The sequence below is a fragment of the Diplodia corticola genome, assembly GCF_001883845.1.
Source record: "Diplodia corticola strain CBS 112549 chromosome Unknown scaffold48, whole genome shotgun sequence".
Lineage (NCBI taxonomy): Eukaryota > Fungi > Ascomycota > Dothideomycetes > Botryosphaeriales > Botryosphaeriaceae > Diplodia > Diplodia corticola.
In genome coordinates this window covers 1-269,337 of record NW_017971527.1, presented here as the reverse complement: position 1 = coordinate 269,337, position 269,337 = coordinate 1, and the positions used below count along the sequence as shown (strand labels likewise).

Here is a 269,337-nt window from a genome sequence, read left to right as displayed (position 1 = left end):
TTACGCTTACTTCTACTAAGCTTTACGTAAGAGTTACGCTTAATATTAACTATAGTTAATATTCTAGTAGAGTATTATAAAGAATCGATAAACGAAATATTCGAAAATTTTAGTATTCGAAAATTTTAGTATTCTAAAATTTTCGCTAAGTTCTACGGTTTCGGCCCCTACGCCCCTCTAAATCTAAATAACTTAGACTTATAATATACGATACTCGCGAACCGGGATTATTATTAAGAAGGCGGTTTCTAGAGTCGGTATAACGGAAGTATTTAACGCGAAAGAGTAATAACTTTATAAAATCTTCTAAAAAGTAGTTTACGTATTAATATAGACTAAGTTAGATCTTCTTCTTATTCTTTAGATCGGAGGTATCGCGGTTAGCGTACTACTAAATTATTTCTAGCTAACTTTAGAATAAGAGTATATTAATAGACGCGGGTATAGGTATTACTTCGTAATAATCTTTATAGCTAATAATCTTAATATTAAGTAGCTTAAGGGCGAAGTAGCGCTCTTCGAAAATAACGCGAACGTTAATATAAACGTTTAACCGTCTATATTTACTATAGAAGAATCGGCTATAAATTCTACTATAATAGTAGTAGTATATATAGGCTATCTATCTAGGCGGATAGTAAGTTTTATTAAATTATATAGTCTCGTAACCCCCTTCTTACTTAAGAATATAGTAGGCGTAGTTTCTAGAGCGCCTATCCGCTAATAGAAAGTTACGAACGGGCTTACTATTAAAATTAAGATTAAAAGATAGAGGGTAACTACTATAGCCGTTAGAGAAAAAAAGAAACTCTACGGATATAGACGCCCGTTAAGAATAATAGTCTATCTAGATACGTATATCGTTTCGACTAACGTATAAATTATATTAATCTAGATTAGGCCCTTCGTGCGTTTAAAGCGATAACGACGAGAGTTTATTAGTAGTATTAAATACGTTAGAATTTACGCCGCTTAAGTCGACGTCTATATCGTTAGTAAATAGACTAGTTTTTATAGGCGATAGTAGGCTCTACGTTAATATTTCTAGTACTAGCGACGGCGATTAGCGTTAAGAGTATAGATATATACTAGGCGAAAACCTATATAAAAAGCGAATAAGTCGAACCTCTAGCTCGTAATAATAGTAATAGGCGCGGGTAGTACTATTTAAAAGTAGAAAAGAAGAAAGATTAGAAGAAGCGAGTTTTATTAATTAATAGATATTAGAGGGGGGATAAGAGAATAAGTAGATTTAAAAAAGATAGTAAGAGAGAAAGCTAACGCGGCGAAAGAATACTAGAATATAGATTTTATTAGAGAAGTAGAGAGGGGTAGTAGTATAAAAAGATAGATTTTATTTATTAATAAGATAACGGCTTTAAAGAGCTTCTATTCTATTATCTTTCTAGTAATACGCCGGCGGCTAGTAGTAGAAAAGACGCGGCTTAGCCTAGTAGTCGTATAACGTAAGCGTAGTATAGTAAGATATAAATAATAATATACTAATAACTTTAGAGTCTATCTTTTAGGCGAATAGAGCGGGCTACGATCGATTAAAGTAGAGTAGAATATAAGATTAATAATTTTAAATAGCGATAGAAACCGACTAGATATAATATCGTATTTAGATAATAGAAGAACTATTATTTTAGTAATACGTAGGTCGGCGTCGGCTAGCCTAAATCGCTAACGTATTAATTAATAAAACTTATACTAGAAAGCTATATATATAATAGAATAGAGAAGAAAATAGAGTAGTAATAGACGCGTCCTCTACGCTAGAGCTAGAGGTAAGAAGAGTTCTCTCGTATCTAGATTTTATCGTCTTCTAATAAAAGAATTTTTTAGTATCGTTTTTTTTAGATCTTATTATTTCTTTAGAAGGGCGGGCCGGGGCCGGCGGCGGAGCCGAGAATAGAAGTAGAATCTATTAATTAATAATATCTATATATATTAACCCGTAATTTTAAGCCCGTTTCGATAAGCGTATACGCGTCTACGATAATATATAACTAAGAGAAATTTAGTACGCCCTTAATAGTAAGTAGTATTTAGAAATAGAAAAAATATAGATATTTAAAAAACGGTTAACTCGTACGGTCGATTTTAAGTTTAGCGGGGATTAGAGATCTAAATACCTATTCTATAGTATTAGAGTAAAATCTTAATAAGTCTTTATATTTTATAAGCTTATATAACTTTAATATTTATTATTATAGTTATTTTTATATTCTTTAATATCGTTCGCCGGCGAAGAAATAGTCTAGAAGAATATATAGACGTTAATATTATAATATCTTTTATATTATTCTCGCTACTAGTTAATATATATCGCGACTATTACTCCGCTTATTAAGACCGCTTTTTCTCGATCTTAGACTTCTCTTCTCGGCTAGACGCGGTCGAAGCTATAGAGATAGTAAGAATAATAAATACGTACTTAAACTATATTATTATACTTCGTTTATAAGATGTTGGAAAATACTTTATAGTAACCTCCTTAGATTGCTGTCGATGGCCGATATAGTAGGAAACGGGACGGCCTCGTGTGCTATAGATGCGAAGCGCCGGAATCCCGCTTAGCGTTGACCTCTAAATGCTCGTAGATTGCCGTAGCCAGTCGGCCAACCGTCCCCAAGCCGGTCGGGTTGTAATGCTTACCAGTAGGTACGGCTGGTCGTTGCAGCAGTCGGTACACTGGATCGCGCCCACCATCGGCTTTGGTCCCGGATTTTATCAACAGTCGACGCACTCCCTCTCTTAAACCCGAGGCCGAAGCAGCTTACTCACCATCTTTGCCACAGGCGCGGCAGACCCCCAACTTCTTCAGGATGACCCGATGTCGGTTGTGCTGTCTGCTGTCCAAGAGGACATAGTGGATGACCCGAAACCGAGCTTGCTGACTGGTGTCCGAAAAAGGAACAAGGGATTGCGGTGGTGTCGTGGACATGGTTAACTGAGCCCCATTCCAGGATCCAACTTGTCAGATCTGGAAAGTACCTATCACGCTAATTAGACATGCGCATGCGTCGTTGGCTATAACATCCTTGTCGTGTATTGCGTGTGCTGTTCCATTTTGGGATCGAAAGCTGCCGAGAATCGGAGCAGTTTCATTCTACCCCTGCTCTGATCAGCCTATTGGCGATTTTATCTCAACCGACGGATCAAAAATGGAAGACAAGCTGAACATGGGACTGTTGCTTATCGCAAAGAGGTCGCGCAGAAAGACCGAACTCTTGATCATCACGGAAACCTCGTGTATTGATCTGGGCAGTTAGGTAATGTCGCAAGTTGTTGCTGCCCGTCTTGCTTACTTCTTGAGCGAGCCTATCCCATCTTCAAGCCCTTCTTACACTATGTTGGAGTCAGACACCAGCGGCCTATCGAATACTTCCTCTGCTTCTTCCTGCTGATAAGATATGTGGGCCGAAGCATCTATTGAGATTGGAACCCCCACATCTGAAATGGCCCCCACTCGGTGACATACGAAGCCGCGCACAACCAGGAACAATATACACGTGGGGCATTGGGCTGGAAGGTTGCCCTAGCGTACTTGTTCGGGACGTGAAGAATCCTCAGCGACCATTCGAGATTATCGTGTCTGACAGTCAGCCACAACCGGGCTAAGCAATGCCACTACGCCCCACCCGAGCAGGATCGTAACCCTGTGAGTAAGCACAGCAGGATTACAAGGGCGGTAACCCCCAGCGCAGTATGGACTCGAGACCAACACCACATTCCAGCATGTTTTGCCTCGAACTGTATGCTGAGCTGCAGCTTGAGCGGTTCCGCGTCATCCGGCTGACGCTCTCCACCACCACCATGAGATGGCTCGATGGATTTCATACCCCACACAGGAGGATAGTATTTGCTCGAAACCAACACCACATACACCACGTTGAGGGAATTTTTGCCAGAGTCGAATGCCAGGCTGCAGCTTGAGCGGTCCCGCATCAACCGGGCGACGCTCTCCATCATCCGGCTGACGCACTCCACCACCGTTAGGTAGCTCATTGGATTCCCAGACCCCACACAGTCGGGCGGTTGAACGGGTATAAGATGCTTCCTTCTGCCTTCGAACTTAACATCAAACTCATCAGCTCAGACACGGTTCACTCAGCTTCTTCAAATACCACTCAAACCAAAACATCAACTACCTTTCACCATGCGTTTCTCTCTCTCCATCATTACCCTCTTCCTCGCCTCTGCCCTTGCAGCTCCGGCAAGCGAAGCACCGGAGGCGTCGGGCCTTCTGCAGGCAAGGTGCATCGCCAACGGCGGTAAGTCCACGCTTTGCGGTCTTTTCTCGTACATCTACTGACGGAAATTGTGAACCAGTTGAATGCATCAACGACGTCAACAGCTGCTGCAGCAACCTTTGTGCAATGGACAAGACACTGGGAACTTACACATGCCAGTAAGGTGAGTGTTTCTCCGCCACATCTGAACGTTGAGAGACTGGACTGACAAAGGGATCAGGGCATGAGCCAAATACATGGCTAAGACCTCGAAAGGCGAGCCCAGAAGCTTCTGAAATCTTTTTCCTTGGCCCTGGACGATGGATTGAGTACACGCTCTGTTCTCGACAGGGCGATTGGTACTTGGAATGGTTGAAACGACTTTCTTTACAGCGACGCCGGCTTGCTTAGATATTATCGCAATCGATTTGAAGTTTTTCCTTGAGCATTACGGACTCTCACAGATTTGAGTCGTGACCGTTGCTGCATATATCCCGCGGTGGCGCAGCATCGGGTGTGACGTGGAAGTGGAGCGTCGAAATCTCAGCCCCAGCACCGCCACCCAGCTACGAGGGAGCGGTGAGTTGTCGTTTACAAATACGAAGACCCTACAGCTCTACAAGCCCTTATACTCTACACTCCTTTCGATCTAATATTTGTCTTTATCGCTGCTAATGACCACACCTCCGTCTGCAACTGGCTTCCGTCATGAACCGCTTGACTATGCGGACCACAGGATCCGGTTGGTCAAGGTCCTCCCACGACAATGGGGAAGACCCATAAGATGTCAGATGCAAGTGGAAAAGCTCGAGTCGTCCGTCTACATCTGTCTTTCCTACGAATGGGGCAATTCCAGCGGTACCAAGCCAGCTATCAAGATCAACGGCAAGCCTTTCACAGTCCGATAAAACCTTTAGAACTTTTTGGATGTTGCGCAGCGGCAGTACCCTGGTCGTGATTTCTGGATCGATGCCCTCTGCTTATGCTACGAAGCCGGTTTGGCTAATATAGCGAACTTTTACCGTATTAGTTTACTCACTTTCCCTTTACAATCGAAAACGTTTATCGAAGGTATTGCAACTAGCTAAGTTTATAGTGCTAGTATCTGCCAGCTCAAGAGTTAAAGCGTTAATACAGCAAGCGTTGCATGAGTATTTTATTAGTAGAGTGATGTAGAGCAAGTTTAAACCGAACCAGAAGTATGTTAAAATAACCCTGAAAGAAGAACCTATTGCGAACTAAATCTCTGACGAATATCTTAAAGACTCACCACCGTAGGTACATGATTGCACTACAATTTGCCCAAATTCATATCCCAGGTTACCCGTGAAACAAAAAGTCATTCGAGCTCTGGCTTGACCAGCGATGCAGCGATTCCTGGGTCCCCATTGAGTGGATCTCCACCATATCACATACATAGAATCACCATGTACATTCGGAGTTGAAGTCGATGGAACCTATCCAGGAAGCTCAACGGGATAGGAGCTCTCGGCGTCCATCTCATAAACGCCGGTGGATGAGGTGGCGTCGTTGTATATATGATCCCCGATGAGCTCTGGCATGATAGGCGGATACGGTTCGATTGGCGGGGTTTGCTGCGTTCCTGGAGGCTGCGAGTTTGCAATTGTACCGGTCATCGGAGACCTTGACCGGTGGACAAGGCCGCGAAGCGCGCCTCGTAGATATGCAGTACCAGAAGCTAGCGTTCCAGTGTTTTGAGGCGCTGCCGCCACGGTATACTGAGTAGGAGGCGCGCCGTATTTCAGAGTGTGCGCCATTGCCAGAAGGTCCTCCTGCGATGCATAACCAAGGGGATTCGTAGACTGAGCGTAGCCCGTGACTGACGCGGTCCGGTGGATGTCGCCTGTTGGTGGTGTCCATTTTCTCTGTGGCCGATCACCAAATTGCGACACCCACCGATTCCGCCTCGAGCTTGTAACTGCGAGGTTCCTGCGTGAATCTGGTAGAAACATACTGTTAGTCCTAGGCTTCGCGTGTCTTTGCCTTGACTTACTGGTCCGGTTCTCCAAAGACTCCTCAAAAAGTATCCGGGGAAAGCCACTGATTGGGAAGGCGTCGCTCTGGTTGAAACAGAGTTGTATCTCCGTCGGCGCAAATGTATTAGACAGCTGAAGCTGCACACTCCTCCGAGGCATGCGGAATTCGTAGAAGACCACCATCGTCTTGATCATGTCCTCGGATATTGGTATCTTCTGCGCTGTGGTGATGTCTGATCCTTTTTCGTAAATGAAAAAAAAGGGCAACTGGCCGTACGACGGAGTCCAGGATCTGATCAGCTTGCCAAGTTCGCCCACCTCTGGGGAGTCTTTTGGCAGACGGCAACAAATGGATCCTGAAGCGGTAAGCATAGCTCTTGGATTAGATGAGTAAGCATACCTTTCACGATCTTGTCATCTGAGATGGGTTCTTGCACTTCGAAGAAGAAGCTCGTAGCCACAAGGCGCATGGCAAGGCGCCGAAGAATGTCCTCATACCTTGGATTCTGTAGTTTATTTTGGACACGAGTCTGCAGACTCTTCATTTCACCGATGTCATCAAGCTGAGGTAGATCAGCAACTTCTGGGTTGATGCGCACAAATCGAGAGGACTCGCAAGTTTTGGGCAATCCGTTAATGTAGGCTTCCCAAGTTTTCTCGCAGTCCAAGGACGAGTCGATGATGTCTTTAGCAATTTTGATGAGACTTTTACCGTAGGAGAAGATGCCTCGCCGCGATTGTTGAGGCGTCATAAGATGGTCGGAGTTGACTTGTCGATCGCGCAACGAAGCACCAGTCCCGAGGGAAACAACAACATCCGGGAATTCAGAGGGTTGCTCAGGCCAAATCAAGTTGTTTTCCCGTTGGGCGATTGCTATAGGGTTGTTGTGGTATAGTGCGCCGTCGAGGTACACTTGTCTCGAGGGCTCGTGGTTGAATGACTTGAAGAAACGGGGTGCTGCAGAAGTGGCTCTCCCACTGCCGACTCTTGTCAGTCATAGTAAAAAGTACTCCAGATTCGGTACTTACGCTTCCCAAAGCTTGAGCTCTGACGCAAGTGTCTCGGCTCTCTGGAACTGATATGGCACTGGATGGCTTAGCCGCAGTCTTGATGGTAAAGTGGGCTCCTTACGTTTCTCTGAACACGCACGATTGTAATTTGAAAGCACAATCGGTGTCCCTGTTGCTGCTGAGGCCGTCGTAATGGCAACTCTGACCCTGTACGGTTTGATTCCGCTTCGGCCACCAAAGAGATACTCATCGTCCCCAAACGCATCCATCAGGGCTTTCTCGAGTGGCGACGTCTCATAGAGGGATTGGTTGTAGCTGTTGATGAAAAAGCCTACGATGGGCAAATCTCCACCGGCTCGCCGCGTGAAGGCCTGGTTGCAAAGCCTCTCAAAGTGCTCCAAGCATTCGGTAACCGACCAAGCCTTCCCCACAAGTCCAAGCGCAATGAGTCCTCCGGTACTGTTTCATTTCAGTTACTTAATAAATTTTGTACAATGCCCTGACGTACCTTGTGCCAACTATGAGATCAAAGAAGCTCTGGATTGGAAGCTTCCCGCCCATGGCGCGCTCTATTGCGAGAAGAACTTCAAGCTCAACAATGCCGCGCATTCCACCACTGCAAAAAAGTCAATGAATGGCTACTAAGCGAAAGCGAATACTAGTCACTTACCCATCCAGCGTCAGAATGCGAACTCCTGCACCCTTTGGCTTGAGGGGAATCTTGTAATGACACTCGTTGGCTTCCGGGGGGCAGATTGGACAACGAGGAACTGTAAGCTCATTCACCGACGACGACCCAAATACTTGAGCACAAGACGTGCAGATGATATGCCCGCACGGTAGGGCGTGCTCCGGCAGCTCGAAGAGACAGCAGAAGCAAGCGGTATGGCTGCTGAACAGGGAATTCCCGCGGTCTCGTGAGCAACGCGCAACGAAGTTTGCCAGAACAGTGTTTTGGTGAACGTCAGCAGCCACAATATCTTCCGGTTCTCCGTCACGGACCCGTTCGCATAGAACAGCGTGCAGGTCTTTCAGGTTGAAATATACGTTCCTCTCGAACTCCTCGCGATGCGTGGTATAGGAAAAATGTGACTGGTAGATGCCCACGGCCAACACCTTACCATTTTTGCTTTGGTGCCCTTTTGCGTGGCCGCTTCTTACATTGACGCATCTGGAAGTGGTTCCGGGCTTGACGAATTCGCACGGCCAGTGGCTATTGCAGAAGTTCTCGAGAGCCGCGTCGAGATGGTCTAGGTAATGTGGGAACATCGAATCAATAGAGCCTCAAAAGCACGTAAGCAGATGTATGTACTTTGGATAAAAGTCACCTTACCTTTGTTTTTGTTCCGAGCGATGTCGAACATGATGCATGAAGCCACCATGTAGCTGAGCTCTTGGAAGATCGTCCTTGCGTCCACTTCGTCCTTCCACGCTTCCATGAGGCTGATAGCGAGCTTGAGAACATTTCCGCCAAAATCCAGTGGTATTGGGCTGTTGGCAAGTGACGCCTGGACGAAGTCGAATGGTTGGTCCAAGGTCCGTGCAAAGTGATCACAAGCGCAGTCGAGATAAGATTGCAATTCCTCAACATCGAACAACATCCGCAGATCAGCTCTGCTGTCTCTTGCTGAATTGCAAGCTTCACGGATGCTGTTGTACAATGTCTCTGCTTGCTGCTGGATGAGCTTCGGTCTGCCTTCGGCTGGGATGCGGATGATCTGGCCAATGTCAACCATTGAAAGCAGTAACAGAGCCCAGGGGTTAAACTCACGATTACAGAGCTATAAAAAGAACGCATCAACTGCTCGACGGTCTCGATCTGGCAGTTCCTCTCTCTCCAGATCTGCGCTTGCTTTTTAAACACTCTGTTCTGGTTGACGGTGCGGGATAAAGACTCAAGAATCTTTTCGGTCGTGATTTCCGGATTCCATAGAGATGGATCGATGTCATTGCCACAAGCGTTCAGGACAATAACAGCATGAGGTAAGACTGGTTGATTGGACGACATCTCGAGCGCTGCCGCTGCCCATTCAATCAGTCTTTCAAAGACGCTTTCCACGACACTGCCTATTGTTAGAATTCCATTTGCAGCGGAAAGGAGACCTTACCGGGGGTTGCGTAGAACAAAAACTACAACATCAGAGAAGGTGTATAGAAGTCGTGGGTAGAGATTCGTCACTGCAAACTCTCTGCTTCTTGAGCGTGCATTGTCAGCCCATGATATATCTCTCTCGGAGATCAGTCTTCCTTTACGACTAAGGCGATCAGATGAATCGGATCCCCTTGGGCTGGTTTTTCTCCGCTTCTTCTTGAACACAGCGCCCAAAGGCTCTCGGGTGCCTCCAGTCAGGCCTTCACAGTCGGCGAATAAGACGGGCGCATCGGTTTCTGCTGTGCGGGGCTCGATGTAAAGGTGCACGTCCTCTGAAGTTGGCACGTCAACACCCGAGGCCCCTACAACAGGGGTTGCGTAGTTCTCCCAAGCTTCTGTATTGAGGTCAATAAGGAGCTTGATCAGGGTGCTCTTGCCCGCGCCCGTCTCCCCGACAAATGAGACCAAACTTGGGGTTCGATTGTCCCGAGTGGCCGCTGCAGCGGATCCAGCACTGAACGGCCCCGCTGTGGTATCCTCAGTCAGCTCCATCAGTTCAGTGAAGCGGCCATAGTCCTGGAAGAGCGGCGGTCCGTCATCAGGCCGCGAAATACCAAACCATGCTGTCTCTGCATCCTGGAAGTGCAATCTCTCTCTGGTATACTCATCAGTGGGCGGTTCCAGAACTTGCTGCACTTTTTGTGCGACAGAAGCCGAAGTCTTTTCATGAGGAATCCCACCGGGCCCGAGCTTTCGCCGCCTGTGTGGGAGTTGTCGGTCCCAGCACTCCGCGCAATAAACAAGATCACACACGTTGCAGAAGCTAACAGCCTCGCTCGTAGAGCCGCAATCCTGGCACTCTTCTGTATATCTTTGGTCGGGGGGCTGCAGACTCAGGCCCAGCTGCTCGGTGGCAAATGGCTGATAGATTGTGCTGGAAGGGCCATCGATCAGGTCAAGAAGGCTAGGCTGTGGCTGTAACTCGCGCGGAGTTCGATCTCTGCAATGCCTCTGTGTTAGTGGTAGCTGATGTATCAATGCGCTTTGGCTACGTACGGGTGAGTACAGGCGGCTGAGGAGCCTGTGCCATCCAGGTCGATGAGACGATCGTCCAGTCGGTGCAAGTCTCTGTACGGATCGCATGGTGTTCTGACAGATAAAGACGGAGATCGCGCTGGTCTCTTTGACACTTGCCGTGAAGGTGAATTGCGGGCCGCCAAGGAATCGCTGCGGCCTCTTATGGACTGCGACATGCTTTGCTCAAGAGGTGAGAAAATTGAGACTGAACGGTGAGACAGTCACACCGATTTCTGAGCAGTCTATGGCTTAATAAGAGAGCTGGATTATTCTTCAGCCTTGTCGTCGGTTCAGAAGGCGCCTGTTCAGGCGGCAATCCGCATCGTTCAGCTCCGGCTTGGCTGGCATACAGCAGGGTTGTAAGCAGCCGATAGCTTGCGTGAGATTGCCCTTTCTCCACGGACGGATAAGCCTCTGGCCTATCACATCACCTCTCAGCATTCGTAATCGCCACACCATTATCTAGCTGCACGACTCTATGCGGGCTGACTACTTGATCTCTTGCGTTACGCGTCCTCGTGCTGCTAGCGCGTGGGCTCTTTGGCAAACACCTGCACTATCTTTCTACGATGCATTATCACTTGTCGGAATCGCTTTCTACCTTCAAGCACCCCAGAGATCAACAACTGCCCTGACCAGGACACATTCCATTATTTTACAAGGTGTAGTTACCAGTCGTAAACGTTCTTGTGTAAAGCCCCAAATGAAATCCGCCTGGCTTAATATAAACTGAGCTGACAAGATCACTCCCACTTCGACCAGTGTAGTACTTGAAAAGGAAATGAGGCTGAACGATGTCGCCGAGATTCTGGGTGCTGTGAGCCTACTCCTTTCCATTATTTGAGGGGTAATTACGTACAACCACATGCATGCGAGCGTACGTAGCGGCCGAGGCGCTGTCTTTACTAACGCTGCGGAACTGTGTCATGTATCCACCTGCCTGAAATAGCAACTATGGTATATGGCCTAGCCTTGTAGGAGTAGCCAGGAGTGTGCCGCTTGTAGAAAGACCGCGAGGCTGAAGGATCTAGGATGGCATGCGGGCGGGCGGGTCATCCAACCTATCTTTCCAAATGCAGTTCGTACTGTATGTAAGCTTACGCTGTGCAGCGACTGGCCCGGCCATGTTGAACAAATATGGCGCACCGGGTCGCACAAACATGCGAAGCAGGTGAGTGGCGGCTAAGGTATACATCTAATTAGATCAAACTGAATCTACCCCGGTGGATGCTTCAACTGCCAACAGAGAACACATACAGTACAATCAATGATAAAAAGTAGTAATTACCACCCATCTATTCCCTACTATGAAATCAGAGGAAATAAAAAGAAACACGAAGATAAAGATATACAGGAACCTTGGGGACTCTTTCTTCGCCACGCTACCACACCAGCGATTGTGAGTAACGCCACCAGTGCGGGAAGGGAATGAATAGCGGGCGCTGCTTTCTTTGCGAGAGTTTCGTCATCCCATGGCACGGTGTGGTCTCTCTGATGCGGCACCCTCCACCTGTCGCCTTTCAACGTGACAGCACCGACACCGCTTTTGAACGAGACGTCCGCAATCTTCGACTTTTCCATGCGTGGGAGCAAGTACTGAGTGCAAAATTCGGTCCCGAGAGCAAATACTGTACTCTTCTGTCCGCCGACTGGTAAAAGAGTACGTCGTAATCTTTGCAGTAATCCAGGCAGGATCTACCGTACCATGCAAGCCTGGACGCCGAGCTTGCCTTGAATTTGTTATCCGAGGGACCAGTTTTCCATAGGCCATCGGCGTCGTTTTCCGCGAAAAGCTCTCTGATTGCGCCTCCGTTGTCGAGGTAGAAGAAGTGGAAGTTTCGGGTCTGCCAGGTTAGCAGAGAGCATAAGTTATAAAGGGCTTGCATTCCTACCGTGTTTGACAGCAAACATACTCCTCCAGCGAGGGGAGTTCCATGCTTGACGTCCAAGTTGATGCCTGGGTCTTGCTGCCTCTCCGGGGAACTCACAGCTGACATTACCCAGGACTTGGACGATGAATTCCAAGCGGACTGGTAGAGTACTCCATCCGTCTTTTGGAAGAGAAGGCGGCGATGCTCAGTTCCATCATTGTCTGTATAGTTGAAGCTCACCAGGGAGGTGGATGGAAGCAGCTGAGGTGGCATGGACGGCTGCTGTGCTGGTTTCCGGGTGCCAATCGTCTTGGTCCGAGAACCAAGAACTCCTCCAATAACAGCACCAACTGCCACAGCTAGGAAAGCGATGGTTCCAAGGATCAGCCAGAGCCTTTTTCGCCTCGTCTTTCCGTCGCGTTTTTCCCGTGTCACTTCGGGGAGCTCTCTGTTGAGTGCTTCGGGTGCGGACGTGTCAATAACCTGAGGGTAGCATATCTCTGCGACCTCGGGGAAATCAGAGGCAACGACTTGGGGGAGACCATTGTCTGGTTGAATCTGAGAGCAGCTCGAGATGTTCTCTGCTTCAGCGATTGATGTTGCTGGAGGTATGAGTGGGCGGTTATCGGTAGCCTCCATGATTGAACATGGGTGGGGAAAGGGGCCTTGGTGGTGTCTCCAGGATCCGAGGGCTGACCTGGCTCACCTGATGAGTAGGAAAGAAGTATAATGAGATAATGTCTAAAACCAGGGTTCGAAACACCTTTATGGAGACAGGTCTGGCCCGAGTGGTTGCATTCCTCAGTCTGGGCGAAACCCTGCCCAGCCTTGCGCAGTAAATGCGCAACCACATCATAGCCAGGATCAGCCAGGTAGTATCCTCTCCCTTGCTGTCCTGTCGTATTCTTATCCTCCTCTGTAACACATCTACGACCCCATCGAATAGTCGCTCAGGTTTCATTGTGCAACGGCCAGGCCCAAGGGCGCTCCCTGGCTTTGTGAGATTCACACATCAAGGCACTACACCGAATCTCTTGTTTCCAGTATTTGATCGCTCGACCTATCCAAGGCCAAACAGGAGCGTTCTTTAGCTCCTAATTCACGTGCATATCACAGGCTACATACGTTGTCGTTGGCTGGCCCCCGAAGCAGCGAAACCATCTCTTTTCCCACTATGACGACATAGAGTCATACTGAAACGTTCGTAATTAAGCTCTACAGCGACGTGTCCTATTATTATGTGGTGACCACCCTTCTTGCGGCGTACCGGTATCTTAACAGTTCAATCATGGTACATGTAGACGGGCAAGCACTAGTAGTTCAGTAGGTCTTGGAGCTTACGTGCGCGATATCAGGAGCTGTAGTCTTCGCTAAAGACGGACGGCCAGGGCCGTGAAGTACCTCGTGAGAAAGTCAGGAGGCTGCATGAACAGAAAAGCACTACGCCATCAAAACACTACAGCAGGTTGAGCCACTACGTCATCATCACGGCTTGTGAGCAGTAACAATGTGACGGCTCGGAAAAGAAATGGAAACTTAGCCGGCGGCTCGAATACCAAGTAATACGAAGAAGACCCACAGCTAAATTAAGCTTTGTATGCTACGCAGTCGGAAAGGCGACCTGGATGCCGAGTTTCCGTTGATTTTGGCCCCCATCCGAGCTGTGAGGAACGTGCTTCGATTGGCCCCCAAGCCCGCAAAGGAGGTCGCTCCGTTTGCCGGCATCCGGTTCCGGTGGGCCAACGGGAGAGATGGACTCCCACAGTGCCTTGCATGTCTGCACGTTATGGCGATGCATGTCATACGGCCGGCCCACTGCAGGGTGTCGCCCAGAAAGACTCCCAGCGATGCATGCTGTCCGCCGCTACAAAGACATTAGACAACGAACAAGGCGAGCCGCCGGCGTCGCAACTGTTCACGTTGGAACCCACTCTACACGAGAAGGAACGGGAGGATCTTTTTCTCCAACTGGGCTAAAGCGGGTCGCGGGATTCCCCCAAAGGCGCACCCCGTGGGCTCGATCTGGAGCCCCAGCAGGCGCACGGAGCAGATGCGCATCGATCCTCCTTGAGCCTCGCCCGCTCCCATGCATCCAAGCTCCTCATTGGTTCAGAAAACCTCCCGCGCCTTGAGGCTCCAACACATCCATCCGGGTCTCTCATTGGCCCGCGAAAACTCCAACACATTGAGGCCTCTGCGCACCGGACAATGGTCTCGGTGTTTTCCTTGAGCAGAAGGAGGCTTGCACATCACCAACTGCCTTGGATTCCCCTTTGACGGTAGACGGAAACCAGCTGCCAGCATCCATGAGAGCAGACCGGAATACTTAAGGAGTGCCTGTCCTGCCCTCTGTAGCTCATCAAACAAACAAACACTCACCTTCCAACCCACGAAACCAACCCAAACCAAAGCAAAATGGTCAACATCATCAACTCCCTCCTCCTTGGCGCCGGCCTGTTCCAGCTCGCCTACGCCGCCGAAGGCACCGTCACATTCTTCCGCGGTCGCGACTGCTCCGGTGATGAGATGTGGACGGGCCACACGGGCTCCGGGACGGACAACCGGGTCAACGGCGGGGACTTGCACGAAGCGCTCTCCTTCTCCTACTCGGGATTCTTCCGACTGAACATCTGGGACGGGGACGCGTTCGGGACATCGAAGCAGTGCGCCTACTGCAGCAACGGCCACGCCGACCATTCCGGCGGTGGTTGCGTGAACGTAAGTCTACGAAAGAAGCCATTGCGATTGCCGAGTGCGTGCGTACTGACGGGTCCATCAGATCGAGACGGGGTACGGGCCGAACGAGGTTTTCATGAACAAGCAGGACAACAGCCCGTCGGATTTGCCGTGCCGGAACTTCTTGCAGCGCTGCCCGTTCCCGGTCCCGCCGGGTAACGGCCTGGAGAAGCAGTCTTAGTTTTTTCCCGCTTAACGTTTTGGATGTGTTGGTATCTCTTGGGTAGAGGGGAGTCACGTTTTCGTCTCCAAGCCTCGCGGCTTCAATATACTTAATTGGAACCCGCTTTCTGATAACAGTGTCAGTGAGAACTCAGCTGTGCCGTAGATATGGGACTCAAGTGAAGCCGAACGTGAAGTTTTCAACAAAATCGTCATCATGATCAGCGTTAGTGGATAGCAGGCATGGTGTAGTGGCTCACCTCAACAGCAGGTAGTAGGTCACTCTTGTCCTGCATAGGGTCATGAATGATATAAGCTAACGCGTGTTCGGATAGGATCAAGGTACCCCGCCTTGCAAGCTGCTTCCTCGATTCCGTACCATTTTCTTCATAGAGCTGTCCGCCGAAATTCACGCGAGTCTTCCCCAGATGCGCCGCCTGCGATCTCCAATAATGGTCAAAAGGTCTCTGTGAACGCTGTCTGAGACGAATCCTACGGGTGGGGAAAGTTAATGGGCCAGCATAGGGTCACAACAGCTGACGACACGTTCCCGTCACCCCCGCAAGAGGAGCAGAGTGCGGGGTTGAGGCTTCCCGATAAGCGTTTCTGGGGCGGCACGCTCCAACTCGCGCTGAGATTGCTTGCCAAATACCCTCAAGCGCAGAAGCATCATCATAATAAAGCATCTCATTCAACTAAAAGCAGAGGGCCGCAGAACCTCTCAACTCCCGACCTCCAAACCCCCAGGGGGGCGGGCGAACCGACTTCTCCTTCCCTCTCTACTTCCCCTGCCCCACCACATTCCCCGACTCCTGCTCCACGCCCTCGGCGCCACTCAGCCAAGACACGCGATCCTTGACAAACTGCTCCACCGTCGGCTTCAGCTTCGTCTCGTGCAGCGCGAAATCATCCACGGTGCCAATACGCATGACGCTGAGATTGGGGAAGCCGGAGCTCTTGCGATACATGAGGGTCCCACACGTCTTGCAGAAATAGTTCGTCATCGTGTTCCCGGAAGCGATGGTCTTGGACTGGCCCCAGCTGGAGAGCTTGTCTTGGCCGCGGACGTGCGTCAGGTAGGCGTCGTCGATGCAGAAGTTGGAAGCGAACATGGAGGCGGTGACTTTGCGGCAGTCGCTGCAGTTGCAGAGGAAGGAGTTGACGAGGGCGGGGCCTTGGGTGGGCTGGAGCGGGGCGGTGGTGAGCGAAATGGTCGGAGGAGGAACGAGGACGTGGGCGATCGGAGACTTACGAATTTCAGCTGCACGGCGCTGCAGAAGCAGGTCGCGGTCGCTTCTTCGTCGTTGGACCAGCCGTCGTTGGCGAAGGGAAAGTAAGACTTGGTCTTGTCGGCGGTCACTACGGGCGATCCTTACACGATATATCGTGTAAATTTACACGATATATCGTGTATTTTACACTGTCGTTTCGCTGTGTCTTAGCGTGTATTTTACACTCCAGCAATTGTAAAATACACGATATATCGTGTAAAATACACGATATTTATAGTTAACTACACGATATATCGTGTGTTCTACAATAGCTAGTCGTGTGAAATACACGATATATCGTATGAAATACACGTAAAGACACAGCGAAACGATAGTATTTCATACGGTATATCGTGTATTTTACACGGTATATCGTGTATTTTATACGGTATATCGTGTAGTTTACACGATATATGCTATATTCTATATATATATTCGTGTATTTACTTAATTTTAACGGGTGCTATATAGGAAAAAGACGCCTATACGCCTAAACGCCTAAACGCCGAGATAGCTAGAGGTTAGCTACTATTTTTATTGCGGTTTCTAACCCGTCCCACTAACTGTAACGGTAGATCTATTACGATATATTAGCTCTATAGTGTTAACTAGATAGCCTGGTAGGTACCCACGTTACTATATTATATTAATGTTTTCCACCGTATTCTATATACTAACTACTATATGAGTCTCGCGGTTAGGGTTCCTATTCGATCGATCGGTCTCGTAAATAACGCTAATAAGACACCGGAGGTTACGAACGTTTATAAAGAACCGAGAGCCGTAGGTGTTTAGATAGGTAATATAGCTAGTATTATCCTTCTCGTTAAGCTCTAGGCCCGTAACTATTTAGACGTATATATACTCGCTATCTTACTTATCTAGGCCTCGCACGGTTAGATAGAAGTATATCGTATATACTTCTATCCGACTACTTCCGTTACTATACGCGGCGTAACTATCGTTGCGTCGATTGTTGGGGTTGCGTAGTTTAAGAGAAGCCTTTAAGCCGAATATATTGCCCTCGCGCGGCTGGCAGCGCCGGTAGTACTAGATATAGCGCACCGTATTCTCTCTAAAGCGAGTAACTAGCTTCGTCTTCCGGATTATATGCTACTCGAAAGAATAGGCGTTAAGTAGGCGGGGGTAGTATTACTATAATAGAACGATTGTTAGTGTATTAATCGGGAGTCGTATATAGTATAGGTGCTCCCTACGCATTAACGCATTAGCCACGCTACTACCTATATAAGACTTTAAGCTTACTAAGGACGTAACGAGGCCGTAGATCCGCTCTATTAGAAACGCCTAGGTATAGCATGCCGGCCTATAATCGCGTACGTAGACGGGTAGATAAAGAATCGAGTGGAAGTTAATAATATACACGCGAAGGGTGTTTAGATCTTCGGAGTTATAGTAGATCCGTTCGTACTCGCGTATAAAGTTAATATATATTAACGTAAGAAGTAGTATATCCTTATACTCGATCTCGCGCTTAGTAGTAATGACGTATAACGTCCTAAGGGTGTAGAGGTTTATATAAGCCTCTACGGATAGATATTTATATAGGAGTGAAAGACCCTAGTATCGTAAGAAGCTATCCTATTTAGAAGCCTTAAAAGACTTATAGCGCGTTATTAGATCGCGGGGGGTGGCCCCTAGGGCCGTAGGTATATCCTTCTTCGCGTAGGCGAAGATTTAAGCGAAGCTAAGCTTCGCGGAGCTTCGTAGAACGTAACTCGACGTATCGCCTAGAAACTTATTACCTATCTAGAGGGCAAAGAGCCCGTGCATAACGTTATATAGGATATAATATATAAGGTCGACCGGGAAGCTACGAGGGAAGTATAGGAACTTAAGCTCTAGGAGGATACTCTTTCGCGTAACGCCTATTATATAGAAGATATTAGTTTCTAGATATTTAAGTGCGTTATGGGATAGGAAGTAAATATTACCGTTAGGAATATATGTATCCCTGCCTTAGCGTTACTCCGTAGAAAATATTATCTACTATTAACATCGTCTGCGCGTAGCCGCTATCTACGGTGTCCTTAATATCTCGTCGTAAATACCGGCGTACGCGCTACCTTAGATCACCCTTATAGGGGAGGTAGTATATCGACTTACGACCGACGGTAACGGTATTAAAGGAGGTCCTTAAATACGTTCTATATAGTGCTTTAGTATTACCTAGACGCTTTATACCTATCGCATTCGTAATAGCCGGGCCGTCGCCGGTTACGAGGACGATATAAGCGTAAAGAATAAACTACCTATCTACGTCTAAATCTTATACTAGAATACTATTGCCGAGGACCTTAAGTTCCTAAATAAGTGGTAGGAGGTAGCTATCGAGATTCTTATATTTCTTCGGGCCGGGTATTACTAGGGACACGAGTTCGTTTCCTTATTTATAGCGCTCTACCGGGGGGAGGTTAAGGTTAAATAGAATAACGGGGGTAGACTTATAACCGTATCGTTCTAATATTAGCTAAATACTATCTAGCGAGAGTTATAGTCTAATATCCATAATATCTTTAAATAGGTTGAGTTCCTCGCGAAGGAACTCTTTAAATACTTAACCGTCCTAAAAGTTACGTAACTTACTATAGCTATCTAGGGTCGTAAGGCTCGTATAGTAGTCTTTTATAATAGCTGCATACCGCGAACTATATAAAAGACGTAGACGATATATAAGAGAAATATATATATACGCTCGACGAGTCCTCTAAGGACGACTATCTACTAACTAAGTATACCGGAGCTTATTATAGTATCTATACGCCCGATCGTTCTTATAGGCACTAGTGTACGCTATATAGGAGTTAATATAGTAGTCGATTAACCGCTCCTCTATATTAGTATACTTACGCAGCTAGCTGGATGCGTAGCGAACGCTCGGAAGCCTTACTCCGTAGTAGAAGAAAAGAAGGTCGCGTAGATCGTTATATTTTACGCGGCTAACGCCAGTGGCCCAGCTAGCTATATCTACTATAATTATAAGCCGGGGATCTAGTACCGTTTTATTAGTATTATAAATAGGTATCTCTAAACACGTCTTATTATATTTACTTTATTGTGCGTCCGCGAGGTTCTAGATTTATACCGCTATAGTATCTTCTATATTAAGCTCCTCGTCGCTACTCGATATATTACTAGCGATCTTAATAGTATCTAACGTCCTATCGATATTATCGTCTTTATAATTAGACACCCGGTCGGGTTCTTTAATAACTATGTTATCGTTAAAGTCGACATCGTCGAGTGCAGCTAGCAGCGGTAGAGTTTTACGAACGACGCTTCCTCTAGTAGTAAAACTCTCGTTAATAGGGGGCGTATTGGCGCGTGCGAAGTATTAGTAGCGATAGCGCTCCTTACGGCGCTAGATAGTTCTTCTAGACGGCTGGCTAGAAGCGTTGCTTATAATAATAATAGGTAGTATTAGCGGTCCGGAGTTCCGCGGAGCTATAAGGCGACGAAGATTAGAGTCTAGACGGTAGTAGGTGTTTAGTAGTAGTTCTAGTAGTCTAGAGCTCCGCGGAGTTACGAGGCGACGAAGATTAGAGTCTAGGCGGTAGGTATTAGTAGTAGTTTTAGTAGTCTAGAGCTCCGCGGAACTGCGAGGCGACGAAATAAGGTACCTATATTAAGCCTAGCGATAAGATAGAGCGGTAAACCTCTCTACGTATATAAAAACTTTATATAGGGGAGTTAACGGATATTCTAGGTATATAATAGGTTATATCCGGGTGTTTATACTTAGGCAGGTGGTGTGATAGATTGGCGAGGAAAAAGTAACTATATTCTAGCTATCGTTAACACGGCTCCCCTATAAGGGGCTTATATATAACTACGGTAATATATTATAATGCTACTATAACCTTATCGCCTCGTTATCTCGATATCGCCGCTATATCTCTTGTCTAGTTTCGCCGACCTAACTTTAAGCCGGTCCCTCCGGGAGGGAAGATAGAAGCGAAAAAGATACTACTAGATAATAAGCATCTTCGTTAACGGATTAAGGAGTTTAGACTTAAAAATCTAAAGGAAAAATGGCTAGAGTTAATTGGCTCGGCACGGTTTTTATATAAGTAACACGCTCTATAAAGGCTAGATCGCGATACGCTATTATTATAGTCTAGACAATCTACTAAGATTCGAATTAAGATAGTTAACCTTCTTCTAGCGGATACACGCTTTCCGGACTTAAAGCGCTTTAAGTATAGGTAGGCGGCCGACGCCGTACTAGATTCCGCTTATACCTCTATAAGCTCTAACTCTTCGCGCCGTAGAAGGGTAGGCTAGTAAGCACGTTAGACTAACACGTTAGACGCCGACTATAACGATAGCGACGAGGATATCTATATACGATAAGTAGTATAAGAGACTACCGAAGATTACGTATCTACTCTAGCTCTTTCCGAATAAGCGGAAGCATCTACGGAGCGCGTAGAGTTATCTATAATACTATAAATAGATGCCGCGGAGGCTACCGCGGAGGCTACCGCGGAGGCTACCGCGGAGGCTATTACGGAGGTAGCTCCCGCGAGGAAGTCTACTACGAAGAAGGGTGCCGCGAAGAAGGATACCGCGAAGAAGGGTGCCGCGAAGAAGGGTGCTACGAAGAAGAGTACTACGAAGAAGGATACTACGAAGAAGGATGCTACGAAGAAGGGTGCTACGAAGAAGGGTGCTACGAAGGATGCCGCGAAGGAGGATACTATAACGTAGAAGTAGCTAAATACCCCCGTAGAGCCCGCTATAACGTCGCGCGCGCGTACCCTAGCGCGTAAGATTCGAGAAAACACCTAGATTATAGAGGAGACCGAGGGAAGGAAGTACGATCGAAAGCGTAAGCGTAAGGCCAGTCGGGTAAGTAAAGAATAGTAGGCGGAATCTAGGGAGCGGTATAATAAGCGGCGTACGGAGGAAGAGAAGAACGATAGCGACGAGAGTATATTTTAACGTAATAGCGAAGATAATAATAGTAGCGAAGATGATAATAGTAGCGAGTAGACGAGGCGTTATTATATAAGGGCGAGCGATATACGTAGCTAGGTTATTATAGTTAGGAGTTAGCTAAATAGATTTTAGGGTTATAGAGCTTTATAGAGCGCCAGGCGTAATCGTATAAAGAGTTAAGTAGTTTCTAGGGCTGCGGAGTTCCGCGGAGCGATAGGCGCGTCGTAATTCGAAGATTTATATATAGTATATTCTTAGGGCTAGAGCTTCGTAGAGGGGTGGGCGCGATCGTAATATCGAAGATTATATCTAGTATACCGTTTCTAGGGCTGCGGAGTTCCGCGGAGCGATAGGCGCGTCGTAATATCGAAGATTATATATACCTAGTATACCGTTTCTAGGGCTGCGGAGTTCCGCGGAGCGATAGGCGCGTCGTAATATCGAAGATATATATCCGGCCTTTAGTCGCGTAGCTGGTTTCCGGCATCTAGTTGGCTTAGGGCGTTTGGCTTACTTACGGTGCCTGCTCCGGAGCTTAAGCCGGTTTAGTCGTTATAGCGCTTAGTAGGGTAGTAGTAGCCTACGTATAGCTATAAAAGTAAGCTTACTATATAGGCTTAGAGTAAATATAGGAAGAATACCTTCGGCTAGGGGTAGTACTACCATCGCGCGCCATATTATCGTTAAAGCCGATATCCTTATTAGAGGTAGTATTAGTATTTATATTTTTAGGGCTATAGAGCTTCGCGGAGGAGTAGGCGCGGTCGTAATATCGAAGAGTTAAACGGATTTTAGGGCTGCGGAGTTCCGCGAAGCGACGTAGAGCGATAGGCGCGGCCGTAGAGCGATAGGCGCGGCCGTAGAGCGATAGGCGCGGCCGTAGAGCGATAGGCGCGATCGTTATTAAAGAGTTAGATTGTTTCTAGGGCTGCGGAGTTCCGCGGAGCGACGTAGAGCGATAGATGCGGCCGTAGAGCGATGGGCGCGGCCGTAGAGCGATGGGCGTAATCGTTATTAAAGAGTTAGATTAATTTTAGGGCTGCGGAGTTCCGCGGAGCCTTTATATTATTTATTATTATTTATATAGCGCTCCGCGAAACTACTTCGTAATATAAAACCCAATCTACTAACTCTTTAATATTGCGACTACGCCTATCGCTTCGCGGAGTTCCGTAGCCCTAAAAACGGTATACTAGGTATAATCTTCGATCTTATAACCGCGTCTATCGCTCTAAGCCGCTCCGCGGAACTCCGCAGGCCTAGAAACGGTATACTAGGTGTAATCTTCGACCTTACGACGCGCCTACCCCTCCGTAAAGCTCTATAGCCTTAAGAACCTACTAGGTGTAACCTTCGATATTACGACCGCGCCTATCGCTCTAAGCCGCTCCGCGGCGCTCCGCGGAACTCCGTAGGCCTAAAAACGATGCACTAGGTATAATCTTCGATATATTACGACCGCGTCTACCCCTCCGTAAAGCTCTATAGCCCTAAGAATCTACTATATATAAATCTTCGATATTGCGACGCGTCTATCGCTCCGCGGAACTCCGTAAGATGAAATATAACGATAAGTTCTTAAGCTATCTATATATCTTTATCTAGTTCGATACCGCTTACACCTATATTAGAGGGTATATAAGCTATACCTCTCGTCTATCTTCTCTTCTTCCTCTTCGTTATATAATCACGTCCGTTCTCGCCGATAGAAGATAAGTATGCTATAGTGCACCCCGCACCTAGTGTCTAAGCTATAGACGCTGGGCGGGGTGGCGCCCGAGGAGGTCCTTACGTGTCCTATTAAATAGAGCTTTTAAGGAGGTATATAATCCTTACTTTTCTTCTTTTCCTTCTTTCTCTTCGTTATATAATTAGGTCCGTCCTCGCCGATGGAAGATAAGTATGCTATAGTACACCCCGTATCTAGTATCTAAGCTGTAGACGCCGGGCGGGGCGGGGTAGCGCCTAAGGAGCTATATAATTCTTACTCCTCTTTCTTTCCTTCTTCTTCCTCTTCGTTATATAATTACGTCCGTCCTCGCCGATGGAAGATAAGTATATAGTGGTATTAGGGGTTACCCCGCATCTAGTGTCTAAGCTATAGACGCCGGGCGGGGCGGGGTGGCGCCTAAGGAGCCCTCGTATAGCGGAGGTGCACCCCGTTAGAGGAAGGGGGCGGTCTACTAATTAGTACGGCTATATCTAGTGCCCCGGAGCTCCGCGGAGCTATAGATTGATTTTACTACCCCTCGAAGTTCCGCGGCGCTTATAGCTATACTAATCCTCTATAACTACGATATAAACTTATCTACTCTTATACCTTACCTATTCTTATACCTTATCTATCCTTACACCTACGCGTAGCAGGTAAGTAAAACTATATAATACGAACTACGTGCTCCTGCCACCTTACGTAATCGCGCTAGTAGCTGGTAGTATATACCTATTCTCGTGTACTTATGCGCCGGCCGCTTCTACTCTATCGGGGGTCGCTTCTACCCTATCGGGGGTTGCTCCTATCCTCTTAGGTAGTATCGCGGGTTGCTTCTGCCTCTATAGACCTGCACGTGCCGGACTCTATAATACTAAATCTTGCCCTTTAAAAGCTCTTCTTCTCTTATCCTTCTTCTCTTCTTCTTCTTCTTCTTCTTTAGCTTGCCGCCGCCCCCTCTGCCGCCGTAAGCCTATACCCTCACCCCTACTACCCCCTACCCGCCGCCGTAATATTTAATAACGAGACTAATACCTGGCAAGAGCTTAAAGAAGCTTTCGATAAACTTTCTTTACTTACTCCTCTTTTACTTTACACGCCGCGCGTTTAACGTACTCTACGTACTCTAAGAGCTTAGCGTCTTCTATAACGTCCGCCTACGCTATCTAGTAGGCCGAATACGGCTTTTAGTAATATAAACGTTAGTAGCGTAACTCGCCGCGGCGCTACTTTAACTACCTCTTTATAAGTCTAACCTTACCTCACCTCACCTTACCTTACTAATAATAAAATAGTATGGCTTCCTCCGGCGATATATTTAATATACCTTTACGCTCGCCGTCGCCCGCGCTTCGCCGTCGTACTATTCTATAGCCGCAGCCTTAGCCTACGCCTACCTTAGATCTTCGTCGTCCAACAACTCGCAATAAGCGGAATTTTTGGTATTATTCGTAGGATGAGTGGGATAAGCGGTTAAGGTCGGACAAGAAGGTTAATAAGGACTATATAAGGGCGTACGCGTACGCTGGCCTTATTATAGAGACTAAGTAGGGTATTAAGTAAGATCCGCCTTGCATAGCGTACTAGACTAAAGAGTAGAAGTATAAGACCTTCGCTCCCGGTTAAAATCCCTTAACTTTAGGCGCTTGCGCCTATTATCGCGTTAAAAAAAGCATCTGCAAGGTGCCTAGTTAAGGAGATAGTAGAGAGTAGGGGTCGGCGGTTTCTAGAGCTGAGTTCGATACTCTAGTTTAGAAGGTGGATAAGTAAAAGGCGCTTATTAATGGTTAGACGGCTTTAATCGAGGCGTTAACGGCGAGTAATATTAGGCTTTAAGAGCTTATAGATAAGATTCTACGGAGGTATTAGGTAGTTTAGCTTATATTTATAGGTGTTTGGGAAAAGGGCTAGGGTTTTGCTGCTTTAATACCTAATTTCACGAGTTTCTCTAATAAAGTAATAAACGTGATAATATAGTGCTAAAATATCGTATATTTTACACGATATATCGTGTATACGATATATCGTGTATTTTACGCGATATTAACATTCTCGCTAAAAATACCTAACCCTATTCACACATTTTCGTGTAAAATACGCGATATATTGTGTAAAACGACGTAAACTACGAAATATCGTGTATTTTACACGATATATCGTGTAAGGATCGCCCGTAGTGGGTGGTGGATGCTATTTTATGGATGCCTGGATGCGTGTCGAGCGTGTTTGCCGGTTCAGAGGTGGTGGGCTGGATGCGGATTCTATTGCTGTTGCGGAGGCACACTTTATACTAACTAGACTGGCTTAGTCTGTACAGCCGTCTATATGAATATATAATCCTAGTCTTTGTGACTCAGCGGCGTGGAAATAATCAAGCTTGTCAGCATCTTGCGTCTTATATATCAGGGCGCTTGGGGTCCGAAATGGCGGGTCGGTGGCCTGCGGAGAGCCGCAATCGCATCCTTGCAAACGCATGGTGATGGCGGCTAGTACTGTAGTAAGTAGATAGGGATCACTAATCTATGCCCAGTAGTGGTCGTTGGGGTGAGGGGCGAATGATAATAATGCGGGGTTGCAGGATTCAAAGCTGTTCAGTAATCATCAATAAGTACCTATGGGCATTATTCGAGCAAGAAAATAAACAACACCCCTCTGCAACCCTTTCGATTTCGAAAAAAAGGAAGAAGATGCGAGCATGTAGAGAGATGCTGTCTTAGTGTCTACGGCCGGATTGTTTTGCTTGCGGAAACGTCTAGACAAGGACAGATTCGGTCCAGCTTCTTGCAGTTCGATCGGCAATTTGATTATTACACAGAAGAGGAAGCCAGTAAAAAGTGCTACCGTACGTAGAGCTCAGAGCAAATGTAATACAAGGAAATAACCCCGATCTGAAACAGCAAAGTAATCATGTCTGAACCGTGTGCGGACGGATGAATAATGCAATTCTGTGGATTAAATTACACAACCACGCCTCTATGCGTCTTCATCTCGTTGTGCGCGTACGCAATCTGCCCAGGCGTAAACTCGTACCTGCATTCATCACTCGTATAGTCCATGTAGTTATCTACCCGCAGTCAGCTTCAGCCCACAACAAACAGAAGTACTTGGCGACTCACGGATGGGATCCAATCCCGGAGCATCAGGACAGGAATCGCGTCCCACGGGACACCCACCAAGCGCATCCCACGACTGCGCCGGGGTGGCCTCGAGCGGAGTGTCATCGACGTAGTCGTCATTGTACACGCAGTTACCATCGAAGGTGTGGTACAAGCCGACCCACTGCGACATGTCAGCAAAAAAGCCGTTCTCGGCTTGCTGCACAGCGCGTGTGACTTACATGGCCAACTTCGTGGATGAGGGTCTTGCCGAGGGTCCAGACGGTGTTGCTGCCGCCGGGGAGGACCGAGTTGTGGAGGACGACTCCATCGGCGGGGATGTTGAAGTCGAGTTCGAGTGGGACGGTGGACCATGCGGAGATGCTGGCGTCCCAGAGACTTTGCGTGTGTTAATGCACGTGTGCGCCGTGGGGCGAGATCCAGGCTTACCCGACGATGTACACGTTCAGTGCCGCCTTGTCGCCTTTGCGGAGCGCCGTCTTCATGTCGGTTTCCTGCCGAGACTGCTGCGTTGCGTTGTAGAACCTGCATTTGCGTAAGCGGCCATCCGGCGAAAGTAAGAACCTTCTGCTGACCAGCTGGCGTTGTTCGACCACGTTGTCTCTGCCAGTCGGAACTGGTAGCCCATTGGCACGAAGCCTTCGTTCAGCACCGTCGTTTGATGTTTCAAGAGCTCATCTGTGATGAAATCCGTCGTGTGATTGCCCTCGGCAAGCATGACATGGTAGTAGAGCTTCTGGTGTCAGCGGCTATGGACCTCTTCACGCGTTTCGGGCAGTAGCCTACATCCAATGTGGCAGTTGAGTTCGTTCCGTTGCTGGCTGCCTGACGCACTTTGATATCGCCGGCATCACGGGGAGCATTCCTCTTGACGACGTTGGCCAGTGTTCCGCATGGTCTGGATAGTTGATGAGAGAAGGTCATTCACACATGTAAATTATCCACATACCCTGACTGCGGTTGACCAGTGACAGAGGCGGCTGCACACGACGCGAAGGCCGCAAGCGCAATTGACGTGTCGATGATACGGACCATGGTGGGCTCGGGCGTAGCTTAAAGGGAGAGAGGAATTCTGTGCGGCTGAACCTTCAAGGCCAACCGGGAGCTTCGAACTTCTAGAGTTATGTTGGAGGAAAGGGGTCTTCGCCAGTTGGCGTTGGTGACTTTTGCACAGACCCCCATCCCGTATCCGATACGAGGTGTGATGATGCGGTAAGTCGCTCCGGCATCATCGCGGAGGACTCGTGAACATCATTAGGAAAGAGACACAAGCTGTGTTGGCATTCACTGCTGCGCCTATGCGCACCCAAGTATCTGGTCCAACGGAATGGGTTAGGGAAAAAGGTTTTGGCCCTCACCTTGTTGTTTAGCTCCCTCCTATTATTATTCGTAGGTATTTGCTGGCTGCCCGTGTCTTCCGAACTACTTACTTGGCATGCGTCATGATGCCCGACGGCACCAAGCACGTGGCACCTTGTCGCTGAACCCCGCAAGTTTTGTGGCTAAGAATAGATCCTGTGGCAAATTTACACAAATAGCTACCCGCAACCTTCAACCAGCTGGATCTGGACGCACGTTTTGTGGCTTTCTTCGTTAATCTTGGTGGCGCTCTGGGGCCGGAGCGCCGCAATATGCCACCGACGTAGAACGGCCGTGGAACATATCGTAATCGTGTCAAGTGCTGGCTGCGTTTCTCCGTTCGTGATAGTAATCGAAAACCAGCTGTCAGCATCCCGCACATCGCGGTTTCACTACAGCAAAACTACACAACAACGTCAAACATGGAAACGTGTATATTTAATCCTCCAAACATGACCCATTAATATTGGTGCTGAATGACGAGGCCGTCGCCGCTCTTGACAGTCTCGGTGCTGGGTTCCTTGCCAACGATGACGGTAGCATTGTACAGCGTAGAGATGGGGTAGAGCCTAGCGCCAGACAGGGCGCTGACGATAGCCACGACGGTCGCCTCGCCGTCCTCATAGTACGATGGGACGGTGAGCTCGACGTCGACGGACTCTGGAGACGGGGTGACATCTTTGCATCCGTCGGGCGTCAGCAACAGAAAAAACCCGGGGCAGATTGTGGGAACAACGTACCGGTGTTGGTCAGGATGGACTTGCCTAACAGGTCGGTGCCGAGGCCCCAGGGCTCGACGAAGTCGCCGGAAGCGATGCCGAACGCGACGGAGATGTCCTTGCTCTTGGTGGCGTTGTTCTCGACGAGGGTGGCGGTGAACTTGGCGCCGGGGACGACGGTCTTGGGGACGGTGAAGCTGACGATGCCGGCCGAAGCAAGGGAGGCGAGCGACACGACGCCGGCGAGGATGGTGTTTCGGAAAAGCATGTTGAGTGAATGAGTGGATTGGGGCCGGCTTTACAGCTTGATTCCTGCAAAAGTACGGAGGTGTCAGGTGCCTTTTTTATAAATCGCGTATGCTGGTTGAGGCGGGCAGGCTTGAAAGGGGTAAAGATCACGCATGAATCGTGCCTTTGCGCAAGGTTGCCGGTTCCACAGGGTGCTAAGAGTACGAATTCAACAACTCTGCATCCCACACCGACACTGCACTTTATCGCGCACGCTATGGTCAACCCTCTTGTTTCAGATGTAAACGCCTGTGTAAGGTCCAGAAGCCCAAGCTTGGGCCTCGGGACGATCTTCGTGTTTGGTAGGGTTCGCCGGGTGGCCGCCTTGTAGCAGACAGACTACGGCTACGGTTTCCACGTCTGCTGAAGAAAGTATTATCTCTCCGATCCATCAACTATATTCGAGTCGGCTCGAGTACACCGCAGTATGTCGCGAGTAGTGGCATCTACACCTACCGAAGCATTGCGGGCCTTGCATCTGCAATGGAAATCGACGCACTCAAGCACATCGTGAAATCGACACAAATACTCACGCTCTGGTGTCCAGATTGCAATCTCTAAAAAGATGTCCGTACGTAAGTCAAGCGTACTTTTGAACGTATAGTCCGTCCCTTCGACTCGTACGCACAAACTCTCGTGAGAAAGAGGAATTTTCCGATTTCGAAAACATCCTCCATTACTATCAGTGGCGTCGGCAGCGGCAATTGTGAGTGAAGAAGGCCGAATGCAATGAGGAATTCGGCTTGATATTTGATATAGAATGAACAGGCTCAATCTGCAACTATCCACTCTAGATCGTCCAAACTTACATTTCTACGTTATACGACATTGTGGAACCGGAAAGTTAAGATAGATCTGATTGACCGTTTTATCATTTCGATCATCATGTTCCTGGGCACACGCCCTGCCGCGACCACCCCGGTTAGTTTTTGCCCAAAGACTACAATGCCTTGGTATTCCGTGAGTCGGCGACTGGTAGATATAAGCCGGTACCTCCCACGAACAACAGTCAAGTTGATCCGTAAACAACAATGCAAACTCAACTCATCGGGCCGCCAAAACTCCCGACCCGTCCGATTTTCCATCAGCCCAACCCCTCAAAAACAATTCCATCTCCATTTAAACCATTACAACTCCTCTCTTCCCACCCCAGTTCTCCCCAATCAGTACCCGTCATAAACCTGCGTCCCAACCTCCACCCACTCGTTCTCCATGGTGACATGCGTTTCATACCACGGGTCGGTGTGTAGCTCACCGCTCGAATTCGTGGGACGGCGCGGCCACACATGCGTCATGGTGTCCCAGTAAGTCACATCCCTAAACGCCGCACTGCCTTCGGTCGCCACGAGCGCGGCCTGCAGGGCATCCGCGCGCGAGGGATAGACCCTGGTGGACAGGGCGACGCGGTCGTTGACGAAGACCTCGAGGAGGGAGGCGTCGACGAAGATGTCGAAGGTGAGGGGCTCGGGGACTGGGTCGGCCGTCTCGTTGTCGAACGCGGGGAACAGGAAGGGCTCGAGGTAGGCGTTGAAGCTGGAGTGGGTGAAGTTCGTGATGAGGGAAGAGCGGGCGCGGTTGAGGACGAGGGTGTTGTTGGCGGGGGTGTAGAGCAGGGAGGTGAACTCTTCGTCGGCAGGAGCGGCGCGGAGTTTGAAGCCGAACTGCGCGGCGGTAGGGTCCGCGTCAAGGGGCGATGGCGATGCGGCGAGGTCGAGGGTGGCGCGGAGGTGGTAGGTCGAGCTGTTGAGGGCGGGGATGCGGTGCTCGCCGGTGACCTGGATGTCTCCGACGCGAGTTCCGGCGTGCTGCTGCTGGATGCCGGCGACGACGTCGGGTAGGGGCCGCTGGGCCAGGGTGGTGACCGTGTACGTCGGCCTGCCGTGCTCGCGCTCCCAGATCTCGGCGCTCTGGTTGGGGGCGCCGGCAGCCGGCGCGACGACGCCCTTCACCTTACGGACGTATAGCTCGCGGGGCAGCAGCAGCGAGCCCTGGTAGCCGTTCTGGCTGACGCCATAGCCATTGAAGTCCTCGTCCGACCAGCCCCACGCCACCCTCCTCTCGTTCTTGCTGTCCCAAAACGTGTTGACCGCGTACCCGTTCCCCCAATCGCCCGGCCCCGCCGCCCTGATGCTGAACGCTGCCGACCCATTATCCCTTCTCGTGACGTCGCCCAGCGCAAACAGCGACCAGTGCGTAAGGTCATGGCCAAAACTCTCGAAGCCCTCGGCGCCAAACGTGTAGACCCAATGCAGCGTCTCGCCGTCTCCGCCAAACTCGGCCTTCTCGACGAGCGGGTAGAAGGTCGCCATCTCGAAGTTGCCGCCAAAGCTCCCCGTGCGGTTGCCGTCCGGGCCCCACGTGTAGTTGACGGGGACCTCGAACAGCGAGCCCTGGAACGACCAATCAGTGAGGTCGTGCTTGGGGGCCTTCCACAGCGGGGCACGGGGACCGACGCCGCGGATGCCGGAGCCGATGGTGATGTAGAACGTGTCCTCGTCGTCGCCCAGAACGCGGGCGAGCTCCGGGATGCGTGCGGGGATGGGGTCGCGCATGCCTGTGACGTTCCAGCCGCCGGGCGCGCCGTTCAGGATAGGGTTGCCTTGCCACTTCTGCCACGTCCGCCCCCCGTCGCTGGACGTCGCCGCGTTCTGCGTCTCCGAGTTGGGCTTGTACGGCTTACGCCAGAAGTCCGGGCTCGAGAGCGAGCCGGTGTAGAAGACGGTCAGGTTGCCGTCTGCCTCGCCGAACAGACTGCCTGGGTATGCGCCGCCTGAGAAGGCGCCGAGCCAGTCGTAGCTGAAAGACGGACCGGGCTCGATGGCGACGAAGGAGCGGTTCTGCCACCCGCCGACGTCCTGCCAGATGATGAGGTCACGCGAGGTGGCGTGGCCCCAGGTCGTGTTGCCAAAGTTGACGTGCTGCGGGAAGGCTTGGTAGAAGATGTGGTACGTGTCCCGGAGCGGATCGTACATGGGGCCGCAGGGATCTGGAACTGGCGTCAGCGTGATCGGTCAGTGATGTGTTTTGGAAGAAGGATGACTCGCCATTCATGTGACCGGCGGGAGCGGCGACATGGTATGTCGGCCGCCATCGAGTAAAGAGGGAGTTGTTGGCAAGGGTCCCCAGATCCAGAGACGGCGGGATGTGCTGATCATCCGGAATCACCAGAGCCTGCGAGGCCGAAACCAGAAGTGCAACAGCGCTTGGCAACGCTGCAAGGTGCATCTTTTCCGTTCTTGCAGTAGCTTGCCCTTGGTGTTACCAGCTCCTCGGGTGTTGATACGGTCATCCTGTTGCGCCTTTATATTCGTAGGCTGTGGGACGGGGGTAGAAAAGGGCTGTCAGGCAGCAACCTTCCTCCCGGTGTCGCTGGCACCACGATGACCAAGCTGTCGGCTTGACCAGGTGTTGGTACGGCTTGGCGTGCCCATCAACATCTAGTTTAATCTACCAGTCTTACCAAGTGGGGCAAGACCAAGCATCTGGCGGCCAGGATGCCTGCCGGCAGTTTGAGGAAGCTAGCCATCGGAGCCGCACATGGGATCCGGACGCCATGCACCTGGAGCCGCTGTTAGTGAGCTGTTATTTGCTTAAGCTCTCGTGAAAAGACATGTCCATTTCCAATGCCAGCATCACTTTCAGGCCGCCGAGGAGCATCTTCCGTTATGAAGGAAGGCTCGCCTTGGCCGAACTCGGATCTCTTAACGCACTAAATACGTGCCATCCACCGTGTCACGTCATCAACAGTGGAGGTGATCGGCAGGGGAGAAGAAGGAGTATATTCGGAGACACGCAAGTAGTTTCTCCGAGTATTTGACCCCGACGGAGTATTCATCAACACCTTCAGGAGCTCCGCAGATGGTTTTTAGAACGGCCTGGTCATGTTACCATTGTCGGAGCAGTATATGACCGCCCTGTCCAACGAAACTTCGTCAGTGAGAGCATGGAATGGATGGCTCACGGTTCTCTATCCTCAACTCCATGACGACTCAACGGGTGTTGCGAATCGATAGTGTTTTGACAATTGGCTGCATTCTGTTGACAAGAAGTCTTCGATAAGGAGGGAAAGAAGGTAAAGGGGAAGGCCTGCTTTTATAATAAAGCAGACGGTGAGAAAACGACTTTCGCCGAAGTGAGTGAAGTAAACGTAAATCATACGAATCGTCACACTAGCTTCAACAGGACTATTCGATACTGGGACGTTTGATCTCAGAAGTCATTGCTCACGTCAAGCCCCCAGCCCAGTATTCGCTTACGATCCCAGGAAGTTTAACATGCACCAGGTACCCAAAGCATGATCCGTCGCCAGTATGCTGAAAGCAAGGTAGCCACCACAACTATTCCAACGGCAACGCCAAGATTCCAGCATAGGTCATGGCAGCATATTTCTACAGCCGGTCAGCCGCCTTGTCGATCCCGTACACATTGTATACCAGTCTGACCACGGATCTGAGGGGGAGAAAAAATGGTCAAACTCACCTCAATACCCGTCACATCACCACCGCCAATATTCCCAAACACAAACACCAACCCAACAATCGTCTGCCCCGGCGGCGCTGTCAGCGTCACCCAGTCACACGCATTTCCGTCCCCCCAAACGACTTCGCGGTCTCTATTAGTGTGCAGCTACACCCGAACTCGTCAGCCACTCGCTTACACCAAGAACAAAAGCCGAAACAATTGCACAAAACTCACCTTGACTGCCCTCGCATACCCGCCCCACGCCATCTCGACGCTGTCCACGACCTCGCCCCCGGCGCCATCGACATCGAAATCCACCACCGTACCTTTGGCGTCGCCCTCCTGGTCTCAGCGGGGAGAAGAAACGCCGACCACACACTCGACGCCGTCGCGCCGCCGCGCCGCCGCGCCGCCGCGCCGCACAGCATGTAGTAGCCATGCTCCCTGTTGCAATACTGGCAGAGCGGGCGGTCGTCGACGGTGCCGGCGATGGCGAGGGTTACGGAGAGGCGGGTGACGGACTTGATGTCGTCGGCGGTTCGGGCCCACAGGAGGGGTTCGCACGCGAGCATGTCGTTTTCCGGGAGAAAAGCGACGGCACCGGCGTCGTGGAGGCGGATGAGGCGGAGGTGGGGGATGGTCCAGATGGGGCCCGGGGGGTTGGTGTTGGTGGTGCGCCAGAGGAGGCGGTGCTGGATGGGGGTGGGGTTGTTGTTGTGCGAGGCATCGGTGGTGGTGTTGAGGAGGGCGAAGTCGTCGCTAGGGGGGCGGGTGCATTGGAGGAGGCCCAGACGGATGATGCGAGTGCTCTGGGGGGAGGGCTGGGGTTAGCGGATGGGATGGTGGGATGGGAAAGGGGTCTGACTGTTGTTTGGCCCACCAGGCCGACGATTGTTTTGCCTTGGTCGAGGAGCAGGGGGCGGAGGTTGAAGGAAGGGTCGCGGGTGGAGCCGAGGTGCCAGTCTTGCAGTCTGTGTTGGACCTGAGTACTGTGTGAGTAGACATTGGTTTGGGAAAATGGAAGAAGGAAGCAGCGACTGACCGTGACTCCCTTGATGGAAGTTTCCGCGTCTTCCAGCCCAACGACGGCATGGGGGATATGCAGGATCAGCCCCAAGATGTCAGCCGGGTCTTCGATCTCCACCATCTCCCTCCGCACCCCCTCGACGCCGTCGTCCTGGCCGAATACCCTCATGGGCCCCCCGCCAAGTTCCATGGCCAATCCGACCATGGAGCCGTCTGGACCGAAGAAGGCGTGCAACTCGGCGGCGGAGCCTTCGGTGAGCTCGTCGAGCGACCGCACCCACTGCACCGAGACAAACTCCACGTCCTTGGACGGCGGCGGCCACACGACCAGAGGTATCTGCGGATTGTCGGCGTGCTCCAAGATCAGCTCCGCCATGCCCTCGGGCTCGTCGGCGAGGACCTTTCTCGCCAGCCGAGCATGGTAGGTGTCGGCCAGCTGCTCGCAGACACCCCAGATTCGGCGGCGGTTCGCGACCGCGAGGAAGGGCCCATCCATCCAGTGCTTCGGTGTGGTCGCGTGGTCCAGCCACAGGAACAGCTTGCGGTAGTCGACGTCCTCCGTCATCAGCTGCGGGTCCTGCATGACGTTGTGAAGCTCGACCTTGGAGATGCCGTTCGCATCCGGGTTAAAGCCAACGACATCGAAATTCTCCATCCACTCGACATCGGACTCGCTGAGACTGGCCGGGTTGTAGCCGTCGTTGTCATCATGAGCGAAGCGGGCGCGCCGGAACCCGGAGCCGCAAATGGCATAGTAGCATTCCCCTGGATCGCTCATCGTCGAGTGTGTAGCGAGGGAGAAGGAGTAGATTGGGATGGTGTTATGTAGGCTCTTGTCTGTTTCTGGTCGCACTGTAGCCTAGGCTGTCCCACATGTGTGTTGTTCGGCAACACCATGTACTACGTAGTCCGTCTCCCGGGCAGCACGCGGCATTTCCCCCCAGTTACCCATTCCGCTTGATCAGATCGGCCGCCTTCTCCGCCACCGCATACACGCTGGCCTGGATGTTCCCCAGCGGCTCGAGCGGGAAGATGCTCGCATCCACCACCCTGACATTGCGCGTGCCGTGCACCCGCAGCCGGCTGTCGACCACACCACCCTGCGCGCGCGGCATCATGGCGCATGTGCCCGCCGGATGGAAGCACGTAAAGGCGCGGTCCCTCGCAATCTGCCTCGCCGTGTCCAAGTCGGCCGAGTCGGCCGGGGGCAGACGCTTGCCGCCCTCCTTCAGCACCGCCTTGAACGCGCTGGTCGAGACGAGCTTCTCGAAGTACTGCAGGTGGCGGGCCTGCAGCTCGAGGTCGAGCGGGTGCGTGAGGTAGCGCGGGTCGATGGCGGGCGCCGCCGTCGGGTCCGCCGACGTGATGTGCACCGTGCCGCGCGAGAAGGGGTGGTTGAGCAGCGCGACTGCCGACACGTAGTTCTCCGCCTCGGCCCCGCCGAAGAGGTACTGCATCGTGTTCTCCTGCCTCTCGTGGTTGATCTGCTTGGGGATGAAGAGGAACTGGCACGACGGCTCGCCGGCTTCGAGGCGCGCGCGGAGGAGCGAGAACTGAGCCTGCTTGCCCGGGAAGTCGGGGTAGGCGTTGATGGCGGCGTCGGAGACGAGGGAAGCCAGCGCCTCTTTGCTGAGGACGCCGTCTTTGTCGACGGGCGGGAGGTGTGCGGCTCCGAGCATGATGCCCGTCATGGGGCCGGTGCGGGACTCGGCGTACATCTGCATCACGGCGTCCATGAGGCCGGGCGTGTGCTGGAGGTTGTCGCCCGACATCTGGTTGTCGGCGATTTCGTAGCTGCTCGTCGCCACGACGTGGTCTTGGAGGTTCTCGCCGACGCCCGGGAGGGAAATCTTCACTTCGATCTTGTGCTTCTCCAACAGCTGCTCGTTGCCGACGCCCGACAGCTCGAGGATTTGGGGGCTCTTGATGGTGCCTGCAGAGAGGATGACCTCGCCGCCTGATCGGACCCCGACGAATCTGCGCTTTTCTTCGCCCTGCAGCACATGCACGCCACTGGCGCTGAGATCAGGGCCGGCGCCATCCGCCCACTCGATCTTCTCCACCACCGCTTCCGTCAGCACGTGGAGGTTCGGGCGGCTCTGCACTTCCTCTGTGTAGTACGAAGAAGCAGAGTACTCCCGGGTCTTTGTGTCTGGGTGGATGGAGACGGGGCTGGTGAAGCAGCCGATCATCTTGCCGTTGGCCTGGTCTGTCTTGGCATGGAAGCCGAGCTCGTTGAAAGCATTGACCCACGCCTCATCGAGCGGGCTGTATCCTTCGGGGATCGTCACGTTCAAAGGACCGTCGGTGCCATAGCGGGATTCGTCCATGTAGTCGACCAGCATCCGCTTCTTGGTGGCCTCGGACGCGGGCCGGAAGGTGTGGAACTTGCGGAAGTACGGCGCCATGGCCTCGGCGTTCCAGCCTTGGTCGTTGTTCAGTGCCGCCCAGTCGTCAAAGTCGGCCTTGCTCGGGTAGAGAATAGCGGACAAGTTCAGGGCGGACGATCCACCGAGGACACGGCCGCGAGGACACGCAATCTGCCTCCCATTCAATGCCTCCTGCCAGATATCAGTGGTGCTGCTGTCTTCCCCTTCTCCGAGTCACCCGTACCTGAGGCTCCGTGAGAAAGGACCAATCGTAGTCCTTGTCCTCGTAGAGGGACATGACCAATCCAGGAATATCGATCCTCGGATCACCCTTGCGGTTCGCTCCTGCTTCAATCACGGCGACAAGCTTGGAGGGATCCTCACTCAGCCGCGCGGCGAGGACGAGACCTGCAGTCCCTCCACCGACAATGACATAGTCGTAAGTTGTAGAAGACATGTTTGAATCTGTGAAAAGACTTGAATGCGACGAGTGAAGAGAAAGACACGCTTCCTACTAGGTGAAATTCTTTTTATACGCAGTCCTTCCTCACAATGCATGCCCTATCGGGCTATTTCCCAAGGTAGCAGTAGCTAATCGGGGTCCAGAATGCCCGCTAGGGGATATTGCGGAGCCCTCGCTGGGATATGCAGCAGGGGACCAAGAGCGTGCTTGCGCGGCCGACTAGACCTTAAAGAAACACCACCCCATCCTTTTATCCAGATGACAAAAGACGCGGGACTTCTTTTTACAAAGTCATACGCTTGCAAGTCATCTCATATAATGAATTCGACGCATGCACACCTGACAACCGAAGCCGTGTTTGGCGCAGACTGGCGAAAGCAAAAGTCTGCATGATTCTGTCTGTCAATAGCAGATGTGGCGCAGGCAATCCTTTGCCCCACCTATCTTGACTCGTCCAACCCACCAATGTTGATCGAGCCTTCTGGCCGGGGTTTATAGGTGGGGGCCATATTGGCAGCCTGACTCGACTCTACGACCACAGTACACTTTCACAAGCCAGTTCTCCGAACACCATATCGTTTCGATGTCGTTATCTTGCTTATGTTGGGACGTGAGTTCTCGCGCAACCCCGAAGGGTCCAAGTGGATCAAGCCTCACCTGTCAGCCCCATATCGATGCAGCCGTGTGGGGCCCGCCGATACCGAGCGCAAAATTGGCCTTCCGGAGACCACCGCGTCCTGCGTTTCATAAGGCTTTTCTTTTTAGACGGCTGATGGTGTTGTTGGCAAGTGGTGGAGGCGGACCTGCTACGGCGCTCCAGCCTCGACTGGACTGCCAACTTCATCACCTCGTCCATCGAGCAACCCAAAGACAAACGCCATCAGCCCCTTGCTTTTCGAAAATTCATTCATCTTAAGCTTAGCGCTAGTTTCTCCTATAAGACTCTAGAGCACGATTCTTGGCGTGTACGAGCCCCACATCAACGGCCGCCGGGTAGGTGATATGCAGGTGACGCCAGGTTAGACAAGCTACAACAGGTCTATGACGTGACCAAATTCTTTTAGGAGGGCGAGAGCGTTGTCGAAGTCGAGGTTACCGAGGGGTGGTATGCCGGTAGGCTCACCCGGGGCGACGGCATTCGCAACTTCTACGTAGACAAGTTGAGCGTACTTGCCCAGCTCGAAGTCAAGCAGTCCTGCCCGATTCCCCTCCGGTCCGGGTGACAGAGTCGAATGCCAGACCGCATGTCCCGTGCATGAGCCAAGTCTATCACCATGTGTGCAATCACCGATGGTCAACAGTGCTGACAAGGACAATTGTTGAGATGATGAGGCCAACGAAAAGCCCTAGCCACCATCCACGTGAAGTGTCCTTCTTGGTGGTAAGCACCAATCACGGTGTGTGCACCCAGCGCTTCGCAATTCGCTGGACATTGTGCGACCGCGACAAGGCCGAGAAGGATCTATAACCAGAGTTGATCACAGTTCCACAAAACAGGATGGATATAGATGGTCCTTCAGGTAAGGAATATATAAACTAAGTCTTGTTCTTACCGAAAGATCCGCAGGAATACTTTAAAGCTCTTTGATGCTAAGCATGTGTTGATGCTGGTTTTCATTTGATTTGGACATCTGGCGTAAGGTTGCACGTCTGCCTGACCGAACTGTGGGGCGTGAGGCTTCCATACCCGTTAGTCTGCCCGCGCTCCACTGAACTCCCTTCCGACTTATGAGAAACTCGACAAGAAAACACTCGTTTGATAGAACGGTATTCTGCCATGCATTAAGCGAATCCGCAACCGACGGATTGTGGTGTGACTGGGATATCCATTGGTCAGCTTTCAAAATGATTGCCGTCTGCCTGTCTACTACTGCTGATCTTTTGTGACCCAGATGGGTGGTAGTTCTTGTTCCATGGATCTACGCGTAGATCTCGTGTGAAAATCCACACCCATGTTGGAAGTGCTTCTGCAGCCCAGCGTTTGTTACGAACGGCTTGCAATTTAACCATCCCAAATCTCTACACTGAGCAAGCAGGGCGAAAACGAGGCGAGGAGTATCGTTCAGATCTTTGCTCGGAGGTCGGATATTTCCGGACATTTTCGGGAGCGGGGTGCATGTGGATCGACATTTTACCATGATGGATTCGGTATCCATGACACGGCCGTGCTTGAAACAACCCTTGGCGCCAGCGTTGTATGCGAGCCATGCTCGGCGATAAGCGTCCGATCAAGCGCACTATAGGCTCGCATTTAAGCTCAGACGACCTCGCAGCATGCACCAATCGGACGTTTCGAGTTTGGATATGCCCGAGGCTCCATTAGCTTAGACACTTGTTCCCACCTTAAATGTTCCTTTCGACTTGCGCCACTGCGTAAACCCGTTACAGACATTGCTCAAGCCACCGACGAGATGTTCCGACTGCTCTTTACTTTGCCTATTTTTTACCTTGTCACTTTGGCAATATATCGGAGGTTCTTCCATCCGCTGGCAAGATTTCCAGGCCCGCCTCTAGCGGCTCTTTCTTCTCTTACGCTCTGGTGGCTGTATCGCAAGGGCTTTCCGGAGGCCGATTTCGAGCGCTGGCACGAGCAGTACAGTATATATGCCGGCATCCGATGCAAGGAATCCATGCTAACCCGAGTCAGACAGCAGCGTCATCCGAATCTCACCCAACGAGCTTCACGTTGCTGGCGCCGAGTGGTACAAGAAAATCTACAACTACCACTCCCCGCCAAAGTACGATGTCTTCTACGCCGGCTTTCTCGCTCCCGGCTCTCTCTTCGGCCAGATGGAAATCGCGAAGCACAGGGAAAAGAGAAAGTTGATGAACCCGCTGTTCTCCAAGCGAACCATCGCCGGCATTTACCCTTTGGTTCTTGAGAGGATATCCTGCATCTCGCAAAAGATATCCGAGCGCCTTGGCACTGGACCCATCAACATCGTCGACGCGTACCGCTGCCTGACCGTAGACATCATCAGCGCCTATTCCTTCGGAATAACTCTGGACTTGACAAACGAGGCCCCCGAAAACTTCAAGGCCGACTACCTGCGCATCTTCGACGCCGCCCTCGGCGTTCAGAAACAAATCTACAACAACCCGCTCAAGAGAGACATCCTGCCAAACCTCCCATTCTGGGCCATCATGGTTCTGGACAAAAGAGCCCGAAACGTCGTCAAAATGTTCAAGGTGGGCTGAAAGTGAAGCTTGCTTCTCATCCCGGGCCGTACTGATCCTGTAAATAGCACGCGGCAATGTGTCTGCAGCTGGTGAAGGAACGCACGACAAAAGTCTCGTATCCTGTCATGTTCGACATGCTGGACCAGTACTCGGATTTGGAAAAAATCTCCGAAGCCATGTCCGTCCTCATTGCCGGTTCCGACACGACGGCTTACACGCTCTCCGTCGGCACATTCCACATCCTGAACGCGCCCGAGGCCAGAGAAAAGCTCGAGAAGGAGTTGCGGGAACATATCGTAGACCCAGATCAGATGCCTTCTCTCGGCGACCTCGAGAACCTTCCGTACCTGGTATGAGAGAGCATTTCCTTGGAATATCTGCATGCGACTTACTGACTGGCGGTGCACAGGTGGCATGCATGAAAGAGTCCCTCCGTGTATCCATGCCAGTATCAGGGCGTCTTCCACGCGTGGTTCCCGCCGATGGCCCTCCTATGGTCATCGATGGACAAGTCATCCCTCCTGGTGTACGTTGACAATCTCCCAGACTCCCCCAGCCCCCCTTGTCCCTTGACGATACTGATCAAAGCCAGGCTATTATCGGGTGCTCTGCATACTCTGTTCACTACGACGAGAGTGTTTGGGGCCCGGACGCTCGCGAGTTCCGGCCAGAACGCTGGCTCACAGACGACGCGAAGCACCTGGCCAACTATCTGGTCACTTTTTCGAAGGGATCGAGGCAATGTATTGGTATCAAGTATGCACTCCCCTACCCAGCCATGTATGCACAATGCTTGTCAGTTGCTGATATGTGTGGCCAGCCTCGCCGAAGCCGAACTGCTTGCCATGTTCGCTCACGTCTTCCGCAAATTTGACATGGAACTTGTAACGAAGACTGTGACGCCACGTGACGTCTTTGCGACAGTACTTGACGAGGGGGAAGTCAAAGTGTCATTCAAGCATAACCGTGTTTGAGATGAAAGGATTTCGCGTCCAGGCGGAGGAGGTGCATGCAGATACTACACCGAATTCAAAAAGCAGTCGGATTGGCATAGGAAAACTCCATACGCAAATACAGTTGTTTCTCAGCAATTTGGTCCGCAAATCACACCACCCCGTAACTACTCCACGTCTCGCATCGCCCCCACCTCAGCTCCATCCGACCGCACAGGCCCCTCAACCACCTCGATCCCCCACCGCCTTCCCCCTCGTCCGTCCTCAAACCACCCCAACTTCGTCACCACGCCCTCTTTGCCCCCTTCCTGCCCCTCCGCCCCCTTCTCGCTCACCCAAGCCAACAACCTCTCACTCCCGGCAACCAGCGCAAGCACGTCCGCAACGCACTCGACATCGCTCTCCAGATTCCTCAGATACTTCCGCTGCATCGCGCCCACAACGCCCGTCGTCACGATCAACCACACGAGCACCCCGATGCTAAGCCACACGGCGACGGGGTTCATCTCAAGCACCTCAACGGGTGCCGCGACGAAGGCCTCGGCACGCCGATTGGTCCGCGAGTGCGGCACCGAGAGGTTCAGTGCGTCGCCGTCGCTCGCGGCACCCAGGTCGGAGGGCAGCGTGGCGTTGACGGCTTGGTAGGCGTAGCCGCCGGTGGTGAGGGAGAGGTTGCTGCTGACGAAGTGCTGGAAGAAGGTCGCGAAGGTGCGCTGCGCGTAGTGCTCGAGGGTGGTGGCGTTGGTGAGGGCGCGGGGGTCGGCTTGGCCCGACTCGGTGTACATGGAGTAGGTCATGAAGTCGAGGTTGAGACCGCGGTTGGGGTCGCGGTAGTTGAAGGACTGGTCGCTGAGGTCTTCGTATTCGAAGGGTGCTTCATCTCCCGGGTCGAGGCCATTAACGTTGGCGGCGCCGAGGAGGGAGTGTTGGAAGAGGAAGCCGAAACTTGTTGTTGTGTTGACTTCGTTACTGCCGTCGCCGTATGTGGCAGGGTTGACGTCCCAGTACTTGTCTTCGTCGCTCCAGGCTTCATTGTTGACTTTCGGTTCGCTCAAGATGGAGAAGAACTGCACTTCCCCTGTGCCGCTGTTCACCCTCACCTTGGCCTCGGCCGTCTCTATGATGGGGGCGCAGCAGACGGCTGCTATCGCGGGAACGTCGGTGAAGATGAGGCGGTTGCGGGTGGGCATGCCGTATGCGTAGGATGGTTCTTCGTCGTTCATCCGACACCCCGCAACTCCATGCCCGTATATCCACTTGATTGAAATGTTCATGTGGTCGTACGGATCAGCTTCGACGCCGTCGTCCGAGGACCAGTATCCAAAGGCCAAGTTTCCCGAGGGATATCCTGTTTCGTTGGAATAGCACTGGACCTTGGATGGGTTCGTGAAGAATGACGTGTTGAAGAAAGCTGTCTTGTCTGCGCCCGCTCCGAGCTCGTACCCAGTGACTATGTCTTTTGGAATGGTGCTCTGATTCCATACAGAAGAGTTGGTCATGTCCCATTGCGTTAGCCATGAGGAATAGTTATCTAGTCCCCCGTACTGATTGCATTCGAGCCTGGCTCGAATCGCGGGAGTTTGAACCGTGACGTTGACCACAGGCTGGAAGAATGAGGCTCCCGAACCTGTTGTAGCGCTGAAACCGGCTAGATGGTCTGTGACGAGCGGAACAAAGCTCCAGCCATCACGGCTCCACGGTGGCTGACGTGCACCTAGTGTTAATTGAAGGGTGGCGCTGTAGAGCCAATTTGTTGTCAGATGTGTGTAGATATTAGCAAGAACCGAGATAGGCGTCAAGTCGCTATTCCATGCCTGTTGGGAAAACATTTTGTAGACTAAGGGTATGTCCCGTATCTCAAGGTCTCGCTCCAATATCGAGGCGGTAGTCTGGATGGCTTGGCTGCGTTGGAACAATGCCGACATTGAGATGGTAACTTGTGAGACGTTAGCTGCCTGCTTGGGGTTCGGGACTACTGCTTTGCAAAGCAGATTGAGTAGGGAACAGAAAGCTCACATATCTGAGATAACGTGGTGCCGAGGGTGATGAAACATAAAAACCAATGGCGGTTTGAAGCTGCTTTGATGGCGGCTGCAACCCAATAAGATGACTGGTATGACAGGGCGACTCCATGAGATGCTGGCGTGGGCTCGTTGGCAGTTGAAAGAAAAGGCTGCAATCTCCGAAATGTTGCGTCCATGGAACCCCACCAAAGCCCTATTCCGACAGCTACAAATGTCGGGATGATCGATGTCGGTGCCACGGGAGCCTTCTTTCGGCTGAGTAACGTTATGCTTGCCTCATAAGTAAAGAAAGCTTGATGAAGACTTGAGCGCTCCGCAAAGCTGTAGAGTACCGAGAGAGTGACCAGAACCACTACCAGAGCCATCATCAAACCACACAACGTTCGCAGTCGTAGAGCTGCTGGTAATGACATTGACCGAGAAGGCTTTGGGTCCTTCGAGGCAGCATCTTCTGTAGGAAGGCTTTAGTAATCTACCTATATGATACAGAGATCGTCACTTACCGACTACAGGCCCATTACGGCCGGGTGTTTCATGCAGGGCTTGAAATGAGGTATGGTACCGGTTCTTGCGGATGGCCCCATACATACCGTTGTTGGAGTACCGATCGACCCCAGAGAAAGTTTGTCGGACATGTGGCTGATCTGCAATCAATGAACAGAGCGTTGTAGCCTTTCCAGGATCCGCGTTTAGGTGAAGAGGCCGACGGCAGGGTCTCGAAGATACCCAGACGACCAGCAATAGAGCCAGTGATATCAGAAGAACTGTCACAACCATGATGGCAATACCGGAGACCACGACTATCCTGCGCTCGACCCTCTTGACCAAGCCTTTGACGGAGATCTGGCTTGATTGCTCCTGATGAAGAAGAGAACGCTGTACAACCTCTCCAAAAATCCGCTGCTTGATTCCTCTTGCTGGCGTGACTAGATCGCTGTTTCTAGCCATTTCTCCCACGTCGAAATCATACAGTGCCGCTAGATTCAGTACCAAGCCATCAATTACGGGTGCTTCGGGTGATGCGATGTATGGCATGTGGTATGGCATGTATCGTGACCAGTTTGAAGAAAGGGCTATTTCTTGGGCCGCTTCGACGTTCAAGGTCCCCGCTGGAATCGGTCTACGATGGCCGTAATACGTGCTCTCATCGAAGCTGATCTCAGACTCGGTTCCCGTAGAAAGGGCTTTGACTTGAATCTTGGCCATGTAGTAGTTGGCTGCGCATACTTGTGCAGAGATGGTGAAGTCAGGCGTGAGCTCCAGAGGTCCGTTGTTGTAGTGCGCCAACGAAGTCATGGCGCCAACGAACTCTCTCTCCCCGCATTCTGCCGAGTAATTTCCTATTGCCCACGATGGTAGGTCGTGAATCGCAGACCAAAATGCAGCTCCGATAACCGCGTAACGTTCATCCATCTTGATGGTCAAATCGCATCCATCATCCGAAGTCAACAAGGCCAGAGCTCCCAAGGCCCACTGCGTCTCGTTTAAGTCGTTGACAGAGCTCTCATTCGTCATCTGAGTATGCTTCAAAACCATTGGTTTGCAATCAAGCTCTGTGTTCATAACGAGAGTTTCGGCGTGCCATTCCTCCGGCGTTGAAGATAAGGAAGGACCGAGTGGGGCATCGACGAGATCTGAAGGCCATATTGGAAAGAATGTAAAGTCTTCCGATATCCAGGCTGAGGTTGATACGTTCTGAAGGATGTTGCCGAGGATGCGCAGATATGTCTCCCTGTCAGTACTCAATGGCAATGTAGAGTTTGGTGCGAGTGCTGTAAAGTCCGTGTGCTCCACTATAGTGATGCTGGTAGGTTCCAGTAGAGAGGGTGAAAGAGGAGAGATCACGAGGAAACCTAAGATGTTGATGAGAGCGGAAGCAATGAGAATCCAGCTTCGGTGGTTGGCGTTCTTCTTCTTGGATATCCCGTCAGCCAGGGCATTCCACCAGGCTCCGGAGCTTTGAAGGATTGTCCAAGAGCCCAGTCCACCATTTGGTCTTGCCATCCGTGCAAAAGGTTCGGTCCTCTTGACGTCGTCGAGTACCATTGCTGTCATCTGGACGTAAATGACAGCGATGAGCGATGGGGCAAACCTCCATGCAAAAAAGAGAAGGGCGGTGTCGTTGTCGTTGCCTAAACCGTAATGGGTAGCGGAGTACCAGTACAATCCGATGACTGTGAGCGTCAATCCGCAGGTGAAAAGGGCCAAAAGGCTAAGAAATGGCCATTCCAGTGTATAAGGGAACCATCTGCCATGAAGAACAGACGCAGAAGATGCAGCCTCCGTTGAGAATGCATTTTCCTGATCTTCTGGCTCTAGATATCGTCAATGACACGGTTGATAATATACCAAATCTATTCCGGCACTTACCGTCAGATAGTGAACGTTGCTCCACACGAACACCATTATCACCAGAAGACAATTCGTTCGAACCAAAAGCGCCAGAGGAAGATTGAGGATTTAGGAGAAGGGGTGACACTTCTGGATGGTCATCTGCTTCGGTAGCGAGTGGCTGCACCTCTGTGTGTCTTTCAGAGTCGTGTTCGCTCGGAGACGCCATATTGTTTGGCGGTGACATTCTTTGCGGTCGGACAAGCAGCGAGCTAACGGACTTAGGTCCTTTAGATGGCTTAAGTAGAAGACAGATAAAGGACCCTAAATTATTGGCATCGTGTTGTGTGCTACGAGCACGAGGCTGAGACCCTTGAGGTGGTAAAGAGGGGGTGTGTAAGAGATAATAAAGATCATCGTATTAATAACGTAAGTCGGAGGGGTGTAGTATTCTATCTAGAAGTGCTAGCTACGAGCGCAGAAGCCAGGTAGCGATCCGGCTAAATATCGGCCCGATAGTTTATCCCCCTATAATTCTTAAGTTCTTTAAATAGAGGGCTTAATAGCCGTATACTAAACGCCTATTATAGGTCTCTTACTATATAACCTATATTAAGAATTCCCTTATATTTTAACTAACGCCTAAGAGAAAGTAAACACTTTTAAAAACTCTATACTCTAATTATAAAAAACTACCGTAAACTCTATTATCTATCTCTTATTTACTCTTATTTAATTTAGTCTATCTATCTATATTCGTCCCCTTTATTTAGTTAAAGGTAATTTATTAATATCGTCCGTAATTAATATTACTTTTAAAGGCTATCTATCGTCTTAGTATTTATCGTAATCTAGATTTTAATAGTCGTTAATCTTCTCGACGCCGGAGAACTAGTTAATATCTATTTCTTCTATCGGGTTATCGTATATAAGGCGTAGAACGGCTAGCTTTTTATATTATCTCTTTAAGTTCGGTTCTACGATATTATTAGTACTAATTTCGTTATCTTAATCTTAACTTTACTTATAGTCGTCGCTTAGAAATTCGTAGTCGTTAATATCACCCGTAGTCGTTAATACGAAGTAATCTAGAATTTAATAATTAGAGAATCCGCTAAGAGCTTTCTTTCTTACTTATATCGTAGTATATCTATCTCGAGCTTTTTATAAGTTCTAGTCGATAATCTTAAAGAACTTTAACGATACTTTCTCGTAGTACTCTAGAGTCTAATCTAGTAACGCGTTATATTACGCGATTATAAAGTTAAACGATTATTTATAGAAATTAACTTCTTTCGTTATCTTCTTATTCTTTTATACTTAAATCTTATATTATTAATCTACGGCTTTTATAAGCTACGCTTCTCGTTCTAGTATAGCTAATACTAATCTAATAAGCTTTTTCTATTATAGGCCTAGCCGACTTATACCGAGATACTCGGGTATAACCGTTTAGTAATATATAATATATAATAATTCTATCTTAACCGGTAGCTAGTTTAACTTAAATAGATTATAGTTACTATATATATTCTTTATTACGTTCTTAAGACTCGGCGTTTTCTTAAGTCGTTCCGTTCGACTACGCTTTTAGTTTACTAGTCTAGTCGCTTTAGTCCGGAATAAACCGTCGGTCTTAAAGAAAGAGAAATCGCTTTTATAGTTATCCGCCTTCTTTCGTTCTACGTTATTAAGAAAGTTCTATAAGTTAGAGTTAATCTCTAACGCTTAAAAGCTAAATATTCTAAGTTCGCTACTATCGCGAATATCGCCTTTAGTTATAAAATAATACTAAAATAGTAAATATAGCTCTCTTTCGTCGTATCTATAATTTCCGCCTAACTTAGAAGCGTAGTTAAAGATCTTTAACTTTATAAACGATTAAGTTTACTTTAGTTTACTTATCTTCGAATCGATTTTAACGTAGTTATCTATTATTCTTTTAAGTTTCTAGACTATATCTAAAACGTATTTTAAAGAAGCCTCTTTCTTTAGCTAGAGCTTCTCGTAATAATCTATCTTTAGTTTATTTAGAGGCCGGCCTTATTAGTCGACTTTAATTTAAAACTTCTTCTTATCTAGCTTAATAGTCCTAAATTACGTTAGTTATAGTTCTAGATTATCGTTAGAGATATTAGATTCGTTATTTAACTTCTCTTCGTCTTATCTTTAAGAATTCTTTAACTTAACTAATAGTCTACTTATCGCTATTCGGCTAATATCGTCTATTTTAGTCTTAATAGCTTCGGTATCTCGTTTATCTAATTCTTTAGCTATTAAAAGATTATTAGTAACTCTATATTATCTTATTTTATTCTAGCTAGTCTAGAACTCCTCGAGCTCGCGTTTCTTTTAATTAAATAGTATCTTCTTTCTAATAATATTTCGGTAGAAGAATTATTATATAAATAGTAGTCGTAAGAGTCGTAGTTCTTCTCTTTACTTCTTTATTAACGAGATCTCTACGTATAGAGTATCTTCTAGAAACTAGAGTCGTTCTTTATCTTTATTCTCTTAGATCTCCCGTAGGATTTCTAATAGGTAAAGTTACTTAAACTAACTTAGTAGAGATATAATATCGCCCGTACTAGATTATTCTATTTTTAGATACTAGCTAGTAGAGCTAATAAGCGGGCCTTCTAATAAGATATCTTAGACGTTAGACTTAATCGACTATAGTTACTCTTAATTCTTCGGGCTACGAGACTATAAACTTTAATAATTATCGTTTAAACGGTAGAGATTCTAACGCCCGCCCTTTATCGTTTCTAACGCTAGAATATTATCGAGAATAATCGGCGATAGCTTCTACTTAACGATAGTATCGTAAGTCTAATCTTCGGTAGCGGATACTATTATACTAGATAAGAAAGCTAGTACGGTAATAGTAAAGCCTTAGTAGAGTAATAGTAAAGTAGTATCGATAATAAAGCGGTATCGATAATAAAGCGGTATTAGTAATAAAGTAGTATCGTTTAACTAGAAGCTTCTTTTCTTTCGATTAAATTCTACGTCTAATAACCCTATTCTATAACCTTATACTAATAAAATAACTCTATTCCGTCTAATACTATCGATATTTATATAGTCTTTAAATCTATCTTAAGGTCTAGACGCTCTCTAAGCTCTATATATAATATTAGTCTATCTATCTTATTATCTTCTTTTAAAGCTACTTCTTACTAATTCTAAATAACTTCTTTATTACGGATAATATTATATTTCGAATCTTAAAGAACGCTAAAACGTCTTAGCTTATCTTCTATCCCCCCGTAATTTAATTATTAATATAGGTTATTAATAATTCTCGAAAGAAATTCTATTATCTACTTAGTTATCTTATAGTCTCTTTCTTTCTTTACTCGCTCTCGTTTAGTTCGCTATTTTATTATTTTTCTTCTCTATAATTTAATCTATTCTTCTCTATCTAAGCTACTTACTAGCTAACGTACTTTACTATTTAAATCTCTTTAATCTTAGCCTACTCTTTTACGTACTCTAGATCTTTCTTCGCTATCTTCTTCTACTATTTATAGTAGATTTACTCCTCTCTAGCTACGTATAGCTTTATATTATTAATATAGTATCGGCTAATACTTTTATCGGTATTTATATTAGCTAACTCTACTAATCTCTTTATAGCGATTATTCGTTTAATTCGATATAGTTCTCTTTATCGTAGTATAAACTTCTTTTCCTTCTATATATCTAGGGCGAAGTTACGTAGTAGAACTAGATCGCCTTACTTAGATATAATCTATATTTTATTTTCTATAAGTAACTTTTATTATTATATCGCTTAAAGATTTATAGCTTATTATTAAATTTCGTCTAGACGAGTTATACGTATTATAGCTTCTATAGTCGGTATATCGTTAGTTAAAGTATGGGCGATAACCGTATAGTTAATTACTTATACTTTATTCTCGACTATTAAGATATTCGTAAATCTTAGATTAAAGTCTAATAGAAGTTACGCTAGCGTAAATCTATATATCTTTAGTACTCTTATATTTAATATCTAAATAATCGGTTAGATATAGAGATTCTAGTTATAAATCTCTTTTAGTAGTAGCGTTTAGAGTTATTTAACGATTTTATTCTTTATTAGCTTAATAAAAGCTTTTAATAAACCTACTAACGATAGTAATTCTAGTAGAGAGAAGATTTAATAAACTCTATATAGTTTTACTATTCGCGTATTATAGTAGTAGTAATACTACGGTTTTTCTAGATTTCTTATCGGGCTCTCGCTAGAGAGTAAGAAATCCCGTTAATTTCTACTCTAGTAGGCGGGAATCTAGACGTTCCGGTCTAAAAGGAGTAGAAAAGAATATATATCGACTACTAAAATTATAACCTCCGACTTAAATATATAAACTTCCGTAATACTCCCCTCGGGCCGAGTTCCTTCCGGCTAATTCTCTAAAGTCCCTACCGCCTTCCGTAATAGCCCCGCTATAATCCTTTCTTCTAGTAGCTAGTACGCCCTATTATATCTAAAACCCTTAGAATATCTTAACTAGCCCTAATTCTCTCGATTAGATAATTTATTCGGCTAAACGTTCCTCCGCTCGCCGGCATATCTAACCCCTTAACCACTATACGTATAAACTATCTAGGCTCCTAGTTATATTCCGCCGATTCTTCTCTAATACCTCTTCTTCTTTTTTATTCGTTACCTAAGGTAAGCTTTCGTACTTACCCTTTCCTTCCGCGGGCTTTTAATATTACCCTTAGAATCTCCTCTTTATCTTTATAATTCTTACGTTCCCTTTACTCCCCTTTCTTACCTCCTCGCTACTATCTTACCTACTCTTTATCTTCTCTCTTAGACCCGCCTCTTAACGCCTTAAATTTCTAACTTCTACTTTCTTCTTAAGTTTCCCTCTCTTCTATTAATACTCCCGTTACTAACTCCCGCCCCTTCTAATACTTAGTTCTATAGGTCTTTACTATTAATATACGTATCGATTCTTAGGTTAGTTCTTCCTCCTAGTTCCCGATCCGGGTTCCGTCCGTAGCTTCTTCGGAGGATTCCTCTATTTATCTTAAGTAGGAGCCTAAGAATATTTCTATAGAGTACCCGCGTACTATCTATAAAAAGCCGCTCGAGGTCTCTAAGGATACTTCGCCTTCTAAGTATACCGAGATCTCGTACTTCGACTAGAAGATTCCGGAACTTACTTCTTCGGCCGAGCGCGAAAAGTCCCGCCGCTCCCGCTATACGAGCCCGGACCCGGATAATAACGGTAAAGAGAAAGATTACGAGAAGGCTTAGAAAGATACTTAAGCCGCCTTAGAAGCCTCTAAGAAGAATTTAACTTCTAAATTCTCTAAGCCCGTAAAGCGAACTCTAATAACTTCCGACTCGTTCCGCCGCGATTCTCTTTAGACTCGCCGTATTAACGCGGCGTACGCCGCTAACTATACTCGGGCCGATAAAGTCTTAGCGAATCTCTTAACCCTCTTCTCGTTCCGTATTATCTCGGATTTCGGCGATTTCTAGGTCTTCGTCGTCGATTATTCGACTAAGCTTAGTTCGTCCCGTCTTTATCTCTCTTTTTTCTATAGTCTCTAACGTTCTTCTAGCTAAGTCCTAGGCGTTATTTACTTAGGCTTAGGCCGCTACCCTCGAGGAGATTAACGAGTTAGTTAGGAAGAATACTAGTCCCGAGAAAGATAACGGTAAGTTACTCGCCTAATTTATTTTTCTAACGCTAGCGGCTTCTTCTTTTCTTCTTAGCTTTTAGCGAAACTCTCTTACTTATACTATATCTATTTCTCTAGATTCCGAGGCGGCCTTCTAGGCTTCGCTTACTTCCGTAAATACGGAGATCGTTTCTAAGACTCGTCCCGTAGATCTCCCGTTCTATATTACGTATACCGGAGCCGCTCTAGTATCGTACCGCCGAATTTACGCGAGTCTACCGACGTACGTCTAGAAGTTTCTAGTTAGTACTACTTAGAATACTACTTTCTTCTTAGAGGTCTAGCCCCCCCTCTTCGACTCTAACGAATCTTATCTAATCGCTATCTAGGACCGTAGACGCCTACTCGTAATACTCCGTATACGTTAGACGGAACGGGTTTCTAATTCTTATACCTATTATATAGTCCGCGGTTATTCGTATATCGTCTAGAAGGGCTCTAAGCCTTTCGAGGGTTTCTATAGTAGCGACTACTATCTTTAGTACTTTCGTATATACTCGATATATTCCCTAGTAAGTTCTATCCCCTTCTTCTTTAGATTCCCGTACTAACTCGATTTTTCTAGAATACTAACCCGTCGAAGCGTCGTGCCTCTAGTCTTATAACTCTCTCTTCGCGGAAGCGCCGAGGATTAGTTAGCTTATTTAGAGTTTCGGAGCGCGTTTCTACTAAGTACGGTTTCTCTAGAGCCTCTCTTTACGCCGGTAGATTCTCGAACTTTACTCGTACTAGCCTTCTAGCGTCTTCTCCGCCGATTTCGTTCGCGGCTTTTATCCCTTTAGAGCTCGTTTAACGTCTTTCCGTTACGAAGGGCGCTATTTAAAGCCTGGTTTCTAAGATCGATAGGCTTATATCCCGGGCTAACTCGAACGCGACTACGATTTAAGACCTCCGAGACCGTATTTCTACTTTTAAGGGAACCGTTTAGGGATTCGCTTATAACCGTATTATTCTCTTCCGGAACCTCGAGGTGCTTACGACCGCTACTCGGGAGTTATAGAAGCGCCTCTAGAATCTCGAGAATAAAGTTAAGGACTCTCGTCGTAGCCGTAGAACTCGTTGCCGTAGATAGCTTTTTCCGGCGGTATCTTCTTCTACCCTCGGGCTTCTTCTTCTTCCCGATACTCTACTAGCGTATCTTTATAGTAAAATTATACTTTTCTCCTCGGAGTTATCTCTAGTTATCTTTTCTTTTACGTCTTTCTAGGCTAGAGTCTTTAGATCTTCTAAGTCTTCTCTTACTTCCTTTAGGAATTCTATTTCTTCTTAGGGAATCTTTCTTTTCTTCGTATAATTTAAGATAATTCCGTATCGATAACTAATTCTTTCTTCTAGAAACTTACTATAGCCCCGTTTATAGCTTTCGCGGAATAAAGACGCCGTAGATCTTACTAGATTCTAATAGCTTTCTTATAGTATCCTAACTTAGTAGGTTTACTTTTCTTAGTATCTTCTTAGGTTCTTTCTCGCTAACTTCTTCTTCTCGCGCTTCTTCCCGCGGGAAAAATCGCTTTAAATAGTCTTCCGCGATCGTTTTCTAGAGTACTAATCCGTTAAGCTCGGAAAGCTAATACGTCCCCTTCGAGAATATCTCGTAGACTAGATAAGATCCTAGCCACTAATACGAGAGTTTAATAGAATAGCTATATTTCTAACGGGTATTATATAGGAGGACTATATCGCCCTTTTAAAGCCTTTCTAATCTACTTCTCTTCTAGAAATCCTACGCCTCTTTCCCTATTTCCCGTATTCTCTAAAGGTATAAGATCGCTTCTTCTAGGTCTATATTTCTTATTTCTAGTTACCTTACTCGTGTACTAATAAGATCCTCGGTACTATAATTCGCGGCCTACGAAAGGACCGCCTATATCGGAATATCGAGTTTAATTAGTAGAACCGCCTCGGCCCCGTATATAAGGTATATAGGGCTTCGTCCGGTACTACCCCGGACTATTATCTAGTCTACCTAAAGGGTAGCGTAGAAGTATTTTATCTAGCCGAATCCCGAGCCGTCCGTAAGTTTTAATAGCGTAGCTAGGAGCGGACGATACCCGGCTTCTACTACCCTATTCGATATAGAATAATACGCCGATACGGTAATCTTTAGAATCCTATACTTCCTAAGTAGAATCTCGACCTACTTCTAGTTCTCCGGCCCTCTATCCGTTACCACCCGTAACGGATAATCGTACTAGTATAGTATATCCTTCTAAAGAAACTTCGTAACGGCTTCCGAGATCGCTCTTTAGAGTATTCTTACTTCTATCTATTCCGAGAGTGCTTCTCGAACCTCTACGTAGTATTTATATACTCTATTCCGCGGTATATATATAACGTCGACGTAAATCTATTACTATATTACTATTATCTAAGCGGAATTTAACTCCTCCGCGGCTCGGTTACCCGCGCGCCGTTAATATTCCTCGTATATTCGATAGTAAAGTTTTACGTTCTTCTAGAGCTCTTTCTAGTAGTATCGGTTCGTAATCTTCCGATAGATCGCCTCTCTACTACGATATTCTACCTCTTCGTATATCTTCCGTAGGACTTTATTCTAGTTCTTCTCTTTATCTACGACTCTTTGGAGGGGGTTAAGACTTCTAGTCTTTCGAAATAGGGTTCCGTCCCGGAGGATATACTTAAGCGCTTCTATTTTAAAGGAACGGCGTTTATATCTTATTAGTCCTTTAGAAATCTTTAGAGTTCTAAGAAATTCCGCGATCCTCTCGTACTTTCTATTATATTCTTCTATAGATTCCGTGGCTTCTATCGCGCACCGTACCTCCCCTATACGAAGAAGGGCCCGATCTAGAAAGTCGTCGATATCTTTCTCTTATTCCGCTTCTTTTCGGTCGTCTTTCGTTTCCGGCCTCCTAGACAGCCTATTAGAAGTAGTATATTTTACTTCTAGAATATAGACTACTTTAAAGTTAAATAGTTGGATATACGCGATCTAGCGGTTTACTAGTACTCCCGGGATATTCGAGAAACTTTAGTTTAACTAAGCGATAAGCGTCTAGGCGTCTAGCTCTAGGCGGAAATATACTCTATATAGATAGTTCTAGAACTTCTTAATCGCCCTTAAGATACCGTAATACTTCTTTTTTTCGATATCGTAGTTTACTTCGGCTCTCTTCTAGATTCCGCTCTCGTATCTTACGGGATATCTTTTCTAAGAATCTATTTTATCTTTCTATATTAATACCGCTTTCTATCCGGTCCCGCTTACGTCTACCGCTAGGATAATAAGTCTTCCTAATTCGTAATCGATAGTTACTAGGGCCGGGGCGGACGTTAAGGCCTATTTTAGGGATTTTATCGCTTCTTCTTAAGCTAACTCCTACCGGAATTTCTAGTCTTTTTATAGTAAGAAGTAGAGGGGTTCCGCGATTATCGTAAAATCTCTAACCTAAACGCGGTAGTAAATATAGACGCTAAGAAAACCTCGAACTTTCCGTATATCGGTATAAGTAGACTAGTCTAGAATCTTAACGATCCTCGCGAAGTCCGGATATCGTTCCCCGGAATTATATACGTATCTAATAATCTTTAAGCCGTTCTTATACTAGTAGTTCTTTGCCTCTAAGGTAGTTAAGCCCGCTAGTTCTAGAAAGTATAGAATCCTATCTAAGTTCTAGATATGCTCTATTACGTACCGCCTTACTCGAGATAGATCTAGAACTTCTTCTTCGTCGTACGTTATCCGAGGCCCTTTTACGCTAATATCGTCTAGAAATACTCTTCTAACTCTAGGGATTTTATCCTCGAGTATCTTATTTATAATCCGGACGAACTACGCTACGGAATTCGTCTCTTTCTACGAAAGAGTAGTTATTTATAGTAGTCTAAGCGGTGTTTAGAATTCCGTTAGATCTCTATCTTCCTCCGCTAGCGGAACTTAATCGTAACTAGAGAAAAGATCTAATAATAACGCGATCGCTAGTCCCGCGAATTTCTTAAAGTATTCGTTAGCCGCCGAAGAAAGGTTTACGTCTCTAATAGTAACTCTATTAATATCTATAGCCGTATTTACTAGTCGGTATTAGCCTAGAGCTTTCTTTACTATAAGGAACTACGGGTTCTAATAGAATCCTTCGTATCTTTCTAGGACCCCCGATCTTAGACGATCGCGTAGTATATCTTCTACGAGTTCCGATAGGGCCCTAGATACGATATACTCTAGCTTTTACTATAGCTTATACGCGATCGTTTTAATCCGTTACGAAGATATTACTTCCGGGCGGACTTCTTCTTTTTCTTTAAAGATCTACGATAGTACCGTCTCTCTTCGTAGTATTATCGCGACTAAGAGCTTTCTTTCCTCGGAACGAATATCTCTAACTAGAAGGTCCTTCTCCCGGTTCTTCGTTAGGCGAAACCTTAGGGGTTCCTTATATATTCTAGGGATTAGTACCGAGTTATATCTATCTTTAACCTTCGAGGCTACTAACCCCCTATAATACTTTCTAAGGATGGCCTTCTTCTAGTCCTCTCTATTAGCCGGCGCCTTATCTTCCTCGATCTAGTTTACCGGTCTTATCTTATCCGCCTTTCTTTTATACGCCGTGCGGACGGCATCCTCTCCCTAGTAACTTTCTACGGTAGGTAGTAACTAGAATAGATAAGATTTCGTAAACTCGTCTATTCTCCGCGATAGACGAAAGTCTCCCGCTTAACCGTACCCCGAACGAAATCGCGGGAGGTCCTTCCGGAGAATTTCTCTTCTCTTCTTTTCCGGCTAGATCTTTATAAGCGTCGCCCGGACTACTAACCTATAAAATCGTTTTCCGCCCCCGGTAATAGAAAGAGTTCCGCTCGGGTTAGTAGGGATAGTTAGTTCTTAGTATACGGATCTACGGCTCTCTAGCTAACTCGCGTCTACTAGTCTTTGGAATATATCGTATACTCGTAGAAATCGTTAGAAAGGTTCCTTTTCTCGGTAAACGTCTTTTTAATAAAGAATCTTCCTAATAGTAGCTTCTCGCTAGGGGCCTTAGAAACGAATAAGAAATACTTTATCTTAATTCCTCTAATCCGGATTAGGGCGCGTTCTATAAGTTCTATAAGAGAGGTCTTCTTTCCGTTAGCGGATCTTATCTAGAGCCGCGGATTTCGAGTTATAGGGAGACCTATTTTCGTATATAGCTCGTAGGTAATTATATATATCTCGATACCCCTATTAATTATCGCGGGATACTCTAAGTCTCTAAGCGACGCGCGTACTTTTAGGCTAGAAGAGATATATAGTTTCTCGATACGTAAAACCGCTTCCGTACTATAGTTAACGGAACCTTAGATTTCTTTAGTAGGGGCCCTTAGAACTTTCGCCTCTATCTCCGGGAGTCGGGTAGTTTTAAAGATTAGCTTTCTAAGACGAGGTAAGGTACTAAGAACGTCTATTAGTCGAAAGATACGCGGTTTAAAGAATAAATTCCGAAGGAGTCGTTTCTCGCTAGCTTCCCTTAGAATCTCTTTCCGAAAATTTACTCTTTCCTAGTACCCTTCGGACTAGAACTTTAGTTTATTAATTTTTATTTTATCTATCTTAGGCTTAGTATAAGCTCTACTTCGAAACTTTTTAGGACTAGGGAGCTTCTACTTCTACTCTACTCGTATCGTTATCTCCTTTTAGCCCGCGGCCGTACGAACTTCTATATAATATCCCTCGGGTTTCTCTTTATCTTCCGTATCCTCCTCCGGGGTATATATAGTAACTAACCGCGTAGTATCCGTAGAGACTTAAGTACTAGCGTTTTCCTAAGCTATTTAGTAACTTTCCGCGAGGGTTTTTTTAAGAACCTAGAAAACTTTAGATTCTTTTAGTAGATTTAGTACCGCCTTTTCCGTAACTTTAGACTAGCGGATCTTCTCTTCTTAGTAAAGCCTAGATAATTCCGTATATTAGTAGATTAAATAGCTAGGGAATCCGTAGCTATAATAGATCCGGAAAGGTTAATCTCTAGTAGGAACCGAATTCCTAGAAGCGGTACTTAGGCGAAGGGCTAGAGCCTCGAACTTTTAGGTAAGTTTCGCTAACTATTTATTTTCGCGATATTATTCCGTTTAGTTCTAAACGTTGGAAGTTACTTATTCTAACTTTCTTTCGAACTTATCTATAATACTCGAGTAGTTCTAAGTATCTTTCTTCGTAGAAATAAGTCGTTCTAGAAGGATCTTATCTTCCGCGATCTTTAATCTCTTCTTATAAACCTTCTCGAACTTCTAATCTTCCAGCTCGTTTAGGTCTAATCTTAGTCGAGTAGCTATCTTTTCCGCCGTACCCCTTGGAAAACCCGTTAGGAAAAACTTACTCCTCGTATAGGGGTTTAAGCTCCCGTTTAGAAATAGCGGAGCCGATAGAGAGTAAAACTATTAATAGTATACCGCGACGTTATCCGAGTTCTTCCGCGGCTATTTCGTAAATTATTCTAAGAACGAGATTATCCGTATCTTTATATCTAAATTATACTTCTAGTATTCCTTAAGGAGCCGCTTCCGAAGGGCTTCCTAGTTCTTTTCGAGGGATTTAGATATCGCGTAGATTCTAATAGCGATTAAGTTCTCGTAGTAGTAGGGGAGGTTATCTACTAGTTTCTCGAAACGAGTCCGGCTATAAGTTATATATATATATTAGTATCGGGTTAGAAAGTTCGTAACGTTCTTACTAGTAAATAACGAAGTACCTAGCGTTCTAGAAATCGGTAGTAGTATATAGACCTATACTAAGAAAGGAACTATAGCGGGAGTTACGGTAGTAGTTAAGTCCTTAAAGAGAGTATTAACTTCTCCCGGAACTAGGTATCGCATATCTTTATTCGCTATAGTAATTCGCTTTCTAAGGAATGTAGTAAAGTCTAGAATAAGAATAGTAATAAGAATAAGAAGCGAGTTTAGAAGGTTCTTAAGTATCTTAGGCTTTAGTAAGACCCGGGTCTTTCTATCTCGCGTTAATTTCCGTATAGGTCGGTAATTTCTCTTCTTTCTTTCTCGACTTCTAATCTTAGAACGCATCTTCCGAAGCTTTCGTCTAGGTAAAACGGCGGTATAGGCTATCTTCCGTAGTCTTCTACTAGGATTTCTAGTATTTCTTAGATTCCTCGGAGTTCTTCTTCTAGATCTTTTCCTATTAGGGTAATAGATTCGTCGGAATTCTTTAGGACTTTTATAAGATAGTATAGAACTAGAAGTTCCTCGGGGAAACTAGTATTTAGAACTATCGTAGATTACCCCGTTCGATAATTAACTCGGTCTTTCTTAGTTCCTTTAACCGGAACTTATTAGATTCTATAGCCTTTCCTTTAGAACTTCTTCTATAGAGTTTTCTTTCCTCTTTCTATCTAAGGAAGTCGTATCTAATACGTTAGATAGGGGAGGGGTCTACCTCTCTTCCTCGGATCTTATACGGAAATACGTAGGAACTTAGAGGAAATAAAGCTTTCTAGAAGCGGAGACTAATTTATAATAGTAGTAATACTACGATTTTTCTAGATTTCTTATCGGGCTCTCGCTAGAGAGTAAGGAATCTCGTTAGTTCCTACTCTAGTAGGCGGGAATCTAGACGTTCCAGTCCGAAAGAAGTAGAAAAGAATATATATCGACTACTAAAATTATAACCTCCGACTTAAATATATAAACTTCCGTAATACTTCCCTCGAGCCGAGTTTCTCCCGGCTAATTTCCTAAAGTCCCTACCGCCTTCCGTAATAGCCCCGCTATAGTATATACGTCCTCTTTAAATTACTTAGTATTATCTAAGTATATTAATCTCGGCTAGTCTATTATAGAGATATACTATCTCTAGATAACGCTTAAGACGATAGCGTTTATTACGTTTATCGTTAGTTTAGTCTAGACGTATCGTATTACGTAGTCGACGATAACTAAGATATATCTCGATTTAGAGTAAGATACTAGGCTAAGAAGATCTATAAAGTCGTAACCGATTATATCGCCTAGTTATAATAATAGAATAGATAGCGTCGTTACTAACGGCCGTAATAGATCGATCTTTTAATAGATATCGTACGAGCGATAGTATACTATAATATTTTTATATCTTATTAACTAAAAGAATTTACTAATAGTTATCTTTACTATTAAATCTTCTACGAAGTAACCGTATATATTATAGATTTTAGATAGAATTTCGTCGACCTCGTACTCGTATATATATCGACTAACGCTATTATTATTCTTCCTATAAGCGAGTATAGATTAGTCGGTAAATAATAGCTTATAGCGGAGAGCTTTCTTTTAGATTCGTTAAAGATTACTCTTAGACTAGCGAACGCTACTTTTTAAATCTAGAATATAAGCTATTAGTAGATAGTATACTACTTTTATATACTATAGATTAATAGTCTATTCTTTCTATAGCTCTAACGTCGTTTATATATTACTTAGATATAGCTTCGATATCTCGCGTAGATAAATTATCTCTATCGTAAAAGTCTAAAGTTTAAGATCGTCCTAAAATAGCTACTAACTATTATATTCTTATAGTCTAGAGAGGCTATCGGCGACTTAGAGTTACTTTTCTAGAATATAGACGAGCTCTAGATCGAATTTTAATATAATATACTACTATTTTATAATTCTATTAACGGCTTAGTTACTCTAGAGAAGGTAAAGTAACGCTTAGTAGTTAGTATATTCTCTTACCGGCGCTCGATTTAAATATACGAGCTATTTATATTTTTTAAGATAGCGGACGATCGCGTATACTTCGCGTTTAGTTATAGAATATCTTATCTTAGCTTCGGTAAGTTAGTAGCTAAAGTATATAATTACTATATAATTATCCGGGTTAATATTAAAGCCGTTAGTACCGTTTAGATAATCTAGAAGCTAGAATAAAACTCTACTAAGTCTAGTACTAAATATATCGGTTACGAGATAATATTAGAGGTTTAGATTACCGCCTAATATAGTATTATTATAGATATAACGTTTTACTATCTTAAAGGCCTACTAATACTCTACTATCTACTTAAATTCTACGAGTATCTTTCTTTTCCGCTTCTTTTTCTTCTCTTCGACTATATAGTATTTATATTTTAAAGCCTTCTTTATTACGGCTAATAAGTTCGTTCGGCTAGAAATTAGTATTCGAGGAAAGATAAGCTAGTATAGAAAGCTTATTAATAATTTTTCGTTAGTTAGAACCGGCTATTTTCGAATAATCTTTATCTTATTAGCCGAGAGTCTAAGACCGCGAGAATCTCTTTTAAAGCTAAGAACGTCGACTATATTTATAAAGAAGACGCTTTTCTTTAAATTAAGTATTAATTTAGCCTACGTAATTCTAGAAAAGTACTACTCTATAAGAAATTTAAAGTATAAGTTAAATATCTTATCGCCGCTAATATTATTATCGATAAAGTAGTCTATAGTAGTATCCGCTTCTATTATCGTATAAAGTTTTAGTTTTAGGTTAGAAATAGAAATAGACTCTATTACTAGATTCTTTAGTATACTATACGTTATCGAAGCTCTAGTTAGCCCTATTTCTATTTTTTAGTACGCGTATTAACCGAGAATTATTAGAAAGACTATTTTATAGTAGTCTTCTTATACTACTAGAACTATCTAATACCCGTTTACTATATTAATCTTAAATAGATACGTAATTTCTCTTCTTTTAATAGCGTTTAGAATTAGCTCGATACGTCTTATTAGATAATAGAACTTAATAATAGCGTTATTAATAAAGTAAAAGATATAAACTATCTATATTTAATTTCTAATAGATATCTTCTCTATATTATTCTTCTTAAAGACGAACTTTATCTTCGCGCTCTAACTTAACTTATACCGAACGACGATATCTACTTCTTTTAATACTAGAAGTACTTCCCGCTAGTATTAGATTTTCTTTAGTATATATAAGAGTATAGTCGCTACCTTCGGCCTAAAGTTAGCGTATATTAGTATATAATAAATAATTAAGTCCGTCGGCGGTATACTTCTTACTAAGAACGTAAAGAGATCTCGCTATATATAGAGTAGTCGAGTAACGCGCTTTTTCTACTCGTCGGTCTCTACTAGATTTTCGAGTATATAGAAATTCGGCGTAATCTATTCGGTAATATCTACGTCTAGAGTATCTAAGAGTTTACGCCGGAATTACTTTAGTTAACGTTTTATAGGAAATTCTAATCGTTTTAATCTAAATACTACTTCTTCTTAATTTCTTTATAACTAGTCTAGTTAATATAAGTACTAAGGATAACTAGGCGGTAAAAGCGGTTACTCTATAGTAGATATTTTTAATATCGTCGGTATTAGTAATAATACCGATATATTCTCGCCTTAATACTCGTCTTATACCGCCTTAGAATATAGGTAGTACTCTAGTAGTTTTAGATAGTACTTTATTCTTTAAGAATTCTTCTAATAAATATTTTTCTTTAATAATATTACCCGTATTAGACGGTTCTAGGCTATAGTATCTAAGTTCGTTACGAAGTCGTAAGTCTCGATAATTAGATAAGATCGATTCTTACGCTAAGAATTTATATTAGTTATAATATAACTCTTTAAAGAAGTAATCTCCCCTTTCTTTAAGTCCTTCTTTAATATAGGTAATAATAGAACTTTATACTATAAAAGACTATTAGATAATACTAATAGTTATCTAAACTACTTACTAGTAATAGATACTTACGTTTTTAGAGTTATAAACTCTCTTAAAGGCTATTTATTCTTCTTTATTCTTAATTCTACGCGATTCTTAGCTTCGAATATAGATAATATTATAATTATTTTAGACTTAGATAAGTCTAATTTAGTTAGAGAGAATACTTATTAAATTATATCTAGCTATAATAATATATTATTAATTTCGTAAAGACTTATATCGTTATACTAAGAGACCGCTTAACTTTTAACTAGTAATAATTTCTTTATACTCTAGCGAATCTACTTCTTTACTCGCCTATCTATACTACTTAAATTATACTACGTTATTTTTATAAACTTAGTATTTTAAGCTCTCGCTCTACTACGCTACTTATTATAAGATATTTAGTAATTCTACTTAATTAATTTTTTAAATCCGCGGTAAGTAAATATACGCTCGAAATATACTTTAGATAAATACTCTAGATTTATCTTAGTATTCGTAATAGCTAGGGGCTCTATTACGAATAACTATCTTTCCCCGAGTTAACGATATTATTGATACTAGTTATAATATTAACTAAACCGTCTATATCCTCTTCTTTAAATAATTCTTCTAAGTCTTCGTCGTCGAATTCTTCTTCGATAGTCTTTAATTCGTTATTATTAGAGAGTTCTTCGACCCGGTTAAAGCGAGTAGATACTTAAAGCTAAGTAACTTTAATATAGTTCTCTTAGTACTAATTATACCGCTTTAGAGCTACGATCCGGCTATAATCGTTTTAGACTTTAATTAACTAGCCTTCGTACCTCTCTTAAGCCTTAATAGAATAGAGCTACGTTCTATCTAAAAGAATAGTATAGGTCGTTTTATTCTTAGCTATATACGTATTTACCCTACGTAGCGCTCCGCCGATATCGACGTCGAATATAATAATATAAGAGACTATTACTTTACGTCTAAGAGCCGTCTTAAGATAAAAATCTTAAATTTACTTCTTCTTTAGATAAAGCTATTAGATAACGCTATTCGGTACGAAGTTATATTTAGATTTAGAGTTAAGTAGAATATAGTTAATACGCTATATCTCCGGCTTTAGATAACGTTTAATAATATGGTTTCTTATCTTACTTAAAATATAGAAGTTATCGATTACGTCTCTAGCTAAGACCTCGATTATAGTAACTATTTCTTTAATCGAAACCGATAGTAGAGTAGTTTAAGAGACTAGTAGCTCTTAAGTAGTAGTCTTAGTTCTTCTTTACGTAGGCTTAATAAGGGCTTTACCTATATCTATAGATAATTTCGATAAGTAATTAAAAAATTAACTATAGGTAATATCGTCGGCCTTAACGATGCGTTTATTAAGAATATTCTATATTATAGGATATTTTAGTATATTCTCTATTCCGCGGATACTTTTAAACGGCTTAGAATCGCTCGCTATTACTCTTTTAGTCTTACGTAGCTTCTTACTTTATTTTTATATAGGCGATAACCCCGTTTTACTACCGTAGCGCTTAGCTATATATACTTTAGTATAGTTTCTAGCCTAGACTATCTCTATACTAAGTATTAACGATTTTATAATTATATCTCTTACTATAGTCGTAATATACTAGTTAGTTAGAAACGATATTATAAACGTCGCTTCTCTATTCTTTAGAATTATTCGCTCTAGAGCGTTATACTCTACCGACTTTATAAAATTAATAGCTTTAGTAGCCGGTATCGCTAATAGTTATCGCTAACTAGAAGGCGAAAGACGTTTAAACTTCTTTTCGTTATCTTTCTTTATCTTACGGCGCTCGTCTATAGATAGATTCCTTATAGTATAGTTTCTAGTAATATAGCCCGGTTTAGTATAAATAAAGTATTAGCCCTTACCTTATAGTAGAGAAGAAGAAGCGGAACTCTATTATTAGCCTTAAGATAGTTATTCTTATTAATATTCTTCTTAGCTACGATATTCTCTAGACGCTTATTACTATAATAGTAGTAGCGGTAGTTAAGACGATATTAAAAACTTACTTATTACTTTAATTATAGAAGGTATAAGTTTAGATAAATCGTTAATCGAGAATATCGTTTCTTTATCTTAGCTACTACTAGTAACGATAGATTAGTTAAGATAGAGATTATTAATCTTCTTATTAGCTATCTTAATAGACGTCTCGACTATCTTATTTAAAGTTATCTATACTTCTTCTTTATTCTTATTTAGCCGTATTAGGGAGCGAACGAACTTTCTAGTATTAATATCTTAGATATTCTCGATAAAGTAGTTAATTAACGTAGCTTAGATAAAGTCGAGATATACGTTCGCTTTTTCGTTCTTATTTAATTCGAGGGCTTTTTAGATATTTAAGACTTTCTAACCGTACTAGATTATAGTTCTATTATCTTATTTTAGCGCGGTAAGCGCCTTTATCCCCTACTAAAATCTATCGGTAGACGCTTCGATTAGAAAATAGCGTTAGAGTATTATATAAATAGCGTTAAGATCTATTTTATCGCTTCTAATAAGAGTTTTAAAGAACGCCCTAGCTAGCTCTATTAAGAAATCGCGTAGTATTATTATCGCTATTTTTTTCTTTATCTCTTTAGTAGCGTCTACGAACGAGATAGATTAATAAGAGGTAATTTAATATTATAGCTTTAACTTACGGACGTTTCTATTACGAATACTATCGAATATATTAGAGCGAATAGATATTATTCTTACGGTTAATAGTTAGATAGTCTACTTAACGGGTAACGACGATATAGACCGTTTTAAAAGTAATAACTCTTTAAGCTTATAGTCTATTTACTTAAGTTTCTCCTCTAAAATTAGAAGAGCTTTATTAAGATTTATTTTATACGGTAATAATAGTAACTCGGATAAGATCGGTTAACTACTAAGATCGCTATTTAACCGACGTAATAACGCTAATAGTAATAATACTAATAATAACGATATCGATAGTAATAATAATAAGAAGAAACGACTATCGTAGCCTAATTAAGATAAGTCTAGCTATTATTAAGAACGAATAGTTCTAGTAGTCTAGTTAATTCGAGCGTAGTTACGTCGCTTAAGAGATTATCTCTACTAAATAGTAGACGATAGAGATATTATAGAAGGAGATAGTATATACTCTTATTTAATATCGGCGGTACTAAAGCGTACGAGTCCTATATAGTATTTTTTTAAGTAAGAATAAGTACTACTCGACTAGAGTCTTAATTAGATTAAGTATAATCGGCGACTACTCGAAGCGATACTACGATAGTATATTACTAGTAGCGTATAGATAGATATCGAAAATACTTTCGTTATTAGCCGTATTTAAGCTACTCGTCGACGTTAATAGATAGTTAAGAATAATAGTCTCTTCGCTAAAAGAATACGATACGTCGCTATTCTTAGATCGCTATCTAAGTTTTTATCTCTTAAGGCGGTAGATACGCTTCTTAACCGGTTATAACTTTTAACTATTTTAGTATTCTCGTTAGCTAGCTCGTTAGTCCGAGCGCGTTAGAGCTTAGCCTACGAAAATATTTCGTCGTAGTACGATCGTTATATAGATAAGCTTCGCTCGCTTATTTTACTCTAGTATATACGTTCGTAAATCCCGTAGCTACTCTTATTACTTTATAATCGCTAGTATTCGTAGTTTAAATCGTCGCTCTTCGTAGACGCCTAGTCGCTATTACTTTAAGATACGGTTTTAATATTACGATAGCGTACTAGGACTGGCTTTAGTTAACTATCGTTCTAAATCGTCTCCCCGCGTTAGGCTTAATAAAGAGGGGGTATATAAGAGGTAATAAAGATTATCGTATTAATAACGTAAGTCGGAGGGGTGTAGTATTCTATCTAGAAGTGCTAGCTACGAGCGTAGAAGCCAGGTGGCGATCCGGCTAAATATCGGCCCGACAGTGGCACATCATGGCGTCATTGGACTTCGTAGCCGCGAACAAGGCTGGCGGTGATACCGTCATTGCTCAGCATTCCCTAGGAAATGTCACATCATCCTCCACGCAGAGCTACAGTCGCATGTACGAGTAACCCAGCCCCGTGTCTGACTCGCTACTGATTCACGTCCCATCGGAAGCATCACCGCACCGCGCACTAGCGCCCTTGCTTTATCAGTGAAGCCCCCACACCTTGCGTAACCGTAAGCATATCCTCAGCCTTGCTTACCACTCCACAAATAAGTCGACACACGCTCTCTTGGAGACGCCCATCCGATAAGGGAAAGGACCGGCATCGCAAGAAGCCCACGCTAGCTGACTAGGTAGCTGCACGATGAGAAAGGGGTACCGGTGCCGCCATTCCTGCAAGCGTCTCCCTTGCTACAGGTGACTCCCTACGTGATAATGAAAGCCTTCTCCTCCCATCTCGCAGTCGGAAGGTTCGGGTACTCCTCCGGCGAAGGGGCCTCCGAGTCACCCGTCTCGTACTTCAAAAGCGTGACTCTGCCCGCCCAGTCACACACGAGGCCGTCCGGAGATTGAGCCTTCCTTCGTACAGCAACGGCTTCCACCACATTGCCAATCTCTGGCTTCAGGTAGGCTCCATCAACCTCGCGAATGATGAGGGTATCATACTCCACCTCCAGTGAGCTCTGCCAGGGAAATGTAAACCAGTTGATTCCGCATATACCATCGTCACCTGCCACAATACACACGTAGAGGTTTCCAAGGTCGCTGTTTGGGCGTCCCCTTAAGGTCGAGTCGACGAAAAGCGCAAAGTATCGCCCATGCAGTCCGTTTTCGGTGCAAATGGCAGAATGTCCCTGGTCGGCCATGTCGAGGTTGACAGGCGACCGTGCCATCAAGGAGGTCGGGGCCCAGCGGAACGGGGACGAAGGCATTGTAGGTCCAAAGAAGAAGATGATGTCATGCGGCAGGTTCTTGGCAAGCAGGTACAGCTGCTTCATCCGTTCTGCGGGGCGATCTGATGGAATGTCGACGAGTTTCCTCGTATCCAGGAGGAGGAGAGCAGCAACGGCGAGGGTTTCGTCGGAAACCCTGCTGGTCGACCGCCAGTTGATGGCTGTAGCCACTTCACCAATGTTTGTTTTCCTCTGCGCTATCTTTTCTCTACGCTGTTCGATGGGCGGTCGGAGACGTCGTAGGTGCTGATCCAGGGACGTGTGTATGACCGTTAGGGTAGAGATGCTGCGAGATGGAGGAAGCTTCTGGTCCCAGGTTATGATGGTACTATCGGTCATGCAGAACTGCACCTGGCGGGCAAGGTAGCTCTCCTGGTAGGTCCACAATCGTTGTGCCCAGGCAGAGGAGACAATTGCCCACAGGAAGTCTTCTGGTAGAGCACCATTTCCTAGGGGACACGTGGTGATAGTCTTGTCGATGACCAGAACGCTGGCTGCTTGCTGATATACATCCCTCAAAAGAGCAATGGAGGCTTTTCTTTGTTTGTTGGCCTCTGGGATGCATAGGGAGTCTATCCAGAAAGGCGTGTTTGTCGATCCAGATGCAGAATCGACTGTTGCGGCAAGTTTTCCGACCTGACATGCAGGTAGACCTTTTTCTGTTACGCTTCCCAGCCCGTCAACCCAAACATGGGATATTGCCACATAGTTTCCCACAGTACGTGGATCGTGGTGTGCAACCTCAATGGCCGAGTCAGGTCCGAGTCGAACAAGAGGGATCATCCCATGGTCGATAATCGAAAGCACCTTTGTTGAGTCTGGTCGAACGAGCGAACAAGAGCAGCCCTGCTCTGTATGAAGTGTGCTGTAGGTTTCTGGGTCGATGTCATTTCGAGCGCACTCAGCGTAGGTGCAATTTTCGTGTCCTCCAATGACACTAGATCTTTGCGTTCCGTCAAGCCAATCCAGCACCGAATCTGGCAGGCCGTCCCGACAGAATCGGAGAAGGAACGGACACCAGCCCCGGAGTAGAAGTCGGGAATCACGCGCAGCTGTCATGTGCGAGGGTCCCTGAAGGACATAAATGCGGCTTCCAGTGTTTGATGCAATGAGATCTCTTGCGTATGAGATGGCATCAACCAGTCGAAGAATAGACGGCACAATTTCCGCGACAGACTCTGTAAAGCCGGGAAAGTCTTGTTCTGTACGACGTCCTCGGGCAGTATCAGGGTCGGTGTAGAGATAGAGCAACTGAACGACGGAGGTCACAACTCTCAAGCTATCCCAGCTGCTGTCCAGCAATTTAGTTGCGTCGACATGGCTGGCTGAGATCTTCCAGGCATAGAGAGCGAATCCAAGGTATCCGGAATGGATGTATCGAGTACCACCGTCGCCGCAACGCAGGAAGTACGATGTATGAACGCCTTTCTCAAGGAATGCCTCCAGTAGCCCAAAGTACAACCAACTTTGGACCATTGCGGCAACCCTCTTGGCCACATCCGCCGGACCGAGGTCGCTGTCTCGGAAGTCCGGATGTGCCTCTCGCAGGTCTCCCTCCAGCCAGGCCCGATCAATCGTCCAGCCGCGTGCAGTTGGATATTCCGCAAGCTCGCCTTGAATTGTTCGCTCGTCATCATCGAGCTGATCATGATCAAATCCTCTCCATTCAGTGTATGGTTCAACGGGCGGAATGAGGGACGTCTTCCTGTTCAGCTCTTCTTCCAACAGGATCTCTGAGTTTAGGGCTTCTGCAATTTTGGACGCAACCGTTCTATCATCGAGATGGATGAATAGGTGTTCCATGGTGGATGCGGACGTTCAAAGCTGCTCTCAAACTCGTAAGTGGCCCTTGTGAACGCAGGTTCCATCAAGTGGCAGACTCACGGTTTGCGAGGATGGTGACTTCGGTCGAGTGGCTGAAGTAGCTGGGACTCTTGCTCAACTTATGTCCAGCAAGGCTATGTCTGCTGACGTGTGAATATGTGCTTTTTCCGATGGGGGCCAAAAGACGATCCACGAATTACCGTCCTCAGGATCCAGTATCGTATTGGGGCCGATAAGAACTTATATAACATGTAACGGCGAGCCTCTGCCTCTGAGAATCCAAACACCAAAGAGAGAGAAATCCTATCGAGGGGGTTTCCTTAAGTAGGTATGAGGAAGAGGATAGGAATACGCATCGATCCACTAGGACAGTCTCGATATGAAGGTGACATTGAGAAATTGATCTGGTTTCCCAAAGATCTACTGTGGAGCAGCCTTCTCGCGATCAAACCTCTGCTTCTCCATCTCACCGACCAAATCTTCAAACAAAGCATCCATGTCCCTCCTCAACTGCTCCTCATCCACGCCCAGCACCTTCCTCCCCTCGACCACGATCCTCCCATCCACAATCACCGTGTCCACCGCCGTGCCATTGCACCCAAACACCAAATGACTCTCCAACATCTCCCTCCTCTTCCCCTTCTCCCTCAACAGCGGCGTGAACATCAAATCGCGCCTCAAATCCACCAAAATGACATCCGCCTTCCTCCCCACCTCCAGCACGCCGGCATCCAGCCCCAACGCCCTCGCCCCATTCTCCGTCGCAAACCTCAACATCTCCCTCGCAGCGCCGACGGCGGCATCCCGGCTCGCGGCCCTGCGCACATAGCTCCCCAGCTTCATCGACTCAAACATGTCGGTCGAGTTGTGGCACTCGGCGGCGTCGACGCCGAGCCCGACGTTGACGCCGGCCGCCACCAGCGCGTCGACGCGCGCGACGCCGTTGGCCAGCTTCGCGTTGCTGCCCGGGTTGAAGCTGACGTGGGTGCCCGTCTGGGCGAGGATGCGCACGTCGGCGTCGGACAGGTGCACGCAGTGGGCGGCGACGGTGCGGGGGCCCAGCAGGCCGGCGTCGCGGAAGACCTGGACGGGGGTGCGGCCGCCGAAGCGGGCGGCGGCGTCGGCGACCTCGGAGGCGGACTCGCAGAGGTGGATGTGGAGGCCGACGTGCAGGTCGCGCTGGGCGGCGGCGACGGCGGCGAGCAGCGGCTCGTCGGCGAGGGGCAGCCACTCGAGGCCGAGGCGGACGCGGATGCGGCCCGGGGGGGAGGAGGCCGACTCGTCGAGGGCGTGGAAGGCGGCGACGTTGGTGGCGAGGGAGTCGAGGGCGTGGGCGGGGAGGGCGACGTCGTTGGCGAGGACGGCGCGGATGCCGGTTTGGCGGGCGGCGGCGGCGAGGGAGGGGAGGAAGCGGTACATGTCGTTGACGGTGGTGGTGCCGGATTTGAGGGCGGTCGTGTACGAGTGCAGGGCGGCGGTGAGGGCGGTGGATGGGGTGAGGGAGCGGATCGAGGGGTACCAGACGGTGTCGAGGTATTCCCAGAGGGGGAGGGTGTCGTTGTAGCCCTGTCTGTGGGTGAGCATGGAGAGTCTGGTCAGGAGACGGGAAGGTGGACCTTGGCTACGCTGGTATGAAAGTGCAGGTCGATGAGGCCGGGCATGACGAGCTTGTCGGTGCCATCGATAATGGTTGTGGGCGTGTCCGAGGCCGTGTCCTTCTCGCCCTCGAACATGTCGACGATGCGGTCGTCTTGGATGACCAGGGTGGCAGGGTACAGGAAGGTATCCTTGTCATCCAAAGTCAGGATGGATGCGTTGCGGATGACTATTCTGGACATGTTGGTTACTCTGGTGTGTACTGAGCTGATGGCAACGCCGGTGGTGCGGATTCGTCCTGTTCTTATATCACAGAGATTTCCGTACCGTACCGATTGGACGTGCTCGTAAATTTCCGCTTTGGGATTAGAAAACGCAGGAGTGGGGAGGATAAGGGCTGGCCATTCAAGCAGTGCGAAGCGAAAGCGATGACATGTTGCGTCTACTCGTCCATCGGTGATGAATCCTTGTCAACCACTGATGCTTGTCGCCGGGTGTTGTCGGCGTGCGGAGGTTCTGATTGGTCGGCTGATATGGGCACTACATCAAACGCCTGGCTCTCCGCTACCGTCGTAGAAGCGAACAAGTATTACTGAAAAGCCAGAGAGAGGCACTGCTCGGTCTTGAAAGCACAGCACCTCGGGTGAGGGCTAGTAGTGTTCGGCAGCCTCATGGTATCATTGGCCACAGGTCGTGTAACATGCACAAGGCTCTGCAGCCACAGCCTCCTTCAGCGCTGAACCCCGCACACACCTGGAGTCCTCGTAAGCCTGGCCTGCTGCCTAAAGCCTTTTCAATCTTCAGTCCCAACTTCCTCCTCTGCATCACCTCAGTCGAACAGCATCATCGTCCCCGCGAATCTCATCTCGATGCAGCGCTGCTCCCACTGCGGGCACTACGGTCGCCGTAACGCACACTGCCCGCCCCCAATCAGGAAGAAGTGCCGACAGCCTCGGCGGGCCCGCAAGACCCAGAGGAAAAGAAACGCCACACCACCTCTTCCGACAAGATCCTTCATTCCCTCAGAAATACGTCGCTATTCCTACGAGCCATTCAACGACACTGATCACATTCGGCTTCTGGTGCTCCTTCCTGGGCGGAACTGGGAGCCCATCCGCTGCGAACTCATCGTGGAGCCTCTCGACATGGCGCCATCATACGAGGCCATCTCATACGCCTGGGGCCCCGCCGAAGAGTGTGGAGACATCCTATGCCACGATAGAAGACTGCGCATCCCCTGGAACCTGGAACATGGCCTCAGGAAGTTCCGTCGACTAAGAAAGAAGCGAATCCTATGGGCCGACTCGGTATGCATCAATCAAGACGACCCTACAGAACAGGGTCACCAAGTGCAAAACATGTCAAAAGTATATGAAAGGGCCAGAAGAGTACTCGTCTGGCTGGGCCTCGACGAGAGTTGGAACGCTACTGCGTTATTCCAATTCATTCGTGCATCGGAGCGTCTTCTTCCACTACCGGGCCAATCCAATATCGATTTCGACCATCAGATCCTAGCATATGGTGAGAGATACTGGCTCTGTATCAATCGCCTCGACCGTTCAGGCTGGTTCGACCGTCTCTGGGTCATCCAAGAGGTCGGCCTTGCATCAGTTGCCATCTTACACTTCGGATCGGCTTCTTTGGAGTGGGAAGTATTCTCCTCGTTTTGCTGGTATTTGACGGACTTTCTGGACGATAACAACTTGCGTTGGCCATTTCCCTTGTCCAGTGTCATTCTTTTATGTCTCACCAACTTTCGAAACCCCAGCAAAAGTATTCTTGATATTTTGGACATCGGTACAAATAAACTCTGTTCTGACAGCAGGGATCGAGTATATGCTTTTCTCGGGCATAGAGCCTTGCAAGATAGCCTATCGAACCCATCTTCCGAGCTCTATCTTCCCGTCGACTATGAAGTCCCCCCCTCGGAACTCTACAGGTCCGTCGCCGTGCGAATACTGCAGTCGGAAGGCTACTCATCTCTTGACCTTCTGAATTTTGTCGAGCATGGTACAGAGTCTATCCTAGACCTCGAGGCCAGCTCGTGGGTTCCGCGATGGGACTATAGTGTTTCACATTCCTACAGATACAGTCGTTTCGCATCGCATGGGCAGACTACCGCAAAAGTTTGCTACGATGGACGAAGGTTAGATGTGGAGGGGTTCATCCATGATTCCGTTGTGTGGACTTCCGACATGCTCCACGGTGATCATTTTCCAGAGGAGCCCACCGAAGCGTTCGACTGCGCCTACCCACATCCGTTCAGCCAAACTTGGAATCTTCTCCGCAAAATTGGTGGCGAACAATCACGCAGTCTATTGGAGGCAATGTGTTTGTCATTGGGCTACATCGGAATGGAATCCGAGGACTCTCGATTCCTAGGCGGTGCAGTGGCATATGCCGATGCAATGAGGTTGGACGTTTCGGGTTTAGAGGATTTGATTTCCCATGAAGAGATAGGATACTTTCGGTATTGGATGGAACCTTACGATCATCGTTTCTTCACTACTTCGCGCGGTTGGATAGGAGTGGGGCCAGAAGTTACTCGGCCTGGGCATGATGTTTGTATTCTCTTCGGGGCTAAACCCCCATTCATTGTTTGGCAACTTCCGTCTGCAGGTGAGCATTTGTACAGACTGTGTGGTCCTTGCTATGTTCACGGTATCATGAACGGGGAGGCGATCGAAATGTTGGAAAGGGGAGAATGCGAGAGGACGACCTTCCACTTCATCTGAGATGCTAGCATCAAACATGTAAATACAACAACTCATCCCACTGCAACCTCAATCACCCAGACGCCGCCTCACCACGTCCATCCACCCCACCCTCCGCCTCCATCAACCTGACCTGCCACGGCAACGGCCTCTCCGCCCCCCTCGCCGGCCCCACCACGCCCCCCTCCCTCCTCCTCTCCGTCCACTCCTCAATCTCCCTCGCATCCACCCAATTCCCATGCAACCCCAACTTCAACTTCAGCGGCAACCGCACCGTGGCCAACGGGCCCCTCGCCAGATCCCGCGCATCCATGATCACGACATCATTCCGCAACTCATCCAAGCGATTCACCAACGCAACGACGTACCCCTCCCCCTCGGCCTCCTCCGCTTCCGCTTCCGCGGCCGCCACGCCCCTCCTCGGCACGAACGTCGGTTCCTGAAACGTGGCGCGCGGGCCGGCCCAGTACGAGTCGCGGGCGGACAGGTGGTCCCACGCGAGGTGGGCGAGGGTGTTGAACAGGCCGCCGGCGGGGGGCCCGCAGGCGGCGGCGTCGTAGGGGCGGGCGGGGTCGACGTGGCACTGCCAGAAGTGGGTGTAGGGCTTGGCGACGCGGCGGTCGTCGATGCGGGAGAACTCGCCGTTGGTGTGGGGGAAGGCGGCGGTGGGGCGGACGCGGTCGCCGGTGCGGTGGGCGCGCGGGTCGAAGGTCCAGCGGAGGGTGGGGCTGGAGAGCTTGTTGCGCTTGGTGAGGCCGTCGTTGGGGGCGGCGGAGGGGGTGTCCGGGGGGAAGAAGAAGAAGACGTTGCCGTCGGCGACGGTGAGGTCGAAGATTATGTGGCCGGAGTCGTTTTCGTAGCAGCCGGCGACGTGGCCGTGGAAGCCTGGGGGGGTGGTGGGGATTAGTGGAGGGAGGGAGAGGGGAGGCAGAGTGCTGCCGGGGTGCTTACCGTTGTCGGCGCGGAGCCAGATTATGTCGTCGGGCTTGCCGCCGCGGCGTGGGACGATGCCGTAGAGTTGGTCCTCGTCGGGGTCCCAGGCCCAGTGGTTGCCGCCTTTCTTCAGCCGGTCGAGCGAGCATTTCAGGGGCGTCATGGGGAGGACGACGTAGTTCTCGCTGATGCCGCAGTCGTGTATCATGCCGCAGAAGGGCGCCTTGTACCAGCACTCTTCAGTCTTCTTGCCGTCTTTGTCGATGGTGTAGACGACAATGTCGCAGGATGCATCGTTCCCATCTCCTCCGGCTTCGTAGCCGAAGCAGACCATTTCACCCGTGTCCGGGTCGAATTTGGGGTGGGCGGTGAAGGTCGGGGAGAGGACCTGTCCGTCAAAGTCGTACCGGCCAATGGTTTCCAGCGTGACCGGGTCCATGGCAAAAGGCGGGCCGTCCTCCTTGGTGGCCAGCAGCACGCCTCTCCAGAAGACAATGTTGGTGTTGGACGCGGTTCGGATGACGCCTTTGACACTCTCGTTGTCGGTGAACTTGTTTCGGTACCGTCCGAAGAGGCTCTTCTGCGCCACTCTCTCGTGATTGAAGCGATCTGTGCGGACGTAGCGGTGTTTGAAATGCGCATGTCCGTTCTGGATCCGAATCGCCGTCACGGCGCCATCGCCGTTGAAGTGGACGTCGTCCTCGAACATGGGCGGGAACTGGTGGTCCGGCTGGATGCGGTAGAAGGTGCCATCGATATCCTTGGGGATCTCGCCGTCGACCTCGAGCTCGAAGATGTCGCCTTCGAAACGCGAGGGTTTGTTGAAGCCGCTGAAGGCAACCGTTTCCGGGAACTTGACTTGCTCGCCAACCTTCACACCGTTGACATAGCTACGCTTCTCCACCTCCACCTCGCCGGCAATGTCGTGGATATGTGCCATTATAGTTTGATTCGGAGCTCCACCAAGTCTGCAAAAGTCGCAGCCACAGACATAAAAACGCTTCCACGGCGGGCGGATCGGGCCGGAAGGTGATGGCTCGGGTGCATCTACCCGAGTGCGGGGAGACTGCTTATGCGGATGGATTACCCCACAGCAAAGGACGCTCCTCTCAATCAAGGACTATCTTTCCACATGTAGTTGTTCCTGTTGATTTGGCGACTACCTTTCGGCAAGTCAGGTTCGGCATTTCATCAAGGTCGGCGGCGCTTACTTCGCCCTGCTGATCCTCCAAAGTTTAATCCGCACCTCTGCCTTGCATGAAAAAAAAAAAAGACGTCAACGAGATTGGAGGATATTGATTCAGGCCTGAAAAGAGCAAAAACTCCATGGATAATAGCAGGTACCAAAGCCGCGTACAACAACGCTCGATCACACATAAGATGCCCAACCATGAACGGGTGTTTTCAAGCCGGCGTATCCTTTGGTTTTGAGTCCGTGCTTCAAGTGTATCGGAACGAATGTGCATCCTGCGCATGGAAGACGGACTGTGTCCCGAACTGCGTGTGTAGTGCCAAGTTGCAGCGGCTTCAGCCCCAAAGGTATGTGCTCAGGATCGACGTAAACCAAGTCGGCGATCTCGATGCGCGACTCGTAAACAGAGGCCAAAGCATCGTGCATTTCGTAGATACACCGTGGCTAACTCGTTTCGTCCACAAGCTCCGGTCTAAGATTATTTTCTCCGCGACTTCTGATCCATGCTAGTACGTGGGAGTTGCGTTATTAAAGTAATAATAGAAGCGTGCTGGGCCACAGCTCTGTCTGTGCCTGACTACCACGTGGGCAAACACTCTCCAGGAGGTTAAACGCAGGTCCGGCACAAGGATGAGCCGAAGCAGGATCATCATCAGCGCCGAACGACGTACGCAAGAAAATACAGTGACCGTCATGCAGGGAAGCAAACCCTTCCCGCCCAAACGCCGCCCGTGTACCAAACATGTCCATGTTCATCATCTCGTCTCCAATATACTGTCCGTACTCCCCCTGCTCCGCACAATGCTCTTCGTCGACCGCTCCTCCATGGTGCGCATATCAATCCCCGCCACCACATCCGCCAGCCCGTCATCCTCGGCGCTCTCCGCATCCGTAACCGTCACCGACACAGGCGACTTGCTGCCATTCGTCGACGCGAACCCCTCCCTCAGCATGTCCGCCATGTAGATGCCGCCCTCGCCGCCCTCGAGATCCTTGGCGCGCCTGCCGTCGCCGCCGGCCGACGCACCCATGGCGCCCAGCTCGGCGCTGCTGCCGAAGTTGTTGTAGTCCTGGCGCTGGCGGGTGGTGTAGCTTTGGCCGTGGGTCGACTGCAGGAAGCGGCGGAAGAAGAGCTTCAGCGCGGGCGCCGACGCGCAGATGATGGCGAAGTGCGTCTCAACGAGGGTCCAGGACCAGACGGTGGCGGCGGCCCAGGTGGTGTCGTACGTGGTGTAGTAGATGTTGTACATGTAGACGACGCGCATGATGCCGCAGAGGCAGAGGCTGTGTGGTGATTCGTGTGAGTAAGTGTCGGTCTTGGGTTTCCTTTTTCTCTTTCTTTTCCTTGTTCTTTTTCTTTTTCTTTTGTCCCTCCCTCCCTGCGGATGGGGCTGTGGGATGGCTTCACTTACAAGAACCCGACGCCGAAGAGGGCGCTTAGTGCCCATTTTTGCTTCCGTGGCATCTGCAGACGCCGGACAACGAGGAGCGGGAGCACGCACACGGCTGCGTCGGTGATGACGCTGACGATGGCTGAGGCGATGAAGTCGGCGCCTTCGTTAAAGCAGGTGTAGTTGTTGGTCAGGGCCCATTCGGGGTCCATCTTGTTCCAGAAGGCGTGCAGCGGCCGGCAGTCGACGAACAGCATAAGGGTGAAAACGACGGCGTATAGAATGACAAAGGCGATGAAGGCGCGCACAGTCCAGATCCAGGACTTGGTAACGCTGCCTTCACTGAGGCGGCGGTAGAACATGAGAATGGAAATCTTGACCATGGAAGTGATGAGCATGTAGCCGACGGCGATGCACCAGGTGATGATGCGAATGCCCACGGCTTGGGTGATGGTGACCTCCCAGGCGTGACGGTCGACGCCATAGGAGAAGAATCCTGGATGGAAGAGTCAGACTGGGTTGGAGATGCGGTTGTGGTTTGGTTGCATACCCAGAGCATGGCAGGCGTCGTAGACCAGTAAGAGGGGCTGTTGTCACCGTCAGTAAAGATGCTTTCAAAGGAGCGATGCTCTTTGGGGCCAACCCACGATGGTTGCCAGGATCAGCCAGTCGTCCAGGCCGGCGTTGCGTCTGATCTTACAGCGCGCCCACAGCCTTGCACCAACGACTGCCAGCGTAGCAACAAGCAACACGCCTCCAATGACGATGACGAAAGGACCGCGCCGCTCGCCATAGGGATACTTGTCCCGATTGGTGGCCCACTCGATGAGCAGGGCTCGCGGAGGGCTCAGACCGCCTCCCATTCTCTGGCCGATGGTGGTTGGTGGTGAAGGTTTGTTTGGATGTCGGCAGAGTCGAGGCAGATGCCTGCCAGAGAAAGCCGGGAGCTTAATGGCAGAAAAGCAGCGGATGTATTTCCACCACCAGTCAAAGGTCATTCCGGAGTAGGAAGTCGGCTTCCTTCGCCCCCACAACGCGACTCAGGTGTCGCGGCAGTCGAACGATCAAAACGGCCGTAAAAAAAACTGTTCCTTGGTTGGTTAGCGACGACGGCTATTCCGCAACAATGCGCGAGAGCTCCATGTGGTGGCTGATCTGCTAGGTGTGCTAGCGGCTGCTCCGGCGAGCTGAAGGAAGCCCCCCTAGCCGTCCCCGGCCAAGGCTAGGATCCGATGGGCAAGCCGAAGCCTCGACCCGGTTATACGAGACCGGCTCTCGTACCAAGCCGCGCATGCCGCTGGGGCAGTCGTCCTCGCAGGAACATTTCAACATGCAAGCGGCATGGCTGCGTTGCTCTCCGTTCGATCATATTTGCTTTGCGCAGCCATCAGACGGTGGCACGTTCTTGCCTGGCGAGACTCCTGTACTGAAATAGATTGGGACCGGAGGGTACTCCGGATGGCACCATGGCTCATCCCTATCCAAAACCGTCAACGTTTCGCTGGTACGAAGCGATGAGCGAGCAGTAGTAGTGATTCAGACAATACTACTGCTGCTGCAGGCTGACCAAGTTTTCTTTTCCATCTATCTGTTATACTTCAGTAGTGCTCGGGACGCCTGACAGGGAGCTGTCGAACAGACGAGTGGCTGCGTCAGATCCAAAATGCTTAAGTTGAACCAAGCCGGACTTCGCAGCGCCAACTTGGCCCAACCCGTCCCCCACATGCCGTGCGAGGGAGTTATTTCCGTTGGCTTCATGCGTCCGCAAGTGGCACTGACCTGGCGTTCCTCGCAATTGCACCATCTGTGCCTGGAGTTGATGACTCGTTAAAGATGCGGGGACATGACTCTGGAGGCGATCAGTACGTAGCACCCTTGTTTGTACCCTACCTTCAGGCGGCCTACGAGGTCGTGTGCTGACGTTGACACAATTCTCATGAAACACGTTTCAGCAGTGTGACTGGTTGCATGAAACTATCACGGTCGAGAAGCGCGACTTGTTGCCGATCAGGAGTTCGGACTAGATACATGTCGCTGGCAACTTCCACCGGCCAGACTCAGGTGCGCCTCCGCCCCCGCGGTGGCCGTCGCTTGATTGCGTACATCCGATGCACATCCGACACGGAGCTTGCCATGAACAAAATATCACGCCATGCTCAGCCGTGGAGCCGCTCAGGCGAAGTCGATGTCCAGGAACAAGATGTTGTTGTCCATCGTGTCGCCGAACGCAGCTGTTGGGTCGCCGAGGACGTCGCCAAAGAACAGTGTCCCCAGACTGTCATCCGCTTCCATGCCCTCGACGCCGCCAAAACCTGCACTCGGCTGCCCCGTCATCGCATCCCTTATCATGTCCTCCATGCCCAGCGGTGGCGCTAGCTCAGCATCGTCGCAGCCACCATTGCCACCACCACGCCAGTCCTCTCCATCCAAAATCCCGCACTCCCGCAGCTGCGCCGAGAGCTCAGGCAACGCCCTTGCCGTCCATCCCACCGGTTCCATGGCGTGCATGATCTCCACCGCCTCGTGAATCCGTTGCGTCCACATTTCCTTGATCTTAGTTGCCCCTGTCCGCGCACTCGTCCTGCTGGCACCACCGCCCTCTTCGACACCGCAGCAACATGACTTATCATGCGAGAAATTAGACGATGACGACAGTTCGCGCGGTGCCGCTGATGTCGTCTCCTCCATCTCTTTCTCCTCGCCCTCCTGCTCCTCCTCATCGTCTTCATCCTCCTCCTCGTCCAACACCATCGCCAGCCGGAACACCTGCACCAGCTCCAGCAAGTTGGAGCAGTCGAAATTAACCAAACTGCTCAGCGAAGATGACCCAGTACCACCACCAGCATCACCACCACCACTTTTGTTCACCATCGTCCGCATGACATCCAACCCCCTCCGCGCCGCCCCCACACACGTGGCCGACATCTCCTCCGCAAACCCCCGCCGCCGCCACTGCTGCTGCCGCTTCTCAGCCACCGACGACGACGCCATGCCTGCGTCCTCGTCGTCATGCAGGCCGTCCCCTCCACCACTCCGACGACGGCACGCGCAGCGACCAGCCGCCGCCGCCGCCGACGACGACGACGAGCTGCAGTGTCCCAAGTCCATCTCCATCTCCATCTCCACCTCCTCCTCGTCCGTCCGGCGCCCCTCTCCCTCCCCCTCTCTCCACTCATCACCCCCAGCCCAACCCTCTCCTCGTTCCCGTTCCCGTTCCCGTTCCCGCCGCCGCCATCGCCTCATGCAGTGCCGCCGCCGCCGCCGCCCCCCGGCCCCCCGGCCCAACGCGCCCAACGCGGTCGACAGCAGGAACGGCCGCGTGGCCAAGACGACGGCGGCCCAGTAGCGGGCGTGCAGCACGGCGAGGGCGCGGCGGTGGGCGGGGGGCGTGTGGAGCGGGAGTGCGGCGGCGGAGAGGTGCGGCGGGAGGGAGGCGTGCCAGGCGTGGAGGGTGGTGAGGAGGGTGGGGAGGGATGTCGAGTTCGGGGCTTTCGGTGGTGGTTGTGATGTCGTTGTCGTGGTGGTGGCGGCCGGGGCCTTTTGGTGGTGGTGGTTGTGGAGGGCGGTTCGGATGTGGCGCGAGATGGCGCAGAGGGTGGAGGAGGCGGCGAGGAAGCCGAGGGGGGTGTTGGGGCCGGGGCTGAGGATCTGGTGGGGCGGGCGAACGAGGGAGGGAGAGACTGTCAGTCGGGTGGCTTGAGACGTGAGGTGGGCGGAAGAAGGGGAGACGACACACGTACCTGTTCCGACGGCATCTGCACCTGCACGTCTTGCATCTCGTCAATCACAGCGCACGGATTGCCGTAGCGGTGCGCCATCTCGTAATCCAGCAGGTACAGTGTCCACCATATGCGCCGGTTCTGCTCGCGCTCCAGCCGCCCGCGCGTAGGCGGCGCCGCCTTCTCCACGTGCAAGCCTAGCGAGTAGGCTGTGCGGACGGCCGTGCCGATGTAGAGGTATGCCGCGTTGGTGTAGCACTCGGTTTGGAGTGCGAGGGCCTGGGACGTAACGAGGGTGTGTCAGTGCAGGTCATGCTGCGAAAACGGGGGTGCACATCATACAAGCAGTGTCAGCGCCCTGACGCTATCCACATCCGCCTCGTCGACCACCTGCGGCACCAGCGCCTTCGCCATGACCAGATACTCTGCCGACGTCTTCTGCTGTGCTCCCTGCTGCTGCCCGGCGCCCTCCACGCCACTTCCACCGCCGCCGCTCCCGCCGATGGCGAAAATGGAATACAAGCAGCACATCCACGACGCACCCGCGAGGATGCCGCCCGTCATGTACGTCTCGTGCACGCGCTCATGAAACTGTTCCGTTGAGAAGAGCCAGTACAGGCAGTGCACTTCATCGAAGTAGCGTTGGATGCTCGCTGATGCTTGTTCGAGCCGAGGGAGGTAGACGCCGGCGTTGTGGGCGCCCGAGCAAGACGAGGGAGGAGAAGAAGAGGAAGGACATGAGTAGCTGTACTCGGTGCCACCCACAGAGCTCTCTGGAGTCGCCGGAGGCAGGCTGGTTGTAGTCAGGGGCTGGATGATGATGTTTTCTGGTAGCGCGTTATTTTTGGGGTGGTCAGCTTCCGTCTGGTCCTCGTGCATTCCGTTGTGGTGGTGGTGGTGGTTATTCCCCTTGATCATGCGGATCGCCGCGTTGAATCCTATCGACGAGTCCGTGCCGACGTGTCCTTTTATTGCAACCCAAATATCAGCATGATCATAAAACGGAAAGCAGAGTGCTGGGGCAAATCCTACTGTAGTTTCCTCGCGAATCTATCATCAGACAGCCCAGATGCTCCTGCAACTCCTGTATCTCCTGCATACCGGCCTTCTCCTCCTCCTCTTCCTCCTTCCCGCCAGCCGTCTGCTCCTCCGGACTGCTGCTTGGATTATTGAGCGGCGTGGCCATCGTTCCGTCGCCGTGATGTCGTGGATCGTCCGGGCCAAAGACCTCTTCCCCGTCGCGAGTGGCAGTCGTAGTCGGCATCGGTATCGGCATCGGGCTAGGCCTAGCACTAAAATCGTCGTCGTCATTCTCATCATCATCGCCTGCTGCACTGAGGCCTTCAAGCCGCTGGCAGAGGGCCTTGAGCGACGGCAGGTTGAACTCGACTTCCGGCAGGTAGTGCCGCAGGATGGTCGTCATGCACCGGTACTCTTCTTCCGAGACGTGGTAGTACGGCCGCTTCTTGCGGCGGTTGAGGTCCGTCTTGCACGGCGCGTTGATGCTGGCGCAGTAGTGGCAAGGGCCGGGGACTGCATTTGTCGTTGGGTCAGCAGTGCGGGCGAAGAAGGGGAGGGGAGATGCCATGTACCTGGATCTATGCACTAAAGAGAACACCCCATCAGAAGGATTCCTACATAGCACCGGCGCGCAGTGGAGCTGCATGTTTACCTTTGTTTTGCGGTTCTTGCACCGGTCACAGCTCACCGCTGTTCGCTTCTTCCGCACATTCTGCCTGTTGTTCTTGACGCCTGCCGGGGCCGCCTCGGAGCCAGGTTGTGTGGTCGGCATGGCGGCGGGTGCGATGCTTCCGAGAAGTGCGTGGTGGGTGTATGGGGATGGAGGAAGGTGCGAGCTGAGGGTTCATGACGGCTGTGGAGAGGGTTGATAATGCGGGGAAGCTAATGCAGGGGTCGTCTGTTGATCCGCGGCATCACCAGCTTTTTACTTCGCAGCGCCCGTGGTCGGAGTGTTTGGAGTTGGAACTCTATTCTGCGTAAACTTTGTGATGGACGACGTGTTGATTGCATCTTTGTCCCCCAAGGAGGGTGATGCACAGTCAATCAATCTCCTCCAACCAAAGTAACGCCTCATCGTTCCTGACAAGCTTTATCAAATGAGAGTATGATGATGCATTCCGCGGGGGCCTGCGCAACTCTCTCACAGGCCGCCTCAACTGCCCATTCGCCATCTCGACACCAATAAGGCCTTGAGAGCCACTCCATCTTGCGAACTGACGAAACACGCATACTAACAACATGCGGGGAAAGATTCTGAATAACACACGGCAGATCTGCAGGGTAGTGAATGCGGGGGTGGGGCTGCTCATCCGCGACACGAACCCCAGCACCTCCCATCGGCATCATGGTCCCGAACACTTCCCCCATAGTGTTCACTGCGCAACGATCCTCCCATCACAAGCGGGGGAGGCCAGCGCCTCCTCCGCCATGTCGCCATTTGCCAGCCGAAGCCTTGTTCGCCATAAAGAGTATCGCACCCTCGCCCCATCCGCCGCAGAGCCTGCAGACCATCATCAGGGCTTCCCTGGTAACAACCTCGCACAGAAATGGCCGAGAACCAAGTAGCCCAGCTGCAGTCGCAGGTCGAGGCGCTCACCAACCGGCTGAACAAGGTCCAAGGTATTTGAGAATCCAAGACGGGTTCGCGTTCGCGTCCGCATGCACGACATCTGACAAGCCCGCGCACCAGACGAGGCCGAAGTGCGAAAGCTACACCACAAGTACGGGTACTACCTGGACAAGTGCCTGTACAAGCAGGTAAGCAAGCCACACCACCCCCTCCCTCCGACACATGAACCGTCGCCGACCCGCAAACACGTCACAGGTCGTCGACCTCTTCGCCGACGACCCCGGCACATTCGTCGAGTTCCTCGGGGGGCGCTACCGCGGCAAAGCCGGCGTGCGGCGGCTGTACATCGAGCGGTTCGCGCAAAACTTCGTGCGGGGGCGCAACGGGCCGGTGCACGGGTTCCTGCTGGACCACGCCATGATGCAAGACATCATCGACGTGGATCCGTCGGGCGAGCGGGCGTGGGGCCGGTGGCGGGCGCTGATGAGCGCCGGGGTGCACGGCAGCGTGGCGGACGCGCACCCGCGCGGGCACGGGGCCGACGGCACGTCGCCGCGGCAGTGGTGGGAGGGCGGCGTGTACGAGAACGAGTACATCAAGGAGGGCGGCGTGTGGAAGATCTGGAAGTACCGCTACTTTGCGTTTTGGCACGGCGAGCACGCCACCGGCTGGGCGCTGACCAAGGAGAATTACGTGCCGTTTGCGAAGACGGCGTTTCCGGACGACCCGCTGGGCCCGGATGAGCTGGTCGAGCAGAAGATGCTGTGGCCGGATACGAGGTGTATCCCATTCCACTACACGCATCCGGTGACGGGGGAGCAGGTGGACGAGGACGATTTGAAGGCGCCGGCGTATGGGGAGGACGTGAAGACGGCAGAGCCGGCCTTGTCGTTGAAGGACGGCTAGTTTAGAAGGCATGAGAGCCAGATAGTAAACCTCCTTGTGAGCCTTTGAATCCGTATGAAAAGCCCAGCTAGATTCAACCAAGTACGTCAGTGAAGCGCTCAAACTTCCAGCAGACCCACCCCACCAAGCATCCCCACGCCATACGTCGAAACTGAACCGTACTCATCCCTCTCATTCCCCCTTCCCCTCGCTCTCAGTCTCGGCTGCATCCGCCCGACCCCGTCCTGCCCTCTCCAAAAAAAAAAGATATAAACCTCGCCTCACCCCCACCTCACGCCCCGCCCCGCCCCTCCATCACCCCCAAGATGCCCCGCCCGACCATCGCCATCGAAGAAGCCACCATCCCGCCCACCCTGCACCACACGCTCGCGCAATGGCAGCCCATCCTCGCGCCGGGCTCCGACGTCAACGCCGGCGTCGCGGCGCACGGGGCGCGGCTGAGCGACATCCACGGCGCGCGGCTGCGGACCATGGACGCCGAGGGCGTCGAGTACATGGTGCTGAGCCTGACGAGCCCGGGGGCGCAGGGGGAGCACGACAAGGACGGCGCGGAGAGGACGGCGCGGGAGGCGAATGACTGGCTGGCTGGGGAGGGTGAGTGACTGAGTTCGTATTGTATGAGCGGCGCTCGCGTGCACCCGCCTCAGTGGTGGTAGTACTCTACTGGAGTGGTGGGTGTGGGTGGTAGCCGGCGGTTATAGGGCGGGCGTGTTTATTCCGACGATCCAAATGGTGGCTGACGTGCGGTGTTTTTGGAAAACAAACAGTGAAGAAGAACCCGAAGCGCTTTGGGGCCCTCGCCGCCGTGTCGATGCACGACGCCGCGCAGGCGGCCGCCGAGCTGCGTCGCTGCGTCGTCGAACTGGGCATGTTTGGTGCCCTGGTGAATGATTGGCAGTCGACCGGTGCGGATGGAGCCGGGCGGAAGTACTACGACACGGACGAGTTTGACGTCTTTTGGCGGACGGTGCAGGAGCTGGACGTGCCTGTGTATTTCCACCCGCGGTACCCGCCGTTGGAGGAGTTGAGGACGGGCCAGGGTGCGGGTGGGGCGTATAAAGGGAGGAGCCAGATGCTGGGGGCTGGGTGCAGCTTTCATTTGGATTTGAGTTGGCATATCTATGCTGTTTGTTCGAGTGGTGAGAGCCCGTTGCGCTGTATGAAAGAGTGGTCGGATGGTGCTGACGTTTCCGCAAGGCGTCTTCGACAGGTTTCCCCGGGTCCAGATAATCGCAGGGCATCTGGGAGAGAAGTGAGTCTGCTCGAGCTTTGCGTCGACGAAGGAGAGCATCATCTGGCTGACGAACGCTTGTCAAAGCATCCCGTTCAACCTCTGGCGCGCCGATCACTGGCTCAACAAGCCACAGAAGCGGAAGACGCGGCCGTCGAAACAGGACTACACGTACTACTTCAAGCATAATGTGCACATCACAACCTCTGGTAACTTCAACACGGCCGGCCTCAAGTATTGCATCTATGAAATTGGCTTGGACAGGTGCCTCTATGCGATAGGTAAGCGTGCCTGATCTTGCTCTCTCTGTATATGCTCATACGTCTCAGACACGCCGTATGACACCATCGAGGAGGGACAGGAATGGTGGAGAACCAACGATCTGGCCGAGGATGAAAAGAATGCAGTCGGGAGAGGGAACGCCATCAGACTGTTCAAGTTGCCACTGGACGAGTGACGACGCAAATATACCAGGGTCTACGTACATTCTCAGAAAGTCGTAGAGTTAGACTTGCGCTTAAACATTGGTTTTGTCTGTTATGAGCCACAACGTAAAGGCCGCGTCATCATGCTGCGCAAGGAAGAACCGAATCACTCCACTTACGTGGCATACGAAAGGCTTCAAGTGATGTTGCGTCAGATGATTGTGCGATGAAGCTATCGATGTCTCTTGTCTGACCACACTTCTAATATTGATTGTTGATGTTGGCCACTGGGGAACGTTCCCGGTGAGGCCCACACTATCCACCAAGTGACACGCATACACGCATACAAGTGAACATGGGTCATCAGCACTGTGCAGTATCATGCGTACGTTCGATTACTCACATAACGACAGCTAACAGCGGCAACAAGCCTCCAGGACCGAGAGGCGCTTCGACTACAAAAACAGCATCACACCACGTGACCATACAAAGCCAAAGGTCGTTGGAAAGAGCAAATATCGAACCAACCGAGCTCCGCTCCATCAAATAAAAAAATCAATTCAGAATCACGACACGGGAAAGGCAAGGAAGATGGATGAACCAGATTTGGAAAGAATAGAGGGTATCTTGATTTTTTTTATAGACAGTCGCTCAAAAAACAAAAGCGAACGTTGCCTATACAGATATATAAACCATGGGTGGTCGTCCTCGTTAGAAACAACAGGAAAAACAAAAGCTAAACAACAGAAACCAATTATCTCTCTCTCTCTCTCTCCTCTTCACACATACAATTGTCGCAAACACCGTCTGAAAGATCCCCATCCGCCCTCGTTCATTATAAACCTTTTTTCTAGATGTTGTCTATGTACAAGGTATATAAGTATATTTAAAAAAAAAAAGATAAACACAAACGTTGGTATGTATCGACTTCTCTTTTTGAGAAGCCTGCAAAGACCGAACAAGACCCATGATAAAACCGCAATGCTTGACTTTCAAAAAAACGGAAAAAATGCCGTGGCCGTGACAGAGTAATGTGTTTTTTGCTCTACGGCTTCATGAGCTGCTCCTTTCTGAAGAAGGTGGCGAAGCCGACGCAGATGCCGAGTTGCATCAGTAAGCAGATCCAGAAGCTGGCGCTGTTGAGACCTGATACGCCCGTGATGGCGAAGTTGGGGAAGACCGAGGCAGGTCCCAGACGGTCGGGTGCGGTCGCGCGGCCGATGATGGTGGCCACCGATCCGATGAATTGAGCGGCGATCAAGGAGAAGGTGTTGTGGAAACGAGTCATGGTCTGCAGGAGCATCATACCGAAGCCGACGCCCTGAAGCGCATCGAGCACGCCCAGCCACAGCCAGAGCGCACGCGCGATGAGCGCAGAAGCCTGCTGACTACCCACCCAGGGCATGTAGTTGGCGATGCCCGACACACCCCAGAGCATCTGCGCCCAGCGGGGAGCGCCGACGCCGATGGCGAACATGGGGAGGATCCAGGAGTGCGACTTGGAAAGACGGCCGAAGAACCAAAAGGCCGCGGCCCAGACGACGACGAAGAAGAAGACGACAAGGAGGAGGATCTGCCAGCCACTGGCGTGGTTGGTCGTCCAAAGGAAACGCCAGTTGCGACCGTAAGGCGCGGCGAGCCAGTAGTTCTGGACAAAGACGGTGACGAAGAACCACTGTGCAGTCGTTAGCAGCCGTTGACCCAGCTTGAACACAGATGACTTACCATGATGATCTTACGCTGGTAGAGCGAGCGGTAGAAGGAAGGCACGTCACCGGGAATCTGGCGGTAGTAGTTGGGAAGTCCGAGGTAGATGATGGTACCAACGGCCCACAGGATGAACGCCAACGGGATGCAGACACCGGCAATGACGGCCGTGGGGGTGGCAGTCTGCGTTTCCACGCCCTGGTCCGAAAGCTGGGTGAGCGCAGATCCCCAGTACCAGAGGGCACTGATGTAGATTTGCTGCGTGCCTTGGACGAGACAGGCGCGGAGAACCCAAGTCTTGATGGGAGCACCACCTATGGCGACTGTTAGCTTGGCTTGCAAAAGTCGGAGCGCGTGTTTTGCTTACCTTCTTCACCGAAGTTGAGCGCAAAGTAGATCGAACCGCTGGCAGACGCGACGCTGTAAAGACCGGATCCCACACGCTGCGCCCAAGTCTTTCCAATCGACGATGTGGCAAAGGGAGCGATGCCAACACAGAAGAAGGCGGCGCCGTAGAACAAGAACGGAATAGAGAGAACGTAGTAGGACTTGAGCCTCCTGTAACCATACCACCATAAAACCGAAGAGACTGCGTAAATCGTCGCGATGATGTAGAGCGTGGTGGCCGACTGGCCGACTTCTCCGGAGAGCAGCGACACCTGGTACGAGTTGGCGGCGATGATCTGGCCGAGGGCGAGGAACAACGAGTAGACGGGCCATTCGCCGATCTTGTACATCATGAGCTTCTTGATTCCCGTGGGCGTGTCGTAGCCGGCGCCCAGCGGGTGCATGTCGTCGTACGACGAGTAGCTGTTGTCATCACCCTCGGTCATGGTATCGCGGCCGCCGAAAGGACTGTCCCTGCCGCTGGCCGACCTCATCCCAGAAGGAGCGGGACTCGAAGGACGCGTGTTGGGAAGCCCAAGCGAGAGCATGGAGCTGTCATCCAGCGTCTTGCCGAGCTTGGCGTCGCGGTAAGTGTTGAACCACTTCTTCTCGCTCTTGACCAGGATGTCTTCGATACACAGTTGGTTCTCCGACGTGCTTGGGTTGAGCTTCTCCAGCCTCTTCTCGAACTCTCTCGAGAAGTAGCCGTTGGCATCGGTAAAGGACGGGTCAACCTTCTGAAGTGCCATGTCATGACGCGAGCCCACGACAGTGTCCAGACTGAGAACCGACGAGTTGCTGAAGGTGGTGTTGAAACTAGCCACACTTCCTCTGTCGTGACCAACGCCCAGATTGGCACCCAAAAGCGGCGGAGGAGGCAGGAGAACGTCGTTCTGGCCGGGGGATGAGGCAGGAGAGTGGAACGCAGGCGAGTAGATGTCGTCGGGGCGAGGAGAGGGTTGCCCTGGCGAGTGCGGCGGAACGGAGAGATGTGCGGCAGAGACGGGACGCGAGCCAGCGGGCGTGCCCATGCCAAACGAAAGTTGCGAGGCGTTGGGCGATACCTTGGGAGACTTTTGGAAGAGACTGAGCATCGAAGGCGAGGAGAGACCGAGGCCCTTGTGCTTGCCACCCTGCTCGTGGTTGATCTTGATACACGTCGTCTGGAGAGTCTCCAGGTCCTCCACCCACTGGGCGACGGGGAAACGCTGCTTGGCCGAACGAGCGCGCATCTTGGCCCTGGTCTCGGTGTCGGAGGCGAGAGCATCGTGCATGGCGGACTTGAACTGGCGGATCAAATGCTTGGGAGTCATCGACTCGACCGTGAACCACCAACCGGGCATCTGACCCAGACCACCGACACGCGCACCAACACCAAGCGCACCCTTACGACCGAACTCGACAGCGACCAGACCGAAGGGCTCGTCACGAGACGGGATCAGGGCAAACTCGGCACCAGAGAAGATGAAAGGCGGAAGAGCGGTGAACTCGGGCTTGGAGTAGACGCGGCCGGGGAACAGCTCCATGATCTTCTGCAGCTTGATGGCGGCGAAACGGCCGTACAGATCGATAACGGGACCGATGGCAATGAGCTGCACCTTGGGGTAGTTCTTGAGGATGGACGGGAACACGTCGGCGATGAGATCGACACCCTTTTGCATGGACCAACGACCGACGAACACAAAGAGCTCGGCTTGGGGATCTTGGTCCAGGCCAGCCCACTCTTGCGCCTGCCTCTTCAGCTCGCCACGGCCAGCCTCGTACGCAGGGTCGACGGGCACATCCTCGAGCATCTTCTCGTTCCTGTCCCACTCGGCGGTATCCGTGGGATCCGGGTTGGGGAGAGAACCAATCTGCGGCAGACCCCAGAAAATGGGGTAACGAGCAAACGAACGCTTACCGTACTTCCTGGAGACACCGACGGCACCGAAACCCTTCTGGTGGATGCGCAGATAACTGGCGGCGGCGTGGAGCAAGTTGAAGACCTCACCAAACTGGACGTAACGCTTGGCAATCTCGTCGTCCAGGTTGAAAACCGAGCAGACTTCCTTGATCTGCGTGTGTGTCCTCATGGGCCACAGACCCTGGAACTCGGCGTTGTGGAGCGAGAGAGCGCAGGGAATGAGGTTGGGCAGGAGGTACAGCGGCGCCAGAGCTCCGTGGTAATCGTTGATGTGGTACAGATCGATCTGGGGGAAGCGCTTGACGGTTTCGGCGATACACTGGTTCCACGCAGAGTAGTAGATACCGCTGTCGAGGTCGTCCATACGAGGCGGGTAAGGCTCGGACTTGGTCTGCTGGCGGAACACGGGGGCGTCGAGGAGAACGTAGGTGATGTTGCGGAGCTTGTGGATGCCGACGTTGATCTGGTAGACCTTGTCCATGATGGTGATGTACATGGGCTCGGCCACCTCATCGACGGGGTAATCGACACCGCCAACGCAGGGAACAACCCAGATCAGATCCTGGTGACCAAGAGACTTGCCCATCAGCTGGGCCATGACACCGAGACCACCGATCTTGATCTTGATGCCCCAGTCCTCAATGTCGTACTCCATGGTGGCGATGAGAACAGCGCGGCGCTTTCCAGCACCAGCCTCGGCGGCGAGAGCAGAAACTTCAGGAGAGCCGGGCGCAGTGGTGACCTGCAGGTTGGGGGTAGAGTCCATGGCGGCCTTCTCGTACTCGGCCTTGCGCTTGAGCCTGCGGCGAAGAGCGAGGGGAATCGACTGCTTCGCCGCCTGCGTGACACCGTTGGTGTTGAACTTGACCTGGTAGAAGGCCTTCGTGTAGGAGAAGATGACGGCCGCGGCAGTCAAGACGGGAACGATCCAGAGCAGAATGAACAGCGTCAGCTGGTAGCCCATGTGGCCGGTGGGCATGAGCGTCAGAGATTTGCCGTCATAAGACACGGCAAGCTTGTACGCCGTGTACGGGCTTCCCGGAAGCGACGAGATGTTCACCGTGTTGGAGGTCAGGGAAGACGGAGGAAGACGGTCGAGAACGCCGTCTCCGTCAACGTCGCCGTAGATGTAGGACTGATCGGGCTTGCCATCGGGGTTCATTCCCCAGACGTTGAACTGGATCTTGGCCGGCCACTCGGTGGCCAGATCGAAATGCCAATGACCGCTCGTGTTCACATTCGCCGTGTTCTTGAGACCGCCGTCGTAGCCATACTGGTTATAAGGGCCGTTGACGAACAAGTGCGGGAACGCGCGAGTCGAATCACCGTCCAGATCACCCTCCTGCTGGTGGGCGCTGCTGGCGACGAGACGACCCCAGTACTGCACGATGATGTGTTCGCCGCTCCACGACTGGGCCGAAGTACCGGTCCAGTTCAGCGCGGGCATGGTGTAGTCGTCACCGGTATAGTCAAGCCAGTCGGTCCACGACGATCCCCAGTCTCTCGAGGCACGGAATTTGGTGGCACCGGCGGCGTTGTGGTGAACAAGCAGGTTGTCCGTCGTTCCAGTCACAAGAGTCGTCGAAAACTTGGCGGTCCTGGGGAAAGTGATGGGGTTGTTCTCCTCACCCACGCGGATCATGAAGTTGTCCTTGGATCCAGTCTTCAGGCCGGACGTGGTGGTGGCGTTGGTGAGGGTGATGCGGTGAACACCGTGTGCCACGTCCTTCAACGTTGCCGAGTACTTCCACGCGCTGGGAATAGCGCCGTTGTAATCATACTCGGTGCTGTTGCTCATCGTCGTGCAGTTGACACTGCCAGTGTCAATGGTTGGCGAAGAGCCGTCGGCGGAATCCGAGGTGAAGGTAATGGCCTTGGTGAGAGAGTCACAGCTCATTTCGTGGGAGAAGTGGATTTCGATGTCGATCTCCTCCTTCTCCGACGTCGCCGCGTGGCGATAGTCGTGACCGGGCACAAACTTGGTGATGACGGGGTTGGGATCAGCGAAAGCATCGACCGGGACGAGCGCCTTGAAGCCCCATTGCTTCATGTCGAGGGAATCGAGACAGCCGTTGAAGTCGGTCTGGTCCTCCAAGCCAAGCTTCACGGGCGACGACTTGAGCGTGTACTCTTCGTACGGGTAAAACAGGTTCTTGACAGTGGTGCCAGTGTCGAAAGGCGCCACCAGCGACTTGTTCGTATCCGAACAATCGAAAGAATAGGTAGTCGTGGAGTTGTCGTTGGTGTAAATGAGCCACACCGGCTGGTTACCCGCACCCGAATCGTCGCTGGAGAAATCCTGAGTAGCCTCATTGCGCATCCTGACAACGCTGCGGAGACCCATTTCCGTGCCGGTGCCCTTGGAACCAGGCAGATAAATCCAGTCGGTCAAGTTTGAGAGCTTCTGGAGCTCAAAGCCATCGTTGAGGGTTGGGAAAGCAGACCTGAGCTCGTACATGCGCTTGATGATGTTCCTGACAGGATGCGAGGGGTCACGGTGATCGTAGCTCACAGTGTCGTCAGTGCAGCCGTGCAGGGACTTGTCGAGCGGGAAGTTGGTGTACTTGGTGAAAGGAATCGTGTAGCAGCCGTGGTCTTGCCAGGCAAGAGACGACGACAAGGGCTGTCTGCCGAAAATGTAGTTGTCCGCAGTGCTCTCGAGGACGTAGTAAGCCTGCTCTTCGCCGAAGAAGAGCAGGGGAATTCCAGGCATGATCATGGTCGTAACGAAGAGGCCAGCCAAATTCCTGTCAGTTCCGTTCGTGATGCCCGGCCAGCGGAAAACGTCCTGGTTGGTGGCTCCGTAAAGGTGGCGCGGGTCAAACTCGCCCGTGTTCGGGTTGACCAAGTCGTTGGTCTTGACCATCTCGTTCCACGCGTCGACCCAGTCGACGGGGATATCGCGCTCGGCCTCGTAGATACCGTCGACTCCCAAGTAACGCAGAAGACTTCTGTAGACCGAGTAATGGAAGGCCCAGGCGTCGACGGCGCTCTCGTTGCGCTGGTACACGGCAGGCGCCATTGGCCAGCTGGAGTTGGCCGTGAAGGCCTCCTCGTTGGTGGCCCACTTCATCTGCGGCTCCTTGCCCCTGCCAAGGTAGACGGAACCAAGAGTGTTGTCCGACACGATTTCGCCCGAAATCAGGAAGTTCTTCTTGCCCACCTTGGCGGCGCACTCACGAATGGACTGGGACCACTCGGCCTGGGCTTCCAGGGTGATGGTCAGCTGCTTGTCGATACGGAAACCGTCAAAGTCAAGCATGTTGATGGCGATGCACGAAAACAACTTCAGCTTGGTCAACGTGGTCGGCTCCCACTCCTTCAAACGATCCTGGACGAAGGAGAACTTGGACAGCTGCTTCTGGTATTCGGGGTAGGTTCCGAACGACTCGACATCTCCGAACTGAAAGGGGTCAGCGGCGAGGCCAAGGCAGCGCAGGGCGCGGAATCTCTCACCAGATCGAACTCGGACTTCTTGCATTTCACAAAGTTGTCCGTCACGTTGGATCCAACCATGGTGGCGTCCTTGGACCAAAACTTGGGCCAAGCGCAGTCCTCGGTAACCTCGTTGGAGACGTCGAAATCCCAATAGCGCCTCGAAGTCTTCCAGACGGCGGTGTGTTCGTCCCACTTGAATGGCGCGGTGCCGTTGAGGTAGCCGTCGAAACCAATGAGGTCGCTCATGGTGGACATGGTGTTGTCGAGGATCACTGCGTCCGGGTCAGCACCGATCGCCATGCGCATCGTTGAAGATCATTCCGTACCATACATGCCACGATCGTGGATCTCGGTGATGGCGGTGCGCCAGGCGGTGATGTTGCCAAAGTGCCAGTCCAAGACTGTCAGATCGGTGGGCGAGTACGAGTCGGCGGCCCACGGCAGGTTCAGGAAGGGGCTGCCGGCGATGTAGATGCCCTGGTGGCGGCGTCAGTCACAGCGCAGTCGCAGCGCGCGGACGGAGCTCTCTCACCTTGATGCCCATGCCATGGATGTAGTCCAGAGTGTCGATGAGCCCCTCAATGTCGCCGCCATAGCGCAGCTGGTTGGAGGTGAGATCGACCTCGAAGAGCGTGCCATTGATGTTGTCGTTGGAGGGGTCGCCGTTGACGAAGCGGTCGAGGAAGAGGGTGTAGAAGGGCATGCGCCAGTTCGAGGGCGAGGGATGGAAGTCATGGTTCTCCCATTCTCCCCAGTATTTGGTCGGGTCGGATTCGCCCTGCTGGGTATTAAGGTTCCAGTCTGCCCAGTCTTCCAGGTACGGCAGGGCGAGGGCCTGGAGGAAGCAGAGAGCGAAAGTAGCGAACGAAAGACCCAACCGCGCCATAATGCAAAGAAAAAACGAGAAAGCGAGTGTAGGGCTGCAGGGCGCAGAGAGTCGGGGGGGAAGACTCGGACTGCGTCTGCGGAGTGGATTGGAGAACGGTTAGCACCGGGCCGGGCGTGAGCCTTTAGGACTCGGGTGAGCTGGGTCTAGTTCCTCCTGATGGTGCAGCTCTGCGGCAAAGGCATAACCGCAATACGAACAGGGGGGGAGGGAGGGTTAGGGGACGGGGAGGCGGTTCGGGAGCAATTGTTGAATCAACGGGTCTTGGAAGAAACGGGCGACTTTTGCTAGCAGCAAGATAAGACGGTCGGCGGGCAGGGAAGAGCTCGGCTGGCTGGGCTGGCTGGGCTGGGATCCACGCGGCGGAGAGCGGGCGCGGACGCGGTGCTATTGATAGACACGGCGAGCCCTAGCAGGCTAGCAGGCGTGCCTAGGAGGCCGGCGCGGGCTGATCGAGGCTCATGGCAGCTAGCCAGCAGGCAAATAAGCCGGCGGCACCAATGAAACGCGGCAGCATGGTGGAAGGAGCAGTGGCTTGGCTCCTGCGGGCGCGGTGACGGGGGCGTTGCGCCGCAGACTTCCTCAGGCGGGCGCACAGGCATCCGTTTCGAGCGTCGTATCGGTATTTGTTACAGTACACGGCCGTTTCTCGAGAATTCGACACGAGCGCCAAGCGAGCAGCGCCCCACGGCGGTGGATCGCTGCGCACGCGGCGCCCGGGCGTGCGTGATGATGCAGGGCTGCCGGGATACGAGCGCGCAGACGTGACACGGGCGGGCGACGGGGCCACGACGGGCGTAGGGCGGCGGCGGCGGCCAACGGCGGCGGCGGCATTGTTATTATCGAGGGCATCGAGGGCAGCGCAGCGGGCGTAGGGCGTAGGGCGGGCGGCGAGAAGAGCGGACGGCGGAGGACCAGCGCGGGCGCGGGCGCGGGTGACATGGATGGGGACCCCTAGTGGTGACTGGAGACAAGCGGGCAAGCGGCGGCGACGACGTTCGAAAAAGGCCGCTCGCTTGGGCGATGGCGCCAGCCCCGATCGGGCGCCCCCCGGTCCGGGCCTGCGACTCGCCTGAGTAAGTCGGCCATCAATCAAACCTATACGAGCACAACGCCCGGCCATCAACGAGCACGTCGCATGAACTAAGCCGCCGCCCGGATTAGCTCCTGCGACCCCCCCGTGCCACCGCGCGAGAGGCCCAGTCGGCCCGCCGCCGGCCGACTGGCCCCCAGCGCCCCAGCATTTGATCCTCTACCGCCCGTTAACCTTCAAGCCGCGGAACAGAACTGCAGAATTGATGCCGCGACGCTCCCCGCGACGCTCCCCGCCATCATGACCCTCACGCCCAAGTCACTCGTTTCCGCCGCGCTCGGCGCCCACGCCCTGCTCGCCCTGCTGCCGCCCGCCCTCGCCGCCACCCCGCTGGAATGGCGCTCGCGCTCCATCTACCAGGTCATCGTCGACCGCTTCGCCCGCACCGACGGCTCCACCACCGAGGCCTGCAATGTCGACGACAAGATCCATTGCGGCGGCACCTGGAAGGGCCTGGAGAACAAGCTCGACTACATCTCCGACATGGGATTCACCGCCGTGCGTATCCGTAGTCTGCCCGACTACTGTCTCAGGAACGCCGCTGACCCAAACATTCCAGATCTGGATCTCGCCCATCACCAAGGGAATCGAGGGCAAGTGGGACGCCGGCGAGAACTACCACGGCTACTGGCAGCAGGACCCGGGCGAGCTGAACAGCTACTTCGGCACCGAGGATGACCTCAAGAGCCTGTCCAAGGCCGTTCACGACCGCGGCATGGTGCGGCCCTTCCCCCGCCCAGCCTCCAATGTATCTGCCGCAGCTGACGACTCCGCGCCCCGCAGTACCTCATGATTGACTACGTCGCCAACAACCTGGCATGGCCCGGCCCCGGCAGCGACGTCGTCTACTCCAACTTCTCCGCCCCCTTCAACACCGAGTCGGCCTTCCACGACTTCTGCTACATCACCGACTACAGCCAGGCCGAGAACTACCAGAACGTGCGTCGCGAGCCCTCTTCCTCGTGCCCGCCTGCCCCATTGCTGACCAGACCCCCCCGCAGTGCTGGCTCGGAAACGACCAGCTGTCGCTGCCCGACATCGACACGGAGAACCAGGACATCATCGACTACTTCGAGGACTGGGGAACGCGCGTCATTGAGGACTATCAAGGTAAGCTTTCGCCAATGCTGTGCCACCCTGTGCGACTCGTGCAACCCGCGCGACCCCGTGCGACCCGACCTGCAGCCACAGTCTAACCAGACCACAGTCGACGGCTTCCGTGTCGATGCCGTCAAGCACGTGCCCAAGGCCTTCTGGAGCGACTTCGAGGCCACGGTCAACACGTACACCATCGGCGAGGACTTCACCTCGCAGACCGAGTACATCTGCAACTACATGATCAATGCCGTGTCCGCCGTGCTCAACTACCCCATGTGGTACTCCATCATGGACGTCTTCAGGAACAGCACCCGGCCCGTCCAGGCGCTGACGTACGCCATCAACAACCTGGACACGACCTGCCACGACCCCACCGTCATGGGCGTCTTCACCGAGAACCAGGATGTCGCCCGGCTGGGTCACATGACGGACGACCTCTCGCACCTCAAGAACGCCCTCGTCTTTTCGCTGCTCGGCGACGGCATCCCCATCATGTACTACGGCGCCGAGCAGGCCTTCAGCGGCGGCGAGGATCCCGGGAACCGTGAGGCGCTCTGGCTGTCGGGCTACAACACCAGCGCCCCGCTGTACCAGCTGGTCAAGAAGGTCAACTTTGCCCGCAACGCCATGGTCGCCGGCGTCACCTACACGTACTGGAGCCCGTACTGGACCCACAAGACGCGCGCCCTCGTGGCCCACGACGACGTGCTGGCCCTCCGCAAGGGCTACGACAAGAGCGTCGTGGCCGTCATGACCAACAAGGGCAGCGGCGCCGACGACATCGGCCCCTTTGAGATCGGCGACACCAACTTCCACGGCCAAGCCCAGATTGTGGACGTCGTCACGTGCAAGACCAAGACCACCGGCAACGCCGGCGTTTTTTCCACCACCGTGACCGGCGGCGAGCCCCAGGTAAGAAAGACGGCATGCGGAGAAAAGGGGGTGGATAAGAGATAACGGTGCTAACTCCGAACCTCGCAGGTTTGGATCCCGACGGCCTACTTCAACGGCACGCTGAAGGAACTCTGCCCCGACGTCACGATTCAGGCCGACTCCAACGAGAACCCTCCGGCGACGGGCGGCTCCGGCTCCGAGGATGACTCGTCGTCGTCGTCGTCGTCGTCGTCGTCATCCTCGTCGCTTGCATCGCCCGCCGCAGCCACGTCCAGCAGCCTTGCGCTACTCGGCGCGATTTTCCTGGTAATCTTAATTCTGTAGAAACTTGTTTTGTAATGAGAGCATCTCTGGTGGGCAGCGCTAGGCGGGGCATTGGAGAAACGGCGTTCAGGGCAAGTGGCGGGGGGGGTGGGAGCGGATATATCAGAACACACACACGCACCGCATGAAGGGAAGGCATTGCATTTTTCAGTCACGGGTTTTTTTTTTCCGTCGTTTAAAGATCAACAACTTGAGTTACGCGAGCGTCGGGTCGAGAACTTCTCACTACTGCGATCATCTACTTCTTTCAGATATATACCCACAATTTCGATACTTTCACGCACAAATCATCGGCATGGGCAAAGCACGCAGAGCCAACAAGTCGGGGAGCGGCTCGACATTTCCCCATGGGCTTCGCATACATGTCGGTTTTTCCCCGTGCCGGCGGGGTCGCGTTGCGTCGCTCATCACTGGAACAATCGGAACATCCGAACCCGAACCGATTCGGTCCATGATGTGCGTCCACGGGATGCTTTGTAGTCACAGCGCGAAAGCGGTGCGGCAGATACGAGATCAGCGACGACTCGAGGAAAGCTCGTTGAATTGCCGACAACACTTCTCTGGCCCCTCTCTCACCCCTCGCTCACACCGCGCATTGCAAAAAAAAAAAAAAAAAAAGAGAGAAACGCGGCGCTTTCGTCCGAAGAGTAGTTAGGTATATTACAAACAGCACAACAAGGTCAAATAGGTAGGTATTGTATCACACGAAAAGAGGAAAAGATGGCTATCCTTCCTGCCTTCCTTCCTTCCTTCTTGCTTTGCTTGCCTGATCAATTAACCTCACACCGCCACTCGCAGCCACCACCAACAGAGATCTCCACTCCACATTCTCACGTCAGCAAATCGGGCGGCAACGTGGAGCAAGTCAAGGCCCTCGGATCAGAGGTGAAGAGATGTTGGAAGGAATTTAGGCGGAGGCGGTGGAGTCGCTGTCGCTGTCAGAGTCGGTGGCGACCTTGTCGGTGATGTCGAGGGCATCGAGGGAGACGATGCTGGTGATGTTGCCGTAGGGGGACGCCGTCTTGGCGGTGGCCAGGTGGTAGGCGGCGATGGAGCGGCGGAAGTGCGAGTCGACCTGGTTCTTCTGGTTGGCCGCCTGGTCCGAGTAGGAGCTGTTGGACGGGAAGAGGCCGATCATGTTGAACATCCAGGCGTCGACGACGCCGCCCACCTCGCGGATCGACGCCGGCACGCGGAACTCGTTCTGGTTGTCGAGCTGCACGAAGTTGTCGGCCGACGACGCGAGCGCGTCCATCAGCTCGAACATGCCCTGGCAGAGCTGTGGGCAGAAGCGGCGTTAGTCAAGTTCCCGTCACAACCAATGTTCATCATCATCATCAATCGTCACGCGGCACATGGGTTTAATCTCGCGGGAACGGGACGGACGGGCGGGCGGGCTGGTTGGCTGGCTGGCTGGCTGGCAAGCGCGGCACACTTTGGTTCCTTTTTTTTTTTTTTTTTGCCGGCGGCGGATGCGACCGGATGGGCGATGGGGCAACAATGGGCGGTGGGAAGCAACTTACGTAGGAGTAGGCCTCATACACGAGCTGGACGTCCTCGCTCTCCTCGCTAAGGGTGGCAGAGCCAATGACGAGCTGGATGTTGGCCAGCACGGTGTCGTACAGGTCATCCATCTCCTCGAAGACATCCTGGACCCACAGAATCAGCGTGGTTGGTCGGGCTGCCAGGCTGCCACCGCACTTACCTGCATCGGGCCGGCGTTCATGGTGGAGTCGATCTGCAGCACTAGATCTTTGATGTCGAATGCCTGGCGGGCGAGCGAGTTGCCCGTATCCTGCAGGTTGGCAGGGCTCATGGTGGCGGAGACGCCGCCAAGGAGGCCGAAAAGAGCGATGATGGGCGCCGAGTACTTCATTTTTGCTGATAAGGACTGTGGAAGGATCTGCTAGCGTCTGAAAAACGAGGGAACGAGCGTGAGGTCAAAGGAGTGACACGGTAACGAATGACTGGCCGGGATGCGGTGGCAGACTTGGGCCTGCGGGGGAGAAACATTCTTTTTATTGTAGGACGGCCCTTCGCCCTGAGCGCCATGCCAAAGCCCCCCTCGGCCGCGCCGCTGCGGTGGCTCACCTGCGTTGCAATTAACGGCAGCCGGATCGGGCGCGGGCTAGCCCCGAAGCGGGACGTTTGCGGCCATTCGAGATCTGCGGCGTTCTGGTAATGAAGCTTTGGCGGGCATGGGGTGATGTACCTGCGTCGCGGCTATTTTTACGCCCCCCGGCGGAGCGAGCTGCCCCTTTTCTGGGCTTGGCCGGGCTTGGCCGTTGGCGCCCTACGGACGGGCCACAAGCTTGACCACCTCGTATGGTATTCGGCGCCAGCTTCCTCTTTTACGGGCGGCAATGACATAACACGAGCGAAAGTTACAGGCCAGCCCTACGGTAGGCTCCGCCAACGATACGAGCCCTCAGCAATCTCCAGCTTTAAAGCCATGGCCCCAACGCTCGCAGTCCCGGCTCCAAAGCAATTTCCTCCATCAGTCCCGTGGCATCATCAAGCGTAGTCGCTCGTTCACCCTACGCCACCCACCGCCATACAGCTCGTCCAGCACACACACAATCGTTCAGTCTTCACCATGTTCTCCAAGACCGTCCTCCAGGCTCTTGCCATCTCCGCCGTCGCCGCCGGCGTCTCCGCCCAGCAATGCAACCAGAGCGGCCCCGGTGCCTCGTGAGTCGAGCCGTGCACCATCTAGAGGCTCCATCTGCCAATACTGACCATGTCGACGCACACAGCCTCTTTAGCTCCTGCGGCCAGGTCCAGGGCTCCATGAACGTCTGCACCACCGGTGCCGTCACCTCGTGCTCCTGCTCCGTCCTCTCCCAGGAGATGGCGTAAGTCCACCGACACCGTACACACATACACATACAGCACAGACACTGACGTCACTTCCCTTCCCACAGCTGCTACTCCAGCTACAAGGAGAACTACTGCAGCACCTGGAACCACCAGAACGACTACTTCTCCGCCAACTGCGCCGCCAACTCGGCTCCCGAGAGCACCTCGAGCGCCAAGTCGGACAAGCCTGCGTCGACCAGCGCGTCGGCCACCTCGGCCGCCTCGTCCGCCTCCGCCTCCGCCTCCGCCTCTGCGTCCGCCTCCGCCTCTGCTTCTGCCAGCGAGGCCTCCGCCTCTGCCTCGGCCACGGGCTCCTCGGCCGCGTCGTCGCGCTCGTCTGCCTCTGCTTCGGCTTCTGCTTCGGCTTCTGCTTCTGCTTCGGCTTCTGCTTCTGCTTCCGCTGCCGCCACCGGCTCCGCAGGTTCGTCCGCCTCCTCTGCCGCCTCATCCGCCGCCTCGTCTGCTGCTTCGTCTGCTGCTTCGTCTGCTGCTTCGTCCGCCGCGTCGTCCGCTGCCGCTTCGGCGTCGGCGTCGGCGTCGGCGTCGGCCAGCAGCGGTGCGGCCAGCGGGGCCAGCACTCCCGGCAGCACCCCCAGCGCCTCGGCGTCCAGCTCGGCTGACGGTTCGAACGCGGCAGGTGCCTTTGGCGTTGACTCGCTGCTCATGGCCGGCGGTCTCCTCGCCGCCCTCTTCTAAGTCGGTTTATTCCCTATTCGGCTCCGACCAGCAGCAGCACGTGTGTGCTGGGGTGGTTTAGCGGGAAGCGGAAAGAAGAGCCGGGTCTTATCTGGTCAAGCTTTTTCTTTTAATTAAGTGCGAGGCCGGATGCATGTGTGGCTTGCACGCGCGCGACGGTTTCATTGGGCGGAAGCATCGTTATCAGGGAGGCCATCCTTGTCCAATATGCTGCCACCACGACCACCACTGCCACCACTGCCACCACCGGAAGCAACGAGGAGCTGAAAGCGGCGAGGGACGGGCGAATAATGTGTTTCCAACAAATCTAATGGCTTCTTCCCGACAAACCATCGGTTTTCTCATCACACACTCATGTTTTCACACGGTCTGTTTTTTTTTTATTTACTTCTTGGGACATGCATATAGACGAACATGGGGAGAGAGAGCTCTCGTAGCACGGATATAGAAAATTGCGCGTCACTTTCGCTACACTCTTCATATCTTGTCCCCTGGCAATGGCTCCCGTCTCTTTTGTGACCTACTTGTCGTTGGAATTAAATCTCAGAATGTTTTGTTGGAACGTCGTCGTGCGCCGCGCAGCAGCGGGTGGTGGTAGGCTGTCTCGAAAAAAGAAAAGGTGCATGACACGTTCCACAATTAAGCTGCACGTACCCCTGAGCGCCTGCATGGTGCATGGCGCTGCAAGCTGCAAGCTGCATTGCCGGCATGGCAGGGGAGCACGAAAGCGAAATGTTCCGAGCATCCGGCCCACGACCATTGATTGCGCTGGCTTCCACCCGCCAGCTCAGCAGCAACCAAAAAAAAAAAAAAAAAAAAAACGGTGGCGTCGGCTGAAGTGATCCTGCGAAACGCAGGAACAACACAGACATGATGAGAGGGCTGACGGCGGTGGCGCCGGCGCGAGCGCTGGGGTGGGGGACGGTGGAAATTGGCACGCACCCACATGGATAGTAGTAGTGCAATCATTTGCCGGGTACCGATTGTTCCGCTGCTAGCTGGGTGCCAGAGTGCCAGGCTAGCGGCTGGGCTGGGTAGCCCATGGCCCGTCTCAACCGTTCAGCTTTGTAGGGGGGCACGTTCCCTCCTGCCACCGCCCACCGCTCACCCTCGATGTGCGTTAGGTATTAGCCCCAGCTAGCTCAAAGGTCCGTCGTTGTCGTCGCGCGTGGTGGTGCCTGGCTGGCTGCCGAGGATGGCTTTTGGCTCGTGGCTCCGAGGCAAAAAAGAAACCCAACGCTCGTCCACCGGACGGACCGGGCAGGCGCACTAACCGAACTAACCGGGGCGGGCAGTTACGTTACGTTACATGACGCATCTGGTCGTAATCGGCGGGCACGAGGGCACGACGGGCGGTTTGGGTCCCACACAATAGCTAACAGTTTTCCGGGCCACAAAGGAAATAAAAACCGGGGGCAGGTCCGGACGGCATGATGGGTGTCAAGTGTCGACGACGTCTCAAGTTTGCCGACGGGCGGACACGCGACTACTGGCAATAGGTCGTGGTTGTGTGTGTGCGCAAACACGAGGCGAACGGGGGGCGGGCACGCCATGAAACGCCCGAGTCACGGCGAGTCGTTCGTCGGAGCGGAAACCTCGCCCGTAATCCGTATGTCGCGCGCGAGTAGGGAATGTGGGGCGGGGCCCCGGGTCGGCATCGTGTCGTGCGTGCTCCCTTTTCTAGTCCCGCCCCTTCTTTTTGTCGTCGCTGTTCACTCACGCTTCTTCTTCAACCAAAAAAAAAGAGAGGCGGCCCAGGAGCGATAAGCGACAAACGGCCACGCTGCTGCCTGGCGACAGAGTGGCTCGCGCAAGCCCTGCGCCTGTTCCCCCGGGCGCTCGGGCAGCGGTGGCTCAGTGGCATCGCGCAGCAGCCGCCCCTGGGCACGGGGGGGAACCACCAGCCCCGAGCTTCTAGAAGCACAGAAGCCTTCCCCAATCCACTGGCCGATCCCGAGCGGTCGCGCCCCGGGGGGGTGACTGACAGGCGGTCTGCGCTGGCAGTGTAAAAATATCCCGTAGGGCAGGATGATGCGACCAATGCGTTTCGTTACAATACATGCCACTGATGAAGCTTTTACTACCTACACCCTGCGCCTAACAACGCACTGCTCTGCTCAACGCCCGCCGCCTGACTCGCTTCTCTCTCGCCCTGTCTCGCCTTTGTCCGAACCCGCCGCCCCCTTCTTCAACTGTGCCACTTGGCCGCCCTTCCTGCGCACCACCTCGGCATGCCGTGTGCTTGGTGTCCCTGATGGTGGTGGTGCTGAACCACAGATGATAACAGCACAAACATTGAAACCAGCAAATGAAACTCCAATAGCCATCATGCAGCCATATGTTGCACTCAGCCCACTCCACTCGGTGTAGCACCAAGAACAAGCCACTCGCTCGCCACACGTCTCAGAAGCTCGGCAAGCCCTCACGGTCAGACCAACGAGGACGACGACGACGACGACGACGACGACGACGACGACGACGATACTGCAAGCCGCACACCGCACGCCGCACGCCTTGACTCGCCACTACTCTATCCCCTACAATGCCCTCCAACCGACCGCACATGCCTCTTTTTTTTTTTTTCAACCGTCTTCACCGTAAACGTGGCTTATACCTCCGGTTGCATCACGCTCCTACTCACTGCTCAGCCCTGTCGCGGCGCTTTGACTGACCCGTCGCGTGTGCGTCTTATATTTTTCAGCCCTGGCCGAAGGGTCGAAGCTTTGATCCGTCGTCCATGCCGACTCGACGACAGTGCTTCCATGTCTTGCCCTCTTTCATTCTAGCTGCTCAGCCGCGCTCCGGCACCGACCGCTTGGGGGGGTGGCTTATACTTGCTTGACAACGCCCGCGCGCACGTGCTTGTCACTACCCGCGGTTCGCCGGCAGAGGCTGGGTAGCCCTATCCAGGTGGGTTCGGGCGTCGAGTGCTCTGGTGGTTCATCATGTACGGAAAAGCCGCACGTAGTGTCTGTCTATGAATAGAAGCCTTGTCGTACTCTCTGCTGCTCATGGAGCCCCTTGGAAGGTCATTGAAGTTTGTAGAGTAGTGGCGGCGTGAACACCATTTTAAAAAACATCTATGCTCCTACCTGTCGCCGAAAGCCTCAGTCAGGATGAATGACTCTATTTCTGGATCGGTCGTCCCAGATATCGACCGTTGGAAGAAGCCAGTTCGGTGACCCTGGGGATCTTTCCTGATCTTCAACCGCATCCGTCTACGCGCCGGATCATTTCTGGCCTTTTACCGAGTATCTATCACTGTTGCGATGCTGGCAATGGGACTATTCGCTCAGCAGATTATTACACTTGAATCCTAGATCGTTCCACTTGCTGATGTGAAGTTACTGATGTGAATTCGACTCTCTCAGTCACACGTGTCCCTGGCATAGGTATGGACACCCAGGGTTACAAGTCGAGATATTATAATGACGGTAAGTTGCAAACATTAATACTCATAGATGTTTCTAATTGATAATTGACTCGTAGCCTTTCATTAACGCACTTTCCTCAATTGCATCTTTAACCTTGGTGTGCCACTCGACTTCTTCTGCCCAGCTAGCAACTACAATTCGCAGCTTCAACGACATCTGTAACTCCGTATAAACAAATCAAATGCCTCGGAATGACCAACAGCTTCTCACTACCGACCTCGCTGATTTGGGCTATCGGTTGGAACCTATTGCACTCCAGACTTTCGAGCTTTAGGCGTATCCTGTGGAGCCTTTGACCTCTCCAACCTCGCCTGGCTCTCTTCCTTCAACTGGAAATAACACTTGCATTCTCAGGATGCAGACAGCACTTCTCCAACAAGGATGAAACAGGGTGTCCACCAAACAAAGGACAGGAACTACCGCACCTGGGCATCCAGGTACCACCATGACTGGTGGTTTTGGGAGCTCGCAGGTGCGATTCCAAACGCTGCCTGTATGGCAGGGGTAGCCATCCTGGTCAACAACATCGACGACGCTTTTCTCTCCTCTTGGACATTTCCATTGACCCGTTAGCACAATTATCTCGGCTTTTAGCCAGTGAACAGGCTTTCCAGATGCGCATTGCTGGATAAGCAGGGATGCAAAGTTCATTTTTATCAGTATCAAATTGCACTATTGGATACGCCGAGCAGCGTTTATTGAGAAGAAAAAAATTGATAACTATATTCCGTTCGCTTTTCATTACAATACAGTATGCACTGTAAAACTCGACGGTCTTCATTCTCCTTCGAATCCGTAAAGCCGCCGCAAATAAAAAGAAGTGAAAGAAAAAAAAAAGAACAGGAAGACCACTCCAACCGTCATGCTGCCTCAGCAGTCCTCACCTCGAAGCCGTACCATATCCCGTCGACCCCTCGACACAAAGATCGTCACCTCCACCCCACACAGCCTTCCCGACAGTCTCCCACACCGCGACGACATCATACAGCATCCGCGGCGTGTACCACAACCTGCAATCCGCATAATCGGCGACAAACTGCAACGGCAGGCCCGTCCCCTCGCCGCTGCCCCAGCGATAGTTATCCCTGTAGTTAATCTGCGCCTTCGCGGCGCCCGTCTCGCTATCCCTCTGCACCCGCTTGAACAAGACGTCCGTCTCCGTCAGCGCCACCACGCCCGCCTCCTCCAGCATCTGCCTCCTCTCTTCCTCCTTCCCGTCGCCCACCTCCGCCGCCAGCGCCACCACCTGCTCCGCCTTCTCCACCACCTGCCCGAAGTTCAGCGTCTCCGCGCCCTTGGTCCCGCCGACGGCGACGGCGGGCCCCGTGCGGGGGCGGCCGCCCAGCACGACGCTGCGCACGCGCGGCGCCTGCGCCCTGACGAGCTCGGAGAAGACGGCGCAGGTGCTGGCGCAGTAGCCGTCCTGGAGGAGCACGACGTCGGACTCGGCGAACGGCTGGGGCGGGGTGACGGGGGCGGCGAGGGCGCCGTAGCCGGCGATGGCGCCGGTCCACTCGACGTCGGACCAGTTCTTGCGGAGGAGGTGGGTGAAGTTGTCGGTTTGGGCGAGCGTGGCGTCGGGGCCGAAGAGGGCGGGCCACGAGGCGAAGTCGCGGCCGGCGGCGTCGAGGCGCTTGCGGTACCAGAACTCGTCGATGGTGGTGGAGTCGAGGTCGAGGAGGGCGGACTCGACGGCGGATTCGTTGGCGGCGTGGGCGTCGGCCCAGGCGGAGGTGACGAGGCCCATGGCGTCGATGGCGGGGACGGCGCGCACGCGCGTGGCGCCGAAGGGGTCCTGTTGCGGGAAGAGCTGCTTGAAGAGGTCGTAGCCGAGGTTGACGAGGCCGCCGCCGTTGTGGCGCAGGTCGATGATGAGGCGCGTCTTGTTGGCGGCGGTGGCGGCGGCCAGGAAGTGGCGGACGGTGGTTTGGAACTCGGTGAGGTTGGAGGCCTCGAAGCTGGGGCTGCTGAGGACGGCGACGTCGCGGTGGGCGGTGCCGTTGAGGAAATAGCCCGAGACGGTGTTGTCCGAGGCTTTGTTGACCGGGTAGGGGTAGTTGTAGGCGGTCGGGATGGGCGTCGCCGAGGTGGACGACGTGCTCGTGTCGGTGTCGGTGGCGGTGCTGGTCGGGGTGGGCGAAGGGCCGGTCAGGAAGGCTTCGAACAGGTCGGAGCCGCTGGTGATGCCGCTGAGGTTCTGGGGGACGAAGGCGTAGTTGTTGATGGCCGTCTTGGTGCCGTTTTCGTGGCCGAGGATCGTCTTGTCGCCCACGTACTTGTTGGCACCGGTGAAGAAGGAACTGCTAGAGCCAGTTTGAGACACGCCGGCGGGGTTGTAGAACAGGTCCTGGTAGCGTGCGTCGGGGTCGTGGCAGCTGAAGTCGTCCTCGGCGAAGGAAACGAGGTAATCGTAAGCCGTCTGGTTGTCGATGGTGTGCAACGCCGAAGGGGTGAAGTTGGCACCGTGGTACACGGCATCGATGTCCCCTACCGCGTGTCAGCTCCAACTTGGTGTCGTCATGGGGAGGGCAATGCATACTCTTCAGGTAGACCTTTGGAAGTGACTTGCCATCCAAGGACAGTGAGACGAGATCAGCCTGCGCGTTTAACCGGTTGAAACTGATGACGCTCGAGATGTCAGGAATCCAGGCGAGGTGACCGTCATCTGCCAATGATTAGAATGCATCCATGGTGCACGGCGTGGTTCGGGGGGGTACGTACATCCTTTGCTGAGCAGGACAGTGATGTCATTCTGCACGTCGTACTCGCTCTCATATTCGTTGTCGACGATTTTTCTTTGAATGTCCTCCAGACCCGCGAGAAGGTCCACAGGCGGATTGGGGTAACCCTCGGGCGGGTCTTTCAGATAGGCCAGTGGTGAATGCCATGTCAGAATGTTGTAGATCTCCGAGACCAGCTGAGCATCGCCCTTGACATCCACCGGCACAGCCTTCAGGCACGAGTAACCCTCAGACGCGCGGACAAGTTTGGCACCTGGATGTTGATCGAGGAGCTGGCTCAACTGAGCACATGCGTCTCCGGATGTTGTCGTGGTCGTGTTGAAGGCTCGGGGCGCGAGCGACGCTGCTGACAGCATCGCGGCGGAGATAGCAGCTGCGTGGACCATGTTGGATGAGCTGATCCCGAAGGTGATGAGGTTGATGGAATCTGAGGAGAGCAACCAGACGCTGCCCAGACCCGAGTCTTATATATTCTCCATCATTACCTGCGACCTGCAGTCTTGATTGTGGCCAAGCCAGCCGATCAGGTACTAAACAGCTGTCATTGGCCCGGCACAGGCCGACCAACACAGTGCAGCCAGACCGTGGGGGCTGCGGCGTTGTTGACCGCAGCACGACACACAGCCAGACAGCACTGCCCTGCCGCTGCTGCAGCGTAAGCATTATGCCTGTTTGGGAATGATCAACCACTGCAGCCGTCCAATCAGGCAGAGATCAGCCACGGCCTTGCAGCTTGCACGTCGCATAAGCTGATTCCGTACCGAGTCTCCAAAAGTAGGAGAATAGGCCGCAGAAAAGTGAGTATAAATATCCCAAGTCGAATATACTTACATCTGAAGCACGCAGCACGTGCTGTTGATTCAGTGAAACGGCTCGCCCTGGCACCAAGCTGGTAGAGCGCATGTTTCCCCGGATTGCAGCCATCACGCCAAGTGGCCCGCGCCCGTGCACCAGCCCTTTTTCAGATGGTGTTGATCTGTGACGTCGCGTATTGTGCCCGGACGTCGCCCGTCGTGCATATTTCTCCGCCTGAACCTCCACCAGGCAACACCCACCGAACTGTTGGCCCCAAGGTGTTCAAGGTAGATGGACGATGAGGGATCTGTGCTTTCACGCGGAGTGCGGTTGACGGCCGTGCCGAGTGTGCTGGCAGGTTGGGGGCCAGCCAGACGGGACCGAAAAGAGTAGTGGAAGGATCACCGGAATTCTCCCGCTGCTCCACCCGTTCAGCCGCACTGACTGTTCGGTGCTCGGCAAGACGGCAAGGCTGGCCGGTAGGCAATGGTGTGTGGTAGACTACGGTGTGTGGTGGCACTGTCGTTGCGTGCTGTCTGGCGGCCCACGTGCAGCGTGCTTCTCATGTTGGATCGCCCGTCACTGACCAGTTGTCGGCCAGTTGCTCTAAAAATAGAGTCTCGGTGCTTCTCATGGCCCATCGCGAGCCAGCATTTCAACCCAGCTTGCCCAGTGCGGAGAAAAAGAAGCATCGCTTCGCTCCGAAAGGACCCTCTCGCTCTCCACCAGGGCAATCCTGCAGCAACGGCAGCTCGCAGCATAACCCCCAAATCGCTCAAAGAGCCAGCCTTTGGTCATGGTCCAAACGTGATTGTTGCTGGTAATTTTCTTTGACCCGCATAATAATGGCGCCACAACTATGCTGACCGCATGCAGTTGACCCCAGCCCCGCGAAGAGCAGGCCATGTCGGACACTCCGGCCCGGCCATGGCCAGGCTTTGGCGTCTGAGAGGCGCAGTTCGTGGGGGTGGTGCAGATACCATCAGATGCATCCCACCAGTACTACGAGAGCCAGTGCAGAAGCTCTCGGGAAGCCACGTCCCCCTACAAAACCGTCGGCTGAGCTCTATTCTGGAAATAAACAGGCAATGAAAGATGCTTGAATGATTGATAATGTACTATCGTATGATACTCACAATCCTCTTCGCCCTCATGCATGGATGAAAGCCCCGTGTGCAACAGTGCAAGCCACAGCACATCCAAGGCGCTGCGGAGATGCACAGAGCAGACTTCTCTCCAGCTACGCAGGCAGTAGACGGCCGTTTGCGGAGAACGGAGCACTACCGAGTGAAGAGCTGACTGCAGGAATCGTCAGTATTCGGTACCCGACTTTGACAGTGTTGGTGGCTGGCCAGTCTACCGCTTGCTTTTTGTGGTTCAACCAGAGTCAGTCCACTATCAAGCGGGATAAATTGGACTCTACGCGCGTCCTTCACGGCTAAAGTATGAAGCGGAACAAGAATAGGGGTACTCCATCAAGCTTGCTCAAGCATATTCCCGATTCTAGGCCCTGGCTTACCCATGTACGGACAACATAGACTCAAAATCCCCCTCATAGCCTGGAACAGCTCACTCATACAGCTTACCCGTTCGCAATCTCCGTGAACCTGCCAAATCGCGGAAGGCTATCCCCCCAACGTCCTCTGTAGGCTTCGCATCTTGGGTGTTTACTCGTTCATATGGCCCCGTCTACTGGTAGATCGTTATTTATTTGTCTCGGACTGGGTAGGGTTTCTCTTCCGAGAGGATGGTTGTCCTCATTCTGTCCAAGTAGACCAACGTGCGGTTGGGTCGTCAATGTGAGCGGAGTGGTGGCCTTACAATGCAAGCAGCCAAACATTAGGCCTCTGAATCTGCAGCTATCCAAGCCACCAAAAATGAGCAGCCCCTTCCAGTCGCGTTCAGGGTGCGCTTTTGGTACAAGTCTATGGCGATCTACAGCTGACTGGCTACTCTGCTCGGGCTGGCGTTTGCGACTTTTCCTTGCTACTCCCCACTGACCGAACGCTTCAGGAGAACGACTGTTCGACTCCACTCTATTCCAATAACCTCACGCTGTCCACGAACCGGTCAAGCATACAGCCTTCCCAACAGTCCGGGTGGCTCTAGCACATCGTCCGTCCAAGCAAAAACGCCCAACTCGATCCCCCACGATCCTCCGCTACAGCCTCGCCCCCTCCCACCCCCTCGTTCCTACTCTCCAAACCCTCCGCCCATCCCCCATCCCCATCCGGCCCTCCCCGCTCCACCGCCGCCGACACACCCGCCACCGCAGTCCGTATAAAGGAGAAAAACGGAATCAGGCCTCGCCTTATAGTACAGCGGCGCGCGGCGTGCATGCTGTTCTCGCGCACACACGACGGACGGCGACGAGGAAAAACGCGAAGCCGACGATGACGATGACGACGAGACGAGCATGGTGATGGGGGATAGATGAGCGCCTAGTTTCCAGCGGACGAGAAACGATGGTGTCGGATTGGAAAGGCGCTGGCCCTTTTCGTCTCGACTCTCATGGGGTCACATTTTCGTGGGCGGCGACTGACGCGGTTCGTCGTGCTACTGCTCGGGCGTGGCGGCGTTGGAAAGGGGGCGTGGTTGGGGTTGGATGTGTGGTTGGGTACACTGGCAGTCACGTTACTGGGGGAGGTCATAATTGGTGAAGGTGGTGTGAAGGGATAGATTCATATCGATTCGATTAGGAGAGGATCGAGCGGAGGTATCAACTAAGAGCGGCCTAGCTGCACCTGAGCTGCAGTGCAATGTATTACTATGCTCGAAAGGGCTAAAGACGCATCTTGGGACTATACGATTTACACATTCTTCACTGCCGCACTGACACTGCAGTTTAGTTCTGTACGACTGCGGCACGGAACCAGCCAGGATTTTCCAGGGCCAAGTTGAACAAGTCGAAGAACCTGCCAATAACGCTTGATGTACCTGTCACACACAAATTCTGTACGAAAGGCAGCGAATGCAAGAGGTGCAAGTAAAGGTGTCTGCGGAGGGGGTAGAGGATGGAGCTCCCGCAACGCCCGGAGGTTCAGCCTTGTCGATATATGGATTCAGCGAATGTTCTAACGGTTCGGATGAACATCACCACATGCTGACCAAGCGGTTGGCAGAGTGAAGGGAGCAGGGAAGCGGCTTTGTACGTTGTAAGCGGGGAGGACGGCTGCGCAACTCTCTGTCCTGATCATACATATCTCAAATCTCGAGCACCCCTGGCAACACTGCCCATCCGCAGCTCGAATCGAAATATACACACCAACCCCACCCCGACCCCCGCAACACTCACTTCCCCCAGCCGTATGTCCAGAACCTTGACTACGAGTACGAAGAAGACGAAGAGTCCCGGCCGTTCAGCTGAGCGCCGGAAAGAAAAGAAAACGCCATTCTCGTTGCGTGCGAGTGTCAGTTGCCCGTCAGCTAGATACTTTTCTCAGGCCTCCTGTAGTACCTACCGACAAGAAGAAGAGATCAAAGAAAAAAAAGGACAAACTCAAAACTCAGCCACAAAAACACACGAAGCGATGACGAGCGCTTGGCTCGTTTCATTTCTCCCGGCCGACTGCAGGCTAGTAAGGAAGCCGGCTCTTCACGACATCACCACACGCCACTACTACTCAAGAAACCTCGCGATGCCTCAGTCATAGCCACAGCCACAGCCACACAGCCACAACCAAGCCACAGCCTTATCGACCCTGCGCCACCGCCGTCAAAAACGCCACACGTTTCACAGAGAGATCAGTGTCCCTGTTGAGGCAAAAAAAAGGGAAGCGATAACGTACCACCCTCAAAACCTTAACGTACCACCCCGACCCACTTAAGTAGTAATTAGCATAGAACGCTCGGTAAGAACGAAGTAGTAATTAGTATACTCTCGCAGTTATAACACCTAATATAGCACCCTCTAGTAGCCGGCCTCTCGTCGTAGCCGGTCTCTCGTAGCCGGCCTCTCGTCGTAGCCGGTCTTTCGTAGCCGACTTCTCGTCGTAGCCGGCCTCTCGTCGTAGCCGGTCTCTCGTAGCCGGTCTTTCGTCGTAGCCGGTCTCTCGTAGCCGGCCTCTCGTCGTAGCCGGTCTTTCGCAGCCGACTTCTCGTCGTAGCTAACCTCTCGTCGTAGCCGATCTTTCGTAGTAGCCCTCTCGTAGCTAGCCTTTCGTAGCCCTCTCGTAGCTCTCTCGTAGTTCTCTCGTAGCCGGCCTTTCGTAGCCCTTTCGTAGCCGCCCTCTCGTAGTAGCCCTTTCGCCGTAGTAGCCCTTTCGTAGTAGCTCTCTCGTAGCTAACGGCTAGCGTTAAGAAACCGCTAAGACCCCGGTACGAGAGGGCTACTACGAGAGGGCTACTACGGCGAAAGGGCTACTACGAGAGGTCGGCTACTACGAGAGATCGGCTGCGACGAGAGATTGGCTACGAAAGACCGGCTACGACGAGAGGCCGGCTACGAGAGATCGGCTACGACGAAAGGCCGGCTACGAGAGACCGGCTACGACGAGAGACCGGCTACGACGAGAGGCCGGCTACGATAAGAGGCCGGCTATAAGAGGCCGGCTACGACGAGAGGCCGGCTACGAGAGACCGGCTGCGACGAGAGGCCGGCTGCGATAAGAGGCCGGCTATAAGAGGCCGGCTACGACGAGAGGCCGGCTGCGAGAGACCGGCTGCGACGAGAGGCTAGCTGCGAGAGACCGGCTGCGACGAGAGGCCGGCTACGAAAGGGCTACGAGAGGTCGGCTGCTAGAGGGTGCTACTATTAGAGGGTGTTATAACTGCGAGAGTATACTAATTACTACTTCGTTATTACCGAGCGTTCTACGCCAAATACCACTTAAGTGGGGCGGGGTGGTACGTTAAGATTTCGAGGGTGGTACGTTATCGCTTCCCAAAAAAAAGGCAAAGACCACGTGGTGGTGGCGGCGGCGACGGCGGCGGGCGGCGGCGGCGGCCTCGGGCGAAAACCAAAAAGAGGCTGATTTTAATTTTTTACCCCTCCTCATGATCTCATCAGTCGACTGAGCTGAGAGCGGCATCGCCCGTTCTTTCACGAGGGGAGGAGGGGGAAGGGCCTGCTGTTGCCTTGGTATGTATAGGGGAACGAGGAGGAAATCTCAAAAATACGAGCGTTGATGGACGGTGTCCAATCTCCGCTCCCTTCCGCAATCAATTCGCGACAACACGCGTGGACTTGGCTGGCTGGCTATCGCCGTCAAAGAATGAGAGAGAAGAAACGGAATGCTTTTTTGGATTCATCGTGAACCTTCATCAGGATGCTTTGGCGGTGAGAAGCCTTGCAAACGAGTGAAACGTGTTAAAAGGTCTATAAATCTTGGCTGGTAGAAAAAACAGGGGCCGCTTATACTAGCGACAACGAAGCGAACGTGAAGAAGGTATCTTAAGAAGCGCAAGAACAGAAGCCGCAAATGGGTATACAGCGCCATCGTCACAATGTCGGCTTGTTTTACGCGACGTGAACGACGTGGTAGTTGAAGTTGCAGAAATCTGCGTCAGCCGCGACATCCTCCTGGCTGAGACCGGCACCCAAGACGGAGCCGTCGGCGCCGACCAGCTCCACGCGCTGCTTGCCCGTCGTCATTCCCAAGACGGCCTCGGCGTTGAGACCCGCCTTGCCGTCGAACGACTCGAGCAGCTGGTCGTTGCTGTACACGTTGATCTTGACGCCCTCGGTGTCGGCGGGCAGCGTGATGGCGAAGTTGACGGTGTCCTGCGCGTTCTCCCAGCCCACAGGCTTGCCAAGGTAATCGCCGCTGCAGGAAGCATCCTTGAGCAGCGGGCGGTACCACATGGCGCCGGTGAAGTTGCCGTTGGCGGGCACGATGTCGGCGGCCGTCTTGGCGCTGTTCTTGTACGCCGCGATGAAGGGCGAGATGATGTCCTGCCAGCCCGAGTGGTCGAACTTGTCGACGTACTTCTGCGTCGCCTCGCTGGTCGAGATGGACTCGGACCACACGTTGCCGATGTAGTGCGACTCGCCCGCGTCGTTCCACGTCAGGAGCATGACGAATTCGGGCTCGAGGTCGAGGATTTGCGTCATGCGGTTGGGAAGGGTGAGCTCGCCGCGGCGGTACCAGTTGCCGAGGCCGTCAATGTGCTTGAACTGGTGAGAGGAGAGGGCTGGAGAACATCACGTCAGCCACTATTCAGGAAAAGCTAGACTGGCTCAGGACTTACGCATAAGGTACGATTTTCCGGTGGCGTGAGCGGCATCAAGGCTGATCTTGTCGGTCACGGAGCTGAGGATGCTGGAGATGCCATCATCCTGCGCAGGCCAGGCCGTCTCCCAGCTGAAGACACCGTCGACGGCAGAGTAGGTCTGCAGCGAACCCAGAAGGCTCTCGCTGGCAGAGGCGCTCTCGCTGCTGTACAGACCAAAGTCGGAGATGAAGTAGGGAGTGAAGCCATCGGCCTCGATGCCTTCACGGAGCTTCCTGGTCCACTCGCCACCGTTGGACATGATGCCGCCGTTGAAGGTGGTGACGAACGGCTTGTCATCATGCTTGTAGTACGAGTCGTTGGCGGCGTACTGCTCGAAGATGGGCAGGAAGGAGCCGGGGTCCTGCTCGTTCAACACGGCCATGTCGAAGGAGAAGAACAGGTGGAAGTCATTCTCGGCGGCAGCTTGGAAGAGGTAGTCGATGGCGCTGGTAGCCCAAGAGTCGACGACATTCTGGACGTTGAGCGCGAAGGCATCCACGCCCAGGTTCTTTGCGTCACGGACGTCCGTTTGGGCCTGCTCGACCGACGAGAGACCGCACACCTAGCTTACGTCAGCCAGGGTTCAGAGGAGACATATAGGCGTGTCTAATGCGTACCATGTAGTGGGCGAAGACACCCTTGGTCTCGGCATTGACGGCAGAGATCAAGCTCAGCGAGGCGCCGGCGAAGGCGGCGAGAGAGCTGGAGAAACGCATGATTGCAAAAAAGGAGTGGCTACTGTAAGTGATACAGAAAGGAGTGGACAGCCCTCAAAGAAGCTAAAAGTGTTGCAAGGGGAGCACAAAGCACCGGTCCGCGTCAAGCCAGTGACGAGGGTAAGAGATTCCAGCCGAGGGTGGGTAGAAAAGGGCATTGCGGGCGAATTTCCGTTATAAAGGCAGCGCCCAGAAATGGCCCCATCAGGCGGCTGCGCACGCCAATGAAGGATGGGGTTGGTGTTTGATGAAGGAGGAGCCCTAAGCGGAAGCGCCCTCAGCTGGGCGTTTCGAGGCGTGAATCGCTCCCCGAAACGTGGTGCGGCGCCACAGGGAACAGGGGCCGTGCCGAGGCCGCCATGATAAGCGCCAGGCTGCGGTGATCTCGGTGGCGCTGGGCTGGACGTGATCTGCCGGCTGAAACAGAAAACCAGGTGTCTATTGCAGACTTCAGCATGGTGTTGAGGCGCAAGGCAGGCTTAGTCGCTGGCCGGACACGAGGACACGGGGCGGAAAACGAGTTGGCTGCATCTGGCGGACCGGACCGCATCGGCGACGGTGTTTCACCAGGGCAGTTGGTGTTGTTTGGCCAAGGCGCGGCACTTTGATTGGTCGTATTCGACAAGGGCGCTTGCCACTGATGGCCTCTCCGGGGAAAGCGGGCGAGGGTCGCAGCCACAGTGCCGTTGCCTTCAGGCCCACCTTGGGCAGGAACCGCTCTCTCATTGGCGGCGATGCCGATCGCTTAATCTCTTTGCGGGCCAACTGTTGGCCGGCCGGACTCACGATCCCCTGCGGCTGGAGAAGTTGCGGCCGCGCATGTGGCCAATTGAGGAGAGCGGACAAGCGGACAGACAACACAAAAATTTTGACTTTCTGGCCGGAGCGGTCCTATCACGATAGCTGGAGGCGGACTGATAGTGGCTTCGGACATGGTCGAGGCAGTGGCGGCGGATGAGCGACCCAGCAGTCTGTGCGTTCCGAAGAAGGCGGTCGAAAGCGGGCCAAGGCAGCTCATGACTGTGCAAAAGACGATGCGGCTGAATGCCAACGCAGAGGGCGTCGGTCTGGACATGTAGACTTCAGTTCAGGCGTGATTCAGGCACGTCTGGACGTCGTCGTCAGCTTGCTCGGGGCAGAAGGTACAATAGATTGGCGTATTTGAATACGAGAGCTGATCGTGGGCGGAGCTCCACCCGGCGACGGTCATGGACGGCATGCTCGCTGGTTGCGGCGAAGCACTCAGGGGCAGGCTTGGAGAAGGCTCATCAGTGATTGTGCCATCTCCGAGATGCCGGGTCTTGGTAAGGTCGGCGGATCGGCGGCATAGCGCCAGCCGGGTCGCAGGGCCGTTGGCATCGGGGCGGAGAAACGTGGGTGGAGAGCAGTAGTGGAGAGCTGAAAAGTGCCGGGAGCCGCGACGCGCGACGGGGATGCGGCCGAAGCGAGAGGGAGAGGGAGAGGGGGAGAGCGGGAGAGAGATGGAGAGGGAGGGAAGCGGCAGCAAAAGCAAAAAGGTGCGGGGTTGTGCGGAATGTCACTCACTCACTCACTCACGGCAGGCGGGCGCGTCGCACCTTCCACCCGCCCTCATCCCCAGTCATCCCCAGTCACCCTCAATCATCCTCACCCGCCTCACCCGCCTCACCCGCCTCACACGCCGCACCCCCGCCACGCGTCCGCTCGTATACAGTCATGGTTTCCGGGGTGCAGGCTGCCCAGTTCGTCGGCATCACTGCCTCCATGTTCGCGGCGGGTGAGTTGAGCGCGCGCGCTGCCCCGGACTCTTGAGTCTTGCTGATCGCGCCCCGTCAGGCCAGAATGCCACCTTCTCGACAGCTGTCGTCCCCTCCCTGCTCACCCCCAGCGACGATGAAGCGCGCCTGGTCGCCCACTGGCGCACTGCCTATGTCCAAGGCTTCTACCTCACCCCTCCACCGCTACTCGTCTCGTGCGTGTCGTTCAGCTATCTTTCCTACTCGGCCAGGTCGAGCGGCATGTTGTGTTCGCTCTACGCCGCTGCTGCCGTGCTGGTTCCGGCCATCGTGCCCGTGCACACGTTTGCCATCATGCGCCCCTACATCGGCGCCCTCTGTCGCCGCGCTGAGAGGCTGGCCGGCCCGGGCCCGGGCACCAAGGCCGAGAGCCTGGGAAAGGATGAGCCGGCAACCCTCCGCATCGAGGAGACGCATTCGACCCGCGAGCTGGTCCGCCTCTGGGGCCTGCACAACGCCTATCGCACCGTGACCGGCTTCGTTGGCGCTGCTCTGGGTCTCTGGGCCGCCTTAAACCACGCCCGGATTCTCGCACCGTGCCAATCGTGAACGTCCTGACCCGTAGCCGCCCTCAACACCCGCGCATCAGGCCGTGGGACCCCCGTGCCCTATAGCCCTATCGGTAGAGCCTCGGTGCTACCTCGTATTCTGCATGTTGCATGGCAACGGGGGCCCGGCTGCGATCCCCGTTGCTACACCGAGCTTCTGACACAATATCCCTTGGCCCATGTTGATCGCCCGCTACCGACAAAACTCGAGCAAGCGCCATTTTCTTTCACCATGTTCCAAGCCTCCGCAGTTGTGGCGCTGCTTCCAGAATGCACATTGGAGTTCCCCAGGTGTGACCGTGCCCCTTCACCTCGTCCGTCCGTCCAGCCCGCTGAACCATGAGAAAGTCGCCGGCCGTCTCGACCCTCGGGAGCCCGTCCCCGCTATCGCCGCTGAACCCGAACCAGAAGAATTACGTCGAGCTGGGCGAGATGAAGCGAGACGACGGCCGTGGCTACCGCTCCGGCCAAGTTGGCGACGAGCCTCCCACCCCTCTCACCCCAGAGCTGCCGCCGCGCCCGCCTCCTGCCTCAAGCGGCCTTACCGATGCCGTCAACAGCTGGTGGCTCTTTGAGCTTCTTGCTTGGATCATCAGCGCCATTGCCATGGCCGTTCTCGTCGTCACTTTGATCCTCACCGACGGCCGCCCGCTTCCCCACTGGCCCATGCGCATCACCCTCAACTCGTTCATCTCCATCCTGGCCACCATCATCAAGGCCGCCATGGTTGTTCCCATTGCCGAGGGAATCAGCCAGCTGAAATGGCTGTGGTTCAAGAAGGCCGGCGTTCTCAAGGACATCCAAACCTTTGACGAGGCCAGTCGAGGAATGTGGGGCAGTTTGAAGTTGCTCTTGGGTACCAGAGGCGTGTACGTTGCGCCCTCACCATGATTTATACGACTGACGCTGACTGCACACAGCCACCTCGCAAAGCTCGGAGCCTTTCTTACCGTCTTCAGCTTGGCGCTCGATCCCTTCATTCAACAAATCGTCACTTACCCCATCGACATGGTTCCGTCCGATACCAATTCGACCATTCCTATTGCGCACAGCTACAGTGACTACGCCTTTGGCGGGATGATGGGCCGTGAGTCATAGCACTCCCCGCAGTAAGAGCCGACACTGACAGCTTCATAGTCAAGAACCCATCCCTGTCCATGAAAGCCGCCATCTCGTCTGGCCTCTACGACACCAACGATGACCCTCTCGCTGACTTTGACGTCACCCCTTACTGTCCCACTGGCAATTGCACCTGGACAGACACCTATCAGTCATTGGCCGTCTGCTCCAAGTGTGCCAACATCACCGAGAGCCTGACGTCCAACTGTGAAGATTTCGGCCTGACTGAGGTCTGCAACCATACCTTGCCAAACAATTTCACCTTGCAGACAGGCTTTCTGCCCATGGTCTACATCAACACCACCGGAGCCGCCGATTCCATCAACTTCAACGACACCCAAGCCACCCTTAGCACTCTGACCACCATCCGCTCTCTTCACGATGCCTCATCAATCAAGGCCTTCGGTGCCATAGCCATGGAGTGCGTCCTGTACGCGTACGTAGCCCACCCGCCCCGCAAATCCTGCAGCAAGCTAACGTGGTCCCGTCAGCTGCGTGAACGAGTATCAAGCAGTCGTGAAGAACGGCACCTTCACCGAGACAGTCGTCGCCACCTACAGCAACAGCACGCAGCCCGGCACACAGGACAACATGACAATCACGCCCGAAAACACGGGCCAGCCCTTCGTCATCGAGAGCTTCGCCTGGAACGCCATCGAGCAGTACCTGGGCACCTTCTGGACCGGCAACGTCACGGGCTCGACGGGCGAGTCCAGCCCGACGTCGGACGCCGTCGACGCCATCTACCAGCTCGGCGAGAACGCGCACGGCGGCGAGAACCTGACCATGGCCTCGCTCGCCAAGTCGATGACGTACCTGCTGCGCACCCAGAACAAGAAGCCGAGGAACACCGTCGCCAACGTCCCGGGCCCGGACCGCCACGTCGGCGTCGCCAAGGGCGTGGCCTGGACGACGCAGACGTACGTGCACGTGCGGTGGATGTGGTTCATCTTCCCGGCCGTCCTCGAGGGCCTGACGCTCGTCTTCCTGCTCGGCACCATCCTCATGAGCCAGGCGAGCGGCGTCGCCGTGTGGAAGAGCTCCACGCTGGCCCTGCTGCAGATCCGCATGGTCGACGACGAGAGGCAAGGCGGTGGCAGTACGGCGGGGCGGCTGAGGGAGTGGGGCAGCGGCCGGTTGGGCGATCTGAACGAGTGGGCGAACAAGTCGGAGGTGCGGCTGCATCGGAGCGAGACGGGGACCGAGTTCCATTTGCACCGGAAAATGTGAGGGGGTGGTGAGGAGAGGGAGGGAGGGAGGGAGGGGGAGACATACATACCTGCCGGATGGGGATGTTTGGAGACGGATTGTTTTTCGTATGATACCACTTGTAATATATGTATAATATAACGCGCGTCAGTTGGGAAGTAGTGTGCGAGGAGTTGGTGAGCTGAAGTGTTTCGTCTTTGTGTCTTACGGTCGGCGTTTCTGGAGCAAATCTTTGAGGTGTGGTTTCTCTGGTGGGGTTGAGTTTACAATGAAGCTTCCTTCGGGTTACTTTAGTGGCAGCTGGGGCGGCTTGTGTAGGTGTGTAAGCATTGTAGTTTATGTTAGAGAACCGTAAAGGATGGTTCGAAGGATATTGAGTGCCATCATGACTACGAGCTGGGTTTGATTATGTAGCGCCTTGCATCCGGTGCTTGATGGGAGGGCGGCGGGGATGGTGGTGGAGGAGCTGGCGAGGTGTTTGGGGGATGATGATGGGGCTGGGGATGATCGAGTGCGGGAGGGGTGGGAGGTGGGAGGGCGGGTTGGGGCGGCTGGTGTTGACGACAGCGGCGATGAGGGGGAAACGGGTGATGGGATCAACGACAGTGACGACGACCACCACGACCACGATACGGACACTGTCCCAGAATCCGATTTCTCGGTCCCTCACCCCACACCTCCCGGCACCAGCGGTGGAAAATCCACCGCCCGCATCCTGACCATCCGCGCCTCGACCCTCGCGGACCTCAAAGCCGCTGCCACTGCCACATTGCAGGCGACAGGCCCGCCCGGCGCCTTCGTATCGACCCAAGACGTGCTCAGCGCGCTTTTCTGGACACGCATCATGCAGGCGTGGGCGCCGCGTCTCCTTTCCTCCAAGAAACAGCGTCGACCTGCAGGGCGCGACCCGGACCAGCGCGAAGCAGGAGAAGTGTTGGTCAACACCATCACGTACACGTTGTGGATAATAATCGTAATTTCGCCTCGCCAATCTACCAACAGTACATATTATTAGCTACTATATATATGACCTAAAATTTTACTTGGAAAACGGGACATAACGCAGTACTTTATTCGCTAGATACATGGCTATTTACTTCAAAGCCTAGCCCTAGGCCCCAGTTCGCTTATCCACTTTTTAATCAATGACTTTGCTGCACCCTCCAGCAACTTTTTCTTCATTTGCTCCGTTAAAGGAGCGTTGCGGTTCCTGTCAGTACGAAGCCGTCCCTCGGGAGTATCCTGCGCGGCAGGCGGGCCAGGCAGGGTGTTGTACCCAACATGCGCCGACATCTGCCTAATGACTTCGATGTAGGTGTCATAGCCGGATCTGATGCGGGTGCGCATCTTGAACGCAAACTTGGTGCGGTTGCCCGATCCACACACCAGGTTCACGTGTGCGCCTTTTCCTTCGTCCCAGTCCCATCGAATCTCCCATGGATCCCCGGGTTTGGCGGTGGATCCTTTCTTCTTGTTGCGCGGGCGGTATCCCAGTGGGACTCTTCCGCTCACGCCCGAGACGAACCTTCGGTTCATTCTAAATGTGATGGCTTAGCGGAGAGAGAAAGAGAGAGGAATATAGTGATGGCTTACACTTTCCGCTTCTCTTCTTCACTTGCATTTGGCGGCTCCTTTGGAAACTTTACGACGCTTATGTTCAAGTCGATAGATGAGAGGAGAACATCGTCACCGCCGAGCTTGTCGATTGCCGCGCTCAGAGGGTAATCCGATATCTCAATTTGTTCTGGCTGCAATCGCTGTAAGATAGAAGCAACAATATGTAGTATGTTTGGGATACGCACCATTCTGCTTCGCTTTCCTTGATGTCAAGATGAGAACGGAGATCTGTTTGCATTGGAAAATACAGCGACGAGAGTCTACATAGTGGAAGCATTTGAAGGGGGCTAAATGACCAGACATGGATTCGCATAACCGGAGCGCCCTCCGCCAGCGCCGCCACGTCAGCTGTGCTAAAACTATCGGAGTCGCCGGGACCCACCCGCCTGCTTCTGAAAGAAAAACTCAAATCCCCACCTCACATTCTGTGATCTGCAAGACGCATTGCCATCTCGTGTGCAGTTCACCCAGCGATCTGGAGATCGAGACTATATTCCAGGATAGGCAGAGCGATCTATGTGTGGGTCTGGCTCGTCGATCCCAGATCGGAACCTATAGTATGTCGACCTTAGAGCTGTCACTTCACTCACATGATACCATGCCTCGCCATCTAACTCGACAACCTTCTGTCGATCCGCTGGCTAAAAAGACAGTTGTCACAGTAGCGCTTGCAGAGAAAAGACGAACAGGAATGAAACAGTGGGTATGCTAGCCCCGCAAGCTGGCTACGGCAGCGCTGAGACCAATTTCACATTGATCGACATCAGCTGCGGCTGAGGCTGCGGATATGGGCTCGCCCCGTAGGCTTAGCCAGCTTGCGACAGTCTAAACCGTCTAGAGTAGGGTGTTCATAGAAGCCGAGCATACCAGAGTTGCGCTCTTACAGAGTCACCTCGCCCCTCCACCCTCCACTTCTTTCTTTGTGGGGAGGGGTGTTTCCCTTCAAAACCCATAGAGGTCAAGCTGAAACCCTCTAACGGGTAGGATGGCCTTTATCAGTGGCATCAAGAGGCCTCCAACTCTCTAATCTACAGCTCCATCTTTATGGTGGGGGACGACTCGTGTCCGCACTTCATTTGCGAACGAATCTTTAGGTTTGATCGTAGCGGCGGGTACAGGCGCTCCAAGGTTCGGTTTATGCGAGGGGCCCCGGCAGTAACTCTGCAACACACGAGACTACCCCACGAAAAGGCGAGAGATTTAGCTAAAAATAATATATATTATAGAATCTTTCTTTCTCTTTAAGACTATCTAATTTTTATTTTAAAATCTTTTCTCTACGCCACGTTGTTACAAGTTAAGTCCGATAGTGAAGAATTTAGTGTTTCTAGAATACGTCTATGCGGTGTAACCGTGCGCGCTTGCTTATTACCCGGCGGCTTTTCCCTAAGAAAAAGTGTGCGTACGCGATTATACCGCCGACCCCCTCGCATAAACCGAACCTTGGAGCGCCTGTACCAGCTACCCACATCCACCCGTGATCTTTACCCCAATCGTCTTAGCTGGGGGGCGCTATAGTGAAGTCAATCAGCAATGGCGTGCTACGCTTAAATGACGAGTTTATCGGCAGTGATCGGCATCTCCACCACCAATGCACTCCACTGCGTTGCTCGGATGCATAACGCTAGCTGCGCCAGAGTGCCCTTTGACCATGATGAAAGCGTCATCTCAGCGCTTCGGGAAGCTAAGTTCGTAGGCACTGATCACCAGAGCCACTATTACGTGTATTATTGGCACCGCTCTTGGCCATGTCGTAAGTGCTGCATCTCAAGACGCATCCAGGTCTACAACACAAGTGTTCCATTGCACACGGCTAAGCGGACCAATCTGCGAAAACATGCCCAATCATTCTTCGTATGCCTTCCCGTCGGCCCTTCCTCAGCTGACTGCTCAGCGCGGAGTGAACGAGGCTCCAGATCGCGCGCCAGCAGGGTGCGGCGCAAACTTCCCGAGCATCTCCGAGCCTTCCATCTTCCCAATGAGGTCGCTGATCCTCTGCGGAACAGCTCTCTATTCCGCAACAAGCAGTCAGACATACGAGACGATTGAGAGTGGGAGAAGGGGTCCACATTACCTCCATGACGCGCCAGTTCTGGTAGTCCTTGACCGTGCTGATCCAGGCAGGGGGGCTTTTGTCGCTCGTCAGCCACCGAGGAAACCATGACCGCCAGCAGGTTTTAATTGTCAGGGAGGAAAAAGAAAAGAAAAAAAAACTCACTCGGAGCACAGCAACGTGTCGCCACCCTTGGCCTCCCAAGCCAAGCTGTCGGACTTGCGCGTCTCGGACGAGGTGCTGGCGCTGTCGCTGCCCCACTTGGCCTCCGCCGAGGCGGCGGCCGCGAAGCGCGAAGTGCTGAAGCTGGCGGCGACGGCGACGCGCATGCTGTCCATCTTCTTGGACGTGCTGTCGCTGGCGAAGGACGAGCTCATCCGCGTGCTGTAGAGCATGCCGCCCAGCTGAGCCTCGGTCGCGAAGACATGGCCTGCTTCCTTGGTGAGCAAATATCGTCGCTGCTGTCACCTCCCTAGGGAGGGGAAGATTCATCCGCCGCCAGGACGCACCGAATTTGTGGCCGAACGACTCGGTCAGTTTGATTTGCTCATCCGTCTTCTTCGCTTCGCTCGCTGCTTTGATCTTCTCAAGCAACGTCTTGCACTCTTTCGTCGGCTCCAACGATTCCTCGTCGAGGAAGACGCGCACGCGGGGGAACTGAAGAGTCGTGGCAAAAACATCAGCAGTCCATTTGCCGAGGGCGGGGGAGGTGGGAAATGCGTACGTTGTACGACGCCCACATGCGGCTCTCGAACTTGCTCTGCGCTTTTCCGGAGCCCGAGGAACTATTGCCCCCCGCCTCGGCAGCGCCTTCGGCCGAGAAGAAGAGAGCGTCGCCTCCGCTACATACACATTAGCGCAGGCCGACGTTCATTGCAGATGGGAGAAGGAGGGGGGAGAAACTTACGCAGAGGCCTTGGCACCCCAGGCGCTGAACGAGTTTTCGACCAGGGACTGCTCTTCCTGGCTCGTGATCTCGACGACGGAGACGGACGAGTCGTCGAAGATGCGGAAGTCGGGGATGGCGAGCGTCTCGTCGGTCTGCCGGCCGTCGGTCAGCGATTGTTCCACCAGAAACAACAGTTGGCTTACCTCGATGCTCGCGTCATACGTCAAGAACGACTCGAGCGGCCTTCTCTTGATGCGGAAAGCTGCGGCGGTCAGGCGTCAGTGATGCACATGCTCACCACAGAACCCTCGGGGAGCCACCACTGCCTATACTCACCTGGACGCCTGGCCACGGTGATGGTTTTGGCTTTGATATCGACGACGTAGCCGTGGACGAGGTAGTTGTTCTTGACGACGACGTCCCACTCCTTGTGCGTGAGGTCGGCGGGGTGCAAGGCGTCGCCGTTGGCCGAGGCGGCCGCATAGTCGCGGGCCGCGAGGCTGGCGGCGGCCTTGCGGGCCTCGGATATGGCAACGTCGTCACGCCCGACCTGGGCCCGATCGGCATCCTGGAGGTTTTCTCCCGGTCAGCTGGCGGCAAAAGGCGGGAGGGCAGCTGATGGGGACCCTTACCGGCAATTCGACCGGAGCCAGCTGTGATTCACCGAGCTGCTTGCGGTCGGATCCCTTTGGACGAACCAAGGGCCGGGTGAAGAAGATGGTGAGGATCTTGGTGGCGGCGGTGCCCTCTTTGGTCTTGCCCCGAACGGGGTCAGCATGCACGGACGATTCGCACGAGGTCGTGGGGAGCAAACCGGCGAGGTGTAAGACAGGTAGTCGGACAGCGTCATGGAGTCGTCGACTGGTGTCTCATTGTCATCGTCGAGGCAGAAACAGTCCTTGGAGCTCCTTCGAGACGTTGTGGTAAGCATGATGCTTTGCTGAGCAGAGACGGCATGGACTTACACATCCCTGCCAAAATCCCGCAGTTGGCCGAGAGGAAGCTCGGGGATTTTCTTGCTCTTCTTCTTGGCCACCTCGGACAGCTGGGCAGAGCTGACAGATGCTCCCCGCTTTCCCTGTTTGCTGAGCAGACGGAGAAGAAAGTGGGAGCCACCGAGGATACTGTCTACCGTTGGTGGTTGACTCTCCTCTGCCTTCTCGCCCTGCGGCTTGTTTTCTGACATGGTGAAGGCAGTCGAGCTTGTGTTGTGAGGATGCTGTTGGGGAGATGGGCGTGGCTGGATCTGAGAATTCGACCCATTTCCGAGGGCGTGTTGGGGACAATATATCTGTTCCCCGTGTCGACCCAGCTCTTTGTGTAGTGCGCTTGGACGTGGACATTAAAGTGGACACGTCGGTGTGTCCGTTGACTGCAGACATTACCCTTATTCCATAACCTGTTAGCGTCGCATTAGCGCAGTGATGGTTCAGCTCGACAAGATGTTTTGTGCTCCGCATCTTCTTAGGCTTGTCGTCTCCACCAACCTCTGGGCGACGATCACTCGTCACAGCGGCGTAGCAGCCGCCGCCAAGCAGCGTTCGTGGCCAACACATGGAATCGAGGCTGACGGCCCTCCACAGCCCCTCATCAAATTATTTTTCTGCATCACCAAACAGCAGTCGTGGCTGTGGGGCCCCTCCGGTTACGCGCCGTGGGGATCGGCAAGATACAGTGCAGATCGGAGCGCCCTCCGGTACTCATCATCATACCTGAGCTGGCAGCGGAAAGTTGATCTGCACGATGCTGCGGACCGACAGACAGCTCTGTATTTAAAGCTGGATTCCGACGGCCCAGCCGGAATGGCCCAGCATCCCATTCTTTTGTTACCCTTTTCGGCCCTTGTCTCTTCCAATTGCTCTCTCCTCATTGCACCATGGCTTTCGTCACGCTGGCTGGCATGCGGAGTGATGGACAGGTGGCTCTCACGAGCCTCGGTGAGGACAGGCTGATCCTCTGCTATACAGACAGCGAACATCGCATTCGAGAGATGTTTTACAACCACGGACAATGGTCCGGCGGGCAGGCGGACAAAGCCGTCGTCCACGGGGATCGACGCAGCCCTCTAGCCATGCTCACCATCAAGCTCACTCCTGATGTCAGTAACTCCCCTTCTCTCTCTTTCTCGTCATCCTGACTGACCGGCCTTCCAGGTGCGGGGGATTCGTACCTACTACATGATTGGCGACCACGTGAAGGAGACGTGCTGCGACGGGACACCGGACCAGTTCGCCGAGGGCCGGCGGGAGTGGTTCGACGGCGCGCTGACCATGAGCCGCGTGCAGGCGCCCAGCAGCTCGAAGCTCGCCTCCGTCATCGGCCGGCTGCACGAGTCGGGCGACGGGCCCGGCGCCGAGGGGACGGGCCGGCTGCAGCACCTCGTCGTCTATCAGGACACAAGCCTCGGCCTGCAGGCGCAGGTCAAGGTGGAACGCGGAGAGTGGAATGCCGGCGGCCGCCTCCCCGTGCCGCCGTCGACGCACGTCGTCGACGGGACGGGCCTCGCGGCCGTCTGGAAGAATGGCGCGGCGCACGTCTACTTCCAGTGCGATGATGGCTTCGTCTACGAGGCCTCCAGGACGGATGGCGCGTGGAGCCTGAGCAAGCCGCTGTTCAAGGCCAAGGTCGGCACGCCCATGGCTGCAGTCATTCCGTCGTCCGGGGTACGATAGTCCACTTCCCAGTTCCCACCCATCACCGAGCAAGACCTAGCAGCTGATCCATCGTAGACGATTCACGTTTTCCACGCTAATGACGCCAATGTCCTCTCATTCGCCTACAAGTCTTCCCAGGGCTGGGGTGTCGACGTGGGAAACTTGGCGTGGACGGTTCTCGAGGATTCATCGCTGGCGGTCGGCGTGGTTCTCCGCCAAGGGCATAGGGAAGACTTTGAGATCTTCTACGCGAGGGAGAGCGATGGGCTTTCTTGGAAAGCGGTCAGCCCGGACATGCGCTCGCTTTTTGGGGAGGCGCCCAATCCTCAGTTCGTGAATTACGCGAGGGAATACCTCCCCGTCCGCCGTTAACGTCGACGCGCGCTTCGTAGTGGGTAAGCAAGCTGTGGGGGGTGGGCGAGGGGTCGGTGGTTGTGTTGCTCTGGCGTGGAGGGGCGAGGCTGCCGCTGGCGGGAGGCTCCGGGGATGCGGATTGGGAGGCTTTGGTGCAGTTGGGGGAGGGGGAGATGGACCGGTTGGGTGTGGTGGTGAGGGTGGTGGAGTAGGTGCGAGGTGGTGGTGGTGAGCGGCTGGGTTTTTTGGAGTTTAAGTGAGGGGGATGAGCTCATCACACTATGTCATGTGCTAAACGGCAGCTTCGATACCTGGAATATTTCTACAGAAATCATATCATGTCGACCCCTGGGCCACGGCCATCAGAGCTGGATGCCTGAAGCCGTGAACTCCAGTCTTCAATCACACTCCAAGCCTACACTTCCCTCTCCCCCGCCCCAATCGGAGAGACATCACTCATCCTCCCCAAAGCCGACTCCCGGGACGCATCCGAAAACGACGTCGAGTCCGTCCCCTGCCGCACAACAGTCACCCTCATCCCCTCCCCCCGCCGCTCACCACCCGCCTTCCCCCCGTCCACCTTTTCCTCTCCTCTCCCCCCATCCAAACCATCCCCTTCACCACCACCACCATCATCACCCCTCCCCAACAACCTCGGATGCCCCACCTCCCTCAAATCCAACACCGCCAACACCTCATCCCCCTCCGCCACCGGCACCGCCTCGGCGCCGCGCGTCCACTTCCCGCCGAAGCCCAACTCCTCGTGGGCGAGCCGCTGCAGCTGCAGCGTCTCGGTGGCGCTCCACTCGAGGCGGGCGTACAGGGCCGAGGAGTCACCACCACCGCCGCCGCCGCCACCGCCGCCGCCGCCGGACCTGGTTTTCCCGCAGTGCCGGCGACGTTGAACGCAGCCGACGAGCGGCTCGAGGACGGCGGAGACGAGGATGACGAGGGCGCCGAGGGAGAGGATGAGGGTCAGGCCGAGGAGGTTGAAGGAGACGAAGGCTGTGCTGCGGATTTTCTGTTTGGTGTTTGTTGTTGGTGTCAGTGGCGCTACGTCCTCTGAGAGAAAAACAAAAGGGAGGGAGGGAGAGAGGGAGAAAAGTGGCAGCAGCCACGATTGATGACCGACCTGATTCGCACACAACCCCCTCGCAGCGCGCGTGTCCGGCCCCGCAAACATCTCCTCCTCCTCCTCCACGCCCGCGTCGACAGCCGCCGCCGCCGGCCCGCGCGCCGTCGCGACGAAAGCCTCCTGCACGACCGCGAGCACCGTGTCGTGCCAGGCCTGGACGTCGAGCTGCCACTGGTTCGCGGCGACGGGGCCCTGCATGCCGTTGGTGAGGCTGTATTTCGACTGCAGCGAGCGCGTCGCCAGCATGCGCACGACGAGGTGCAGCAGCGCCGTCTCGAGGCCGCCCTCGAACGCCCACGTGAAGGCGTCGACGCGGTCCTGGTCGTCGCCGAACAGCGACGACGCGGCGACGTCGTACACGGCGTCGCTCCCGGCCAGCGGCGTGCAGCGCCCGGCGTGCGGGTTGCACAGCTGCTCCTGCTGGACGCAGCCGAGCGGCGACGCGGGCTCGTCTTGGGCGAAGACGGAGATGGAGTCGCCGTCGCCGCGGTGGATGCGGCCGGCGATGTGGGTCGCGCGGTACCAGTCGTCGGTCGTGTTTTGGGCGAAGACGATGGCGTTGGCGGAGAGGAAGAAGAGGAGGATGTCGGCGTTGGGGTGGGGGGCGGCGAGGGAGGGGGACGGGGTCCAGTCTGAGGTCTGGGAGAGGGTGCCGTTGCTGAAGGAGGCTTGGAGGACACTGAGGGAGGTGTGAGATTGGAAAAGGGCTGGGCTGGGCCGGAATGGCTGCTTACCCGATGGTGTAGTCCCGGACGGCGTTGGTGCTTTTGAGGCGCTTGGATTCCCAGATGGCGTCGTTGGAGTACTCGTAGGTGAAGTTGTGGGCGCTGGTGGGGCCGAAGTGGTAGCGGGTGAAGGATCGGTCCGAGGAGAGGTTGTATTGGCTCTTGAGGCCTTCGGTGGCCAGCGGTGCGCAGTGAAGCACGCGCCGGTATTGGAAGCGCTGGTCGGAAGGGGCGTTGAGGCCGAAGTCGTCGTTACTGTCAAGAAGGCCCGTATCGAGAAGCAGAGCCGAGTTCTCGCTGCGGCAGGTGCCTGGCTGGAACGGGCAGCTTGCGTTTGTCACGGCCGAGGTTTTCAGCCGCTTCTTGATGTAGGTGCTGCATTCCAGCGAGCCGGTGGTCGAGGCGGAGTAGCACTGCTGCGCATAGTCGGATGCCGCTCCGACGTTTCTGGCATCATACGGCTCGAACAAGAGTTCGCGGTCCTCGGCAGACAGAACCAGTGAAGTGTTCTCCACCTTGCAGTTGGCTCCCGAAAGCAGCACTTCGTTGCCGACGGATGTCGTGACTCTGGACGAAAAGCCGCTCGCAACGGTGAAGGCGCATGCAAACAGCGCCGTGCAAGCCATGATGGGCAGGATGCGAATGTAAAGGTTTTTGGCGCTACGGCGCCATGCCCAGAGCAGTTCGGTCAGAGTGATGAGTCCTGATAGCGCTGTCCCCGAGTTTCGGAGGAGCGCTTGTCGCTGGTGGTGAAGTGCGTCTCTCGGCGTGTCCGATGAAAAGGCCGAGTGAAATGCAAAGCAGAGAATCCTCCATAACCGGGTGCCCACAATGGTAATGAAGAATGCGATGAAGGCGATGAGCAGGTTGCCGTCGTCGCGGCTGAGTGTGAGGGTGGCGCCGAGGACACGCCCTCTGGACCAGTTGGTCCAGACACCGCAGTAGACATCGAACAAGGTCGATGCAGAGTCTGTAGCCGTACTCATTTCGCTATGTGATAGTTGAGAGTATACGCCTTGCTGACCACACTGAAAGCTTGCCGCTCGAGCAGAGGCTTCCTCTTATCCACACAAATTTGGCCCATTTTTAGTAACAGCACACGAGGCAGATACCCCTTGGCTGCACTGAACTGTTGCGAAACCGTCTGGTGCCTTTGGGCTCAGGCTGAAGGCGATTGTGGGTCAAAAACGCGACCATATGCAGTGAGACCTGCAAGGAGAATTATGAATGACGAATAAGCTCAACATGCGGGGGTGTTTTTCCCGATCGGTGGCACCTCCAGGATAAACGGCCCCCAAGTGATAAGGGTGTATAACACCAAATTTTCTGTAAATTCTATTTGGGGCGGCATTATGATCAGAGCTGCCTATCGCATCCATGGCTCTCGATTGTGTGACGCTGTGTCTCGCGAGAATTGACTCTCAGCTTGTGTACAGCTGAGCCATGTGTAACTGCATGTCAGCCAATGCACGCTTCCGCCCCCACTCTGATCTTTTCCAAACCCGCAACATCTATTTTAGGCTCGTGTTTGGTGTTTCCAAGCTCAAACCAAATCACTTTCCTGACGCTAGAACTAGGAAATGACATGAATTCGGAACCAAGGAAAGTCCAAAGCGCCAAAAAGGACTTCACCACTCCTCTTTCCGCATATTATCCCCCAGGGAAATGCAGCCACCTTGTCTATACATGAAGCAGAAATAAAGTGATAACGCCCTGAATGAAACGCAAGAAGCCACCACACCCTCCGAAACTAAAGCCACATCCGCACCGCCACACCCAAAGCCGCCACAAGACCAAACACCTGCACACCATCGCCCCCTCCTCCCCTCACCCTCTCCGCACCACCCTTTCGCTCCCCATCCCCCGATGCAGTCGCCGCCGCATCCGCCGCGCCACTCCTCGTCCCTCCCAATCCCTCCCACACCGCATCTCCAAGCCCACCACCACCACCCGACGTCGTCATCGCCATCGTCGTCGTCGTCACTTCCCTCGCCGTAGCCATCCCAGTCCCAGTCCCACTCCCCTCAACAGAAACAACATCGCTCTCCCAACCCCCACCCACGCCCGTCCTCCCAGCGCCCCCCTCTGCAGCAGCAGAAGCAGCAGCAACGGTGACAGCCGGACCAAGCACCGCAACCGCAGTCCCGACGACCAAGCGCGTCGCCGTCGGGGAGCCGCGAGCGTCCGTGTCGACGAGGAGCGCCACGGGCGAAGTTGCGTCGGCGCCGGGAGACAGGGTGCGGCCGTCGGAGAGGATGGCGGCGACGGTGGGGCGGGCGGATGGGTCGGGGCCGAGGAGGAGGAGGGTGAGGGAGTAGGTCGCGCCTGCTGCGACTGCGATGACTGTTGAGGGGGTTGGATTGGAAATGGAGGCGGCGGGAAAGGGAACGGGAAGGGTGGTTGTGATGCCGTTGATGACTAGCCGGCGGGGGTCGCTGGGTGTGGTGTCGTCGTTGTCGTTGTTGGTGGTGGTGGCGGGTGGGAGGAGGGCGATGGTTAGGGGCTGGTCGTCGTCGCCTTTGTTGACGCTGCTCGGGTTGGAACCAGGGAGGGTGATGGTGGAGCCGGGGGAGAGTGTGCGGCCGTCGGGGAGGACAATGTTGTTGGCGGAGGGGTTGAAAGACAGGGTTTGGTCGCCGGCTGTGATGACAGTGTTGGCGTCTGAGGGTTGTGGAGGGGCTGCAGGGGGGATGGTGGTGATGGTGTCTCCAACGGCGAGGAGAGTTTCTCCTCCGCTGGTTTCGAGGATTACGGTTACTGGGGAGAGATTGCCATCGGAGTCTTTGGCCGAATCGAGCGTGACTGGTATGCCAGGTTGCAGAATTTGGGTGCCGATGAGAAGCTCCGAGTTGGAGTTGCGCGAGACGGTTGCATCGCCGATGATGATGGCGGTTGGAGAAGCTTTTGCAGGCGTCGTGGAAGGAGTTTGGCCGTCTTCTACAGGAAGTGCAGTATTGTCTGCAACTTCCCCTCCCTCTGATGCGACCGGAATGGTCTCGGTAGCGGCCGGATTTGACTGGGTTGGAGATGGTGCAGGTTTCGTAGTGCTTCCCGGGAGAACTGTCCCGACCGCCGTGGTTTTGACTTCTGAAGTGATGATGTCGGGCACGGGAGGTTCCATTGTAACTTCTACCATGGAGGGTATGGAAGCCTCGGGAGGATCTGAGACGCCCTCGTGTATGGTCTCCGTGAGTGTCAGGAATAGCGCCGTGCTCAACTCCTTAGGCCCCAGTTCTCCAACAAGAGCGGCATCGTAGTATTCATCGTGGAAGCATTGCTGTACCGCAGCATCCTCGATGTTTGAAGGTACGCCTAACTCTTGTTTCTCTACATCTCGAACAGGCACATACCACAGTCCCTCAGGGTCCTCAGGATCAGGCTCTGGTTGCTCACCAAAGTGGTTGATAGACGTGTAGGTGACAAAGTCGCCCACGGCCATAGTTGCGAAAGATACTGGGGCAAGCGATGCGATCGAGGACCTTGTAACTGCGCCATTCGGCATCGTGGTATAAATCGGTACAGTTGTAGTAGTGTTGAGAGCGGTGCTGGATACCCACCAAGGCACCCAGGAACAAACCGATTGGCCGCCAGCAGTGGTAGTCGGCAGGACGCCCCACCATCTGTAGCCAGAGTTGTAGGATGTGAAGATACTAGGATAGGTGACGGTGGCTACAGAAGTGACACCGGTTTCACTTGGTGCAACCAAGGTAATCTCCACGACCTTTGTTCCGGCAGAGTTCGTCATGGGTGGGCTATACGTGTCCGTTCCGTTCTGTGCAAGGTACGAAGTCGATAACGAGGTGGTATTGGTGCGATTGTTGACGATGTGGTATACGACGGCATGGGTGATTGTAGCGGTTGGTTTTATCTTCTTCCATACCCAAGGGACTGCTTTCCTCGCAGCGAAGGAACAATTCGATAGGCAGGTTGGATCCGGAACGACCGTTGCAGTTGCGGGGCTTGCAGTGGTCGTATTCATGAAATAATACGCTGATCACAGGTCAGAAACCCGAGCAAAGGCTACTCAAAGACCACCCACCGTTAGAAGGCACGAATCCACCGAATCGTCGGTTTTTCAGGAACGCCATGTCGATGATATCCGTCTGGATGGGTTCCATTGTCACAGCCAACGCATACGCGACAAGCAGACACAAGCAAAAAAGAATGCGCGACATGTTGTATGCTGTGAAACGAGCGAATACACAAACAAGTTCAAGTAAAGGACAGGTCGGGGATGAGAGCGGAAGCAGGTAAAAGCGTGAGGAAGACCTCGTTGGGATTAAAGTTAAATCAGTCTTACAGTTGCCTTCTCTGCCGGCAAACATGGTCCGAGACATTCCTCTCCGACAGCTGAAAGGTTCGCTCGGAGCGGGATAGCCGCCGCACTAACACATGTAGCGCATTATAAGGCCCCCGTGATTCTCCTTGGCTGGGGCCGAAATCCTGCGGGTGTCTACAAGGCTGACCAATAAAACACTTGAGATAGCACTTTTCGGCCCCTATGCTAACCATTTTCCTCAATCATCCACATGCAGAAAGGTGAGCCCCCTGAGAAGTCCTGCTATTCGCAACTTATGCAAGCCACCAGCGGTTATTGTGGATTGCAAGCAGATACGCGTACAGTCAGAGCCACGACAGCTTTTGCTTGGCTACCAAAAGACTTTCGTCGCTCAAGTAACGATAGCTGACACGATAGCGATCATCACACCTGGCAATGAGGATTCCTCGCCACAAGAGTCAATACAGATTACGTGGGGTGGACATATTCACCGCTGAAAAAGACTCGATCCGTGCTGCGCCTTGACAGTAAACTTGTGGTGCATGACATTCCAGCTAGTCGTACACGAACAAGGGCAGCGGAAGGACAAGCAAATACATGGTGATTCGTTAAACCTTGGTGTTCCCCTCCCCCTCCCTCTCCTCTTCCACATGCTCCACATGAGCAACAGCGGCGTCACTACTCTTCGACACCTCCTTCCTATCCACCGCAACCTCGTCTCCAAACGCAGCAGCCACCTGTTCCAGGGTCATCTGGTTCGTCTCGGGAAGGAAAAGCCAGTACGCAGTCAAGGCGAAGATATTGCAACCAATGAAGACGAAATAAAACTTCCACGAAATCTTGTCGAAGGCGATGCTGGCCGAGTACGTGAGCCAAATGGCAGTAACGGCCTGCGTAAAGACGGCGAAACCGTTGCCGCGGGCGCGCAGATGCAAGGGGAAGATCTCCGCAACCAGCACCCAGTTGACGGTGTTGAAGAAGTACGAGTAGAAGAAGGCGTAGAGAAAGATGAGAGCGACTCCGGCACGCGACCCGTCCGGGTTATGCGAGTCTGGGTAGAACTTGCTCAGGGCCGTCAAGATAGCCAGGCATGCAGCGAGCACGAAATGGCCAGTGACTGCGGCGGGCTCAGTTTCACTTGGAAAAAGGAGGACGAGGAGGTGCGTCACTTACTGACTGTCCGTTTCCTGGGCCAAAAGTCGGAGAGGGTGAAGAGGCTCAGAATCTGGCCAATCACTGCCATGAACCCATACAGGCCGGTAATGAGTAAGACCGTCTGACCCTCGAACCCAAGCGCATTGTACATGACGCTTTGGTAGCTCTGAATGATGTTCGAGCCCGACAGCTTTGTCATGTTGACGATAAGACAGCCAAGCAGTGTTCTACGGATGTATCGTCTCGTGAAGAGCTCCCGGTAGCTGCTTCTGCGGCGAGTTTCCGACTCGAATGCAATCTGGCTCTGCATGGTCGTGTATTCTGTTGCAATCCAATCTTCGCCGCGATGGATATGGAGATATCGGAGGATCTTGATGGCGTCTTCATGACGCTCGTGCTGAATAACTGCCGAATCGAACCGCGTTAGTGATGGCACGAGACCATGATGAAGAAAAAGGCACTTACGCCAACGCGGTGAGTATGGCAACATGAATGTCAAGGCCATGAGCAACATGGCTGGTGGAGCCTGCATAGCCAGTGGAACTCGCCACTGTACAGACCCATGCCCAAAGCTGCCGGCATATCCAATCCAGTTGGCCACGAAGGCGCCCAAGGTGTTCATCAGACCTTTCATTCCAACCAAGAATGCTCGGTTCTCTGGTGGTGACATCTCGGAAAGGTATACTGGTGCAACCGAGTACACCATGCCTGTTGAGAAACCAGAGAGTGCGCGACCCACGATCATCATGGCAGGATCCACGGCCCCGGCCTGGACGGCAGCTCCAATAACACTGACCGTGGAGCCAAGCAGCAGACTCCAACGTCGACTGATGGCGTCCATGCTCCATGAAGCGACTGCACTACCGAGCGCGCTGCCGGCATAGTACCCTGAAACAATCCCGCCATTGACAGAGGCGTTTTCCAGGGAAGGACCGTACATGTATCTCTTGAATGTAGACTGCGCAATAGTCGTCGCGATGATGCCCGTGTCAAGACCGTACAGTAGACTGAACACTGTCAACAGCCTATCAAGTGTTGTCATTCGTTTGTCTTACCCTGCGAGACTGATAGCCAGCGCGATCATGACGGAACGGAAAGAGTTGCCATGGTGGCCTCTGGTTGTGCTGCGGCGGCCCGTGACTGCGGTAGGTGACATTTTCGACGAAGATTTGGCTGTATGGAGGGACAACAAAAGCAGGACGAAGAGAATCCATCTCTTGCGGAAGCTTGTCATGCGGGCCGCCTCAAGTACCCACTCATACAAGACTGGAGGATAAATAGCATGCATGTCCTGGGGACACCCTTATTGTCCTGCCTTCTGTCAGCATCACAAGTGATGCCGACTGGTGTAGTCCCCATGCAGTCCCCACTTCACTATTATCCAAAGGGCAAAGATGCCGCACTCCGTTCCACAAACCCCAGGTTCCCCGCGTTCATGTCAAGCTTTTGAGCGGAGAGCGTCGGATCCTCGACGCCTCCCCCACGCGTTATCGTCATTGCCGAGCCAATGGGTGTGAGAAAGTCTTGATCCGTTCCGACCCCCACGCGGCACCGGAAAAGAACCCGCAAAGCTTGTCTGGACTCTTCAAAACCGCGTTCCCGCCTGAACAAACCGGAGATCTAAATTCTAAAGTATTGCTGCTCTCATCAATCTGCTCACCATGTCTGCGACGGTCACAGCCACAGTTACTCCACCCACGGCTACCGCCGTGCCTGCTCCATCCACCATCGACGAGCTCATCCGAGCGCAGGCCTCTCGCCCCGATGATCCAGTGCTCGTGGCATACCCCAATACGGACGTTGATGACTTTGAGGAGTATACAGCCAAACGTCTCGACAGGTATGCAGATGCGGCAGCTGCGAAATACAGGAGCCTGGGCCTGGAACCAGCGGTAACTTTGCATTGCCCCCACCGTCAAGGTCAAGTGACAAATAAGTGCATACACTGACACCACACGTAGGACCCGAAATCCGCCAGTGATGCCCCAGTGGTCGCACTCCTGGCGCCATCAAGCTTCGACGTCATCATCACCATCCTCGCCGTCAGTCGTCTCGGCTGGGCCCTCCTATTCCTCTCTCCGCGTCTGACCCCAGCCGCCCACGCGCGCCTCCTCGCCATGTCAAACTGCAGCACCATGATCACAGCCCCGGAATACCAGCACACTGTGCCCGAGATCCGCGCCGAGCTCCCGGCCGCCATCGCCTCGGCCACCCCAACATCTACGCAGCAGCAGCAACAGCAGCAGCCCTTCACGTCCATCCGCCCCATCACCGGCGGCGACTACCGCACTCCACCATCTTCTCCTGCCACCACCACCATCCACCCCGCCGCCCCCACCCCCTCCTCAACCGCCGCCGGCGCCGGCGGCGGCACCCACGACCCCGCGCTCAAAACCGGGTGGATAATCCACTCCAGCGGCAGCACCGGCTTCCCGAAGCCGATCGCGCTCACGCACCGAGCGCTGCTCGCCAACTTCAGCAAAGGGCTCGGCCTGCGCGCCTTTTGCGCGTCGCCGCTGTTCCACTCGCACGGGCTGATGGAGCTGTTCCGGTGCGTGCACCGGGGCGCGGCCATGTACTTCGCGAACCACGCGCGGGCGGCGACGTGCGCGAACCTGGTGCGGGCGATGCGCGCCGCGGAGCCGGCGCTGGTGACGGCGGTGCCGTACGTGCTGGGACTGCTGGCGGAGCGGGAGGAGGGCGTCGAGGCGCTGATGCTCGCGGAGGTGGTCATGTTTGCGGGGAGCGCGTGTCCGCGGGAGGTGGGCGACGCGTTGGTCGCGAGGGGGGTGCGGCTGGTCGCGAATTATGGGTCGTGAGTGCTCTCTACTTGTCTATCCCCCCCTCCCTTCCCAATACCTCGCACCACTCCCTCCCTCCCTCCACCATGTCCGTCACACCAACACACACAGCTCCGAAACCGGCGCCATAATGTCGTCCCTCCGCCCCTTCGCCACCGACAAGGCATGGTCCTACCTCCGCCTGCCACCCCACATCTCTCCACACGTCCACATGGACGAAATCTCGCCCGGCGTCTACGAATGCGTAGCGCTCGCATCGCTGCCCTCGCGCGGGCCGACCAACAGCGACGACCCGGCGCCGGGCTCGTACCGCACGCGCGACCTCTTCACGCGGCACCCGACCGAGCCCGCGTGGTGGCGCTACCTCACGCGGCTCGACGACCGGCTGGCGCTGACGAACGGCGAGAAGGTGCTGCCGCTGCCGATGGAGGGGCGCGTGCGGCGGAATAAGCTGGTGGGGGAGTGCGTCGTGTTTGGGGCGGGGAGGGCGGTGCCGGGGTTGTTGGTGTTTAGGGGGGCGGAGGAGGGGGAGGCGGGGGCGATGGGGGCGGAGGAGTTTGTGGAGGCGGTTTGGGGGGATGTGTGCGAGGCGAATGAGGGGGCCGAGTCGTTTGCTAGGGTGCCGAGGGAGCTGGTGGTGGTGATGGAGAGGGGGACGGAGTGGCCGAGGACGGATAAGGGGACGGCGGTGAGGCAGAGGGTGTATGATGAGTTTGCGGATGTTATTGACGCGGCGTATGCGAGGTTTGAGCAGAGTGGGAGAGAGGGGGAGGAGGACGCTGGGCCGCGGCTCGGTTTGGGGGTGGATGAGTTGGAGGAGTGGTTGATGGAGAAGTTCGATGTTGAGCTTGGGGCGCGGTTGCAGAGTGCTGAGGCGGACATCTTTGCTGCTGGTGTGGACAGCCTGCAGACGATGCGCATGTGGAGTTTGATCAGGAAGACTATCGATCTGGGCGCGAGACGCGACGAGTTGAGCCAGAACGTCGTGTACGAGAAAGGCAACGTAAAGACGTTGGCGAGACACCTTTACGGTCTCCGAACGGGAGAACTCCTGGAGCAGAGCGACGAGGACGAGCTCCTGGCCATGCAACAGCTCGTGCAAGAGTTCTCAGCATTCACCCCACACGTCCCCGGCGACGCCCCCACACCCGACGGCGACGTCGTGGTAAGTAGAAACCCACACCTCCCGTCCCCTCTGCCCAGCACCAAAAACCCATCCCGCTGACTGACACCCCAACGCCGCCCAGCTCCTCACCGGCGCCACCGGCGGCCTAGGCGCGCACATCCTCTCCCTCCTCCTCTCCCGACCCTCGACCACGCACGTCTACGCCCTCGCCCGCGCGCCCTCCGCCTCCACCGCCCACTCCCGCATCCTCGCCTCCCTCTCATCCCGCGGCCTCCCAACCCCTTCCCCCCTCCTCTCCTCCAAGCTCACCGCCGTCCCCACCACCGACCTCAACCTCCCCACAGAGCTCCTCCCCGCCCTCCACGCGCGCCTCACCTGCGTCATCCACGCCGCGTGGCCCGTCAACTTCACGCTGCCCGTCCGCGCCTTCCGGCCGCACCTGCAGGCCCTGCACGGCCTGATCGACGGGCTGTGCCTGCGCGTGCGCACGCCGCGCCCGGCCGCCTTTTTCTTCGCGAGCAGCGTGGCGTCGACGGGGGGTCTGGCAGAAGCAGCAGCAGCAGCAGCAGCCGGTAGCACCACCGCTACCACCGCCGACGCCATCAACGACGACGACGACGAGGCCGACGTCGTGCTCGTCCCCGAAGCGGTGCCGCGCCCCCTCACCGCGGCGCAGAAGATGGGATACGGCCGGAGCAAGCTGGTGGGCGAGAAGATTGTCGAGGCGGCGGCGGCGGCGCAGACGGGGATGAGGGCGGGCGTGTTGCGGATAGGGCAGCTGGTGGGGGACCTGCACGGGGTGGGGGAGTGGAATGGGACGGAGGCGATTCCGCTGCTGGTGCGGGGGGCGTCGAGGACGGGGGTGTTGCCGGGGCTTGATGAGGTGGGTTTTGCTCTTTTGTCTTGCTCTCTTTTTTTTTTTTTTGCCCTGGGGACGTAACGTTGTACGACTTTGGATGCATGCATGCTGACTGGGGCTTGTAGAACGCATCTTGGCTCCCGATTGATGTTGCGGCGGCTTCGATCTTGGATATTGCGCTGCCGGAATGTCGGCAGAAGAGGAGCGGTGTGCAAGACGTCGTCGATGACGATACGGCGATGGTGTACCACATCCTCAACCCGCAGACGTTCCACTGGACGAGGGACTTCATTCCTGCTTTGCAACGCACGGGGTTGCTTCCGCCGTTCGATGTCGTGTCGCCTGAGGCGTGGCTCGCGAAACTGCGCGACAGCGATCCGGACGTGAGCGAGAATCCGAGTCGGAAATTGTTGGGCTTCTGGGAGGCCAAGTATGGGCAACAGGCGGCGGGCAAGAAGAAGTTGAAGTATCAAGTTGAGAGGACGCTTGAAAAAGCGCCAAGACTCGGAGAAGTGTGTATGGCGGATATCCTGAGGGAGGACCGGTGGCTAGAGAGAGTTGTGCGGAGGTGGCTGAGTTCCTGGTAAAGGTTAGAAGAGCGTCCAGTGAATCATACCGGTCTGCCAGTTCTACGTCAAATCTCACATCCAAATTGAACTATGTGTTTGAGCAGTTAGGCTTTATTCACTCACTTACTTTCATACAAGGAAGCTCCAGTGTTTGTCCAACCTAGGACCTCCAAGGCAAACGACTGCAGCAGCTCATTGCGGGCAGTTGGCAGCATGTATCTGCAGGGCGGAGAGTGAAGCAGTTCAGCCCTTCTCAAGTGCGCAGGCTAAAGAGACATTCGAGTGACGCTACAGAACAAACTTGAAGCAAGGATGCGGGGGCTTATCATACACGCTTGAAGAGTGACCAGGAAGGAGACCGATGGCTAAGAAATACAAGGACGGATACGATTTACTCTGCCTTGGATCCTTTTGCTTGGAACTTGGCCTTCAAACGCTGGATCTTGCCAGCAATGGCACCCTTCAAGCCGCCTCCTTGCCACGCGGCCACCTCATTCGCTCCGACGAACCTCCTGACCAGGATGTTGAAAACACTGCCAAATCCTAAAGCGATGACTGTACTGGTGAGAATGATGACATTGTATGGCATGCTGAAGTCCGGCGTCGGTAGAGGAAGGAGCAGGCTTGTCGTGCGCAGGTAAACACCCTTCGAGTCCGAGTCTGCTGCGTGATCGAGGAGGCGGATGACGGCTGGCGCCACATCGAAGCCGCGATTCGCATCTGGTGGGTATTCCGTGTAGCGCAGGATTGCCTTCTCAAAATCATACGTCAAGGTCAATGTTGAGTTGGCTGGGACTGTGAGTATCAGCTCAAGGTGAGTGCCTCGGCCTCGGTCAACTCCTGGCCTGTAGAAGATCTCCTTGATGCACTCCGGGCATTCCACTTTCGAGTTTCCGGAAGTGACAAATGCGCGAAGAGTGTGCACGTAAGTTCTCATAAACCACGGAAGAGATTCGAGGTAGATCAGGTCGACCGAGGAAGTCTTCGATGGGTTTGTCAAGACAGTCTGCAGACCGCCACGCTCTTGGCCATAGCCGGTGATTGAGCGAGCCGCATACAAGGGCGGCTGAGCCAGAGGAATGCTGGATTCCACCGTCTGTTCGGGAAGCACCAGATCGAAATCCGCACCCGCTGATTTTCCGTCAGCCACCCGAAAAGCAGGAATCATTGCATGGAAACATACTAGGCAGTTCGTAGCACCTTAATAAGCCATCCTCGTACTTGGATTCTTTGTACTTTGCAGAGGTTTCCACTTTGATCTCACGCTCCGGCTGCACGTTGATACACACAGTCTCGGAAGCTGGCCCGTCAGCCGTCAAAGGACATGCGCCTTTAATTGGCCGTCCGAAGACCTCGTTGAAGCTCCATGCCCGCTCCGAGGTAGATGCGAGAGGAAAGCAGGAGTCATGCCGGGGATAGGGCTTATCTTCGTCACACGGGATCTCCTCGATGGGCTTGGGCTTGGGAATGGGTAAATCTGCAAAAGGTAAATAAGTGAGGCATTGAAGCAGACGTTTCAATACGCACTCTTCGGACGTTTCGACCGGTCGATATCCAAGACCATGTCCACAACCTGCTCCATTTCCAAGACGCACTCACTGCCGTCGTCGGGACAGACAGGACGCACGTCGATAGACATGGTCTGCCACGACGCATCAAAGAGCTTGTGGCCGTCCAGAAGGCTCGAGATGCCGGATTTCCCCTTGCACGGCAGCATTTTCAGGAAAGGTGTCAAGTTCTCGGTGCAGACTACCTCGTGCGGGAGGGTTCCGTGGAGTAGGTGAAGGTTCTCGAGAGACTCGACTGGCGGATAGCGCTCCGGAGGGAAAGACTGGACAGGACGGATGGTCTTGGTGGCATCAATGAAGTTGAGGGAGGCGCAGAAGAGGCCGGAGAGAGCGTTTGCCAGCGTCAGCCAGCGTGCATTCGCCCTTGTAATGAGTGAGCAATCGGCGCGCACTATCGGGACCAACACAGCACTCACTGCTCCTCCGTCTCTGCATCTACCCAGGCCCACAGCTCGACACCGGTTCCGCCCTCACGCGCTCCGTTCTGTGGTCGGGCTCCCCATTGCTCGGCATCCCAGCGGCCTAGGCTGAAGCGGAGGTGCAGCTCTTTGGTATGAGCATGCTGCAGGATCTGGCCCAGCGAGCGAGGGAAGAAGCGGAAGTTCTGGTGCTCGAAAGACGAAGCAGAGGCGTTGCTGCGGAAGTTGAAGGAGGCCAGAAGCTGGTTCTGCGGAAGAGGGCGCAGCAGAAGGCGCTCGTGGTAGTCGGCCCCGTCGGCATTGGCATTTGACAACAGCAAAAAGAGCGACAAGAGGCCGAAGAGGGCGCGTGCGAGGGACATTGCGGCTCTCCAGCCGTGGACAGCTGCGTGGAGGTGAGAGCGGAAGCAGCTGTCTGGCGGGTGTGACGCGCTGCAGCGCACCCACCCCGGTCGATCGACGCAACGGGGCCGCGGTCGGGAAACGAGAAATCCGTCGCGCGCGCGTTCCAGCTTTATCACCTATCACTCGATCAACACCACCTCTCAGCCCCAATCCCCATTGCTGCATCCACTCCTGCGCCACCGACTGCTTTGCCGTCGCCATGGCCGCCGAACAGAGGAAGCTGCTCGGTAAGTCGCCGCATGCGGCCCCCGCATCCATGCCCGTGTACTGACGAGCGCAGAGCAGCTCATGGGCGAGCAGCTCATGTCGGGCCCCGGCACGCGCGCCCCGCAACTGTCCATGACCGACCCCAAGGTCTGCCGCTCGTACCTGGTCGGCACCTGTCCGCACGACCTCTTCACCAACACCAAGCAAGATTTCGGGCCCTGCACCAAGAACCACAGCGAGGCGCTGAAGAACGAATATGAGGCCGCCGACGCTGAGCAGAAGCGCCGTTGGGGCTTCGAATACGACTACCTGCGCGACATGCAAAAGTACGTCGACGAGTGCAACCGCCGCATCGACAGCGCCCAGCGCCGCCTGGAAAAGACGCCCGACGAGATCAGACAGACCAACCTGCTGCTCACCCAGATCCGCGATCTGTCCAAGACCATCGAGAACGGCCTGCTGGAGATTCAGATACTGGGCGAGGAGGGCGCCGTCAACCAGGCCGTCACCGAGTTCTTCAAGGTCAAGCAGGCCAAGCAGACCAAGGAGGACCGCGAGCGCGAGCTCAAGGCGCTGTCCGACACTTCGGGCCCGTCAGGCCACCAGAAGCTGCAGGTCTGCGACGTCTGCGGCGCCTACCTCAGTCGTCTCGACAACGATCGCCGTCTGGCCGACCACTTCTACGGAAAGATGCATCTCGGATATGCCCAGATGCGGAAAACATACGAGACGCTCCAAAAGGAGCTCAAGGGGAAGCCGCCGCCGCAGCGCCACGATCCCGACGATGGGTCTCGCGGCGGAAGAGGCGATCCCGATGGCGGGTTCGGAGACCGAGGCTATGGCGGAAGAGGAGGATACAGAGGCGGCGGCGGATACGGCCGCGGCGGAGGTGGCGGTTACCGGGGCGGCCGCGGCTATGGAGGGCGGTGGTGAGGTATGGAACCTTGTTGCATTTTCAACTGACAGGTCAAGGCGTTCTGGACGGTATGGGAAAAGTAGATGCTATCCGCACGGAGATTTGGTCCAATATCCAACAACTGCACCGAGTACGCATCTCCCGCCGCCTCTGGTGATTGTGGTTAACCAATTGCAAGCAGCCTGGCCTCTCGCGCCTGTCCGGACCAATTGTGACGTCTAATGAGCACTGTGGTAAAGTTCCCGTGACAAGACACGCGCAGCACGGTGGGTCAAGCTTTCCTTCCTGTTGCTTGGTCTTTCTAACCGCAGCATTCCCTTTTCTTTTCGTGCATTCAATCGCAAAGTGACACGGACTGTGTTAGACGTGAATGAGAAGCCATTCTTTACAATCCATCCGCTTTGTTGACGTTGTGATGCTCCCTGGTAGACCCTGGTACCTACTAGGTACTCCATGTGCCGGGCGGCCGGGCCGAGTAAGGCGGTGACGGACTGGGCCCGCGCCAAGACTTGTGCATTACACCGTCCCGCCGGGCGCGGCGCCAGCTGGAACCCAAACTTCGGACATCTGCCTGCGCCCGCCCAAACCAGATCCCGCTGATTCCTCGTGCCCTGGCCCTTTCTCCCTGCACTCCATCCGCCTGCGCAAGTCCACAACACCCAGCAATGTCGCGGCGCGCCCCCAACCCCGCCGCCGAGCGTGCGGCCCAAAACACCCAGACGCTCAAGAGTCTGGTCAAGCTCGAGGCCAACAAGAGCTGCGCCGACTGCAAAAGGAACAAGCGTACGCCCTCTCTTCAATGGCAGCCATGCGGACGAGCGTAGAAACTGACGGACGTGCTCTGCAGACCCGCGATGGGCCAGCTGGAACCTGGGAGTATTCGTCTGCATCCGGTATACCAACCCCTGACAATGAACCCGCGCCTCTGCCGGACTGCGGCTGACGGTGGCGGTAGATGCTCCGGAATTCACAGAGGCATGGGCACCCATATCAGCAGGGTCAAGTCGGTCGACTTGGACTCGTGGACCGACGAGCAGCTGCAGAGCATGCTGCGGTGGGGCAATGCCAGGGCGAACAAGTGAGTGGCGGTATACCACAGATGCCAGAAGCAGTGACTGATCGTAGCAGGTACTGGGAGGCAAAGCTGGCACCTGGCCACATCCCCTCCGAGTCGTAAGCACACGGCGCCACATATCCTGAAACACCACCATTGACCCTGCGACAGCAAGATCGAGAACTTTATCCGCACCAAGTACGATTCCAAGCGCTGGGTCATGGACGGGCCGATGCCTGATCCTGCGACCCTGGATACCGAAGGCGACGATGATGTGGTAAGTCTCAACCACGACGAAAGCCAACCTTGGACACAGCGCTAATGTAGTGCCAAGCCGTTGAACGTCGTGCAGGAGAAGGCCAAGCTGGAGCGTTCTACTTCCCAGCGTGCTGCTGCGTCGGCCAGCCACGCTGCTCCTCCTCCCGCAAGGAAGCAGCCTACCATGGACATCTTCGGCGACGACCCGCCGCCCTCGCGCCCGAGCACTGGCCCACCCTCCGCAAGGGCACCACCTCCGCAGAAGACAGAACCCGCTCCGCCCAAACAGACTAAGCCTGGAGATTCGCTTTTGGGATTGGACTTCTTTGGCTCTTCGCCTTCAAGCACACCTGCCCGTCCTGCGAGCACCACTGGTTCAGCTCCAGCTGCCCAGTCTCGTCCCGACCTGAAGCAGTCCATTCTTTCACTTTACGCCGCAAAGCCGGCTGCTACGCCTGCTGTCAGGCACCACCACACGGGCTCTGGGTCTTTTGGTGGACTCGGTTCCCCTGGTCTTGGATCCCCCGGGATTCAACAGTCGCCCACTGCGGCTCAGCCTGCGGGTGGCGGGTTTGGTGGTGGCTTTGGCGGCATGAATGACGCTTTCAGCAGCCTGAGCTTCTCCAACACCACTCCTCAGGCCCCTAAGCCTTCTCCTTTCGCCGATCTGATGAGCGCCACGCCCAAATCTGCTTCATCGAACCACACTCCGTCTGGGTCCAGGTCTGGCCTTGGCTCTTTCGGCAACGGCGGCAGCTTCTTCGATGCGCCCAAGCCAGCAGCTCCCCAAGCCCAGCGCACCGGAAGCTTTGGCAGCAACTTTGGCGGCTTTGCCTCCGCCACTTCCCCTGCCGCTGCCGCTCCCCCCAAGCCCGCCGCCAACAACTCGGGCGATCTATTCAGCCTGGACTTCGGCGCTCCGGCCGCCGCTCCCTCCAAGCCGGCGGCCATGGCCTCTCCCGCCACCAGCTCGGCCTTCAACCTCTCTTCCCCCATGGCGCCCAGCCAGCCCGCCCAGCAGCAGCCCGGGCAGTCCGTCAACTACGCCTCCGGGCTCGGCGGCATGGGCGATCCCTGGGGATCCAACGACGTCTGGGGCTCTTCCAACGCCGCCCCCGCCGCCGCTGCTCCCGCCGCCGCCGCCCCCGCTCCTCCTGCAATGACCGCCACCACGGCCAGCGCGGCCCCTGCTGCTTCTGCTTCGTCCGGCTGGGGTAGCGCTTCCACGCCCGCGGTGGCGCAGGACGACGATTTTGGCGGGTGGAGCAGCGCTCCTGCGCCCGCGCCGGCCGCGTCCAACCAGTCTGCCTCCAAGCCGGTCTCTGGCATGGGTGGTGATCTATTCGACAATCCGTGGTAGATTTTCTGGGGGGGTGGGATTGAAAACATTGTTTTTGTTCTATTGCGGCGGGGGGACAGCATTTAACGCGGGGTCGATGGATGGTTGGAGCATAGGTCGGAGTTTAACGGAGTTAAAAGACGAGAATGACGATGGTGGTAATGAGAAGAAATATTTCTGTTTTTTTTTTTTTGCTTCGTTCCTCTTTTTCTTCTCTCTATCCCTCTCATTACAAGCTTGATGACGTCCGTGTATGTATGATGTAGACTCGAGGGAGATACGAACGACATAATATCATGGAAAAGTTAGAAAAGTTTGATGGCATGGTGTGGAATTGTAATGATGAGAGGTTATAACAAGGAGAAGTAACCATCCTTTTTTTTTACTACACGCAAACTAAGCCCTGGATAATACAAGGGACCGAAAATGCCGTATGCTTGAACTTGCTCTTGAACCCTGCGGGGAGAGAGAGAAAGAGGGAGTCGGCTATGATTTCTCTCCCCCGCTCCTTCTTCGTCTCTCTCTCACACACGCTCTCTCTCTCTCTCTCTCTCTCTCTCTCTCTTGTTCCTTTTCTTCTTCTCTTTTCCGCAACCATCTTGGGGGTGGGACATTCTTAATGCTGATATGATGATAAACGACGGGACGCGAGATGCCAAAGAATCCCAGAGGAAAGGAGGAAAGGCTGAAAAACACCCAAACAATTGGTAAAAAAAAATAGACGCCCCACTCGCAGTCCTTTTTGCCCAGCAATTGACTACGAACGAATGAAAACGCAAAACCCAGCAGTCGCTTACGCTCAATCGAATTGGCTGGACTAGATGGAGGAGTGAACGTTACAGAGACGAGATCCTGAGAGCTGTGCATGCCGTTCCTGGGGTCGTTTGACATCATCGCCAATGGATGTTGGGAGTGTAGGTATGCGATCCTGAGCATGGATGTCGGGATATTTGCCGTCGTAGGGACCAGCAGCCGCTCGTCCGTCCGTGCAGTACGCGTCTCTTCCCAGCAACAGGTGTGTAGGTAGTAGTAGCAGCCCAGAGCGTGACCGCCGCCGCCACCGCCCCCCAGCTTTTCTCCTCCACTCCTGCTGTAGCAACACGGGCGAGCCACCCCTTCTCAGCCGCGTGACGCACACGCATGCCCCCAAGTCCTCTCCCATCTTTCTCTTTCCCTCCACACTCCAGCCCGACGACGCCCTATCCCAGATGCCAATGCTCATCCCCACGCGCAGCCTCCTCTCAGAAACCCGAACCCGATTGCCACCACAATCCCCTCGAAGAGATCAACCATAGACCTGGTGTTTTTTTTTTCCTCCTCCCCCTTCCTCTTTATTACTTGGAACTCCCGTGCCCGAAAACCAGCCCCCAGATCCAATACAGCACGATGGCGGCGCCCGCGATGATGCCGGCCAGCTTGAGGATGGCGACCTTGTTGCCCGACTGCGCCATGCGCGTGAGGCGCGTCGCGCTGCCCTTGAGGGACGAGGAGAAGGACGAGAAGGTTTCGTTCTGGGACAGACACATCAGCCGGTCAGCTGCGCTGCGCTGCGCGCGTACTTTTTTTTTTGGGAGGGGAGGAGGGATGTGCGTGCGTGCGTACCGTGTTGTCCAGCACGCGCTGGTCGCGCGCGTTGTCGTAGATGTCGATGGTCACGCCGCGCAGGGCCGTGACTTTGGAGGCCAGCTCGTCCAGCCGCGAGTTGTTTTGCCTGTGGCCGCGTTAGTGTGCCTTTTTTCTTTCTTTTTTCTCTGTCCGCATCTGTTGAGGCTGTTCCATCTCCCACCCCCCACCCGTCCCCCGCCCCCGGTCCGTGATGCGTTTTATGGATGTCTGCGGCTGGCGGGGTGTGGGTGTGCTGTTGTGGAGTTGGCGTGTTCACTTCGTCCCTGGGTTCGGAGGGCAGCGCGGCGCGGCGCGGCGCAGCGCATCGCGAGGTATTGCTTCGCATCGTGGTAGCCGCACTGAGCCGCGCTGCGCCGCGCCGTGCCGCGCTGCCCCGGTCCCCCGGGTGAGGCAGAGGGTTGCGGTGGATGCGTAGGGGCGCGTGGGCAGAGCGTAGCTGTGCAATGTGGCTACGCAGTTCCCGTGTTTTGCGGCGAGAGAGGAGGGGGGGGAGTGGACGTACCGTTCGCGCTCGTAGGCTTCCGACATGGTTGCTGAGGTGTGTTGGTGGGTGTCGCGTTGGAGTATAGATCGGGGCTATGGTCGGCGGAGGAGGCGTGGTGTACTCGTGCGAGTGGTAAGAGCGGCGAGGCGAGGGCGAAGCGGTTGCGGTTTTGAGGCGGGCTGCGTCGGAGGGCGTTGTAGGGAGGGAGAGTACGGTTGCGGGCTTGGAGGTTGAGCTGAGGATGAAGGCTCCCTCTCCCCGGGGGGCTTGGGTTTTGGCGCGGCGCACCAGATGACGACTGACTGGGGTTCTGGGCTGGGGCTCTCAGGCAAGCAATCTCGCCGAGGCAGCCATGGCCGCGGCCTGGTCTTTGTTCTAGACTTGGCGTCATGCGTCGGGTAGCTGCACTGCGCAATCTTCTTCTCCACAGCTACTTCTAAAAATACAGACCATCACGCCGCAGCGCTCACCCTCTCCGCCTCGCCTCCCCCACCAATCCCCTCGTCCTCCCCATCCTTCTTCAGATTCGCCAAGCAAGGCGCAAAGAACAGCTTCCCAGACCATGCGCCGCGGGCGGTGCGGGCGGCGACCAGACACCACAGCAAGATGACGGCGACGCTGAAGACCTGGCCGAGGACCTTGAAGAAGGCCGACGGCATCTCGACGCCGATCTGGATGGTCGACGTGGCGAAGACGCCGAGCGGGAAGGTGAAGCCCCACCAGCCCATGTTGAACGGAAACGGCCGCGCCTGCCACATGGACACCAGCGCGATGAAGAACCACACCAGCCCGAACCCCCACATGATCAGCGCCACGAAGAAGCCGAGCACGTACGCGACAGATCCTGCGGTTGGATCGAGCGTGTCGGTGAGCGGAAAGACGGTGCGGGAGACCTTGCCGAGGTACATGATTCTGGCGAGCTGAGTGTCAGTCTAAAGCCAGTGACATGTTGCATGCTGGAGTGGACTCACCCGAACCCGCCAAACCCCAGCGGGCCCAGCGGCAGGAAGCAGCTGACGATGACCTCGCGCGGCGGCATCTTGTGCACCGCCAGCCGCTGGAAATACATGGCAATGACGACGAATGCCATGGGCGTGCCCATGGCCCAGAGCACATAGCTCGTCATGACGGTTCCGAGCGCCCACTGCGGGTCCGGCAGTATCTCCGCCACGCGTGCTCCCGTCCCCGCCGCGACGATGGTGGCTGCGATGGGGAGCAGCTGCGCCGCCGTGAAGCGTTCGAGAGACTTGAGCTCGTGCGTCTGCATCATTCTGGCCGTGATGTCTCAGCATTTACTCGGACCGGGAAGGGGGAGGGAGAGAAGTCTTACACCAGCACCGAGAGCGAAAGGGTCACGGCCGCCGCGACAACCGTGTCGATCATCCACAGCACCCACGCGAAAGTGGCGGCCCACGGCCCCCAGGCTGGCACGCAGACCAGAACCCACATCTCGATCAGCGTGGCGAAGCCCATGGGGATGGTGCCGAGGAAGAGCGAGTTGATGGGGTCGCGGATCATGACGCCCCAGATCTCCGGGTAGAGCGTGTACCGTACGATGGACGTCAGGAAGGCGAGGGAAAAGAGGACGGTGTTGAGGGCGAAGAAGACGATGGAGAGCCAGTGGATCCAGGCAGCATTGTAGGGCATGCCTTCCAGGAGGTTGGCGACGATTCCCGTGCCCATGGTTACGGAGAACCAGCTGCCAGTTGTCAACAGTCCGATTCGGCATTTGAACATGTATCGATGAAAGTTGAAAGTAAGGGGTAGTGTTTCGATGTGGAAGACGCAGACTTACGATGGACTGAAATTGCGCACAACTCTTCGCCACCCGACATCGTTCTTGCTCCGCCGAGCGTCCCTGTCCTCGTCGCCTTCGTTTTCCTTGACCCTCTTCGATTCTCCGCTCGGAGTCGAGACGGAGATGGTCCGAACAGGTTTAGCAGGCGGACGTATGCTCATCGAAGCCGGGGGGACGCATGCTGGATTGTTGTCCCCATATTGCGACTGCTGTTCTCTCTGACGCCTTTCAGATAACCTGTCCTGCTGGGTCTCCCGGTCCTGCTTCTCTTGCGATTGTCGACGGAGTTTATAGTCGTTGACCTGCGGCACGCGGCGACGACTGGAGGTCCGCGAAACGGTCTCCGGGTCCTGTTCTTGCGCTCCCATAGCCTCGGTTGATGACGTCGTCCGTTCCAGCCTCTTGCTCTCCCTGTCTACGCCGGCTTCGCGTCAATGGTGCATGTACGGACAAGATAGATGAAGGGATCTCAACGGTCGAGTGGGCGTGTTCACGGGATGACTCCGCAATCGCTTCGACGCCCAGAGCAGCCGTATCGCCGTGCGGGAAGAGGCGGACGACGGGAATCGATGGCAGGCTAGTCCCTGATTGGCTAGCACATGTCCCCGTGTGCAAGCTCTGGCGAGCAAGCGGCGAAGACAAAAGGACGCCGCTTTTCGACAGCGAATTTTTTCTGTGCACAAAACCTTTACGGCAATCTATCGTGGCGCTAATACATAGCCCCTGGACACGCTGGGGTGCCGACTCCGTGCGGCTGATGCGGCCACATGGCACGACCGGCTGCAGATCGGCTTCGCAGGGAAGAAGCCGATTGGGCAACTGATTGATTGCATACCCCAAAGGCCGAAAAGGCAAGAGCAATTGAGACCAGCTATGTACTCGTGAATGGCATATGATATACATTCAGCAAATGTTTAAGTTAAGGTATAGAAAAAAAAAAGAAACTAAAAGAAATAGTAGGAAACTGACTGAAGAAATATATCGGCCAATTCAATTCAAGTCAAACCACGCCGAGCAGATCTTTTGCCATGTGGTAAACTCTCTCGAGAGCTGCTATGTCCTGCGGAAATTCTCGAAGATGGCCAAGCTTAGAAATGTCGAAGACGAAACGGACATACTTTGACTTATGGTTGGAAAACCACTTCCAAAGACTCACGAGCGTGTCCCGCTCCTCCTTGTTGAGAGGATTCAAGTGGCCGAGCAAGACATTTCTTGGGGCCTGAGCGTTCATCATCCACTTGAGATTATCCAGTTGCTGTGACGGCCCCGCTGAGGATCTCTCGTTGTCGGTCAGCTCCTTCTCCCAGAATGACGTTGGAGGAAACAGCTCATCCAATGAGATGATGGTGCTGATGAGAACGCTGCAAAGATCTCGCTCTTCGCGTGGGGAGAGGGAGTCTTTCAGAGTTCCTTTGGTCCTTGGGTAGAGCCGCTCCATGATGACAAGAGACACATTGGGTTTCTCACTGTAAGGGTATGTGAAGTTGGACGTAAGATCGGTGCCAATGTTGATTTCATTGAGCATTTGGCCGAGTTTTTCCTTTGTGTCCAGCTTGAAACAGCTGAGCCCCAGGAACCTTCGAAGCAGCTCCACAGAGGACAGGGTGAATTGATCGGATTGTTTCGTTTCTCGCATTCTGGAAAACAGGAAGGATCCAAGCTCGTACTTGTTGGCAAATGGCTCGTTCTGCGCCTTCTGGAGTTCGACCCGAGTGTTGAACATGGTGTTCAGTTGCTCCAAGTAGAGCTCGCTGACAGAGACGAGGCCACTAAGGCCATCGAGAAGCTGCCGTTCCGGATAAGATGGGTTGCCCTCCAATTTTTTGTAGAGGATGTTGTGTTCTACCTCCGACCAAGCGCTTTGCAAGACAGTCATGACTTGAATCTCGACCAGATCCGGGCGAAAGTTTCTCTTGGCATTCTTCTCCCCCAGGCGAACGCGGTAATGAGTGGCATTGTAGCCACGGAACCGATTTTCGTACTCAGCGTCGAAGCGGTCTTGTCCCGTTTCGTCCGAAGGGTTCTTTGGATGCACCACCCTCCCAACAACGTCGAAATCCTCATGTATGAACTTGCCCACGAGATCCCGATGATATGGATAGAACAAAGCTATGCGCACTCCCGAAAGATCTGCGATGTCTGCTTTGATCTGATTAACTGTGGCGTAGCTCTTCTGCCGGTGCCGCCGATTGACCTTGATATCCAGACTAGTCTTGTCTTTGGCACGGGCGGTGACAGTTCCATCAATTTGCTGATTCCTCATGAATCCTTCGCAGAGATTCTTCACGTAATTCGCCAGGCTCTCGTAGTAAGCCTTGTCCTTCCCGTAGTTGTGAAGAAATTGCGCGATCGGATCATTTGATTGCCCGTCGGTAGCCATGTTGCTTCTTGATTGATGAAGTAAATTAAGGAAGGAGAGAACACCACGCAAGCTTTACAGGTAGCTCGCCCCCGTTTATTGAAATATCTTCGTTCCTCGTTGAGCATGTTGTCACTTGCCGACGAGGCTGAAGTTCAGCCTGTAAGCGAGGATAATGCCGCATCATATCAGACGGCTCAAAAGACTGTATACAGTAAGTCAAAGCGGTGGGGCATCTCCAGAAGCGCTCGGGCCATGCAAGGGTTACAGGGATACTTCAGCCTTTCTGAAGGTTGTCAGATTACTCACTACGCCTGCCACACGTTTTGATTTATTTTCCTGGCGACTTAAGGAATAGAGAAGAGAAACAAAAAGTGCAACAGCGTCGTATTGAATGCTGTTTAAGATGGATGAAGCTCTTTTCTAGCTGGAATTGTGAACTCATATGGTCTTCCCGAAAGGATTGTGCCCACAAGAACTGACAATAGCGCCGTGGGGGTTGAAGCAAGGCTACAGGATGTGTGACCCTCGGCTGCAGCTGCATGTGTTGGAAGTTGATTGGAGACAGGGCCAAGGACCCACGTCTGACAGGCAGCGAGACGATGATTGATCAGCCGCTGCAAACTGCTATGATTTTCACCGGTCGCACCACCCCAGTCGACTTGAGCCTCCGACAGCATCACAGGACACTCCCAGGCTATATCCTCTGCCTTCGGAAGCACCATCGAAAACAACTTCACGAGCTCGAGTTCTCAGAGCATTTGCAGCGTCTATGGCCAAATACCAGCAGTTTGTGACGGAGCAAAGCGAACGCAATCCTAGTATCAAAAGCCTCACGAGATTCCTCGCAGACAAGGGACAGGAACACTTTCGATGCCGCCTTGCACTATCGCAGTTTTGGGCAGACAGCGACGAACCAGAGACCTGTGAAATCAGTCTCCAGAAGCTGGGAGAAATACTCAAAGAAACTCAGAAGGTGGAGACGAGGGTCTTGCGGGGTAGAATTCTCGTTGTTGAAGACCTGACAAGAGATGTCGTTGAAGTGCTTGGATCGAGTCTACATGTCGACCCTCTGTTCTTCGCCTCGCATCTTCACTCACCGTGGCCGAACGTCTCTACACAAACTCCCGACATGGCGCTGCTACCATCCCGACGGAGAACTGATAGATACATCAACATTCACTATCATCGTACCATCGTTTTCAAGGACACTGAACTCCAGATGAGAGAGCTTCTCCGAACATCGAATGTGCGCAGAAAGGTTGTCCTTCTCCCAAAGACAAAAGGCGTGCGGATAGGGTTGGCTCAGCATTCCTGTTCGATCTTGAAAACGTTTCTGCCCAACAAATCTTGGATATGTACGTTTCTTTCCCACACATCGTATGCCTCCGCTTATGGATATTCAGGTATCATACTTGTAGATCCGCCAATCAGCAACGTCTACTATGACGCAGATGGTCACGAGAAGGAAGTCTTGCATTCGAATATGGTGTCGGAGCCTTTTCTCGGCGGGTATGAAGATTTCTTGGATCCCCCCGGTGCCAAAAATGCCTCGACTTGTCCCTCCGGGCCAAGAAGATCGAGCATGTTGGATGATTTACAGTACTATTGGAAGAGGCAAAAACCGATATTGTTTGATCCCGAGTCTCCGGCATTGATCCATCTGGCATATTATCCACTGCGAATCATAGCCGCGGAGTGGGTGAATTACTTGACGGTCATGCATCACAGCATTAAGCAATACGAATACTCGGTCAAAGATGGTCCAAGTGTCCTTTGGCTGTTGGATCGGCTGGATTCGGATATCCGTTCACTCCAGAGTTGGCGTCGGAGAAGCATGTCTTCACAACAGAAATTACACCATGTCGCACGGTTCGTCCGCCACTCCAACCAGACACAAGCAGGCGAGGATGGCCTGGAACTTCTTGCACAGGATTATGGTCACCTGGCGGCAAGTGTGGCAGATTTTGGCGAGAGGTTCGAACGAATGCTCCCGATAGTCACTTCCATGGTTCAAATTGCCGACAGCCGCCAATCATTGGCCGAAGCTGCGAATGTTACTCGCTTGACCTACCTTGCCGTGGTTTTTGTCCCGCTTTCGTTCACGACTGGCCTCTTCAGTATGGACAGAGATACGGCTCCCGGTAGCCAAGGCTTTTGGCAGTTCTTCGCGGTAGCAATTCCCCTTACTATCCTCGTTTTTATAGTGGCGAGACCGCCAGTTGAAAAGTACCGACAGTTGAGGGGTTGGATCGCGGGCATAAAGCTCAAGGCACTTCCACGTTACCGGACGGAGGTCGCGGGGCTTCCAGGCAATCGCCAATCGTCTGTAGAGCTTGCTACATCAATCTATGCTCAAAGCGAGACATGGAATTCTGCAGGCTCAGTCGAAGAGCACATGGAATATCACTGAGCAACGTCACGGAGCATATGCTGGGAGGATCCTTTGAGTTTACATAAATTGGATAATCTTTTACAATTCTTTTCAAGTTGTAAAAGCTCTGCAGTGATTTTTCATGAGTTCCCACCAGCCCACTGAAAGTGAAAGAGGAAAAGAAACCAGATGTCCACACCCGAAGCTGTGGATTTTGCCCTCAGTGATCGGCCTTCAGCAATTGTCCGATGCAAAAAGTCCACCCAGGGAGCCCAAGTACTCCGTCTCCCACTCTAATACAACTGGGGCCATGTTTGTACGGTTGTCATCCCGGCGTGGTTGAAGTGTGCAGCCGATCTCGTTTCCTCTTGTTTCCAAATCATCGGAAATCCCGGACTTCGGTGGTGAAAGGGTTCGGTGGTGCTTGTTCTGATGTTGCTGCAACTTGTCCTTCCGTTTGAAGCCCTGAAGATGATATTTACAGCTCGAAATGGGACAAACGAGCCGAGGATCCTCGTCTAGCTTACTTGAATGTTTGCTCCGCCGATGCCGCTTCAGATCCTTGGGCCACAGGAAGGTTTTCGGGCAGTCGGCGCACGGGTACGGTCTATCTTTCGTCGCCATGTGGCTCTTTGTGTGCTTCCTGCTAGCTGTTACTGGATGCCGGAGCGAGATATGTATGGGGCTAGGTGTACATCAGTCCGCTTTTTCTGATGAACTTCTTGTTACATCCGTCTTCGCTGCACGGGAAGACCGTGGAATCAAGCCGCTGTGAATATGCCGCCCGTTGTTGATCTATAATGACTTGATGTATTAGCTTTTACTGGATAACGGTCTGTGAGACGAGAAATTTTAATCTGACCGCGCGCTGATTCATTCGTCCGACCTTTGGGTTCCACGGGGTTTTTCGAACACTGAACCGATGTTCGTCAACGCAAGGCCAAAAGCCAAAGCCAATAGTGAAAAGAATCCGGTCACCTTGTCTTCTTTGTGCCCTGCAACTTCCTCTCCGAAATGTTGTCCCCCTTCAGGCACGCCCCGCAAAATGTCTCCAAATGTGTCCGATGGTTGCGTTGAAAAAAGGAGTTCTAGATCTTCGAGTGCCACATCACTGTTGCAACCTGGAGAAAGCCTCTGTGTATCTTCTACTGGAAAGACTGACTCGGTCTCGATCGTTGGCGCTGTGAACTGTTCGATGGCCCAAGTATCTACCCGGCCGGCGTCGCATTCCAGTTCGGCAACAGTGTGGGTGTTGGCATCGAACTGTTCGCCTGTACGATACAACTCTGCGAGTTCTACCTGCCAGGAGCAGGCGGGCTCGAGCTCCTTCTCGCAAAGGCTGAACCGCTCAGGCTTCGCTCGGGTTGGATTATCAGCCCTGCTTGTCGAGTCGGAATAAGGGCACAACCTCGATAACTTGGTCAGCGTTCTCAGTAGGCTCTCCGAATGAGCTGCACTGCTGCTCCGTATAGATCCCATTCTGAAAATGGTCCCAGGCGTGTGTATTCGTGGTTTCTTGCATGATCGAGTGGATGCCGTCATCGTGGGTACCTCCAGCCAAATCCATGGCTGGAAATTCGCAAGACTCAAGGTGTCTGCCTGGATGGAGAACAAGCTCAAGCATCGGCCGGTGCAAAGAAGTCGAAGCTTTTCAGCTCCTCAGCGGGCGGGGGGTAAGCGGGGCATGGCCAGACTTTGAACGTAGAAGATAGCCGCTTCGGCACGAAAGCACATGCTGACGTGGATCATACACACCTTCAGCCTGCCTGCCTGCCTCGATTGGGACGCGGCTCGATTGGACTCGGGCGACCTACATGTAGCGTTCGGCTGAGCGGACCAGGGGTCGTCCACACTTTTTCCCCCACCCTTGCTTATAGCTCGGGATGGAGCCCGAATGGTTCTGGCGAAAAATCCTTCATCTTTCCAGTATTGACGTGTCGCTGAGCTACTTGGACGATACGCCGCACATGCAGAATCGCATATCGGAAAAGTGTGGCCTCGGTAGCAGCCCCTAAACAGGTTTAATCGAACAAAGGTAAAAGCGAGGGCTTCATGACCCCATGCAAGACGTGTATCGAATTACGATTAATTTGAGGTCACATTGTACGGGAGTGAGTGTAAGACAGGCTGGAGATAATGTGCGGTGTATGTTTGCTTTATACACACAAACGGACTTCTATCGCAAGAGAACATACGCTGCCTACGAAAGTGGGGGGGCTATGGGGGTACCAGGACCGAATTCTAATGATTGGGTGTGGTGGACATGACAGCCAGCCCTGCCGACTCCAAGTGAGGCGACGCCCGGCGGCCCAGACCTCAATCTCCACTTTCACCAACCTCAATCCAGAACACAAAAGCCGCCTGATGATTCTCCATTTGCTCTAGCACTCCCAGCGTCACTGCACAACCGCAAAATCTGCGACTGATCCGATACCAATAGCCGTGACATCAAAGCCCAGGCCCCACCCTAACCATCGCAGCACCGGGGTTCCATCGTCCCAACGGCCCGTCTCCCACGCGCATCGATAAAGAGGTCTCGCGTATCTCCGGTGAATCATGGGTATGAAACAGTGCATAGGACGACGGCAGAAGCTGATGTCCTTGCTAACAGGCCAATGAAGTTGCCAGCCAGGATAATCTCCAGACGACGAGAAACAACGTGGAACTCATCATGTCGAACGCGAGCCACGGCCATCCATCACCGCAACAACAAATGGCCGGGTCTGTTGAGCTTGGAGAACTCGCTCTGCCAGCGGGAGCGCAGAAGACGAGCCGAGTTGATAGGCAAGTGGCCTTCAGGACCACAGCAGAGGTAGAGCGGCAACCTCGACCCCTATCCTATCCTCAGCAACGTGACAACCTGTCGGAATTCATCTTCGACCAGGGCTTGAATCCGGTCTTCGATCCTCGCAAGGGTTTGAGTAAGTTCCAGACGCTGTCGATGAACCGTCGTTGGTTTTGCTGAAGCTGCGCATAGGCAACATCGACATCGAGGAGAAACGGTCGGTCAAGTCGGCGCTTACCCCTCATGGTGGTGCCACGGATGAGCCGGGTGCAGCGCATATCCAGACCCTCCACAGTGACTTGCAGCGCATGATGAAGGGGTGGTGTGAGAGTGAGCAGGACTTGAGGGATGTGACAGTCCTCGGGATGAGATATGGCACCTACAACGTCATCAAATCGAAATTAGGCGGCTTTCCTGGAGGAGAGGACCCGTTCGGCAACTTGGGTATGTAATTTCATTTCGGTATGGGTTTGGTTTCGGTGTGTCGAGATTGGTTTCGGATGTTTGTGTGTCAGAGCCACTGCTTACTGTCAGAAGAGTACGCAATCCAGACTCGGAACGGTAACAGCAACCACAACGCTGTCGGCCCAAGTCTCGGGACATGCCCCACGTTTCTGAGCAAGGTGCAGATGGACCAGTTGATACAGCATCATCGCTACTGGGGATGTACCGAGAATGGGTCTCCCATGCCCAATCAGCCTTCTTCCGACAGGCCAATGGCGTGTAACCTAGGATCATTCGCGCATGATCCTATCATGATGGGCCAAGGAGCTTCAGTCAGGCCGCCAGTAAGGGTCGAGACACTGGATTCGGAGACCGATGTCGACGCGAGACCAAGGGCAAGCGGTGGTTGGCAAAACCAGACCAGGCCGAGCACCGCCTACCAGAATGGCAACTCGAAGTCCATGAAGAAGCTGCTCAACGGTGGTCGTCAGACAGGACAGACTTCGAATGGTGGAGTAGACGCGAAGGGCAGAGCACACTCAAAGGGCAAGGCACACTCGAAGAGCGGTGCCAACAAGAGGCGTGGTGGCTGCATCATTATGTGAGAAGGAACTTTTTGACAAGGGGATTCATTTTTCATTTTTGGATGTCTTACTTTCGTTCTCTGGTCTTCTCGGTTACTTCAAGGCGTGTATAGGTGTTTGCGAGCCGTCAGAGGAAAGCGAAAGCTGACGAAAAACGAATCCGCCTCAGGTGGGGCGAGAAAAGAGTGTTTTCTTTCGGTCTCATGTGGGGTTTGCCTTCGGTCTCTAGCTTTCGGTCTAGTCCTTACCATTAATATCAGCTTCCCCATTGGAGCAAAGCAAGGATATCGCGACGCCGATCGCTCTTCGGTAGACTGGAACAGTCGTTAGTATTTCTAAACTGGCTGGAGCTCGGTTGCTATCACCTCGCTTGCAATGTTGGTGTGCGCCACCCATGGCAGGCTGCAAAATAGTCGAATCAGCGTTGGCCGGCCCCCCAATGGTCTCACTCTTCACGATGCGAGGTGTCGCAATTGCGGTCGCGGCAGTCTGTTATCTGTCAGGCAGCGGAGGAATCTGCCTTGTCCAGCTGACATGGGATAAATTGGCATTGGCTTTGTCGATGTTCTGATGGGCCACCAAGAAAGGACTGGTCAAGCCTGGAACTTTGCAAAGCTCATCTGAACATATTGCGACCAGACAAACCTCATATCAGTAGGACCAAACGTGACCTTTATATGTTGGCCTGCTGCATGGCCACGCTCCCCGACTGAATTTGCCCCTCAATCCTGGTGGCGGTTGGCTGTACTCGCATATATTTATTGTTCCCAACAATGATAAGACGCTTCAGTCGCCAAGATCTGATGGTCATCTTTTCCCTTTTCCGTCAGTTTCCGAGACGTCATCTGATGGTAGTTTCACCGGTCAGTCATCACTGTCCATTCGCAGGTGTTGAATCCAGCACCTTGCATCGCCCTTGATGTAAACGCCAACCCACCCTTTGCCATGTTGACCGGCGCAAGGCTACTTTACCTCGGTGAGCTGCATGCGGAGAGCGAAAAAGCGTTGGGAGCTGACCTTGACAAGGTAGTGTGAAGTGTGGATGGAGGTTCTTCGATTGCAAGGATCGAGGTTGTAGCAGGAACGTGTGTAACGGTCAAGCGATGGAATGCAAACGATTAAATCAATACCACGACTATCTGATCAACGAACCAAACTCGAACGAACCACCCAAAAACTGCGCGTATATTCAAAACAGCCAAAAATGCAGGGTATACGAGTAGAAGGTTAGGATTTCGTGCGATGCGCAGACGAAGTCAAAAAAAAAAAAAGAAAGAACCAAGGGAGCAAAGTGTCCTACCGCGTATGTACTGTGCTTCACCTCCTCTATATAAACCAATGACAATGCTTAGAATTCCTGAGCCGTAATAAACCTCTCCGGCGCCGCCGGCCTCTCGGGCGCGTCCGCCTTAGCCGCAGCATCTTCCGCCGCCGGCTCCCCAGAATCTTCGTTCTGGCTTTCGACAATCTTTTCTTCGACAGTCTCCATCTTCTTTTCCTCGTGATCATCCTTATCATCCCTTTCGCCATCATCCGCCTTGGTGGCAGATTCAGCAATGCTGCTCGTCTCCATGCTCTTCCTGATACTGTCCTGAAAGCTCATAAGCGTAGTGGTGCTGGGGTTGGCCTTGTGATTGCCAGCGTTAAGCTTGAAAGGGTACGCGATGCCATCTCTGAAAGGGCGCGTGCTGGAGTTGTTGGTATATGGGATGATTGTAGGGGGCGCTCCCTCGGCGGCATGTTCAGATATCACCACAGTAGGTTGTCCAGCTCCAGGGCTTGGGAAGGGCGAGGAGAAAGTGGAGTTTGCGGCAGTGTTGATGCTGAGGGCGTCTTCAGGGGCGCGAGTGGAGATAGTGGCGGTGACAGAGGCAGCGCTTGTGCCTGGCTTTGTCGGTGCAGGGATGGCCAGGGTGCTGTTGTCATCGTCGGCGTCGGCGACAGGGGCGGCGAGAGCGCCTCGGGTGAGAGTGGGGGAAGGGGGGACAGAGGAATCGGTCTGTCCTTCGTCGGTGATCGTGCGTCGGCGAGAACGAGAACGGCCGGAGGCGATCGAACGCTTACTTTTCTTCTTGCTGTTGGTGCTCAGTGAACGAGCTCGTGACTTTGATTCCCGCTCTGCCGAACCTTTTCCGCCCTCGTCCACTACCTCCTGCTTGACGCCGTCTGCCTGCGTCTCGCGTTTGATCGTCATCTGGTCGTGCTTGCTTCCCCACCCACTCCACATGGCGAGACCCCAGCCCTTGGCTATCTTCGCTTTCGGCATATCCTTGTCCTTCAGTCGTCGGCCCGCGAGTGCTGTCGGTGGTGGAGTCTCGCCTTCAAACTCCTCATACCCTTGTGCAAACTCCTCGATCCTCTTCTTCTGTACAGCGCGCTTCTCCTTCTCAAACTTCTTTGCCCACCTCCCCTGGATGCCCATCCATTTCTTCACTGGTCCTTCCTTGATGACACCAATCTCAGACGCCGGGAGTTGCAGCGCTTCTAGCTCTGATGCGGGTTCCAGATCCCTAATGGCACCGTGGCGGTCGATCCGTTGGCGGATCATGTGGTTCTTGAAAGGCGGTATGGCATCCCCGGCTCTTCCCACTACCGATTCTTGACTTCCGTTCTTGGCCTTTGGCTCAGACTCCTGCGCACCGTCTTGAATCTGCTCTTTGGTCCGCTGCAGCGTGTCCGCCGAGCTGGTCGCTGCTTCGCGATCATTGCCTGACTCTGACGAGCTGCTGATGTGAGAAACGGCGTCGTCATCAAGAATGTCGATTGGCTTATTCTGCGCCCTCGCGAGAGCCCAGGCACTAAACTGTGCGACGGCACGGTACATGAGTTTTGCCGGCCGAGTGAAGCTCAGCGTGTGCGTGACATGGCAAAGATCGTCCCAGACTTCGAGTTTCACGTCGGTCGGCGGATACTTCTGAGCCTGTTCCCGCACTTTCTCTTGCTCCTCGGGCGTCATCTTGGAGAGGTCGGGGAGGTAGTCCATGGGCGAGGCGGCCTTGTGCGCGATGTATATTTGCTCGTCGCAAAGAAGCTCCCCGCCACCCACCTGAATCAGAAGGGGTGGAAGGCCACCTAAAGTCGGTTGGAGTATGGGTGACACCAAAGGATGGGTGATGAGCTCGTTGGCAGCATAGAGCTGGATCTGGTCCTTGATGGTGATTACTTGGCCATCAATGTTGACCGAAAGCACCGGAGGAGGCGGTGGAGCAGCGTTGGACCGAATCTCATCGGTCGACGGCAGAGTTTCACCATCGCGGGGTTGCTCTATCGAGTAGCCACGGGCGCGGTCTTTCTGATGGTCCACGGCCAGGTCCTTCGGGTTCCCGGCGAGATCCTTGATCTTTCCAGACTTTGCATTCAGCTCTTGCGAAGCTTCCTTGATAGTCTGCATGTCATCGTCGTTGGGAGGTGGCCAGGAGGTTGAAGGCTTGTGCACGAAGCCATGTGCAGGAATATAATCCCATTTTCCGTCTCCACTCAGACTGGGGAAGGAGTGGGTCAAATCCACCCAGGGCGAAAGCAAAATTCCTCCAGCGGGCAGTGGTATTCCTTGATCGCGCAATACGACCAGCATGGCCAACGCCATACCACCTCCTGCAGAATCACCGGCAACTACAATAGTCGATGGATCGTGCTTTTCCAGGAGGTGAAGATAGGCAGCAATGGCATCTTGCAAGCCACAGGGGAAAGGGAACTGGGGCGCCAAACGGTATCGAGGGGCGAAGATGCGTGCCTTGAGTTTCCGCGCGTGGCGCTGCATTTGGTAACGATGCTCGTCGACACTCCCAAAGTAATATGCGCCGCCGTGGATGTAGAGCATGATGCGCGAGCCCAGCTCGTCCTTGGCCTCCTTGCGCTCGTTGTAGTCTCCCCGCATCTCAATCCACTCGGCCTTGAGCTCAGCGTTGTCGCGCCGCCACTGCCACCATGTCTTACCGCCAACCAGGTCGATGCCATCCGGGCCCAATTGCGTTTGAAGCATATCGGCAGCTTTGGAAAGTAGAGCGGACGAAACGGTCACTTCTTCGGTCTTGACCCAGGCTGGGACCGGCACCCACTGCTGGGTGAAGGCCTGGACCTCTTCGACAGTGTGTTCGGCGGCATAATGGAGGAATTCTCGGACGAGCTGCAGACCTTCGTGATAGCCGAGGTGGGCGGTTGGTTTGCCGTGAAGCGGCTTGCGGTTGAGGTACTGCGGGGATCGGTCAGCGGGAGAGGTTGCTGGGAGGGAAGCGCGGACGGCGCACATGCGAAATATAAGTCTGGATGACAGTTGGCGTGACGGCGGCGCCAACGGTGATCGTATTCAGAACCATGGCTCGTCCGTAGGATCAACAGATTGCCGGAATCGGCAGGGTCGCGCGCAGGAATCAAGGAGGTCAGACGCGGAGCATGCTGGAAAAGCGCAGGAGAAGGCGGCGATGGATTGGCCAGAGACAGCAGCAGGAGGGACAGGCGGCAGGGAGCCGGAAGGATGGGGTTGTAAGAAAGGGGGTGGGCTGAGGTTCAGGCGTGAATAATTTGGATGGGCGGCCGGCGCATAATTCCATCGAGGGTCCACGGCGTGCAGGGATACGTCATGCGCCCACACTGATGGTCAAGTCTAGCCCGCTACAGCGCATCATTTTTTACGCCCGCTTGCTGTGCACCCGCACTCCAACGACGCCTCCAAAGCTCTGCTCAGCCTCCCCCACAGCACCCTCATGTCGAACGAAAACCCCACGCGTGAGTCGCCCCGACCGCTCATCGCCGCGCCGCCCCTCTGACCTGGTCGCAGCCGAATTCAAGTCCGAGCGCTTTGGCCATGGCATCTGGTTCGCCCTGCAGGCCTGGCCCGCCCTGACCGTCGCCATCCAGAGCCAATTCGGCGGCCCTGACGGCGCCGACAAGCGCGACTGGCTGGCCGGCGCTATCGTCGACGTTTTCGAGACCAACCCTGACACCGACCAGCTCGATGTCGAGACCATCCTCCTGCAGGTCATGGAGGACGAGTTTGAAGTGCGCCTCGAGGACGACAGCGAGGTCGCAGTGGCCGCAACCGTCGTGAAGATCAAGAACGAGCTTAACAACAATGTCTTTGAGACGGTCGACGCTATGGAGCGCAGGTGGCGGCAGCGCAGGGGCAAGGGCCCCAACCTGACCAACGTCGAGGTCGTTCAGGAGGGCACTCAGGACAGGAGCGATAGCGACGACGATGACGACGCCGACACCGACGCCGACGCCGCCGAGGACGGCGATATGGACATGGGCGACGCACCGCAGCTGGTGGCGGCAGAGCCCAAGGAGAAGGTGGAGCCAGAGGTCGACGAGGACGGCTTTACCAAGGTGGTTGGCAAGAAGCGGCGCTGAAAGGCGCGTCTAGGGAGCACATGTTGCATCACACGGCGTTGACGGAGTACGAAGGCATAGACGGCGCTGGACTGGGCATATAGAAGCTCTAATAGATCGCGGCGCAGCACTGCGCACATATTTGCATCAGCACGTCTTGGCTCTGAAATTGCAGCGGCAACGGTTGCTGTTTGCGGCGTCGCGGCGGGAAGAGCCGCACTGCACCAGCGGCCATCACCAGAGCTCCACACGCGCGTCGGCCTCGAGCACCCACCACCGACACGGACTCGCCAGCCCGCCGCGCACACTCGCACACGTCGCAAGCCACCCGCACACAACCTCGCAGCGCGCCACAATCGACCCCCCGCCGAGCCCGCTACAGGTAGCCGCGCGCTGCCCCGCTTCGGCCCGCCATGGACGTCGCCTACGACCACATCCAGGAGGAGACTTTCCCCGACGACGACCGCCGCGACAAGCCCGCTCAGCCCAGCGACAAGCCCGCCGAGCCCGCCAAAGACTTCAACACCGAGGTCCAAGACGCCTACAAGGCCATCAGCAACAGCCCCTGGGCCGCTCGCATCGGCGGCCTTTGGGGCACCGTGAAGAAGCAGGCACGGCCTCCCCCCAATCCGCCCAACGCTTGCTGCCGCCCTGCTAACCGCTGCGGACAGGGCGAGACTTACTATGAAACTGCCCGCCAGCAATCGGGGCCTGCGCTCGAGCAGGCCGGCAAGGGCCTGACCGACCTCCGCACCACCGTCCTCTCGCACACGCGCAACATCTCGGCCTCACTCCCCCAGATCCCTGCCGACGACGCTGCCGCCGCCGCCGACACAAAGAAGACCATCGTCACCGACAAGGACGGCAACACCATCGAAGTCAATGCCCCCGCCGCCCCGGAGAAGCCCGCGGCGGAGACGGGCGAGCGCGCCGAGTCGCTGCCGGCCGACATTGTCAAGGAGGCCGAGGGCATGCTTTCGCGGCTGCGCGGGCTGGGCGCCGAACGGCTGAAGGACATCCAGAAGGCCGAGGATGCCGCCGACGAGGCGCTGCTCCGCTTCGGCACCAACATCCGCTCCTTCTTGCGCGAGGCCGTGACCATCACCGGACCGGACGACGCCGACGCTCCGGCTGGCTCGTCTTCATCCAAGGTGCTTTTCGAGAGCAAGGACGCCCAGGGCAAGCGTGTGATCCACACCACCCGCTTCGATGCCCAGCTGCACGCCATCCATTCTGCTCTCGAAAGTTTCCTGAAGGACCCGGATAGCCCGGAGTGGGAGGGCTGGATCGCGTCGTTTGACATTGACAAGAAGACTGCGGATATTTCGAAGGACTTGGAGAAGTATCCCGAGCTGCGGGTGTCCATGGAGGCGTTGGTTCCGGAGAAGGTCGAGTACAAGCCTTTCTGGACGCGGTACTATTTCCTCCGGCACGTCATCGAGAGCGAGGAGCAGCGGAGGAGAGAGATGCTCAAGGGTAAGTTCATCTCCCCGTCAGGGATCTCGGCGTGATTGATCTCCCCCTAACCGAATCCGGTAATTAGCATCCGCCTCCGGCGCCGACGAAGAGGTCGGCTGGGACGATGACTCGGAGGACGAGGCCGACCGCTCGTCGTCCAAGACCTCCACCCCCAACCCTCTCGCCACCTCGCAAGGCACCCTCAAGCCCACCGACCCCGCCGCCAAGGCCGTCTCTTCCGACAAGGACACCGCCTCGAGACTTCGCAACAGCGACGAGCGCTCCCAGGCCGACAGCGACGCCAGCTACGACCTCGTCAGCGGCGCCACCAGCAAGACGCCCGGCAGCCCCAAGGAGAAGAAGAACCCGGCGGCCGACGACAGCGACGAGGACTGGGAGTGACTGGATGAAATCATTGCGTACCGTCAACATGATTTCATTGGCTGCTGACTATCCGTTTTTTTTCTCATCTCTGCTTTGGTCATGCGTTCTGTCCTACATGCATGCTTTTTTCTTTACCCTTGCTGGCTGGATGCCCGTGAGAAAAGTACCTGAATGGTCTAGGCTCCATTGGGTTGTCGAGAACAAATTGGTACGGGTACTTCTCATTCCAATGAGTCTGGTATATTCTCGCTCGGGGTACTGTATGAAGTAGGCTTTAGTGCAGTTAATGATTCTTGAGAGGTCGGTGCGTAGGACGATTGGGCAGTGAATGTTCAACCCCGACGGCACGTCAGGCTGATAGTTGTGTAGAAATCATTTCTCTTTTCCGTCTCTTTTTCTCTCGACCTTCCCTTTGTTGTGACGCTCGTGAAATGTTGCTTTTGTAAGGAGCAGGCTGGGTATCTATCTCTAGCTATTTCGATGAATCCAATAATGTTCGACCCGCAACTTTTTTTCCTCTTTTTTTTTTCTTTTCAACTTCCTCTGTGCAACACCCCTTCATGCCACGAACTGTTGAGTATGTATGTATGCGGCACCCCCCCACGCTACCAGAAAGCGATATCAAAGACTGAACCCAGCGAGGACCACCAGACGCCCACGCCGACTCTCCCACGCCCCCCATTCTTCACCAGCAATCAAATTCTCCAGGCCGGTCAACCCTTGACCCCCATCACGGCTGCTCCCATCTCCCACCTTCTCTCTTTCTCAACGCAGCCATCGACCTTTGATAACCCCTCTCCCTCTCACCCCCATCCGGCCCACTCTAGACATTCTTTCCACCTCCCTTCGTTCGCAGCAATCTTTCCTCATCTCTCCTCCCGCTGCTGCGGCGTCTGCGGCGTCTGCCGATTGTTGTTCCTCCTCCTCTCCCCAACGCTCAACCTCCCGCTCCAACCGCTCGCACCACCACCACTCCCACCACCACCCCGATCCGTCGCCTTCCGCAACAACGGGCTGGGCTGCGCGCTCGTCTCGCGGCTGGGGAGGGGCACGTCGCGATGGTGCGGCACCAGCGGCGACGACGAGCCGGGACCGGCGAAGTGGTGGTGGTGACGATCCCTGTTGTCGCGGTCGCGGTCGCGGTCGCGGTCGCGGAGAGGGCTGCTGTTGCTTGCGTAGGCAAGCTTGTTGATGTTGACGTTGTTGATCCTGCCGGCCGTCGGCGACGAGGATGAGGAGGGGAAAGAGGAGGAGGGAGAGGCGCAGTACTCGTCGCGGGGATACCGCCGTTGTTGTTGTTGTTGTTGTTGTTGTTGTTGTTGTTGTTGTTGGTGTCCCTGCTCCGAAGCGGCGTGGCCGCCGTCGTAGTCATAGTATCCGTCTTCGTACTCTGCCCCCTCCTGCGGCGCATACTGGCTGCCCTCGCCGTCGCCGCCGTATTGGCTGCCGCCGTGCATTTCTCGTTCGAGATACTCCTCGCCGCGCCGCTTAATCGGGCTTTCGTCGTACGGATCGAAGCCGACTCTGCGCACGGCGTCGCGGCGCACGCGGCGGCGGAGGTCGGCGTCGGAGCCGGCGCCGACGGTGGAGGCGGATTCGGAGAGGAAGAAGGTGAGGAGTTCGTCCGGGATGGAGAGGTGGGAGGATTGTTGGAATTGTTGGAGGGCGGTGAGGCGGATGAGCATTTCGAGGAGGGAGAGGGATGTGCGGATGGGGGGGAGGGAGGATGATGGGTGGGGTGGGGAGAAGGTGGGGGCCGGGGAGGTGTAGGTTGGGCGCGTTTGGAGAGCCGTGTTGGGGGCTGCTGGTGGGGAGGAGTGGTCGGGGGCGGGTGAGGGTGTGCGGAGGTTGAGGTTGGTGAGGCCGGTGGTGAGGCGGGGGTCGAGGGAGGTGGAGCGGGAGGAGGGATTGGCGGCGGCGGCGCTAGGAGGGGGGGGTGATGAGGGATGTTGTCGTAAGGAGCTTTGCGTCGCTTCGGTAGTGTCGTCTTCGTCGTCGTCGGAGTCGGGCTCCTCCACGTAGACTTCGAAGGCGACCCACTCCGGGTCGAGGTTAGGGGGAAGCTGCCACGGCTGCGGCGTCTCGTCGTAGTGATTGTGCTCGGGCTGCGGCTCTGGCTCCGGGGCTCGAGAGCTGGAGGACTCGCGGAAGAGCTGCGCGTCAATCTCGGACTGGTCGTCCTCGTTGGGAGTGCCATGTGCTGCTTCCTCTTCATGTCCGCCTTCTGGTATCTCTTCTTCGTAATCATCATACCATTGCTCGGCGGCCTGTCGCTCCATCATGCGGCGCGGCGGTATTGCGTTGATGTCGCGCTTCAGAAGTAAGATTGGATTGTTTGTCTCGCCGTCGGTACCGATATTGAGGATCTTCCCAGTATCTGCGTAGAAAATCTTCGAAACTTGATGGATGGGGATGATCTCGCGGATGCCGGCTCTGGCAACGTCTTCAAATGGCCCCGGTTGCAGCTCGCCCTCGTCGAAGGTGTGGACGCGGTCATCGTCCAGATCCTCAATGATGAGGAGTTGATAGGCGAATTCATAGGCACTACCTTCGGTGGCTGGGATGTTCCCATGTGTGTGTGCACTGTTCAAAGATGTGAAGTCCTGAAGGTTGTCGAGGGGGACCCTCATGAGCTTCACGCGGGCCTTGTGGATGACCTCCTTCCATGTGGTTTCCCTGATACCTGCTTCGTCGTGGGGACGTATATGGCCAGCAAAAAGCATGTACATGGAAAGAGTGAAAGCAGGACCAATTTGTTGGGCACCAGTGGGGTTCATTGAATACTGGGTGTCTCCGGCGGTCAGGAATGTGCTGGCTTGGAGTAGCCTGGAAGGAGACACGGTAGAAGGTAGGGAACTGGACAAGTTGGCGCCGGAAGTAGTGATGGCCAGATTTATCAGAGGTACTGCATCCTCGATACGAGCAAGCAGTTTCTTGATATCGGAAATGATGAGCTTCACCTCGAGCTCGTTGTCGGCCTTCGGCTTGGCACGGGAGCTACCTCTCCGGTGCAGCTCTTCTTCGCCGGCTGCTTTTGCTAGGCGGACGCCGAGAGATTGGATGTCCCAGCGAAGAGCCTTGGTGAGAGTGACAGCGGACTCGAGTGAGGTGTTGCCGCGGGCCGAGATAAGTTCTATCATGTCAATAGCTGGGGAGATGATCTGATTGCTAGTCAGCACACCAGCTCAGCCAAGTATGTATCAGGCTATCGAACCCTAATTTTTCCCTCCAGCCGCATTTGCAGATCTGCCAGCTCCTGTTTCTCGGTGCTGCTGTCCACTGACTACGGGGATCAGCCAAGGCCAGACCCAGCGGCGAACAGAGGGCAAACCTTGATGAGGCGGGAGCATTGCTTCATAGCATAGCTGCTGGTGATGACTATGCCAGATCTGATGGCATAGTTCATCGCCTGCTGCGTAACCTGTCATATGTCAGATGTCGGCGCGGAGGGTGGCACTGCAGGCGCACGTGGAATCGAGTGAGGTGAGATGAGCCATGATGACAGGGTGGGGTTGCAGAGGCGCAGAGACTGTCTTGAACCAGCAGAAACATACCTTGGACAGCAGGAGATCCATGGTGGGCGGCGGTTGGCGGCTGTTTGGGCAGAGGCAACGACAAACGGGCAGGAAGTAGAGGCTTCGAGAATTGGGTAACAATAGGACGCGGCGGCGGCGGCAGCGGGCCGGTCAGGAGCTGTGTGGATGACGGGTGGGAGCTGGGATCAGTGACTCGGAGCTCGACTCAGCCCTGCGCATGCACGTCATTGGTGCCCGGCGAAGAGGGTTTGGAGGGCGAAGCTGGCGGCGGAGAGCCTCAGCGGTGGTCTGTGCGCAGTAGGCGGCGGGCGATTTGTGCCCCACCACTGAAATGCCGCCCAAGATCAAGCCTTTTGCTGCTGGCCCGACCCTCACCCACACTCCGTCATTTCCCACTCCACCCCCGGGCCGCCTATATAGGACTCGCCCTCGCCGCTGCGCACTCGGCCAGCACTCCATATCCACGCCCGCCACCCGCACCTGAATCGCGCCACGCACACCGCGTCAAAATGGCTGACCTCAACTCGTGGGAGGACGACAAGGATGCGCAGGACGAGAGCCTCGCCCAGCAGACCCAGCAGCAGATGAACCTGAACCCTGCCGCCCGCGCTCCTACCTTCACCCCCGGCGCCGCATCCTTCACCCCCGGAGCCGCCTCTTTCACCCCAGGCCAGCCCTTCCAGGGCTACGGTGGCTACAACCAGTACGGTCAATACTACGGCGGCGCCGGCGGCTACCCCCAGTACGGCCAGCAACAGCAATACGGCCAGTATGGCTACGGCCAACAGGGCTACAACTACCCCCAGCAGGGCTATGGCGGATATCCCCAGCAGCAATTCCAGCCCCAGCAGCAGCAGCAGCAGCAGCAGCAGCCGCGCCAGACCCCCAAGATCGCCAAGCGTGGCGACGACCTCCAGGCAGCAGCCCCCGCCCAGCCTGCCGCAGCAGCCCCCGCCGCCGGCTCGCCAAAGGCAGCGCCGAAGACGCTCTCCATCGGTGGTGATGGTTCCACCAAGGTTGAGTCGGCTGGCGGCACCAAGGTTCTGAGCATTGGTGGCGATGCGCCCAAGGTCGAAAAGGCTGGCGCCACGAAGGTGCTCAGCATTGGCGGTGCCGCTGCCCCTTCGGCCGCAAAGAATGCTGCCAACAAGGACCAGGGCGCTCCCCAGGCTGGCAAGAAGGTCACCGCTGCCAAGGCCATCGAGAAGGCTGGCGAGACTGCGGGCCCTGCCGCCAGCGGCAAGACTTCGCCCACGCCCTCGTCCGGCCGGAACAGCCCCACTCGCGCCTCGGATGCGAAGGCAGCCAAGCAGCAAGCCGACATGATCGCCCAGGAGCAGCAAGCCGACGTCGACGAGGGTACCCTGGCCGATATGTACGGCAAGGAGCACGTCAACGTCATTTTCTTGGGTCACGTCGATGCTGGCAAGTCCACTCTGGGCGGCTCCATCCTTTACGCCACCGGAATGGTCGACGAGCGGACACTGGACAAGTACAAGCGCGAGGCCAAGGAGGCTGGCCGTGAGACGTGGTACCTCTCGTGGGCTCTGGATCTGACCAAGGAGGAGCGTTCCAAGGGTAAGACGGTCGAGGTCGGAAGAGGCTTCTTCGAGACGGAAACGCGCCGCTACAGCATCCTGGATGCCCCTGGCCACAAGACGTATGTCCCCAACATGATTGGTGGCGCTTCGCAAGCCGATGTCGGTGTTCTGGTCATTTCGGCGCGCAAGGGCGAGTACGAGACCGGTTTCGAGAAGGGTGGTCAGACGAGAGAGCACGCTGTGCTCGCCAAGACCCAGGGTGTCAACAAGCTTTGTGTCGTCGTCAACAAGATGGATGACCCGACTGTCGAGTGGAGCGAGGAGCGCTACAAGGAGTGCATTGTCAAGCTCACCCAGTTCCTTAAGGGAGTTGGCTACAACCCCAAGACCGGTGCGTGAAGGCTGAACTTTTTTCTTTTCACCTATTATGGCACTAACGAAATGATTTAGACCTTACCTTCATGCCCGTCTCGGCGCAGACGATGAAGGGTATCAAGGACCGGGTTCCGTCCGATATTTGCCCATGGTACGATGGCCCGTCGCTTCTGGAGTTCCTGGACAACATGAAGACGCTCGAGCGCAAGCTCAATGCGCCCTTCATGATGCCTATTGCCGCCAAGTACCGTGACATGGGTACCATGGTTGAGGGCAAGATCGAGGCGGGAGTGATCAAGAAGGGCGTCAACTACCTGATGATGCCCAACCGCGAGACTGTCGGTGTCTCGGCCCTGTACGGCGAGACCGAGGACGAAATCCAGGCGGCGACTTGCGGTGACCAGATCCGCATCCGTCTGAGGGGCATCGAAGAAGAAGACATCCTTCCTGGGTTCGTGCTCTGCTCGCCGAAGCGTCCGGTGCACTGCGTGAAGAGCTTCGAGGCGCAGATTGTGCTGCTGGATCTCAAGTCGATTCTCTCGGCCGGGTTCAACTGCGTGCTCCACGTGCACTCGGCAACGGAGGAGGTCACGTTCGACGCGCTGCTGCACAAGCTCGAAAAGGGCACGGGCCGCAAGAGCAAGAGGCCCCCGGGTTTCGCGACCAAGGGCATGAGCATCATCGCTCGTCTGTCCGTCACGGGCGGCGCGGGCAGCGTCTGCGTTGAGAGATTCGAGGATTACCCGCAGATGGGTCGTTTCACCCTCAGAGACCAGGTAAGCAGTGTCTGATGGTGTACTTGGCGGACTTTGTTTATTGACATGACCACCCAGGGCCAAACAATTGCAATCGGCAAGATCACGAAGCTCATCACGGAAGAGGCTGCTTAAATCCGAACCAAGGGGCATCTACGAGGCGTTCTGAAATGTGGCTTTTCAAAAAATATTTACCCATTTATGGCTGATGAGGGCGAGGATGGGATGGTTTGAAAGGCTTGGGATGCGGGACAAAGCCAAGTACCAAGTACGGCGGGAAGATGATGGTTATCGAGGATCACGCGGCTTTCTTCTCTTCTTTTTTTTTTCTTCCGTCAGACGATCGGGATGAGTAGACAAGAGACCCAAAATTTTCGAAAAGTGTTTTTTTCTGATCTCCGTTCAACTGACTTTCCTTCTCCTCACGGAACAAGCCAACGCGGGGGTTGGTGAAGGGTTCGTGGGGGTTTGCCCCAGGATTCGGCGGTAGGAACTGATGATGGTGGTGGTGATGGTGGTGATGGTGGGTTCGCGACTCAAAGGTCACGGCAGAGACGTGATTTTTGATTGGTTCTTCATGTCGGATCAAGACGCAAACATCAATCCGCCCCCGCTCTGGATTGTGGAGAATACCTAGGCGACAGCCGACACAGTTCGGCCCCGCCCGCCCCGCCGCTTCCCGTTCGTCTTCGCGGAGTCTAACCAACGACGGTCATGGTGTGGTCCGACCATGCTGTGCCGCAACGGAGCTGAGTCGATAAACAGCCACCCCGCAGCTCGGCCGCTCCGAGAGGCGCTGACATGAGGGCTGGCGTGCGTGTGCATATATATATCTAGGTGCGTATAAGGTGCGTATTTACCGCGAGATCTTCTTCCTTGCTTCCTTCCTCCCTGCGCTTGTGCTTGCGGAATACACGACCGAGCGGGGTTGGCGACGCGCTAAAGCTGTCAGGTAGCTAGCTCGTGCTACGACCTGACGACATCAATTCAATCAACGCTCCCTTACAAGGGGACGACGACGGACGACCAGTTTTTCTTCTTCTTCTTCTTCTTCTTCTTGCAAGTTACATCGAGAACGAGGGAAGAAAACCAACTCCGAGGACGAATCAACAGCGAGCTGACACCGACACTTTTCACGAGCTAGCTAGAAAACAGGCAGGGCGAATTAGATCCTCTGCATCGCGCAATGGAGGTTGGCGATTTCCCGTTGAAAGGCAAGATCGTCGTCGTGACGGGCGGTGGCTCCGGTGAGTTTTCCTTTTCTCCGCCAACGAAAAAAAACGGATCTTTATACGACGGGTCCATCTCTTTCTTGTTCCTCTTACCAACCATCTCGCATAACCCGTGGGCCAGGCCAGAGAGAAAGAGGACGCATTGAGCAATTGAAGAAAAGAAAGAAAAAAAAAAACCTCGTCTGGCCGCAATCTGCGGAAACCCACGACTGACATACAACCACAGGCATCGGCTTCGAGATCGTCAAGCTCGCCGTGTCCGCCGGCGCCAAGGTCGTCGTTGCCGACCTAACGCTGGGCGATGCATCCGAGGCGTTCGTGAAGAGCCAGAGCGGGGAGGACCTCGTCTTCCAACGCTGCAACGTGACCAATCGGGACGACTTGGAGGCGCTGGTCGCGGTCGCGGAGAAGAAATGGGGAGACGTGCCGGACGTGTACATGGCATCAGCCGGGGTGTTCGAACCGGTAAGCGGACGTGTTGCTTTCTCCTTGCGCTGCACTCCACCCCCTCCCTCCCCTCTTCTCACCCACCCACTCACTCACGCATCCCCCAAACCCAGACCTCCTCAAACTTCTACACCGACCAAGAACACCACCACTACCGCACCCTCTCCATCAACGTCACCGGCCCCCTCAAGCTCACCCGCATCGCCCTCCGCGCCCTCCTCTCCCGCAACAAACGCGGCGTCGTCCTCGTCGTCTCCTCCATCGCCGGCTACGCGCCCGGCGCCTACGCCGTGCCCCTGTACACCGCCTCCAAGCACGCCGTCGTCGGCTTCGTGAAAGCCATGCGCAAGGCCGACGTCGAGGAGGGCGTCAAGGTCGTCGCGCTGTGTCCGGGCGTCGTGCGGACGAGGCTGTGGTCGCCAACGACGACGACGATGACGACGACTTCGCCAGGAGGAGGAGGAGGAGGAGGAGGAGGAAAAGGGGGACCGGGCGAGGCGCAGGCGCTGGATCTGTTGGCGCGGTTCGGGTATCCGGCGGGCTCGATCTTGGAGCCGGCGGCGGCGGCGCGGGCGGCGGTGGATTTGGTCGAGGAGGGGAGGTATGGCGGCGGCACGGTGCTGGAGGTGACGACGGGGGGGAGGCGCGTCGTGCCCGAGTGGGGGATCCGGCCGCCGCCGGTGGGGCGGCACGGCGGGGGGGATAAGGGTGCGCCGAGGGAGGTGGTGCCGGCGGCGGGGGTCGAGGTGCGGGAATACCTTGCGAGGGAGAGGGGGGCGGCGGGGAGGGGGAGCGGCGGGAGCAGGTCGAAGCTGTGATGGATGGATGGATGGATGGATGGGGCCGCGGGCGCTTGGGGTTGGGTCTCGATGCTCTTCTGATCTAGAGTGTGTTTTTCCAACTCACTTCTCCACGGGGAGGAGGTGCGCGAGCAAATGCCTGCTGACGTTGGTAGCTATTCCAGTCTCCCGCGAGGCCGAAGTCCGTCTTTTCAGAATCTTGGTTTCACGCGGGCGGCTTCCATTACGATACTGGATTCTCCCTTTATACTGAGCATGGGGGCACAAGGTTGTCAGTGTAGGTCGATATGTCATCTATTGACTGGTGTAGAGCGTTCAGCGTCCGACCGATGCTGGGAATGCAAGGCGCGTGGCTGGGCTCTTGCTCGGCGCCGAAGGCATCGTCGTTGTATTCGAGCACGCATTTCGCACCAAATGTGTCTTGAACAAGGCCATGAGGTTTGTGAAATGCATGGGACAGGATTGGGTACGTGGCTCGGGGTCACTCCATGTAATTGCTAAAGGAACAACGTTGACCCGGTACGCCTGCCGCCAGCCAATCGTTCTGTCTTTTCAGTCACCCTGGTCATCGTCCTTCCCAATCGGGTATAGCTTATAAACCCACCGAGAGGCTTCAACCATGCTTTGATCTTGGTGAGCGGGATATCTGACGCTCTGTAACAGCATAAAAATCATCCTGGTAGACAAGTCCTCTATAAAAATTACTGCTAGTGAGACGCCGGATCCCACCGTCTCTCGGTGGTTGATCTTTAGCGAGATTCTGCACTACAGTCCGGTCAAAAGACGAAGATTGCAAAGATTTGTTGTTTGTACGGATCGTTAAATTGAGGGATAGAGGAGGGTATGATCATGGCCAGCCCCTGTCCGAACTTGTTCGTACCTTAAATTTCGTTTCTCCTTCGAATACTCTCCGGGAGTCTCTGGCCAAGATTCTCAGGTCCAATACCGATGCCACCAGACTTGTCGTATAGGGAAGATCCGACGACCACTGACAAGGAGGGCAAGAACTGCCTGCATTGGGCGGCGCAGTTGGGCAATTCGAAGATGGTTGATTTTATCTTGAATCGCCTCAAGTCGGAGTCACAGGAGAAACTGATCCACTGCATCCAAGAACCCGACAAAGACGGGTGGACGCCTCTGTGCTGGGCAGTACGCCCATGAAAGGCCACCGAGCCCTTTGGGATGCCATTGGAAAGTGTGACTTTGCCAGTGTCGTCCGAACTCTTCTGGACAATGGTGCTACTCATATGGTGCAATGCAAGCTTAGGAAAGGAGCGCGTGCCGAGGAGCTGATGCTGTTGGAGTTGGCACGGCGGTGCGATGCGGGCGAGGGGATCGTTGACATACTCAAGGACAATACCATCACAGAAGAGAACGCGTGGCCAGCACCACAATAAACTTTGCAGAATATTTTTCCATGTTGACTGTTCTTATGGGATTTTTTATGCTGTATTCGCATGCGGTAGCTGTCTAGACTACAACGTCTGCACCAAACGCTATCCCCATCTATACTTTCCACACGAAGGCCACGTACGGTGATAACAACCCCCACGGCTTCCACCATGGTCTAGACTTCGATGAGTATCGAGACGGTGATATGAACATGGGAGACGGTTCTAGTGAACAAAACGATGACAGGAACAAGATGTTGATCTTTTGATGATCGAATGAGTGTTGATTGATGGCATGAGGATTAGGAGGATCAGCCCCCCGGGGTGTGCTCATACCCCGAAAAGTGACTGATCTTTGTACTGCATACATGGACGACACGTGATCCAACGCAAGATGACCAACAAGAGAATAGTAGCGAAACTGGGAATGAGTAATATTGGGACCAAGATCTGAACCTGACATTGAGTAGAGTTCTTATCTTTTTTTTACCTTTGGGTTTTCCAGCACGATGGTCATGTCAAGGAGTCCACACACTGTAACAGCAATGCCGGCTATGGACATCTTCACCTTTGATTTTCATACTTAGACACCTCCCGCATTGCGTTTCACGTTTCTGTAGATGGAACACTCAATTCGTGAACGACAACAGCATTGCCCATGTATTCCTAGCACGCTATTCGAAACAGACCTGTCACCACAAGCAACGGGAACAAGGCCCCTCCCCGCCCACAGAACGTAACACCACGGGACCACAGCTTCCCACATCACGACAAAAGCTCAAAATCGCCACCCAAACCCGAACTCGGCCAGAGCATAAATGCATTTCTCACATCCATAAGGACGGACCTCGAACTGATCGAAGCCAAAAGAAAAAACCCCTGGTATCGAACTCGAAAGGGGGGAAAGAAAAAAAATAAGCTCGCAATCCCCTACACATTTCTTCCCCACAAACCCCCCACACTTCTTCCTCTTCCACACACGTTTCCCCTTCCCCACAACCACCACTTACAACCTACAACGACGACCCCGCCTGGCTCGCGCCAGGGAACTTGCTCTGAATGCCATCCCACAGCGGCTCGCCGCCCTCGGTCAGGTCCTTCCAGGCGGGGCAGGCGAGGTCGGTGAGGGGCCCGGTGATGGCGTCGGAGATGAGCTTGAGGGGGGCCTCGAGCGTCTTGAGCAGCGGGGCGAGCGAGTTGGGCGCAAAGGTCTTGACGACCTCGAGGACGAAGCAGAGCAGGTTGTTGCCCTCGAGCAGGGAGGCGGCGTTGAGGACGCCGCCGGTGATGTCGGAGAGGTCGAGGCCGGTGAAGGAGTTGACGGTGCCCGTGTTGCCGCCGATGCTGGTTGTTTGTTGTTAGCTTTGGTGGTTGTTTTTCGTTGGTGTGTGGTATGTGTGGTGGAAAGGATCAGGGGAACGTCGTATTCGTCGTCAAGACAACTCACCTTCCCAGCTCCGGGTGCTTCAGCACCCAGCCCACGGTGTCCAAGTTCAACGAAATCAGGCCGTAGTCGATCTTCTTCTTGTACCAGTTGTCCGGGAACGTCTCGTGCCCGACCTTGTACTCCATCTCGCCGTCCTCGCCCATCTCGACGGCGAAAAACTTGCGCAGCACCTCCTGCGTGAGCACGCCCTCGGGCTGCTCTTCCGTGTGGTTGGCCAGCAGGCGGCCGAGGAAGAAGTAGCCGGCATTCCGCGCGATCATGCCGGTCACGGGGCCGTAGTAGAAGTTGGGGTTGTGCGCGACGCTGTATTCCCAGCGGCGCGCAGCCTGGTCGGCGAGCTCGTCCATCGACAGCACGCCGTCGGCATCGGCGCGGTCGTGGAAGTCGCGGAAGAGCGTCATGTTCATCGTCCATGCGTCGCCCGTGACGTACAGGTCGTCGCGGGTGAGGGACGAGTCAGACTCGAGCCAGTTGTGGGCGCCTTGGAGACCGCGGGGGTCGCCTGTTTGGGGTTAGTCGGGTGTGTCTCGTGATGGATGTTGGTTGGGGTGGGGGGTGGGAAAGTTACCGAGAAGGCCGACGAGGTTGCCGAGGAGGTTGTCGGTGCCGTCGCCGGGGACGGTGCCGCCGATGGAGAAGCCCGGGTCCACGGCGAGCGGGTTGCCCGTCCAGACGGTGCCCATGATGCCGAGGATCAGGGCGAGGTCGACACCCATGCCCATCACTTTTAAGATCCACGTTAGCGCCAAGACGAGAAGTTGACTGCAGGGGTTGTCGCATGGGACGAACCTTGGTTGATGGCATTGACGACCTCAGCGAAGCTGGTGATGCCGTCGCGGGAAATGTAGCCGTGGTTGGCGAGGACGTTCAGTCCGGGGCAGGGACCGCGCTGGTCGCCATCACCGGGAGCCTGGAAGGCGTGGTCGCCGGTGGTGTCGATGGGCTTGCTGGAGTCAACGATGATGCGCTTCTCGAGCTTGTGCTGCTCGACGGCGCGAATGGCGGCGTTTAGCCTCTCCGGGGTGAGGTTCTCGAGGTTGCGCTCGGAGAAGGCGGGGAAGGCGTCGACAAGGACGGAGCTCGAGGAGAGCGCGAAAAGAGCGGAAGACAACTTCATGGCTCAGAAAAGGGGAATGAATTCAGAGGAAAGGTCTCCAATACGCAAATCAATGGTTCGGCGGGGATTAGCAATTACAACGAGTGACTAAAGTGAGCGTACGCCTTGGTGCCTGCCTCCAGCAAAAGAGTGAATGGATGGTGGTCAGTAAAGATGAGGCTCAAGGCGACGACATAGGTTGGGGTGCAGAGTAAAGCCCGCCCAGAGGAAGGGGAACAAATAGCAGGAGAGCTGATTACTCCTGGTCGGCTACAGCGGGCTACGGTGCTGATCGCACTGGCTGGAAGCCCTCGGCAGGCTATGGGAGGGGTATAGTCCAAGCTACTAGCACCACTAGGTGCTGGTGTACAAGGCCGGCAGAAAATCAAGCTCAGGTACATTTCGTCGGGGAAGCCATCCCGCGGCCATGGTAGGCGTAATTGACGAGTCATGTAGACGGTTAGTCGGACAAGCATTCTGCAGGGTGGTGAGACATGGGGAATTTAGATCTCCCAGGTGTTAGCCTCTTTGGAGAACGGGGGGAGATGACGCTAGCAGCAATACGGTGCCGCGACGCCGTTGGCCGAGTCATGGGACGGTCCGCAACAGGAGCGTGCTTGACAGCTGGCCAGTGCGCAGGGCTGAGGAATCGGGCGCCAAGCTACGCGTGCCGTGGGCAAGAGGAGGCCCCTGGGCGTGGGCGGGAAGGGTCGTCATAGGAGAAGGGCTGAGAGATGACGGCTGGCGCCGGAGAGGGGGTGTGGAAAGAGTGAAATTGCCGACATGGCGCAGCTGACTATCTTATGGGCTAAGATCTATAGACCACTCTAGCTGCGGCAGCCAAACGAGCGGCGGGGAAGTTTATCCTCACGTCGAGCTGGCGGTGGAATCGGCCTTGGAGCGCCGCGGAAGCTGGATGATGGCGGATGGCGGATGGCGGATGGATGGGCTCTTGGCTGCCCGCCGCCCGAATCCTGCGCGGAAGCAGCGCGTACCTGGCAGAGTTTGAGCCAGTAGGATTTAGTCGGAGATTTCACGAGTCACCGCCTGGCGGAGAGTTGGGAAGGGATGGGCGCGGTTGGGAGAGCTTGGAGGCTGGAGAGAGCTGCGGTGCGAACAAGGCTTGCGGGGCTAACCGAGTTGGGACTTAGGCCAGGAACCAGCAGGGGAGGCGCGCGGGACGCCACGCCAGGGCAGGTGCACGCGGCCCAACGCGAAGAGGGAAGGACCTGCACGGTGCTCTCCGCCGCTGCCAGAACCCTCGTCCCGATAGGGGAGCGCACGCCCCCACGGCCGTCTTCGAGACCGCCTTCACTGACGCATCCAGCCCCGCCAGCCAAGGGCTCAACTTTGTTCCACTCTGCTGACGCGGACCACCGCCCTCCGCCCTCGCGCCCTCGCGCCCGGCACGCCTTCGCTCGGAGATCGTGCCTCCGTTTTTGCTTCGCCGAGGCCAACACCGTCCCCATGCCCGGGCCCCTGCGCTTCTTACGACCTCTGCTATACCCCCCTCCTTCGGGCAGCCTCGCCGGCAAATATCAGATTGTCGAATTCCTTCCACGATGAGGCTAATGTGATGCCCGATTGCCGGCTTCATGCGCGCGATCTGCCTAAATTGTGGCCAACACGCCAGCTAACTGGACGCCTGACACTCTGCACGTTCAGTGGCGGTCAAAGTGCGCCGACGGTCATGAGCGCGCGAGCGAGCGAAGAAGTGCTATCATTGCAAAGACTATCATTTGCGTCTTGGGGAAGTGATGAGAAGTAGTGCGAAGAATAACGGCCCAAATCCGACCGAGGCTGAAGGCCGAAGGAGCTTGTAGAAGGGTATCCAAGAACAATTACAACAACGCTAAGCCCAAACCCGACTGTCCAATAGAGCAAAACACCCAATCCGTTTCAGATACTTTTTGTCCCGTCGTCGTGTCTCACACGTGCTCCTTGCTCGTCGGGCTGTGGCCCGTCGTCCAGCTATCCGGCCGGGCGGGCAGCTGGCCCTCGGTCGTCGTCACCTGCACCGTGCTGGTCTGCATGATCCACTGCGACTTCTGCTCGTGCGACGACTCGTTGGCGGACACGGCGCGAGCGCTGTTGGTCTCGACGTCCACCAGCGGGACGAAGTCTCCCTCGTCTCCGTTCTTGGGCTTGCTCATCACCGTGCCCGTCTTCGTCGCCGTCGTATCCGTCGTCCGCGAGAAGTTGGAACTGGCGTTCGTCGACTTCTTGTTGGTCGAGCCCATGGTCGACTTGATCTTGGGCCAAGCCTTGGCGAAGACGAAGCGGTGCGCCGGCATGCATCCGCACAGAATCGACACGTAGACCTCGATCAAACTCCAGTAGCCGGCCTCGACGTAGTCCCAACTGATGTTTTCCGAGTTGGCGAAGTGGATGAGCGAGTAGAGACGGATGGCCGAGGTGAAGACGACGAAGATGCCGACCGAAAACATGGCCATGACCATGAGCTTCTTCTTCAAGTCCATGTTGAGGTTGGCCAAGTGCTTGAGCGGAAGGATCATGACCACCGTATCCAGCGCGATGTTGATTGCCGCCGCGATCCAGCCCTGAAGGTGAATGTCGTTGCAGTTTCCTTCGTGGAGGCCGTCCCACTGGTTCCATGCGTAGCTGACCGGCCGGCACTGCAGAGCGGTGACGATACCAAAGCAGATGGTGTAGGCCACAGAGAAGGCCATGACGACGTAAATAACATTGCGGAACTCCTTGGCGGGGAAGACGCGGAGGTAGAAGAACAGGATGGAGATCTTGGAGACACCCAGGGCGACGACGTAGAAGATTTCTCCGAAGTAGTAATACTTGAGCAGGTTGGTGATCTGGTGGGGATGCAGCGTCCACATGTCCTTGCCGAGTCCGTTCTCAACCACTGTTTGCTGTCAGTCGACTGTTGGCTCGTGATTGCATGCGGGCCAGCTTACGGATCGGGGCGAAGACGGCGGGAGGAATGGCCAGTATCACGACGAGGCCCATGGTGGCGTCGTCCCACGACACCTGGCGACCGCCCTTGCCAATACTGGCAGCCATTCTCAGGAGGTAGGCAATGCCGGCGATGATTATGCCGGTGATGCCGATGACATTGAAGATTGAGCCATTGTCGCGGACCGGGACACCACAACCGTTCGAGGACACATTCTTCGTCTCTGTCGGCCATGTCAGTGTCAGGCTTGATGAGGGCTGCAAAAGGGCTGTCCTTACGCAACAGCTCGGCGACGGTGCATGTCTGCATGGCACAGACGCCGACTTTGGCGTTCAGCTCATCGTTGCTGCACATGCAAGCCGAGGTAAGGTTGGTGGCGCAGGTGGACAAGGGAAGCTCTTTGGTGAAGCAGGTCAACTGCTTGGGGTCAGCAAAGGCGGGCAGCCATGTCCGGAGCGAGTATAGCCTACAGAGCACTTGGGCATCTGACTTGCTAGCTTCAGCAGAGCCGACTGGGCCTGCACAGAGGCGAAGAAGGTGGCCAGCAGGGCCAACACGGTCCATAGTCTCATGATGGCGCTGACGGTGGAGTCCCGTTTGGCGAAGCGAGGGAGGCGGAGGATCGGAAACGGAAGGAATGCAGCGGACTGGTGGAGTGTCTCTCGTCCGGTTCGCCGAGGATTATAACGCAGCGAGCGGCTTCTTCAGAGACTTGTTTCGAAATTGAGGCGGCAGCACAAGCCAGGAGAAACGGGGTCTGATAAGTGACGAGGACAGTGCCGGCATTCTTCCCGAGTCATCACGCGAGGGCTAAGATGAGCCGACAAGTGGGCAAGAGATGGGCGGGATTCGTAAAGCCTTCCATGGGTGGGGAGACGGGGCCGTTTCCAGACGGCCGGTCGCAATGCAGAAAGGGCTCGGCGGAGGGGGGGATGCGCGGACGCCGTGGGAAGCGGGCGAGCAGAGAGCGGGGAGTGCCTGGATGTGCGCATGGCGTCCGGGCCACCGACGGGGTGCAATTCGTGCGAGTCGCGGCGGGCAGGCATCGTCAGATGGAGGTTGTCGAGGTGGTGGGCCAGAGCAGGGCGGACCAGAGCAAGCCGTGCCGGGCGCCTTCCCTGCGCGCGGCCCGGGCGCGGCAGGCGTCCCCTGCTTGGCGCGCCGTTGCAACGGCCGGCCAGCGCAGCCAAGCTTCCGCACCCACGCACCCGTGCCCTCGCACGCTCTCCACACGCAAATATGCGCGCTGCAGCCTCCCCGCACCACCGGCACCGCGCCCAGCGTAAACGGCATATCATCCGGCCTCCCTTATCTCGCGCCACGAACGGTGGGGCTCTAGCTTGTACCGATCTGGTGCCGCCATGTGCAGATCGACGCAGCCGCCCAAATGGCCTCCCGGATTACTCGCGCTCCTCCAGGCTGCTTGCTGCGCGTTACGCCACCGCTGATGATCCCAATCACCAGCGGATGCCCCGAGCGGTCCGGCTCGTGATGTTTCCACCACCGACGACGCCCTGTGCGGCCGCCTGCCGCTGTGGCAGCCCGTATAAAAGTGCAATCCAGAGTCCTGTCTTGGCCCTCACAGTTCCAAGTCACTCTTTCGCTAACCGGGGACTACACTCGCTCTCTCACCCTTTGTCATTCGTTAAAGAAGGGTCCCGGGCTATTGCCGTAATAATACTGCCACCATGATTGTGATCAAGGCTTTCACCGTTCTGTCTCTTCTGAGCTCCTTCGCCTCTGCGCGCATCATGTACGTCTGCCCGCTCCCAATCGCCACTCTTATTGGGAAACTGACTCTGCCCGCAGCAATGGCGCTGAGCACACGCCCTTCCGCGGCGCGAATGTGAAGCGTGCTCTCGACAACTCGACCACCGAGACCACGCTCCAGGAGTACGAGTATGTCATCGTCGGCTCCGGCCCCGGCGGCGCTCCCCTGGCTGCCCGCCTCGCCATGGCCGGCCACAGCGTCCTCCTCGTCGAGGCCGGTGGCGACGAGACCAACAGCACCCAGTACAACGTGCCCGCCCTTCACTCGGTCGCCGCCGAGTGGGAGCCCATGCGCTGGGACTACTTCGTCAAGCACTTCGACGACGTCGAGGAGCAGAAGCGCGACACCAAGCTCACCTACACGCTCCAAGACGGCACCCGCTACACCGGCCCCAACCCGCCCGAGGGCGCCGAGCCTCTGGGCGTCCTCTACCCGCGTGTCGGCTCCCTGGGCGGCTGCTCTGCCCACAATGCTCTGATCACCATGTACCCGCACGAGAGTGACTGGCAGTACATCCAGAACATCACGGGCGACTCGACCTGGGCCCCCGACAACATGCGCAAGTACTTCAAGCGCCTGGAGAAGTCGCGCTACCTGCCCAACGCCATCTCGGGCCACGGCTTCAGCGGCTGGCTCGAGACGTCGCTCACCGAGCTCACCCTGATCGTCCAGGACCTGAAGGTCATCTCGCTGGTGCTGGCTGCCGCCGCCGGCATGGGCCAGACGCTGCTGGAGTCGCTCGTCACCACCGTCACCGGCCTGGCCGAGACGCTGCTGCGTGACCCCAACAACGACGGCCCCAGCCGCGACTCGGACGAGGGCATGTGGCAGGTGCCCCTGGCCATGAAGATCCCCGAGTACAAGCGCGCCGGGCCCGTCGACCTGCTGAACGAGGTGCTCAACGCCAAGAACGACGACGGCAGCGACAAGTACAAGCTGGACATCCAGCTCAACACGCTCGTCACCAAGGTCAACTTCGACACCACCGGCGCCACCCCCAAGGCTTCGGGCGTCGACTTCCTCACCGGCACCTCGCTCTACGACGCCGACCCGCGCCGCCAGTCTGGCTCCGCCAGCGGCAACAAGGGCACCAAGGGCTCCGTCTCGGCCACGCGCGAGGTCATCCTCTCGGCGGGTACCTTCAACACGCCTCAGATCCTCAAGCTTTCGGGCGTCGGCCCGCGCGACGAGCTCGAGCAGTTCGGCATCGACGTGGTCAAGGAGCTCCCCGGTGTCGGCACCAACCTTCAGGACCGCTATGAGATCCCCGTCGTCGGCGAGGTTCCCACCAAGATCTCGCTCGTCAAGGAGTGCACCTTCCTCGAGGGCGACAGCGACCCCTGCCTGGAGAAGTGGGAGGACCTCCCCGTCGAGAAGGGCGTCTACGCCACCAACGGCGTCGCCCTCGCCATCACCAAGCGCGCGTCCAACACGGAATACAACAACGCCGACCTCTTCATCGCCGGCTGGCCCGCCTACTTCAACGGCTACTACCCGGACTTCTTCAGCAACGCGACGGCAGGCTCGAACCACTGGACGTGGCTGACGCTCAAGGCGCACTCGCGCAACAACGCCGGCACCGTCACCCTCCGCTCTGCCGACCCGCAGGCCATGCCCGAGATCAACATGCGCAACTTCGCCGTGGGCGGTGACGAGGACCTGCAGGCGCTGGTCGAGGGCATGAAGTACGGCCGCCAGGTCTTCCAGGACTTGGTTCCGCTCGACGGCAAGTTCACCGAGGTCTGGCCCGGCGACCAGGTCCAGACGGATGAGGAGTGGAAGGAGTTTGCCAAGTACGAGTCCTGGGGCCACCACGCTTCGTGCACTTGCCCCATCGGCGCCGATGACGACGAGAAGGCGGTGCTCGACACCAACTTCAAGGTCCGCGGCGTCGAGGGTCTCCGCGTCGTCGATGCTTCGGTGTTCCCCAAGATCCCTGGCACCTACATTGCTGTGCCCATTTACATGATCTCGGAGAAGGCGTCGGATGTCATCATCGCTGATGCCAAGTCGTCGTCGTAAATGGATGGATGATGGGTGCGGGGTTGAGGATACGCGAGATGCTGGATGCTGGATGATGGATAGGCAGCGTTGTTTGGTGGAGCAGCTTGGGAGCTGGCTGGATATTTGAAAGCTTTTGTAAATATTGTTTGACTAGTTTTGAAGTCGTAATCCTAATCACAGCCGGTGAACATGGACATTCGCTCTATCTCGACGGCCTACAAGCAACATGTGACTGACTTACACACCTGACGAAGTGCAAACGGACGGGGAAAAGCAACCCCACATCCTTGTCCTCAACACCGTGCGACTCGGAGACCAAACAGCAGTGAGGAGACAAGCTCCGCAAGATGACTCTCAAAGCCAGGGACACCGAGCTCCGTCTCCGTTTCAAGGCGCTCACCATGACGAACCGCCCCAATCTTGCCTCTGCTGCATCATCGACGCCACTTTCCCCGTCGTTCATCTCGAGCATCATCATCCACCACCACAGCGCCGCCCGCATGACCGGGACGAGTCACGCTGACACACGCACGCCTCTTTCATGCGGGGCGATGACGGACGGCGGCGCAGGCAGTTCCTGCACCTCACCTCGAGCCCCCCCATTTTGTCTCCCCTCCTCTCATCGCCCCACTCTCTCTCTCTCCGGCCGCAGAAAATCATCAGTCACATCATCACACCCAAGATGATGATCCGATCCGATCAACCCGCGCCGGCGCGTCACCAACTAAGAGCAAGGAAAAAAACACGAAGAAAATCCCTCGCTCGTGCCGGCCCACACGTACGGGGGGTCCAGGAAAACAGGGCGGGCCAGCGGGGCGCGGGATCAACACACGACGCGCAGTCCATGGATGTTTCAGCGTGAATCGCAGCGCAGCGCACGGCGCGGCGATCAAGCAAGAATCAGAGGAAGAGGATCAAGAAGCGTCGTGGGAAAGGGAAGCGATAACGTACCACCCTCGAAATCTTAACGTACCACCCCGCCCCACTTAAGTGGTATTTGGCGTAGAACGCTCGGTAATAACGAAGTAGTAATTAGTATACTCTCGCAGTCACAACATCCTCTAGTAGTAGTACCCTCTAATAGTAGCACCCTCTAGCAGCCGACCTCTCGTAGCCCTCTAGCAGCCGACCTCTCGTAGCCCTTTCGCAGCCGGTCTCTCGTAGCCGACCTCTCGTAGCCGACCTCTCGCAGCCCTTTCGCAGCCGACCTCTCGTAGCCGACCTCTCGTAGCCCTTTCGTAGCCGGCCTCTCGTCGCAGCCGGCCTCTCGTCGTAACCGGCCTCTCGTCGTAGCCGACCTTTTATCGTAGCCGACCTCTCGTCGTAGTCGACCTCTTATAGTAGCCCTCTCGTAGCCGGCCTTTCGTAGCCCTTTCGTAGCCGCCCTCTCGTAGTAGCCCTTTCGCCGTAGTAGCCCTTTCGCAATAGCCCTCTCGTAGCTAACGGCTAGCGTTAAGAAACCGCTAAGACCCCGGTACGAGAAGGCTACTACGACGAGAGGTCGGCTGCGACGAGAGGCCGGCTGCGACGAGAGGCCGGCTGCGAAAGGGCTGCGAGAGGTCGGCTGCGAGAGACTAGCTGCGACGAGAGGCCGGCTGCGAGAGGCCGGCTGCGAGAGGCCGGCTACTAGAGGGTGCTATATTAGGTGTTATTAGAAGATTACGGGTAGTGTTGCTTAACGACTATTCGTTATTACCGAACGTGCTACACTAATCGCTAAAAAGTGGGGAGGGTGGTACGTTAAGATTTCGAGGGTGGTACGTTATCGCTTCCCGTGGGAAAGGAGCGGGCGAGTCAAGCAAAGAGGGGCCAAGCTCGCTGCAGGCTTTTGGGATGGGATGGCTTGGACCTCCAGCGCTTGACTCGGTGGTCGTGGGAGGGCGGCAAATCGCTATCTCTCCAACGGAAAAAAAAAAAGGAGAAGAAGGGTGTCGCGAGACTTCTGACGTGTTTGGGAGGGGGAGATCTGTGGTATATCGAGGAATGATTGTTGAGGAGACCCGACGGAGAGAGAGGAAGGGGGGAGGCGCGCCGCGGGGTGGGGACGTGGGGACGACCCAGATGATGCATACGCCATACCTAGGTGCTCAACAACAACGCGCGGCAATTGTTTTTTTTCTCTCTCTCTCCCGATACGGGGATTTGGATTGGCGATGCGGTGCCGCGAAGGATCGGGTGTTGTTGTCCGTCCTCGTGCGTGCGTGAGTGCGTGCGTGCGTGGCGAAGGAAGCTTTGCCTTTGGGATCCTTTCCCCGGCCGCGCCCTGAATCCCCCCTCTCGTTCACCGCCGCCGGCTCGACCAACCATGATTGCAGTCTTTTTGTGTGGCGTAGGACGTTGACTCAGTAAGTGCGATTGATGGTGCCTGAGATTGCCCGAACGGGAAGGGACTGGGATGTTCGGGAAGTGGATACGAGCGATGCGTGCCGATCGCTTTTCTGGAATCCCTCGCGGATTCGGGGTCTAGTCCAAAGCGGAAGCGCGAAGGGATGCGGAAGCGCAAAAATCGATAGAACGGCCCGAGAAAGGACGAAGTGGTCCCGAGGCAGGCGTGCGTATAGGACTTAGTTCCGCCGCCTCGCGCTGCGCCGGTCAAGAAAAGGGAGCCGAGCTGTCGCGAACGGAGCCGGACCCTGACTTTTGCTGTGCCGCGGGGTTCGGGTAGTGCTAAGGCGCGAGTCGAAGCGCATCAAGGGACCGCACTTAGTCAAGTAGCTTAAGATGTGCACGGCTTGGGGAGCACAGGCCGAACATCGATATCTATCCGAGCCCGGTGCCTCCTCGTCTCCATGGATTGGGTTTCTGTGTCTGTCCCCGGCCTTGCTTCCACTCGCCTCGCATGCAGGACATCCGTGAACGTGTAAAGCCGTCGGAGATCCACATCTCGTTTGCCGCCGAGTGGCTGGGCCACTACTGCTCCGGGCGAAAGGATGCACACATGCTGCTGGCACGCACCATGGAACTCCTTCTCGATGGATCTTTCAACAACGGGATGCGAATACGGGATCGGTTCGAATCTCGAGTGGAGTCCATTCCATCCTTCAGAACACATCGCTTCGGAATTTTATGGGCTACTTCTAGCTGATATCGAAGTCTTGTCCTCTATTAGGCTTGAGCTATTTAAACGAAAGTCCCCTGGCATCCGCAGAGTCGAGACTCTTTTGCGCCTTTTGCTTTTGAATCGTTTACTTAGCGGCTCAGGTGCTATTGAAAGCACGGGTTCCGACTTCATGTGCCGAAGCTCATTGGCGCCTTTATCCAACTTTCATAATTCTGGATGCGAGTATTCCTCCCAAAGGGCCGGAGGTCTGCACTAATTCCAAAGCTTGTTATTTGAGACTGATTTTGGCTCGCGATGGTTGCATTGAGGCCAGTGGAGTGGGAAGTGAATGGAGAGAGTGGTTCAACTTGACTGTTGGCCACCGCGAAAGGCCGTCGATGCAAATAGTGAGGACGTCTCACAGACTACCCATGAGCCCCACACGCACTCTGGACGCAGATCAGAGGCCATAGTCGCGGAAATATGCGTTCTTGGATTACTACCGGTTCACTGGTCTCGTGCAGCGGAAAAATGAGAAATTTATAGCGCGTTATAATAGCGACCCAGTAGGCTACCTGTCGGGGAATGATAATTCCGCCAATTGAAAACGGGAAGAAAAGGCTTCGCTCCGGCGCTTAGTGCTATGGTCCAGCTCGTGGGGTTTACAGCCTTTTCACCTTCCTTACTCTTCACTGCGGTCCGGGCCGAGCCAAGCATAGTAAATCACCCGGAGGATCCTGACTACTCTGTTGTACCCGATGTCTTTATATTCTTTTTGTCCCTATATCAAAACTTTACTATTGGCCAAGGCGGATCAGCCATCCATTGATTTTTGAACATATCATTGATAAATCGAGAATGAAAAAAGTCGCGTATCCACTACACTCAGACAGTTAGCGTGAAACGAAGTATACACTTATCAATGGCACTCTAGTCCAGTGTGACCGATCAATCACAGCGCTAGAAACCCTGATCTCACCCCATCACTATGCTTAATCAGATAGCCAATGTAGGGGCGGATCATGACATCAAGTTACGGTCTCCTGAATGATGGACTCAATTTCGTGTGCTTTACCCGGAAAATTACTATGTGGCTACATCCTACCACCACTGCTCACCAGTCACTCAGTGCTCCGATGAGAGCGGGCGTCAACAATCCCACCCCAGCTCAACGCGTCAAACGCCAGGCTAAGAAGAATGATCCAGCTCATCTGCCGACTGCTTCTTGTTCAAGGCCTGAGCGGCAGCAGCGATATCCGTCGCCCACTTCTTGATGTAAGCGTCGGCCTGCTTCATGATCTCCTCCCTCTTGCTCGCATCGTCCAGATCTGGAAGCTGGGGGCGGTCCTTGTCCGGCGACTCTTCACCCTGACCCTCCTGTCCGACATTCAGGCGCCAGTACTTCTGCTCCCCCGCACTGGGGGCGAGCGAATTGATCAAAGAGCGGAACATGAGATGTGTGACCTGAGTGTTGGTCGCGATGCTGGACAATACCAGCGCGTAGTCTTTCCACTTCCAGGGGAGGGCCAAGTTCCAGCCCTTCAGGATGGGGAGGAGCTCATCTGTCGGGATGCCGGTTCCGATGCTGAGGAAGCAATCGGTGGGTGTCACGGCGCCGAAGACGTCTACTGCTTCGTTCCACAGCCTGGAGGGAGTGCGTGTTAAGGAAGTTTCATGATATTGTAGGAAGTTGGAGAGCAACTGACCATCCCAATGGATTATTCGCACCCATGCCGCCGTCTATGAGCTCGTACTTCTTCTCGTCCTTGTCGTTGACTTTTATCGGTTTGAAGTAGAAGGGTGCGGCGGATGTTGCGCGGGCTGCTTGCCAGATCTTGATTTCTGGGAAGATGTTGTTCTTCTTCACGTATGAGCGGAGGTAGACCGGCCCGCTGTTGCCTAGCTTCGTATTGTCAAATGCCATGACAAATCTGTCGAGGATTGTGAGTGGTTGCTTTCAGCCTTTTTTTGGGGGGATAGTTTCATACACTTTGCACTTTTTGCTATCGTCAAGCAACAGTGCGTCCTTGCCTTCTTTGGGGAGCCTCTCTTGAACGAGCTGCTGGATGGCATCCTCCAGCGGTTTTTCGTCGTACCATTGTCCTTGTCCAGCGACACGCAACTTGCTCTTGTCCTTGAACACCTTGTTCATGCATTTGAGATATTGCTCGATGCATTCGTCAATGCTCATTTCGAGACGACCCAACATGATAGCAATCAAGCTGTGCCCACAATCAGCAACCGTATTCAGCATGAGAGAATCGAGCCTCCTTACCCGCCAGTGCTGGTGCCGCCAATCATATCGAAGACTTCACATGGCTTGGGGTTACCAATATTGGCCATCACGGCCTGCAGAATGAGAAGAGACGAGTATCCGCGCACTCCTCCACCGTCTTTGCGTAGCGTCAGCACATCCGCCATGATCCGAGGATGATCTCAACATACCGAGAACGAGAACACGTAGAGGGCGGTCCCGACCGAGGACCGAGTCAACACGATGAAGACTGTTCTCAACAGCCGGCGCATCAGGCACGAAGTTTAACTTCATTGCCGTGTTGAATTCCCTCATGGTTATTTGGATGCTTTCCATCCTGGACGCGACTTCTTTTACGTTCGGCAGGTAAACAGGCTTGCGCTTGACTGCATGAGTTTGTTAGATACCACCTGGACCGGACGGAGGGGGGTGTCATAATTCACATACTGGGTTCCTCGTCGATGTCGATGACAAGATACGCGGATCCGCCCGTAATCTGCCAACCCTGGAACCGGGCGCAGAGGCGGACAGCAATGCAATTGCCCTCCTATATCACCAAAAGAGGTCAGCGATCTATCGTAAATTCTGGAGCGCCTACGCACCTCCAAGAAGCGCAGCAACTTATGCTTCTTCCTGAAAACATCACCATGTCGCCACTTGAAACTGGCGGCCTCGTCATCACGCTCTTCATCGTGCCTGATCGCATGGTCAAACCAGACAAGGTCGATGCCACGGGCCCTCTTCGGGGTCGTGTCCCACTCTTTCTCAAGGATAGCCAGCTCGAGCCAGGTCCAGTTGCCACCGGCCGGATTGTCGCAGAAGCCCTGATCGTGCGTCTCGGCGAAGACTTTGAGCCCGTGAATCCGCTGGATGGTATCGCGACGGAGCGGCTGTTGTTCATGTTTATTTTGCATCAGCAGATTGCCATCATGCAATGTCGCCGCCCCGCCCTGGCACAAGAAAGATCCATCTTACCCCAGTGTGGAACCAAACGTCAGACACGGGTACGTCATTCCTGAAATCCTCCCCATTCTCTGGCACCCTCTTTTCCTTGTCGCATCGTACGGTATACTTGCCAGCAGGAATGGGAGAAGACTGGGAGGGCAGAGGATCGAATTTCTCGGCTTCTAGCCGGGTCACGAGACTGAGGCGATGGCTCTGCATGGCGGCGGTTGCTTTGATGGTTGGGAGCTACGGTGCGTGTCAGTAGCTCGTTCGACGGCTTTATATATACATCCTTTAGAATCGGCGGAGTATAGAGCTGGGGGGCTGGAGTGGGGTTACGGAAGAGCGGAACTCAGCATCCCTGTTGTTGTTTTCGTCCCTTGGTTGCCTTTCGCTCAGCTCACTACTGCTGAGCACAATGTTCAGGGTTGAATCTATCCGGACATGGCCGTTTTTCTTTTCCCTCACGCCAGATTTCGGGGACGATGCATTCACGCGTTGACTGTTTCCTGATTTCCTTCCCTCTATCAGCTGAGCACCGAGAGGGGGATCGAACCATTGGCTGGTACCAAGTCGGTACGGTGCATACGGATACGTACTGTTGCAGTTCAACTCGGGTGTCCCGCCACAGTGGGTGCCAAAATAAATTGCACACCCCGCACTAGCACCTATAAATGTGAGACCCCAACGACCAGCACTTAATCAAAAAAATAGATTATTTGCTCGCTGGTAAGGGTTGCTGGTGGTTGGTTTGGCCTCGACAGTGATCACCGGGTGCCGCTGTGGAGAACACCAACCAGGTCAGCCTGGACACTCTAATTTGCTCTCAGAACAGTCTTGAGCAACTTCATCACAACACCTTCGATAGCAGACGTCATAAGCACAAAAGTGGAAGGATCTTCCCGTCGAATTGCCTCTCCCAACCTTGAATTCATGTAGACGTTTCATTCCCTTTCGTTCTACCACATTGACTCCACCTTCATGCCCGTCACAAACGCCACACCGAGATGCTATAGCTAAATCCCTTTCCGAGACTTGATCCTGAGATGAGAACACGAACGCGCGAAACAGATCCCCCCGCCATATCTGCCTTCCAATCTCTCCATTGCCCCCCCGCCCCGCCCCGCCCCTCACCTTCCGCACCCCAGTCACTTCCGCGGCAAATCTCTAAACACCCTCTTAAAGATCCCCTTGCTCTTATACAGATTCACCAACCTGAGCCTCTCGTTGTCCAAATGCGCGCTGTCGCTCGCCTGGCCGCACGGCAGATGGGCGGCGGGGGCGTCGAACTCCTTTTCCAAGAAGCGGATGCTCGGGATGCTGCCGCCCTCGCGGATGTACAGCGGCTTGAGCGGCTGCTTCCAGACGGTGGGGTCGTCGCTCGTCTTCTCCGCCGCCGGCGTGACGCTGCCGTTGGCGAGCGTCGACGACGTCGTGGGCGAGCGCAGCGCGTTGGCGCCGGCGGCGTGGTCAAAGTAGCCGCCGCCCGTCGCAGCCGGCGTTGACAGCGACAGCGCCTGACCGCCGCCGTTGTTGGAAGAGGACGGCGAGGAAGGGATGTGGCGGATGTTGCCCAGGACGACGGAGCTGCGGCGGCGCTCTTGGACGGGCTTCCATTCTTCGGTGATGGCGGCCTCGAGAGTTTTGTAGATCTCGTTGTTGAAGTCGCCCAGCCAGGGCTCCGCGAGGTGGTCGACGGTGACGGCGAGCTTGTTTTTCGATTCGATCTTTAGAAACTCGGCGTTGAGATAGTCGGTGAGGGCGGACGCGACTTCCGTTGCTTCTTGGTTCGGCACCAGTCGGATGGACAGCGACGCGCAGGCAAGGCGGGGTATGATGGTCGAGTTTTCCGGGCCCGAGGTGTGGAAGCGGTGGATCGTCAGAGAGGGTTCGCGCCATCGTCGAATGAGGGAGTTGACGAGGTCTTCGGGATCACCTAAGTCCGGGTTGCGGGAGATGAGGGACTGTCCGATTTCGTCGTACAGCTGCTTCTCCTCGGGGCTGATGGGAGGAATCGGGTCGTAGAAGCCAGGGATCTCGATCCTCCCATGCGGGCCAGTCAGCTTCGCAAGCAACATGATCAAGTCTTTCAGGGACTCATCAAGAAGAGAGCTTCCGTCGACACCGCTGTGAAGGTCAGGGTGGGGGCTCTCAATTTGGACGGTTGCATGAATCACCCCACGTAACCCGTAAGTCAGGCATGGTGCATGGTCGTCGAGCCAATAACTGTTGGCGAGGAGTATCCAGTCGACGTCACCGATGAGCTCCTTGTTTCGCTGTACAGCTTCGTGGAAGCCGCGGGAACCGGACTCTTCCTCGCCCTCAATGAGGAAGATGATGTCAGACTCGAGAGCCTGCTCCTCCAACAACTCGGCCACGGCGAAAATGGCGGCCATGATGGGCCCCTTGTTGTCGGATGTGCCGCGACCGTACAGATAGCCATCGATACCCTCCATGGAAAATGGATCCACGAGCCATTTGTTGTCCTCGTTTTCGGCTGCAATTACATCGTAGTGACCGTAGAACAGAATCTTCCTTCTATCGTTGGATGTCGCAGGGTTTCCCCTGAACTTTGCGAATATCACGGGGTTGTAAGGTTCTTCGGTGTTGAGCATTTCGGTAGCAGCTCCGAAATTCTTGAAAACGGACCGTAGATACGAGGCCCCTCTCCTGCAGTCCACCTTATACCGAGGGTTCGATGAGACAGTCCGGTACGACACGAACCGCTTAAGGAACTCGAAGAGTTGCTCTGCAAGATATCAGATAGGAACAGTCAGGAAGGCCATGTTGCTTACCATTGCTTGTTGCCGCAGACTTTGGCGGAACGAGCTGGCAATCTCGAACATCCCAAACAGCGATGGTTGCATCGTTGCCGCCGGTAACGTAGACAGGCCTGTCGTTGAAGCTTCCGAACGCAGACGCAAGTACCAGGCCATCATGAGCCTCAAACCTGCCAATCGGTTCGTATTGGCGATTGAATTTCTGTGGTTCGTCAGCGCAACAGCCTCATTCGCTATAGATGGACGATCACGTACCTGCGCGAACCCCCGATCTCCCGCGCCAAACAGGAAGCCTCCGCCAATGGTGATGGTCAAGACATCGCCGACATTTGTCTTGAGGCTGCGCACGAGCTGCTTCGTCTCAAGATCCCACACGTTGATTTCGCCGTCCGGACGGCCACCATACAGGAAGGTGCCGTCCAGGACCATTGACTGAACGGCATTGCCTTCTTCCCTACCATCATCAAGGGCGTGTAGTTCCTGAATTGCGCCGCCGTTGTCCTGGTCCAGCCTCCACAATTTGATGACTCCGTCCCCGCCACCCGAAATCAGGATCTCCTTATCCGCGTAACCAGCCACCGAGCCACTTGCCAGTAGCGTGCAATATACGTAACCATAGTGGGCGAATTGGTGGATGTACTGCTGATCGATTTCCAGTTCCTGACCGCCCTTCGCATCGCGGGGCGAATCCGCGCACTCTGGTCTTGGTGTCCTGATGCCGCCCGGGCCAAGAGAATCGAAGAAGCGGTCCTCGCGGAAAGACGGGTGGGCGGTGGGCTTGGGCGTCGGGCGCCTGTCTTTCTCGTTCAGGTTGTACCATTGGATGCTGGTGTTTTGGGCGCCGAGGTAGACTGTGCGCAAGGCGCACGAGTAGGACACGCAGAAGACATCGCCTATGTCGTAGGCGGAATAGATGGAGTACTCGCGTGCGAAGGTGCGCGTGTTCCAGACCTGGGTGGGGTGTGAGTCACAGTCAGAAGGCACGGCGGAGCGGAGGTAGCACGCACGTTCACGATGCGGTCGCCGGCGCTGGAGAAGAGCAATTGCTGGTCCTGCGACAGGCAAAGGCCGAGCACGCTGCCGCGGTGGCCCTCGATGATGGCGACGCGGCCATAGGTCTCGAGCCCGAAGACGAGAATCTCACCGCCCTCGGTGCCGGCGAAGATGTAGTCGGCAGAGACGACAAGAGCAAGGATGCTGTTGTCATGCCTCATGCGATGGAAGAGGCCGGGGGGTTGGAACTGCTTCGGAGAGGAAGCCATTTCGATACTTGGGTCAAGCGCCATTGCGGGCTCATCGTGTGCTGGATGGATCGGTGTCAGCGGCGCGTCGCGAAAATCAGCCGTCAGCGCGGGCGCGAGGAGCGGTGTGCTTGAAACGTGCTTCTTTGGCTTCTTTGGAGCTTCGGTGGGCCCCGAATCCCCACAAGGCGCGTCGGGGGATCTGAGGTGGAAAGACGGTGATGCCAACTCGGGCCGATCCACGCCAAACTTACCGGCTGATGAGCTCCCTGTCTCGGCGTCCAGCTGCTCGTCTGCCGCCTCACCTCGCCCCAGCCTGCGCGAGCCCACGCCGCACATGGTCCCCGCCTCGCCTGGTGCTGTCTGAGTGCGCCGCAGAGGAAACGCGCTTCGCCCAACCGAGCTGCACCCGGAAAACGCCAGTGATTCGAGCAGGTCTGGTCTCCACTGCGGTGGCGGGCGGCACCTTGCGGAAGGGACGTCCTCTCGCTCCGCGGGCCTCTGACTGTTTGTATAGTGCGCGTGCTCATGCCTCTGCTCCCCTTTCCCAGCTGTCGCGATCGCTGACGTATTCCACGCCATTGCGTCCGGCGGTCGCTGCTTCGACTGTCTCGGGCTGGATTATTATTACACGATGACGATATCGCGTCGCGCTATGGCGGCATCTGGGGTCTTGCTCGCTGCTCGATGGTGGCCTGGGGGACGGCCTGGGGGACGGCCTGGAGAGCGGCCTCCGGCGCGCGCACTGGAGGGGCGACCCTGAGCCGGCCATGATCTGCGCTATGAGCTGGTTGTCGCCTGCAGGTACACGCACAGTCCCGACCTTGCCAGTGACGGCAGCGCGACGGGACGGGCAAACGCGCTGCGTTGTACACAGGTGCGAGCAGAACGCCATCTTCACGCCTGGGGCGTCATGGTCCGGCTAGCTGAGGGCCGGAGCACACGAGTGCCACGACGATGAGCTGGCGGGCTTCCCCTCACGGCTGCGGCTGGCGGAATGCCCAAACAGGCAGAGACACCTATGTATTGCACGGCCAGAAGCTCTGCGGAGATCATGCGCCGACGAGGGTATTATACCTACTACGCAAGTGTGTGTGTATAGTTCTCCGATTGGCCTTGCACCCCGCGATCCCACGAACCCTGAGAGCGTTACGGCCCCGCGACGCCTGCTTGGGTGCTGATGCAGCAACAGGCTGTTCTAGTCGCGCCGAGAATGTCGTACGTATGCACAGTTTTGGGCAGCGCAGCGCGGGGCACGACGAGGCGCAGCCCATTGGCGCTGGGGAATGAGGAGGAGGTTTGACGTGCGCATCCAGAACTGTCTGAGACATGGAGCAGCAAATGGGAGCGGAGAGGGTTGCGTCCGATATCTCGCGGGCTGCAGAGGCAGGATGCGGCTCTCGCATCCAGACAGGTGACCATGACGCTGAGGAAGCAGCGCCATCCTTGCTAATCAAACAAGAAAATCCGCCTATGGTGGTTGTGCGCCTCCCTCGCGCAGGGCACCGACCGCACCGACTGCAGCGGCGCCACGGCTGCGCCGTTGCAAGCCGGCTGTCGCACGCCGAGCGCGACTGTGGCGGTGGCTGTTGACCAGAGTCTCAGGCCGGCGCCCGACCCAGAGAATCCCGCGTGGCGACAGGGACAGGGCGGCTTGCGGTTGTGTATCGCGCGGTAAGGAGACCGCGCGCGTTGCGAAACACGGCAGTGCTGACGGCCGCGAGAGCGCGGGTGGGTGGTGAGATGCCGCTCGTCCCGCGGCGTGGGCTCAGCAGGGCGGCGCTGCAGACTGACATCAAGCACGAGATCGCGGTGCGTCCATCTCATGCAGCGGCTGCGAGGCTGGGACACGTCCAATGTCACCGTGCAGACCGCGACTCCGGCGTGGGAGCACGGATGCTAGAGGTCGATCTCCAAGCGCCGGCCGCAGGCGAGTCCTGTTGGCCGCTGGCAGCGTGCCACGATTTGTTGGCGACTCACACCGACTGCCCATTCGCACCTTTCTGCCGCCCTTCCCCGGCCCTGGAGGCCTGCACCAAGCTGCACCCTAGCCCGCCGCCGCGCGCGATAGCCAGGGCCGCATCCACGCCCGGCCCACCCTCTTAACCTGACCCTCGGCGCCTGCTCGCCCTTCCCAGCCGCCATGCAAATCCCGTGAACTCCCCGGCCTCTGCCTGCGACCCTCAAGTATAGCAGGCCTGTGCCGCCGCTGTCTCCTCGACGAGCGCCCCTTCTCCCTTCTCCAATCCTACAAGAACGCCGCTGGTCTGCGTTCGCTCTTTGTCTCGGTCCTCCTGCACCTACGGTGGAGTCCACGCGCACAACCCTGCTGCCACAAGCTTCTCGCCGGCATCCTTGTTGACCGGCGGCCACGGGCGGAATCCCCTATACCCTTATCGTTTCACCACCTGTACGCCCGAGTTGCACCTGCAGCTCCGCCCTGCCACAATGGTCGCTCTCGGTCAGACCATTACCGTCGTCAACAAGTCCGGCAAGGTCGTCAGCACCGTACGTCTCCACCCCCGCGCTGTGCGGCTCGCTCGCTAATGCACTTGCCAGAGCAAGCACCTCGTCAATGTCTTCAAGGAGGCCAAGTCCGCATACAGCCAGCGCAAAGCCGAGATCCAGGCCGTGCGCGATCAGGAGCTGGAGCAGCGCCGCGTCCAGCGCGCCCTGGAGAACTACCACATCGACGACGACACCAAGTCCAAGAGCTCGCGCCGCTCCAAGAAATCGACCTCGACCCGCCACAAGTCGCACCACGGAGGCAAGCCCCTGCTCGAGCGCGGTTACACAGACAGCTTTTATGCAAACGACGCCGCCGGCAAACCCGGCTCGTCGCCTCTCAAGAACGAGTACAGCGCGGAGCCCGGCCCTCAGAACCAGCTTACCCGCCGCTACACGGACGGTCCCTTGTCCATCTTCTCCTCCAAGTCGAGCAAACGCTCCAAGGATGACGTCGACATGGATCTCGCCTACGGAGACATGCCTCCCCCGCTTCCCGACCACCGAGGCGAGAATGAAGTGGAGCTCCGCAACCAGATGAACGGTCTGACCCGCATGCTGGACGAGGCCAACTGCCTGCAGTACTCCGTCATGGCCATGATCGACAGCCTGCAGAAGAACCCCGACGCCCTGGCTGCCGTTGCCCTGACACTGGCCGAGATCAGCAACATTGTTGCCAAACTCGGCCCGGGCGCGGTTACCGCGCTTAAGGGTACCTTCCCGGCTGCCGTTGCCCTCCTGGCCAGCCCGCAGTTCATGATTGCCGCTGGCGTTGGCATCGGTGTCACCATCGTGGCCCTGGGCGGCTACAAGATCATCAAGAAGATCCAGTCCAACAACGAGGAGAATGCGATGCTCCAGGCTGGCGGGCCGGTGCGGGCCATCGAGGAGCCCGAGGAGCCGCTCGTGCTGGACGAGCTTCAGCCACCCGAGCTCAGCCGGATTGAGAGGTGGCGCCGCGGAATTGCGGACGTCGCTGCCGAGAGCTTCGGCACGAGTGTTGATGGCGAGTTCGTCACCCCCGGCGCTGCCGACCGCTTTATCAAGGAAGGCGTCCTCAAGGAGGACGACCTGAAGTCCCGCAGGTCTGCCAAGAGCAAGGCGGCTAAGTCGACGTACAGCTCCAAGACGCACAAGACCGACAAGACTCACAAGACCGACAAGACGTACAAGACCGAAAAGACACAGAAGTCGGCCAAGTCGGTCAAGTCTTCGTCGACGTCGAGGACAGAAAAAGAAAAGCCCAAGCGCAAGGAGCCCTCGGGAATCCGCATGCTCTTCAAGACGGCAACAGCCTGATACGTTTTCTTTCTGGTGATTTCTTCTTCGACATTTTAGCGTTCTCGCATACTCTGCGTTCTTTAGACACATCTGCATCAGCTGCACCATGGCTTTGTCCATGGCATTTCACACCATTTTTCTGTTTCTCAAGATACCTCTCAGCGCGCTCGACTTGACCGCTGATACAACGAAACAATAACTTTGAGAGCTATGATATTGGATCCGGATCCGGCGTTGAGGACTTTGTAGCATCTTGGCTGGTTCTTTCGGATGCATTCTGCCTGGAGTAGGGGTACATAGTCTACGAATATCACGCGCATGGAAACATGCTGAGCATGAACAAATTACTTCCGGTCCATTCTCTGGGTGACAGTGGCGACGAAAAGCCAGGCAAGGCTTTGTGCAAACTACGAGGAAGATGCGGATGCGGAGGATTGCGGGATGGCCGCCGAGGTCACGTGGGCGTCGGGAAGAGCTCCAACTTTTTCGAGCCGGGCGGCTGCATCATCATCATCACGAAGTCTTGCCATCAATCCCCCGACACCGCGACTTCCACCGACACAATCGTCCACGCCCGTTCCTCTCATTTCGCTGTGCGACCTTTCAGCCCGGTCGTTCGTCCCATTCTTGCGCTCTTCCATCGCGCTCAATCGAAACCCCGCAACCCGGCCTTAGACCAACACCCGTCCACGGACCTCAACCGCAATGGACCACTCCAGAGATCCCTGCCCCTGGGTTGCGCTGTCCGACTTTGGCGGCGCATTCTGTATGGGAGTAAGTTGCGCCCCGTTCCTCCTCTGCTGTCAAGCAGTCCCGCGCGACAAGTCATCGATGCTAACAAAACACTCTTCAACAGGCGATAGGCGGCGCAGGTACGACTCGACACCACCACCCAATCCCCCACTCCGCTCCACTCAACTCAAACACACATCCCCGCTTCGACACGTAGCAGTCGCGACGTCGTTCCACAACCAGACCGCTGACATGGACAAACAGTGTGGCACGGTGTGAAGGGCTTCCGTAACTCGCCATATGGCGAACGCAGAATCGGCGGTACGTAGCAAGCCCACCCCCAGCCGAGCAAGACCACATGCACGTACAGCCAAAAGGTCAGGACACTTACATTTCTTGGTGCCAACGAAACAGCCATCACGGCCATCAAGGCGCGCGCGCCGATCCTGGGCGGCAACTTCGGCGTGTGGGGCGGGCTCTTCTCGACGTTCGACTGCGCGGTCAAGGGCATCCGCAAGAAAGAGGACCCGTGGAACGCCATCATCGCGGGCTTCTTCACCGGCGGCTCGCTGGCGGTGCGCGGCGGCGCGAAGGCCGTCCGCAACGGCGCCATCGGCTGCGCCATCCTGCTCGCCGTCATCGAGGGCGTCGGCATCGGCTTCCAGCGCATGATGGCGGAGAACACGCGTCTCGACGTGCCGCCGCCGCCGTCGCAGTCGGGCCAGCAGCAGCAGCTGGCTTAGGATGCGATGCTCCTCCTCGAGATGGGGTTGTCGTCGGCATGACGGGCAGTCGGACGGACGGGAAGGCCGCGAGGGGAGGAGACGCGAACGACGAAGATGACGATGGCGATGGCGATGGCGATGGCGACTGGGTGGCGGCAGTCGTCTGAAACAAACGGACGGTGAGAACGACGATGATTGTTTGGCCGAATGGCTGGCTTTGGACATGGGCACGGACGCACACATGGCTGCATGCTGCACTGCAGTCTGCATGCGAGATTCAAGATGGCATGAGATGAGCACGCGGAGGACGCTTCTGCATGAAGAAAACGTGGACATGGCGGCGGCTACCCGGGTGTTTGGGAGCGTTTCGACTCCACACCTTCTTCTCCGGACTGGTAAGAGACTTGTGGAGCGGGATTTCCCGATACAGCCGTCGGCGTACGCATGATCGTCTGCTTTCGTCTTGGCTTTCTCCTCCTGGCGGCTATCTCGAAAAACGGAAAAGTTGGGTATCTGACGGCTCGGCGCGGTTCCGGCGGCTGTATAGCCCGATGACCCCTACCCTTGACGACACCAAGCTCTTCCCGGGGACGATCGACGTTGACGTGTCAACGACGCTTGTACCATTTTCCTTATACTCTTTCCTTATTTGGGGGGCGCTTCGAGAAACTTCTCCACTTCTTCGCTTTCTTCTTCCTCGAAACACACCATCCATACACACAAAAAGGCGCATTTTTTTGAAGAGGGGCGCCGTCACCGCGCGTTGATTTTTCAACTGGAAGCCTGCCTTTTTTTCGTAGCATCACAACATAGAGACACGCGCATGGGAGGGTTTCTTCATCGACAAACAGGGTTACACGGGCGTTAGTTGATTTATCCAATGGGCTTCTTCTCTGTATAACATGATCAAATCACCTTCCGTACGATTTTCCGAATCTCCACACCTCCCAGAACCATTGCCGAACGCGTTGAAACACACCAAAGTGGAGAAGTTGTGGACTGGTGGGTGTTTTGAATGGTGTGCTCATCATCCGCACCATCCTCAAACGAATGGTACGTATCTTCTGACAGCTGATGTTCACTAGTAACTAGCGCACGATGTGGAGAGCCCCCGCTCCGGTTTTTGGCGCTTCGCGAAGGTGGCTGATAATGGCTAAGAATAGTCTGTCTGAGACAACGAAGCAACAAGTTGCGGTTGCCGTCGGGCTGCGCGCTAAAATGGAAAACAAGGTGACTGACCCTCCGTCCAGGCTGATGCAGATGACTTTTTGCAGGTGTCGAGCTTGATTCAAGAAGCCTGTCAAAGCAGCACTTTCTATAACCAATGACATGCCGGTAATGAAAAAACCGCGGCGAAACGGATGGGCTCGCTGTACATACATACGTACCCTGCGGAAGATGTTGTTGCTGCGGATACGTAGCTAGGTACATACCCGACACATGCGGGTCGTGAGTCGCGTCGGAGGCTAAAAAAGAATGGCTGCAAGATAATGCACACACGCCTCTGACACGTGCTTCTGTACGTACCCAACGGAGTCAGCCAGCCATTCAAGCTCCTTCCTCTGTGGGGGTCCTAAAGCTTGACCAATCGGCGAAGTGGTGGTGGTGGGGGGTGGTGGGGGATTGGATGTTTCCATTCCTTCCGCTTTTTCCAGCCTCCCTGCTCTTTCCACTGCGGCTAGTGCGCCTAGTTTCGAGAAGGCGCGGATGGGTAGATATGTAAGCCTTTTCTTTCCCCAGGCCGCCTTACATGCACTACTGTACGGTTAGCAGTAGTGAGAGAGAGAGGCAGGCAGACATGCAGTAGTCGGCCGGCCCCGCTTCCTCGCTTTGCCCTGCATAACGCTGTCTCTTTGTCTCTTCATCTTGCGGATTTTTCTTAGCCTTGTTTTATTTCTGGGGGTGGTTGGGTCTGTTCGCCACTACGTCGGTGTGTTCTCTTCATACGTGGATTTTTTTTCGTCGTCCAGTCAGGAACTTTTGCGGAAGCGCGGAGGATGGATGCGAAGGACTCGGCATCGCCATCTCCGTTTGCCGGGTCTCACGGCAATGCTGTTGACTGGACGAAAGCGGTCGTATGACTTCGGAAGACCGATGGAGAGGAAACAACCTATGGGGTTTCGTCCCCTTCTCGCCGAAGACACAACCGTCAGAGAGATCGACTCAGTGGACATCGCCCACCGGAGACGGCGCCTCGTTCGCTCAAATCCTTCCTTGCAACTCACAGTGAGCAGGAAGGCACAGAGCCTCTATCACCAATGATACACGGCGATAGACGGCGTCGTAGTCGTCAGGTCGCGGTTGCCAAAGAGTAACACACGCGTACCCACGACGCAACAACCATCAAGCACCACCGTCCCCCGTCTCTGACACGTAAAACCCCTCACGCAGCAATTCGACATCGATAACAAAAAAGCCAAAGCTCGGCAGTCTCCCGCATCCGTCATCAACGGGACCTGCCGACCTCTTCCTATCGTCCCGACGACACTGCCGCCTGATCCACTGTTGCCTGATCGACCAAGACGGCAGTGCCGGGCCGACCTGCAGGATATTTTTTTTTCTAAAAAAAAATTAAATCATCACTGATGATGATGATGATGATGATGATGATTATGATGATGACGAGGCTTGCAGTCCGATAGTGAGGCTTTGCGGTAGCGGTAGGGTAAGCAAGCAAGGCAGCAAGCAAGCAAGAAAGGCGACGCGGCGCCGGCGCAGGCGCAGGTGCGGGTGCGGCGCTGCCCAACGCGCCGTACATACTACTGCAAGCCAACGCACACCACCACTGCACGCACTAGGTGACTGACTAGGTACTGCACAGCTGGGCAGACGCGGTCCTGCATGCACGCCACGAAAAAAAAGTTAGGTCGGTGGGCCGGCCGGCGACTTCACTTCATGGGTTCGAAAGAGAGATGGGAGAAGGATGGTGTCGTCACTGTTCATTCTTTCGTAACCTGAACGGACCAAAAAGGACAAAAAAGTGAGAAAAAGGACCGGGAAAAGGAAAAAGTGACGCAGAGCCGGATAGACATAAATGTTCTGTGTGAGAAGCAAGCAGCGAATGATCGATCGTGGCATCATCATCATCATCATCGTGCAAGCCCTCCCTGCTCTCGTGGCAAGCGTAGCTGACTGAAAATTCCCTGACCAACGTCGCAGCAGTAGAAACCATGTACTAGTAGCCCGAGAAAAGGGGAGAGAGGGAAGAAGAAGAAAAAAATAAAAAAAGCGGGAGAGATGGGAAGAGCAAAAGACCATCGCTGGCAATGTTTAGCTCAGAACGCCGACCAACCCGTTCTCCCAACCAACCAACCGACCAACCAGGTAGCCTACCCGCCTATATCCCGCATGTATACGCCGCGCCGATCTATGCCCATCCCATCCCATCCCACCTAACCAAGCCAAGCCAAACCAAACCACCCATCCCACCCCACCCCGCCTCCCAAAACCCCTCCCTCTCACCAACGCCCCAGCCAGAGAAGCAAGAAAAAAAAAAAAACACAAGACTACAAATTCCCAATAACAACCATAAACCTCAACAGCCCATCCCCCTTCTTACTCCTCCCCCTATCCTTCCACGCCGCCGCACTACTCGCACCGCCACCGCCGCCCTCCGACCCCGCCCCCACCGCAGTAACATCGCCCTCTTGCTGCTCCACACCCTCGCCAACCACGACATCACCAGTCGGATCCGCCGCCGCCGCTCCCACAGCGGCAGCAGCGTTCGTCGGACCGCCGGCGGCAGCAGCAGTGTCGTCGAGCATGAGGGTGCTGCTCTTCCAGCCCCAGCTCTGGCTGAAGTTGAAGCGGTCGGGGGCGCTCTCGTAGACGGAGAGCAGGCGGCCGCCCTTGGAGGGCGAGTAGATCTTGAAGTACGTCTTGATGGTGGGGCGGCCGTCGATGTAGGGCGGGATCGTGGCGGAGGCGGAGGTTTGGTTTGGGGCGGGCCGCTGGTCGTGGCCGTGTTTGCTGGAGGTGGAGGGGGCGAAGGTGGCGGATGTGGATGCGGATGCGGAGCGCGCGGGGGCGGGGGCAGCGGGGTGGTGGTAGTACGGGTTGCCGGGGAGGCGGTGGCGGACGTATTGGGAGTGGGTGAGGCTTTCGGCGTCCGAGTCGTCTTCGGAGCCGTTGTCGTCGGTGTCGGCGGTCGTCCACGGCGTGCGCATCCATTCGGGCAGGCCGGCGGTGGAGCTGAGGTCCTGCGTGGGGGCAGCCGGCTGCTGGCGACGGGACCGCTCGCCGGTGCGCGAAGGCCCGGTGGTGGTCGGGGACGCGACCACGTCGCCGTCGCCGCCGCTGCCGGAGGTGTTGTCGTCCTCGGGCGAGATGCCCATCATGGCGGTGGCGACCTGCTCGGCTTGCCGGCTGCGGCGCGAGCTGCGCTCCGAGCCCGTGCCGCCGACGAGGATGCGGCGCTCGAGCTCGCCGATGCGGGCAGAGGCTGAGGTCAGGACTTCGCCGGTGTTGGCGCAGTCTTCGGCAGAGTACTCTTTCGCGCGGTGGAGATATACACCCAGCTGTGGGTTTTTGGATGAACGGACCTTCTGGATGTAAATGTTCCACAAGGAGCCGGCGTAGAAGACGGTGCGAGAGTAGACGCGCTTCTTCTCCTTCAGAAGACGGGGGTTAGGGAATTCGGCTGCGAAGCGGAAAGGAGGGAAGTGCGTGTAGGAGATGCCCTTGGGTCTGGATGTGGGCATACCACCGGAAGATCCTGGACGGAATGGTGTCGGGATGCGGTTGGCATCAGGCATGACGGAGAAGTCTGTCGCCCACTGGACATCCTCAGGCTGTAAAGTAGCCGACAGGCGAGAGGCATGGCGAGGCGAGGCGCTTGTGGTCGTGACGACGGGTTCAGCGGCGCCGCCCATGACGATGTTGCAGTCTGCAGAGGGTATCCAGAATTTGCGAGGCTTGCCATTGGCATCCCAGCTGCCGGAGTCCATCTCGTCAAGCTCCGAGTCAGGGGTCGATGGCTCCATAGATTGCTTGCCTTTCGACGAGGCAGAGCTCTTGGATGAAGGCCGGTATGGCTGGTCCGGTTCGGCCGGCTTGCTGAGTCCAAGCTCCATGTCCTGCGGGTTTGCCGACCGCACTTTCTGCCGAAGTTCCATCTGCATCCACAAGGCGTTTGTGATGGCCTTTTCAGACACTATTGGAAGCCCAAAGGTATCGCGTGCTGTTCTGATGAACTGCAATTGCTCGAACTCCAGATGGATGTAGTGAATTCCTTCTTCGAGCAGGACCAGTAGAGGCTCGATGTCGTGGTGGGTGTACAGGGACATCCATTTCTGCTGCTCATCCTGAGGGTTTTCCTGGCGCGACAACCCAGTGGTGATGGCATTTTGGCGATAGACACTGTCGAACCTGACAGCCATTAGGCCAAGCATGTCTGGTGCTTTGGTGCTCCGCGACTTGGCAGACTTGATGAGGCTGAACTCGGCAGCGACCTTCTTGAGGCGGCGGTCCAGCAGGCGTTTCGCCAAAACCCATCTCTCCCATTCCCCGTGGATATAGAAGCCGTCCCCGCCGACGATCTCCCGGGCGATCTCCCCAGGGATCTCATCCCAGTTCTTCAGCTTCATCTCGGAGCCGTCTCTGCAGAGCATGGCCTTCGCCGATGCAAGTAGCCTCTCGCCGGCTCTCCCATAGTATTGCAGGGTGACCAGCTTGATGAGTGGGCCAAGGTTATCGGGGTGCATCCTGCGCAGGATAGAGTCGATGCTCGAGTCGATTAGGTCCTGCATTTCGAGCCAGCATGCGGTAGCGAACAAGCCCAAGCACTCGACGTCTTCCTCGTCGGAAATGTCGTAGCCGTACAGACGTTTCAAGGTCAGCTCAAAGGCGGCCTCGGTGATGCAGTGGTCCAATTCTTCGGGGTGGAGAGTGACCTCTTCTGCTCGGCTTTCCCGCCAAGGGCCCGAGAGCATGGAACAGAAGTAGGGCGCTTGATCGAGAACTAGTCGATGAAGGCGATATCTTTTGTTAAAAGCCACGATAATGATGTCTGAGTGACGGCCGTCAAGCAAGCCTCTGCTGTAGACGTGGTGGGACAGAGAGCCGGGGATCATGCCGGCAGCAGCTGCTTGACATTAGCTTTCTATCTCGGGGCGGACACAGGGGCTGGCATACAAGTCGATTGCATTCTGCTGTACGGGATAGACCTGGCCGAGGCAGGCGGGGTGCCGGCAAACAAGCGGCTCAAAGTAGTGAGATTCTGATAGTCGCTGCGGTCGTTGGATCTCCGAGAGCCGACGGGTGTTGTAGGATCATCAACATCCTTCTCGACCCTGGCTATCGGAGGGCGGGAGCTGCTCGGCAGTTCAAGGTCAAAGCGAGCAGAGCGCCTTGACGACGGAGGCGACGAAATAGGCTGGGGGGCGAGCAGTGGGCGCGAAGAGTTGGAGGGCGGCGAAGAGGCGGGAGGACCAGCGGAGAACAGAGAGGCGCGGGGAGAGGGGGTAGTAGTAGGATACAGCTGGGCCGGGATGGCGCTCTGCAAACGCAGGCCATCGGTTACAGACGACACGGTGGAGGAGGCTCCATCGGCTTGTGACGACTGCCAGTCGTTGGGGTCGAGGTTCAGATGAGAGACCAAGTGATGGAAGTCGGAGGGCCCGCCACCATGTCCATCCATGTCACTGAGGGCGGTTTCGGAGGCGACTGTGAGCAGCTACGGAGGCAGTCGGGCGCAGGGCAAATCATGCGGGCGAGTCGTGGGGAGCGAAGATATTGGATACGGGGGCGCGAGATGGTTGCGGCAAAGTCATGAACGTGTCTGTCGGGTGGAGGCGGCCTTGCGCCTGGTCTTCGCTCGCTACGGCGCTGATCCTGATTGTCGGCCAGTGCGACGCTGACGCTGGGCTCGTGGCCCCGCAGTCTGCCCCCCCAGACCCTGCAGCCGGAGATAGTCGTGGCCGCGGGGCAAAGCGGCGTCGGGCCCGCGCGGTGGCGGAGGCGGCGAGAGGGCCGAGAGAGAGCAAAAGGAGTAGTACCGCAGTACAGAGGTGCGGTTAGACACTACTGTGAAAGCCGCGGGCGAGCTTGCGCGCCGTTGTTGGTAGGCCGCAAAGCAGGAGCGCCGCCGCGGCCCCGCCACGCAAATCCGCGCGCCCCCCGGTCACTCTCAATCATCACACGCGGACCACGGCATATTATTCGCACGAGCTGTGAGCTTGGCCTTGTTGCGTGCTGCTTCCCGTCTTGTGCGCAGCCGCAGCCCGTCTCAGCTGCAAAAGGAAGCATGCACGTCATATGCCTGTAATAGTTCCAGATCGGTGCGACCCGCAATCTGCCATCATCCGGCACGTGGAGGCTGCCTGAGTCCAACAGCTGCGTTGGTGGGGGTCAGGCGTAAGTCCCCGCGACCTGGTCCTGGTGCGTACAGCATAGCAATGCCCATGTATCTGTCCCTTGCGCCGCCCATCTGACTCTCTGACCTCCACGCAGCCTTGGCAGGCCGTGTTCTACGCACCAGCACCTATCCTCGGAAACAACACGCAGCTATAGGAACAGTAGCCGCCTATAAGCCTATAGCCTGTACGAAGCGTTGCCGATCGTGGAAACCGGCAGGGCCATGTCCGGGCATCCGAGCGTGCCAGCTACCACCTAGGTAAGAAGCTTGGGCGATTTGCAATGCGGCGCGCTGGTTGGTCGGAGCTGCCCGCCCCGGAGGTTGCACTGCTTCCGACCGGTCGAACCACCGCAGCTTCAAGTGACTTTTCTGGCCCTGCAACACCCTCCCTCAGCCTCCACGGCGCCCCGCCATGGCTTCCATCTTCCAGCCCTTTCCCGCCTTGAGGCGCGCTGCTCCGCGCCTCTCGCGCGAGTTCTTCACCTGCAGGGCCTGTGTCAATCCCGCAAAGCCTGCCGTCCCGCCGCCGCTCCGCTCCCACCTCCGCCACGGTCCCGTCCTCCGCGCCGTGCGATGGCAGTCCACCGTGAAGGGGCCTCAGTCACCGCTCGGTGCCCTGAGCGAGTCCATTGGCTCCGGCCCAGGTCGGAAAGCCGCCGAGGCAGCCAAGAAGAGCAGATTCCCGGAGGCCAACGACAAGATTGTGGCATATTGGTTACTCGGCAGCGCTGCCAGCGTTTTCGGCATTGTCGTCTTTGGAGGCTTGACTCGTCTCACCGAGTCTGGGTACGCTCTCGCCTACAGCACCCCATCTGTTCTCCGTCTAACAGCCTCTCAGCCTTAGCATCACCGAATGGCGTCCTGTTACCGGCTCTCTCCCTCCCATGTCCCAGGAAGACTGGGAGTCCGAATTCACAAAGTACCGCGCCTCGCCCGAATTCCACCTGCTCAACTCGCGCATGACTCTCGACGAGTTCAAGAAAATCTACTGGATGGAATGGGGACATCGCCTGTGGGGCCGCGTTATTGGCGTGACCTTCCTGCTGCCCACCATGTACTTCATTGCTCGGCGAAAGGTCACAAAGTCTATGGCCTGGAAGCTCACTGCCATCTGCGGCATGATCGGCTTCCAGGGCGTCATCGGCTGGTGGATGGTCGCTAGCGGACTAAAGGATGACCTGTTCGCCCCCGGCAGCCACCCGCGCGTGTCCCAGTATCGCCTGACTGCCCACCTTGGTGCTGCTTTCGTTGTCTACTGCTCCATGCTCTTGACTGGTTTCTCTGTCCTTCGCGAACGCCGCTGGCTTGCTGATCCCGCCGCCGCAGAGAAGGTTATTAATGCCCTGCAGCACCCGAACCTCCGCCCCTTCAGACGCTACGTCACGGCTCTCACTGGTCTTGTCTTCGTCACGGCCATGTCCGGTGCGCTCGTCGCTGGTCTCGACGCTGGTCTCATCTACAACGAGTTTCCTTGGATGGGTCTGGGCCTCACGCCGCCGAAGAAGGAGCTTTTCGATCCCTGGTACAGCCATACCGCGGACAACTCCGACCTCTGGTGGCGCAACATGCTCGAGAACCCGTCCCTCGTCCAGCTCGACCACCGCTGCCTGGCCACCACCACCTTCACCGCCGTCATCGCCCTCTTCGCCTACACTCGTTTCCCCAAGCTGCGTGCCGTCCTTCCCCGCGACGTGAAGAAGGGCATGACGGGCGTCACCCACATGGCTTGGATGCAGGTCGCTCTCGGCATCGGTACTCTGATCTACATGGTGCCCACTCACCTCGCTGCCACCCATCAAGCTGGTGCGCTCGCTCTGCTCACCACCACGGTGCTGCTGTGGAGTCGGATGAGGGTCCCCGGCAAGCTTGCGCGCATGGTTCGGGCGAGGTCCGGTGCTACCAGTGCGACCAGGCCACGGTCGCCCGTCTCTCCCGACCTGCAGAGCAAGCCTATCGGCGGTACCGCTGGCACTATTGATCGCAGGACGTGATTTATTTGTCTACCGTTTTGGAAGAAAGAAAAAAAGGCCACCTATGATATGATGATTTTGTAGACACACTCATATGCGGAGCCTCGTAAGACGGAGGCTTGTTTGCTTGTATATATATCTCAGCTCTTTTTAAGTCGTTGTAGCACCAGAATGGCACGTAGAACGCGGCCGACCCGACATTAACAACCCTTTCGTGCAGTATTTTTTTCAATGTTCATATCCAAGATGCCTTGTTGGTTGCTTTGGTCTACATTTGTTAGCTGACTGTTGCTTCAGTCACTTTTCAGGATCCACAGCGCGAGAGAGTGGTGGCTACATGATCTAGCATCGGCCGTTACACAGGTTCCGTTGACGGGTACGAGCAGATGGCTGTTCCAGTGTGCTTCATACGAGATCCTTACCTTCCCAGTGTCACGGAGATTGGGCTTTGAATCACGGCAAGTCATCTCTCGTTTGTGAAGGATGTGCTCTCCTACCGCCATCAGCACGACGTAATCGTGCATTCTACGACCATACTCGAAGGTCCAGAGGTCTCGTTTGGCGCTCAAGCATGGTCGTGCGGCTGCAGCTTCTCATTGCGGTACTCGAGGTAAGTTCTCACTATTCTGTAGTCTGAAATATCCGAAATGTATTGGTGCAAGGCTGAGGAAGACCTCGTAGCCTTTTTTTTTTTTTTCAAGGGTTGCAATCTATTGGACGGTGATCGCAGGCGGTCACATGAGGACGCAATTAGTTCTGGATGCTTTATTGATCATGAATCTGCTGCTACTGGTGCTTATATGCGTGAATGAGTGAGGGGCAGCAATAATATCAGCAAGGGCATTAAGGGAGTTGGACGTCATGACACATGGTGTTAAGCGCCGTTTTCAGCTGATGATGACGTCCATCCAACAACAGGCATGTGCTTCATCATTATTCATCACATGTGACCGTCATTATTGTGACACAATTTCTTCAACATGATTGGTGGTCGAAAGCGCGCGCTCTCGTTCAGTTGGAGGTGAGTAATGAGAGGGAGGCGTTTGGGAACTGATAGCTGGGCCTCGCCTCATCAACTTCTGCCTGATCTGCTCAGCTCCAGCCTTGCTTGAAACCGCGTCCTCCCTGCTCCACTTCATCTTCATCTTCTTTTTCCTTGTCTTTCTGTTAAGCCTTCAGTCTCGTCTGGAACTCCGTCTACAGCTCCAATTGCGTTACGTGCGTCATTGGAACGAAATTTCGCGACCGATCCAAGCAGCGTCGCTTCAGTCGCCTCGCATCCCAACACCGACCCTACTCGGAATGATGTGCGTGAGCGTTCGCGTGCATGGAGTCATACAAAACATTTAGGCTACGTGGGATACCGGGAGGATCGGATGAGGAGCGCGTCAAGAATCTCGTACAGAGTGCGCTTGGGTGCTCCGACGATGTGGCTATCCGAGTGCGTTCGTTAGCTGACGATCCGTACCCCGACGATGACGAAATGATGGCGACGTTGGAGTTTTCAAAGATTCCAGAGATGCTCGTCCAGGGCTCTCGAGAAATCAACGTCGTTGTTGACGGTTGCGAGCTTGTTTTCGACTCGGACTTCTTCGATTTCACAACGCTCCATACGCCAGCAGGGAAGGACTGCACCATCGAGTAGGTACTTTCTGCACATATCGTGACTGTATTGATAGCTGACCGGCTCAGTATTGTTGCGGTTTCAGGACTAAATGGCCACGCGCTCGGGTCTTTCAAGCGGAGAAATGGCAATTGGATATGGCTGCGAGATGCTCTCGCCCAGGACCTCCCAAGTTCTCGGGTACTCACCTTTGGACTAGACACGCAGCTGATCAACAGCGAATCGTTCCAAAACATTGCCGACCTCGGTGGAAGGCTACGTACTGCCTTGAGGACTATTCGCGCGGATCCGAAGAGGCCCTTGGTTCTCATCGGTCATAGCCTTGGAGGTATCATCGTGAAAGAGGTATGTTATGGCAACCACTAAAGACGTGTGGGGTATATATGCTAAGCGTTCATTGGCTCAGGCGGTCAATCTGATGGCAAGGAGTCAGATGCAAGTTGACCAAGCCTCCTTCCACGCCATTACGAGAATCATGTTCTTCGGGGTTCCCAATCAAGGTATGGCTATCAAATCTTTGAGGTCAATGGCCGGAGATGGCCCCAATAGGGCACTTGTAGAGTCTCTGGGCCCGAACTCTGTTACCCTTCGAACCCAAAGCCAGGCCTTCCTAGAGATATTCGACTCAAACATGGCTTTCCAAGTCGTCAATTTCTACGAGACCAAAATGTCACGAACTGCAGTGCAAGATGTATGTACATGTATTCATAAGATGATTTTTGAGATGTTGACTCACTGTGACAGGAGACGACACAAAAATGGACCATGTCAGGCCCTCTTGATATTCTAGTCGAGCCTCACTCTGCGACGCATGGACGGCCGCATGACGCGGAAAATCATCACATCCATGCGGTTGACTGTTCTCATAGCGATCTCGTAAAATTCTCGGGTCGTAAAGATGGCACCTACAGGGTTGTCGTCAATCATCTGAAGAGGATGCAGGATTTCAAGCCGCGGGAGACAAAGTCTTCAGAACAGATGGAATGGGAGAGAAGTAGGTAGTTATGATAATGATTTTCGGACTCTATGAATGCTGACTACACACAAGATTGCTTACACTCCTTGGCCTTTGTTGAGCAGCACATACGCGAGGCTCAGCTCAATCCCACCCCTGGGACCTGCCAGTGGCTGCTCAACCACGAGGCCTTCACAACATGGCGCCATAGACCAGAAGGTCTACTCTGGATACGCGGACAACCAGGTTCCGGCAAATCAATGGCCATGAAAGTACTACTGAATCACATGAAATCTACCACAGAGCCGGACACATGTCTGCTCTCCTTCTTCTTCCACGGCCGAGGCGTCCCGTTGCAGAAAACTCTACTGGGGCTTTACAGGTCCCTTCTGCATCAACTCTCACAAGAATTTCCGGTCATCCTTGCAAATCCAACTAAAATCTACAAGCAGAGGACTGAAGTCTCTGGAACAGTGGATGAGAAATGGGCCTGGACATGCGAAGATTTATTGGATCACCTTGCCCACGGCCTCAACATAGTCTCCCGAGACTTCTCCATCACTATTCTCGTGGATGCTTTGGATGAGGCGGGGGAGACGGAAGCGTACGCCATCGTGAAAGCATTCAAGACACTCTTGGCAACTAGCGATCACCAGCCACAGCTACGGATATGTTTCTCATGTCGGCACTATCCGCAAATCACTCTGGACGGAGGAAATACCATCGTCAGCGAGGATTTCAATGGCGATGACATCAGCAATGCCATTGAATCCGGCATGAACGAACTCCATTTTACTCGAACAGAAAAGGAACGATTACGGTCTGACATTTTGGAGAAATCCAAGGGTGTTTTCCAGTGGACTTCGATTGTGCTTGAGAAAACAATGCACTTCGAGACACGCGGCTACTCATTTGAGGAAGCCCTGAGGCTGGTACGAGAGGTCCCGGCAGACCTGCATCGTCTCTATGAATCCTTGCTACGGCCCATGCAAGACTCTTTGCCAACCCAGTCGGAACGCCACATTCACGAACAGCAACAGACTCTCAAGCTTTTCCAATGGGTTCTGTTTGCGATCCAGCCCTTAACACCCAAGGAACTCCAGCACGCACTTGCATTCGATTGGCGCATGGATCAGAAATCAACCTCCGAGTACCAGAACGGGCAAGACTTCATCTGCGAGGACAAGCTGGCTCTCCGGATCAAAGACCTGTCCAAAGGTTTGATCCACATATCCGGATCACTCTCTTTGGGTCAGGTTCAGTTCATCCACCAATCCGTTCCGGACTTTCTGCTTGGTTCCAAAGATACGCTACAAAGACTCTCTCCTGATCCCACCACTCCAATGGCATGGCTCGCGCATTTTCAATTGTCGAGGTCCTGCCTAAAATACTTGCTCATGCAGGAAGTCAGAGAAGCATTTGACCAGAGTATAGACACGCCTGGTAGTGATGATGCTGACGCGTTAAGGAAAATGCGAATTTCGCGATACCTTGCCGGTCGCCATTTGCAGAAACTTCCACTTCTACTATACGCATGGAAAAGCTGGGTGCTCCACACCGAGAGTGCTCAAAGACAGAACTTTGAGGTTCCGGAAAAGTTTTCCATACAAGATCCTCTTCGCTCCGTTCCATGGGATAGTGACATCCTTCGTCGGCCTCTTGATCCATATCTGGGAGCGATCCTGGGTGAGCCCATAACGGAGTACCTCGGAAACCGTGACCGGCAATACTTCGAAATCACTCGCATAATCCAACCCTTTGCTTATTGCGGATTAATTGACTGCATTCGAAACCTGGTTAACCTTCGGCCGGCTTCTTTAGAAGATAAAGGTACAACGCGCAGCACTCGTGGATATACACCGATATCATTCGCTATCGGGGGCCGGCAGAAACCAACCGTCCGTGTCTTGTTGCAGCTTGGAGCTGACCCGAACCCCCGTCCAAAAAAAGCTCTTTCACCACTCTGTCTTGCATGCGAGTGGGGTGACCTCGATGTCATTTCTTGGATTGTCGAAGCAGGGGCCGACATCCACTGTCGTAGAGGATCGAATACACCACTCCTTTCCGCGATGTACGCTGGCCACGATCACGTTATTGATTTTCTCGTCAATGCGGGAGCAAACGTCAATCAACAGAACAAAGACGGGAAAACAGCACTACATATAGTCGCAGACAGCAAAGATCCAAATCTTGATGTGCTTAAAAGCTTGATACGTCATGGTGCGTCTATAGGCCTACGAGATCGGGAACGTCAGACTCCGTTACATCTGTCCGCGTATTACAGCTCCACGCCAGTCTTCAAAGTGCTCCTGGAAGAAGCCATCAAGTTTGAGAGCATGAACAAGAAGAGTAGACGAAATGGACAGCTAGCCGTCTGGAAGAAGTCGAAGGAAGACCGCCAAGGCATTTCCATCATCAACTGGCAGGACAAAAATGGTAAAACCCCTATATTTCACGCCATTCTCCGTTACGACTACGAACGCTTGCAGTTGTTACACGATGCTGGAGCGAACCTCAACATCAGAGAAAAGTTCGGAAAAACCCCGTTCATGGAAGCTGCGGTGTACGGGTGTCACGACGCCATCCGATTTTTTATCCAGGCTGGCGCGGACGTTAACGAGGTGAATTCGTACGGGAACACAGCTCTAATGCTCGGCGTCGAATTCGGACAATCGAGCGCGGACACACTGGGCCTACTCATCCGGTGCGGAGCACAAGTGGACTTGAGAAATAACAAAGGACGATCACCACTCATGGCAGCTGCCGAGAACTGGAAACATGAGGAAGCTGTGCTTTTGATCAAGCTTAGGGCAGAAATCGACGCACGAGATGATCAGGGGATGACGCCATTGCTATATGCGGTAGAAGACCGGTTCTGGAAACCTGAAAGATGGTGGGTTAGTTATTCGAATGAAGACTGTATCCGAATGGTTGATCTTCTCCTCAATGCTGGAGCAAAAGTAGATGCGGTAGATAATTCTGGGAGGAACGCGCTGTTCTATGTCCGCGATGAGGAGGGAAGGCCTTTGTTCAGGAGACTTCAAGAGGCAGGGTTGCAGGAAGTGTTGGGGAGGGATTCAGAACCAGCATATAAAACCCAAAAGATCAAAAGGGGAGTTTGGAGGCTTCTCGCACCTTTCAGGAAGAAACCCGCAGATTAGCCCAGCATCTCAGATAGTTTCACAAACAAACATTTCTCCAACAAACACCAGCTTCCATTCCACCGCCTCGCCACACCTTTCCCCATCCCAACCCTCACTTCACACCGTCTCACAAAAAGAACGCCCGTCCCACACAACCCCTCAACCCCTCCCCCTCAACCCCTCCCTCCCCCTCGACCCATCCCCCCAACCCTACCTCCACACATCCCCAACCACCCCCGTCCCCACACAACTCGGCACGCTCACCGTGCGATCCGGATCGCTCTCCCACGTATAGGTCCCATCACTGCTCTGCCGCACGTACTTGTACGCCACGGTCGCGCCGGGCGCCAGCTCCACGACGCCGTACCACAGGTTGTCGGCGCTGGTGTACCGGTCGGCGCTGAGGGCCTTGGCGGCGGAGGGGTCCCACGAGCCGAGGGCGGGGACGCTGCCGGCGAGGAGGATGGATTCGCCGAAGGTGGTGGTGGCGTGGAGGTTGAATGTGATGGCGACGGCGGTGGGGCAGGCTGTGCTGGTGGAGGAGGAGGTGGTGGGTTGAGTTGTGGTGGTGGTCGGGGTGGTGGTCGGGCCGGTGGTGGCGGTGGAGGTAGAGCCCGGGTTGCTGGTGATGCCGGTGGGGAAGGCGGTGTTTGTGGCGGAGGCGTAGGTGCCGGACGCGGAGCCGGCGGCGCAGGCGGCGGGGACGTCGTCGGCGGACTCGGCGCTCCACGACGCGGGCACGACCGAGTCGCGGCGGGCGGCGGCGGTGAGGAACGCGGCGTACGACCAGGTGAGGTCGGGCGCCGAGAGCGGGGCGCCGTCGTCGCGCGAGAACTGCTCGGCGAGCGAGCCGTCGGCCGGGGTGTAGGCCTGGACGATGCCGACGTAGCCGTCGGCGTACGTCTTGACCGCGTTGAGGATGGCGACGAAGGTGTCCGAGTTGGCGGCGTAGGTGCCGGCGGCGGCGGAGGGGTAGACGTCTTGGAAGAAGGCGAGGGAGACGTCGTCAATGGTGAGGGAGCCCTCGCGCGTCCAGGTGTAGAGGGCGTCGTAGAGCTGCTCGGCGGCGGCGAGGGTGGCGAGGTACCTGGTTCCGTTAGCTTTCTTGTTCGAGGGCGGGGGCGTGTTGTCGGAAGCGCGCTCACCAGGGGTTGCCGTTGTAGTAGGTGTCTTCGGCGTATCTGCCGACAGCGACGGCACTGCCCGCAGCGATGCCCGAGTTGATGGTGTAGATGGACCGGAAAGAGTCCGTCACGGCCTTGTGGTTCGCCAGCGCCCGCGAGGAGCAAGGCTGGAATGTGACATCGTCACAGGCCGCAGAGGGGTCGAAGTTGTGGATCGACGTCAGAATCGAGTTGGCATCCTTCCCGGTGCGCCCATTATTGACGTTGATGTTGGAGACGATGTAGTTGCCGTTGGAGTTCCAGAAGCTCTGCTGGAAGCACAGGACCAGCGGGGCCTGAGAGTCACAGTAGTCGCAGCTGTCGCCGAGCTGCGAGGCCAGAGTGCTGCCCTCAACCAGAGCGCGGTGAGAGGCGGCAATGGTGAAGAAGGATGAGCCTTGGACCTCCTCCCTATAGTGGCGTTAGTCCCAATTTGACTAGATGCATCCGGGAGTTCCCTACCAAAGGTCGAAGCCAGTCTGGTTCCAGTACTCGGTGGTGTAAGACAGATCGTTCCGGATGACCGGCCAAACAACATCCCTGGCGGTATCGGTGTAGCCGTTGTCAATCAACCACCGGGCATAAGCAATCATGGCAGTGGCGCGGAGAGGGGGGCCATCCCTCTGCGGCCTTCCCCAAGCGTCAGTGAACTGCGTCAAGTCGACGTTGAATTTGGGTTCGCCCTGTGACTTATGTGTCAGCAAAGGATACACGTGGTTACCGAGGCTTTCTCACCAGACCGCCCGTAGACAAGCCGCCGGAGGGGTTGTCGATCCCCTGCAGCTTGGCCTGCGCGATGATATATTCCTGGATCTCATCCTGCAGCGAGGTATCGCCGGCAATGAACTGATCAACCAGGGCCTTGAAGACAAGCGCCGCATCACGCGTCCAGGTGTAGAAGTCTGCCGTTTGTCTTAGTAAAATGCCATGGAGAAGCGCAATCGAACAGGAATCGGGACACCTACAGTCAGGATCACTCTTGCTCGGACCCGCAACGACCACACCTGCCGCGGCGCCGGCAGCATTGGCCCCGTCGTCGCCAATGTTGGCCAGGACGCCAGCATAAGCGATAGGGCTCTCGGTCGAAATGAAGCTGTCAACATTGCTCTGGCGCTTGAAGAGCGTAGTCGTGGGCACGGCGAGGGCATCGCCGACGAGCAGGCCGACAAGGCCGAGGGCCCTGATGGGGAAGAACATGGTCGATGGGCCGATATCAGAAGCGGAGGACACCAGATGTATGAGAGCGAGGAAGTGGAAACACTGGGTTGCGCTGCCGGTCCCTGGAAACTCGGTTGCTGTGGGCGCTCGACCTCCCTTTTATATATCCAATTTTTTGCCGGGTCTGGGCGGCCGAGTCACGGCACCGTGTGTGTTTGTCGTCCAAGGTTTGTTCATGACGGACCGGCCCTAGCGGAAAGGACAGCAGCGATGGTCCAAGCTCGAACTGGTGTTGGCCAGAGGGTTGACGGAGTGGAATGACGCGCACACCTAGTCGAGCAGCTGGTGGTGAGCAGCGCTTCGCTCGGCTCGGATGGGCCGAAAGCTTTGTGCATCGGAGCGAGGAGCTCGAGTGGGAAGGTGGAAGAAGTGTGGGGAACGGCGGGAGCTAGAACGGGGGGCGGGCGAGCGGCCATGCCGAGTCCACACACATAATCCAGGGCCCTTTTGGCGGGCGACGAGGCTGCTAATTGAAAAGTCGGACAAGCATAAGCTTCTCAGGGGTGCTATATTGCTGCTGCGGGCCGTGATTGGCTGAATGTCGGAGCGTATGTAAATAGCATCCCACTGCGGGCTTGCGACGATCATGCCCGTCCGGGAGAACAAGGCAGGTTTCATACGAGCGAGGCGGGGTAAACATTAGGTCGAGTGCCTTGCGTCTGCCTCCTATTGTCGTGGCGGACGCAAACCGAGCTGAATGATGGAATTTCTTGCCACGACGGGGAGATGAGCGTGCTGGAGCCGCGTCTTACTGGCTCACGCATGCCTGTCCGTCATCTCCGCCAAAAGCCGCAACATCCCTCCTCCCGTACCCGCCGTCTGGAGTCGCCGGCCCGGCCATGTTCACATGTCTGCGCCACCCCGCCCCGTATCCACTTCGTCCAATTGTCTGGTCAGGCCATATAAGTTCCTGTAGGGCAGAGGCCACCAGCCAGATGCGCGAACTGGTTCAGAAAGGAGCAAAAGGAAGACCTGGCGGTGCGCATTCGCTCACTTTGTTCCAGTGCTCTTGGTTGTTTGTCGCGTGCATGTTCGATGCATAACGCAGGCATCAATGTAAGGAACGTGGCGCTGTCAGCAGACATCGGTACCTGCGGCACTACCGGCTTGCTGCAGCTTCGCCTACCGCCCAGCTCGAATCAATTCGATAGAAAAAGGCCGGCCCGCTCCGCGAGAGAGCCACGCTGCCTTCCATACAAAACGCTGAGCTATGCCCGGTAGTGAAGTCAGCCCCGATGGCAGGAGCAAATCTTCATTCTTCCGTGATGATCGAACTACCCTTTCGATTTCATCCGCCCAGTGTGTGTTGTTCAATAATGCCTGTTCGTTCATCGAAAATCGGATGCCATCGTCGCTTGAGCCATACACCCGGAACCGGGACGCCTCTGCCGACATAAAGCCACTCAGAATGGCCGGATCAAATTGCAAGGGCCACCCGGTCCGTACGGCGTGCGGCTCAACTACTGCTGTGGGACATCATGCGGACATAGTCTTGTGTGGAGTGAAAGCATTGCGGGCCGAGGTCGCCACCAGTCCGCGAGGTTAACTCGTTCAGATGGGAATTCCACTCTGGATTTACTTCCCCTTCTGGACGGGAAAAAAAGACCGCTAAAACAACTGCAGCATTGACGCTCCAAAGTGGTCGGCTATGTGATTGAACGTGTAGAATTTTCTTTTTTCATTCGGCGACTGCTAAACCTCCTGGGCTCGTGTCCTGTTGGCCTTGTTCTCGTTTCTTCGTGACATGCGTTCCAAAATTTTGCGATTGAACCACCTCTTCTTTCTTTTCTCACCATCTTCCGCCTCGCCCATCGGTTCATTCTTCTCAAGCGTATCCAACGTCGTGGGCGATCGTTGTATCCGTGGCCGTTCTGGTGCATCCGAAGCACAGCTTCGTCGGGGAGCGTAGGGGCTGGGTATATCTCCTCTTTCTCCCTCCTCCTGCTGGGTTTTTTGAGGTCGACTCGCCTTCGGAGCCAACCCGGACATGAAGGCCAGGAACCAAAGACTTGTCTTCATAACTTCCTTGCACCGTGCTTTCCAGAATTCGTAACCCTTTGTCGTGTTGAGGGAGCCGATGAGTAAAAAGAACGGAACGCAAACAACCACAAGAACCGTGCCGAACTCCCAGAACGTGTGCTCCGTAGACATGTTCGTCATCCCAAATACGCTTGTGACAAACGTGAGAGGCTGCAGTTTGTAAGTGTCTGGCCCGCTTAGATTTTGTTTTCGAACTTACCATGAAGAAGATGTTGATAAGGGTCAGGAGCTTGACGTTGTGTCCCTGGAGAATCGTGATCTCGGAGAGTTCGACCGATTTGCGTGATTCCAGAACAGAAGTGCCACTGAACAGCTGATCCCGCAAATCCCGGATTTCCACCCTTCTGTCGTTGTTCTCCTTGATCTGCTCGTGCAAATGCTTTACCTCGCGTTCGAATTCTTTCCGCAACAGATAGAGTTTCCTTCGGAAATAGTCGTTGCGAGGGAGTGCTTCATCGAGCAACGGCCAAATGCTCTTGTGTCTTCCTTCCCATACCTCGTCCGTGAAAGTGTCTTCGTAGGCGTCAATCATTGCCTTGATGCTGTCGTTGATGGACCCAAGCGTTTGGTGCGCCCAGAAGTAGCCTCTGGTGAAGGTGAAATTGTCGTCCTCAAACAAACGCCTGTCTCGTTGATCGGCATCAAAGATGAAATCCGTTGGCGGCGTAATCATCCTCGTAATCTGCTTGTAGATCTCCTCATACCGTTTTCGTGCGTCCCGAAACTCCATAAGAACAGTTGCCAAGAACGCCTCAGGGCCGTTTACATAATGCTTTGTGGAATCGTGAGCGTCAGCGTTCCCGAGCCAGTCGGGATAAGCTTGCATGTTGAGCACGAGCCATGGCGAGAACGGATCAAACACAAGACCCTGCTTGACTTTGACGTTCTTCCGCCGGGACATGTTGCGGAGCTTCTTGATGGGGTCCCCCAGCAATGCTAGAGAAACGATCGAACTGCAGCGAGAGAGAGGCAGGTGGGCGTTGGATGGTGAAGGATGCCTGTCATGGCTTTGCCAGTGCATGGGTTGCCGTTCCTCGCCGATGATTGTGTAGTACTCAAAGCTGAAAGTGAAGGTCCGCTGGTGCCGTGAATCATGCGAAAACGGTCTGTGGGGCGTTGCCTTTGACACCGGGGTTAGTAGTGCGCGCGTATGTGCATCGAGCACAGAAGAAGACGCGGTGAAGAGGCTCTGTACCGATGAGTGTTCCGAGTTGACCAAGTGTTGGAAGAGTTCGTTCATATCGAAATACTCGTCCATCGCATAGTGCAAGGCGCCAAAGGCGATGGGGGCTGGTTCTTGAGCGATTCTGGAGGCTGTCAGCCTGGGCCACTCATTAGGATTGCTCAGACACAGCTTACATTATTCGGCCCACAGCAGAGCGATTGTCGGGTTCCACGTTGATATCCTGCGACACTTGTCATTGGATTGATTTCCCCAACAAGCTTTGAACGGAATCCGGCAAGGTCGGCTGGATAGCCGGAGTAGTCGCCCGGGCAGGGGTCAGATGAGCATCTGAAACGTCCATCATGCCAAGTGCATGGTCGGGATGGTGTGCCGACTCATCCGACGAATACTCATAACCCAACGTTGTCCTCCCCAGCGAGATATTTCAGCTCCCCCGTGTTGGACCGCATGCAACCCCGCTGGCTTCGGCAGTCGGCCAGGCTGGGGGTCAAGAAAGAAAAAGAAAAGCTTCTTACCTTGATGACGTTCCAGAGAGCTGCGGCCTTGGACTGTGTTACTTCCTCGTCTTCGCCAGTTTCGATATCGATGCTTATGGGCGCGCCGTCAAGTCCTACATCATACACCTGGTAACTCGAAGGATGCGACAACTCCTCCTCATCGGGTGTCGGAAAGAGATAAGGAGACAACAACTGATTATCCTGGACAACTTCTTCCAGGATGGTCTGGCCGCACGACTCCCATTCGTAAGTCCTGAGGTGGGTGCGCAGGCCCTCTTCTGCTAACGACTTTGGCTGCAGAGGCGTCCGAACCTATATCCAACGAGTTAGTAAGGCTGATAAAGCGGTGCCCGGGAGGCGCAGCGACTCCCCATGGCCCGAGCGCCCGGCCTATAGGAAGAGAGAAAAGAGCACCTACGTAAAACGTCTCGTCGTCCTCGTCGTCGCTGTCCACCGAGATGGCTGAGCTCGTGTGCAGGATCGACGCCAGTCCGGTCGACTTGCGGCCCGGGTCAGCAAAGGAGACGGTTGACTGGCGGCCGATGCCGTCACTGAAGGTGGGCGAGGATGGGCTCTCGTCCCGCGAGACCGACTCTTGCTGACGGAGCGCCTCGTGGACGCGCTGCTCCAGGGCCAGGAAGGCGGCGCGCTGCTCCTCGAGCTGCCTCACCAAGGACTCGGTACTCATTCTCTCGTGTCGGGGCGCGGAGGGCAGCAGCACTCGGGCAAAAACGTGTCGTTCGGCGGCCAGCGGAGCGTATCAATATGATGGTGCTCCGCGGCTGTCAGAACGTTAGTGGTTTATCTTCGGGCAGCGTCCCGAGCTGAATGGCACCGTGGGACGCGGGCATGGGAGCCGTAGGCACAGCGAGTGGCGGCCGAAAGACGGCCACGATTCAGGCGCTTGTGTGGTAGCCCCATTTGGCCGTGGAGAAGCGGTGAGCGGCGCGTGGCGCCAACAGAGGGCGACATGTACAGGCCCGCACCGGTCAATTGAGCTTCCGAACCCCGGCTGGCTGGCTGGCTGGGCACTATCGGCTAACCCAAGTCGCGCTGCTGACGGGCGGGGAGTCGGGGAGCGAATGAGGTGGATGGACGCGACACAATCTGGAGACGGCGGAGACGGCCATGGCTGGGCAGCAGCAGCGGCGGACGATCTCCGCTAGGCCCAGCCTCGTCGCAAGCGAGCGAATGCGCACCGAGCATCGCCATCACGACCACCCCGCCGCATGCTATCCAGCGCCCCGGCCCACGATGCGCGACTGCCGGATGCAGTGCCCGAGCCCGCAGGAACGGGCAGTGAGCGGCGTGGGATGTGCTGGCGGCGGCCTTCTGGAAGGTTGATCGCTAGGGCTCGGTGCCTGTTCCCGCCCGCGACCACACCGGCTCTCTTCGTCGGCGCTGCACGCCTCAAACACCAGCTCCGCCGCGCCCGTGAAAATTTTTGGAGCGTCTGTCCGAACCCTGCGGCACGCTTGCCTCTTCTCGCCTCGCCGGCCATGTGCTGAAGATACCGCCTGGCGTCATTGGGGCCCCTCTCCGAGACGGGGCGTTCGCGATCAGCAAAACACGTTGTCATGAACTGCCGGCCCTGACCGTGGCTCCGCCCGGATTTGCGATTGCGGCGCCCATGGCATATTGCCATCTGCTCGTCCTGCGCCAAGCCGGACCTCGATTGCTCTTTGGGCCTGCACGTCTGAGGTGAAGAAGACGCCCTATTGCACCTTGTCTGAAACCCTCCCATCCACTCTTGCCGCTTATCATCATCATGGACGAGCCTCGATCCCCACCCGTGCCGCCACCCGCTTCGTACGAGCCAATTCTCGACCTCTCCAGCGTGGTATTGCAGCTTCCGATCCTTGGCCCATGCAAGGACAACACCGCACCGTCACACCTACTTTTCTGATGCTTGGCATGCTTGCTGTCACCGGAAACTCGCCGCTGCTCGTCCCATCTGCCTCTGTCGCGGATTCTTGACTTTGGCCGCCGGCCATGATTGCCATTCGCGCAGATCCTTCGCCCTCTGCATCCCTTGCAGGCTCTAGACTCCTCGAGCCGCTCACCACTTCTGCCATGTCGTCAAATTGTTCCACATGGCCGACGGTCTTGAGAGAACTGACGTCTTCAGCCCTACCGTTCTGCCCCCCAAAGCGCTGATCAATCCGGGCTCGCACGTCCTGTCTCCCACCATGCGGGCACGGCATGCACGGGCAGAACGGTGGACAGAACGGCAGACAAGGCCCATGTCTGAGGCATTTTTCCTGTTCTGTGGACGCAACACGCAACACACTGCTCATATCCGAGTCCACGCTCGCCAGCCGTCCCACCTCCGCGCACAATGGCATCACAAGCCCCTCGTCTCCACATCCCGGGACTACTAGCTCCTTCTCTCTCTCTCCCCCTCCACCCAACCACCCACCCAACCAACCAACCAACCAACCAACGCCCACCCCCATCCCATCACCCCTCCCTCCCCTCCACCTCCACCCCCTCAAACCCCACCACCAAGCCCTCCACCCCAACCACGGCCTCCCCCTCCGCCGGCCGCGCCGCCATCGCCCGAACATCTACCACCCACTCCCGCCCTTCCTCCTCCGCAAACCACCACCCGCACTCCCTCACCGGCCACCTCTCCAGCACCTCCCCATCCGCCCCCAACACCAACTGATACACCCACAAGCTCGTCCCCAGCTCGTCCGTCTCGCGCCGCGCCTCCACCGTCACCGGGCCCGTCGCGTTGGCGGGCGTGCTCGCCGCCGGCGGCGCGATGCTCCAGTCGGAAAAGGTCTGCGTGGCGACGGTGCTGAGGTACGGGCGGTGGTGGTAGAACTCGATGCCGGTTTTGAGCCAGCGGTCGGTGGGGTGGTGCTGCTGCGCGTTGGGAGAGGGAGGAGTACTGGTGGTGGTGGGAGTGGTGGGTTTTTTGGTTAGGTGGAGCAGGAGGCCGGCTTGGTCGTAGCGCGTTGTCCATGGGGCGGAGAAGGTGAGGCGGGCGCGGTGGAAGGTGTGGAGGGGGATGGGGCCGGAGGGGAGGAGAGGGTGCGTGGGTGCGTTGAAGCTGTGAGTTTTGCGGTGATTGCGTTGTTAGTTTGTGGTGGTGGTGGTGGTGGTGCGGCTGCGCGGGGCACGTGGGATGTGTGTAGCACGTGGGATGCTTGTGCTATTGGAGTAAGGTGAGGCAAGGGGGGGAGGTGGATAGTACATACCTGTTGGTGCTTGGCGGTTTGCGCCAGATGTCGGTGCCGGGCGGCGCGGTGATGGTGAAGGAGTCGGCAGGCATTGCAGATACGAGCGCTGAGACGGTGGCGGAAGGTGAGTGATGGCGTGAACAGGAGTCTTGTGCCGTACAGTTCTCTTTGCTTGGTTGGGGATGTCTCTCGGAATCCTGATGCATGATGATGGTGGATGATGCTTTATAGCCCTCTCAGGTTGCTGCGGGTCAAGTCAAGGTGACGTGCGGGGCAGACTTGGCAACTGCACCACGACATAGTCTTTTGCTGTGCAATGGCGGGAACGAGACTCCAGCACGGCACAAAGACCGACTATAGCTAGGATGGTTTTATCCGATGCAAGTTTTACCAAACACATTGCCGTCCATGAACAGGTCGGCCGTGATACATTATGTTTATCTGCCGTGATCCCTGCTTTTCTCCCGTCGGTTGGGATTAGTACCTAAAGAGGCAATATTCAAAGCTCACTTAGCGCGGGGCTGGAGGGTTCCCAGCATCCTCTTTGAGTTGCGCGAGAATATTCTCTACATGGATTGAACGTTGCTGCCAGACTGACATGTCGCGTTTTTTCAGATTTGGACTTGTACCGGTTGGAATCTTTGCCCGAGTTACACTTAAACGTCCTTCCACCCGTTGCTACAAGCCCTGATCAACACTCCTGGGTGATGCATGGTTGTCGTTTCGGCCTCGCCCTATCGGCATCTCATTGTCACTTCGTGTGCGGAAAGTGCCTCGATATTGAATGGACTCAAATTTCAGCGAGAGCTCGGCTCGTCTCAGGAAGCGTCTAGCATCTTGTGTATCGGTATCTCGCGTTTTCTTTGCTGAACTTGGAAGAAATAGATTTACAAAGTGTACAATGTCGATAGTCTTATTTCTTCTCCTCCTCCTTCGGAGGTTCCGGCTTGGGCGTCGGGAGCTTGAACTGCGAAATGTTAATACTCTCTCTCTCTAGACAGAGCAAAAGAGATGAACTTACACTCTCAGGCTGCCTATCTTGACCAGCACTGACCGGCTCCCAGGCAGCGCTACCTCCCTACAGCTTTCGTCAGCACCTTGTTCCCGGCTTGTGTTCTCCTCCAATCTTACCTTGAAGTTCCTGTAGGCCTGGGTCATCTCAAGCGGCTCGACGACAATTCTCTTCTTCTCCTCATCGTAGCGAATCTCGGTGTAGCCCGTCATAGGGAAGTCCTTCCTCAGCGGGTGTCCATCGAAGCCGTAGTCGGTCATAATCCTCCTCAGATCGGGGTGACCAACGAAGAAAACGCCGAACAGGTCGTAAACCTCCCTCTCGTACCAGTTGGCACCATCGTAAAGACTGCAGATGCTGGGAACGGGGGTGGCTTCATCGGCGTAGGTCTTGACTCTGATGCGGGAATTGTGGCGGACGCTGAGCATGTTGTATACGACCTCGAAACGCTGGTCCTTGGTGGGGAAGTCGACGGCGGTGATATCGCTGATCTGGGTGTACTCGGCGGCGGTGTGGTACTTCAGGAACTTGAAGACAGGGATCACACCCTGGGGCGGGATGTAAATGGTCAACTCGTCCTTCCAGACCGAGAACCTATGGACCGTCAATGCTTGGACCGACCATCGACAGAAATGGCGCTTACTGTTGGATGTATTTCGGCAGGCACGACAGAAGGTACTGGCCGTACTTGTGGAGAGCCTCGCCCTTCTCGGTGTACTTATCGGCCGGGTTCACGATTGGCGCCTTCAAGGGACCGGAGTCGGGGCGCTGCGCATTCTGTTGCGGACATCAGTGGGCGCTGGAGCTTGAGTGGAGACCGTGTCATCGTACACGCATGTTTGGGAGCTCGGCATCGGACGGCTTCGCGCGCACGACGGTGGTGGTGAAGCTGCGGGCGGCGATGGGCCGCACGGAGGAGCCGGCAGAGCGCAGCGCAGCGCCGATCGCGCGGCTGTTGGACAGACGGAGGCTCATTGTGGGCGATAGGACAGAGCTGGCGGGCCTCACGACGCTCGTGGGATGCTTGGACGAGGCCAATGGCGGGGGATGGGCCTGTTGGTGTTGCTATGCAATCGTCGAGGTCATCGAGAACTCCGGCGCCTCTATTCGCCGATGCGCAGTTCGCCGGTCGCGACTGACAGGGTTAGCGTGCCAAGACGTTTGTTCGCTGCATACAGCTTTGCCGGGCGTCTGTTCCCGGCCGCTTCTACGACCACCTCCTTCCGCCCATCCTCGCCCACGCATTACGACCTTCCTGACTCCCGCTCACGGCCGGCGTTCGTCTGTTTGTTGCCTGTGTTCTCCTGAATTCCCAACCCGTGGCATAGCGACTCTCAATCTGCGCATCCGTCCTGCTGCATAACACGCTCCGCGAGCGCCACCACCGCCCTTCATCACTGCACACACCATGTCCCGACAGGTAGACCAGTTCATCGACGATGAGGAGGAAGAGCTCTGCCCCCTCTGCGTCGAGGAGTTCGATCTCTCCGACAAGAACTTCAGGCCTTGTCCGTGCGGCTACCAGGTACGCATTTGCGCACCCCACGCCCTACTCTTGAGCCGCCCGCACTTACCAACTCTGGTGTGACAACAGATATGCCAGTTCTGCTACAACAATATCAAGACCACCATGAACGGCCTCTGTCCCGCATGCCGCCGGCCATACGACGAGAAAAGCATAGAGTGGAAGGTCATCAGTCCGGAAGAGTTGGTCCACCCGCACCTCCGCCTGAGAGACAGTGACTGATTCGGCGCAGGATGGCCAACTACAAAGCCGACCTTGCTCAGCAGGCTAAGAAAAAGGCTGCTGCACGTCAAAAGGAGGCTCAGAAGCGCGAAGCCGACTCGTTAAGCCGTAAACACCTAGCCGGCCTGCGTGTCGTCCAGAAAAACCTCGTCTACGTCACCGGACTCAACCCTACGACGAGAGAGGATAAGCTTCTCGAGACGTTACGTGGCGACCAATACTTCGGACAATATGGCAAAATCGTCAAGATTGTTGTGAGCAAGGCGAAGGACACGTCGCATCCACAGCAGTCTGTTGGGGTCTACGTCACTTTTGCTAAGAAGGAGGACGCCGCGGCTTGTATCGCTGCTGTGGATGGGTCTGTGAACGGCGACAGGGTTTTGAGGTAGATCCAGGTCTGAAGCGCCATGCTTGCGGCTGCTAACATGCTTTGCAGGGCCCAGTATGGAACGACCAAGTACTGCTCCGCCTACCTCCGCAACGAACAATGCAATAATCGCAATTGCATGTTCCTTCACGAACCCGGCGAAGAGAGCGACAGCTTCACACGACAGGACCTCTCATCGATGAACGTCATATCGACTCAGAATCCCAACCAGACCCGCTCGTCGTCCTCCGTCCAGCCGCAACCGCAACCCCCGCCACAACATGCGCCGCAGTCTGTCGCCGCAGCTTCCCAGCCTATGAGGAGGCAGGAAAGTCACGATGGCTCGAACGGTTCTCAAGATGGCCCTGCACTACCTTCGCACGCAAGTTGGGCCAACAAGCCTCCGCCAGCTCCTCAGCCCCGCCATACACCACAGCCATCGAGTGTCGCTGCAGAAAGCCCGAAGGAGATCAGCGCGACCCCCGCCGCACCTGCTAAGCTCGAAGAACCCAAGTCTAAGAAGGCTGGTAAGACCAAGGAGCCCACGCCTCCTGCAGAACCGCCAAAGGAAATTACCGAACAGCCTCCAGTGGAACCCAAATTCCCCCAGTCTGAGCTGGACGAAATCCTCAAGAACCTTTCTGGTGACAACTTAGCGTTTGTATTCTCGGCAGTTTCGTTGATGGACGACGAACTGCAGTTTGTCTCCAACTTTCCTCCTCTTTTTGACATGAATGGCGGCGAGCGGAGGAGAGTTGTGAAGGAGAAAGAGGCGGAGGAAAGGCAAAGGCTAGAAGCAGATGCGCAGGCGCTTCGGGAAGCTGCTTTGGCGCAGCAGGAACAAGAGGAGGCCACCGGAGGAGGCAGCATGCAACTTGGTGGCGAGCCGGAAGAACGGTCAGACGTTAGCCATACACAGCAGCACGCGATCCAGGCACCCGGACAACAATCCCTTGGTGGCTCTACTCTTGGCCTAGACCAGAACTTTGGTCTTCCCGAACAGATGGCGAACCTGGGCCTGAACCGCGGCGGCCTCACGACTCAGCAACAGCAGCAACTGCTGTTGCAGCAGTTCAAGTCGGTCAACACGCAAGCCAACAGCAATCTCTTCCAGAGTGCGCAGGGCCAGGTCCAGCCTGGCATGCAGGGTAACGCTGGAGGCCATTCCCGGCACACGTCTCGCTTCACTTTCGCCAACGACGGCAACACGGCTTCTGCAAACGTCAAGCCTGTTGCCAACGCCAAGCTCATGAATCAGCAATCATCCATGATGCCTCCCAACAGCCACTTCAGCCAGCTCTCTCAGCATCAGCCCCTTGGCCAACAGTTCTTCTCCAGCAGTGTGCAGGGCCCGCCGCCCGGCCTGAAGACGACTGGCACCCCTCCCATCAGTGGAGGCGGCATGTTCGGTCAGGGTCATGGCTTTGCCACCAGTGGAGTGGGCTACGGCGCCAACGCCATGGGTAGAAATGCTCAGGAAGATGCGATGAGAGAGCTCCTCCGGGGTCGGGGCAACAACGCTGGCGGCAGCCAGCTGCATGATACTGGCAAGCGTGAGTTAATGTTCCCTTCTTTCTTGCACCAGAATCCTACCGCGACTTCCACGCCGAGCCCAGCCCCTGGCCTTCTGAACTTCCCCTATGGACCTCAGCCTGGCGCATACCAGGATTCTGGTTCCCAGAAGCAGAAGAAGAAGGGGAAGAAGCACAGACATGCTAACACTTCCTCCTCCGGAGGTGGTGTAGTTGATGTTGCGGACCCGAGTATTTTGCAGGCGAGGTTGCATCAGGGCGGAGCCATGGTCGGCCAGGGACTGTACGCTGGCCAGGGTCAAGGTGGGTTCTCATCCGTGTACAACGGTGGCTTCAGCAGGTGGTGATTTCCCGGCGGCATTCCCCCTTCGTTGTTGTTTTGCTTTTCTTTCTTCGTTATCGTGTCGGCTGCAAGGCGTTTTTCTGGTGGGCAAGCGATGCATTGGCTCGTACCCGGCCGGCTGGCCAACGGGTAGCCTCTGGAGTTTTGCGGCGGAATCGGGATCTCATGTCTAAGCTGGCAATGAGCGGTCGGCAGGCTTTTTATGGTTGGGCTTCATGGCATCCGATTTTCATTCTGCCTCATTGAGCTTACGGGCGATGCGTCGCTACCTTCTTAGGTCCGACAGCAAGTCCTTCTCTTCGTCTTCGTCATGGCCATCGTATGTACGTAAATTCCCTTCCAGCCACCTCGGAGATGGCATTTCACTCACAAATCGATCAGACGCTTGATGGCTACTTCTCTTAATTGTTCCTCTTGGCTGTGACGAAGACGTTGAGAAGACGTTGGTTCATGTGTTGTTGCGTTTGCGTTCCATGCCTCTAGTATTCGAGCAATTTTCGCTGCCGCATCCATTTGCTTCGTCGATCACTCACGTCATCAACCAGCCGATCATTCATGTGTGCTGATTACAGAAGCAGTAGGTGAACAGGATCCTCTTTCAAGGAGCGTCGATGCTCTTGTCGGTGAGCCGGAGATGCAGCCAATGCCTCTGGCAGACCTTGCCTATCTCCTAGACCAGCCCCGCCGTTCCACGCCAACCGTGCCCCCGGGCCTTTCTGCTCCCATCAGCAGGGTGGGAACTCCGTCCAGTGCGCCCATACGTCCCCCTCCGGGTATTTCAACTCCGCATGCAGCGACGCCGCAGGCAATCACACCGGCGGTGCCTGACCTTCCTTTGCCGACGTCCCGCTCCGGCACGCCGGCGAGAAAGAACACGAAGGAGAGTGAACGTAGTAAGGCAACCGAAGTCAGCGCTGAAGCCTCCAAGACGCCAACCATCACCAAGTCTATCCCAGGTAAAGCCCAAGCAGCGGTTGCCACTCCGACCATGGCCAGAGCGGACCTAGCGGCAAAAATTGAAACCCCCAAGGTTGGTGACAAGACCAAGAGCAAGACTAGGGGCCCTGATGCCGATAACGCGCCCGTCACCCCGTCGAGGCCTGCGGAAGAGAACCAGCCGTCTCCTGTCAAAACCATTGCTCAAGTCGTTGCGTCAGAGCCAAAATCTAGTAGCGTGCCGCCTTCCCCTCTGAAGGCAAAGCAAACATCTTCGGTTGCTAAGCAAGAAATGAAGTCAGCAATGTCCAGCACCAAGCGACAGCATCCCGGGCCTTTGCAGATTCCCAAGAAGGAGTCACTGGGATCTGATAGCGTCGTTTCTGCTTCTACCGACCCTGCGGCAAAGAATCCTCGTGCCATGTCAATTACTGCCGAGTCGACGTCACGCCCAGGAACACCCACTGGCGCCACCACTACGGGATCGCCCCTGAAGCGAACGGGGCCTCAAATCATGCGCATCACAAACACGCCTAAGGCGGAAACGCCGCCGGTATTCAATACGTCGTCTTCTGCCCCCGTGACCGCCGCGATGCCTCCCGGTGTAGCCAGCATCCGCTCGAGGCAGCCCAGCGTCGCCTCGATCAACCCGCCGGGCACACCGCAGAGCGAGTTCGTTTCCGACAACGCCTCGATGACTTCGACGTCCATGTCACGTACCAACTCTCCCCCACCTGCCAGCAGGATCGGCTCGGCACCCCAGCGGACCAAGACGAAGAGCCAGGCCAAGAAGGAAAGGCAAGAGCGCGCTCGTCAGATGACAGAAGTCGAGTTGGGGCTGAAGGAGTCTCGCGCCCCTAGCGAAGAGCCGGTGATCGAGGGCATCCAGACGCGCAAGAAGAAAGAGAAGAAGGCCAAGCCGATCAAGACGCCTAAGACTACGGTTTCCACGCCTGCTGAGAGCCGCACGGGCACGCCGGGTTCAGTGGAGAAGGCACCGGTGTCTGAAAATAACGAAGCCGAGAGCATCACCGTCATCGCCGCCGAGAAGGAGAAGGAAAAGCCCGTGGAAGCCGTCATCGAGGAGGCTCCTCCCGCCGCAATTCCCGTCTCCGTTCCCGTCTCCGCTCCCGCTCCGGCCGCCCCTATCCCCACCCCCGCAACAGCAACCGTAGCAGCAGCAGCAGAGCAGCACTCCTCCCCCAACAGCAGCAGCAGCAAACCGCAGCAGCAGCAACAGCAGCAGCCGGCCCCTCCCGGCGCCGCCCCCGCCTCTCCAGCCATCACGTCGGCCTCCATCATCGCGAAGCTCCAAGCCGAAGGCGCCGTCACGCACGAGAAGCTCGAAAACATGTTCAAGTCCTTCCCGCAAGGGGGGCCCAACGAGCGGCAGATGACGCTCCAGGACGTGCCCAACCGCGACCGGCAGTACGCGCTCTCGGACGAGGCGATCAGGGGCGTGCTCGAGCGGGGGGAGCACCACCGCCTGGGCGGCGAGGACGGCCGCGTGTCGTCGCGGGTGCTGGTGACGCCGGAAGGGACGATCCTGCGGGGGCTGACGCGCGAGGAGGAGGATCGGTATCTGGAGCTGGAGGAGACGGTCAGGAGGGGGTCGGGCAGCGGTGGTGGCAGCAGCGGGGGCGGCAACGCGCATTACCGGTGGACGTCGACGCGGGAGCCCGTCTTCGACCTCGAGCGCATCGTGCGCAACCTCAACGTCCGCGCCGTCGTCGACAAGAGCAACACGCTCCGCCAGACGCAGGCCGCGCTGCAAAAGGCCGCCCAGCAAGCCGCCGCCGCCGTGCACCACCACCACAACAACACCACCAACTCCTCTTCTTCCTCCTCCTCATCCTCCTCCTCCACCTCCCCCCCGACCGCCGCCGCCGCTGCCGCTGCCGCTGCGGCCGCGGCAAAGCTCTTCGACGAAGCCGCAAACTACAACGACGAGTTCATCATGCCCTCCAGCCCGACCCTGCCCGTGCTCGCAGACGACCCGCTACCGCCGCCCGCCGCCGTCGACACCGCAGAGCAGCTCCTACACCGCGGCAGCAACAACAACAACAACAACAACAACAACAACGCCGCCGCCGCCGCAAACCTCAGCGCATCCACCAGCTCCACGGCATCCACCAGCATCGCCGTCGGCGGCGCCGGCGGCAACATCAACATCAACTTCCCACCACCGCAGCATCACGGCGTCGTCGGCGCCGGTCGCGGGAACAGCAATAGCAATGTCAACGACGTCGGTGGTGGTAGTAGTAGTACTGGCGGTGGCGCCGGCAGCGGCAGCAGTCTGCTCGCGGCCCCGTTCGAGAGCCACTACATCCACGTCAACGGCATCGCGCTGTCGGACGCGGCGGCGCCGGTGCTGGGCATCGATTTGCTGGGGAGGAACGGGCTGGTGTTTCAAGGCGGTGGTGTCGGTGGTGTTGGTGGTGGTGGCGTCGTTCCTGTCCCCGGGGTGGCGGTGCCGAAGAGCGGGGGCCCGGTGCTGGCGTTGCAGGAGATTGAGCGCGAGCTCAACGTCGAGAAGCAGCGCGCGAACGAGTTTACGAAGAAGTTGAACGCCGCGATTAAGCGGAATAGGAAGGTTGTGGGGGCTGCTGCTAATGCAGCGGCGGCGGCGGCGGGGGGGCACTGAGGCGGGTGGGGGGACGGGGGATGGACGTGGTGGTGCGTGGGGGAGAGCGGAAAAAGAGAGAGAGAGAGAGAGAGAGTGTGTGTGTGTGTGTGTGGGAAGGGAGGGAGTGGCGGAGGTCATTGCTCGTTCGCTTGTAAGATATTGGGTGGTTGGGTGTATTATAAGGGACACGGAAGGGGTATTAGTCTGAGGTGGTGGGCGAAGGGGTTTGCTTGCTCGAGTCGCTCGCTTGAGTCATTCGTCACATACGTGCGACGAGAGTCCGGACTCCCACGAAGGGGAGAGTACGAGCAAGCGACCATTGCATATTGTATTACTACTATCAACACTAACCAAACATGTAAGATACTACCACAGCACCAGAGCAGAAGAGAATTAGTTCTCTCTCTCTTTCTCTCTTCCTCTTATTAGCCGAATAGACAAGAGACGACTTCCAACGTCGGACGTATGAAGTCGATCTAGAATGTGCTCCATTTGAATGCAGCCCTGCACGCGCCCCTCGGCCCCTCCCTGCATCCCCCATCCTCCCACGTGTTGGAAAACGCCATCTCCCCACATCCATGCGGCCTGGACCTAGTTCTGTGAGCATCCAGGCCCGTTCCGGCCGCTCCACCAACCGCGACCGTTTGAACCAACCGAACCCGTGCGCTTGCAGGCCGAGGGAGTATGCTGCAGGATGATGCGAAGGAGAGTCGCGCGCAATGTGGGAAAAAAAAACTCATCGCGTGCAGCATGGCGACTGGTATGTGTGTAGGGCTCGAAGTTCTGATCATCGTGTTCAGTTTTCCCGTCTTTGCCCCCGTTTGCTTATTCGAACAATGTCCCGAGGCCGGGAGGTGGGGGGCGGCGCCATGGGGCAAGCGGCAAACAACGGCGGCGCCCCGCCCCCAGCAAGGGGCAAGGCTTTGCAAACCAAGAAAGAGTCGAGAAATAAAAGTGGGAAACGAAAAAAACACAAAACGGCCTCGCATACCGTCGAACGTAGGAAGGGATTCCCCACATGCCCATCCCGGTCAAACGCTGAGCGACATTAAGCCTCGTGGCGTGGTTTCCGCTCCTGTTGTTTTTTGTTTGGTCTCCACCGTCCGTTAGCCTGCCTCTTTTGGGGCCTGTTCGTTGCGGGGGTGTGGGGGGAGGAGGGGGAAGGAAAAAAAAGTTTGGTTGAGAAGGACCCTTGTTGGGTGGCTGAGGACCAGACTCTAGGCCTTCTTTTTGTTTTGTTCACGCGGCTGGCGCCATGTGTCCCCTCCCCATTCCGATACGTCGATGCTGTGGATTGCGACGGGCAAGGCGGCAACTTTTTCTTTTCGCCTCCCTCTCTCTCTATCTCTTATCTCCCGTGCTTCCTCTTTGATCTTCATGTGCTGCACGTGGTTCAAAACGTAGCGCGCCATGTGAGCGATTTTTCCTGGGATCGGTCTTCTTGGGTTCTGGCCGAGGCAGCGGACGGTAAATTCGGCACCTTCAGACGTTCGACCTTTTGGACTCTGGAGCGAGCGAGCGGCGGATCGGTGGGATGGCAATGGCTTGGAACTTCGAACGTCGTTGCGGATCGAGATGCCGGCGTGGCGTGAGTTCGGGATTGCGGTGGCTTGGTCCTTCCTGTGTGGATTCGGGACGAAGTGCTGGCATCACAGCACAGCAAGGCGGGCGGGCGGGCGAGAGAAAGGATGCCTGAGGCGCGTTGATGCCGGGTTCTCGCTCACCAATTGCCTGTGGTGTCGTCACGACTGGCTTTGGGTGATTGCTGCAGCACGGGCAGGCAGCGCCGAGGTTTGGGACAGTGTGCATGTTAATCTCAGATCTGCCTGGGCAGCGGCAGAAGCTGATTTGCTGGGTTTGGCGAACGGGAGGCATTAGTGCGGTGGCTAGGCTGAGTCTCAACTAGGGCGTGTTCAAGCGACTTGCCGAAGCACATCAAGTGACTCTTTCGACAACAGGCAAGATCGATCATGGAGTGGGGTTTCGGTTCGCTGACGAACCCCACACAAAGCTATACTTGAGCTTGTTTATTGTTAAAGGTGGACACGCTTCGTAGCAGAGTGTTATGCGTGCCCTCGACGTTAGTCAACACTGCCTTTGCGACAGACACGATTGGCCAGCTGACCCCCGCCGCTTAACAAGTCACTTGAAGACGGCCGTGGCTGGCCATCATGCAGCTTGTCCGGGACGTCGGCAGCTTCTTGCGAGTACTCGTGCACCCCTTTTGGGAGCAGTTGCCGCCGTCCACTCGGGAGAATCAGGCAGCATGACAAGGTTGAAGGTTGCCTGCTGCCGGAGATGCCGGCATGTCGCCGGCGAAGTCACTACACTGGCCGGCCCTCCGGCCCTTCTCTCCATGACTTCTCTCCAGCATCCAGCCACACCCGTTACCGCCGCATCCTGCCATTCCAGAGCTCAAGCTCAAGCCCTAGACCCCTGGATGGCCATACTTGTCAGTGCAGACGTGTGACTAGCCCGCACGACGGCGAGCTATCAGGACGGCCGCCACTGAGCCGCACACCGTGTCCGTATTGGTCGTTGGAATGTTCACTAAACATGACCGGTTTGCTACGTCTGAACATGGATGTAGCGCCTAACCGTTATTTTTTTTTAGCTGGGGCAACGCTGTTCGTCTTGCTCGGAGCACGACCCGCTCGTATTCGGGTTGATCGCATCTACTCGTAGGGGGTGTCCGGGAAGGTTAAGCCCACGGCCTGTGGATCACTCCAGAATGCGGTCTGAGACGTTGTTTCGTCCTTGTCGTACTTCATAGACGCACGCGCTCTTCCCCTCCCTCGCCGTCACCTCTACACCGATTGATCTCAACTTCGTCACTGGACTGCTCCAGCTTGGGGCTCGGCGCTGCTGCAATGCCAGACGCTCTGGAAGATTCCTACCGCGCCCGCCGCCCTCATCGGAAATCGAGGAACGGATGCCGTAATTGTAAAGCGCGAAAGATCAAAGTGGGTTGCTTGTTTGTCCTACGGCCTCTCCCCCACCTCCCGCTTGCGAGTGCCGGCAGCCCGTGGTGTTGTTCATCAGTCCTCCTCGAGATGGTCGCCTGGCATCACAACTATCTTCTGACGAGCCTCAGTGCGATGAAGTGCAGCCCCAATGCGGGCAATGCACCAAGCACGCCGTCATCTGCGACTTCTCCGCCAGGGAATCCCTCCCCGCAAGCTCAGTCTCCTCGAGCACCACCACCACCCCCGCACCTACCTTCTCCGGCATCGATTCCACCCTGTTGAACCTGGACCCGCCTACCGCGCCACCACCGACCACCAGCCTGGCCGCCGACGAGAGATACAACAACAACATCGACGACGACAACAACAGCCACAACAGCGCATGGCGACGACTCTTCGGCGCCCCAAGCGACCCCATCGACCAGCTCGCCGTCGCCACCAGCAGCATCCCACTCGAGCCCGACCTCGAGCTCAACATGACGGACCTCGAGCTACTCCACCACTTCACCGTCACAACCGCCTACACGCTCGGCGCAACCGTCGAGCTGCAAACCTGGTGGCGCATCGAGGTCCCGCACCTCGCCTTCTCCTACCCCTTCGTCATGCGCGCCCTCCTCGCCCTCTCCGGCGTCCACGTCGCCCACACCATCCTCTCTTCCTCACCACCACCAACAACCACGGACCGCAACGACAGCCCCACCGCCTCGGAAGAACGCCGTCTCCAAGCCGCCGACCACACCGCCCGCGCCCTGTCCCAACAACGCCTCGCGCTCCGCACCGCCCACGCCCTCCTCCCGTCCTGCACGACGACGGCAACCACTGAATCTTCCTCTTTCCCTTCCGCCGGAATCCATGCTTCCCCCCCTTCGTTGACGTCGTGGCCGCATCCGTCCCTCAACCCCCACATCTTCCCGCCCCTCTACATCTGCGCCGTCATCACGACGCTCGCGTCCTTCGCCGCTGCTGCCGCGACCGCATCACCACAACAACAGCAACACCACCACGACGAAATACGAGACACAGACGCCAACAACAACAAAAACGACCTCCTCATCGTCAACATCAGCAACAGTGACAACAACAGCGGCAGTGCCACCACCACCGGCACCATCGCCCCCTGGCTGCTCCTCTCGCGCGGCATAAAGCAAGCAGCGGATCGTGCAGCAGCAGCAGCAGCGGGGGTGCCGCAACCCGGACGACCTGAAGGCGGTGGTGGCGGAGGGGTAGAACCTGGATCACTAGCGGGGGGAAGAAGAAGAGAAGGAAGAGGAAGCAACAGCAACAGCAACAGCAACAACAACACCGCGCTCCTGATGGCCAACGCCGTGGGCATGCCGCTGCGCATCTCGCAGCCCCGGTACGGCGGTGGCGGCGGTGGAAGAGCGACGACGCTGGGGCGGGGGAGGGGGAAGCCTGAAGGGGAGGAGGGGGAGGAGGAGCCTGGTGGTGGTGGTAGTGGCGGTGGTGGTGATTATTCCTCCTCCTCGCTGTGGTACGACCCGTGCCACGGGTGGAGCACGAGCGCGAGAAGGAGCAGGAGCAGGAGCAGAAGCGGCGGCGGCGGTGTCGGTGTCATGGATGACGGTGGATCGGGCAGAAGAAGAACCGGCGCCGGCGAGCTGCACGCCGCCGTGACGGCAGGCATCGACCAGCTCGCCGCGCTGCGGGCGTGGTTCGTCGCGCTGTACGAGCAGCGCTATCGCCGGCGCCATCGTCACATGCGGCCGCACCGTCACCACCGACGCTCGGCAAACGACGGCGACGATTACGACGATGACGACGACAACGATGACTACGAGACGATGGAGGGGCAGGAGGGAGGAGGAGGAGGAGGAGGAGGAGGAGGAGGAAGAGCGGAAGAAGAGGAAGATGAGGAGGCGGCGGCGGCGGCGGCGGACGAGGCGAACTTGTCGTCGTTGGTCGCGGCTATTGACGGGTTGATGGAGGCGTATGCTGTTTTTGATGAGAGCGAGAAGGGGAGGGATAGGAGGAGGTGGGAGCGTGACGGGGGCGGTGGGGACGCCGATGAGGGCGACGACGACATGACGGCGGGGATGCGCGCGGTGCTGGGGTGGGTGTGCAACAGCTCTACTGGTAATGGCGGCGGCAATGGCGGCGGTGCTGCCAGCGTGGATGATCGGTTCTTGGAGCGGGCCGCGCAGGGGGCGCCGGCCTTTTTGATCGTGTTGGCCTTTTGGGGCGTGCTGATCCATTGGGTGGATGATGGTGGCGGCGGCGGTGATGGTTCAGGAGTAGGGGTGTCGGGACGGCAGAATACCCAGCGGCGGCGGTGTTGGTGGATTGGTGGGTGGGGAAGAAGGTTGGTTAGGAGGGTAGAGATGGCGGTTTCGGTGCAAGGGTCGGCGTCGGAGGGAGACAGGGCAATGCATGGTGGTGGTGACATGGAGAAGGAGAGTGAGATGGACTGGCTGAGGTGGCTGAGGTGGCCGTTGGAGCAGGTTGTGACGGATGGGAAAAGTGGCGGGGTGAGGGCGGTGGATTGCGTAGTTATCTGAGCTACTGGAGCCACGTATGAACCTTCGGGTAGTAAGTTTAACGTGTGTTTGGACCAGTGAGTGATGTAATGTTCCCATATGCACCTGAAAGTCCACTTGAAGAAACTCAACTTCACAAGCGCTCCTCGACTTTGAACCCACGCGCTGAATGCGGAGTACATGTTGACTTGTTGGTGGCTTCTGCATACCTGCTATCAACCAAGACATCCAGCTTCCAACGCTTCCACGCGCCAGCTTCAGACGGAATGCTGTAGGTATAAAACGCCTTTTGGAAAAACACAACTCCTTCTTTACGGCACTCACGGTGCCCGACTATTGTGCAACGGCAACCGCTCACCACCGTCATCGCTACTCATGTCTTCTAGCTCGAACTCGGCCGCGCTTTGGATGCGCGCCTCCTCGTCATTCTTGGCCTTGGAGAAGCCCCTGATATCCGCCAGCTCTGCTTTGCTCGGGTACGGCGTGTCACACCTCTTGCTCCGTAGGGCCGGGTAGTACCGCCTGTACGTGAACCAGCCGACGCCCATTCCCAGCAAGCTCCCGACCGTCACGTCATACACATCGTGCCTGTAATCCTCACAGCGGGATATGGCGATCATGACGGCGGCGAGCAGCGGGGCGAGGGCCAGCAGGACGCGACTGAGATCGGTACGCGGCCGAAAGACGTGGCACTGGCCAGCAAAGAACAGTGCAAGGTAGCCGAGGCCGGAGAAGGCGAAGCTGGAGTGGCCCGAGGGGAATGAACGCCATCCGTCGTGCAGAGTGTGATGGTCTTGCTCGGTGCAGATCTCGAATGTGACGAGTTGGTGTGCGGGAGTGCCTTTCTCCTGGGGTGACGGCTTGGGGTCAGCTGTAGGTCCAGGAGCATGCGGAGATGCGGTGGAGCGTGGGCGGGTGCGGATGGGCTTACAGGCTTGCAGCGCGCGATCAGATCAGGCCGAGGCCGGCCCACGGCGTTCTTGACCACATCCGTGATGAAGGAGGTCAGGATCAGGGATATGAAGAAGCCAAGTATGGTGACATGCACCTTATGTGAGCCGGGTCTGAATAGGAGGGCCCAGACGATCAGGACGGCGAGGGGGACGCCTCCTGCATAGGCGAAGAGCCAGGAAACGGAGACGCGCTCGACTTCGGCATGGGGAAATTGGATGGCGAGGTTGTCAAGGGAGAACATGCGATGGAAAGGCTCCACAAAGAACTGGATCTGGACCGGCTGTCAGACGTTGCCTTACAAACGGGCGGCAGGCGGTCTGCAACTCGCCGAGGCACACTCACGAGCATGTACAAAGCAATGAGGATGGCAAGCCCGAGGTACTCCGAGGCATACGATCTCTACACGGCGGCAGGTCAGCTCTCAATGCGCGGTGGTGTTGCGGCAGGGCCGAGCCATACCTGCCAGAACCTCGAGACAGCGGAGCCGGGGCCGGTGTTCTGCAGGCCAGCTGCGCGGCGGGATTGTTGGGCGCTACCGCCCGGCATTGTTAGTTCAGGAAGGTCCAGAGAAAGTGCATGAGGAAGGCTGGTGGAGAAGCTTGGTTGGCGTGTCAAGGAGGTGTCACCGTGGCCGGAGCTTCGTTATCGATACGGGGCTGACCTAATTCCATCTGATTCAGCCCTATGCCGATGAGCGTAGGGATGCTGGGCACGCGCGAACATCATAATCTGTAGGCGATTGTGTGATAAAATCTCGCAGGCCCTGGCAGCGGCAGCATGAGCATCTTCAGGGCCTCTGACACTTTGGGGTTTGGAGCTCCCATCATCATCTCTCGGCCTGGCTGCTCCCTTATCATCACGCTCCAACTCTGTTATTCCCAGCGGCGGCGGCCCGACTAGACGCATTCGCGCGGCGGGTGTGTCTTGCGCACCCACAGGGTCCACCATCCCTTGCGCCGTTATTCCGTGCACGGCAGATCGTGCCCACGCGCGCCATGCCTGCTCGGTGCGGGAAAGCCGACGCGATTTCCCAGGCCGGCACTTGTTCGTCCAAACACGCCCAAACACGCAGGCGGTGCCGCAGGGAAATCAAACGGCGAAAGTGGGACGGGACCATTTTTCTGGCACTGCAGCGCGCCCCGTATAGCCTCGCATGCACACGCCTCAGGGCCAGGGCGGCGGACAGCACGGCACCAGCGCCTCGCGTCGAGCCAATACTCGCCGCTCGGCGCCGAGCGCGAGCTGAGACTCGAGGTAGCTTGGGAAGAGCGCGGGACGTCATATTCCAGCGGATCACTGCTCCCCCGCATGCCCGAGGGGGAAGGCCTTGCGATCCGAGAGCTTAGCGACCGCAATGTCGGCAGTGGCTGACCGCTAACGGCGCCTCGTGACCCGGCCGTGGCAGCCAGGCACCGGCTCAACAACAGACAGCCCTCTGGCGCGCGGTGGAGACTATTGGAGCGGCCTCCTTTTCGCTGCCAGGTGCGCGACCCGCGACCCCGCGTCAACAATGTTCCGGTGGGGCCCTCGTGCCCTGGAGGTGCCGCCCTGCCGCCCTGCAGCTGCTGTGGTTCGTGTGGTTCGGCCTGTCAGCAGCGTGTGCGACCCGTGACGGGCGCGGGCGCTGTTCCAACCGGAGCTCGGGCGCGGAGCGTGTGAGCGTGTGAGCGTCGCAGAAGAGCGCCCCCAGCCGCTCCGCCCCAGCGCGCCACACTCACCGCCAGTGTTTCGAGTCTCCGTCGCCGTGTCCTGCGCGCAGTCTTCAGCAAAAACTCGCGACCCAAGCCCGCTTTTCGCGCCCGTCGCCCGTCGCCCGTGCAGCGGCAGCGGCAGCGCGGTCGTGCGGCCCCCGTCGCCAGGCCCCAGGCCCCAGGCCGTGCATGATGATGAGCCTCCAGAAAGCCGCCGTCGCTGAGCAGCCCATCAGAGCCAAGCCCCGGGCTATAAGGGGGCCAAGCGCGGCTTTGCAGCCACTCCATCGCGAATCCGCCGGCCCTTTAAGACGCCGCCCAGCTGCACTTGCGGCTTCCATGCGCCTCGCAGCCACGCTCTTCATTTCAGCTATGCCAGCCTGCCTTTGAACCACTCGAACAGAAGCCCGCACGCCCGCACTCCGACGGGCGCCACCCGCCGAGCCCACCCGCTCCGCTCCCTCTTGCACGCTTCCACACGCCCACGCACCGCCTGAGCACATGTCTCGCCCTACTCTCCCCCCATTGGTTGAATTTTTTCGCATTGCCAAGCCCGAAATTGCAATGGGTCCGTCTTCCCCGTGCTCCCGTGCCCGCCGTCTCTCTGACAACCATGGAAGACGAAGAAAAGGTGCCCTTGACCGATGATGCTAGCCCTGCCGTTACCCCCATCGAGGAGGAAAAGAGGCTCCCGCAATGGAGACCCGACCGCGCCGTCTCGCCTCCGTCCACCAAGGACCAGTTCGCGACGGGCTTGTGCATCCTCCTCAACACCTGCGCAACCGTCGCCATGGTCTTCTTGAGCAAGCGGTCAGCCTTGAGCCCTTAGCAACTGGCTTATTTCGAATACTGACCCTGCCGCAGAATCTTCTCCGACCCGCAGATGCATGATGCCCAGGTCATCTTCACCATCTGGCACTTTGCTTGCACCGCCATCGTTCTCTGGCTCTCTACGCGTGCGCCGTTCCGAGCCTTCAAGCCCATCCGGTTACCGCTTCGCGACGTCCTGCCCATTTGCGTCATGTTCACCTCGTACGTGATTCTGGGGAACCTGTCCCTGACGTACAACTCGATTGGATTCTACCAGCTCGCCAAGGTCATGACCACCCCTGTTGTCGTCCTCATCACCTTTGTCATGTTCCGCACCCCCATCTCCGTCTTCAAAGCGCTAGCGATCGGCTGCATCTGCGCTGGTGTCAGCCTCACCAACTCCAACTCTGCTCAGAGCAACCCTTTCGGCGCCATCGTTTCCGGAGCCGCCGTGACGGTTACGGCATTTTACCAGATCTGGATTGGAAAGAAGATTGAAGAACTGGACGTTTCCGCCCAACAACTACTCATGAACCAGGCGCCTATCTCCGCCTTCCTTTTGGTGTTTTGCGTCCCCGTTTTGGATAAGGTCCCTAATTTCAGTATGATATCCCCTACTCGAATTGACACGACTTTGTGCTAATGACGTTTTCCATAGGCACTATACCCTCGGAGGTCTATTGGTCGTTGCTCGCCTCCGGGATCACTGCTAGCGTCTTGAATCTGTCTCAGTTCCTCATCATCAGCCGCACTTCTGCTCTGACTGTAAGTTCCTCGCGGTACTCAGGTTGCGCGACTCGGATTTTCTGACTGTGTGATGTAGTTTAATGTGGTTGGAAACCTCAAGACCATTCTTATCCTTTCCGGCGGCTGGTATCTCGAAGGCAGGGCGCCGACGTCGCACGAGGCACTTGGTGTCTCTCTCGCTATTGGTGGAGGCTGGCTCTACTCGCACCTGAAGCGGAAATAAAGAATCTCGCACATATTGCTGCCACGGACTTGCGATGCCGAGGCAGTGAAGCACTCGACACACAGTACGGCCATCCTTTACAGAGGAGATGGGTGGCCACGACGATCCCGATTCGTTCGACACGAAATCCGGAGGCGTCGTCTCCTGGGACTCAGGCCCGGCACACCGTTTTGTATACGACCAGGATTTTTGGACATCAACTCCCACGGCTTTTGAGGGCTGTCGAGGATGTTACCGTTTTGCTTATCTTCGGGAAATGCATTTTCAGGCGTAGGGGACATCAACATCGGCTATGAAAGCGATGACGGTCGGAATGATCTGCGGCCACAGAATGTGGCATTATGGAATCATACAGAGGAGAGCACCGGCGCGTGCCCGCGTACCTATCTACGCTGTACATACTTAATAGATACCTAATAAACCCGCAAATACACGGGTTGGATGCAAAAGAACATGTCCTTTTCCAACGCTTCGCATCGCGCAATGCTTGCTCCTGAGATGGCTTGCATGCAGTCTCGATACATCAAAACAAACAGCACAGTCGCCACTGCCACCCTTCAGGCCGAGGTCCGTTGCCCAGTGCAATGATATTAGCATCCAAGCGCCTCGATACGCAAATTACGAGCCCGGGAATAGCCGGAGATGAGTCGGGCATGGAAGGCAAGGCTGGCTGAAGTTCGGGCGCTCGCAAGAAAAAGTGAAAGCGAATCCACGTTCAACAAGGGGTCCAAGCTCCCCGGCAATGCTGGCTTCCCCCAGCTTGGCTCTCTGTCGATCCGAACACCACCTCATCACCACCGCCGCGGGAGCTGCCGAAAAAACACGAACTCACCAAGAAGTCGTCCCACCATCTGCGCCCACCGCCTCAGCCCTCGCTCCAAACGAGCATCCTCCCCCGCACGGCCTCATCCTACAACCCACGACTTCACCCGCAATTGAAGCTCCCCGTGCGCCGGTTCGGTGCGCACACCTCGTTCTCTCTCTCCAACAATGGCCGACGACAACCCGGACAACGTCCTTAGCGCGACCTTCCCCGCCCCGCCGCCCTTCTGGAAACAATTCACGTCCGACAATCGCGCGCGCTTGAAGGAGCTCCAGCAACAGAATGCTGCGGATGAGGGCGCCGCGCTACCGCCCCGGATACCAGACATCCCAGTTGAATTGCGCTACCTGCAGCCGCCAGAGCCGCCGGCGAACGGGAAGTACAGGAGTTTCGGGGACCCGTACGACGTATGTGCACTTCTTCATATCTGCTTTTTTTTTCCTCTCTCTTTCAATTAAGGAATGGTGGGCGGCGGCATTCGGTCACCGCGTCCAGGACGGAACGCCGTCGACCTTCCCTTCTCACACACGCCCCTCGGACCCCCATGGCTGACAGCGCGGCATTTGCCCAACCACCACAGATCAACACGGCCCTCACGTCCCTCCGCAACATGGGCGTCGAGCAGCTCTACCCTTCCCCACCATCCTCCCCATCCTCCCCCTCCCAGCAACAACAACACCACCAACAACAAGCAGACCGCGATTCCAGCGACCCCACCACCACCACCACCACCCGCCAACAACCCCAACCCATCCAATCCCAATGGACCCTCGACCGCGCGTCCTACATCAAGAAAATGGCCCAGAGCCTCCTCCTCAACTACCTCGAGCTGGCCGGCCTCCTCGCGCAAGACCCCGCCCGCTGGCAGGACAAGTACGAGCACATGCAGACGCTGCTGTTCAACGCCCACCACCTCATCAACGAGTACCGCCCGCACCAGGCCCGCGCCAGCCTCATCGCGATGCTGGAGGAGCAGCTGGCGCGGCGGAGGGAGGAGGTGGACGGGGTGAGGCGGATGGGGGAGAGGATCGAGGGCGTGTTGGCGGGGTTGGGGAGGGAGGCGGTGGGCGAGGAGGGGTTGTTGGGGAAGGGGGAGGCGGTGGGGCTGGGGGTGGGGGGCGTTGTTGGGGGGGAGGAGGGGAGGAGGAGGGCGGTGCAGAGGGAGGTTATGAGGGCGTTGGATGAGGAGTTGATGGGGGAGTGAGGAGAGGTGGGTGGGTGGGTGCTGCGTTGGCTCGGTACGGTACCCCAGCGTGCTGGCGTGGGAAGATGTCGAGGGGGAGGCCAGGGGGGAAAAAAAGAGGAGGGATGTCGCGACGACTTGCTGGCGGGATTGATGCGTTTCTTTCTTCCGTTTCTAATTTTGGCGAAATTTTAAGTCTTCACTTGTAGAGGGGATAGCTGCACCCAAGCGGAACAGAACGCGCATTTTTCTGGCGTTATGGGAGGTTCGAACGAAGATATACCCCATGAATAAATGATTTAATGTTTCCACGTTGGTCACGTATTCCAACGTCAAAGCCGTCAGCATCTACATGGTAGGAGAAGAAAAGCTGAAAGGACGGTTGGCTGTCTACAAAACATGAGTAAGTGTACATGGCAACGAGCAGTGCTATGCAAAGTCACTCAAATGGATAAGCTCAAGTGTGGTATGGGCTTGCATCAGACAACTTGAGTAGCCAAGCCGTCAGGTGACTGAGCAAAGCCCGGTTGTAGGTGTACCAGCACATTCATACCCTTGAATCTTGAGGACCTCTTGAGAAAACGAGACCCTAGGCGCATATACCAAGCCGATATCTGGGGCGAGCAAATGCTTCAGTCCGGACCTCTTACGTCCGTGTTCTAAGTTGTTGGTTCCAGAGGAATCCGTCCAACCGAGCAGTGTGCCAACCGTAGCTTCATCTCACTTCAGTTCTCGATCGCCCCATAAGAACATTTACCATCCTGTCAAAATACTACACTCCTGATCCGTCACTCGCTCCGCTGCACACAGGTGTGCCAAGCTCTACACCCTTCCGCCGCCAAGTGAGCTTGCCCGTTCACAGCATGAGCAAGTTTGGGCAATATCACCACCGCTATCACATCGCCCTCATATTCCGTTCCAATTCGCTTCTTTGGACCGAGTAATGGACTTCATTCGTTGCTTTGGCACCCTCCGGTATAATGAGCCTCTTGGCCACCACGAAACGAGGCTGTGGCGCGTGAGACGAGGGTTGGAGGGGAGCGTGAGGGGGTTGGTGGGGAGGAATGCGACGGTGCAGGTGGTGCGGGTTGGGCAGAGAGGGTGGAGCGTTGTGTAATGTGAGTGGGTGAGGAAGGGTTGTGATGAGGTTGTTGCTATTTTTCCCCCGTCTTCCACGATCTGCTAGTTTAGGGACATGGATGTCTTATGATTTTTTTTTTTGGTGGTTTGAGGGGGCAGCGAAGGTGTTCTGACATACCCCCTCGTGGTTACTCCCTCCCTCCCGTTTCAACTTCCAACTTGCTTATGAGTCTACAAAAGTTACGACTTTCTAATCAGACTCCCGTGAGTGGTGGGAGGAAGTAGAGGAGAGTACTGAGGCTCGGTGCTGGGGGACTCTACTCCTCTGTAGCATGACTGACAGGGCGTTTTCGCCAGATAGCTCTTTCACTCTGGTCTTTTCTGGTCATCGGTCCGGGAACCGTTGCCAGTTCGCTGCACTGCCGGCTCCGCCCAAGCTTTTACGAAGGCCCAGTCCCTCATCTCATAGAGTCTGATAATTTGGATATTTTCATCTGGGTCAAGTGAGAGCGCGAAAACGCTATGACAGGTGATCTTAGTGTTCCCCTAGGATTTTCTTTTGGATCCCTAGATGTTACTCGACGATGGACATCATGCTGGAACAGCAAGAAGACGGCTATACACGCTCCCCAGACGGTTAGCCAAACAAGCTTGAATTCATACGAAGTCTCTTGACCTCCAGTTGAGAAAGAAGATTCTGACGAAACAAACAGTGCTTTGTAAGTTGGCGGGTTTGATGGGCCGTGAGGATTGGTGCAACTCTTTGCAAGTTGATGTGCTTGCAGAGATTGCGGCCCGTGTGCTGAAACAAGCCAGACCTCATGAGTCACACGGCTCCGAGCAAAGTTCCGTGGTCATGCTTAAGTGGTGTTTACCGAGAAAGGAAAATGGCGGGGAAGGCAACGACGCAAGTTCCTGTCAGTGCAGTTCACGATGGAGCTCCCCAGTGCTCACATGCCTTGGGCGATGCGGGAAAGGACATCTGCAACAAGGCTGCAACCTTGGGTCGGTGATATGGAGCTAAGAGACTGGTAGTGCTTTCGCGAAGATGCTGCATCCGGAGCGAAGGGCGGCGCTTTGTTGAAATGACCACGTTGCAGTGGCCAAAGTCTGGCGATTTTCATCGTGTTAATGTCCATCAGGGTGGCGATGACTGTTCCGCGGCTCCACCAACATGGTGGCAATGACGGATAAACGATGAATGGCGCAGAGGTTGATGCCACGGTGGCCGCAGGGGCGGAGGGCGGTGCCAAGACTCCACGTGTATACTTCGGGACATGGGAACGAGGCGCACGGAGGCTCAGGCGGCTCGAAGTAGCAGGCGGAGCGAGAAATAAGCATGGGCGGTGGGGGGCGGGATTCTGGAAGTTTCACGCGCCAGAAAGGACAGGTTGCAGAAAGCGCTATTGCGGCCGCTGATGCACCGCCGAACCCTGCCGCTTGACCGCTTTCGGCCAGATCCAGCGGCGGCGACGCTGATTCTCCGGTACTCGAGCTCCAATCGAAAAGGCAACGGTGGTGACTTTACATAGCGCCTACATAAAGACCACCCCAGGCCGTCGTTACCTTTCTCCCCTCACTCCCCCTCCCTTCTCTTCTTCGATCCGCCCTTGCGCTCAAGGCGCTTTCTGTGATACCCTTTGTCTGCTAATAGCTGCCGCGGACGAGCGCGCCTCTACTCTCGGACACCTCCCTCACCCACCACCACCGTTTCTCCTCCACCGCCCGACATGGCTCGGCGGTCGGGAGGCGCGTCCTCGCGCTTCCAATGGACCACGGTCCTCTACCTCCTCCTGGTCATCTGCGCGCCCATGGTGCTGCTCGGTACCGCCAAGGCACAGTCTGATGACAACGCCGTCAAGGGTCCCGTCATTGGTATCGATCTGGGCACCACCTACTCGTGTGTTGGTGTCATGAAGGGCGGCAAGGTCGACATCATCGTCAACGACCAGGGCAACCGTATCACTCCCTCTTGGGTGGCTTTCACCGACGAGGAGCGTCTTATCGGCGACGCGGCAAAGAACCAATGTAAGTCACACCCAGCTCCCCCGACTTCAATGCCCAAGCTCACACCTCCCGCAGATGCCTCGAACCCCTCGCGTACCATCTTCGACATCAAGCGCCTTATCGGCCGCAAGTTCAACGAGAAGGACGTTCAGAACGACCTGAAGCACTTCCCCTTCAGCGTCGTCAACAAGGGCGGCCAACCCCGTGTCAAGGTCGATGTCAAGGGCGAGGAGAAGACCTTCACGCCCGAAGAAATCAGCGCCATGGTTCTGAGCAAGATGAAGGAGGTTGCTGAGAACTACCTCGGCGAGACCATCACCAACGCCGTTGTCACGGTTCCCGCCTACTTCAACGACGCTCAGCGTGCCGCCACCAAGGATGCCGGCACCATTGCCGGCCTCAACGTCCTCCGTGTCGTCAACGAGCCCACCGCGGCTGCTCTGGCTTACGGCCTGGACAAGAAGGATGACAAGACGGAGCGCCAGATCATTGTCTACGATCTCGGTGGTGGTACTTTCGATGTCTCCATTCTCACTGTCGACGAGGGTGTTTTCGAGGTCCAGGCTACCGCCGGTGACACTCACCTTGGTGGTGAGGACTTCGACAACCGTGTCATCGACTACTTCGCGAAGCAGTACAACAAGAAGAACAGCGTCGACATCACCAAGAACCAGAAGACGATGGGTAAGCTTAAGCGCGAGGTCGAGAAGGCCAAGCGTACTCTGTAAGTGCTCGCCGAACACACTCCAAGGGGATTAGCCTAACGTGTCGCAGGTCCTCGCAAATGTCCACCAAGATCGAGATCGAGTCCTTCCACGACGGCAACGACTTCTCCGAGACCCTTACCCGCGCCAAGTTCGAGGAGCTCAACAACGATCTCTTCAAGAAGACTCTCAAGCCGGTTGAGCAGGTCCTGAAGGACGCCAAGCTCAAGAAGAGCGAGATTGACGACATCGTCCTTGTTGGTGGTTCTACTCGTATCCCCAAGGTCCAGGCTATGCTCGAGGAGTTCTTCGGCAAGAAGGCCAGGAAGGACGTCAACCCCGACGAGGCTGTCGCCTTCGGTGCTGCCGTTCAGGGTGGTATTCTCGCCGGTGAGGAGGAGGCTTCCAGCGTCGTCCTCATGGATGTCAACCCTCTTACCCTCGGTATCGAGACCACCGGCGGTGTCATGACGCACCTGATCAAGCGTGGCACCACGATTCCCACTCGCAAGAGCCAGATCTTCTCGACTGCTGCTGATAACCAGCCCGTCGTCCTGATCCAGGTGTACGAGGGTGAGCGTTCGATGACCAAGGACAACAACCTTCTGGGTAAATTCGAGCTCACGGGCATTCCTCCGGCTCCTCGTGGCGTCCCTCAGATTGAGGTTTCGTTCGAGCTTGACGCCAACGGAATCCTCAAGGTTTCGGCTGGCGACAAGGGCACGGGCAAGTCCGAGTCGATCACCATCACGAACGACAAGGGTCGCCTGAGCTCCGACGAGATCGAGCGCATGGTTGCCGAGGCTGAGAAGTATGCCGAGGAGGACAAGGCGACTCGCGAGAGGATCGAGGCCAGGAACAGCCTCGAGAACTACGCCTTCAGCCTCAAGAACCAGGTCAACGACGATGATGGCCTTGGTGGCAAGATCGATGACGACGACAAGGAGACGGTAAGTACCCATACGTGGCATGAGACAGCAGATCGAACAATGGCTAATGCAACGTGTCGCAGATCTTGGAGGCTGTCAAGGAGGCCCAGGACTGGCTCGATGAGAACGCGGCCGAGGCCGTCGCTGAGGACTTCGAGGAGCAGCGCGAGAAGCTGTCCAACGTGGCCTACCCCATCACCAGCAAGCTCTACAGCGGCGGTGCGGCTGGCGACGATGACGAGCCCAGTGGCCACGACGAGTTGTAAGCGGGCACGGGACAGGGAGAGAAAAGCCTTGTATAAAATTCTAGACAGCATTTTTTTGTTTCTTCGCCTTCAGGACTCGGGACTGTCATGGATCAGTAGGATAGGGAGTTCTACGGGGGATATGAATGGACGAGAGTTTTGCATTGCCTGAAACGCCATTCAACTCTGATTAGCCGCCGGTGCGAGGGTGCGATCTGTTTGGTGCATCCCTGTGCTGTGTGACGGGAATAAGCCGAAGGTGTGGCGGTACAGTGTGGCCGTGAAGGTCCCAGCGCGAGGTTAAGGAGATTATTGGCTCCGGAGCTAGAGCGCAGGCAGCCAGGTCGCCTGCGAGTTTCGATGATTTTGATGATGCGCTCATCTTAGTGAGGTCACGAGCTGTCCCCGGCGACCGTGTCATGCGGAATAGCGAAGGCGATAGGCAGCGTCGATTGTCATTAGCGCGACTCCATAATCAATTCGCGAGCACACGGACGACTGCCTTGTGGCGGAAGCAAGCCGTGGCCGGCAAGCTCGGGTCAGGGTCGGGTGGAGACTGCAAATTTCGCGACGGCGGGGTGTCGCAACGGGAAGGCGGTCCAGCGCGACGACCGATTCCTCTGCGCAGCTCTCTGCGAAGGCGGGCGTGCGCTGAGCGGCCGCGCGGAGGGACAGGGCCGGGCACGAATGGTTCGCGATCAAGGCGTCTTGGCGCCGGATGCTGCTGGCCCGCAGCGGATGATGCGGTGGCTCGCGGGTTGGTACATGTTGTGCTGGTGAGTCTGCGACACGCACTGCCAATGACTGGCACGGCGGGGCCAGGAACAGGCTAGCCCTGCGGCTTTCATGCGTGGAATCAGGCTGGGGTAGGGGCCGCCACGGCCGTTGATTGGGCGCCCGTGCGGACTGGGGCGCTTCAGAGGCGTCTCAGATACGGCCAAACGCTCAGGGCAGGCGGGCGCGCGACACACGACCCAGCCGCAGGCCTGCAAGGCTGCGACCTTCATTGCCGCCGACATTGCACATCGCAGAGCGCGAAGGCGGTCCTGCGACGCCGTCGCCCATAAACCCACCCGCTCCACCGCCCGTCGCGCGCCCTCCCTCGCGCCACTGAACAGCAGCCGTTGTCCAACCGCGCCGGCGACAATCACTGCTCCAACACGCCCGGTCTTTGTGCGCGCGACCGCGCCGCGACAAGCAAGCTCGCTGATCACCACATTCCTTTGTCCTACAGCCAACAATAGCCACTCATTGTGCGACGCCAACCCAACCTTAACACCATTCACCACCCTCCTTCCAATCATGCCCCTCTTTCCCCCGGCCCCGCTTCGTACATAGCTTGCATTCCATTCCTCCGCACCCGTCCATTCGATACAAGGATAACGCCGCCGCCTCTTCTCCGACCCCGTCCTCTCCTTCTCGCCCTCATTCCGCTGGCGGCATCGCAGCTGGACTGTTCGATCCAGCTCTCCCAACTCGGACAACTGTGTTGCTCCATTCGGCGCCCGCCCTTCCCTTTTCGTGCACCCTCCGACCTGCTTCAGCTGGACTGAAGTAACCACTCTCCTTACCGCGTCACCGCACACTACACCACCACCCCCCAGCCCGCCATGGGTTGCTTTGGTCGCATCAGCGACCAGGAAAAGAACGTCCGTGAGGAACAGAAGTGGGATTACATCGTGCGCCGCCTCACCTCGCCGCCCCAAGTGGGATGCTCTGCTGACCTTCTGACAGACCCTCAGCGACTTCACCTCGTCGTCATGGAAATCCAAACTCTCCTACCTCTGGCTGTGGACCCTTAGCGGCATCGCCGTCGCCGTCTACGCCGCCGACACCTTCACCGCCGTCAATCTGCTCGTCTTCAACAAGTGGTCCAGCAAGGTCGACCCGGCCATCGACTTCAACGTTTCCAAATGGATCTCCGTCGCCTGTATCATCGCCTCCTGGGTTCTCGCTGCCTTTGCTTGGCTGCGTGCCTTCCGTGTCATGCGCGGCGGCGGCGTCGCTGACAGTTACCTCGACCCTCTGGCCGCCACTCTCCAAAGTTCTCGCATATATTCCGGCGGACATGGCTGGAGGCGTTTCCTCGTCTTCGCTGAACTGACAAAGTCCAAGAAGGGTGTCGATTATATTGCGCTTTTCGTGTACTTCTCCTTCAAGGGTGCCTTCCGCATTATCCTGGCCGAAGGGCCGCGCCAAGTCGTCAACGCCGTCACGCTTTGGGCCGCCATGAAAGCCGATTTGCTGCCGACGGGGGAGCATGCTGCAACCGATGGACATTCCTCGCTTGAACAGTTCTGGTTCAACATCCAGCTGCTTGCCAACGAACAACAGGAACAGGCTGTCATCCTTTCGACTATGCTGTTCACCCTGGTCATCTGGGTCTTTGCTGTCTTGGGCTTGATCCTGGCCGGCGTGCTCTACGTCCTCTTCCTCTGGCACTACATTCCTTCGGTCGATGGCACCCTGGCAAACTACTGCAGACGCAAGGTCGATAAAAGGCTGGAACGTGTTGTTGGCAAGAAGGTCCAGCAGGCTTTGGAAAAACAGGAAAAGAAGATCAGGAAGGAGGAAGAGGATGCGGCTCGGGCGGCGGCGGCCAAGTTGCAGATGCAGAATGGTGGACTACCCGTGAAAGAGAAGAAGGTTCTGCAGAGCAAGCACTCTCGCCCTGAATTGGTCCCACGGAAACCTACTCTGCCTCAACTGGGAGGCCTGGACAGGACCAACACGCAGACATCCGTCTCGACGCTGCCCCCGTACTCGTCTCAACCGCCGTCCCGGCCTAGTACGTCCAACACCAACCGCACCGCACCCTCGAGAGCTCCAACGCTTCCCCACATTGGCGAGGATAACTTCCGTCCCGATGGACCTGTTAGGACCAACACCGCGTCGTCTGGCTGGTCTGCTCAGAGTTACGGCTCGAACGCACCGCTCCTTAGCAGTGCCGGTGATATGGGAGAGTCTACGCCACCTCCGCTTCCTCCCCTGCCGACGACCATGCCGATGACTCGCGAGCGTTCTTTGACGGGCGGCTCTCAGCAGCGCTCCTACACGCCCCAAGGTCCTCTCCCCCCGGCTCGTAGCACTCCAGGTCCCATGGGCCCTCCGCCCCAAGCTCGCGGAACACCAGGTCCCATGGGTCCTCCATACCAGGCTCGCGGAACCCCAGGCCCTATGGGCGGCAATGGCTACTACCCACCACCGAGATCCAACACGGCATTCAGCGCTGGACAGCCGCAACGCACCTACACTCCTATGGACATGGCCCCCATGCAAGGTCGCAGCTCGCCTGCGGTTGGTTTCAACGGCTATGGTCCGAACGGCTTCGGGCCGAACGCGTACGGGCCTCCGCCACAAGCACGGGGTTCGCCCGGGCCAGGGATGATGCGTCAAAACACTGGCTATAGCATGAACGACGGCTATGGCATGCCCCCTCCTGGACCCATGCGCACAAACACTGGCATGGGCCCCATGGGCCGTGGCACGCCTGGTCCTTCCCCACTCGGAAACATCGACTTTGGACCTTCTCCACTTGTAAACATCGACTTTGATCCCTACGGCCGTCAATCTCCGGCGATGCATACGACCGACGCGTATGAGTTGAAACATCAGCACCAGGCCATGGCTCAGAATGCTCGCCGTGATTACGACAACTACAACGGTGGATACGCTCCGGCGCTTGACGACTACGATCCGTTCCGCGCCGGTACCCCTGCACAGGGACCCGCCCCTGGTGCAAACATGTATCGGCCGCGCTCGCCTAGCAGCGCTTCGACACAGCAACCCAACTATGTGGCGTTCAACCCTCAGCAAAGCAACCCGACGCCCGTATCGCACGGCCGTAATGGCAGCGTGTCGCCTGTCCCTGAGGACGGCCCGCACGTCAGCCATGCTCGGCAGGGCAGCTCTGGCCAGCAGAGCTCGCACAGCCGTCAGAGCAGCGCCGGCCAGCAGAGCAGCCACAGTCGGCAGGGCAGCTACGGTCAACAGAGCAACCACAGTCGGCAGGGCAGCTACAGTCAACAGAGCAACCACAGTCGGCAGGGCAGCTACGGGCAACAGAGCACTCACAGCCGGCAGAACAGTCACGAACGACAGCTCAGCCAGGGCCGAGGATCTCGCAACTTCTCGGTTCCTCTGAGGTCGTCGCAGGGACCGATGGGTCCTCTGCAGAGAAGGGCGACGGAGCCCATGCAGCCGCAGGAGACGCACGTCGAGGTCGACGAGCATCGGCCGTCGACTTCTGGTGGCCGGAGTCGTGATCCCTCGCCGGTGGAAACCTGGCGTCGGGTTATCTAAAACAAAAGCCGCGATAGGTGACAGAAATGGTGTTTGATTTTTTTGTTTTTTTCTCCATCTGCTGGTTTTCAGACCCGTGATACCCTTCATCGCCTGATACCCAAACTTTTTTTCTCTCTTCCTTATACACTTCGACACACTGCGACGACTCTTAATGATGATTATCTTTTGGCAGGAAAGAAAAAAAAGAGGGCTTGCTGAATACTTTCTTTAACGACGAGGGGGGCTTGAATGGCTTTGCATTCTTTCATTCATTAACAACTACGTTCGTTTGATCTGGGCAAATTTGTGGAGGCCATGGTTTTTGCCATTATTTTCACACTTTTGTGGTTGTAACAACACCCACCCCTTCGCGTTCTTTAGCACTAGATTAAGGACGGGAAAGCTGTAAAACCATCTCTCTTACTTGCACGACTCGACTCCATGATGGCTTTTTTCGGTGCTGGCGTGTACTGCCTTTGAAACATGATGGGGCCAAATGGTGTTTTCTACAAGCATTCGTCGAGAGGGCTAGCGGAAACTTAAATCCGGTCGATTCGTGGTGACGTGAGGATGTGCTGAACAAAGACTTGGAGTGGAAGCCATACCTAGTTGGCTGCTGGTCTTTTCTTATCATCCTTCCCTCGGTTCTTGCCGTGCGCCCCTTTCTGCTCTTAGGATGTGTTCTTTCTTTCCTTTCTCTCCCGTGTCGCGTGTCGCGTCTCCCGGCCGTCTTCAAAAGCCGGAGTGCCTTCGGATTTGCGCGCGGTCGTGAGAGGTGGCGTCATACTCCGTGGGGAAAGCGCCGCGGCTGTGGAGAGAAAGGCCGCAGTGGAGAGGCTTTCGGGCCGCCCATCATGTTTTCGCTGCTGCTGCCGCTGCTGCTGCCGCTGCTGCCGTGGAGGCGTCACCGATAATCACACCGTGGAAACACCTTCTGATGAGGCCTTATCAAGAAAACCGACAGTCGGTGTGTGATTACCATCCCGCGTTTTTTTCGTTGTTGTCCTATCTACTGCGGACTTAGGTGCGGCTCCGCAGCGATGGAGTCGTCGATACGCGGACGGAGGAGAGAGAGAGATAGAGATTCAGCGAAGTGTGATGTATTCTAGTTAACATGGCTTCATTGCGCCGCTACGATGGCCGCGCGGTTTTTTATGACTCGCCCGAACGGTGGCGTCCGTTGCGGCGTCGGGGCGGGGAGCTCGATGTCCTCATGATGGCATGAGAGAGGGTGTGCGAAAAGACGAGAACAGGTGAGCTTCACATGCTTTGGCGGTGCACGAGCATTTGGCGCGTTCCGTCTTCTTTTCGTTGGCCGGATCTTTTACGTGTCCAAGGCAGGCGCACAGTCCCACGGGCAGCCAGGCAGCCCACACCAACAGCCAGCTATCTTGGGCCGGCACGGCGGGACTCGAGCAGGAGGGCAGCGGGTGGAAGCGCGATGACGCAGGGCGGCAGCTTTGATGATTTCTGCGGGGCGACGATTGGCCTTCGCGCTCGCCGCTGTCGCCGATGCTGTGCAGATTGGCCCTGCGTCCTGCCGCTTTGTCGACGGCTGGCCGAGTGGTTCCGACTTGTTGACTTTTGACAGCTGGCGGATCAGGTACACTGTCACCCGTGACGCAAAGCCCAAGCGACGCCGCGCTACGGCCGTCTTCGAGAAGGTCGTCCCATGAATCCTGCCAGGCACACGCACACCCGTCCGTATCTCTTCCCTCCGCTATCGCAGCCGCGTCGTCGTCGCCGGAGCGCTTTCCTTCGGCTCTCCGTCCTTGCTCTCGCCCTCTCGCCGTCGCGCCCTCTTCTTGCTCCTCCACATTTAACCTCGGCATGGGGACGGCAATGGAGGGGGCCACCGCACCACACCCGCAAACCCCACGTGTCTGTCCAGCGCCCGGCCGCACATCAGCCGAGACCTGACCGAGGGCCTTGCAGCGCCGTGTGGGTCCCGGGTGGAAGGGAAAGACATCATTGCCCACCCGTCTTCCGGCCATCATTCGCGGAGCAGGTTGCATCGAGAGGTCCCCGCTGCTGGTGGCCGCATCGCCATCGTCATCCTCCGCGGATGATGCGACTGTCGGCCCTCGTCCCATACCGTCAGGGACCCTTTTTTGCCCCCTCACTAACATAATTCGCGCGTTTGAGCTAGGCCCCAGCCAGCGGCGGGTAATCCCAGCCTGGAAGAGAACCCTGGATCTCACCGGCCACGCCTTTGACTAGCTAGCTGTAGACGGCCCTGTGTATGTGGGGCCTCAGCTGTATATAAAGTCCCCGTTCCCGCATCCACCCTTTGGTCTGCCATCACCTGTGTGAAGGGAAAGCCTGCTGTTCATCCGTCTTTTTTTCCTTGCTTCCCGCCTCCCAAGCCCTTTTCCTCCGTGAAGCATACGCGACCAACCAACCCTCCGCCCGCCTCTCGACCAAAAGCCCCTCCTCCCACCAAGAAGAAAAGAAAAAAAACAAACCAGAAATCGAAAACCAACCAACCAAACAACACCAAACCAAACCAAACCAACCATGGCCGTCACCGCCTCCATCAACCCCCCGGCCTCGGCGCCCTCCACCACCACCAAGACCACCACCAACGGCACCACCACCGCCACCCCGCCAACCGACAAAGACCTCGCCGCCCTCCTGACCGTCCACCACGGGCCCAACTTCACCACCAAAGCCGTGTCCAACGTCTCGCTCCCGCCCAACGCCGTCTTCGCGCGCATCACGCTCGCGACCCCCGCGCCCGCGCCCGTCTACACCACCGTCCAGCGCGGCGCCGACGCCCACGTCGAGCTCAACTCGGACCTGCGCTACGTCAACCACTCGTGCGAGCCGAACCTCGTCTTCGACATGGACGCGATGGAGGTGCGGGTCGGTAGCGAAAGGGGACTGCAGGCGGGGGATGAGTTGACGTTTTTCTATCCGAGCACCGAGTGGGTCATGGATCGCGGGTTCGAGTGCGCGTGCGGCAGCGCGGCGTGTCTGGGGCTGGTGGAGGGGGCCAAGGGCATGGATGAGCGGACGTTGGGGCGGTATTGGGTGTCGCGGCATGTGAGGGAGTTGAGGGAGAGGCAGCGGATGGAGAGGGTGAGCAAGAGGGTTAGCAGTGGGGGGTTGGATGCGCTCGGCGGGAAGATGCCGTTGGGGTTTAGGAGCGTGGCCGGGGGTGGGGTTGTGTAGGCGGGGAGTGGTTTTGGTGTTTGTGAATGAAAGGGAAGGAAAAGAAAAGAACAGGAGCATAGCGTCGCGTGGTGGAAGAGGGGCATACCAAATGGTGTCGGGGAGTTTCCTTGGTGTTCGAGCCTTTTTTTTCTTTTTGCGTAATACTAAATGGTGCTGCTTGTCAACCTTTCGACTACGTGGAGAGGTATGAATGTATTTTGAGGACACTCAAACATGTGTGCCGTTCGCGCAAACTTCTTTTCTCAAACTCTCGGTTACCTTCCCCGGTGGTGATGCATGAGTGATCCTCATGGTACCAGGTCTCAATTACGTTTGGGGGTGAAGACAAGCTCTGAATTGCTCGGAGAAGACAACAGTCACCATCATCGTGGCGTAAGCCCACTAGGTGCAGAAAGAAATTGACCTACGGTGATCCTTTGCGGGGGGCAGTCGAAGCAGATTTCCGACGTAGATGTAGGTTCAAACATTCCCCCCCCCCCCCCTTTTTTTTTTTATAAGGAGGTGAAGCAGATATCCGGACGTAGGTGGAGAGTACAAATGCATTCGGATAGGGTCCTATTCTCCATGCGAGATAGATGTAAGTGGTCAACTTCTTCTCGCACCCACTGTAAGCCCAAAGCTTCCGTGTCATCTATATGTACTAGACACTGTTCGACAATATACGACACCTTGGGGAATGGGTAGCATCAATTGTGATACACTTTTTCTTTTTTTTTCGCGGCGATTCTTGTCTCTACAAACTTTCTAACAAGCCATCTCTCTCACTCTCAAACACACCTCCCCCCCGGTCACATCCACCCACTTATTATCTTTACAACACGTCTGACGGACAAACGACCCGAACGGCCCGCGCCTATCTATCCGTTCATCTATCTAGGCACGCCATACCGTTCCTACCCGATCTCTCCATATTATCGTCCTTATTCTGGGGAGGAGGGGGGGTACACTGCAGCCAAGACTCCACGACCTCGCAAACTTTTCCCCGTTTTTAATTCCTTATTCTTTTCATCTTGTTTGACCGCCATAAACGCCCTCGGATCGTTACGTGCATATATGAGAGATCCGAACCAAGATTGAGTTTTTAGTTTCTTTTGCTATGTATGTACGTAAGATGGATATATATCCCCCTCCCCAGTCCCCACCCAACCAAGCAAGGTACAAGATACACATGTAGGTAAGTGCGCGTTCGTACATGCATGTCGTCGCAGCGGAAGCAGGGTCTGGGGTTCGGGGTTGGGCATTGGACAGTTGGTAGTAGTGGGCGGGTGGGGATTAAGCACATGTGGTATTAGTGGTAAAAGCTAATGCACGCTTTCCATTTGCTTTGTTTTGTGCGTGATCTCGATCTCGACTGACATTGCACTGGTCTGGTTGGGCGGGTGTGCATGGGCAATATGTGGGAAAAAGAAAAGAGACAGGCGCGGGAGTATAAGCCTGGGTGCGAACAGGGACGGGATGACCCTTCCGGAAGAAGCTCCGGGTAATCTTTGTTAGCGGGGGGGGAGGAGATTTGTTTCCCATTCGGTATGTGTGGGTGTCTCGGGGGAAGTCTGCAGACTAGCGGAGAAATGGATCGAGTAGGGAAATTAGGAAAAAAGGAAGAAAGACGATTGCAGAGGCGTATATGGGGACTTATTGAATTCGAACGCGGGCAACGATTCGCTCACCATCAAGCTTATAGGGGGAAGGTGTTGGGGAAAGGGAAGAGGTGGGAGAGACGGAGACGGCCAGCCAAAGCACAGCACAGCTCAGTGCGGCTGATCTATATCCGTTCCTCCCTGCGACACGACGAGCTGGGCGTGTTGCCAGCCATTGCCTACGTGTTGTCGGTTCTGTACGCCTTCTGCTTCGCATGCAGTGTCAGCTGTCAGCTGTCAGCTGTCACCTGCTCAGCCCCCTTCCATCCTGCCCTCGTGCTCTCCTGCTGCTACATAGCGCTACCGCCGCCGCCGCCAGCGTATAACGTACAGGTGCATGATGCCAGCCAGCCCGGCATCAGCACGCCCGCGCTCTGCCCCTTGAATCTCTGTTGTCCAGAAAGCGCGTCCCAGCAGCGCGGCGCCCGGGAACGGTAATGCGACGCATTGGGCAGGGCACAGACACAGGCACAAGGCACAAGCACAGGTACAGGTACACGGCCTACCGTACCACTGGACAAAACAGGGCTGCCTGCCCCAATTTCTCGCGCGCCTGCGCGCGTCATCCCCATCCCCATCCCCCCCAATATCCGTCATTTATCGCCACTATATCACGCCCCCATCACTCCACCGCGAGCCCGAGACCCCGTCACTCGCGGCCCGCCACGCTGTTTCTCACGTCCATGTGCGTCTGCAGGGAAAGGAAATGGAGCGGAGAGCCGGAGCAACGGCGCGGCGGGAAGGCGATTAAAGAGCGCAGGACCCCAGAAGACTATCCAAACACCTGGCAGCTGGGGCGGCAAGCCGCGTACACTGGTCTAGCAAGAAGGCGCGGACAGCGTACAGTGGCAATTAATATATGTATACAAATGCCCGCTGTGTTGGGTCTTTTCTCCCTCTTTCGCGCGCGGCAAGCGCGCTACCATCCTTCACGACAAAGCAATGCGCGAGGTCGCCCGATTCCAAGACTTGGCCGAGTTCGCTGGTGATCGAGGTGGTGCGGACGGAAAAGAGAAGTCTCGTCTAAATCTTGTCTCGATGGACGTGAGGGTCATGCAGGGATGAGGAAAGGGTGGATGTATGGCGAGGAATGCGGAAAGAGGGACACTGATGGTGAACGCAGTGTTGTTGTTCCATCCATAGAGAAGTGAGGAGAAAAGGTAGTATGGGCGACCGGTGTATCAACAAAAAACGGCTTTCGAAATATATCACGTACGAATACATACTCGCTCGCTAAGAGTCAGTTCGCCTTTCCTTTGCGAGAACAAAATTGCAATGCCTTAGGGATAATCGTCACAAAACCATTGAGAACAGAGTCCTGACGGCGGTGAAAAGGTGAAAAGAAAGTGCAAAACCACGACAGGAGCCACTCTTGGTAGTACCACTTGACATTCCAGTCTTTCCTTGGGGTTTTTTTTCCACCGCAGCATCTTGCTCTGTCTGTTCAGTGAAGTAGATGCTGCTGCCTCCCCGTCACCAATGACGCGTGGGCCAGACTTGTATTCTCAAAAAAAAAAAAAAGGTGACGACGACAACACGTGCGAGATCCCACCAAAATTTAGGGCAAACCACTCACCGCACAACTGTGTGTGTGTGTGTGGGAGATTGGAAAGGAGGGGGGGAGAGCACCAAGATCCAGACTGCCGGAGAACGCATCTCTAGACGTCATGACCAGGTTATCATATTCCAAACCGGGGCTCCCGCACCGGGGCCGGCTCCCCCCAAGGCGGTGTCCATCCAATCAGTGCGCAGCGCAATCGAATTGCGCAACAGAACGTTATTGGCAACAGTCGAAAAGGAAAAAAAAGAAACGTTCCAAAAAAGGCTGAACCTGAAACAAGGGTGACACGACATGGGGGTCGAAAGCGGGGCGGCGCGGTGGTGTGGAGAGGAGCTGGTGAGGGGAGGGAGCAGCATCTCAGCCCACGGAAGATCGACAGGAATTCCCTCTTTCGACCGCCGCTCCATAAACAAGGCAGACGCACCGCACGTCCTGTGACGCACAACACAAAATCCCATCGGACGTGCGTTTTGCATGCGTCTTGCGTTATGCATCGAGTGCCCTGCCGAAGAAGCAAAAAAAGAGGACCAAAAGGCAAGATGGGCCATGCATGTGAGAGAGAGAGATATGGAGAGATGTTCTGCTCAAAAAGGAAAAGAAAAAAAAAACATCCATATCAGGGTCCACGGCAGAACCAAGCAGGTGATCGACAACGGGGAAGAGCGTTGTCGAATGAGCTGTGGAAATGGCGGCAGGGATGAGATCCAAATGCACGATCTGAACAATGGCCATCCCAGGACTGACTGCGCTTAGCTGCATGCGGGAATACGACTGTATGGTTTAAAAAAGTTCGGTCGACGGGAAATGTCGAACAATGAGTGGACGCCGCCCCGAGGAGAGAAGCCCAAGAGAGAGAGCCCAAATGCTGTACGCGTTGCGGGCGCAGTGGAATGACTGCATGGACAACATCTCTTCTTCGGGCCCTCCCCCCCTCCCTCAATGAAAGAGCGGCGTGACCGCCGACGCTGCTCTGCAGGGACAGCGCAGCGGGAGCAACACACCATGGACGCCGTGTCAACCTGGACCGTCGGTGTCGGCGTCGGTCAAGGCGGGATCAGGAGGCAGAGGACAGCAGCAGCAGCAGCAGCAGCAGCAGCAGCAGCAGGGTAGGTGCAGGCAGGCAGGTAGCCTTTCCCGCCCGGCCGGGCCTTTGGCGCGTGCTGCTTGCTTACTTGGCTGGCTGGCTGCCTGCTTGCCTGCCAGCCTCGCTACCCCCAGCCGCTTGGTGCAGAAAAGCATGCCGCCCAGCGCGCCGGCAAAGAGAGAGCGAGCATTCCGGTTTGGGACTTGAAGGGCAAAGAAGGTAGCATTGCAGACGAAACACGAGGGATGGGAAGCAAGCTCGCGCGCAGCAGCAGCAGCAGCAGCAACAGCAACAGCAACAGCAACACAGCTACAATGAAACAACGTGACAACAGGGCTGCTCACGGAAACAGCGTGCATGGTGGACATACCGAAAAAAGAGACAAGAGGCGCTGGCCCCAGCGGCCTGACACTGACCGATACCGGCTTGCACTTGTGCTCCCATCGTCCGCCCTCCCCCGCTTCCAATCATCCACCTGCTTCTCATTCGATCGAGAGGAGCGTGTCGTGGTCGAGCGGTGAGGTTTCAGCGGCCCATCGTTCAGTCTTTTTTTTTTGTTTGCGCATGCAGGTGCTGACTTGTCTTTGAGCTGCGCATTGCGCGTGCCGCTATTGTTTCGAGAAGGCGTTGTGCACGCGCTGCCCTTGTTCGATTGTCCCACCGGTGCGCCCTACGCCTGTGCGACCTGAGATATGAGGCTGGCTGGAGGCTGGGGTTCGAGGTGGTTGAGGTAACAGTGCGGCGCTGGTGCCGAACGACTCTGCCGCATGAGCCGAGACACCCAACACCGAGGGCCGGACAATGCTCGAGTGCTGGTCGACGTACCATGTCTGGCCATTCTTGCTGATGGCGTCATCTCCCCTGCCTGATCCCTTCCATTGCTCCCGAGCTCACCAACCAGACCAGCAAGAAAGGAAGCAGAAGGCGTCGTTCAATTACTTTCAAAACACTTGTTTGCGCCTGCCCACCTCCGTGTATGAAGACCATCTTTGCTATACCCTTCTCTGATTTGCTCTCAGCCCAATCGATTATGTTCCTCATGAAGAAAACCCTTCCCGCCTTTATTGTACATCTCACGCCAGATCTCCACTCAGCTTGACCCCTTGACCCAAGTAGAAATAAAGGTGTGGTGGAGAAACGTATGAGGAGGGGCAATGAGCTATGCACAAGTAAAAACCGCAGAGTCTTCATCACACCAATCTTGTTTGCCGTGAATTCGTCTCGCCTCAACCAAACGTCAGAGACTGCCTTTCTCAAATGTCAGTGGTTCGTTTCAAAACAGGCAAGGTGCCAGCCGTGGCTGGATCCCGAGACAGATAAAGAAGATAGGAAACACAAATACAGGACTTTTACCACCCAGACTAGACACACATCCAGTACAGACTGCTGTTGGTAAAAATTCATTTCCCAAGTTCTTTGCAGAGTCGGTGGAAACAGATAGACAGAATGGATTATAAAAAAAATTGAAAAGGTAAGTCGAAACAAGCGTGAAAACGCCAAACGCCAACGCAAAGCCAAAATATGACCCTTGCTTGCACTGGCCGAACCGGGGATTCAGGCTAGTCGGCCATGTTCCCACCCTTAATCGCTTCTTGAAAGCGCCAAAGGGCATCGGAAACAGCAGCCGTCATTAGCAAGGGCAACACAAAGCGCGTTATCTGATCGCAGGATGATGAGTATCCAAGAAGCGCAAGGATGGACGGGCTAGCCAGCCAGCCGCCCGCGATGCGGGAAAAATCGGAACGCCAGGAAGGAATAGAATCCCGGAGGGTCCGGAGAAGGGTTGCGGGGAAATTAAGGCTTCTGTGTGGGGTGATCGTATCGATCACTGCGGGGTGTTCGTGGCCATCGTGAGCGTCCGGGGAAACAGTGAGTCAACCCCGGCCGTCGGTGTGCCATGTCATGATCGCCTTTCGAGATCTTCCGTAATGTGGAGTAGCCTCGGTATGGGGTAAACCTCGCGCTATTCCATAATGGGAAGGAACTGTCGGGTAAGTCCGTCAGCAAGAATGAGCGACAGAAGGATGGACAAGTAGCGACGAGAAAGACTATACTTACGTTCATGACGATAAGCATCGGCACCTCGAAAACATCCCTCTTGACGCTCCAGCAGAACATGCAGTTGATCAAACCATCCTTGTCGCCAGGCCTTCCCGCCCCGCCACCGCCACCCCCCTCGAGCTTGACCACAGCGTTGCCATTCGTGTATCTTGCGCCCTTGTTCTGATCTTTGCCACCGCTCTCCTCAGACTTGATGTTCATGTTCTCCAGCGTCGACAGATCTTCCTTGGTGCGGTAGCGTATGAGCTTGCAGGAACGAGTCGCCGTCGCACGCGGCGCCACGAATGCCAACTTTGCAAAGTCTTCGTAAAACTGGCATACTGAGTTGTCGTCAAGCAGCTCGGCAAGGTAGACCGGGCGCGGATTCTCCACGTTTGCCTGCGGTTCCCGAGGAGTGTTGACTCCCCGAGTTCCGGTCGCTGTACCGGACTGCATGGCACTTCCACTCGAGCCGCCAGTGTTGACATTCTGGTTGGGCTCATAGCCAAGCAGCACATCCTTCTTCCAGCCCGTGAGCAAGCTGAATTCCTGGCTTACGGCCGCGATCTGCCCGGTACGGCGGCAGATGATTGTAGGGACAGCGTGTGCATTGATAAAGTCCTCGTATTGGTAAAGAGTACGTTGGAAGCTCTTCTCCATGAAGATGAGATCGTCAGTGTTCAGCGTGCTTGTGCAAGCGATGAACGATGGCCGAATGGAAGCAAGCGCCTGAGCGATGCGCGATCGCTTTGCAATGGAGAAGCGTTGTTTGAGGAGTGCGATGAGACCGTGGAAGCCATCCGTGTACGGGTATGGGCCCGTGACGGAATCGTAGATTTCGCTCGGGTCGCGGCGGCGCTTACGGTTCGCTTCTTGTTGTTGCTGGTGCTGTTGCTGGTGCTGCTGTTGTTGTTGCTGCTGCTGGGCTCTCTGATTGTGTAGATGCTGCTGTCTGTTGTAAATTTGCTGCCGACGTTGCTCTTCATGCTGGTGTTGATGATTTGCCATGTAGACTGGTGACGAAAACGATGTTGGCTCAAAGTTCTGTCCATCCGCCATGGTAGACCCGGGGCTAGCGCTCGCCATGCTGCCAGGCCCAGCACCGACAGCATATGCAAGGGGCATGCCGTTCTGACCTCCCTCCTGGCGCAGCTGATGGTCCAGGTTGCTCGTGGCAGGGGTGTTGTTCGGCGTTTGGATCTGAGTGGTGCTGCCCTGCCTTGAGTGTGGCTGCCAATCTGCCGATGAGATTCCTTCATTGAATCCGAAGCCACCGGCCGAAATGCCAAGGTTCTCTGACGATCCAGATGCCGTACTCATAGGACCGTTGTAGAGGCTGGCAGCTTGGTTCAGGGGGTTGATTATGCTGTTATTTTCCGGTGGCGTTTCCGCTGCGCCAGATGACATGTGGCCGAGCATTCCGAATTCAAGCGCGCCATAGTGGTTGCCAAAGTTGAGGCTTGCGAGATCGAAGTTGAATAATGCAGGGTCGCTTGGATCAAACGGGATGCCTCCGAAATCTTGCATGCCTGAAGGATTGGACTGCTGGTTTTGCGGCATGCCTCCCATGCTCTGTACCGGGGATGTCTGCTGATTGGCGTTTTGGCTGTATTGTGGCGAGATCGGTGATTGCTGATTGTTGTAGGAATTTATCGCCGAGGCTTCCTGCATTGGGGGCGGCATCTGGCCCTGGCTGGAGTTCGGATAGACGTTGTAGTTGGCTTGCTGAGCCTGCGGATAGTAATTGCTCGGCTGGCCCATGGCCTGCGCGCTGTTCTGCACAGGCGTGGCGGCATGCTGGCCAGCGTTGGCGAGATGAGGATAGTGGCCGCCGACGCCAGGCATGAGAGCCTCGGGCGGCGCGTCGTGAAGGTACTTGGCCTTCTTGCGAACACCATCGTGGCAGGCATCCTGAAGACCGCGCTTTATACAGCGCTGACAGGGCCGCTCGTCGCCTGAGCTGTTGTCAGTATCATGTTGAGACACGCCGGCAGGGTGCAGGCGGGTATGTTCGCCACTCCGCGCGGGGCGGCGGAGATTTCGGAAAGACGGTCCAACTTACCGCAAGTAAGATGGGCGCGCTGGCAGGCAAAGCAAGCCCGTCGGGCCTTCTTGCGACGCGGCCGCAGAGGGTCTTTGGCGTTGGGCTTCGCGCTGGCGGCCGCGGAGGCGGTGTTGCTGTTGTTGGTAGAATTGTTGGTGGAGGGGGCGTCGCTCGAAGCGCGCTGGTCCTTCTGGTCGGCCATGTCGCTCCCGTCCTGATCACCGCTGTATTCCGGTGAGGGAGATGCATCTTCGGCGTCTGGGGTGGTCATAATATCCCTTTCCGCAAAGGTACGCGGCGACCCAGTCGGCAGCCCACCCTCCAAGGCACGGATGTCTGGTTCGAAGCTGCCGCTGCCGTAGACGCACGTTTATGCTGCGCCTATCCGCCAATGTTGCGCTCGGCGGCCCCTCCCAGCGCAGCGGTTCGACCAATCTGCACGGGGCCTCGCGGCTGGCGGCGTCCCAGTTGGGTGTTTCGAATATTCGATCACGCGTGCCCTAAGCACTCGCGAGCGTGCTGCTGTGCCACCACTTGCCTTCAGCTCCAGCCTGTGCGTGGGAGCCCCGCTAGACGGGTGCCGAGGGCTTCCAATCGCGTGCGTCGCGGGCGGCGTGGAGGGGGCGGGTGCGGTCAATCCGGTACGCAGGAATGGGACAAAGCGTGGGTCGCACAAGGCCGGGGTCCATGCAGAGATCGAGGGGATAGCGCGCGTTGGCTCGCGGTCATGGTGCTTCGGACTCAGGACTCGTTGGCGGCGCGCATGCTGGCGGCGGCGCTCAGGCTCAGGCAGGTGCTGTGTGCGCTTGGGGCGCAGGCGCGTGGGCTGAAGCTTTGGCGCTCTGGGGGAGCCAGGCAGGTACACGCAGCGGGGCGGCTGGACAGGGCGATTGGAATTGGCCGATGCAGGCCAGCTGCCGTGGGACTCGAGCTGCCTTGGTACGAAGCGGGCTGCTGCAGCTCCGGCGTGCGGAGGAGGGTGCGCTGCGGGCTGCGGGCTGCGAAGTGCGGTGAGGCAAGCGACGTGAGAGATCCAGCGGCGGGCGGGCGAGTCCAGGGCCGTGGAGGGAGCGCGCAGAGGGAGGGCGAGGAAGGATGCGGTTGCGACAGCGGCGGCGATGTTCGGTTTCTTCGCTGGCGCACGTCGTGTGCCTTCGCGCGCTGACTCGCCGGCCTCTGCGCTCCACCGGCCTGTCAATCCCACCCCGCCTCCGCCAGTCGCTCGCTGCCCAGCGCCCAGCGCCCAGCCCGCACCCACGCCCCTACGCCCCTACGCCCCTACCTACGCACCTTCACAGCCATGCCCCGTCACGGGCAGCGCACCTCGAGCAGCACGCCGGCACGCCCGCACCGGCACGCCCGCGCCCGCACACGCGCCTGGCCGCGGGCGCCGGCCGATCGCGCCCTTCACCTCCCGCCGCGCAGCTAAGTGCCGCTTGCCCGGCGGAGCTACGACAACGCCAGACGCATCCACGGCCTTGTTGCCGCTCGCGGACTCTGGTGCCCCTCTGCCCGGCTGAGCGCTGCCCCCCAGCCCGGCTGAGCGCTGCCCGTGCCGTTCGTGCTGCCCGTGCTGCCCGTGCTGCCCGCGCTGCCCGCCGCCTCCGCCCGCGTTGCTTTTTGGCCTCGTCGCGCGCCTCCGCTGCACCCCTCCTCCACTCGACACAGCCCGGCCTCTGCCCGCTGCTGCCAGCGACGGGAGGCGGCCACGTTCTCGGCGCTAGCGGGCGGCTGGCCTGGTTCGTGGCGGCTCTCGCAGCGCGCTTCTGGTCGCACCGCCAACACGATCTGTGTCCGCCGCTCGCGCCGCCTGCCACACCTCGGCCCCTGCAAACGCGTGCTGGCCCGTTGTGTCACGTGGGGGGAGACGAGACGAACGCTCTGTGGTATTGGATTGCTGCGGAATATCTGCACCTGCTGTGCGACCCCCACTATATATAGCCCCCGGCCGAGCTGCTGCTGCTGCTCCAGTTCTAGCTCTGGCGCAGGCTCCACCGTGGAGAAGCCGCCGCCGCTGCTGCTCGTCATGATGCTGCTGCTGACGCCGGCCCTGCACCCCTCCGTCTGCCTGCGCCGCCCTCATGCAGCCTACGCGGATGCAAAGCGACTCCTGCCCCTGAGCCGCTTGCCGTACCGATAGAAAAAGTAAGGAAACCTGCACGGGACACAGCATGTTAGCCGACTCCACGACCGCTCTGGCGGGATATGCAGCAAGCGTCTTACGGTGCCATGGCGAGGGCCAAGAAGGCCAGCAACGACGTTGCCCACTGGTAGCCCAGTCCTATGCTTACGTCAGTGACCGCTCTTTCGCCCCGTCGACATCATCATGCTTGTCTCAGAGCGCACTTACGGTTGTACATTTGCACTCCGAACAGCGGGAACGCCGCGGCGAAGGACGACCGCGCGAAGCTGTTGGCCGCCAATGCGCTGGCTGCATACAATGGGTACTGCCGCCGTCGTCAGCGCCGCCCCGTCCCAGCCCAGAAGCCGCACACTTACACAGTCCACGAGGAACGTGAATACCCCTGAGTAGACGCAGATGACTCTGGACCATCATCAGCACAATCGTGTCGTCATTGCATGCTCTGCTGACAATGGCCTGTCTTACCCGATGCCGAATAGTGTCGAGAACATTATTGGTACTGCAACTGATCAGCTCCCCCTTGGTCAGAATACGAGCGAGTGCTGTACCTATCCAGTGCACCTGCAGGGTCCGGGTTAGCAAGTTGCTGCTCCTCAAAAAGATCTGCGGACGGCCACTTACGCTCGAGTACGTCGTCCAGCCAAACCCTATCGACCCGCCGTGTCAGCAGCAGCCCAAAAGGGCAACACGCCCGCACTCCCCAAGACCTACCGAATAGGGCGATTGGCACGATAACCGCGCCCGCAACCGTCGGCGGCAATCGATACTCCGGCTCTGCGCCCCCGGGCTCGCCCCCTTGTGCCTCCCGTCTCTGCACGAGCCGCGCGTAATTCCTCCGCCACAGCGGGTCCGTACAGATGCCCAGGATCATGCCCACGAACAGTCCCATGAAGGCCAAGCCGACCTGCGAGAGCGTGAAGCCGTGATTGTTCTGGAAGACAAGGGGGAAGGCCCCGAAGAATAGGTATAGGATGCCTAGCAGGATCGAGGAGAGGATGCATAGATTGAGGCACTGCGATTTGTGGAATGTTAGTTATTCCCCCTCCGCCCCACCAGGAGAAACATGGCACATCATCATCTTTTGGTCAGGGTAGGGTTCCTCACCATCGGTTCGAATACGAGCAACTGGAATGGCCGCACGCACGACCAGAGCAGCGTCTGGCTGACCGACTTGTCCAGCGTCTCGATCGGGGCCTTCCACGCCTCCTCGCCCGTCTCGGCTCGCAGCTTCCGCGCCTTGCGGCGGAGCAGCACCGGGTGGTACGTCTCGGGGACGAAGAAGACGATGGCGGCCAGCTGCGCGCCCGCCCAGATCAGCATCACGTAAAACGTCCATCGCCAGCTGGTGTACTGGTTGATGAATCCTCCGACCAGAGGGCCAATTTCGGGCCTGGTGATTAGGCGCATTAGCAAAGAAAAACTAAAAAAAAAAAAAATACTGATGATCCCCCAGACAGAGAGAGCGCAACAACACCACAGAAAACGCCACTACGTATTCCTGCGTGGCTTTCCCGCGCCAGTGAGCCGGCTGAGTTCTGACAAGCCAGCAGTCAGATGGGAGCAGTCCCCCTGACCTCTTCCCTCATGCTGCTGCTGCTTATGCAGCGAGCGGTGCGGCTGCAGCCCCCCGGGCTGGACCGCCCTGGCGCGATTACTCTGCTTTTCTCGGCACTTCCGCAGCAAGGTTTGCAGGCGGCGAGTGGACCGCGTGGACAGCCACGCGGCGATCAACTCGACCCAAGCGTGCAGATCATAGGAGATTATCTTGGGGTATGGAGGGAGCGGGG

The 269,337-nt window shown here is 55.3% G+C and overlaps 74 protein-coding genes across 74 annotated transcripts; 33 read left to right on the top strand and 41 right to left on the bottom strand.

Moving 5' to 3' along the window:
- Positions 1-4,165: 4,165 nt before the first annotated feature.
- On the top strand, positions 4,166-4,421 carry BKCO1_4800074 (uncharacterized protein; the record flags this gene model as incomplete). Its single annotated transcript, XM_020276517.1, has 2 exons — positions 4,166-4,280; positions 4,339-4,421. The coding sequence occupies 2 exons, from the start codon at positions 4,166-4,168 to the stop codon at positions 4,419-4,421; spliced, it is 198 nt and encodes a 65-aa protein (XP_020127693.1).
- Positions 4,422-5,695: 1,274 nt separating this feature from the next.
- Positions 5,696-10,591, bottom strand: BKCO1_4800073 (lysophospholipase-like protein; the record flags this gene model as incomplete). The annotated part of the gene is made up of 11 exons (XM_020276516.1): positions 5,696-6,198; positions 6,253-6,591; positions 6,636-7,213; positions 7,265-7,322; positions 7,386-7,705; positions 7,755-7,862; positions 7,917-8,529; positions 8,580-8,964; positions 9,018-9,309; positions 9,355-10,338; positions 10,395-10,591. The coding sequence occupies 11 exons, from the start codon at positions 10,589-10,591 to the stop codon at positions 5,696-5,698; spliced, it is 4,377 nt and encodes a 1,458-aa protein (XP_020127706.1).
- A 1,039-nt stretch (positions 10,592-11,630) lies between these two features.
- BKCO1_4800072 (uncharacterized protein) lies at positions 11,631-12,925 on the bottom strand (the record flags this gene model as incomplete). Its single annotated transcript, XM_020276515.1, has 5 exons — positions 11,631-11,651; positions 11,704-11,717; positions 11,768-12,064; positions 12,115-12,259; positions 12,329-12,925. The coding sequence occupies 5 exons, from the start codon at positions 12,923-12,925 to the stop codon at positions 11,631-11,633; spliced, it is 1,074 nt and encodes a 357-aa protein (XP_020127705.1).
- A 1,776-nt stretch (positions 12,926-14,701) lies between these two features.
- BKCO1_4800071 (uncharacterized protein) lies at positions 14,702-15,203 on the top strand (the record flags this gene model as incomplete). The annotated part of the gene is made up of 2 exons (XM_020276514.1): positions 14,702-15,004; positions 15,066-15,203. 2 exons carry the CDS (start codon positions 14,702-14,704, stop codon positions 15,201-15,203), a joined length of 441 nt encoding a protein of 146 aa, XP_020127695.1.
- A 760-nt stretch (positions 15,204-15,963) lies between these two features.
- On the bottom strand, positions 15,964-16,296 carry BKCO1_4800070 (glutathione-dependent formaldehyde-activating gfa protein; the record flags this gene model as incomplete). Its single annotated transcript, XM_020276513.1, has 1 exon — positions 15,964-16,296. The coding sequence occupies one exon, from the start codon at positions 16,294-16,296 to the stop codon at positions 15,964-15,966; it is 333 nt and encodes a 110-aa protein (XP_020127694.1).
- A 9,789-nt stretch (positions 16,297-26,085) lies between these two features.
- Positions 26,086-27,279, bottom strand: BKCO1_4800069 (metalloprotease; the record flags this gene model as incomplete). The annotated part of the gene is made up of 7 exons (XM_020276511.1): positions 26,086-26,192; positions 26,245-26,407; positions 26,466-26,622; positions 26,674-26,769; positions 26,820-26,977; positions 27,031-27,142; positions 27,194-27,279. 7 exons carry the CDS (start codon positions 27,277-27,279, stop codon positions 26,086-26,088), a joined length of 879 nt encoding a protein of 292 aa, XP_020127680.1.
- Positions 27,280-28,063: 784 nt separating this feature from the next.
- Positions 28,064-28,590, bottom strand: BKCO1_4800068 (secreted protein nis1 protein; the record flags this gene model as incomplete). Its single annotated transcript, XM_020276510.1, has 2 exons — positions 28,064-28,281; positions 28,344-28,590. The coding sequence occupies 2 exons, from the start codon at positions 28,588-28,590 to the stop codon at positions 28,064-28,066; spliced, it is 465 nt and encodes a 154-aa protein (XP_020127681.1).
- Positions 28,591-29,773: 1,183 nt separating this feature from the next.
- BKCO1_4800067 (glycoside hydrolase family 32 protein) lies at positions 29,774-31,835 on the bottom strand (the record flags this gene model as incomplete). Its single annotated transcript, XM_020276509.1, has 2 exons — positions 29,774-31,602; positions 31,667-31,835. The coding sequence occupies 2 exons, from the start codon at positions 31,833-31,835 to the stop codon at positions 29,774-29,776; spliced, it is 1,998 nt and encodes a 665-aa protein (XP_020127734.1).
- A 1,112-nt stretch (positions 31,836-32,947) lies between these two features.
- Positions 32,948-34,875, bottom strand: BKCO1_4800066 (f-box domain protein; the record flags this gene model as incomplete). Its single annotated transcript, XM_020276508.1, has 6 exons — positions 32,948-32,998; positions 33,090-33,236; positions 33,306-33,397; positions 33,451-33,880; positions 33,952-34,053; positions 34,114-34,875. 6 exons carry the CDS (start codon positions 34,873-34,875, stop codon positions 32,948-32,950), a joined length of 1,584 nt encoding a protein of 527 aa, XP_020127735.1.
- Positions 34,876-35,041: 166 nt separating this feature from the next.
- On the bottom strand, positions 35,042-36,923 carry BKCO1_4800065 (aryl-alcohol dehydrogenase; the record flags this gene model as incomplete). Its single annotated transcript, XM_020276507.1, has 2 exons — positions 35,042-36,658; positions 36,711-36,923. 2 exons carry the CDS (start codon positions 36,921-36,923, stop codon positions 35,042-35,044), a joined length of 1,830 nt encoding a protein of 609 aa, XP_020127732.1.
- A 2,417-nt stretch (positions 36,924-39,340) lies between these two features.
- BKCO1_4800064 (cytochrome p450) lies at positions 39,341-41,083 on the top strand (the record flags this gene model as incomplete). The annotated part of the gene is made up of 6 exons (XM_020276506.1): positions 39,341-39,527; positions 39,577-40,118; positions 40,175-40,459; positions 40,519-40,635; positions 40,702-40,865; positions 40,930-41,083. The coding sequence occupies 6 exons, from the start codon at positions 39,341-39,343 to the stop codon at positions 41,081-41,083; spliced, it is 1,449 nt and encodes a 482-aa protein (XP_020127733.1).
- Positions 41,084-41,229: 146 nt separating this feature from the next.
- On the bottom strand, positions 41,230-45,664 carry BKCO1_4800063 (uncharacterized protein; the record flags this gene model as incomplete). The annotated part of the gene is made up of 4 exons (XM_020276505.1): positions 41,230-42,998; positions 43,079-43,537; positions 43,590-45,401; positions 45,457-45,664. The coding sequence occupies 4 exons, from the start codon at positions 45,662-45,664 to the stop codon at positions 41,230-41,232; spliced, it is 4,248 nt and encodes a 1,415-aa protein (XP_020127730.1).
- A 20,441-nt stretch (positions 45,665-66,105) lies between these two features.
- On the bottom strand, positions 66,106-68,436 carry BKCO1_4800062 (het domain protein; the record flags this gene model as incomplete). Its single annotated transcript, XM_020276504.1, has 1 exon — positions 66,106-68,436. One exon carries the CDS (start codon positions 68,434-68,436, stop codon positions 66,106-66,108), a length of 2,331 nt encoding a protein of 776 aa, XP_020127731.1.
- Positions 68,437-68,877: 441 nt separating this feature from the next.
- On the bottom strand, positions 68,878-70,295 carry BKCO1_4800061 (cytosine deaminase; the record flags this gene model as incomplete). The annotated part of the gene is made up of 2 exons (XM_020276503.1): positions 68,878-70,023; positions 70,074-70,295. The coding sequence occupies 2 exons, from the start codon at positions 70,293-70,295 to the stop codon at positions 68,878-68,880; spliced, it is 1,368 nt and encodes a 455-aa protein (XP_020127682.1).
- A 903-nt stretch (positions 70,296-71,198) lies between these two features.
- Positions 71,199-72,788, top strand: BKCO1_4800060 (heterokaryon incompatibility; the record flags this gene model as incomplete). The annotated part of the gene is made up of 1 exon (XM_020276502.1): positions 71,199-72,788. The coding sequence occupies one exon, from the start codon at positions 71,199-71,201 to the stop codon at positions 72,786-72,788; it is 1,590 nt and encodes a 529-aa protein (XP_020127683.1).
- Positions 72,789-72,840: 52 nt separating this feature from the next.
- On the bottom strand, positions 72,841-74,640 carry BKCO1_4800059 (carotenoid oxygenase; the record flags this gene model as incomplete). Its single annotated transcript, XM_020276500.1, has 2 exons — positions 72,841-73,652; positions 73,719-74,640. 2 exons carry the CDS (start codon positions 74,638-74,640, stop codon positions 72,841-72,843), a joined length of 1,734 nt encoding a protein of 577 aa, XP_020127692.1.
- Positions 74,641-75,647: 1,007 nt separating this feature from the next.
- On the bottom strand, positions 75,648-77,146 carry BKCO1_4800058 (uncharacterized protein; the record flags this gene model as incomplete). Its single annotated transcript, XM_020276499.1, has 4 exons — positions 75,648-76,176; positions 76,305-76,779; positions 76,834-76,870; positions 76,931-77,146. The coding sequence occupies 4 exons, from the start codon at positions 77,144-77,146 to the stop codon at positions 75,648-75,650; spliced, it is 1,257 nt and encodes a 418-aa protein (XP_020127691.1).
- A 1,309-nt stretch (positions 77,147-78,455) lies between these two features.
- BKCO1_4800057 (aldehyde dehydrogenase) lies at positions 78,456-81,794 on the bottom strand (the record flags this gene model as incomplete). Its single annotated transcript, XM_020276498.1, has 6 exons — positions 78,456-79,931; positions 80,024-80,281; positions 80,345-80,967; positions 81,035-81,535; positions 81,595-81,607; positions 81,675-81,794. 6 exons carry the CDS (start codon positions 81,792-81,794, stop codon positions 78,456-78,458), a joined length of 2,991 nt encoding a protein of 996 aa, XP_020127690.1.
- Positions 81,795-82,569: 775 nt separating this feature from the next.
- Positions 82,570-83,498, top strand: BKCO1_4800056 (carotenoid oxygenase protein; the record flags this gene model as incomplete). Its single annotated transcript, XM_020276497.1, has 3 exons — positions 82,570-82,642; positions 82,713-82,780; positions 82,848-83,498. The coding sequence occupies 3 exons, from the start codon at positions 82,570-82,572 to the stop codon at positions 83,496-83,498; spliced, it is 792 nt and encodes a 263-aa protein (XP_020127707.1).
- A 305-nt stretch (positions 83,499-83,803) lies between these two features.
- On the top strand, positions 83,804-85,186 carry BKCO1_4800055 (uncharacterized protein; the record flags this gene model as incomplete). Its single annotated transcript, XM_020276496.1, has 5 exons — positions 83,804-84,092; positions 84,266-84,637; positions 84,696-84,750; positions 84,817-85,010; positions 85,059-85,186. 5 exons carry the CDS (start codon positions 83,804-83,806, stop codon positions 85,184-85,186), a joined length of 1,038 nt encoding a protein of 345 aa, XP_020127689.1.
- A 1,013-nt stretch (positions 85,187-86,199) lies between these two features.
- On the bottom strand, positions 86,200-93,475 carry BKCO1_4800054 (alpha-glucan synthase; the record flags this gene model as incomplete). The annotated part of the gene is made up of 6 exons (XM_020276495.1): positions 86,200-86,829; positions 86,880-87,175; positions 87,229-92,554; positions 92,608-92,861; positions 92,916-93,066; positions 93,122-93,475. The coding sequence occupies 6 exons, from the start codon at positions 93,473-93,475 to the stop codon at positions 86,200-86,202; spliced, it is 7,011 nt and encodes a 2,336-aa protein (XP_020127688.1).
- Positions 93,476-94,808: 1,333 nt separating this feature from the next.
- On the top strand, positions 94,809-96,884 carry BKCO1_4800053 (alpha-amylase; the record flags this gene model as incomplete). The annotated part of the gene is made up of 6 exons (XM_020276494.1): positions 94,809-95,066; positions 95,128-95,286; positions 95,352-95,507; positions 95,570-95,678; positions 95,776-96,578; positions 96,648-96,884. The coding sequence occupies 6 exons, from the start codon at positions 94,809-94,811 to the stop codon at positions 96,882-96,884; spliced, it is 1,722 nt and encodes a 573-aa protein (XP_020127687.1).
- Positions 96,885-97,791: 907 nt separating this feature from the next.
- Positions 97,792-98,760, bottom strand: BKCO1_4800052 (uncharacterized protein; the record flags this gene model as incomplete). Its single annotated transcript, XM_020276493.1, has 3 exons — positions 97,792-98,163; positions 98,408-98,533; positions 98,590-98,760. 3 exons carry the CDS (start codon positions 98,758-98,760, stop codon positions 97,792-97,794), a joined length of 669 nt encoding a protein of 222 aa, XP_020127686.1.
- A 720-nt stretch (positions 98,761-99,480) lies between these two features.
- Positions 99,481-100,439, top strand: BKCO1_4800051 (uncharacterized protein; the record flags this gene model as incomplete). The annotated part of the gene is made up of 3 exons (XM_020276492.1): positions 99,481-99,575; positions 99,641-99,739; positions 99,809-100,439. The coding sequence occupies 3 exons, from the start codon at positions 99,481-99,483 to the stop codon at positions 100,437-100,439; spliced, it is 825 nt and encodes a 274-aa protein (XP_020127685.1).
- A 4,314-nt stretch (positions 100,440-104,753) lies between these two features.
- On the bottom strand, positions 104,754-107,000 carry BKCO1_4800050 (peptidase s41 family protein; the record flags this gene model as incomplete). The annotated part of the gene is made up of 3 exons (XM_020276491.1): positions 104,754-106,360; positions 106,413-106,538; positions 106,595-107,000. The coding sequence occupies 3 exons, from the start codon at positions 106,998-107,000 to the stop codon at positions 104,754-104,756; spliced, it is 2,139 nt and encodes a 712-aa protein (XP_020127684.1).
- Positions 107,001-112,867: 5,867 nt separating this feature from the next.
- On the bottom strand, positions 112,868-114,338 carry BKCO1_4800049 (glycoside hydrolase family 71 protein; the record flags this gene model as incomplete). Its single annotated transcript, XM_020276489.1, has 3 exons — positions 112,868-113,541; positions 113,599-114,184; positions 114,240-114,338. 3 exons carry the CDS (start codon positions 114,336-114,338, stop codon positions 112,868-112,870), a joined length of 1,359 nt encoding a protein of 452 aa, XP_020127728.1.
- Positions 114,339-116,033: 1,695 nt separating this feature from the next.
- On the top strand, positions 116,034-116,662 carry BKCO1_4800048 (peptidase s9 s15 protein; the record flags this gene model as incomplete). The annotated part of the gene is made up of 2 exons (XM_020276488.1): positions 116,034-116,094; positions 116,154-116,662. 2 exons carry the CDS (start codon positions 116,034-116,036, stop codon positions 116,660-116,662), a joined length of 570 nt encoding a protein of 189 aa, XP_020127729.1.
- Positions 116,663-117,000: 338 nt separating this feature from the next.
- Positions 117,001-120,004, top strand: BKCO1_4800047 (acid phosphatase protein; the record flags this gene model as incomplete). The annotated part of the gene is made up of 5 exons (XM_020276487.1): positions 117,001-117,530; positions 117,582-117,748; positions 117,799-118,216; positions 118,272-119,006; positions 119,404-120,004. 5 exons carry the CDS (start codon positions 117,001-117,003, stop codon positions 120,002-120,004), a joined length of 2,451 nt encoding a protein of 816 aa, XP_020127724.1.
- Positions 120,005-120,087: 83 nt separating this feature from the next.
- BKCO1_4800046 (uncharacterized protein) lies at positions 120,088-120,794 on the bottom strand (the record flags this gene model as incomplete). The annotated part of the gene is made up of 3 exons (XM_020276486.1): positions 120,088-120,526; positions 120,583-120,746; positions 120,792-120,794. The coding sequence occupies 3 exons, from the start codon at positions 120,792-120,794 to the stop codon at positions 120,088-120,090; spliced, it is 606 nt and encodes a 201-aa protein (XP_020127725.1).
- A 1,702-nt stretch (positions 120,795-122,496) lies between these two features.
- Positions 122,497-124,734, bottom strand: BKCO1_4800045 (membrane attack complex component perforin; the record flags this gene model as incomplete). Its single annotated transcript, XM_020276485.1, has 11 exons — positions 122,497-122,616; positions 122,681-122,735; positions 122,825-123,089; positions 123,169-123,316; positions 123,384-123,501; positions 123,567-123,700; positions 123,752-123,810; positions 123,885-124,116; positions 124,181-124,303; positions 124,363-124,456; positions 124,514-124,734. 11 exons carry the CDS (start codon positions 124,732-124,734, stop codon positions 122,497-122,499), a joined length of 1,569 nt encoding a protein of 522 aa, XP_020127726.1.
- Positions 124,735-125,424: 690 nt separating this feature from the next.
- On the top strand, positions 125,425-126,574 carry BKCO1_4800044 (uncharacterized protein; the record flags this gene model as incomplete). Its single annotated transcript, XM_020276484.1, has 3 exons — positions 125,425-125,646; positions 125,702-126,211; positions 126,278-126,574. The coding sequence occupies 3 exons, from the start codon at positions 125,425-125,427 to the stop codon at positions 126,572-126,574; spliced, it is 1,029 nt and encodes a 342-aa protein (XP_020127727.1).
- Positions 126,575-126,971: 397 nt separating this feature from the next.
- Positions 126,972-129,402, bottom strand: BKCO1_4800043 (uncharacterized protein; the record flags this gene model as incomplete). The annotated part of the gene is made up of 3 exons (XM_020276483.1): positions 126,972-127,577; positions 127,689-128,370; positions 128,426-129,402. 3 exons carry the CDS (start codon positions 129,400-129,402, stop codon positions 126,972-126,974), a joined length of 2,265 nt encoding a protein of 754 aa, XP_020127720.1.
- A 764-nt stretch (positions 129,403-130,166) lies between these two features.
- BKCO1_4800042 (uncharacterized protein) lies at positions 130,167-132,534 on the bottom strand (the record flags this gene model as incomplete). Its single annotated transcript, XM_020276482.1, has 2 exons — positions 130,167-132,406; positions 132,456-132,534. The coding sequence occupies 2 exons, from the start codon at positions 132,532-132,534 to the stop codon at positions 130,167-130,169; spliced, it is 2,319 nt and encodes a 772-aa protein (XP_020127721.1).
- A 769-nt stretch (positions 132,535-133,303) lies between these two features.
- On the bottom strand, positions 133,304-135,006 carry BKCO1_4800041 (high-affinity glucose transporter; the record flags this gene model as incomplete). Its single annotated transcript, XM_020276481.1, has 4 exons — positions 133,304-133,812; positions 133,869-134,255; positions 134,316-134,857; positions 134,906-135,006. 4 exons carry the CDS (start codon positions 135,004-135,006, stop codon positions 133,304-133,306), a joined length of 1,539 nt encoding a protein of 512 aa, XP_020127722.1.
- A 505-nt stretch (positions 135,007-135,511) lies between these two features.
- On the top strand, positions 135,512-139,223 carry BKCO1_4800040 (male sterility protein; the record flags this gene model as incomplete). The annotated part of the gene is made up of 5 exons (XM_020276480.1): positions 135,512-135,742; positions 135,812-136,665; positions 136,763-137,816; positions 137,899-138,660; positions 138,762-139,223. 5 exons carry the CDS (start codon positions 135,512-135,514, stop codon positions 139,221-139,223), a joined length of 3,363 nt encoding a protein of 1,120 aa, XP_020127723.1.
- Positions 139,224-139,596: 373 nt separating this feature from the next.
- Positions 139,597-141,554, bottom strand: BKCO1_4800039 (gpi transamidase component gpi16; the record flags this gene model as incomplete). Its single annotated transcript, XM_020276478.1, has 4 exons — positions 139,597-140,336; positions 140,389-140,682; positions 140,733-141,136; positions 141,190-141,554. The coding sequence occupies 4 exons, from the start codon at positions 141,552-141,554 to the stop codon at positions 139,597-139,599; spliced, it is 1,803 nt and encodes a 600-aa protein (XP_020127673.1).
- A 242-nt stretch (positions 141,555-141,796) lies between these two features.
- BKCO1_4800038 (u1 snrnp splicing complex subunit) lies at positions 141,797-142,737 on the top strand (the record flags this gene model as incomplete). Its single annotated transcript, XM_020276477.1, has 2 exons — positions 141,797-141,824; positions 141,878-142,737. 2 exons carry the CDS (start codon positions 141,797-141,799, stop codon positions 142,735-142,737), a joined length of 888 nt encoding a protein of 295 aa, XP_020127672.1.
- A 648-nt stretch (positions 142,738-143,385) lies between these two features.
- Positions 143,386-145,392, top strand: BKCO1_4800037 (stromal membrane-associated protein; the record flags this gene model as incomplete). The annotated part of the gene is made up of 6 exons (XM_020276476.1): positions 143,386-143,503; positions 143,568-143,613; positions 143,676-143,798; positions 143,849-143,893; positions 143,946-144,051; positions 144,109-145,392. 6 exons carry the CDS (start codon positions 143,386-143,388, stop codon positions 145,390-145,392), a joined length of 1,722 nt encoding a protein of 573 aa, XP_020127678.1.
- A 1,313-nt stretch (positions 145,393-146,705) lies between these two features.
- BKCO1_4800036 (snare complex subunit protein) lies at positions 146,706-147,525 on the bottom strand (the record flags this gene model as incomplete). The annotated part of the gene is made up of 3 exons (XM_020276475.1): positions 146,706-146,882; positions 146,974-147,082; positions 147,500-147,525. 3 exons carry the CDS (start codon positions 147,523-147,525, stop codon positions 146,706-146,708), a joined length of 312 nt encoding a protein of 103 aa, XP_020127677.1.
- Positions 147,526-147,933: 408 nt separating this feature from the next.
- BKCO1_4800035 (c4-dicarboxylate transporter malic acid transport protein) lies at positions 147,934-149,647 on the bottom strand (the record flags this gene model as incomplete). The annotated part of the gene is made up of 4 exons (XM_020276474.1): positions 147,934-148,393; positions 148,453-148,752; positions 148,812-149,180; positions 149,277-149,647. 4 exons carry the CDS (start codon positions 149,645-149,647, stop codon positions 147,934-147,936), a joined length of 1,500 nt encoding a protein of 499 aa, XP_020127709.1.
- A 632-nt stretch (positions 149,648-150,279) lies between these two features.
- BKCO1_4800034 (uncharacterized protein) lies at positions 150,280-151,659 on the bottom strand (the record flags this gene model as incomplete). Its single annotated transcript, XM_020276473.1, has 1 exon — positions 150,280-151,659. The coding sequence occupies one exon, from the start codon at positions 151,657-151,659 to the stop codon at positions 150,280-150,282; it is 1,380 nt and encodes a 459-aa protein (XP_020127679.1).
- Positions 151,660-152,410: 751 nt separating this feature from the next.
- Positions 152,411-154,051, top strand: BKCO1_4800033 (mg2+ transporter zinc transport protein; the record flags this gene model as incomplete). Its single annotated transcript, XM_020276472.1, has 2 exons — positions 152,411-152,996; positions 153,060-154,051. 2 exons carry the CDS (start codon positions 152,411-152,413, stop codon positions 154,049-154,051), a joined length of 1,578 nt encoding a protein of 525 aa, XP_020127708.1.
- A 2,632-nt stretch (positions 154,052-156,683) lies between these two features.
- Positions 156,684-157,846, top strand: BKCO1_4800032 (uncharacterized protein; the record flags this gene model as incomplete). Its single annotated transcript, XM_020276471.1, has 3 exons — positions 156,684-156,933; positions 156,990-157,241; positions 157,332-157,846. 3 exons carry the CDS (start codon positions 156,684-156,686, stop codon positions 157,844-157,846), a joined length of 1,017 nt encoding a protein of 338 aa, XP_020127674.1.
- Positions 157,847-159,173: 1,327 nt separating this feature from the next.
- On the bottom strand, positions 159,174-162,141 carry BKCO1_4800031 (alpha beta-hydrolase; the record flags this gene model as incomplete). Its single annotated transcript, XM_020276470.1, has 2 exons — positions 159,174-162,017; positions 162,073-162,141. 2 exons carry the CDS (start codon positions 162,139-162,141, stop codon positions 159,174-159,176), a joined length of 2,913 nt encoding a protein of 970 aa, XP_020127676.1.
- Positions 162,142-162,528: 387 nt separating this feature from the next.
- On the top strand, positions 162,529-163,174 carry BKCO1_4800030 (pre-rrna-processing protein tsr2; the record flags this gene model as incomplete). The annotated part of the gene is made up of 2 exons (XM_020276469.1): positions 162,529-162,550; positions 162,603-163,174. 2 exons carry the CDS (start codon positions 162,529-162,531, stop codon positions 163,172-163,174), a joined length of 594 nt encoding a protein of 197 aa, XP_020127675.1.
- Positions 163,175-163,566: 392 nt separating this feature from the next.
- On the top strand, positions 163,567-165,013 carry BKCO1_4800029 (bsd domain-containing protein; the record flags this gene model as incomplete). Its single annotated transcript, XM_020276467.1, has 3 exons — positions 163,567-163,752; positions 163,825-164,629; positions 164,697-165,013. 3 exons carry the CDS (start codon positions 163,567-163,569, stop codon positions 165,011-165,013), a joined length of 1,308 nt encoding a protein of 435 aa, XP_020127718.1.
- Positions 165,014-165,861: 848 nt separating this feature from the next.
- BKCO1_4800028 (uncharacterized protein) lies at positions 165,862-168,570 on the bottom strand (the record flags this gene model as incomplete). The annotated part of the gene is made up of 4 exons (XM_020276466.1): positions 165,862-168,156; positions 168,210-168,278; positions 168,327-168,416; positions 168,550-168,570. The coding sequence occupies 4 exons, from the start codon at positions 168,568-168,570 to the stop codon at positions 165,862-165,864; spliced, it is 2,475 nt and encodes an 824-aa protein (XP_020127719.1).
- Positions 168,571-169,040: 470 nt separating this feature from the next.
- Positions 169,041-171,337, top strand: BKCO1_4800027 (eukaryotic peptide chain release factor gtp-binding subunit; the record flags this gene model as incomplete). The annotated part of the gene is made up of 3 exons (XM_020276465.1): positions 169,041-170,463; positions 170,523-171,223; positions 171,281-171,337. The coding sequence occupies 3 exons, from the start codon at positions 169,041-169,043 to the stop codon at positions 171,335-171,337; spliced, it is 2,181 nt and encodes a 726-aa protein (XP_020127712.1).
- Positions 171,338-172,388: 1,051 nt separating this feature from the next.
- On the top strand, positions 172,389-173,699 carry BKCO1_4800026 (nad-binding protein; the record flags this gene model as incomplete). The annotated part of the gene is made up of 3 exons (XM_020276464.1): positions 172,389-172,449; positions 172,661-172,899; positions 172,995-173,699. The coding sequence occupies 3 exons, from the start codon at positions 172,389-172,391 to the stop codon at positions 173,697-173,699; spliced, it is 1,005 nt and encodes a 334-aa protein (XP_020127713.1).
- A 2,386-nt stretch (positions 173,700-176,085) lies between these two features.
- On the bottom strand, positions 176,086-177,636 carry BKCO1_4800025 (oxidase; the record flags this gene model as incomplete). The annotated part of the gene is made up of 4 exons (XM_020276463.1): positions 176,086-176,416; positions 176,520-177,021; positions 177,088-177,243; positions 177,309-177,636. 4 exons carry the CDS (start codon positions 177,634-177,636, stop codon positions 176,086-176,088), a joined length of 1,317 nt encoding a protein of 438 aa, XP_020127710.1.
- A 1,907-nt stretch (positions 177,637-179,543) lies between these two features.
- BKCO1_4800024 (cfem domain-containing protein) lies at positions 179,544-181,116 on the bottom strand (the record flags this gene model as incomplete). Its single annotated transcript, XM_020276462.1, has 4 exons — positions 179,544-180,493; positions 180,546-180,767; positions 180,823-180,961; positions 181,015-181,116. The coding sequence occupies 4 exons, from the start codon at positions 181,114-181,116 to the stop codon at positions 179,544-179,546; spliced, it is 1,413 nt and encodes a 470-aa protein (XP_020127711.1).
- Positions 181,117-182,232: 1,116 nt separating this feature from the next.
- Positions 182,233-184,337, top strand: BKCO1_4800023 (glucose-methanol-choline oxidoreductase; the record flags this gene model as incomplete). The annotated part of the gene is made up of 2 exons (XM_020276461.1): positions 182,233-182,297; positions 182,354-184,337. 2 exons carry the CDS (start codon positions 182,233-182,235, stop codon positions 184,335-184,337), a joined length of 2,049 nt encoding a protein of 682 aa, XP_020127716.1.
- A 4,210-nt stretch (positions 184,338-188,547) lies between these two features.
- Positions 188,548-190,777, bottom strand: BKCO1_4800022 (patatin-like phospholipase; the record flags this gene model as incomplete). The annotated part of the gene is made up of 8 exons (XM_020276460.1): positions 188,548-189,004; positions 189,066-189,290; positions 189,348-189,581; positions 189,635-189,752; positions 189,805-189,999; positions 190,061-190,160; positions 190,216-190,503; positions 190,589-190,777. 8 exons carry the CDS (start codon positions 190,775-190,777, stop codon positions 188,548-188,550), a joined length of 1,806 nt encoding a protein of 601 aa, XP_020127717.1.
- A 929-nt stretch (positions 190,778-191,706) lies between these two features.
- BKCO1_4800021 (wd repeat protein) lies at positions 191,707-194,918 on the bottom strand (the record flags this gene model as incomplete). The annotated part of the gene is made up of 4 exons (XM_020276459.1): positions 191,707-193,307; positions 193,354-193,540; positions 193,594-194,289; positions 194,346-194,918. 4 exons carry the CDS (start codon positions 194,916-194,918, stop codon positions 191,707-191,709), a joined length of 3,057 nt encoding a protein of 1,018 aa, XP_020127714.1.
- A 2,109-nt stretch (positions 194,919-197,027) lies between these two features.
- On the top strand, positions 197,028-198,383 carry BKCO1_4800020 (uncharacterized protein; the record flags this gene model as incomplete). Its single annotated transcript, XM_020276458.1, has 2 exons — positions 197,028-197,087; positions 197,139-198,383. The coding sequence occupies 2 exons, from the start codon at positions 197,028-197,030 to the stop codon at positions 198,381-198,383; spliced, it is 1,305 nt and encodes a 434-aa protein (XP_020127715.1).
- Positions 198,384-199,070: 687 nt separating this feature from the next.
- Positions 199,071-199,840, top strand: BKCO1_4800019 (mitochondrial import inner membrane translocase subunit tim-17; the record flags this gene model as incomplete). The annotated part of the gene is made up of 4 exons (XM_020276456.1): positions 199,071-199,139; positions 199,222-199,237; positions 199,362-199,418; positions 199,512-199,840. 4 exons carry the CDS (start codon positions 199,071-199,073, stop codon positions 199,838-199,840), a joined length of 471 nt encoding a protein of 156 aa, XP_020127663.1.
- A 3,488-nt stretch (positions 199,841-203,328) lies between these two features.
- BKCO1_4800018 (btb poz-like protein) lies at positions 203,329-206,459 on the bottom strand (the record flags this gene model as incomplete). Its single annotated transcript, XM_020276455.1, has 2 exons — positions 203,329-205,904; positions 205,955-206,459. 2 exons carry the CDS (start codon positions 206,457-206,459, stop codon positions 203,329-203,331), a joined length of 3,081 nt encoding a protein of 1,026 aa, XP_020127662.1.
- Positions 206,460-207,588: 1,129 nt separating this feature from the next.
- Positions 207,589-209,167, top strand: BKCO1_4800017 (cytochrome c oxidase assembly protein; the record flags this gene model as incomplete). The annotated part of the gene is made up of 2 exons (XM_020276454.1): positions 207,589-207,962; positions 208,015-209,167. 2 exons carry the CDS (start codon positions 207,589-207,591, stop codon positions 209,165-209,167), a joined length of 1,527 nt encoding a protein of 508 aa, XP_020127667.1.
- Positions 209,168-210,126: 959 nt separating this feature from the next.
- On the top strand, positions 210,127-214,886 carry BKCO1_4800016 (nacht and ankyrin domain containing protein; the record flags this gene model as incomplete). Its single annotated transcript, XM_020276453.1, has 6 exons — positions 210,127-210,167; positions 210,497-210,787; positions 210,839-211,115; positions 211,177-211,461; positions 211,515-211,764; positions 211,819-214,886. The coding sequence occupies 6 exons, from the start codon at positions 210,127-210,129 to the stop codon at positions 214,884-214,886; spliced, it is 4,212 nt and encodes a 1,403-aa protein (XP_020127666.1).
- A 192-nt stretch (positions 214,887-215,078) lies between these two features.
- On the bottom strand, positions 215,079-217,228 carry BKCO1_4800015 (glycoside hydrolase family 15 protein; the record flags this gene model as incomplete). Its single annotated transcript, XM_020276452.1, has 5 exons — positions 215,079-215,955; positions 216,014-216,442; positions 216,494-216,714; positions 216,767-216,933; positions 216,997-217,228. The coding sequence occupies 5 exons, from the start codon at positions 217,226-217,228 to the stop codon at positions 215,079-215,081; spliced, it is 1,926 nt and encodes a 641-aa protein (XP_020127665.1).
- A 1,713-nt stretch (positions 217,229-218,941) lies between these two features.
- BKCO1_4800014 (mg2+ transporter zinc transport protein) lies at positions 218,942-221,660 on the bottom strand (the record flags this gene model as incomplete). Its single annotated transcript, XM_020276451.1, has 6 exons — positions 218,942-219,439; positions 219,489-220,409; positions 220,485-220,596; positions 220,649-220,695; positions 220,991-221,284; positions 221,391-221,660. The coding sequence occupies 6 exons, from the start codon at positions 221,658-221,660 to the stop codon at positions 218,942-218,944; spliced, it is 2,142 nt and encodes a 713-aa protein (XP_020127664.1).
- A 1,772-nt stretch (positions 221,661-223,432) lies between these two features.
- On the bottom strand, positions 223,433-224,252 carry BKCO1_4800013 (uncharacterized protein; the record flags this gene model as incomplete). Its single annotated transcript, XM_020276450.1, has 2 exons — positions 223,433-224,030; positions 224,179-224,252. 2 exons carry the CDS (start codon positions 224,250-224,252, stop codon positions 223,433-223,435), a joined length of 672 nt encoding a protein of 223 aa, XP_020127671.1.
- An 821-nt stretch (positions 224,253-225,073) lies between these two features.
- Positions 225,074-226,147, bottom strand: BKCO1_4800012 (nadh-ubiquinone oxidoreductase; the record flags this gene model as incomplete). The annotated part of the gene is made up of 5 exons (XM_020276449.1): positions 225,074-225,127; positions 225,182-225,238; positions 225,292-225,766; positions 225,816-225,949; positions 226,004-226,147. The coding sequence occupies 5 exons, from the start codon at positions 226,145-226,147 to the stop codon at positions 225,074-225,076; spliced, it is 864 nt and encodes a 287-aa protein (XP_020127670.1).
- A 433-nt stretch (positions 226,148-226,580) lies between these two features.
- Positions 226,581-229,165, top strand: BKCO1_4800011 (rna recognition domain-containing protein; the record flags this gene model as incomplete). Its single annotated transcript, XM_020276448.1, has 4 exons — positions 226,581-226,697; positions 226,776-226,879; positions 226,930-227,304; positions 227,356-229,165. 4 exons carry the CDS (start codon positions 226,581-226,583, stop codon positions 229,163-229,165), a joined length of 2,406 nt encoding a protein of 801 aa, XP_020127669.1.
- A 630-nt stretch (positions 229,166-229,795) lies between these two features.
- BKCO1_4800010 (ccr4-not core complex subunit not4 protein) lies at positions 229,796-232,741 on the top strand (the record flags this gene model as incomplete). Its single annotated transcript, XM_020276447.1, has 1 exon — positions 229,796-232,741. The coding sequence occupies one exon, from the start codon at positions 229,796-229,798 to the stop codon at positions 232,739-232,741; it is 2,946 nt and encodes a 981-aa protein (XP_020127668.1).
- A 2,852-nt stretch (positions 232,742-235,593) lies between these two features.
- BKCO1_480009 (c6 transcription protein) lies at positions 235,594-238,205 on the top strand (the record flags this gene model as incomplete). The annotated part of the gene is made up of 2 exons (XM_020276519.1): positions 235,594-235,686; positions 235,818-238,205. The coding sequence occupies 2 exons, from the start codon at positions 235,594-235,596 to the stop codon at positions 238,203-238,205; spliced, it is 2,481 nt and encodes an 826-aa protein (XP_020127697.1).
- A 299-nt stretch (positions 238,206-238,504) lies between these two features.
- Positions 238,505-239,684, bottom strand: BKCO1_480008 (pap2 domain protein; the record flags this gene model as incomplete). Its single annotated transcript, XM_020276518.1, has 4 exons — positions 238,505-239,032; positions 239,116-239,409; positions 239,481-239,537; positions 239,598-239,684. 4 exons carry the CDS (start codon positions 239,682-239,684, stop codon positions 238,505-238,507), a joined length of 966 nt encoding a protein of 321 aa, XP_020127696.1.
- Positions 239,685-241,442: 1,758 nt separating this feature from the next.
- BKCO1_480007 (solute carrier family 35 member e3) lies at positions 241,443-242,609 on the top strand (the record flags this gene model as incomplete). The annotated part of the gene is made up of 4 exons (XM_020276512.1): positions 241,443-241,639; positions 241,694-242,241; positions 242,298-242,404; positions 242,463-242,609. 4 exons carry the CDS (start codon positions 241,443-241,445, stop codon positions 242,607-242,609), a joined length of 999 nt encoding a protein of 332 aa, XP_020127702.1.
- Positions 242,610-243,599: 990 nt separating this feature from the next.
- Positions 243,600-244,636, top strand: BKCO1_480006 (rna polymerase ii mediator complex protein; the record flags this gene model as incomplete). The annotated part of the gene is made up of 2 exons (XM_020276501.1): positions 243,600-243,839; positions 244,013-244,636. 2 exons carry the CDS (start codon positions 243,600-243,602, stop codon positions 244,634-244,636), a joined length of 864 nt encoding a protein of 287 aa, XP_020127701.1.
- A 2,789-nt stretch (positions 244,637-247,425) lies between these two features.
- On the top strand, positions 247,426-249,601 carry BKCO1_480005 (glucose-regulated protein; the record flags this gene model as incomplete). The annotated part of the gene is made up of 4 exons (XM_020276490.1): positions 247,426-247,723; positions 247,778-248,426; positions 248,477-249,356; positions 249,419-249,601. The coding sequence occupies 4 exons, from the start codon at positions 247,426-247,428 to the stop codon at positions 249,599-249,601; spliced, it is 2,010 nt and encodes a 669-aa protein (XP_020127704.1).
- A 1,589-nt stretch (positions 249,602-251,190) lies between these two features.
- BKCO1_480004 (pheromone-regulated membrane protein) lies at positions 251,191-253,882 on the top strand (the record flags this gene model as incomplete). Its single annotated transcript, XM_020276479.1, has 2 exons — positions 251,191-251,259; positions 251,315-253,882. The coding sequence occupies 2 exons, from the start codon at positions 251,191-251,193 to the stop codon at positions 253,880-253,882; spliced, it is 2,637 nt and encodes an 878-aa protein (XP_020127703.1).
- A 2,499-nt stretch (positions 253,883-256,381) lies between these two features.
- Positions 256,382-257,038, top strand: BKCO1_480003 (galactose-proton symport; the record flags this gene model as incomplete). Its single annotated transcript, XM_020276468.1, has 1 exon — positions 256,382-257,038. One exon carries the CDS (start codon positions 256,382-256,384, stop codon positions 257,036-257,038), a length of 657 nt encoding a protein of 218 aa, XP_020127699.1.
- Positions 257,039-263,286: 6,248 nt separating this feature from the next.
- On the bottom strand, positions 263,287-265,678 carry BKCO1_480002 (transcription factor; the record flags this gene model as incomplete). Its single annotated transcript, XM_020276457.1, has 3 exons — positions 263,287-263,307; positions 263,382-265,318; positions 265,426-265,678. The coding sequence occupies 3 exons, from the start codon at positions 265,676-265,678 to the stop codon at positions 263,287-263,289; spliced, it is 2,211 nt and encodes a 736-aa protein (XP_020127698.1).
- A 1,817-nt stretch (positions 265,679-267,495) lies between these two features.
- On the bottom strand, positions 267,496-268,957 carry BKCO1_480001 (mfs general substrate transporter; the record flags this gene model as incomplete). The annotated part of the gene is made up of 9 exons (XM_020276446.1): positions 267,496-267,562; positions 267,631-267,688; positions 267,758-267,854; positions 267,907-267,952; positions 268,016-268,049; positions 268,099-268,111; positions 268,172-268,197; positions 268,262-268,562; positions 268,655-268,957. 9 exons carry the CDS (start codon positions 268,955-268,957, stop codon positions 267,496-267,498), a joined length of 945 nt encoding a protein of 314 aa, XP_020127700.1.
- Between the last annotated feature and the right edge of the window lie 380 nt (positions 268,958-269,337).